Raw genomic sequence first — 288,358 nt, 5'->3', positions numbered from 1 at the left:
AAAAGGTACAGCAAAGTGCGACTAAAATGATAGGGGGGATGGGATTACTTCCCTATGAAGAAAGACTAAGGAGGCTAGGGCTTTTCAGCTTGGAGAACAGACGGCTGAGGGGAGACATGATAGAGGTATATAAAATAATGAGTGGAGTGGAACAGGTGGATGTGAAGCGTCTGTTCACGCTTTCCAAAAATACTAGGACTAGGGGGCATGCGATGAAACTACAGTGTAGTACATTTAAAACAAATCGGAGAAAATGTTTCTTCACCCAACGCGTAATTAAACTCTGGAATTCATTGCCGGAGAACGTGGTGAAGGCGGTTAGCTTGGCAGAGTTTAAAAGGGGGTTAGACGGTTTCCTAAAGGACAAGTCCATAAACCGCTACTAAATGGACTTGGGAAAAATCCACAATTCCAGGAATAACATGTATAGAATGTTTGTACGTTTGGGAAGCTTGCCAGGTGCCCTTGGCCTGGATTGGCCGCTGTCGTGGACAGGATGTTGGGCTTGATGGACCCTTGGTCTTTTCCCAGTGTGGCATTACTTATGTACTTATGAGACCTGGACAATAAGTATGTTCTCAATGAAATGAATTGACTATATGCCGTATTTGGTCTAGGGGAAGCCAACCAGATGATCAATGTGGAATAATGAATTAGATGAGTAATATCTGGGGATAATCAGGTTGAGACCATGTTTTCCTTTTTCTGTTTGCTGTTTGGTTGATCTCCTTGTCTTGTTTCACTCTCCCTGTTTTTCTTCACTTTGTGGTCTAAGAAAGAGAGAGATTGTATATAATCCATATATCTAGTTGTGATTGTTTTCTTCTTGTATTGTATTGGTGTGCAGTCATCTTTGTGTTACTGTTTGCAAGTGATCCTTGTAAAATGAAAAACTATAAATAAATGATTTAAAAAACCCATGAAATTAATGTTTTATAATTTACCAATAATAGTGTGTACTCTTTCAAGAGAATGCACACTATTTGTAAACAAGGCACCCATTGTGCACGCTCAAATTCTCAGAAAGAGTGTGCCTCTCTGCATATAGTGCACCCTCTTTCAAAAGAGTGCACATTCAGGAGTACATTTTAGAAATTGTGCCTTAAAAAAAATAGGCGCCAAAAAACACAAGCATTATTCTATAAGCTATGCCTAAAGTTAGTTGTGGTTTATAGAATTTCGCAGTCCCAGGGGTCATGTGTAAACTTAGGTGCATCCATTTGCACCAACAAAAATGTGGTGCAGATGTCCCCACCTAAATTTACATGCGGAACTCCCTTATAATTTTATTTATTTATTTAACACATTTGTACCCCACATTTTCCCACCAATTTGCAGGCTCAATGTGGCTAACATAAAACTGTAAAGGCAGTCGCCAATCCAGTAACTATACAGATAACATAGTGTAGAGGACAGGGAGATTTTAAAAAACGGGGTATAAGGACAAAAGGTGAAAGGGTAAAAGTGGTCAATACGGTCCATTAATTTGCTGTGTTGCAGAATATAGGGACTTATGTTGGATCCTTGAGGTAGGCCTTTCCGAATAACCTGGTCTTGAGTGATTTCCTGAAATTAAGATGATTGTGGATTGTTTTCACAGCTTTTGGCAATGCATTCCATAGTTGTGTACTTATAAAGGAGAAGGTGGATGCATAAATGGATTTATATTTGAGACCATTGCAGTTAGGGTAGTGGAGGTTTAAGTATGAACGGGATGATCTGGATATATTCCTGGAAGGTAAATTGATTAGGTTTGTCATGTATCCAGGGGCTTCTCCGTAAAGAATTTTGTGGACTAGGGTGCAGATTTTGAAGGTGATACGTTCCTTAATTGGAAGCCAATGCAATAATTGTGTGTGTAACCCAAAATCATGCCCACCACAATCCATCCTGAACTTCCCAATACCCTCCCATTTCCACCCCACCTTTTTTAAGATGCACGTAAAATGTAGGCGCAGATCACGTGCCCAAGTTTTACATGTGTACATCTTAACTGATTCCAATTGGCACCAATAATTGCTTGTTAAAATGCCAATTATTGGCATTAATTGGCTCATTATTCAATTAAATTGCATGCATAAATTGGATGAGCACCCACATTTGGGCGCACAATTTTTGGTGACTTTTATAGAATTAAGGAGTCAACTACTTTTCTCCCATGATAAAAAAAAGTGGCCAAACAAAAATGAAGAAAAAAAACAAACATTCCTGGAGGAGTAGCCTAATGGTTAGTGTAGTGGGCTTTGACCCTTGCAACCTGGGTTCAATTCCCACTGCAGCTCCTTGTGACCTTGAGCAAGTCACTTAACCCTCCATTGCCCCAGGTACAAAAACTTAGTGTGCCCTCTAGTGTCAGGGGAAGTACCTGCATATAATGTGTACAGCACTGTGTACATCTAGTAGCACTACAGAAATGATTAGTAGTAGTAGGGAAATATATAACACCAACATTTTCTGGTTACCCATCTCTAAATTTTATAGAGGCACAAAGGCATTGACTTGACCATCACACGTTGTCAACCTGCTATAATACTACCCTCCCCGTGCAAGCAGGCCATAAGTTTTCTGAATTGCTTTGGTGCTTTATGGAACAGTAGCCGTTGAGCCCGTTAAAACGGGCTAGTATGGGGTTTTTTCAAGGCCCTTCCCCTTGCCGCTATAGCCCCCCCCCCCCCGGAGTCGCCGCTGCCGCCACCCCTCCACCCGGCCCAGGCCCTCTCTTCGCTATTGAACTTACGTCGCCGAAACGCAGCAAGCAGATCAGCAGAGCTCCCGTCGGCCTTCCTTCTCTGCCTGTGTCCCGCCCTCGTGTGACGTAACATCAGTGAGGGAGGGACACAGGCAAGGAAGGAAGGCTGACGGGAGCTCAGCTGATCTGCCTGCTGCGTGTCGGCGATGTAAGTTCAATACCGAAGAGAGTGCTCGGGCCGGAAGGAGGGGGGGGCAGCGGCGGCGACTCCGGGTGGGGGGAGCGGTAGCGGCGACCTTGGGGGAGGAGCGGTAGTGATGTTGGCGGTTCCATCCCTCCCCTTCATGCAGTTTCCCTCTCTATCCCGCCCCCATCATCACGTATTGACGCGGGGGTGGGACAGAGAGGAATGTCTCTACTGCGCATTTGTGGGTGAGTACAGTCACTTGCCATTTATATGTTTGATATTTGGGTGAATAAATATGGAGAGGTATCATGCAACACAGTGAAGCCAAAAGGTACGAATGCTGAAAGTGAGTGCAATACTATGTGAGTAGTCTGCAAGAGGTAACTAATGAGAGCTTGTTACATATGAAGCTAGAAATGTCCTGCAGCACTTATTTATTAAGATTTATTAACCACCGTAATTAAGAGACTCACCCTAGGCTTGATGTTAACAACTTACATTATATTAACAGCATAACAATAAAATAACCTAATGTCAGTATATTATTAAACTATATATTATACAGTATATAGTAAACTATTAAAATGTTTTATTGTGTATTGTGTTGACATTATAATCTAGCGTACTATGCCATATTTTGTATTGTTGTTTGAATATTTTTACTGCTTTTGTCTATTGCTGATGTTTGATTTATTCTTGCTGTAAACCACCTTGGGTAAATTCCTTTAAAAATGTGGTAAATAAATCCTAATAAAATAATAATAATAATAATAGTATACAGTTAAAACAACGAGGTAAACTGGAAACAGCCAAATGGAATCCTACTAATAGCAATAATATGATACACATTAAAATGACACAGTGGAACAGAAATCTGCTATAAATATTCATGAAGTCTGCACATTACAATGAAACATCTTAACAGGCAGCAGAGGTGAGGTGCAGTTGGGTCATACAGACAAAATGGGTTGGACAAGACTGTGGGATAAGCACTTTGCGGGGGGGGGGGGGGGGGGGGAGATTAAAATGTATGTGCAGTTGTCCAAATTATCCAGAGAAGGGATATTTGTTGTGTTGGAATCATTTGTATTTGTAACATCTTCATATCAGGAATAAGAATAACTAAAACAAAGAACTTCAGCACATCCAGGTTTTCAACAAATGCGGGGCTGCTTTCCTTTCAGAAGTGTGTGATGGTTCTCTGTTTTCCGGTCTGGAAGCAAATGATATCCTGAAAATGCAAGGACATGTCCTTGCAACTGCTGCTGTCCAGATAGGATCTTTCCATTGCAAGATGTCCCCCCCCCCCTCCCCCCTTCCTTTCATTTTTCCTCTTATATTTACAGATGTTGGGCCAAAAGGAAGCTGACTCATGAAATGCTTCCTCCATTCATTCATCTCTACAGGCCTGGTCCACTGATAGAGCATCTGCTGGGTTTTCTTACTGGAGATACAGGACGTTACCAGTTAACCTCAGAATGAAGAGATCATCCAGATCTTGGCTTTAGAGGTTCCGGCAATGATGGATTTAGTCACAACAAGCAGCAACTGTTGGCACTGAATTCAGCATGGGGAGGAGTCCTGGGCTGATGGAGACCCAGATTTGCTCGCTATGGTATCTCATTTTACAGGTTTTTGGACACACGCATTAACATGTATGTGCTTGTTACATGTGTAAATGTTTAGAATACTAGAATTTACATGTGTTATGTGCACACTTACATAAAGTAAATGTCAACTAAGTGCTACCTTCTTAACTTACATAGTACATATTTGCAAGCAAAGCTTACACAGGAAACAGGTGGGACTCCCACTTACACATGTAACTTTATTTATTTACTTTATTGTAGCAAAATCACTCACTAGAAATCCACTCAAAGAAAAATAACTAATGCACATAAAAAAGGAAAGAAAAGCATCAGAGCTCAAAATCTAAAAAACGATTTAAAGAGCTGAAAGGATCTGGACTATCTCTTACTCTTTCATCATTGGCAAAAACCTTCCTAAAGGACTTAATTAGGTGCTTCACAATATTCTTCTAGTGATACTTCCCAATATTCTTTACATCTAATTTCTCATTTTCATAATGACGTTTTTCTATTTTATTTGATTTTTTAGCAATTTATGTCCATATCAAAATAAAGCACCAGAAAAACAGCACTTATCTTTGAAGAGCCAATTGGTATGCAGAAACAGAGCCCAGCCATCACTTTTCAGGCAATGCATGTGCTCATGGGCCAATGGTGGCCAGCATTTCGCTTAGCTGCTTCAGGGTCCCAGATGGCAAAGTGTCTTAGGCTGAAAGACATTGGTTATTTTTCTTTGAGTGGATTTCTAGTGAGTGATGTTGCTGCGGTATTTTCTTAATCCACACCCGTTTGTTTATTGTTATAGTTTATTTTATTTCAGTACATTTCTTATGCCACCCTTTGTGCACTACATCAGAACGGTTTACATATTTTAAAACTAAAAACAGATTTACAAAAACAAAGCAACAAAATAAAAACAGGAGGGACTGCATCGAACAACAATAAACATAATAAACATTGGTTAATACTGAGATACAAAAGGGTATGGATACATTATCATGAAACTATACTTTCTATTTTATACAATCAACCAATAGTTGTTTAGGTAGCCTTATTTCATAATCCACACTACTGCAGGCCACATTTTACCGCAGTTTAGTAAAAGGAGCCCTTGGTATACAGTCACATATATTTTAAAGGTGATCCTGGCATTTATGGGAAGCCAGTGCAGTTTTAACATAATAGGGGAAGCCTTTGCAAACTGAGGCGCACTGCATATAAGACGATCAACCATTGTTTTGTGCTGTTTGTAATCTTTTAAGGAGAAAAATCTTAATTTCTGTATATAGACTTACATTAGCTCTATAAGAACATAAGAGCAGCCATACTGGGTCAGATAAATGGTCCATCTAGCCCAGTATCCTATTTTCCAAACAGTGTCCAAGCCAGAAACCCAGATTGTGGCAACACTCCATACTACAAATCCCAGAGTAAACAGTTGCTTCCCATGTCTGTTGCAATAACAGACTATGGACTTTTCCTCCAGGAATTTATCCAAACCTTTCTTAAACACAGATACACTAACCACTGTTACCACATCCTCCGGCAAAGAGTTCCAGAGCTTAACTATTCATTGAGTGAAAAAAATATTCCCTTCTATTTGTTTTAAAAGTATTTCCATGTAACTTCCTCGAGTGTCCCCCTAGTCTTTGTACTTTTGGAATGAGTAAAAAATCAATTTACTTCTACTCGTTCTACACCACTCAGGATTTTGTAGACCTCAATCATATCTCCGCTCATCTGTCTCTTTTCTAAGCTGAAGAGCTCTATGGATGGTGTTAAATGATTGCCCCTAAATACTGGCACATTGATGCTAGGTCTCTATAAAGAAATGTAGGCGCCCACTTTCCTTTATAGAACAGACTCCTAAAAGGTACCCTGTTATAGAATTGTCACCAAAGAATCATCTACTTTTTCACACAAAAATAGCTAGATTCTATATAACATGCTTAAAACATCAGCGCCAAAAGAACCTGCTTAAGCGTTATTCTATAAGATGTGCCTAAAGTTAGGTGCAGTTTATGGAATAGCGCTTAAGTACTGGGGTTGTGCATAAATTTAGGTGCATCCATTTGCACCAATGAAAATGTAGTGCCAATGCCTGCACCTAAATTTACATGCAGAAGCCCCTTATTCTATAATTGCGCATGTAACTGGAATCCATGCTCACGCTCTGCCCTGAAACGCCCATGACCCTCCCATTTCTACGCCCCTTTTTCTGGGACATGAATAAAATTAAGACATGGATCACGCACCTAAATTTAGATGCGTACATCTTAATTGATTTTAATTAGCACCAATAATTGCTTGTTTAAAAGGCAGTTATTGGCACTAATTTGTTGTTTATCAATTAAATTGTGCACACAAAGTAGGCATGTGCCCAAATTTGTATGCACTATTTTTGGTGACTTTTATAGAGTCAGGGGGAAAATGTTGATTTACTTATGTTAATGAGCTCTTATAAAATGGCTAAAACTGTGCACTTTTCAAGCCAGTAGATATTTTTACAGTATGTATGCTCAGGGATGGCGTTTCGGTGCAATCACAATTTACACACATACGTTATAAAATATGTGTGATCATGCATATTGAACATACATACATTTACATTTGCTGTCAAGCAGGCATAATGTCCAGGCCTTTGATCTAGGTTCAATTTCTGAATGATCTGTGATAGTATCTTATAAAGACAAATGAAAACATTATAAAGACACGTGGAGGGGCATAATCGAATGGGGCGCCCAAGTTTTCCTGAGGGCGTCCTTGCAGGACGTCCCCGTGAAGAGGCAGGGAAACCCGTATTATTGAAACAAGATGGGCGGCCATCTTTCGTTTTGATAATACAGTCGGGGACGCCCAAATCTCCACATTTAGGTCGACCTTAGAGATGGTCGTTCTTAGAGATGGTCATCCCTGGTTTTAGGTGATAATGGAAACCGAGGACGCCCATCTCAGAAACGACCAAATCCAAGCCATTTGGTCATGGGAGGAGCCAGCATTCGTAGTGCACTGGTCCCCCTGACATGCCAGGACACCAACTGGGCACCCTAGCGGGTGCCATAGTGGACTTCAGGAAAAGCTTCCAGGTGCATAGCTCCCTTACCTTGTGTGCTGAGCCCCCAACCCACCCCCCCCAAAACCCACTCCCCACAACTGTACACCACTACCATAGCCCTTAGGGATGAAGGGGAGCACCTACATGTGGGTCCAGTGGGTTTCTGGTGGGTTTTGGAGGATTCACATTTACCACCACAAGTGTAAGAGGTAGGGGGGATGGGCCTAGGTCTGCCTGCCTGAAGTGCACTGCAGTACCCACTAAAACTGCTCCAGGGACCTGCATACTGCTGTCATGGAGCTGGGTATGACATTTGAAGCTGACATAGAGGCTGGCAAAAAATATTTTAAAAGTTTTTTTTGAGGGTGGGAGGGGGTTAGTGACTACTGGGGGAGTAAGGGGAGGTCATCTCCGATTCCCTCCAGTGGTCATCTGGTCAGTTCGGGCAACTTTTTGAGGCTTGGTTGTAAAAAAAAAAAAGGACCAAGTAAAGTCGCCCAAGTGTTCGTCAGGGACGCCCTTCTTTTTTCCATTATCGGCCGACACCCCCCCCCCCCCCCCCCGTGAACTTTGGTCATCCCTGCTACGGAAAGCAGTTGAGGACGCCCAAAACCGGCTTTCAATTATGCCGATTTGGGGTCACCCAGGGAGAAGAACACCCATCTCCCGATTTGTGTTGACATATGGGCGCCCTTCCCTTTCGAAAATAAGCCTGATAGGCTAATAATGGCCGACTTCCTGCCCAGTTAACCAAGGCACTCTGTTATAAAATTACAAGGGATGTGCATTTGTTTGAAATGACATGGAACATGTCATGACATATTCCATGAGCACAAACCCTCCTCCCATGAAAATTCATGTTTTTTTTTCCATATGTTGTCAATAGTGTGCACTATTTCCAAATATGTGCACTATTTGCAAATAGTGCACACACTTTCCAGATAGTCCACAAATGCACACTATTGAGAAACAGTGTGCACTCCTCTTGATTAGTGTGCATACTATTCAAGGAAGAGTGCGCACACATTCCAGATAGTCCACAGATGTCCACACTATTGAGAAGTAATGTGCACTCTTCTTGAATAGTGAGCACTATTTTCAAATATGTGCAGTATTCATAAATAGTGCACAGTTTTCAAGGAAGAGTGTGCACACTTTCCAGATAATCCACAGATGTCCACACTATTGAAGAATAGTGTATACTCTTCTTGATTAGTGTGCACTATTTTCAAATATGTGCGGTATTTGCAAAGAGTGCACACGCTTTCTAGATAGTCCACAAGTGTGCACTATGGAGGAATAATGTGCACTTTTCTTGATTAGTGTGCACAATTTTTAAATATGTGCACACTATCCAATAAAGAGTGTATGTACACTTTCCAGATAGTCCACAGATGTCCACACTATTGAGAAATAGTGTGCACTCTTCTTGAATAGTGAGCACTATTCGTAAATAGTGCACAGTTTTCAAGAAAGAATGTGCATACTTTCCAGATAGTCCACAGATGTCCACACTATTGAGGACTAGTGTATACTCTTCTTGATTAGTGTGCACTATTTTCAAATATGTGCACTATTCACAGAAGACTGCACACACTTTCCAGATAGCCCACACATGTGCACACTATTGAGAAATAGTGTGCACTCTTCTTGAATTGTATGCACTATTTCACAAGACTGAGCTCTCTTTCTGAAAGTGCACACAATCCTAACATTGGTCCTGTGATGACAAATAAACCTGAATAAAAATAAACCCAAACAACAATTATGGCCCCAATATACAAAAAATGCTGAGCTCCTAAATTACTGTTCCTGTTAGCCTCTTAGGGCCCTGTTTACAAAGCTGCGTTATAGGCGCCTTAGCATTTTTTTAACCATGTATGTGCGTTAACCGTGTAAGTGCCTACAATATCCCTATAGGCGCCTACACGGTTAGCACGTGCGCCTAATTGTAGGCACATTAAAAATGCTAACACACCTTAGTAAACAGGGCCCTTAAATTTGTGCCTTATTTTCTGCCACAGTTAGGTACATAACTTTTCAGCTGAAAATTCATCCTAATTTAGGAGCCTAAAAATTATACTCATAAGTTTTTGGCTTGTCATTTGTTTGCCTAGATTTCTGAGCCTAATTTATCAGCCAAGGACTGAAAATCAGTGCTAAGCCCCTAACTTCTTTTCCCTACCTTAAATCCACCCCTGTTGCCACCCAGTTTTTATGCTCCTAAATTTAATTTTATGGGTCGATATTCAAAGCGATTTAACTATCCAGAAACGACTCTTGGCTGGTTAAATTGTCTGTTCGAAGCTAACCGGTCATTTTCAGTGGCACTTAACTGGTTAGTGCAGACTGAAAATGTCCTGTTAGCACCTATGTCAAAATCAGCTATTTTGGGGGCGTTTCAGTGGCCAACTGCTGATATTCAGTGCTTAAGTGGCCAAGGTAAACGCATAAATAGGGCCGTATAAATGTCAGTCCTATTTTTATGCAGTGCCCACAGCCGTTTAAGCGCTGAATATCACTCTTGACCGGCTATGCTTTAGTCAGCTCTAGAAACCTGAAAGTTCAATGCCAAAACTCAGACATGGCCCGACTGAATTTCCAGGCATAATGCTGGCAGCAGTCAGGAAAACACTGAGGGGTCCTTTTACTAAACTGCATTAAAGGGAAATGGGACTTGATATACTGCCTTTCTGAGGTTTTTGCAACTACATTCAAAGCAGTTTACATATATTCAGCTACTTATTTTGTACCAGGGGCAATGGAGGGTTAAGTGACTTGCCCAGAGTCACAAGGAGCTGCAGTGGGAATTGAACTCAGTTCCCCAGGATCAAAGTCTGCTGCACTAACCACTAGGCTATTCCTCCACTAGCAGCATGCCATGTAGAAGCCTGCCCTTGCAGATCAGTAATGCGGCCGAGCAGGCTTCTGTGAGTCTGACGTCCTGTACGTCAGACTCACAGAAACAGAAGCCTGCGCGGCCGCATTGCTGATGTGCGAGGGCAGGCTTCTACATGGAATGTTGATAGTGGAATAGCAACATTCCACGTAGAATCTCAAATAGTAGCAACATTCCATCTAGAATCTCCAATAGGGAAAGGGGAAATGGGACTTGATATACCACCTTTCTGAGGTTTTTGCAACTACATTCAAAGCTGTTTACATATATTCAGCTACTTATTTTGTACCAGGAGCAATGGAGGGTTAAGTGACTTGCCCAGAGTCACAAGGAGCTGCAGTGGGAATTAAACTCAGTTCCCCAGGATCAAAGTTCACTGCACTGACCACTAGGCTACTCCTCCACTCCATACAGGCTGAGACCCCCTTTTACTATAGTGGGTAAAAGGCTGTCTTTCTGAAGAAAAGAAATGGCTGTGCAGTAAGTGAAACACTGACCACGCAACCATTGTGGTGGGTAGCCTTTATTGCCACCCATTGAGATGGTGGTAAGGAGTCCCGCGCTAACCCGTGGTAAGTGGGCAGTGAGCAGCACTGCCCGATTAGCACTGGTTAAGTTCTGGCACTACAAAAATAGGACGTATTTTTGTAGCACTAGAAATGGCGCACACTAGAGGTGGGAACTGCCGCCAGGCTCCTGTGGAAGCCCAGAAGTAGTTCCAGATTGGCACACGGTAAGCCTGCAGTGGGCTTACCACCACTTAGTAAAAGGGCCCCTGAATGCTGTTAGCTGAATATCAACCCCTGAGTGAAATTTTGAGTAAAAATGTATGTACCCAGCGCTAGTAGATTTTCAAAGAGTCTAATTTGTGAGCGTAACTCTCAAAGTTAGGAGTACAAATCCTTTGAATATTGGGCTCAACATTTCTGGTTGTACACTGCTACAAATTATCCCCAAAGAGGAAGACATTTACAGGAGTTTCTTCCATGAATTCACCACCCTTTCCATGAAGTAGTATTTCCTTTTTTGCTACTTCTGAGTCTATCCCCTTTCACCTTCATCCTATGCCTCCTCATTTCCGAGCCTCCTTTCAGTTGAAAGGGACTCGCCTCCTGTGCATTTCTATCATATATCCCCTCTCCCACCTTTCTTCCAACATATACCTACTGTGATCTTTAAGTGTGTCCCCATACGCTTTATGACGAAAAACACTGACCATTTTAGTAGCCACCCTCTGGTCTGACTTCATCTGTTTATATCTTTTTGAAGGTGCAGTCTCCAGAATTGTACACCAAATTCTAAATGAGGTCTCACCAGAGTCTTATTCAGGGGCATCGTCACCTCCTTTTTCCTACTGGCCATTCCTCTCCCTATGCACCCAAGCAGCTTTCTCTATCGCCTTTTCTATGAGTTTCGCTAACTTAGGATCATACATTAACAGAAGAGAGGGTCAAAAGTGCTTTTCTTTGCTCTACCTTAAGATCATCACATACGATCACACCCAAGTTCTGCTCCTCTTTCGTGCACAAAAGTTCTTCACTCCCTAAACTGTGCCGTTCCCTCAGGTTTTTGCAGCCCAAATGCATGATCCTGCATGTTTTTAGCATTAAATCTTAGCTGCCAAATTCTGGACCATTCTTCAAGCTTCACTAGGTCTTTCCGCTTGTTTTCCACACCATATGCAGTGTCTACCCTATTGCAGATTTTAGTTTTATCTGCAAAGAGGCAACCCTTGGCAGACAGCCCTTCAGCAATATTGCTTATAAAAATATTACAAAGAAATGGCCCACGGTCGCCGAGAGACTGAGACGGTGCTGCCGCTGGGCCTAGGGCAGGGCCACCATCCCCCCACCAAGGATCGTCACTGCTGCCCCCCAAGGGTCGTCGTCGCTGCTGCTGCGCCCCCCCCCCCTCTGTCTGCCACCCACCACAACTGTAAATACCTTGGCTGGTGGGGATCCCAAGGTCCCGCCAGCAGAAGACTCTTACTCCAGCGCTGCTCTTCTTCACTCTGTCGCATAGCCTGCCCCTGCGGCTGCTTTTCTCTCACGTTGCGCATGCTCGGTTTCAAAACCTGAGGGGAAAAGCAGCTGCTTGCTTGGCAAGCAATGTTGCAGGAGAGTGAAGAAGAGCAGCACTGGAGAAAGGTCTCTTTTGCTGGAGGGGCCCAGGGGACCCCCCCCCCTCCCAACCTGCTTCGTCTGCTCCTCCAGATCCGCCCCAGCCTCCAAGGAGGGCCTGGCACCAAAGTTTTCTCTCTCCTGCTCCTGTCAGGAGGCAATCATCCAGGTCTCAGGAGCAGGAAAGAGAGAGGTACCCTGGCTCAAGGTCCCCCTTGAAAGCCTGGGCCCAGGGAATTTGCCTCCCCCCCCCCTCCCCTGGGCAGGGCAGCAGTGGCGTAGCTAGGGTAGTTGACACCCGGGGCCGGTTATTTTTTAACACCCCCCCCAAATCCAGTACTAGGCATACCGAGAATACAAAACACTCAGGACCTATAGAGCAATTCTACCATACCATAAGCAGTCATTTCTACGAGTCACACAAGGAAAAACACTACAGTGAGCACTAGAACATCAATTCACCTATTGTAAAACGAAACCAGACAGAATAGTACAGATCGTCAATCCTGCAGTCAATGCCAACTGAAAGCCATGTCTTTTTCACAAACACAGATAAACCCTAATCCACTATAGAATAATAATAAACTTTCTATTTAGACAAAAATTAAACAACCCCCAAGATGCCAGACTCTGCATACAATGCAACACCACAGAAACAGAAAATGTCCCCTAGTACTGTGCAAAATATAAAGACAGCAGATGTAAATTTGAAAAACAAGTACCAATCACCACTTTACAAATTAACAAATAGAAATAAAACAAATACAGAAAATAAAATAATACCATTTTATTGGACTAATACATTTAGCTTCCAGAGGCCAAAATCTCCTTCCTCAGGTCAATACAGTATAGTGCTGTTACAGTATGCTATCCTGACCTGAGGAAGGGGGTTTTGTTCTCTGAAAGTTAAGTCAAAATGTATAAAATTAGTCCAATGAAAAGATTACCTTATTTACATGTTCTATTTATAAACATTTATTAACACAGCTACAATACTATATCCTAAAGCAAAATAATAAAAATATATATTTACAGTTTGTTGTCTCTGGTTTCTGCTTTCCTCATCTTCTTTTCACTGTCTTCCTTCCATCCAGCATCTGTCTTCGCTCTCTCTCTCAGCCATCTAGTGTCTGCCCTCTCTAATGTCCCTTCCACCCACTGTCTGCCCTCTATTTCTGCCCCTTCCATCCACCATCTGCCCCAGTCTGCCATTTTCTCTCCCCTTCCATCAACATCTGCCCTCTCTCTCCCCCTTCCATCCACTACTGCCCTCTATCTCTGCCCCTTCCATCCACTATTTGCCCCAGTCTGCCCTCTTTCTCTCTCCCCCTTCCACCCACCATCTGCCCTTTCTCTCTGCCCCTTCAATCCATTTGCCCTCCCTCTCCCATCCATCTAGGGTCTGCCCTCCCTCATGCTCCCCCCTTCCATCCAGGGTCTGTCCCCACCCTCCCCAATCCCCTTCTCCCCTCTGGGCTCCCCCATCCTCCCCAATCCCCTTCTCCCCTCTCTGGGCACCCCCACCCTCCCCAATCCTCTTCTCCCCTTTGGGCACCCATCTGGGCTCCCCCACCCTCCCCAATCCCCTTCTTCCCTCTGGGCACTCATCTGGGCTCCCTCCCCCCCACACTCCCCAATCCCCTTCTTCCATCTGAGTTCCCCCCTCCCACATGACCCGACCCGACGCGACCCGACACACCTACCAGCTCCGTTGTCCTGCTCCCACCCTGTCCTGCCTTAAAACAAAATTTTTCAAAGCGCCGAAGTGGCAGGCAGCGCCTGCCCTGCTAGTAAAAATCTCCTTGACGTTGCGTCGACCTTCCCACATTCAGTCCCGCCTGCCCTCGCGGTAATAGGAAGTTACATCAGAGGAGGGCGGGACTGAATGTGGGAAGGCCCGATGCGACGTCGAGGAGATTTTTACTAGCAGGGCAGGCGCTGCCTGCCACTTCGGCGCTTCGAAAAATTTTGTTTTAAGGCAGGACAGGGTGGGAGCAGGACAACGGAGCTGGTAGGTGTGTCGGGTCGCGTCGGGTCGGGTCATGTGGGAGGGGGGAACTCAGATGGAAGAAGGGGATTGGGGAGTGTGGGGGGGAGGGAGCCCAGATGAGTGCCCAGAGGGAAGAAGGGGATTGGGGAGGGTGGGGGAGCCCAGATGGGTGCCCAAAGGGGAGAAGAGGATTGGGGAGGGTGGGGGTGCCCAGAGAGGGGAGAAGGGGATTGGGGAGGATGGGGGAGCCCAGAGGGGAGAAGGGGATTGGGGAGGGTGGGGACAGACCCTGGATGGAAGGGGGGAGCATGAGGCAGTGGCGTAGCAAGGGCGGGGCAGTGGTGGCGGTGGGGGCGGTCCACCCTGGGTGTCAGCGGGTGGGGGGTGCTTCGCTCCCGCTGCTCCCACCCTGTCCTGCCTTAAAAAAAATTTTTTCGAAGCGCCGAAGTGGCAGGCAGCGCCTGCCCTGCTAGTAAAAATCTCCTTGACGTTGCGTCGACCTTCCCACATTCAGTCCCGCCTGCCCTCGCGGTAATAGGAAGTTACATCAGAGGAGGGCGGGACTGAATGTGGGAAGGCCCGATGCGACGTCGAGGAGATTTTTACTAGCAGGGCAGGCGCTGCCTGCCACTTCGGCGCTTCGAAAAAATTTTTTTTAAGGCAGGACAGGGTGGGAGCAGCGGGAGCGAAGCACCCCCCACCCGCTGACACCCAGGGTGGACCGCCCCCACCGCCACCACTGCCCCGCCCTTGCTACGCCACTGCTGGGCAGCCCTGAAATGGCCCAAGAACCAAACCTTGAGGCACATCACTGGTAACATCCCTTTCCTCAGAGTGAGCTCCATTTACCAAAATTAGAACAGCCTTTTGTGCAGTCCTATCTGGTTGCTTAGCTATGCAAGCAGTGGCACAGAATATGTTCAGTTCCCATATACCTCCGGGCACCTCTCTCTGCCGCCTCTGTATTGCCTGGCTTTTTGTTTATACAGTTAGAGTCATTATTCAGAGGCCCTGTCCAGTTAAATGTAGCTGAATATCTGCTGCAGGCCCTGTGAACACAATTTAAGTGGACAGGAGCCTTTCTAGACTGCTTAAATCTCTTTGAATGTTGACACCATGTACAATGATAGCAGATAATGAATTGGTTAAAAGTAACAAACTTACTTTTAAAGTCCTTTGATAAATAATATACAGGCTTAGCTGGCGAAGCCATCTGACATACACCAACGGCACACATGTCTTTGTTCCTGTGCTGTGAAAAAGATTGACAATTTGGCTTGATTAATAAGCTTGCAGTTTACAATACAATAAATGGATAGCTCAAAAATCTTTCAGAACAAAAAGAGACAATGTTAAAAATGTGGCTGATCCTTTTTTTTTTTTTTTAGAAGTGGTGGAAAACTGTACTCAAAACATATAAGTACATAAGTAATGCCACACTGGGAAAAGACCAAGGGTCCATCGAGCCCAGCATCCTGTCCACGACAGCGGCCAATCCAGGCCAAGGGCACCTGGCGAGCTTCCCAAACGTACAAACATTCTATACATGTTATTCCTGGAATTGTGGATTTTTCCCAAGTCCAATTATTTAACCTTAATACAGTTTGAAGAATTAAGGGTCCTTTTACTAAAGAGTGTTAGTTTCTGGGCTTAGCGCGTATTAAAGCGGGACTTTCCTACACGCTATGCCCAGATTCAATGCGGCACAATTTGACATATTTTCAGGTCATTCATTCCTATTTGGGAGGGGCTAAGGGGTCCTTTTACTAAACTGCAGTAAAAAGGGCCTGCCCTAGCATCAGTGCATTTTTTTGATGTGCGCTGAGGTCTCCCTTTACCGCAGCGGGTAAAAGGCAGATATTTTTCTTGACAGGAAATGGCCGTGCAGTAAGTGACAAAAAAACAGGAGTGGGAAGTGGACCAATGGCTCCAGAGACTGGGACTGGAGGGTAAAAAGAGAAAACCTTTATTACAGACTCGACACAGATCCATGTTTTGGCCACAAGCCTGCCTCAGGAGTCTCCTTGCTCACCCTGCCCGACCAGCTCCCGGACTGAATATGGCGTTTCCTCCTCCAGCCCAACAATGCCCTGCCAATGCCATTTTGAGGGGAGCATTTACCACCACCTATTGAGGTGGCGGTAAGGGCTCCCGCGATAACCTGGTGGTAACCTCTGGGTAAGCACTGGCACTACAAAAGGATCACCACTATCATCAACACTTTTCAACATAATGATGATTCCACTGGCCAAGTCATTATCAAAGCAAGGCCTCAACCCGTTCATCTATGCAGACAATGTCACAATATACATTCCCTTCAGACATAATCTAACAGAAATCACCAATGAAATCAAACTCGGTTTGAACACCATAGACTTATGGGCCAACTCTTTTCAACTGAAACTGAACACTGAAAAAACACACTGCCTCATCCTCTTATCTCAACACAATATGCACAAACCCACAACCTTAATCACCCCAGACCACACACTCCCTATCTCAGATAATCTGAAAGTACTTGGCGTTACAATCGACCGCAACCTCACATTCGAGAGCCAAGTGAACTCCACAACAAAGAAAATGTTCCACTCAATGTGGAAACTTAAACGCGTAAAGCCTTTCTTCCCGAGGGAAATATTTCACAACCTTGTACAATCAATGGTACTAAGCCATGCAGACTACTGCAACGGAATCTATGCGGGATGCAAAGAACAACTCACAAAGAAACTTCAGACCACTCAAAACACAGCAGTCAGGCTGATATTTGGTAAATTGTGATTCGATAGTGCCAAACCCCTCCGAGAAAAACTGCACTGGCTTCCAATCAAAGAACGTATCACTTTCAAAATCTGCACCCTGGTCCACAAAATTATCTATGGCCAAGTCCCCGGATACATGACAAACCTCATAGATCTACCAATCAGAAACATAACCAGATCATCTCGAACATATCTAAACCTCCACTATCCAAACTGCAAATGACTTAAATACAAAGCAACCTACGCATCCAGCTTCTCCTACATTAAACACACAACTATGGAAAGTATTGCCAAAAGCTGTGAAAACAACCTACGACCACCTAAACTTCAGGAAATTACTAAAAACCTACCTATTCGAAAAGGCATACCCCACCGACCCAACATAAATACCTACACTCTGCAACACAGCAAAACCAAAGCTCGAAATGGACACTATATAACCTTTCATCTCCTCAGCCCCCACTATACTTGAAACACATGTACCTTTATTCTACCACAATATCACCTTTGTATTTGTTTCTCTACCGGACTTGGCGAATGCCTTTACGGTACTATGTAAGCCACATTGAACCTGCAAATAGGTGGGAAAATGTGGGATACAAACGCAACAAATAAAAATAGAAAATATTTTTGTAGCACCTGAAATGGCTCCTGTGGTAATTCCGGGTTGGCACATGGCAAGCCCATTGCCATGTGCCAACCTTTAGTAAAAGGGCCACTAACCAGCTTATTTTTGAAAGTGAAAGATGCCCATATTTCGACCCAAATAGGGAGATGGGCGTCTTTCTCCCGTGGGCGCCCAAATCGGTATAATCGAAAGCCGATTTTGGGCGTCTCCAACTGCAATCTGTCGCGGAAATGGACAAAGTTAACAGGGGCGTGTCAGAGGCATGGTGAAGGCGGGACTGGGGCGTGTTTATCGGCCGAGGAGAGATGGGCGCGCTCGGCCGATAATGGAAAAAAGAAAGGTGTTTTTAGCGCGAATTTAGGTCACTTTTTTTGGACCCTTTTTTCCACGAACAAGTCCCAAAAAAGTGCCCTAAATGACCAGATGACCACCGGAGGGAATCGGGGATGACCTCCCCTGACTCCCTCAGTGGTCCCTAACCCTCTCCCACCAAAAAAAAAGAACTTTAAAAACTTTTTTTTTCCAGCCTGTATGCCAGCTTCAAATGTCATACCCAGCTCCATCACAGCAGTATGCAGGGCCCTGGAGCAGTTGTTAGTGGGTGCAGTGGACTTCAGGCAGGTGGACCCAGGCCCCCAAAACCCACATGTAGGTGTCCACCTTCAGCCATAAGTGCTATGGTAATGGTGTAGAGTTGTGGGCAGTGGGTTTTGGGGAGGATTTGGGGGGCTCAGCACCCAAGGGAAGGGAGCTATGGACTTGGGAGGTATTTTAAATTTTTTTTAATTGTTACAAGTGCCCCCTAGGGTGCCCGGCTGGTGTCCTGGCATGTGAGGGGGACCACTGCACTATGAACTCTGGCCCCTCCCACAACCAAATGCCTTGGATTTGTTCGTTTTTAAGCTGGGCGCCTTCGGTTTCCATTATCGCTGAAAAACGATACCGCCCAGCTCAAATCCACCCAAATGCGATGCATTTGCCCGGCACAAACCGTATTATCGAAAAAAGAGATGGACGCCCATCTTTTTCGAAAATACGGTCTGTCCCGCCCCCCTTCACGTTCCCATTCTCAGAGATAGACATTCATGGAGATGGGCGTTTGCGTTCGATTATGCCCCTCCATGTGCATTAACTTTGTGTCAGCCAGTTACCATACATTAATGCAAATGCGCTAGCTGGTTAATGCTTACATGCTCATCCTCCACCCATGACATGCCCCCTCCAAAAAACATTTTAACAAAAAAGCTAATGTGCGAATTACTGCACACTACCATGCAAAATTTGGCAGACAAAATTTGGGAGTAACCCTATGGGAACCTGGGCACTCCCTCCCTCTGAAAGGGAGGGAGGGAGTGGATGATACGTGGCCAGGTTTATTTTATTTATTTAAATTTATACCTAAGCAGTTTACGGTTTAAAAACATGCATAATCCTTAACAGACAGTAACACATAAACACAAGATTCCCATAGAATCATTCCCTCACTGAGACTGAGCCACCTTAGGGTAGGTAGGGTTACACCTGCTCAGTCAGAGGGGCGGGGTTCAGGTAGGGAGGTGGTTAAATGCCCTGAGGTAGAATAATAAAACAATAGCATATATAGCCCGATGTCCATCGGCATCTTAATAAACCCAAAGTGGAACAACCGGGGAAACAAAAAATCATACAAAGTGAATTTTATTCACAGCATGCATTAGCCAATAATGATGAAGAAAAACCCTCAGAAATATAACTCACCCATGCTGCATTCCAGTGGATCTAGACTGCTGTAGTCTGTGGATGAGTTTCTCATTCATCGGGTCCTCATAGCACCACAGGACCCAATGAATGAGAACTTATATTGCTGGCACTTGAGAACCAATGTTCTCCCCAAACTCTATAATATAATCTACACGCAGTGTACAACTTTTAGTAATATTCCCTGTTCACATGCACACTATAATGTATAAAAACTTCCATACAAAACACTTTCATACAAACTGCGATAGTCCTTATTTACATATAATGTATCATAATATATCTCATTCACTAAATGTCATACAGCCCACTTGCAAAGTGATCAGCAAATCAATAATGAACAATGTACAGTGAACTGTTCACTTATCTCCTGTGCTAACCTGGTGGTAACCACTGCCCGATTACCGTCAGGTAAGCACGTTCTTTCAAACCCAGCGTTCAGCAGTAGAATTAAGGACAACTTCTTGCAGCTCCCCTAAATGCTCATAGCGACCACTTCAGGGACTCAAGTGTGGCTGCTATAAACTGTAAATAACAAAATTAACAGAGGAACGCTGAGATTGCCAAAGCGGACTTCACAGACACCAGACTCTTTAAAGCTCCGAGGCAGGAAATGACATCACTGAAATTGAAAAAAAAATGTTATCCAACCAGGAAACACTGAAAGAAGGAAATGCACAAAACAACAAAACTAACGGCATTATAAACATTATTAGAAAAAAGCTGGCTAGACCATCCCAATATAGACCACTAAGTTCAAATAACTGTGTTTCATTCAATTAAGCCTTTTATTTATTTTATTTATGCATTTTTGTATCCCACTATTATCCAAAAAACAAGTTTCAGTTCAAGTTGCCATAATATTTTATAGTTACAATGCGGTAAAGAAAATGGGTGTCTTTTGTAGTTAACTAAAGAATTTTTTGAAGAGGTAGGTCTTCAGTTCTCTACTGAACTGAAGATAATTAATTAGTGATGCTTCTTGTGGCCTTGGGTATTGAGTTCCACCATTTGGATCCTAGATAGCTAAATCCAGCCATGAAAGCAACCTTCCTTGTCAGCACAGATTCCAAATCACTGCCCCAGTTAGACCTAGGGTCATAATCGATAAAAACTACTATAACTGGTCAAAGTCATGATAAAATTGTACACAACGGGAAACTAAGGGAGCTGACAAAGTCTTTGTCTTGAGATGGCTCTTATATTCAGACAAAAGCACTTTTATCATTCTACTAGTGCGCCCTACATATAAAAGTTGACACTGGCATAAAATATACACTACAAATGTGGACCTACAAATAGTCTTGTGGTGCAGATGATAAATTTCTGCTGTCTACGAATGCCGCCACTCAGTACAGGTAACAGTCTGGAAATAAAACTGACATTGTCCGCAAGTAGAATGGCCTTTAGATGTCCGAGAGAGCAATTCTCTTGCAGATTCAAACACAGAATGTAGTAATTGATCATGTAGTTTGCGACCTTTCTGATAGGCTATATATGGATGTAGTTGAAATATGGAATAAAATGACAAACAGGCTTATTTTCGAAAGAGAAAGACGCCCATATTTTGACCCAAATCGGAAGATGGGCACCTTTCTCCCATGAGCGCCCAAATCGGTATAATCGAAAGCCGATTTTGGGCGCCTCCAACTGCAGTCTGTCGTGGAAACAAACAAAGTTGATGGAGATGTGTCGGAGGCATGGTGAAGGCGGGACTGGGGTTTGTTTATCGGCCGACGAGAGATGGGCGCGCTCGGCCGATAATGGAAAAAAGAAGGGCGGCAGAAGCGAGAATTTGGGCCGCTTTTTTTGGACCCTTTTTTTCACGAACAAGTCCCCCCAAAGTGCCCCAACTGCCCAGATGACCACCGGAGAGAATTGGGGATGACCTCCCCTGACTCCCCCAGTGGTCACTAACCCCCTCCCACCAAAAAAAACAAGAACTTTAAAAACTTTTTTTTGCCAGCCTCAAATGTCATACCCAGCTCCATCACAGCAGTATGCAGGTCCCTGGAGCAGTTGTTAGTGGGTGCAGTGGACTTCAGGCAGGTGGACCCAGGCCCATCCCCCCTACCTGTTACACTTGTGCTAGTAAATGGGAGCCCTCCAAACCGCCCCCAAAACCCACTGTACCCACATCTAGGTGTCCCCCTTCACCCATAAGTGCTATTGTAATGGTTTAGAGTTGTGGGGAGTGGGTTTTGGGGGGGATTTGGGGGGCTCGGCACCCAAGGTAAGGGAGCTATGGACATGGGAGGTATTTTAATTTTTTTTTACATTTTTACAAGTGCCCCCTAGGGTGCCCAGTTGGTGTCCTGGCATGTGAGGGAGACCAGTGCACTACGAATCCTGGCCCCTCCCACGACCAAATGCCTTGGAGTTGTTTGTTTTTGAGCTGGGCAGCTCCAGTTTCCATTATCGCTGAAAACCAATACCGCCCAGCCCAAATCCGATGCATTTGCCCGGTACCTACCGTATTATCGAAACAAAAGATGGACGCCCATCTTTTTTGAAAATACGGTCTGTCCCGCCCCTTCGCGTACCCGTCCTCTGAGATAGTCGCCCATGGAGATGGGCGTTCGCGTTCAATTATGCCCCTCAAAATGTCCCAATGCTGAAAAATCAAATGTGCAATACCAGGAGCCAAATCAGAAAAAGTCAAGATACAGACAAATTTATCCATTGTCTCTTTCGGCTTATCCATCAGAACTAATGGGCACTGGGCAAACCAGGCTCGTTTGAAAACTTGCTGAATACTTCTGTCAGGGTAGCCCCTTTCTTTAAGTCTAGCAGATAGAAACTGAGTTTGTTGTTTGAAGGAATCATTGGAAGTACAAATCCAACATATATGAAGGAACGAGTCTACATGTAAAGAGTTTTTTAATCACCAGGGATGATGACTGGTGAACTTCAAAAGGATGTTGCAATCTGTTGGTTTCAATATACAGAGACCCCCACTTGGTTGCCTTCCTTGTACACCCAAGTGTCCAATAATTATATCCCCTCAAGATCATATTGCATAGAAAATTTTAGGTGATTGTCCAGAGAATTAAGCCATAGTAGAAACAACTGTAACTGTTGTTCAGATGCTGTCCAAATGAAAAAAATATTGTCAATAAATCGATGCCACACTAAGATGTGTTTGAATCAACTGGAAGGGTACAAATGTGATTCCTCAAATGTACCAACATATAAGTTGGCAATACTAGGAGTAGTCGCTGTACCCATGGCTACCCCCCATATTTGCACATAAAATTTAGAATCAAACATGAAATAGATCAACAATACAAACTCTGACAATTACATAAAAAATGACATAGAAAACCAAGTGTCAAGAGATCTCTGTTGTAATACCTTCTGGACGATACTCAAAGCAGCAACTTGAGGAATACTGGAATACAAAGATTCCAAAACTAGCAATAAAAACCCCATCTCTGCAGTAATGGAATTCAAAGTAGATAGCTGGCGTAAACACTACAAAAGGTTGAAGTTGAAGATCCAAGACTGAAGATCCAGTCCGGGGGGGGGGGGGTTGTTGCTCTAAATCCTTAGGAACTGTGTAAAAATTTGGTATCTTAGGATGTTGAACAGCCAGAAATCAAGCTTCCGCCTTGGAGACAAACTCTGCTGTAGATGTTGAAGAAATCACAGAGGCAATCTCTTGAATTATTGCAGGGGTAGGATCCGCTTCTAATGGATGATAATATTCTATATTACAGAGCTGGCATTGGACTTCATTTACATATTGAGTTGTGTACTGTAATACCACAGAACCACCTTTATCTGCTGGGCGGATTACTATTGACATATCAGACGCTAATTGTTGGACAGCTATCCGTTCGTCCCTGGAAAAATTAACAAATTTCTTTGTATGGCAAGTAGGATGTTCCAGATGCTCAGGATCACGCAACACAAAGCCTTAAGTTGCAATATAGCAGTCTATAGGACCCAGAGGAATCCAACGAGACTTAGGAGTGGACGCACCACCAACAAATCAGTGGTGTGTGCTTGTTGCTGGAAAAAATATAACCTCACTTAGGGGGTCTGTTACTAAAGCTTAGCTCGAGTTATCTGCAGCAGGACCCATTTTATGTCTATGGGCTCTGCTGCAGATAACTCGAGCTAAGCTTTAGTAAAAGACCCCCTTAGAGATTAGAAAAAAAACCCTAGACAACTCTACTCTGGTTTGAAACCTGTCATAAAAAGAAGTAGATATAAACAATAACCCACAACTTAATACTTGAAGTTGAATAGGAAAAAGAATTACTGAAGACAGTAGAACAGATCAGAGAGGCCCTGAAGCAAGATTCCTCCAAGGGAGTTGTGAAAGAGGCCCGAGTCAAAAAGCCTCTAAGGAGCAGCCCTGAGTAAGGACCTCCCAGCAAATAATAGTCCCGAGGGAAGAGAAGTAGACTAAGTCTAAGAGTTTCCCTGGAGTGGAAACTATAAGTAGTCAAGTCAACCTCCAGGAGTTGATTATATGTGGAAAGAAGACTGCCAAGGTAGGAGGAGACCTTGCAGAATGTTCATAAAGTATAGGACCTGAGATGCCACAGTGTTTGGGCCTGGCTAGGTACCAGCCCCATGAAGAGTATTGACTCAGACTATATTGTGTGAGTACTTAAAAGGACTAAGCCTGTGAAGTAACAGAGCTGACTAGAACTCCTTTTGTGCACATAAAGTACTTTAAACTTTTATCTGCAATGTGTGTGTGTGTGCACACTACATCTGTGTAAGGTCCTGCAGCCAGTCACTAGCCACACTGTCACAGCGAGCTACAATTGAAAGAATGGTCCACCAATTAATATATAGCCTTTAACAATAATTAACAAAAAACTATCAGGTCAATATTTAAACTATGCAGTTGATATTTACTTTAGCATTTAAATTGTTCATGGATATTTAGTGCCCCCATCTGGACAGCAAATGGCACTGGATATCCAAATGGAACAGCAAGAGCAGCTGCTATCCAAAGAGCTGGCTGAACAAAGTTAAAAAGGCAATTTTTCTGTCCTAACTTTATCCAGGTTATTATCATGAGAGTGGTGTGAATATTGCCTCTCTCTGAATACCAAACAGCTCCACCCTTCCCTCGCACCACTCCTGGATAGTGCCAGCTCTGGCTATGGGATTTATCCAGATAATGGCATTACAACAACATCAGCCCTTATAATCAGAAAAATAAAAACAAACAAACAAACAAAAACACAGCCTGGGTGAAACCTTAGGGAGAAAATTCACAAAACGTTATTCCATACACCCATGTAAAAAGAACTTAATAACAAACCCAATTTATTAAAAAAAATAAATAGATCCAACCCCCGAGGAAAGAGATGCCAACCTGGGCATAGCAAGGTGAAAGCATCTGGGGATAGCTCCTACTCCATCTCAAGTACTTGGAGGATCTGGTCTGGATTCAGCAGGGCAGGTGGGACTTGTGTGCTATAGAAATGATAAATAGTAGTAGTATGGTAAACTGCGCTTTAAGGGGTCCTTCTACCAACCTGAGGTAAAAGGGGCCCTGTGCTAGCGGCGGCGGCGGCCATTTTTCCCACACACTGAGGCCTACCACAGTGGGTAAAAAGGGTGAAAAAAGAGATGGCCATGTGGTAAGATTGCACTTACTGCATGGCCATGTGGGGGTGGGGGTGAGGGTGGAGCCCTTACCGCCACCCATTGAGGTGGCGGTCAGGAGTCCCATGCTATCCCGGCGGTAACCAGGCAACGCCAATTATTGCTGGGTAACTAGTGCAGTAAAAAACAGGGACCTATTTTCCCTAGCACTGGAAATGTCATGCACTGGGGGTGGAGTTACCGTCAGCTCCCATGTTGGGTGGGCAGTAGTTCCGGATTGGCATGTGGGAAGCCTGTGGTGGGCTTACCGTCACTTGGTAAAAGGGCCCCTAAGTGCTTTTGTGTTAGGGTGCATTGCATGGGTGAAGATTGGTTCTGGAAGGTGTTTTGTGATTAGCACACTGCAAATAACCCGCACTAATCGGCACTTTGGCAGTTAGCGCAGAACCACATACCACCTAAGTGTTTCTGTACTACCTCCAAGCACAGTACTGTGTGCTGTCTGCAAATCTGATGTAATCAGTGGCGTTCCTAGCTTGGATTGCACCCGGGGCGGATCGCCGATGCACCCCCCCCCCCAGGTGCAGTGCGCCCCCCCCCCCGCCTGTGAAATTACACCTCCCCCCCCCCGGTGAAATGATACCCCCCCGGGTGCACGCTGCTGGGGGGGTGCCGCGGCGCGCGCCTGTGGGCTCCGATTTTGCTAACTTCCCTCGTTCGCTGCAGCTCCCTCTGCCCCAGAAAAGGAAGTAACCTGTTCCAGGGCAGAGGGAGCTGCAGCGAATGAGGGAAGTTAGCGAAGTCGGAGCCCACAGGCGCGTGCCGCAGCACCCCCCCCAGCAGCGTGCACCCGGGGCAGACCGCCTCCACCCCCCCCCCCCTTGGTACGCCACTGGATGTAATAGTCAATTCTGTGAATGCGCCCAATGGTTGCTGCATTAAATTTGCAGCTGCCACATGGTAAAGTCCTACATTAATCTGTGGTAACTGCAAATTTTATCGCTTTAGACTATTAAGACCTCTGGGGACAAGAAAATGTCTAACTTACCTGATTGTAACTCTCTTGTGCTACAACTGAAAAAGGTGGGAGCTTAACGCCAAAAATCCCTTCTTTCCCCATCATGAGAATCGAATTACTTAGGGGCCCTTTTACTAAAGGGTTGGTGCGTGGTTGCCGTGTGCCAAGCTAGAACTACCACAGGCCTTTCTGAGAAGTTCCGAGGGAAGAGGACATTTCTCTGGTAACTGAACGCTATTTTGCTTTGTGCTTTGGGAACTTATTTATTTATTTTTTATTTGTTACATTTGTATCCCACATTTTCCCCACCTATTTTCAGGCTCAATGTGACTTACATAGTACCGTAAAGGGGTTTAAAGGAGAAATTGTAGGTTAGTGTTAGGCAAAATAAAAATATAAAAAGCAATTCTATCAACTAATTTCCATAGTCTTTTCCACTTAGTTTTAAAAACTTTGTACCACAGCATTAGCAGATAGAATCTAGCAGGCACTGCAGGATCTAGTTTAGTCTGAAATGTTACCCGTTCCACGCGCAGGGCCCAAGAGACAGGCAGAGCTCCGGAGTCTCAATGCGTGGATGAGATGATTGATGGTGCAGGGAGGAGGGTTTTAGATTTGTTAGGAACTGGGCAACATTCTGGGGAAGAGGGAGTCTATTCCGAAAGGATGGGCTCCACCTTAACCAGGGTGGGACCAGGCTGCTGGCATCGGCATTTAAAAAGGAGACAGAGCAGCTTTTAAACTAGAAACTGGGGGAAGGCCGACAGTTGCTCAAAAGCGTGTGGTTCGGGATAAGGTATCTTTCAAAGATATCACCAAAACAGGGAAGATAGGGTATCCTGATAGTGAGGTTGCAAAAGAGACCGTAGTAGATCAGGAGTCCTTAAATAAAAATAAAAATCAGACAAAAGATTGCAAATTAATACTGTCAAGTACTAAGGAAGATGTAAATAGGAACAACAAACATAGTTTGAAATGTCTATATGCAAATGCCAGGAGTCTAAGAAATAAGATGGGAGAGTTAGAATATATTGCACCTAATGAAAAATTAGATATAATAGGCATCTCTGAGACCTGGTGGAAGAAGGATAACCAGTGGGACACTGTCATACCGGGGTACAAATTATATCGTAGAGATAGGGTGGATCGAATTTGTGGAGGGGTAGCATTGTATATTAACGAGAGCCTTGAATCAAATAGATTGAAAATTCTGCAGGAAACAAAACACTTCTTGGAATCACTGTGAATTGAAATTCCATATGTAAAGGGGAAAAGGATAGTGATAGGAGTGTACTACCGTCCGCCTCGCCAGGATGAACAGACAGATGCAGAATTGTAAAAGGAAATTAGGGACGCAAACAAACTGGGCAACACAATAATAATGGGTGATTTCAATTACCCTGATATTGACTGGGTAAATGTAACATTGGGGCACACTAGGGAGGTAAAATTCCTTGATGAAATCAAGGACAGCTTTATGGAGCAGCTGGTAAAGGAGCCGACGAGAGAAGGAAAAATTCTAGACCTAGTCCTTAGTGGAGCACATGATCTGGTGCGGGAGGTAATGGTGCTGGGGCCGCTTGATAACAGTGATCATAATATGATTGGATTTGATATTAGCTTTGAAGTAAGTATACATAGGAAATCAAATACGTTAGCGTTTAACTTTAAAAAAGGAGACTATGATAAAATGAGAAGAACGGTGAAAAAAAAACTTAGAGGAGCGACTGCGAGGGTAAAAAATTTACATCAGGCATGGATGCTGTTCAAAAACACCATCCTGGAAGCCCAGGCCAAATATATTCCGCGTATTAAAACAGGAGGACGTAAGACCAAACGACAGCCGGCGTGGTTAAAAAGTGAGGTGAAGGAAGCTATTAGACCTAAAAGAAAATCCTTCAGAAAATGGAAGAAGGAAAGGGGAAGGGGAAAGGGAAAGGGAAATGGGACTTGGTATACCACCTACCTGAGGTTTTTGCAACTACATTCAAAGTGGTTTACATATATTCAGGTACTTATTTTGTACCAGAGGAAATGGAGGTTTAGGTGATTTGCCTAGAGTCACAAGGAGCTGCAGTGGGAATTAAAGTCCACTGCACTAACCACTAAGCTGCTCCTCCACTCTGACTGAACATAATAAGAAATAGCATAAGGAATGTCAAGTCAAATGCAAAGCGCTGATAAGGAAGGCTAAGAGGGACTTTGAAAAAAAGATTGCGTTGGAGGCAAAAACACATAGTAATTTTTTAAGGTATATTAAAAGCAGGAAGCTGGCTAAAGAATTGGTTGGACTGCTAGATGACAGAGGGGTAAAAGGAGCGATCAGAGAATACCAAGCCATAGCGGAAAGATTAAATGAATTCTTTGCTTCGGTCTTCACCGAGGAAGATTTGGGTGGGATACCAGTGCCGGAAATGGTATTCGAAGCTGACGAGTTGGAGAAACTGAATGAATTCTCTGTAAACCTGGAAGATGTAATGGGGCAGTTCTACAAACTGAAGAGTAGTAAATCTCCTGGACCAGATGGTATTCATCCCAGAGTACTGATAGAACTGAAAAATGAGCTTGCGGAGCTATTGTTATTAATATGTAATTTATCCTTAAAATCGAGCATGGTACCGAAAGATTGGAGGGTGGCCAATGTAACGCCGATTTTTTTTTTTTTTTACAGAGGAGATCCGGGAAATTATAGACTGGTGAGTCTGACATCGGTGCCGGGCAAAATTGTAGAGACTATTATAAAGAACAAAATTACAGAGCATATTCAAAAGCATGGAGACATAAACTCAACATGGATTTAGTGAAGGGAAATCTTGCCTCACCAATCTACTATATTTCTTGGAAGGGGTGAACAAACATGTGGATAAAGGTGAGCCAGTTGATATTGTGTATCTGGATTTTCAGAAGGCGTTTGACAAAGTACCTCATGAAAGACTCCAGAGGAAATTGGAGAGTCGTGGGATAGGAGGTAGTGTTCTATTGTGGATTAAAATCTGGTTAAAAGATAGAAAACAGAGAGTAGGGTTAAATGGTCAGTATTCTCAATGGAGAAGGGATGTTAGTGGGGTTCCCCAGGGCTCTGTGCTGGGACCGCTGCTTTTTAACATATTTATAAATGACCTAGAGATGGGAGTAACTAGTGAGGTAATTAAATTTGCTGATGACACAAAGTTATTCAAAGTCGTTAAATCACGGGAGGATTGTGAAAAATTACAAGAGGACCTTACGAGATTGGGAGACTGGGCGTCTAAATGGCAGATGACGTTTAATGTGAGCAAATTGAAAGTGATGCATGTGGGAAAGAGGAACCCGAATTATAGCTATATCATGCAAGGTTCCACGTTAGGAGTCACGGGCCAAGAAAGGGATCTAGGTGTCGTCGTTGATGATACGTTGAAACCTTCTGCTCAGTGTGCTGCTGCGACTAAGAAAGCAAATAGAATGTTAGGTATTATTAAGAAAGGAATGGAAAACAAAAATGAGGATGTTATAATGCCTTTGTATCGCTCCATGGTGCGACCGCATCTGAAAAAAAATATAGTGGAATTAGAAAAGGTACAGAGAAGGGCGACGAAAATGATAAAGGGGATGGGATAACTTCCCTATGAGGAAAGGCTAAAGCAGCTAGGGCTCTTCAGCTTGGAGAAAAAGCGGCTGAGGGGAGATATGATAGAGGTCTATAAAATAATGAGTGGAGTTGAACGGGTAGATGTGAAGCATCTGTTTATGCTTTCCAAAAATACTAGGACTAGGGGGCATGCGATGAAGCTACAATGTAGTAAATTTAAAACGAATCGGAGAAACTTTTTCTTCACTCAACGCGTAATTAAACTCTGGAATTCATTGCCAGAGAATGTGGTAAAGGTGGTTAGCTTAGCAGAGTTTTAAAAAGGTTTGGTCGGCTTCCTAAAGGAAAAGTCCATAGACCGTTATTGAATGGACTTGGGGAAAATCCACTATTTCTGGGATAAGCAGTACAAAATGTTTTGTACTTTTTTGGGATCTTGCCAGGTATTTGTGACCTGGATTGGCCACTGTTGGAAACAGGTGCTGGACTTGATGGTCCTTTCATCTTTCCCAGTATGGCAATACTTATGTAGGCCTAACGCGGGAACTGGCAGTAATTCTGTCCCCAGTTTGCACCATTTTCAGTGCTACAGAAAATCAGGTTTGATTTTCTAGTGCAGGGGTTATCCGTCGGTAATCGGGCAGTGCCATTCACTGTCATTACCACTGGGTTAGCGTGGGAGCCCTAACCGCCACCTCAATGGGTGGGAGTAAAATCTGTGCAGCAAGTGTGAACATGGCATATGGCCAGTTCTTGTTCTGGCCTTTTTACCCACTGCGGTAAAAAGACCTTGGCGCATGGCAAAAATGGCAACTGCCTGCCACTAGCACAGGGCCCCTTTTACCGCAGCTTGGTAAAAGAGCCCCTTAGTTTACTCTTTTTTAAAAGCTCAACATTTAAAAGTGGCTAAAATGCAATATATATACTACAAAGAGCAGGTCTGTTAGTGTAAATAAATGTAATAGTGCCATCTACTGTATAAAATCAGTTTCCTTTTGTCCATTTCAGAGCTCACGTCCCTTTCTGGTAGTAGTTTTTGGGGCATAAGGGTGAGAAGGCCACCAGCGTAACGTGAAGCTGGTCCAGCAGTGGGTTATATCCCAGGGCAATGTGGCACTCAAAACTGTTTATTTCTTGAGGGAATGTAAGACTAGAGGTAAGTTAAAGTGAGACACTTGAGCTGGCAGAAAGTGTGTATGAAATAAAGGGTTTGAAAGAAGTCTTCCCCTCCCTCACCTTTTTTATGTGGTAAGAATTTAGAACATGCCACTAAAACATGACTAAAATAAACTGGACTGGATGGATGGACTAACTCCTTCTTGCTTTTTTTGGGAGGGAGAAGCAGAGAGAAAATATAGGTAGGTTTTTTTTGTGTGTTTTTAAATGTGGGAAATCCAACCCAGATATTTATTTATTTATTTGGCTTTATAAAGCATTTCTGCAGGATTATTTCCAAGAAATGTATTAGATTTTTTTTTTCTCCATTGTAAGAAGTGGCTCTAGGTTTAACAATCCGGTAATCACATCACCTGAGCAGCAATATTAGGTTTCTTTTTTTTTTTTTTGCCTCCAGCTGGATTGCTGGGCATGCTCATATTGGATTAATATTGTCACACAACCCCTGATGCAGGCACTGTGTGCTGAAACATGGCCTGTGTCAGGTCATTGATGTACAAGATTGATCTATGTTGTGAATTAAAGATATGTTCTGTTTTTGAAGGCTCTTGGTGCCATGGCTACTTATGCAAATAAATGGCTCCTTATAGAATATGAACAAGTGGAAAAGTATGCATTATGATTTTATGGCATGTACTGTGTGTTGCCAGTGGGCATATGCATGGGAGGGTTTGGATAGAACATGGGTGGAGCACACAGATACACACACAAATTATAGAACACCATCATTTAGATGAGAAGGCAATGGCCAACCACTCCTATATCATGCCAAGAACACCCCGAGAGGGGAGGATACCTCATTAGGGCATCAAGAGTCATAGATTGTAAGCTCCTTTGAGCAGGGACTGTCCTCTGTGTTAAATTGTACAGCGCTGCGTAACCATGGTAGCGCTTTAGAAATGTTAAGTAGTAGTAGTAGTAGTAGTTCGACTTGAGTGCACCTCTGAATCTGGATCATTTAAATGTGCTCTAGCACACAACTAAACCCAGAATTTTCAGCTGGAGCTGTCAGGGGCAGGAGCAAGAGGGGTTTGCTCTTGCTTGGACAACACATTAGATCAACATGGATGATAAGGTAAATCGGAGGGGGCCTACTGGGAGATGGGAAGATGCCTTCTCTTGAGGAGGGAATGGGACCCACTTAAATGTCTTATGTGGGTCCGGGCTGAATATCAGCTGGGACCCAGTGCGGTTATCTACACGTGTCCAGTCAGACCTGGATATTCAATGCTGTCCCAGGACTGAATATCAGGATCTAAATTAGCTGGTGACAGTACTAAAAAAAAAAATGCTGACCACTAACTATTAACTGGATAATTTCCTAGGTGATCACAATTAAATAGTTCATTTGTTTGGCTTCACAGATATAGAAACACTAAAAACCATTGAAAACGCATTTGATTCCAGGTTACTTATTGTTCTTTTCTCTTATTTGGAGCACCTCTGTTTCTTCATTTGGTTCTATGGGATCTTCTGTCAGGGCTCTTCTTCTTTATTTCATCAACTCTTCTACAGCACCCTGCAAAAACACCTAAAAAACAACACACTCTTGCTTCTGTACCATGAAAGACTCCTACCATAACTACTTCTGTAACGGAAGTGGAGAAAAGGGTTCTGTTCGCTAGTTTAATTGAAAGAGTTTGAGAGTTATTCCTGAGGTAGACCAGACAGTTTTTGTATGTCCTTTCTGCTCTGTGCACTCTCCTCTCACCACTTCCAGATTACATATCCTCTCCCCCAGGGTAACTCCATCACTGGTCATGGGCTGCCAGCCAAAAATCTCACAGTCTGTGTATCCTTTCAGTGCAATTTCACAATGGTCATGGGCTGCCAGCCAACCCCTCTGCTTTCTTCAGTCAAAAACAGAGGGAACCCAGTAATCCCTCACTCTTCCTTTGTCCAAGGCCTTGTTCAGCGTTCAGGACCCTGCTGACTCAGGAGCCCTGTGCTCCCTCTTGTCAACATTGCACAAAGAAAACAATGATAAATTTCTTTCTAAAAATATTTCAAGTTGCAAACTGTATGATCTCACCAGTTATTCCCTTGGCCATTTCCAGTAGGAAGAGCCGCTACAAAAATCATTCCCACTTATACCTCAATGTACATGCTAGGACAAGTGATACCCCTGTACTACTAGTGCACACTGCAGGGCATCAATAATGAAATCATCACAGAGGCACCTGTATCAGCAATCACTAGCATATACTGGACCAGCAAATGTCTTCCAGAGCTGGTAGGGGGATTGGGAGAGGTGAAGAGAGAATGCTTGAATATGGTGAAAAATGGGGAAAGTGAACAAGATTCAAAAAAGTTACCTTTGCTTGGCATGAAGTACATCCTCTCTTTGACTAAACACACTTGAGTGTTTTCATTTTTTTTAAAGGTGTTGCATTAGGCAATATCACCTATTGTTCAGTCTGTCTGTCTGTCTATGGAATAATTTCAAACTAAGTACTCAGTGAATCTCACATGCACACTCGCAACCACTGCGTGTCTGCGCTTATACTTTTAATGAGAGGAAAAACCTCATACTACTGTGGCCCCCCTTGGTTGCCTGTAACCGAAAAAATACAGTTGGCTCACAGTGAAAAAGTAATCATGGGTGAAAAAAACCTCTCATTTGTCTTATCTATCGATGTGGTGCAATTATCCAAAACCACTTATCTTTGATGTTGTGTCTGTGCTTCGTTGCTCCGTAAATACTCTGTGCAAGAGTGAGGTCCCGACAGACCCGTTTCGCTGCTGCTTCCTCAAGGGTCCTCATCATCTAGCTTTGGGAGCCTGGGAGCGCAGATATAACTTAACACAAATAATTTCTCCAAATGACATACCATGATAGGAATGAATCTCACTCCTAAGCCAGGGCATGTGGACTATGATCTCAGTCTCTCCAATTTACTGCTAATGCTGATCGTAAAACTTACATCACCCCAAAGAGAGATTCCCATATGCATATCTTTGGGGCGATGCAAGTTTTACATGTGCAAACAAACCTATGCATGCGGATGTAGAATGAGGAGACCAGGAGTCGTGAGGCGAGGTACAAAAGGGTGATGGGAAGCTTAACAGAGTTGAGAGAAAAAAGCCTATGAGAACTGCTAGGTATGAAAGGTGCAGACGAAGGTTGAAACTCCTCTGCTGGCAAAGATGAAAAGCGGCCCACAGCTTTGCTACTTCTATTGCCAGTGAAGATTCTCACCCTTCCACCAGCAAAGTTGAGAGACAACCCATGGCACTGCTGCTTCCTTGTTACAAGTGCTACATGTAGTCACCGATATACACATGTGATTCCAGTCACTGATATACACACATATGTACGTGCTCTCCATTAATGACATATGCCTTTCTGTAATGCATAGAACTTGCACTTTTCATCTTGTTTTGTTTTAAAACTATACATAATTCACAAGACACAAGCAATTTGAAAGTAATAAAAGAGAAAAACACCAGAATGGTATTAATCATAGCAGTTTTAATAATAAAACAAGTCTTAGTTTTTTTTTTGAGAACTGCCAAATCAAAACAACATTTATTCAGTCAAATAAATCAAAAAGAGGTAGGAAAAAGCCTCAGAATTTGGATGGCACAAACCGAAAATCTATGTGCTCTAGCAATTCAATCACGGGCAAAAAACCTTCTACTCTATTTAAATTCTTGCAATTGTCAAAAACAAGTATAAGTGCTTTGTTCCAAAATCAAAGTTAAGTGAAAACTTATCTGTAACTCGGACCAAGAATTTCCCCACTTCCAACGATGGCCAGCGTGTCAAAAATCTGTACTTAATAAAGATGCCTATTAGAAAGAGGAAAGAAACCTTGGTGGAAAATTTCTATATGGAAAGCCACAAGGTGGCACGTGTCATCCATTGGAAACTGTACATCTCTGTATTGTAAAAGCATTGGGATTATGACTGTAAAAGAACTGTGGAGAATGAAGAGGTTATAATATTAATAACCTTGGATTTTCTCATCCCAATTGACAAAAAGCTGGATCCAAGGAAGTTGAAAATCGTAGTAAAAGAGAAAAAACACCAGAACAGCACTGATCTTAGAGATGTCAATCCCAAGTGCGTACTCTGTGAATTGTATACAGAAAGATCCTCGAGTACTAAGAAATGCAGTCCAACAGGCTAAGAAAATGTGACAGAAAGATATAGAAATAGTTTCCATCAGTGGCGTACCAGGGGCAGGGCAGTTGGGGGCGGTCTGTCACTGGTGCACGCTGCAGGAGGGTTGCAGGGAGCAGCTGCGCAGCTGTCGGCTCTGCTGGTTCCCTGATCCCTCTACTGTTACTTCCTGTTCCGGAGCAGAGGAAGCAGGGAACCAGCGGAGCTGACAGCTGCGTGGCTGCTCCCTGCAACCCTCCTGCAGCATGCACCAGTGGCAGCCCGCCCCTACTGCCCTGCCCCTGTTACGCCACGAGGCTGCTCCCTGCACCCCAGCAGGTAAGAAGAATGCACTCGGGGGGAGGGTTTGGAGGTGATGTACCGGAGGGGGGGGGGGATCGTGCTGCACCCAGGGGGACAGACGACGCTGCACCTGGGGGGGGGGGGGGTGCACATCAGCGATCTGCCCTGGGTAGCAGCCAATCAAGGAACGCCACTGGTTCCCATTGTTTTGGATGCCATAAGCAAAGAATTTCAAAACACCCTTGGATAGGTTGCCTATACATGCTACATCTTACAAACTCCAGAAGGAAGATCTCTTGGGTACAATGCAGCCTGAGAACATACTCCAAATACCCTGGCTTAGGAGTGAAGTTCGTTGCCCCCCTGAGGAGAAATACAAAGAAAAATGTCTTCACAGAGGTGGTGGAGGCATTTTAGGATTATTGTGCAATTGACAATTCTATTATTATTGGATTAATGGGGACTCTCTGTATTTGGATCTGACTTCTAAGCAATTCTCTAGAATTTAGATGATTCAAAATTCAGCTGCCCAACTGATATTTCAGAAATCTTGGTGGGATCACATAATCCCTTTGTTGGATACCCTGCACTGGTTGCCAGTGCAGTCTCAGGTTGTATTTAAAGCACGTTGCTTAGGGGTCCTTTTACTAAGGTGCACTGAGAAATGGCCTGTGGTAGTGTAGACTTGTGTTTTGAGCGCCCGTAGATCCATTTTTCAGTGCGCCAGCAAAAAATGTCTTAAAAAAATATTTGCCAAAAATGGACGTGAGGCAAAATAAAAATTGGTGTGTGTCCATTTTGGGTCTGAGACCTTACCGCCAGCCATTGACTTAGCTGTAAGGTCTCTCGCGTGAATCGGGCGGTAATGACCTACGCATGGCAAATGTCACTTGGCGCATGTAGCGGATGCGCACCAGAAAAATAAAGCTTATTTTTTGGACGCGCGTATCGGACGCGAGCCAAAAATGAAACTACCCCAAGAGCCACGCGGTAGCTCCAAATTGGGGCGCGTTGGGCACGCTTAGACGCTTACACTGCTTAATATAAGGGCCCCTAAGTGTTTAAGTTTCTGGATGGTACTTAACCTGAAGATGGTTCCAAGTTGGCAAACGTATTAAAGTTTAGGATGACTTCTAGGAGTTGCAATTGTTTGGTGTTAGCTCTTCCTTCTGTTAAGGGTTAAAACTGTTTACATCCCAATTTGGAATAATCCAAAGTTCAAAATTAACAACTCTTGTATTAATTGGACTGCTTGGAAAAGAGCTGGCATTTGGTCCCTTAATGATGTCATAAAAGATCACTCTTGGCTTCCCTTTTCCCAATTATGTATAAAATTTGGCCTCACAAATTCTCAACACTATAAATGGATCCAACTCAAACATTGTGTAACTAATACATTAGATATAAGTAAATTAACTACTGAGTTACCCACTTGCTGGAAACTCTGCAAATCATTTATGTCTTCCAAAAAAGTTGCATCTACATGGTACAAAATACTTCAATTAGCTAAATTTAGCTCACCAACTAGTACCATGCAATCATGGGAACATGATCTAAACACCCAACTAAATGAAAAAGAATGGGAAAAATTCTGGTTCAAAACTACTCATACCACCAAATCAGCATCCATTTCACAATCCATGTTCTACCTAGCACACAGGGCCCTATGGACTCCAGCTAAACTTGCCAAAATGAATACGACAAAAACCAAAAATAAATGCTGGACATGTGAAAGGGATGTTGGAAATCTCAAACATATTTATTCTTGTTCATTTGTTCAAGATTATTGGAACTCTGTATGGAACACATTATCATCTACCTTGAATATTCAAGATGTTTTAACATATAACATAGTCATATTTGGATCCCTAATGATACAATCACCACTAGACAAATATCAAGCACAATTATTAGACATAATGTTATATCAAGCCTTAAGAATCCTTTTCTTTTGTTGGAAAGACCTTACCAAAGTAACGTATTTAACTTGGTGGAATTCTGTGTGTATATTAGCTAAATATGAATATGCTGCGGCTGAAAAATATAACTCACTTGTTAAATACAATAAAATATGGACTTCTTTACTAGATCAACTACATAATAACCTCTCTTAGAGTTGAATTTATGTATGATCATGACTTATTATAGCAATAATTCTTGTATAATCTTAGTCTGAACATGTATGCTGATGCTTTGTTATTGTTAATCTGTTATGCTGGTTATTTGCTTTTATTTTAGCCATTTGTTATTGACTACAAAACACAATGAAAATATTGGAACAAAAAAAAACTGTTTACTCTTAATCTTTCTTTTTTGCCGCAGTTCAGTACTGGAATAAACTTCTTTTTGAGCTTTGCATATTATGGGGCCCTTTTACTTCACCGTGTAGGCACCTACGCTTGCCCAACATGCGTCAAATTGGAATTACTGGCTGGCTACTGCATGGCCCGGGCAGTAATTTCATTTTTTTACACACGTCCACTACGTGCGTTTATTTTCTGGCACGCGGCACTGATCAGGTGGCAAAAGGCATTTTACGCGCCTAGACCATTACTGCCCGGTTAACATATGAGACTTTACTGCTAAGTCAATGGGTGGCGGTAAGGTCTCAGACCCAAAATGAACGCGTGCCAATTTTCATTTTGCCGCATGTCCATTTTTGGCCAAAAAGTTTTTTAAAAAAAGGCATTTTTTTACAGGTGCGCTTTTAAAATGGATCTGCGCACATCCAAACCATGCGCCTACACTAGCGCAGGACGTTTTTCAGTGCACCTTAGTAAAAGGACCCCTAAATAATTACTATTTATTCCGTAAAGCCCTGGAAACCTATTTGTTCACTAGGCCCTGGGGGTTGCAGTCTTGTGAACTAAGTTTGAATTTGTTTTTATTTGTAATTCCTGATAACTATTATCTGTCTCTTACTTTCTGAGTAATTGTAACTCGCCTTAAATCTTAATTAAGAGGGTTGGTGAGTAATAAATTATTATTATTATTATTATTTGCAGCATTTGTATCTCACATTTTCCCACCTATTTGCAGGCTCAATGTGGCTTACATTTGCCGTAATGGCGGTTGCCATTTCCGGTTAACAGGATTACAATTGGTATTGCATTAAGGAGCGTACATACATGGTAACATTCATGGTATATACATGCATGGTAACATATATGGGACATTACTACTACTACTACTATTTAGCATTTCTATAGCGCTACAAGGCATATGCAACGCTGCACAAACATAGAAGAAAGACAGTCCCTGCTCAAAGAGCTTACAATCTAATAGACAAAAAATAAAGTAATCAAATCAATTAATGTGTACAGGAAGGGGGAGAGGAGGGTAGGTGGAGGCGAGTGGTTACAAGTGGTTACGAGTCAAAAGCAATGTTAAAGAGGTGGGCTTTCAGTCTAGATTTAAAGGTGGCCAAGGATGGGGCAAGACGTAGGGGCTCAGGAAGTTTATTCCAGGCGTAGGGTGCAGCTAGACAGAAGGCGCGAAGTCTGGAGTTGGCAGTAGTGGAGAAGGGAACAGATAAGAAGGATTTATCCATGGAGCGGAGTGCACGGGAAGGGGTGTAGGGAAGGACGAGTGTGGAGAGATACTGGGGAGCAGCAGAGTGAGTACATTTATAGGTTAGTAGAAGATTAGTCTATATTGAATAGTCTATATTGAATAAATCGTGATATATATACACCATGTGATACATATATGGTAAAGAATAAATTGTGGTAGTGCAAGAAGATTCCCGAGTAATACATACATGGTAAAAAATACATAACATAATATAACATAACTAAAACAGTAGCAGAATTCAAGCAAGCATGAGAAAAAAAGAGTGGAGCTGAAGATGAACCAGGAGATCATGTCAGGTTTACGATATTTCATCAGGAAGACCAGATGGCCATTATCCACCATCACAGTCTGTGTTTTCCTGTACACCAGAAAGAGAAGGTAAAAGGATTAAGCAGACTCTGGCAGGGGTGGGCAATAAAAGAGGAGCAGAAATACTTGATTGAGACTCACTCCTTTCTCCTTTAAGCCAAGAAGTTGTCATTTGTTGCTGAAAATCTCTAGGCTTCCCAGATACTGCGTCACCATTTGGCATGCTTGTGAAATGCTGAAAACATCAGCGTCTGAAAATGACGCAATCAAATGTTTGGGTTTCTTACAGAGTCATGTAATGAAGAGGAAGGTATTAAGAGATCAGACAATACTAATCCCATCAGACATTACAGCAGAAATTGGGATTAAGTTCAGATCCTGTAGGAATAGAATTTCCTTTTATCAGATGACTTCAGAATAAACCAGTACAAAAGAGGGAAGAGATTTTGAAATTGTCTGAGCGCTTTCTAAGCCCCACGCCTCCCCCACCCTCCCCGGCTATCCCATCTGTTTCATTGCTGCTTTAGGTCAAATAATTGAACAGTTGGCAGATTATGCATTTTGCATAAATTCTAATCACCCTGGGCTGTATGCAGCTGGTAGATTGCTTGTATCTGTAAGAAAAGCTTCAACTTCTTATTTCATCCCAGGAATTCAATTAATTTGTTCATATAGCTTCTGGAAAGCAGTTAGTTGGCTTAGTGCAGTGGTCAGTCCTAGAGGGCTGCAAACTATTTATGGGTTGTTGTTTTTTTTAAGAATAGGTACGATGAATATTCATCATGTTTCTGCATGTCTTTAGTCCATGAATCAGGTTCATTTACATGCTGAAAACCACTGTCCTGATATCACACAGATCATTTGTTTCCTCCCAAGCACTTGCTGCTTGAAGGGAGAAAAGCTAACTCTTTCTGGAAGCTGACAAGTCCTGTTTTGGATTCATCCCCTTGCATGCATTAACTTCTGACCCTGAATTCTATCAGAACATCAGCACTATATGCAAATGGTGTTAAAACAGCGGCATGCAATCAGGGCCTTTAAGGGGTTCAGCATCTCCAGCCCTGCTATGGCACCTTCTGGGGGGGGGGGGTTTCCCCCAAAGTTTGCAGCAGCATCTCTACTAGCCAGTGGTCATGGCGGCAATACAAAATACAGGCAGTATGGGGTCTCTGCAACTTAGGAAATCCTTAGAGTCGAAGGTTCTGCCAGTCCTACCCCCTTTGACATGCCCTTTTCATACCAGATGTTGCAGGATGGCAGGCACCTGAGTCGTAAGAACATCTAGCACAGTATCCTGTTTCCAACAGTGGTCAATCCAGGTCACAAGTACCTGGCAAAATCCCAACTAGACAAACTCACTAAATCCCAATGCTTATATGAATGGAAGAAAGTCTTCTAACATACTTAATAAATGCACTGTTCACAGCTCAATATTCAATACCGCTATCAATCTTCAGAAACCTCAGCTAGTGTCTCATGTCTACTCTTTGTATAAGCATTGGGATTTAGTGAGTTTGGTGATTGGACTTACATAAGTACATAAGTAATGCCATACTGGGAAAAGACCCAAGGTCCATTGAGCCCAGCATCCTGCCCCCGACAGCGGCCAATCCAGGTCAAGGGCACCTGGCAAGCTACCCAAACGTACAAACATTTTATACACGTTATTCCAGAAATTGTGGATTTTTCGCAAGACTTCTGCTTGTTGTTTGTGACTGACAATAAGATTGAGAATCCCAGATAGCTACCAATCCCAGGGCAAGCAGTGGCTTCCCCCTTGTCTATCTGAATAGCAGACTGGATTTTTCCAAACCTTTTTTAAACCCAGATACACTACTGTAACCACATCCTCCAGCAATGAGTTCCAGAGCTTAACTATTCATTGAGTAAAAAAATATTTCCTCCTATTTGTTTTAACTTTATTGAATGTCCCCTGGTCTTTGTACTTTTTGAAAGAGTAAAAGCTCAATCCACTTTTACTCATTCTATACCACTCAGGATATTGTAGACCCCTATCATATCTCCCCTCATTTGTCTCTTTTCGAAGCTGAAGTGCCCTAACCTCTTCAGCCTTTCCTTATATAAGAGAAGTTTCATCCTCTTTATCATTTTGGTCATTCTTCTTTCAATCTTTCCTAATTCTGCTGTATCGTTTTGAGATATGGTGACCAGAATTGCATGCAATACTCAAATTGAGGTCGTACCATGGAATGATACAGAGGTATTATAATATTTTTAGTCTTATTTTTCATCACTTTCCTAATAATTCCTAGCACCGTGTATGCTTGTTTGGCCACTGCCACACACTGGGCAGAAAATTTCAGTGTATTGTCTACAATGACACCCAGATCTTTTTCTTGAGTGCTGACTCCTAAGATGGACCCTATCATTAAATAACTATGATTCAGATTATTCTTACCAATGTGCATCACTTTGCATTTGTCCACATTAAATTTCATCTGTCATTAGGATGCCCAGTCTTCCAATTTCCTGCAATTTTTCACTTGTCATTCCCATTTCTAGATCATTATAAAATTGTTAAATAGCACCAGTCCCTGTACTGATCTCTTTGGCACTCCACTATTCACCCTCCTTCACTGAGAAAAATGTCTATGTAGATTTAGATTTATTATTTATAACCCACCATTATCCAGGGCAAAGGACAATAAAACATACATTTAACCCTACCCTCTGTTTTCTATCCATTAACTAGTTCCTAATCTACAACAGGACATTGCCTCCTATCCCATGGCTTTTTAGTTCTCAGGAGTCTCGCACAAGGGACTTTATCAAACATTTTCTGAAAATCTAGATATACTACATTAACCAGTTCACCTTTATCCACGTGTTAATTAACACCTTCAAAGAAATGAAGCAAATTTGTGAGGCATGACTTCCCTTTGCTTAATTCATGCTGTGTCCCATTAAACCATGCTTGTCTATGTATTAAGTAATTTTAGTCTTTATAATTACTTCCACTATTTTGCCCAACATTGAAATCAGGCTTACAGGCCTGTAATTTCCCGGTTCACCCCTGAAACCCTTTTTAAAAACTTGGGGGCCAATATTCAGACTGCAGGAGAGAGCCCGGCTAACTCCCATGGTTGACAGTCAGCCCAGATATTCAATGCCGGGCCATTTCCAGTGACTGACACTGAATATCTGGTTTATTTTTGGGTGGTTTAAAGTTAACCGGCTAAGTTGAGATTCAGAGATAGCCGGTTAAGTTTAAACTGGCCAAAGATATTCCAGCTATGCGCTGAATATTTGGGGATAGCCAGTTATATCATGTGTTATAATTGAATGACAGGGGGTTGGTGTTTTGGCATTGCATTAGCCACCCTCCAATTTTTAGGTACTATGGACAATTTTAACGGCAGGTTACAGATCATTAACAGCAGATCAGCAGTTTCATGTTTGAGTTCTTTCAATATCCTGGGATGCATACCATCCAATCCAGGTGATTTAGAACTCTTTAATTTGTCAGTTTGGCTCAGTACATCTTCCAGGTTCATCAAAGTTTCTTTCAGTTCCTCTGCATCATCACCATTGAAAACCATTTCTGGTACAGGTAGAGGGTTCCAGAGGTGATTTGGGAAATTATAGACTAGTAAGCCTGACATTGGTGCTGAGCAAAATGGTAGAGACTATTATAAAGAACAAAATTACTGATCATATGCATATGCATGGATTAATGAAAAATACCATCCTGGAAGCCCAGGCCAGTTATATTCCATGTATTAAAAAACGAAGAAGTAAGGCCAAACAACAGATGACATAGTTAAAAAGTGAGGTGAACAAAACTATTGGAGCTAAAAGAAAATCCGTCAGAAAATGGAAGGATCTGACTGAAAATAAGAAACAGCATAAGGAATAACATGTCAAATGCAAAATGCTTTCCACCTTCTTCTTCATGTCTTGCCCTACATCTGTAAGTAAAAGCTGGGTCCTCCGCAGACTTGACTGTCCAGTGGATCCAGCTTCTGCCTATTTTCTTCATCCATGTGCAGTTTTTCTCCTCTCTTCCTTTTCCCTCATCTCATCTCCTTCCTCACTCTTCCCTCCCCTCCCCTCCATCCATGTCCAGCAACTCTCCTCTCCCCTCTCCTCCATCCACCTATGTCCAGCAACTCTCCTCTCCCCTGCCCTCCCCTCCATCCACCCATGTCCAGCAACTCTCCTCTCCCCTCCATCCACCCATGTCCAGCAACTCTCCTCTCCCCTGCCCTCCATCCATACCCAGCAATTCTCTTCTCTCCCCTGCCCCCCCATCCATCCATACCCAGCAATTCTCTTCTCTCCCCTGCCCCCCATCCATCCATACCCAGCAATTCTCATCTCTCCCCTGCCCCCCATCCATCCATACCCAGCAATTCTCTTCTCTCCCCTGCCCCCCTCCAGCTATCCATACCCAGTGATTCTCTTCTCTCCCTGCCCCCCTCCAGCCATCCATACCCAGCGATTCTTCTCTCTCCATTGCCCTCCTCTCCTGCTCCCATCCATGTCCAGTGATTCTCCTTCACCCCCATCCTCCCCTCCCATTCCATTCCACCTGCCTGACCTCTTCTCCCCCCCAACATCCCCTTTTTTCTTCCTGCCAAAGCGCCCTGCGTGGTTTAAATCTTTTTTTATTACCTCCGTCGAAGCAGCCGCATCATTGAAAGCCCTGCCCGTCTCTAGCCTTCCCTTCCTGAGTTTGTTCCCTCAGAGTCCCACCCTCGCAGAAAGAGGAAATGATGTCAGAAGGCGGGACTCTGAGAAAACGAACTCACAAAGGGAAGGCTCAATGGGCAGGGCTTTTAATGACACAGCTGCTTCGAAGGAGGTAAAAAAGATTTAAACCCCGGATGAGAGGATGTTGGGTGGGCGGGCCTGGAGGGAAAGTGGCTGGGCCTGGGCCCGTTCAGGCCCACCCATGGCTACACCACTGTTAGGTATATTAAAAGCAAACTGGCAAAAGAATCAGTTGGACCGCCAGATGACTGAAGGGTAAAAGGGGCACTCAGGGAAGACAAAGCCATAATGGAGAGATTAAATGAATTCTTTGCTTCGGTCTTCACCAAGGAAGATTTGAGAGTGAAACCAGTGCCATTCAAAGCTGACAAGTCAGAGAAACTAAATCAAATTTCTGTAAACCTGGAAGATGTAATGGAGCAATTTGACAAACTGAAGAGTAGCAAATCACCTGGTCCAGATGGTATTCATCCCAGCGTACCAACAGAATTGAAAAATGAACTTTCAGAACGATTGTTAGTAATATGTAATTTATCTTTAAAATCATGCATGGTACCAGAAGATCAGAGGGTGGCCAATATAATGTTGATTTTTAAAAAAGGTTCCAGAGGTGATCTGGGAAATTATAGACCAGTTAGCCTGACGTAGGTGCAGGACAAAATGGTAGAGAATTATAAAGAACAAAATTACAGGCCATATTCAAAAGCATGGATTAATGAAACAAAGCCAACATGGATTGCCTCACCAATCTACTTCATTTCTTTGAATGGGTGAACAAACATGTGGATAAAGGTGAGCCAGTTGATATTGTGTATCTGGATTTTCAAAAGGCATTTGACAAAGTACCTCATGAAAGACTTCAGAGAAAATTGGAGAATCATGGGATAGGAGGTATTATGCTATTTTGAATTAAAAACTGTTTAAAAGTTAGAAAACAGAGAGTAGGGTTAAATGATCAGTATTCTCAATGGAGAAGGGTAGATAGTGGGGTTCTCCAGGGGTCTATGCTGGGACTGCTGGTTTTTAGCATATTTATAAATGATCTAGAGATGGGAGTAACTAGTGAGGTAATTAAATTTGCTGATGACAAAGTTATTCAAAGTTGTTAAATCACAAGAGGACTGTGAAAAATTACAAGAGGACCTTAAGAGACTGTGAGACTGGGCATCCAAATGGCAGATGACGTTTTATGTGAGCAAGTGCAAAGTGATGCATGTGAAAAAGAGGAACCCAAACTATAGCTATGTGATGCAAGGTTCCACATTAGGAGTCACTGACCAGGAAAGGGATCTAGGTGTCATCGTTGATAATACATTCAAACCCTTTGCTCAGTGTGTGTTGGCAACTAAGAAAGGAAATAGAATGTTAGGTATTATTAGGAAAGGAATGGAAAACAAAAATGAGGACTTTATAATGCCGTTGTATCGCTCCATGGTGCAACCGCATCTCGAATACTGTGTGCAATTCTGGTCACCGCATCTCAAGAAAGATGTAGTGGAATTAGAAAAGGTACAGAGAAAGGCGATGAAAACTATAAAGGGGATGGGACGACTTCCCTATGAAGAAAGGCTAAAGTGGCTAGGACTCTTCAGCTTGGAGAAAAGATGGCTGAGGGGAAATATGATAGAGGTCTATAAAATAATGACTGAAGTAGAATAGGTAGTCATTAATCACTTGTTTACTCTTTCCAAAAATACTGTGACTAGAGGGCATGCAATGAGGTTACAAAGTAGTACATTTAAAACAAATTGGAGAAATGTTTCTTCACTCAATGTGTAATTAAACTCTGGAATTCGTTGCCAGAGAATGTAGTAAAAGCAGTTAGCTTAGCAGGATGTAAAAAAGGTTTGGATAGCTTCCTAAAAAAGTCCATAAGCCATTAAGATGTTTTTAAAGAAAATCCACTGCTTTTTTCTAAGATAAGTAGCATAAAATGTATTGTACTGTTTTGGGATCTTGCCAGGTACTTGTGACCTGGATTGGTCACTGTTGGAAGCAGGATGCTAGGCTTGATGGACCTTTGGTCTATCCCAGTATGGCAACACTTATATTCTTATGTTCTAGTGGCCCGAGTGAAAGCAAAGGCTTTGAGGTTTGAAGTGAAAGAGATAGTGAACATTCTTTTGTGGCCTGGGTCCAGATCTAGAACCGGGCCACAAAAGAATGTAACCCGCATTACATTAAGATGGACTTGGGAAAATCCACTGCTTATTTCTAGGATATGAAGCATAGAATTTGTTTCTCTTTTTGGATCTTGCTGGAACTTGTATCCTGGATTGGCCACTGTTGGAAATAGGATACTGGGTCTGATGTACCTTCGGTCTGTCCCAGTATGGCAACACTTACAGTATGTTCTTATTTAAATGAGATTCTCCACTTTCTTAAATTGATGAATGTTGAAAAAAGGGGAAATTCACTCCTTGGTACCTCTCTGGTCTAAGACTACTGAAACAGCAGAACCTCAGAGTAGAAAGTCCATGGCAGAAGTCTCAGACAATGTAAGATAAACAGTGATAAGGAAGAGATAACTGTAACAGAGAGTGTATGCTTATCCTCTAACGATTAATTTGAATAGGGCAAAAGCAATTTTTCTTTTACCTTCTTTTTCAAGGAATAGTCCAGGTGTTGTGACTGAACTCTCCCCAGTTTTTTTAGTGACTATTTTCATTCTAAGATAATGGCAGTAAGTTGCACATTTGAAGACACTTTAGTGGAAGAAAGTCACGATTTTGATAAACATCCAGATTTGGACATTAAATACAAAAATCACAGAACTTGTCTCAAGAGCCTCTATTGAGGAGAATTCAGGGACTGATGACTATTTGTCCAAGGTTCAACCTCTAATTTCAAAGATACTCAGGCAGAAAAGATTTTGATGTCTACTGAACCGTCATTTTGTGAGCTACATCCTCTACCTTTCAGTTTAGTGAAAACTTGTAAAAAGTATTATAGTTCCATGGTTAAGTCTGCTGATCAGTTTGGAATAGGGTTATTTTGCTCCCTCCTAAAAAGAAGAATCAATTAAACTCATCTTGAAAAAGGTTGATGAACTAGACATAAATTCTCCTAAGGCCTACAGACAAATTTCAAAGGAAACCATAAGTGCCAGCATACAGCGCCTGTTCTTTTGTGCTTAAATATGAGCCTCAAAAAGTTCTTGTGCATAATATTTTAGCAAGGTTCAAATTTATTCTCAGAGCTAACGTGCCAGGAAATAAGGAAGATGTACTAGGAAATACGGCTCTCTCATCGAGACCAGCACTTCATGTTATTGCTTTGGTTGACTTTTAGATCTTCATTTCAACCAGGCTTATATGTTCCTTCTTCGACGTTTCATAGTTTTCAAATTCATTTCATTTTCAGATTAGACGTGCCTTGTTTTAAATATAAATCTCTGCTGAAATTTTATGTGACCTAAGAATTCATTGTGCATTATGTGATAGGTGCTATTTAAATGTAAATATCTTTGCTTAATTTGTCGTCCGTTTTCTACGCATATGATTAGAGTACATGCGATAAAATGTTCATCGGTGATGAACTGTCATTCGTGGAATTACATTTATGTGCCCTGATATAGAAATAGCACCTAAGTGTTTCTGTGTGGATGTGAAAAGGGGGTGTAATGATGGAAGGGATATGGGTGGGTCAGGGGCATTCTCTTAAAATGTGTGCAGGAGATCTGTGCCCAACTTGCACGCCGGAATTTACACCAGGTTTCAGTTGGTGTAAAAACTTACGCCCAAAGTTGGATGCAGATTCTGGCACTGTGCGCTGTTCTGTAAAAGATGCCCATCCTGGAGCACCCTTTAGAGAATACCGTTCGGTGCTGATTTTTTTCAGCAGCGATATTTCGGCACCATTAACTGAATTTAGCCCGTAGGGGGTTATATTCAGCCCGCAGCAGTAGGCATCTTGTAAGCCATTTCCAGCCAGAGGCTGACCAGCATTGAATATCTGGGTATGTGCGTTGATCTAGAAGCTAACTGGGCAGTGGCCAATATTTAGACCAGAGTCCAGTCAACTTGGTTCATAAAGTTAACACAGCCTTTTTGCTGTGTTAACTTTGGGGCCCTTGTCCTAAGCGGCGCTAAGCCCACTGTGGGCTTACCGTGCGCCAATCTGGAGCTACCGCCGGCCCAATGGTGCCGGTGGTAGTTCCACCCCCAGTGCGCAGCACTTCTGGTGATAGCGGAAATATTCCCTCGATGGGCGGCAGTAAGTGCTCTCCCCCCCCACACACACATGGCTACACAGTAAGAGCAATCTTACCACATGGCCATGTTTTTTCAGCCTTTCTACCTACTGTGGTAAAAAGGGCCTCAGTGCACAGCAAAAACACACTCACTTAGCTGATGAATGGCTGAATATTGCTGCTAACCGGCTAAGTGCGTGCTCTGGCCAAGCACCACCACCAGACCGCCTCTAACCTAACTGGTTAGGGAATGGCCGGTTAGCAGAGATACTCAGTGGCACTACCTAGTTAAGTGCTGCTGAATATCGGTAGCCGGCCAGTTCAGCAGGGTTTAATAGGACGGGAGCCTTTCCTTCCCAGTTAAATCCTTTTGAATATACAATACAATATAATACAATATAATACAATACAATGGACTTCTAGTCCGCTACAATACCAACAGATTTAGTGTGGATTACAAACGAGTAGAAGGGAGACAGAACAAAATCCCCAGAATTAATTGTATAAATAAAAACATCTTCAACAGTCTCCTAAAATGAAGGTAGGAGAATTCTGTTCGAATATAAAGAGGTAACGAATTCCGATGCTTCACTGCTTGAAATTGAAAGGAACCAGTATAATGGCCCCAGGGGTGGCCCAAGGCAATCTGCTGCTGAAGGCAGAGATAAGGTGCAACCCCCTACCCTTGAATGCCCAGTTTAGCATCTCCCCCCTTCCCTCAACTCTTCCCAACATTTACCTTATCTTTTCCAAAAGGCAGCAATGGCAGTGATTCCCATAGGCTGCCGTGCCATGTTTCCACCAGCACTGATCTCTTTGCTCTACTGTGTCCCACCTCTGAGGAAACAGGAAGTTATGTCAAGAGGTGAGACGCAGTAGGGAGAAGAGGTCAGTGCAGGTGGCAGGGCAACCTATAGGAATTGCTGTCACTCTCACTTTTTCGAAATTAAATGAAAATAAGGTAAACATGGGGAAGAAGGTTGAGGAGGTAAAGGGAGGGTACTGCTCCTGGAAAGTGCCACCTGAGGGCCCCCCATCAGTTGGCCCAATGGTAGGGCCACCATTGATAGGCCTGATATTCAGCACTATTTAACCTGCCAAGCCGGCTAAGCACTAATATTCAGTGTGAGAGCTAGTTTTCCATGAATATTCAACCTCTGGCTGGCTAAGGGGTCCTTTTACTATGGTGCACTGAAGAATGGCCTGCGGTAGTGTAGACGCGTGTTTTGGGCATGTGCAGAATTATTTTTTAGCGCACCTACAAAAAAATGCATTTCAAAACTTTTTGACGAAAATGGACATGCGGCAAAATGAAAATTGTCGTGCATCCATTTTGGGTCTGAGAGCTTACCGCCAGACATTGACCTAGCGGTAAAGTCTCACACGGTAACCGGGCGGTAGTGACCTATGTGCGCCAAATGCCACTTGGCATGTATAACTGACATGCGCCAGAAAAAAAAATTCGGGCGTGCATAGTGGACGCATGCCAAAAATGAAATTACCGCAAGGGCCACATTTTGGAGCCCCTAAGTTAAGTGGGCAAATCGGACTACATAAATAGCAGTCCTATCTTTGCCTGCTGTTAACTTAGCTGGCCAGCGCTGAATATTCACATAGCTGGTTAAGATAGAGCTGGCCAAAAAAGAAACCCTGGAAATGACCCGGAATTGAATATCTGGAGTCAGTGCTGCCTGACGCCGGCTGACTATTGGGGGAGGGGGGACAGTCTTTGTTATCGGCAGGGGGGGATCTTTCCAGTTCTTGCTGGAAAATTTTAAAGTAAATTTTTTAGGAAAGAGAGGCAGAAGAGGTTCGCACATGCAACTGAGACAGAGCTCTAAATATCACAGCATATCCCCCACATGTATCCAAAACTGTCTTAAAATGTTCTCTTGTTATATTACTATCATGTTTTTCATTATCATGTAACCCCAAATCCTTCTGTAATACCAAACGTCTATTCTCTTCTTATTTCCACTATTCATGATGTATTGTAAGCCACATTGAGCCTGCAAAGAGGTGGGAAACTGTGGGATACAAATGCAATAAATAAATAAATAAATAAATAAATTAATTAAAAAGCGATGTGCCCATATTGGCAGCCAGTGAAGTCTGATTACATATGGAGTTGCTCTTTCAATGTAATGAGCATTAAAAATCAATTTTGCTGCTGTATTTTGAAGGACTTAACAAGTTAAGGATGCTTCAGTGTATCCTGCATTAAAAAAAAAGATTACAATAACCCAGAACCGATAAATAGTGATTTGAGTTAATATATTGAGATGCTCTGTCAGAAAATACTTCCTAATTCATCTTAACAATTTTAGCTTATAGAAGACTTCTTGGGTACTTTTTTAATATGTTCTTTTATTGACCCCATACTCATAAATGCTTGTGTTCTGCAGTGCCTCTAGATAATTCTTGCACTGACCCACTAAGAACTTCCACAATATTTGAAGAATTTAGGTTTTTCCAGGACCTGCTAGGACTGTGGACTGTGCAGATTTTGAGACACCAAACTGGCAGAAATATTCTAGAAATAGTCTATATGTTGGCTGGTGCTTCATATGTTGAAATCACTATTTTTTTTCTCTTAATTCAATCTTGGTTTTGCTTTTCAAATACAGTGCTCTGTCTCTTAGTTGTTGGAATGAGCTCAGAGTATAATCGCCACTGTTTTTCTGTGAATTGTGTGATATTAAGTTGCTGGGGAGGTGATGGAATCTCCACAGCTGGTGGTCTCTAAGGGACCGGGTAGATTAGGGATATATTAAAGATCCTGACTGAGGGATGATGAAGGAAAAAGGTGAACTAGATGACCTCTTGAGATCCCCTTCTGTTTATGATTTTTGTCCTTAGAGGTAAAATACATCACAAGCATAAACATCACACCTTTTTAAAAGTTTTATACAATCTACATACAGTATATTTTCCACTTCTACAAGAAAAGTTCAAATTAACTATATTAAATAAATTCTGGAACAGTAAAGAGTTAAATGTATTCATTAATTGGCATATTTTGAATAACCTAATACTACACTGTACTAAAAAAAAGACCTAGTTCATAACTTCTGCTATCGGTAGGCTTTGGAATTTGAATTATTTGCCTCTTTATTGGATCTTTTAAATCCCTAACAATAACCTGCAAGTATGCTGAAAAGACTGATGAAAGAGTCCCTTTAAACTGCAGCAAAAGGCAGGCTGTATTCTTCTCTCCCCCCCCCCCCCCCCCCCCCCAGTCCTCAACCCCCAGAAGCTGACTCCAAGGTAACAGAGATACAAAGGAAGAGTTAGAAAAGTTTAACCAGCATGTGAGCAAAGGGGGCCTCCTCTGATTGGAAGCATTTGAGTCAATAGAAGGGGGGGGGGGGGGAGACAAATACAACCATTCCTACCCCCTACTAAGACACAGACAGAAACGGACAAAGAGAAATGTAGAGTGTAAACAGAAGCTACAAATATGAGACCATGATTCCTGCTGAAATGAACCAAAATTGGGAAGATCAAATTATTTGGATGTAAACTTTAAAACAGAAACCCAGAGGAAAATGTCAGAATCCGAGAGGAGTTCCTTCAGCAGCCTGGACTCGGCTAATAAGGTGCTGCAGTTGGCCACCAGAGGGGAGTGGATTGCACTAGAACAGACTCTCAAGGGCATCGAGAAGGGAGACCTGGACACCTTGCAAAATGAACAAGTGGGTAACATTCATCATCGAAACAGGATGAGACATCCCAAAGATCAGAGTAGGTCCAATAGAGGTGTGGCAAGTATCCCACTTAAGGGCATAGTTATCTATGTGGAATACTGTTATAACATGTTCTTTTATGACTAACTCATGCTATTTTAGCACAGGTCCCATTTTATGCAATGAGACCTAGTTACTAGTAACTGGGGTAAACAGTAAAATAACATGTCTTAATGGTAGCCCATGTTGATAACTTCCCCCCTTAATTAAGGAAAAAAGAAATGTCTCTAGAAATCAAAATCACCACTATATGTAATAAAAATGAGTCAAGTATGAGGTATTCAAATCATTGTGACATCACTGATGAGGTTGGCTCTTAGGCATTGGTGGAATGAGGCATTATGACATCACAATATCAGCTCTTACCAGAGACTGAAACTCTTCACAATAAGGGGTGTGTGGGGGGGGAGAATGTTTATTGACATGGGCTACCATTAAGACATGTTTTACTTCTAGCTCATGATATTTTAGCACAGGTCCCATTTTATGCAATGAGACCTAGTTACTAATATCTGGGGTTAACAATAAAATAGCACATCTTAATGGTAGCCCACATTGATAACTGCCTTTCTTACCCCTCCCCCCTTTTACAAAGCAGCAGTAGCATGGCTTTGTAAAAGGAGGGTTTAGTTTTCAATCTATACTACAAGATCTGCTGGACCTGTGCACCAGATGGATCCTCATCCTTCATAAGGACATGTCCCTCAAAATAACATAAAAGGGAATTTCATATTTTGTATATTCAACTTTGGTAGGATCTTGAATGGAAACTCATTTGAAGGACTAAAATGAAGACAGTACAGTGTGCTGCCCCAAAAGTAGGGTTACCACATGGCTCCAGAAAATGGAGGACACATTGATCCAGTCCGGGTTTTGCTTCCATTGAAAGCAATGGAAGTAAAACCCAGACTGGCTCAATCTGTCCTCCTTTTTCTGAAGCCTTATGGTAACCCTACCCAAAAGCTTATAATGGGTCAAGTGTGTGCTTTGTCAATCATTTTACTCTGTCTTCGCTTAATTTTTTTTTTTAATTGAAGAAAACAATGTAATCCAAGCCTAATCTGTATATCATCATTTAAACAAGGAGATCTACATTGGCTTGGGAAAGTGTGAAGTGTAAAATTTAATTCTATCTTAATTCCATCTAATTAGCGGTATTTCCATGGCAGTCTGTAGAAATTGTAGGTGATATCTTTTTGTTGGACTTGCCCAACATATCTGTGATCAGATGTCTAAAATTATGCTCTCTTCATGAAGACAGAAAAGAAATGACACAGTGACGCTGTGTATATCCTATTACAGCTCATGACATTCAGAAATGGTTATGACACTTTTCCCATTTTTGTGGTAGGGGTTTCTCATATATATATATATATATATATATATATATATATATATATATATATATATTTATGAGTACCCCAGGAAGAGAAGGGGCATTGGTACCAGTTAGGTGTACTGCTTATCTCATTTACTCTGGTCATCCACTGGTGTTTCTTGTTCTGCTACAAAAGGGGGGGGGGGGGTCTTTTACTAAGGCACGCTAGTGTTTTCAGCCACCTGTTTTTTTAAACAGGTACGTGTTTCTAACTGAGTGCACCAGTAGCGACAGAGAAGACTTTGTAGTGTGTGAGATGGCAGAAGAGGAGGACATGCATTCCGTTTGAATCACTGCTGTAGACAATGTACATAAAAACTGGATTGTTTGCAGAATTCGGTTTGCAAGACTGGTTGTAGGGTTTCTTTTTTTTGTCTTTCCTTTCTTGGAATCCCCTTCTGGGATGGCTTCCCCAGACAGCTCTGGGGAGTTCACTGGCATGAGAGCTGGAGAGATGCTTCCTCCAAGAGGAAGTCTACCCTCAGCATCACCCTTCAACAAGCAGGGGCAGCCCCCCTATCCCTCCATGAGCTTCCCACTGTACCGAGATGATAGACGGCTAAGTTTGGCAGGGAAACTGCAGTTTGGGATGTAGGAAATTGTTTTTAGAAGCTCCTGTTACATTATTAGCATTCACATGGAAGGTGAATTAACGTGACTGACTTGAATTTGAATGTACAAAAGAACAAGTTCAATTTATCAAGAAGCATAAGGTGCTATATTTTATTGCACTAAGGTGTTATTGCCTTGTATTAAGTTAGTTCAGTAAAAAAGTAGCACCTTCAATTTTTATTTACATGCTGTAATAGATCTTATTGGGGACAGACTGAGCCATAGTTTTGCTCCATTATCTCTTAATCATCCTTCCTTTATGGGGAAATTAGAACTATTAATGCACTGCACTGGAGGGGGGGGGGGGGGTGCTTGTGCATGTAGGTTTCAATAGATACCTTTGACAATTTTTTTTGCACTGAAACATAACCATGAATTTCACTGATTTAAAGACTAAGACATAAGAACAAGGAGAGAATCCATCAGGAGAGACACTTTTGAACTCTTATTTAAATCACTGAACCTCAAGTTTTCTTTATAAGTGCTGTGGAAGTACAATGACTTCATTCTAAAAATGTGTGACTTTATTCTAAAAAGCTACGTACTCCAAGATCTTGAAAGTGTTCTTTCAAGGTGAACATGTAAGTCATCTGGATTCATGCTCCTCCCTGCACTTTGAGTTGGCCTTCTTAATGTCCGATCCTTGAGGCACAAGGCTCTACTCATCACAGACCTTAATTTGCAACAATCCCTTGATCTTCTTTGTGTCACCCAGATCTGATGCGCCCCAGTGACACCACAGTCCTTCTCAACTCATGAACCCTTGTCTTCCTTTCCCTGCAGGTCTGTGGCCCTCCCATCATGGTGGCAGCATGGCCTGTTCTTCTCCTCCTTTGCTTCAGGCCACCCCGTGCTCTTTCAAACCTCTCTCTATTTCTGAAGTTCTATTCCAACTGTCCTCCTCTTCCTTCAATTTCTTTATCACTGTGCTTTACCATCCGCCCCAACCCACAGCACTCTCCACTAAAGAACTCTCGGCTTTACCTCTGAACTTGTATCTCTTTATCATCCCCTTCTTCTGCTAGGAGATTTCAACTTGCCTCTCTCTGACTTCCTTTCCTCCTATGTCTCTCTGATGCTCTCTCTGGCTCTTAACCAACATGACTTCACTGCTATGCACTCCGTCAGTAACAATCTTGACCTCATTTTTATCTTTCCAACTCTTGATATTTTCCCCTCTTCCCTCACCACCACTCTTGTATCATGGTCTGATCAACTCCTCCTGAAGTCCCCCCCCCCCCCCCCCCCACATTCCATCCTCCCCATTTTACTTTTGCAGCACTCTACAACTATACCACTTACTCAATGACAACTCCATTGCCAAAATTTTTGCCACTACCGAGCATCTCCCACCCCGTCTCCTTCAGCCCCCTCCACAGCAACGCTTTCTTGCTTTTTATCAAGCTCTTTCCTCTACTTTGGGTCCATATGCTTCCTTATCCTATCCACGCCCCCATTGTTCATGGCCCAACCCCTGGTTTACACCCACTCTCAAACTTCTCTGCTCCTTCCTCCATAAAGCTGAGAGTGAGTAGCACAAATGACTATCCGAACCTGATCACAGTCTATTCCGCATTTACTATACAGAATACCGCAGAGCACTGTGCCTTGTTAGGTGTGACTATTCAGTCCAAGATTACTTGCTTTCTTAGCTGTCCACAAACTCCTTTTCGAGTTCTCAACACTGTCACCCCTTCCTCTACTACTACTCCTGATTACAACCCCAGCATTCTCTCCCGTGACTCCTTGGCTGCAGCCTGGCAGTCTAAAACCAGCTCCCTTCACCAAGCTCTTCAGCCCACCAACTCTACCCCGCTAACTCTTATCTCTGTCACTCCTGTTCCCTCTGCTTCCCCCAGAATACCATCTGACACCTCATTATCTTTTTCCTAACCTCATCCTCCACCCCTCCCTCTTCCTCTTTCTCTTTACTCTGTTCCTGCTTTAATCTTCCTACCCCTATTTTCCTGTCCCGTGTCATTACCTCCCTTAACATAGTAACATACATAGTAACATAGTAGATGACGGCAGAAAAGGACCTACACAGTCCATCCAGTCTGCCCAACAAGAGAACTCATATATGCTAATTTTGTGTATACCCTACTTTGATTTGACCGTATAAGTCTGCCCAGCACTATCCCCGCCTCCCAACCACCAGCCCCGCCTCCCAACCACCGGCTCTGGCAAAGACTGTATAAGTCTGCCCAGCACTATCCCCGCCTCCCAACTACCAGCCCCGCCTCCCACCACCGGCTCTGGCACACTTCCTCCTCTCCAGCTGACCCATGGCCCACCTTGCTCGTCAAGCAACTTTCCCATCTCCTAATTCCCATCTTCTTCCTCTTCTTACTGGCAGCCTCACTTAAGGTGTTGTCCCCTCATACTGGAAACATGCCGTGGTTCATCTCTTGCTAAAAAAAAATACCCCAAAAACAAACATCTCCACTTCTCCCTACCTTCCACTGGGATACTAGTGCTATCCACACCTAGTCAGCCTTCTCTCTTGCTGGGCCCCTAGTGCCGATTATACCCCAGAAGCCTTCAACCTCACTGCTCCTCTCTTCAAGAAAAGCCTTGGGGGTTTCTCCCCACTGAGGCTCAGGATTATCAGCCCTTAACAGGGCTTTGCAACCACCAGTTCCAGAGTTCCTCACTAAAGGGCTACCTCTGCTCTTCTCAGCCCTAGGTACACGCAGACCATTTTATTCTGCCCTGTGCTGCTCCCAAGAGATTCCTTGGGAGCATCGCTCAAGGCAAGGATTTATTATATTTTCATATCTTTTTATACTTTAAACATATCACTAATGTTATTATCTTCTATTAATATATTTTGGATTATAACTGTGTGTGATTTATATCTTCATATATTTTAACATATATATATATATATATTCTTATTCACCTGTATAATTTACTATAATGTATGTTTTTATGCTTATTATTATTATTATGCTTATCTTCGTTGTTCATATTTTTAAATTTTGTGTGTTTTTAGACCCCTGAAGAAGGCTTGTTTGCCGAAACACGGACCGTGTAGGGTCCCAATAATTCTTGTTTGGAGCTCTTACTTCTGTGTTCTGGCTGGTCATTTGGACTTGTTTTCTTCCACCCCGTGGTTGGTTTGCTTGCGTTTTGTTTCTAACAAGGTTTTGTTTTCCTGGTCCATTAAAAAAAATATATCAAGTGAAAAACGTATAAAATCAAGCCATTGGGATGTAGGGTGGCCAGAATGTTTAGTAGACTGGTCTCCCAGACAACCCAGGAGATAATTGGGGCACCCTAAGGAACTTCAAAAACATGCTGTCAGGTACACATCTCACCACTGCTCCCTTATTGTGTCTGCTGAGCCCCCCAAAACCCACTGCCCACAACTGTACACATTAGCCCTTATGGGTGAAGGAGGCACCCTTATATGGGTTCAGTGGGGTTCTGGTAAGTTTTGGAGGGCTCACAGTTTTCACAAATTTGACAGGTAGAGGGAGCTAGGGACCAGAGTCCCTCACTCCATGGTGCACTGCATTGCACTGACCACTACACTATTCCAGGGACCTGCATGTTGCTCTGAAAGACCTGGCTCTAACATCTGAGGCTATCATAGAGGCTGCTAAATCATATTTGTATTTACATTTGTGGGGCGTGGGCTGGGGTCAGTAATGACTGGGGGGGGGGGGGGTAGTGGGAAGTCACCCCTGATTCCCTCTAGTGGTCATCTGGTCATTTTGTGCCTTATTCGTTATAAAAACAGGTCTAGCTCAAAACGTCTTAGTTTTAGTCCTGTTCAGTTTTGTTTTGTACCATTATGGCTGAAAAACGTCCAAGTGTTAGGAACACCCAGATCCCACCTTTAACACGCCCCTGACATGCCCCCTTGTGATTTCAACGCACTTCTGATGGACTTCCTAGAAAGACATCTAAAAATTGGTTTTGAAAATACCATTTTGGATGTTTTTGTGAGAAAAACGTCCAAATACAGATGCATGCCACTTTTTGGATGTTTTTCCTCCTTTGAAAATGAGCTCCACAGTAACATAATAGATGATGGCAGATAAATACCTGTACGTTTCATTCAGTCTGCCCAATAAGATAAACTCATTACGTAAGGTATGATGTGATATTTTATATATTTATTTATTTATTGCATTTGTATCCCACATTATCCCAACTTTTTTGCGGGCTCAATGTGGCTTACAATTCATCGTGGATATGGGAAATAGAGGGGAACATACTACTACTACTATTTAGCATTTCTATAGCGCTACAAGGCGTACGCAGCACTGCACAAACATAGAAGAAAGACAGTCCCTGCTCAAAGAGCTTACAAATTTAACATACATTTATTATTAACAGAGTTTTGGGTTAAATGATAGTATTAAAGCAAAAGATAGTAAGAAACATTTCTGGATAAGTCAAAGATTATACAGTTGCATGTACATACCTGATCTTGATTTATGCTTGCCAGATTCAGGGCATAGACTGTAGGAGTCTGCCCAGTGCCCAGAAGTTGTCATCAAAGCCCCTGAAAAGCTTCACTCCAACCCATCCAAATATACTCAGCCATGATCAGGTCACAGACCTTAGAAGTCTGCCCAGCCCTGACCTTGTTCTTCAACATCTGAAGCTGAATCATCTAGTTCTTAGTGGAATGCAGGGCATGGTTCAAGAGATAATGGTGTTGGATCTGCTAGGAAAAAGTGATCATAACATGATCAAATTTGAGCTGATATCTGAAGTGAAGTCACTAAATTGTTTACTAAGCTGGCTAGTGGCTGCCGTGCATTAATATCGACACAGCCCATTCGCTTTGAATGGGCGGTGTCAACATTGCCATGTGGCTTAGTAAACAGGGGGGTAAGGAAATCTACTGTAGTGGCATTTAATTTTCGAAAAGGTGACTATGACAAAATGAGGAAAATGGTTAAAAAGAAGCTAAAAGGGTCGGCCGCAAAGGTTAGGACTTTAAAGCGTAGACGTTGTTTAAAAATATCATTGTGGAAGCACAGGTTAGATATTCCACGTATTAACAAATGTGGAAAGAAGAGCAAATGACAGCCAGCATGGCTAAAACGTGAAGTGAAAGAGGTTATTAGAGCCAAAAGAGCATCTTTCAGAGAATGGAAAAAGGATCCGAATGAAGAAAATAAAAAGCAACATAAGCACTGTCAAGTTGGATGAAAAGACTAAAAGAGAACATGAAGAAAAACTTGCTGCTGAGACAAAAACTCATAGTAACACCTTTTTCAGGTACAGCAGAAGCAGAAATCCTGTGAGGGAATCCGTGGGACCGTTAGAAATTGAAGGAGCAAAAGGGGCACTCAGGGAGGACAAGGCCATAGTGGAGAGATTGAATGAATTCTTTGCCAGAAACGAAACACTGGTCACCGTCGGGCTAATGTGGTGGTCATTAAACGTACAAGTTAAGTATATTGTTCTGAAAGAATGTGCAGTAGAGCTTATTACATTTTTAGATGTATTAAATAATACAAAATAAATAATGGAAAAGAGTTTTTTTTTTACGCCAATGATAGACATTGAACCCCAATTGGCTATAATGACATAAATTGCTGGGGTCTGCTGAGGCTTTTTCCTCTTTGAGTTATGTGCAAATATCGTATGAAATTTATGTGGAAGCTGTGCAAGAATTGCTGAGTGTTCAGTGTATGGCATTGAGTTCTGAATATTGACTTAGCTAGCTATGGGGTACTTTTACGAAGCTGTGGGAAAAAGGGCCCTACGCTAGCAGTGGGGCCCATTTTTCCCACAGGCCAGGGCCCTTTTTACTGCAGTGGGTAGAAAAGCCCACAGCACAAATGGCCAAGCGGTGAGAGAAGTCTTACCGCATGGCCATGCAACAGGGAGTCCTTACTGATAATGGCTCCTGCGCTAACCCTGCGGTAACTGGGTAGCATGTGGTGATGCCTGATTACTGCTGGGTTATCGCCATGCAAGACATTTCTGGGGTTTTTCTTTTTTACCCTGGAAATGGCACGCGTTTGGGCCGGGACTACCGCCGGTGGCCGTGTTGGGCCGGCAGTAGTCCCAGAAGAGCGAGCGGTAAATGCATTGGGCTTACTGCTGCTCTGTAAAAGGTTCCCTATGTTAGCTGGCTCAAAAAAACACCCCCTATATTCATTGCCAAAGCCCAGACAGGGCCCAGCATTGAACATCCGGGAATAACACTGGTGGTGGGCAGCAAAACTCTCACCACCACCAGCTGAATATTGGGGGAATGGATTTTATTAAGGTAATAAAATAAAAATACAAAACGTTGGTGCTGCAGTTGCAATGTGCAAGCTTTAAAAGTCGAATTTATTGAGTGATTTGTATTCTGATTTCCTTGTCTTTGTTGTAGGTTTCAATAAACATTTCATTAATTAATATGGGAAATTACCCAGTAATGAAAGCCTATAATGACCCGGCCTTCAGATTCCCTTTCATTAGTAGCAGTGAGTAGGCTGGGGAAGGTGCTGATTGGCTTGCAAGCTCATGGTATAGGAAGAGACTGCCAGGCCTCTAAAAGACAAAATGGAAATGGCTGACAGGCCAAGACACATTTTTATTTATTTATTTGTAGCATTTGTATCCCACATTTTCCCAACAATTTGCAGGCTCAATGTGGCTTACATTTGCCGTAATGGCAGTTGCCATTTCCGGGTAATAGAATTGCAAATGGTAATGTGTTAAGTTGTATACATACATGGTAACATACATGTAACATAACATACGTGAACAGATCATGGTATAGATATATATCATGTGCATATATATGTTAAGGAAGAATAAATTATGGTAATACATGAAAGTTCCTGAGTAAGAAATTGGGTTGTATCATTCTTTAGGTCATCGACTATGGAGAGACCATATTCGACATAGAGATTGAAGTGGTTATGCTTATTCATTAGTGGTAAGGAGGTTGATCAGTCAAGTGATAAGATTTCAATTAGTCCTATATATTTCGTAGTTTCTAGGAGTCGAGTGACAGGATACTGTAGCTTTATGTCCAGGGTGACAGGTAGATCCAGGCATGGTTACCCACTGTATGCATGGAGATATATATATAGGTTATATGCCTACCATAAGCATAGGAGCCATCTTTTCAAAACTATTGGGGGTGCTAAACCTTATGGAAATTACCTTTCCCTGAACACAGACAAGGAGTCTGTTCAATATTGGTGGTGCTCAAGCACCCACACCAGCCAGCCACAGACCTGGCTCCTATGACCATAAGTTTATCTAATGCATATTCATTGTGGATATCCAGAAAATATGAATGACTGTAGATTAAACAGCACAGGTTTGGGAAGCCCAGACCAAATAACTCCTTTCAAGGGGGACAGACTGTGGCAGTCCTGGTTTTAGCATCAGTGCTTGAATGGGGCTTAGGTCTGATTTTGCTAAGAAACACAGAACTGTATTTCTCTCTTGCACATTCATTCTGGCTTTCCTGAACATTTGACTGATTATGAGGCTATCAGGACAGGTTTGGGAAGCACTGCCCTTGTTTTTGGATTATCATAAGCATTCAAATATCGGATCTTCTAATTCTCATCACTATTGTAATGTTGTCTGTTGAAACCTCACCTTTGATTCCTTTTCATTTTTAGGAGTTTGGTTTGACCCCCTTCATGATTGCTGTGAGAGAGAACAGGTTGTCTATCGTTGAGAGATTTCTTGAGCTGGGAGTCAATCTTTGCGATCAGACAAGGGTAAGAACCCAGGCGCTTCCCTTTTGATCTTCAGAGCCTGTGGGAGTGTGAGAACGCCATGAATAAGATTTAAAGCGCAAAGGTGGACGTTGGCATGTGTAGCAGAGACAAAAATATTTAGAAAACTGAGGCTGTGTCCTAAGGGCTTATAGGGCAGCTAGGGTTGATTGAAGGTTTGTCACTGCCCTAGGTGTCTTCAGAATTTGCCTTTCTTGACCATCTCAACTCTCTATTTCCACCAATGCCTCTACCTTGCTTCAATTGTCACTGCCACTGTTCTCTTAAGCTTGCATGGCTTGTGTCATAGTTCTTGCAGCTATCTGGGCGTCACTGCATCCAAATTTACTTGATTATCATTCAGCCATCTTGCTGTGGCTTTCATCTTGTCAATGTCAAACCTCACCACCTAATCAGATTCTCACTGCCATACTGATTGGCACTGAATACATGGTGAATCAGAGGCTTTGTGCATATTTGTGCATGCATACAGGAATGTCAACCATGCCATGCATGCAGAGATTGTAAACCAGTTCTTGTCATGCTGTGGCCCTGCCTCCTCATTCTGCACTTCCTTTACAAACAGGAAGTTGCATGCAGGATAGGTAGGAGTGAATTATTTTGATGGTTCACAATATGTGTGTGTTCCTATACTCACACGCAGACACTTATACAATACTGCACAACATGTCACTGAAGAATTACCTGAGGGGATTTATGTGCATATATTTATATCTGCTGTTTAGCATTCACAACTTTCTGGCATAGTCCCAGGATACATGACAGACCTCATTGATCTACCAACTAGAAACAGACTCAGATCAGCACGATCATACCTAAACCTACATTACCCAAACTGTAAAGGGCTAAAATACAAAACTACTCACGCATCTAACTTCTCCTACATAAGCGCACAACTATGGAATGGACTCCCACTTGCAGTGAAAACAATACATAGAGGGGAATAATCGAACGTCGCCGACGAAATAGGTCGCCGTCGATCTATTTTGGCAGCGGCGCAACAGCTGGCCAGAACCGTATTTTCAAAAAAGATGGCTGGCCATCTTTTTTTTCGATAATACAGTGTGGGCCGGCGAAATGCCTTGGATTTCGCTGGGTTTGAGATCGCCAGTTTTGTTTTTCCGCGATAATGGAAAAAACTGCCAGCGATCTCAAACCCGGCAAAATCTAAGGCATTTGGCCGTGGGAGGAGCCAGCATTTGTAGTGCAATGGTCCCCCTCACATGCCAGGACACCAACCGGGCACCCTAGGGGGCACTTCAAACATCTTTTATAAACAACCAAATTAGCTTCCAGGTGCATAGCACCCTTCCCTTGTGTGCTGAGTCCCCCAAATCCCCCCAAAACCCACTGCCCACAAGTGTGCACCATTACCCTAGCCATAAGGGCTGAAGGGGAGCACCTACATGTGGGTACAGTGGGTTTTGGGGGGTTTGGGAGGGCTCAACATTACCCACCACAAGTGGAACAGGTGGGGGGGGGGGGGGGGGATGGGCCTGGCTCTGCCTTTCTGCAGTCCACTGCAACCAACAACAACTGTTCCAGGGACCTGCATACTGCTGTCAGGGTGCTGGGTATGACATTTGAGGCTGGCATACAGGCTGGCAAAAAAGGTTTGTATTTTAATAATTTTAGTGTGGGAGGGGGTTGGCGACCACTGGGGGAGTAAGGGGAGGTCATCCCCCATTCCCTCCGGTGGTCATCTGGTCAGTTGGGGCACCTTTTTGAGGCTTGGTCGTGAAAATAAAAGGACCAAGTAAACCCGACGAAATACTGCTTATCGCCGGGTTTTATTTTTCCATTATCCGCGAAAGCCGGCCATCTGGTAGCCACGCCCAAGCCTGCCCATGTCCCGCCTTCGCTTCGCCACCAACACGCCCTTTGAACTTTTGCTGGCGAGGCGAAGGGAAAGCGGTGAAGCTATCACAAATGTAGCTTTCGATTATACGCTTTTCGCCGCTTTTGCGAAATCGCCGGCCATATCCCGATTTGTGTCAGGAAATAGCCGGCGATTACTTTCGATTATAAGCTGGATAACCACCTAAACTTCAGGAAATCACTGAAAACCCGCCTCTTCAAAAAAGCTTATCCCACCGATCCAACATAAATCCCCACACCGAGCAACACAAGATAAGCTATGATCGTACTGGACAACTTACTATCCTCGACCCCATGATGCTTGAAACACTTCTACCTGTGACCATAACACAATCTTGTATTTGTTATCAACCGTAATGGCAACTGCCATTGCGGTACTTTCTAAGCCACATTGAGCCTGCAAATAGGTGGGAAAATATGGGGTATAAATGTAACAAATAAATAAAATAAATAAATAAATAATTCAGTTCAATTCTTATATACCGCTAATATCCCCTGTTTAGGGTTCAGTGCGGTTTACATTTTAGGTAGTAAAACTTTGGTGCAATAATATGGGTATATTATGCGAATACAAATTTGTTTGTAGGTAGGACCTTACGTGAGTACAATCCTGTTGGTTAGCAACAATGTTGTATGACATTGGAGGGTGTGAGAGTGGTTGGTATTTTTTTCCTTTGATAGTTTCATAGTTTATCCGGGGAGTTAGCGATGTTATGCTTGTTATGTAGCAGTCTTTGGAAAGAGGAAGGTTTTTAACCTCTTCCAGCAGCTGAGGTAGTTAGTTTCTGATCTAATGGCTAACGTGACCCAAATGTACATATTTGATTCCATTAGAAAAGTTACCAAGAAATAGTACCATTGGCATGATTACACTAATGAACACTGGGGAGTTATACTCAGTCTGTGGCTGTCAGTGGTTTTTAAGCTGATGACCACCTTGGGCAGAATTAATCCTGGATAGTCAATGCCTGGCTATGTCCAGGTTTTGTAAGTGCAGTCACCTAGCAGTTAACCAGGTACTGGCCAATATTCAGACCGCTGTCCAGTTGACTCGGCACATAAAGTTAGGACATACCTATCCCATTTTCTGACCTCTTATTGACCCTCTCCTACACTCAGGTCATTCCAGCAGAACCAACTCATAATCTCACTTATCATGAAATCAGACATAACTCTACACAACAGTCCATCATTTCAGTCCAAGGGCCTGAACTCTGGAACAAGCTGCCAATCTACCTCCGTCTCTCATCATCAGCACAAAAATTCGAATCTATGGCTAGGGTGGCTGATATCTGCATGCAAGGGTCTGGCTGCCGGCCTATACCACACAATCCCTTTCCTTTCGTGTTCCACCCAACTTTTCTACCAAATATTTTATTTTGTTTCCCCCTCCCCTCACTGTCTGTAGCTTTACTCTCTGTCTTCTTTCTAATTTCCTCTGAATTATAAGCCACTCAGACATTCTTTTGGTGGGCGGGATATAAGCCCTTAATAAACTTGGAAACTTGAACCTTGGATCCATGTACTTAAGCGGTTAATGGACTGACTATTACTGCTAACCAGTTACGGTAAGTAGTGGCTTGCCCAAACTCCACCAACGGACCCCCTGTTGGTTAGCTGGTTTGCAAATGGACAATTAGAGCTGATATTTATTTATTTTTTTATTTTTTGTTACATTTGTACCCCGCGCTTTCCCACTCATGGCAGGCTCAATGCGGCTTACATGGGACAATGGAGGGTTAAGTGACTTGCCCAGAGTCACAAGGAGCTGCCTGTGCTACTGCTTAAGTGCTACTGAATATTGATGGCTGGATGGTTTAGCCTCTCTTTCCCAGTTAAACACTTTTGAATATTGACCTCTGAGTTTTTGTACCCTCAAAGAACCCTAATTAGCTGGAAAATAAACACCTAAATTTACCTTAGATTTGAAGCCCTAGATACTAGACTCGGGGGTTCTTTGAAACAAGGAGACAGGGGAGTTGTTTTATCTTCAAAACCCTCTAGTGCAGGGTTTCTAAGGGGAGATATGATAGAGGTCTATAAAATAATGAGTGGAGTGGAATGGGTAGACATGAATTGCTTGTTTACTCTTTCCAAAAATACTAGGACTGGGGGACACACAATGAAGCTACAAAGTAGTAAATTTAAAACAAATCAGAGAAAATATTTCTTCACTAATCTGGAATTTGTTGCTAGAGAATGTGGTAAAAGCAATTAGCTTAGCGGGGTTTAAAAAAGGTTTGGCTAACTTCCTAAAAGAAAAGTCCATAAGCAATTATTAAGATGGAATTGGGGAAAATCCACTGCTTATTTCTAGGATAAGCACTAGCAGCATAAAATATATTGTTGATGCATCTTGCCCTATGTCCTCTTTCTCCCTCCTCCACACCAATGTGTCCCTCTCCTCTCTGACCCCACCCCAACCAACTTCTCTTCCTCTCTCTTCCCTTCCCCATATACATCTGGCTCTTTCTCCCACTGTAGGTTCAGCATTTGACCCCCTCTTCCTTTATCCCCTTGTCCAGCATCTCTCTCCCTTCCCTCTAACCTGTCTCACATCCATAGGTCCAGCACCTTTCTCCCTTTGCTCCAGCCTTCCTTGCAGGTCTACATCTCTCTCCCTTCCCTTCAGCCACCCCCTGTATATACAGACCTCCTTGCAGGTCCAACACCTTTCTCCCTTCCCTCCAGTCTCCCCATATATGTCTAGCACCTCTCTCCCTTTCATCCAGCCCCCCCTATATGTATAGCACTTCTGCCCCTTCCCTTCAACCCCCTGCATATCCATCACCTCTCTCCTTTCCTACAGCCCCCTTACAAATCCAGCACGTCTCCCTTCCCTTCAACCCCCCTGCATATCCAGCACGTCTCCCTTCCCTTCAACCCCCTGCATATCCAGCACCTCTCCCCTCCAACTCTCCTGCTTATCCAGCACATCTCTCCCTTCCCTCCAACCCCCTTCACAAGTCCAGTACCTCTCTCCCTTCCCTCCAACCCCTGCCCCTTGCAGGTCCAGCACCTCTCCCTTCCCTTCCCTTCAGCCTCTCCCCTCCCAGGGCCAGCATCTCTATGTCTTCCTTAACCTCCTGTAAGTCCAGCACTGTTATGTCTTCCTTACCCCCTCCCCTCCCCGGCAAGTCTAGAACCTCTGGGTCTTCTTTACCATCCCCCTGCAAGTCTTGCACCTCTCCTTTCCCTTCAGCCCCGTCCTCTTATGGGTCCAGTGCCCCGCTGTCTTCCTCACTCTCTCCCATCCCCGCTGCAGCACTTGCATTTAACACTATTGGCGCAGCCAGGCAGCAACTCACAGGCACGACGTCCTGCTCCAGGGCCTTCCCTCTGCCGTGTCCCACCCTGCATAAACAGGAAGTTGCATTAGTGCGGCAGAGGGAAGGCCCTGGAGCAGGACGCCGTGTCTGTGAGTTGCTGCCAGGCAGTGCCGATAAAGTGCAAGCACTGCAGCGGGGTTGGGATAGGGTGAGGAACACATGGAGGTGCTGGAGCTGCGGGAGGGACTGGGTCTGGCTGAAGGGATGGTGTGAATCTCATGTGGCTGTGCTTCTGGGTGGGTTTGAGGCATTAAGTCTCCCGGGTTTCTTGGAAGAGTCTTACTGATCACACTACTCCTCCCCCTTTTTGACTTTGTCTTGTTCGTAGCAGATCTTTTTTCTCCACCTTGGTGGTATTTTGTATTGTAGTAAAAGGACAATCCCCATAATGCCTTGGGAATCTCTTTTTGGTATTGTTCCTCAATAAACACTCTTCATTTGCAGCAGTGCCAGTTAATTCTCTTTTACTGTTGAAGCTTCTGAGCCCCTTTTCTTATATCTCAGCTGGGTAGCTTTGTCTTTGCCCTGGACACCAGCCCAAATGGAAGCCTACTAGCATGTGACTGGTCTGGCAAATGTCAGTTGTTTTAATAATTGCCTAGATACAGCGGCTAAGCAAGTATAATTTTGTAAATCACTAATACAATATGCAGAAGTATAGCGCTATAAACAAATTGTAGATGATATCTTAAACTACACTCTCTCTTACTGTGACCAGCTTTCCAGAGCTATGATCCCCTCATGGGCTGAATTCCAAAAGAACTACAGATAACGTCGAACCATGCAACTAACTGTAGGCTGCATTACAGAATCAGTGATTGTTGACCTTTCTTTCTAAATACCTAAATGGATGAACATGGCAACCATTCAAACAGCAATGAGGCAGGCACACAGCATGTGCTATGTGCATGACTCAAAACACTTGGTTTCATTTAGTGATCTTTTTTTTTTTTTTTGGGGGGGGGGGGGGGACATTAGTTCCAGCACTTGTGCTTTCCTCCTTGGGGTAGGATGTCTCCCAACAGATGTTTGCACTAGGTTTAGATCACATAATGATGTGGGAAGCTCTAGGAAGTTGAAGAATGCATGTGAAAGCCCCTTTTACAGGTAACTGAGAAAAACAAAACACCCAGGCTGGAGCTCCAGAATGATAATACAGCCATCATAATATCAATTAGCAGGACTGTGTTTATAGATGGCACATAATTAGGAAATGCCTTTTATTGGGGAGAGTTAAATATTGGGGTAATCCGCCTGCCACCTGTGCATCCCAATTAAGATGGTTATGAGATAGTGATATGATGCTGGTACAGTGAATCTTACTGGGGGGGGGGGGGGGGGGACAAAGGAATTGTCCAGATGAACCTCAAGGTCCCTTCTACTACTGTGGTTTTATATTTCCTTGCATTCCTAAACTTTGTCAGGCAGGTGACTCATTTCTTACTTCTAGCGTATCAAACCTGTAAAATCTTTGATCTCTTGTTTGGGATGTTGGAAGAGGGATCTGGCCCTGCAGCAAGTACGTTATTGCTCTTCTCTATAATAAAGTTACTGCTCTTCTCTATAATAAGCAGTGGAGGAGTAGCCTGAGATTAGCACAGGGCTGAGAACCAAGTTCAAATCTCACTGCAGCTCTGGGGCATTGTAACAGATACAAACTGAAGAGCCCTTTTACTAAACCACATTAAGTTGTGGGCTTAAGATGGTTTAATACAGGATGTTAATGCATGACAAGCTCAGAACTAATGCTGCATCAGAAAGAGGCTTTCCCCAGTATTTTTTTTTATTGAAAGTTTTGCATCAGTGTCCTCATTAGCGTGCGGTACCTGTTGAGAATTAACACAGGACTATTTCCGCCTCCTATTTAGCAGGTGCTAAGTTGCTCCTATGTTAACTCTGCGTTAGTTAGTGACTACGCTGTAAGTGTAACACACTAGCTGGTTAACGCTTCCATACCCACTCTCTCTGCACATGCCATACCCCTGACAGAAAAATCCTGCAAAAATTCAGTAACACACAGTTCAAACTACCACAAAATAGTCATGTGGTAGTCTGTTTCCGGGTGTTAACCACACATTAGCCCTTGGATACTATAAACGGTACTCCAAATTGTGTGCATAAATCTGGACATTTGTGTGCACAATTTAATTAAGTAACGGACCAATTAGCACCTAATAATTGAGTACTAACAATCAATTATTGGTGTTTATTGGTAACCATTTGGATATGCGCATGCATCTTGCTAAATGCTATTCCACACCTAATTTACGCATGAGAATTTACACCAGGTTTCATTTTATGTAAATCCTGATAGGGCATGGATCCCAGCACTGCATGCTAGTCTAAAAATGGCACCCCAACTTGGACTGCTGTTTACAGAGTAGTGCTCAGCGCTCATTTTTTTCAGCACCCAAATTTGGGTGCCATTTGCTGAATCTAGTGCTAAGTGCTTAACATGCTTTAGTAAAAGAGCCCGTTCAATGGTCAGTCTTCCAGGCACAGCAAAATGCCTTCTGTACCAAGAGTGACTCACTTTGTGCTACTACTGAGAAAAGGTACGAGCCACATCCAAATCCTTTGTAAAAAAAAAAACAAAAAACACTGTTTAGTTCTGCCCTGTCCGAAACGTGCTCACTTGGAATCAACACGTCACAATGCATTCTTCTTCCTTGCTGCTCACACCCGGAACAATCTCTCCCCCCCCCCCCCCCCCCCCCCCCCCCCCCCCCCCCCCCCCCCCCCCCCCAGAACAATTCCTCTTTCAAGGACTTTAGAAGTGAGCTGAAAACTTGACTTTTCTGATTACTTTTTGGAGAAAAAGTCTGATTGAAACTATCAGTGTTACCCACCCATCCTTTAATGTGTGTTTGATTTTTGCTCTCTTCTTTTAGCTGTGTCTGTCTTTTAAATTTAACTACTCTGCTTTCCTATACTTTGATGGTGTTCCTTTCCTGTTTTCTGTGTTAGTCTGTACACAGCTCTGTTCTGCCCACCAGCCAGAGCAGTATAGAAAACCTTGCAAATAAATAAATAAAATCAAACAACAAGAAAAACATTATGGAAGAGGAATGCACCAAAACATTGACCAAGTACTACCTTGTGTACTGAAGGCCAGTCACCAGCAGACAGACAGACATATTCCATATTCAGCAGTCAGCTGCACAAGTGCAGCAACACCCTCTCCATCTTCACTACCCACTTTGCTATATCATCTACCCACTTTCAGTTTTCTGAACAGATTATTTGAAATACTATTGCTTCTTCTGATGTGGAACCAGATCAGAAGAAAGGAGGTGTCGATGCCCCTGTACAAGTCATTGGTTAGGCCCCACTTGGAGTATTGTGTTCAGTTTTGGAGGCCTTATCTTGATAAGGATGTAAAAAGACTTGAAGCGGTTCAGACCAAAGTGACAAAAATGGTATGGTGTTTACGTTGCAAGATGTATGAGGAGAGACTTGCTGACCTGAACACGTATAAGCTGGAGGAAAGGAGAAACAGGGGTGATATGATACAGACATTAAAATATTTGAAAAGTATTAATCCGCAAACAAACATTTTCCAGAAACAGGAAGGCAGTAGAACTAGAGGACATGAAATGAGGTTGAAAGGAGGCCCACTCAGGAATAACATCAGGAAGTATTTTTTCACCAAGAGAGTGGTAGATACCTGGAACCACCCGCAGGAGGTGGTAGAGATGCAAACAGTAACAGCATTCAAAAATACTGGGATAAATACAAAGGAGTCCTATTCAGAAGGAATGGATTCCAAAGAAGCTTAGTGGCGATTAGGTAGGAACAGTGCCGTAGCGAGGGCTAATGGCACCCGGGGCAGGTCACCGCTGCGCACCCCCCCCCCCCCCGGGTGCAGCACGGCGCGACCCCCCTCTGCGGTGCACCCCCCCCCCCCGTAACGCAACCCCCCCCAGACCGCATTCTTACCTGCGGGAGGGCCGATCCGCCCCGAGTACACGTCACTCGGAGCTGCGTCGGCCCCGCTGGTTCCCTGCTCTCTCTGCCCCAGAACAGGAAGTAACCTGTTCCGGGGCAGAGAGAGCAGGGAACCAGCGGGGCCAGCACCCCCCGAGCGCGTGCACCCGGGGCAGACCGCCCCTCCCGCCCCCCACCCCCCTTCCTACGCCACTGGGTAGGAAAACCAGTGCTAGGCAGACTTCTACGATCTGTGCTCTGATCGAGGCTGAACAGGTTTGGATGGGCTGGAGTGGAGTTTTTCAGGGGCTTTGAAACAACTTCAGAAATCTTAGAACAAGGCCAGCGCTGGGCAGACTTTACAGTCTATGCCCTAAAAATGGCAAGGATAAATCAAGGTTTGGTTTAGAGGGTGATAAGTATACTATTGTAATGTTGTAGATGAAAAGATGATTCCTCCTGAGGAAGAGTATTGAAATGCGGTCCGGCATCAGGGAATTGTGGCGAACATGAAAAGTGTCTGCCTTGATGGTGGTTTTAGTCACCCTTCACCCGCAACCTGCAAATGGTTGTAAAAATTGAAAACTGGCAATGTACCATCTGAGTTCAGCAGATGTATTCATTTTGAGCGTTAATGAACGCAACAGTTGATGTTGACGATTGTGAGTCACACCGGCTGTGGAGCACAAGCAAGGAAAGGCCTTGTGCTGCACGAACTCATGATTAGCGTTATTGAATGCGCTTATAGAAAAAAACGTACACAAGAAGATAAGCGCCAGTTTATTTCTGATGGACATTTGTTGATGAATATTTGTGCACTGTAATAGCTACATTACATGAATGACATTTATGATATTCAATTATATGTATTTTATACTGGTCGTTATTGCTGGTGAAGTGTGAATGGTGAATGAATGGTGGTGTATTGGTATGTGCTCTATAGATGTGTCATTTGGTTTGTAAAGACACATAGATGCAATAAAATTTTTATTTGTGATATAATTCTGGAGTCTCAATGTGCATAATAAGGATAAATCAAGACCAGGTATACTTATGAAATATCACATCATACCATATGTAATGAGTTTATCTTGTTGGGCAGACTGGATGGGCCGTACAGGTTTTTATCTGCCTTCATCTACTATGTTACTATGTTCTGTCCTCATACTGTGTTAACTGATTAGTATGTGAGCCTTTACTGCCTACCGAGTAGGTGGTGGTAGGGGGCTAATGCACTAATCTTTTTTAATGGCCACACACTAATGCCAAAATTAGTGCATGACCATTAATAGAAACCATAGGAAAATTGTCCATCAATAAAAATGGTCTTAGCATATGTAAAAGACTCACATAAGGGTGCGTTAAGACCACTTTGTACCACAGCTTTGTAAAAGGAACTGGCAATGTGTTATCAGCAAGTGTAAATTGTACATAGACAATTCATAGACCAGTACACTTTAAAACATAGTGAACATTCACTGAACCCTCCATCATAGGAGCCAACTCTTCAGAATTATTGGGAGTGCTAAGCCCAATGGAAATAACGCCTTTCTGGACACATACAAGGAATTTTCTCAATATTATGGGTGCTCAAGTATCCACAACACCCACAGCACTGGCTCCTATGTCCTCCATTGCTTCAGGTACAAAAACTTGATTGTGAGCTCTCCAGGGACAGGGAAATGCCCAGTGTACCTAAATTTAAAAAAAAAAAGATGAACAAAATTTAAAAACAATTAATGCCTAATCAATAAAATGATTTACTTATAATTCAGATTTATTGTCTTTGTAAAGAAATCACTGTGGGCCCCTTTTACAAAGATGTGCTAGCATTTTTAGCACACACAAATATAAGTACATATGTATTGCCATACTGGGACAGACCAAAGGTCCATCAAGCCTAGTATCCTGTTTCCAACAGTGGCCAATTCAGGTCACAAGTACCTGGCAAGATCCCAGAACAGTAAAACAGATTTTATGCTGCTTATCCTAGAAATATTCAGTGGATTTTCCAAAGTTCATTTTAATAATGGCTTATGGACTTTTCTTTTAAGAAGCTAGCCAAACCTTTTTTTAAACCCCGCTAAGCTAACTGCTTTTACCACATTCTTTGGCAACAAAGTCCAGAGTTTAATTACATGTTGAGTGAATAACTATTTTCTCAGATTTGTTTTAAATTTACAACTTTGTAGCTTCATTGCATGCCCCCTAGTCCTAGTATTTTTGGAAAGAGTAAAAAAGTGATTCACGTCTACTCATTCCACTCCACTCAGTATTTTATATACCTCTATTATATCTCCCCTCAGCTGTCTTTTCTCCAAGCTGAAGAGCCCAAGCCATTTCAGCCTTTCCTCAATAAGGAAATATATTCTTATGGATGTCTCTAGCATTTGACGAACGCTAATCATTAGCATATCCTAAAAACACTAGCGCATTGTGGTATACAGCAAGTGTAATTGTACTTAGAGAATTCATAGACCAGCACATATTAAAACAGGAGAGGCATGATACTTATGGTGTTAACATATTACACACTTTCCCCCTAATTCTATAAGTTGCCAAAAATTGTGCATGCAAATTTGGGCATGCACCCAATTTGCATGCATACTTTAATTGAATAATGAGTTAATTAGTGCCAATAATTTATTTATTTAGATTATGCTCACATCTTTTTCAGTAGTAGCTCAAGGTGAGTTACAATCAGGTACTCTGGATATTTCTCTGTCCCAGGAGGGCTCACAATCTAAGTTTGTACCTGCGGTAATGGAAGGTTAATTAAACACTGGAATTTGTTGCCAGAGAATGTAGTAAAAGTAGTTAGCTTAGCGGAGTTTAAAAAAGGTTTGGATGGCTTCCTAAAGGAAAAGTCCATAGACCATTATTAAAATGAACTTTTGGAATCTTGTCAGGTACTTGTGACCTGCATTGGCCACTGTTGGAAACAAGATGCTGGGCTTGATGGACCTTTGGTCTGTCCCAGTATGGCAATACTTATGTATTTATGTACTTATGTACATTATTCTAAATGCTCCAATTCAGTGTATCACAATGTGTTGTGCCTTTAATTTTGAACAAATTAGGAACCATTATAGTCCTCAATAAATAGAGTTTCGATTTCTTTTTAAATTCTATTAAATTCTGACACTCCCTCAACTGCCTTGGGATTATATTCCAAAAATTGGACCAGTTATATAGAAGATCTTATTTCTATACTTCTCCAACCTAACAACCTGATATGAAACAACATCAAAAATACGTTGATTTTCAGATCTCAATGAATGCCTTGGTTGATATACATGTAACTTTGATGCCAATACAGGAGACAGTCCTCTGTTTTGCACTTTAAACATCAAACATAACATTTTGAATTTAATCCATTGTTCAACTGGCATCCAGTGTAATTCTTTCAGCACTGGGGTAATATGATCATATTTTGATTTTCCCATCAGAACCCTTGCTACTGTGTTTTGAGCTACCTGTAATGCTCATAGTTGAGTCTTTTTAAAACTGAGCATTAACCCACTACAGTAGTCAAAACAAGGTGTAATAATACTCTGGATCATCTCTGATCAAGACACTGTTTGCTGACCAATCAACACTTTTAGGTCCTACAATATTCTGGTTTATTATTTTCACTGTACTAATACCATTCACATTATTGTTCAAATTAAGCAGCCTTAATAAATGCATAAACTTACAACAGCAAAGCTTCAGTGCATGACATCCATCACAAGGACGGACAAACCCAGTGAGTGGCAGGAGTGAATTCTTGGCAGACTTGGCTCAGTGGATTACTCCCATAACCTTTTCGTTTTGAAGTGCAGACCCTTCTCTAAAATTCATGACCCAAGGCTCAGAGTCAGCAAAAATCCCATCAGTTTTCAATGGGGGATGAATATGTAAACAAGTTTCATGAGCTGTAGATGTGAGGGCTGGAGGAGGGAGCTTAGATGTGAGGAGGGGAGTTGGAGGAGAGGCTTGGTGGGGGGTGGAGAAGGGAGAGGTGGGAAGATGACTCTTGTGAGAACTCTGTATGCATGGACAAACTAAGAGGGAGGGAGTTGTACCTTTGAAACTCAAGCTGTGCTGATGAATTCATTAAACAAGTCAAGGCTGTCTTGTTCTGTGGATTTTTGCAATCTGTCACCTTGGTAGAAACTACGGTCAGCAGGACAATTAAATTATATGCCATCAAGAATGCACAATGCCATTAGGTTAGCAATCAGAATATATCTCTAAGATCCATACTAGTGGAAGCCAGGGTTGGCTATTGGAATACCCCTGTAGTAGACGCCATAGCAAATAACATCTGAAGGCAATCAATGCTTTTGAATTTAATTAATGAAACTAAGTACTGCCATTGGCTTCACTAGTCACAGCTGAGAAATGAGGGAGGGTTGCCCCCTAATTTGGTTAATCCTTGAACAATTTATTCCATAGCAGACTGTCACAGATTTTGTGCTACTTTTAATTTACTATCGGAGTAGATGAATTTAAGGTCTTTATCTGTTAGTGCAACATGTTTCCATTTGATGGTTTGATTTTTTTTAATATCTCAGTGATCTTGATCCTCTGAGGTATTCCTTGACCAGTGACAGGCTGCATGCAGTGATTTTATTTTTCCTTCAATGCGTGTGTTTCTCCCATGGAAGACTTGTCTTTCTCTTTTCTTCTAGCCCTGCACCCTTTCTGGTAGAATTCTCTCAGTAACAGTGTTTGCTGCACAGTACTGGATATGGTTTATTTTTGTAATACTGGTACGTGATTTCTTTATGTGGATTATGGCCTTGTTGATTATACTTATCATACTTTTTACCTGTTGGCAGCCTTTCCCTCCCATGAGTCTCAGCACATATATTGGTCTCTGTGCAGGCTCGAAGATCCACTGCCAGCTCTTTGATCTCTTTCCTGACCCTCTTATTTTCTCTAAACCCTGACCTGTTCTGCATTATTCATCTGTTTCTGTGCAACTCTCTTTCCATTCATTGGACCATCCTGTACTTCCTCCTCACTCTACTTCTTATTCTGTTCCACATCTCTCTTTTTCCTGCTCTATTATCCTCATCTGTCTTAGATTCCTCCCCTTGTTACCCCCATCTAATTTATCTGGCTGTTGTGGCACCTTTCTTTTTGCCCTCCTTTCTGAATCCCCTTTCTCTATGTATATTACAAAACCAGGGAAGTGGATACTGGGGTGGAGGCAGTGGTGTGCTGGAGCAGGCTCTCACAGGCTCTCGAGAGCCGTTTGTTAAGTTTTTAAGAATTTTGGGAGCCGGTTCTCCATGGCTACTTTAACAAATGGATCCCAAAATGTGGGCTTGGGCCCCTCCTGAATTCTCTTTTACTTTGCTGGCGAGAGAGAGCCCCCTGTTAACAATTTACCAGCACACCCCTGGGTGGAGGAGGGAACAGCTGTTTGCTAGAAGGACAACACTCAATATTAAGGCAGAGTAATGTTTTTTAAAGCTGGAACCTAATAACAGTACAGATATAAATTCTTGATATCCAGTCTAAATTCAGTTGTTGTTTTAATAGAAATTCTTTACATATCAGATCATAACTTAAACCTTTCAATTCTTAAATCAGATCATACAGATTCCCCAAGAACCTCAGTGATGTTAATCGCCAACAATTTCAATGTTTAGCGATATATACAAACATCAACATCTTCACTGGTTCATTTATTAACAATCTTCTCTTGTTCATTCAAACCATTAATTTAAATTATATTTGAACTTATCTTATTTTCTTTAGTTCTGTCGGACCCAGGGGTTCTACTGCCCGACATGCACGTTTCACCCAGAAGTGAGCTGTCTCAAGGACATCCCCTGTAATGCATAAATCAAATTAGTAATGGTTAACCAGATCTAAGCATTAAACCTACAACTGGAAAACACCATTATTTAAATGACTTACCCTGTAGTCTTTTCAGCGTCAGCTCAGCAAAAGTTATTCATCAGCCAAGATGGTGCTAGCGTTATTTCGGGTCAATTAAATATCAGCTGTTCAATTACGTTTTTTTTGGCGGGGCATAGGACGCACGTATGTGCCTACATGGCTTAGTAAAAGGGCTCTCCAAGCAGAGGTGTAGCCAGACTTCAGTGGGAGGGGGGTCCAGAGCCCGAGGTGAGGGGGCACATTTTAGCCCCCCCCCCTCGGTGCCGCTGTCCCCACACCATTTTAAACCCCCTGCTATTTTTGACCCCGCCGCCACCACCACCACCTTTGACCCCCCCCCAGCGCCAATCCTTTCGACCCCCTCTTTCTGCCGCCACCAACCTTCCCCCGCCACCGCCGGCCATCTTTCGTTTCAATAATACGGTTGGGGATGCCCAAATCTCCACATTTAGATCAACCTTAGAGATGGTTGTTCCTAGACTTGGTCGTCCCCGATTTTCGGCAATAATGGAAACTGAGGACGCCCATCTCAGAAACGACCAAATCCAAGCCCTTTGGTCATGGGAGGAGCCAGTGCCCCTCACGTGTCAGGACACCAACCAGGCACCCTAGGGGGCACTGCAGTGGACTTCAGAAAAAGCTGGAAAACAAACCAGCAGATCAGTATAGTATCCAAAAAACTTTATTGAAGATACCGTATATGAAACAATTGCCTGACACAGGCCGTGTTTCGCCCAACAATAGGGCTGCGTCAGGGGCTAAAATGAACAACAAACATATCAAATTATAAAACAAAGAGAATAAAATATATATATGTAAAAATATATAAAACATCAATATGAATACTAATGTATGTAAAACATAGACATGAATTAAAAATATATAGAGAGTCTAATTGATGGGGACATGAGAGTCAACTTTTCGAAATGATTGAAGATGCTAAACCCAATAGAAATTTTCTCTCTCCAGACACAGTCAAAGGGGTTTGCTCAATATTGGGGGTGCTCAGTGTTGGAGCTGGTTATAGTGGACGAGGTGAAGAAGAAGACAGAAGAAGAGAAAACAAAATGACACATGGACAGGAAACCCCTGGAAAGAGAGTTAAAAGAAGACAGGAAAACAGTAACCAGAGACTGGGACCAACACAATTAGAAAAATTAAATGGTCAGACAGCCAAATATTTAAATGGCCAGACAGAAAAAAAATAATTTTATTTTTAATTTAGGATGAAGTAATACAGTAGCCGTGTTAGTCCACTTTAAAAGTTAATAAATATAAATGAAAAAAAAAGGTGACACCTTTATATTAGACAATATGCATTTTTTGACTAAGTTTTGGAGACCAAAACCTACTTCTTCAGGTCGGAACAGTATACTACTGTAATATTATGCTTGTCCTAACTTAAGGAAGGAGGTTGCAACCTCCAAAAACTAGTCAAAAAATATAGCAAGTTAGCCCAAGAAAAATGCATCACCTTAATTTCTGTTTTTGTTTTATTTGTTAATTTTTTAATGTAGCAATTGGAATATGTTAAGTTTTTGAAATTTACATCTACTCTCTTTATATTTTGCACAGTACAAAGTGATTATCACTCTGTTTCTTTGGGATTGCACTGTATGCAGATTATGGCTTCTTGGGGGTTCAGTATAATTTTTGTCTGCATATTTCTATTTTTAGTTTGTGATTACTTATTGTATACTTCATGAAGGGCTACCTCTGTTCATGTATGAAAAAGGCTGGGTATTCTATTAGCATCAAGTATCTGTGTAGGACTGATCTTTACTAAGTCAGCTTGTTTTATTTTCCAATAGGTGTATTAATGTTGTTCTACCCACTGCAATGCCCAGGGTGTTTTTTTTTTTCTAGGAAGGACCTTGTGACCCCCTGGAAGTTAACTTGTAAACATACTACATTCTGTGGTCCAACTTGTTATGAACAATTTTTACTTTGCAGTAAAAAAGTAGTTTTAAGAGCTGTACCTTATTACTTTTACTTGAGTATTTATTTTTTCGATAAGACTTACTTTACTTCACTACTTTTGAAATCAGTACTTTTACTTTTTACTTAAGTTCTTTTAAAGAGTAACAACCCCACCTCAGCATTTTACTTACACTCAAGCCCGGCATTATATTTTAACTCTTATGAGGGAGGATTTGAGGGTGGATACTGCACAGGCTTTGGGGTTGAGGGAGGATGGCAAACTTTTGTTGATGTATTTCTGTGGGTGCATGCCAGATCTGCTCCCTGGACTCGCCCTTTCCCCGGTGTCACTGGCGTGGTCAGAGGACTCGGGGGAACCCATAGAGATAGAACTGTTACAGTGGAAATTATCTAACGTCTCTATTCTATCCATTAATATGCAGCTAAGGGAAATAGGATATAAGTTTATCCTCCATACCTATTAAATCACCATTGAGTGCCATGTAATACCCCTAAAGCTACCGTGGGGCATATGTTTGTGATGTGTCTAGGGGTTCAGCACATCTGGAAGCGGATATGGAAGTTTCTTACCCACTTATTTGCCAGTGCTCTTCCTTTTACCTCAGTAACCAGTGGTGTGCTGAAGCAGGCTCTCACAGGCTCGCAAGAGCCGGTTGTTAAGTTTTTAAGAATTTTGGGAGCCGGTTGTTAAAGTAGGGCCCTCCATGGCTACTTTAACAACTGGCTCCCAAAATGTGGGCTTGGGCCCCCTGCTGAATTATCTTTTACTTTGTTGGTGGGGATGCTGAGCCCTGCCAGCCAATAGACTGCTGCTGCTCACCACTCCTTGTTTCCAGCTCTGAGCAGCAGGCTGGGACTTCTCCAGCATGTGTGAGAAGTTTCAGCATGCTGCTCAGAGCAAGACGTTGGGAGTGGTGGCAGTCCATTTATTGGCTGCCAGCAAAGGAATGCCTAGCGTGCCGGCATGAAGGGAGGGAGGAGAGAGAGGCAAATGTTGCTCCCCACCCCCCCAGCCACCCCTGGACCTTCCAACTGCAGAGCTGGCTACGTCAGGAGAAAGTGCCTTTTGTTAAAAATTTACCAGCACACCCCTGTCAGTAACCATGCTTTTTCAGGGAGGGGCTGCTTTACAAGCAGAGGCATAACTAGGTGGGATGCAAGGGGAGCAGCTGCTCCCCCAAATGGATTTTTAATGAAATGGTGCCTATGCAAATCAGCCCTTCAGCCTTGTACCAGCGCTTCTTTTACAAAAGGTCTGTTCCCCCTGACATCAAAACCTGGCTAAGTTTCTGTTTACAAGTCTTATCTGAGGGACAGATTATATTGCTGAAGATGGCCCTAATGTTGGGGAAAAAGGCTATATTGATTTGCTGGAGAGAACATTCTCCTTCACAGTTTGCATATTGGCAGTGCCTTCTTTTTGATATGGTGTTAATGGAGAGAAAGAATGTGGGTTATAGAGAGACCGCTGCTTGGAAAAGATTCCAAGAGGTTTGGGAAATTTACTGGTTATCTTTGTCTCACAGAGATTGAAGTTTACTGCTGAACAGATGATATTCAAAATTCTCTGGTTTTGATTTTGTTTCGATTTGGGTGTTGCACCACAATGTCAAGACTGGTGGGTGGGAGAGGGAGACAAATTTAGGGGGATTGGGGTAATACTAAAAATCATTGAATGGTGCAGAACTGTGACTACTTTTGGCTTTATGTTATGGAAGGGACATGCAGATAAGAGTGCACCAGGTGTCCTGTTTCCGTAGTTCAACTTTCAGCATTTGATTATGATTTCCGTACATTGGTTGTGTTATTTACTTTTTATATACTCGCTAGTTGTATTGACATTGTTATTGTATATTAACCATGCCTTGTTTTTTTTTTGTTATCGTTTATGTATATAATAAAGAGATGTTACAAAAAGAAAATGCCTCCCGCTGCCAGTTGAATACTGGCTGGATGTGTGTTAGCAGCAAATATTTGCGTTACAGATGGATGTAAAACCTGTCCATAGTTAGCAAAGGGGGAAGTGTGAGGGCCTCACTAAAAAGAGGATGCAGTTCCCTGGAGCTTATAAAGAACCAAGTAGTAAACTTGGGGACAGGGGTGTAGCTACATGGGGCCACAGGGGCATGGATCCCCGTAGATTTGGCCCTTGCCCCCCCCCTGCTGCCAACCCTCCCCCGCTGCCGCCGCCATCGGGTACCTTTGCTGGAGGGGGTCCCCAACCCCTGCCAGCCGAAGTGCTCTTCTCCGGCGCAGCCGCGTTGCTGATCTGCAAGGGCAGGCTTCTGTTTCTGTGAGTCTGACGTCCTGCACATACGTGCAGACATCAGACTCACAGAAACAGAAGCCTGTCCTTGCAGATCAGCAACGCGGCTGCACCGGACTTTGGCTGGCGGGGGTTGTGGACCCCCACCAGCAAAGGTATCCGACGGCGGTGGCGGGGGAAGGTTGGTGGTGGCAGAAAGAGGGGGTTGAAAGGATTGGCGCTGAGGGGGGGTCAAAGGTGTTGGAGGTGGCGACGGGGTCAAAAATGGTGGGGGGTTAAAAATGGTGGGGGGTACGGCGGCACTGGGGGGGCTAAAATGTGCCCCCTCACCTTGGGCTCTGGACCCCCCTCCCGCCGACATCTGGCTACGCCCCTGCTTGGGGAGCCCTTTTACTAAGCCGTGTAGGCACATACATGCGTCCTATGCATGTCAGTTTTTAACTACCTCTTGGCTACCGCGTGGCCCAGGTGGTAATTTAATTTTTTACGCAGGTCCACTAAGCATGTTGGAAATTTTAAAGTGTGTGGCGCTAACTGAGCAATAACCAGCATTGTTCGTGCATAGACCATTACCGCCTGATTATGACATGAGACCTTACCGCTAGGCCAATGGGTGGCGGTAAGGTCTCAGGCCCAAAATGGACACGTGCTAATTTTTATTTTGCCACACGTCCATTTTTGGCCCCCCCCCCCCCAAAAGGCCTTTTTTGCAGGCACGCTGAAAAAAATGGATCTGCGTGCATCCAATACACGCGTCTACACCAGTGCAGGCCATTTTTTGGTGCACCTTAGTAAAAGGACCCCTTAGCACGTTCCAGAGTAATTTCTCTGGTTGAAATTAAACCAGAAATCTCACAGAGGCCATGTGCTGGACTGCATGTATACTGGGGGTGTGCAGACCAAAATGTTTCTTTTTGTTAGTTTCCTGTGTCATTTATAGGAATTGTCATTTTGTTTACATTTTTTCATTTCAGGGCAATGCCATATATACCTACCCAGTGGCGTAGCAAGGGCGGGGCGGTGAGGGCTGTCTACCCCGGGTGCACGCCGTTGGGGGGGTGTCGGCTCCGCTGGTTCCCTGCTCCCTCTGCCCCGGAACAGGTTACTTCCTGTTCCGGGGCAGAGGGAGCAGGGAACCAGTGGAACCGACACCCCCCAGCAGCATGCACACGGCAGGCAAGAATGCACTTGGGGGGGGCTTGGGTGATGCGCCGAGGGGGGTGTCATGCTGCACCCGGGGGGGAGGGTGCGCAGCAGTGAACCGCCCCAGGTAGCAGCCGCCCTCACTACACCACTGTACCCACCCCCCCTGTTTACTAAGCAATGCTAGCAGTTGCCACGCAGCAATACCCATACAGCCCATTCAAAGTGAATGGACTATGTCGGCATTTGCGCACGGCTTAGTAAACAGGAGGGATAGTATGTACTCTTTACAAAACTGTGCACTATTTATTAAATTTCAGGTTTTTCTCTAGTGTTTGGGGCTAAAAACAAACTTCCTGGCCAGACTCTCCTTGTGTTTCAAATTATTTCGAATGCTTAATGTTTAACCTGATCATTTATTGTCCTGTAAATCTCACCATAAGCATCAGCAATAGATATAATTCACTATGAGTTTCTAATCTGACTTCAAGAACATTGCTGTGTGTTGCTCCTTCTCTCTCAGTTGGGTCTTTATTCCCTTCATTCTTAAGGGGGAAGTTACACAATTGGCATTTTACTGCAGCTTAGTTTATTGCAGTAGTCATCTACCTGCTGCATCATGGGTTGGTGACTCCAGTGCTAACAGAATAATGCAACTTGTGATCAACCTCGCAAACTGTGTTATTCTGCTACTCAAGAGCATCAAGCCACTAAAGCACCCCATACTGCCAAGGATCCTCCTTTAAATGGGCCGGCATTGTAAAATTTATAACAGACCTCACGAATCATGTGAATTATATGTTACAAATTGGACTCTTCCCGAAGGAGAAAGGAAACATTCTACTCACCCCCATACCCAAAGCCGCAAAGAAGAGTGCTAATGAACTAACCAACTACAGGCCAGTAGCATCCATTCCCTTAATAACCAAACTAACAGAAGGGATGGTAACCAAACAACTCACAAACTATTTAAACATATTCTCAATACTACACGACTCCCAGTCAGGATTCCGGGCTAACCACAGCACGGAAACGGTACTAGTTACTCTCATGAATAAATTTAAACAAATGATTGCAACTGGCAAGAACATACTAATTCTACAATTTGATATGTCTAGTGCCTTCAATATGGTTGATCATGGAATACTACTACATATCCTCAAGTACTTCGGAATTGGAGATAATGTTCTTAACTGGTTCAAGGGGTTCCTAACCACACAATCATACCAAGTGACATCTAACTCGACCACATCAGCTACATGGACACCCGAATGTGGAGTCCCACAGGGTTCCCCCCTCTCACCGACCTTATTCAACTTAATGATGATACTCTTGGCCAAACTACTATCAAACCAAAACCTCAACCCATATATATACGCAGACGGCGTAACGATCTACATTCCATTTAAACAAGATTTAAAGGAAATCTCCAACGACATCAACCAAAGCCTACAGACCATGCATACATGGGCGGATGCATTTCAGCTGAAACTCAATGCAGAAAAAACCCAATGCCTAATACTCACCTCGCAAGATAACACGAACAAATTCACCACCATTAACACACCAAAACTGAATCTTCCAATCTCGGACAACCTAAAAATTCTTGGAGTTACAATTGATCGACACCTAACACTTGATAATCACGCGAAAAATACAACCAAGAAGATGTTCCACTCAATGTGGAAATTAAAAAGGATAAGACCTTTCTTCCCAAGGACCGTCTTCCGCAACCTGGTACAATTAATGGTACTCAGTCAACTAGACTACTGCAACGCACTCTACGCTGGTTGCAAAGAGCAAATAATCAAGAAACTTCAGACAGCTCAGAACATGGCAGCCAGACTCATATTGGGTAAAACAAAATATGAAAGTGCTAAACCCCTACGTGAAAAGCTACACTGGCTCCCACTTAAAGAACACATCACGTTCAAAATATGCACCCTAGTTCACAAAATCATTCACGGAGACGCCCCAGCCTATATGTCAGACCTGATACACTTACCACCCAGGAATGCTAAAAAATCATCCCGCACATTCCTTAATCTTCATTTCCCTAACTGTAAAGGTCTAAAATACAAACTAATGCGTGTCAACCTTCTCTTACCTGAGCACACAATTCTGGAATGCGCTTCCGCGCAACTTAAAAACGATCTATGAACTAACTAACTTCCGCAAACTACTGAAGACCCATTTCTTTAACAAGGCATACCACAAAGATCAATAAATGTGAACTCCTTTACATATATCCAGAACTGTCTTACAAGATTTGCTTGTTAAAATACTATCATGTTTTTATTATCATGTTACCCAAAATCCTTCTGTAATACTAAATGTATGTTTTCTCATGTTGTCACCATTCATGATGTATTGTAAGCCACATTGAGCCTGCAAAGAGGTGGGAAAATGTGGGATACAAATGCAATAAATAAAATAGACTGTGGCCTGGGTCCCCCTTCTTCTCTCCCAGCAAAGACTCCCCCCCTAGCATACTCTCAATCCCCCCTCCCAGATGCATCTCTGTATTAAGTCATAAGTCTCTGGTGAGGCCCCATTTAGAATACTGTGTGCAATTCTGGAGACCGCAGCTTCAAAACACTATAAACAGGATGTAGTCAATCCAGAGGGTGGCTACAAAATTGGTTATAGGGTTCAATCTAAGGAAATAATTTTTTACAGAAAAGATGGTGGATGCATGGAATAGCCTACTGGTGTAGGTGGTGGAGACAAGAACGGTAACTGAATTCATGAAAGCGCAGCACAGTAGTACATTTAAAATGAATCAGAGAAAAGGTTTCTTCACTCAACGTGTAATTAAACTCTGGAATTCATTTCCAGAGAATGTGGTAAAGGTGGTTAGCTTAGTGGGGTTTAAAAAAGGTTTGGATGGCTTCCTAAAGGAAAAGTCCATAGACCATTATTAAACTCCACTGCTTATTTTTTTTTTTGTTACATTTGTACCCTGCACTTTCCCACTCATGGAAGGCTCTATGCGGCAGGCAATGGAGGGTTAAGTGACTTGCCCAGAGTCACAAGGAGCTGCCTGTGCCGGGAATTGAACTGAGTTCCTCAGGACCAAAGTCCACCACCCTAACCACTAGGCCACTCCTGGGATAAGCAGTAGAAAATGTTTTGTACTTTTTGGGATCTTGCCAGGTATTTGTGACCTGGATTGGCCACTGTTGGAAGCAGGATGCTGGGCTTGATGAACCTTTGGTCTGTCTCAGTATGGCAATACTTATATACTTATGGCATGTAGGATCTCTTAGAAAGAGGAGGAGATAGTGGATACTATGGATGGACAGACCGAATGGGCATTTGTCCTTTATCTGTTGTCATGTTTCTATGTTTCTATGTATTGTATGGTCACCTGCTACTATTTTGTACAGTTTTAAAATCAGGCAGGTTTAAATAGCTGCATTTCTGGCCCTTTTGACACTTTGCAAGTAGAATGAAAAACATTATGGGAACTCAGGAATCAAGGATTTTTCCTGGGCCTATCGAGTAAGAGGAAAATTTTGATACATCAAGCTCTGTCTCTGATCTTGTACTCACTCTCTCCCTTCCCTCCCACTTTGTCATTATGGTCAGGGAAATTGCCCTTTCAAATGACATCTCAGAATAAGGTCTTTGTTTTTTACTGTCATGTTTCTTCAAGTTTCATAGCAACCTTACCCTGTAATCTCTTTGTAACCACCAAAGAATTGATTTCATTGGTAGGAGATTCTGCTAATGTTTGAATAGAAACCTGTACATTAACTGGGGATTCAGAACCTGTAAAATGTTGAAACGTTATTCTGTCATCCTTTGAGGCTCAAGAAATGATCAGATTTCTGGCTTTTTTTTTTTTTTTAACCCTCAGAAGGAAAGTGGAAATTAGAGAGTAAAGGGAATGAACCAAAGTTTTCATAGCAGAAGTACTGGCTTATTAAGTGGGGATTAACTTTGTACTAGGTGTCCTGAGAATAGACATTTATAGAGGGTGAAGTGCTCCTATGTACAAAAGAAGAGCGGAACTTGGGGGCGATTGTGTCTGATGAAATTAAGGTGACCAAACAGGTAGAAAAGGTGACAGTCAAAGCCAGAAGGATGCTTGAGTGCGTAAGGAGAGAGATGACAAGCAGGAAAAAAGAGGTGATAGTGCCCTTGTATAAGTCTCTGGTGAGGCCTCATTTAGAGTACTGCGTGCAATTCTGGAGACCACACCTACAGAAAAATATAAATAGGATGGAGTCGGTCCAGAGGGCGGCTACCAAATTGGTAAGTGGTCTTGGCCATAAAACATATAGTGATAGGCTCATGAAACTCAACATACATACTCTGGAAGAGAGGTGAGAGAGAGGAGATATGATAGAGATGTTTAAATATCTCAGGGGCATTAATGCACAGGAAGTGAGCCTTTTTCAAATGAAGGAAAACTCTGGAATGAGAGGGCATAGGATGAAGTTAAGAGGAAATAGTCTTAGGAAGAATCTAAGAAAATACTCTTTCACAGAAAGGGTGGTGGGGATGCGTGGAATGGCCTCCCCTTGGAGACGAAGACTGTGTCAGAATTTAAGAACGCGTAGGACAGACACGTGGGATCCCTTAGGAAAAGGAGGAGTTAGTGGTTACTGTGGAAGGGCAGACTGGATGGACCATTTGGCCCTTATCTGCCGTTATGTTTCTATGTTTCTATTCAAAAGAACCCCCAAGTATCTTGTATAAGGCTCGCTTTTTTTTTTAATAGAAGATATGTATCACTGCCGAAGATAACAAGCACATGTGGTGGTGTGCATATTAGAAGCTGTGTTTAGATTTCCACTTAGTACTGCATATAAATTGTTTTATATAATTTATTTGGATTTTGCTCACACCTTTTTCAGTACTAGCTCGAGGTGAGTTACAGTCAGGTACACTGGGTATTTCTCTGTCCCTGGACAGCTTACAATCTAAGGTCCCTGTTTACTAAGCCTCACTGTAGGCATGATAAAAAAGATGTGCTAACTTTTTAGCATGTGCTAATGCTAGAGACACCTATATATTCCTATGGGTGTCTCTAGTGTTAGTGTGCCTTAGTAAACAGGGCCCTAATTTTGTACCTGAGGCAATGGAGTGTTAAATGACTTGCCCAGGATCACAAGGAGCAGCAGTGGGATTTGGACCAGCCACCTCTGGATGTCAAGACCAGTTCTCTAACCACTAGGCCACTCCTCCACTCCTTATATGCAGGCTCTTATTTTCCACTGATTTTGCCCATCGGCTGGAATGGGAGAAAAGCTCTGGTAACCAGAGCCCTCAGACTGGATGGATTTACCTCACACAGACCTATGTATGCAATGGCAGAGCTATTTATAGAACACGATTTATTATTTAAATGCAGGAGAAAGCTTTCCTTGATCGGGGCATTCATGCAGAAGCAGCAGCAGCAACTGGGATCATTGTATAGACATAACGGAATCTAGGATAAATAAAATAGACATTAAAGTTTCATGTTAAATATAGTATCAAAGTAAGGATGACATTTCCCTCACAAAGACAAAATCATTCCACTTGCTGTCAAGGTTTCAAACCAGAAATGCTTGATGGTAGTTTGGTATATAAGCTTTTTCATTCACCTGCTTACTGCTGCTCTACAGAGGTGCTTTTAGAAAATTATACTTGATTCTGCATTCATTAGCTATGTCCTTTTGTCTACTGAATTTGATGTGTATAGTCTTCTAATATCACTGGGTAGCCCTATTTGAATTTTCATCTTGTATTTACATCATTAAGCTGAGAGACATATTTGAACTTTAATTGCATTTTTTTAAATTGATATTCATTTTCACACATAAACAAGCTGTGATTCTGCAACTTTCATGTGCAAACCTACATATCCGAGGGAATCTGAATAGGGAGCTGTCCTCCAAAACTGTAATATACAGCCAGCAGTGGTCAGCAATTTTTTTTAGCTGCCACTGCTTTTATACCTGGATATTCAATGCCAATGTCTGGCCACCAGCATTTGATATCCAGGAATGTGCAGATGGCCGGCACTTAAGTGAAACTGAACAAAGAAAGGACTGTATTTTATGTTGTCTAATTTATCTGGTTAAGTGCTGAATATCACCACTTAAATACAAAGGTGCCAACTCTGCCCCCCTCCCCCCCAAATTGCAGACAACATAGCTGGTTTCAGCATAGGCAGTTAGATTAAGTGATGCACAGACAACTGAACTGGGCAAGAACCTCTCCTGCCCACTTAAATCACTTTAAATATTGATCTGTAAATATTTAGAATTTGAGGTAGTTTTCATGCTTCCTCTCTAGCCAAATTCCTATCTAGATTCAAATCTCACCTATTGGTGGTTGCTTTTACATCTTGATTGCTTTTCTATTATTCATTTTCCTAGAATCTCTTCTTTATCATGAATGTCTGGACTAGTGATTGTAATCTTCGTGGAAGAGGGTCTCTCTCTTATATGTATTTGATGTGTCTGTACATCCGGGAGTACCTTAAAACCGATAAGTGGTAGAATAAGTTTAAATGACCATGAATCAGCTAGGGCAATGCTTCTCAACCCAGTACTTGGGGCATACTTAGCCAGTCAGGTTTTCAGGATATCCACAATGAATATGCATGAGATAGATTTTCATACCATTTAGCGCATGCGTATTCCTTGTGGGCATCCTTAAAACCTGTTTGGTTGTGTGTGCCCCAAGGACTGGGTTGAGAAATACTGACCCAAGACAATCTGCACTAGAAAGGTTAAATTATTATTTTTTAAAAAATCTCATTGCCATATCAACAAGTTTTAAATATTGTTTGATACTGTGTCAGGAGTGGCCAAACCTTTTTCCCCTCAGGATACATTTGCAACGTTTGCCTGCCCCAAGGGTGTATGTGTGTATTTTTGTAGAGGTTAATCCATCCTTCCCCCTGGCAGGAGAAGAGAGGAGAAGGCAGATCCTTTGTCGAAAAGAGTCTCTGCTTAGATTCTAAAAGAATTGTAGAGCGCTTTCAATCATTAGTTAGAGAGATGTGGTAGCCGTGTTAGTCCACTTCTAAAAGCAGTCAATAGAAATAGAATAAAAGAAAATAAAACAGAGAAAAGAAAATAAGATGATACCTTTTTTATTGGACTAACAATACATTTTTTTTTATTAGTTTTCGAAGGTAGCCCTTCTTCATCAGATCAGAAATAAGCAAATTTTGATAAGTAACAGCATACATAAGTGAGATATCAAAGTATTTCAGTGACGTCTGAAAGGATGAGGGAGGGGTGGGCTAGGTGAGAAACAGAGAGGGCTGAGAGGATGGGGGAAAGGGAGATATGCATAGTGATCAGAGGGTGACAAAGCAGTGAAATTTCATGGTTTATAATGGGCTAGAAAACTTAAGGGAAACTTTAAAACAATACAGGAACGCAAGAACTTTGAAGTCAAAATGATTAAATATTTTGACACCTCTCTGTTTCTCACCTATAGTAACAGCAAATTTTTGTTTTCTTTCCAGGATGGTCGAACTGTTTTACATGTGGCGGCAGCCCATTCAAAAGAAGAGATCGTCCGAATGTTACTTGCTCGGAAGGCAGATCCAAATGTCGCAGGAGGGGTATGTATATATTCAATATTTCTATACCATGAGTACCCACAAATGGATCAATCCAGCTCACATTATGAGAAATAGGACATACTCCTAGAAAGTAGAACATTATTAAAAGACCAATTTAAACAATATGCATCCAATCAAGCCTCAGGACAATATAGCAAACCAATTAAACTTTGATCATTAGCATAAACATCATATACTACTGTCCAGATGATACCAGTTTGTGAAACAACCATGTTTTCAGAACTTTCGGGAGAGCACATAGTCATGTTGATGGCTTGTATATTTCGGTAGTTTGTTCCACCATTTGGCTATTTCATAGGTGAAAGATGCCTCTAATTCAGATTTATACTTTATTCCTTGGGGCGAAGGAAACTGTAAACACAAATACTACCGGATTCTATGCCACATTTTCATTGTTTTAAATGGACGCATGTAGTTGTAGGTGCTGGCATATCAACTAAGCGTATTCTATATAACACGCTTAGTTGATATCCCAGTGGCACCTGGGATAACACGTTTAAATCTAGGTGCCGCTTATAGAATATGCTTAGCCGGAAAGGTTTACCACATGGATTTTTTTAGGTACCTTATATAGAATCTGGCCTATAATGTCTTGAACTAGATCTATAATTTTTGCCTAATAACAGAATCAGTGATAACATATATGATGGAGCTGAACCATACAAGATAAGAAAAAACAGACAGCATAGCTTAAAGATTGAATGAGCCTCAATAGGTAGTCAGTGAAGAGTTACTAGGAGAGATCTGGCACTTTCAAACCTGCGAAAAGTGAAGAGCAAATGAGGTGCTGTATTTTGCAGTACTTGAAGTTGCCTAAGAATAGCTGCAGAGCATCCCATCTTTCGACACAAATTGGAGGATGGGCGTCCTTCTCCCAGGGTCGCCCAAATCGGCATAATCGAAAGCTGATTTTTGGGCGTCCCCAACTGCTTTCCGTCGCTGGGACTACCAAAGTTCACGGGGGCATGTCGGAGGCGTAGCGAAGGTGGGACTTGGGTGTGCCTAACACATGGATGTCCTCGACCCATAATGGAAAAAAAGGGCGTCCCTGACGAGCATTTGGCCGACTTTACTTGGTCCTGTTTTTCTTACGACCAAGCCACAAAAAGGTGCCCAAACTGACCAGATGACCACCGAAGAGAATCAGGGATGACCTCCCCTTACTCCCCCAGTAGTCATTAACCCCCCACCCTCAAAAAACATCTTTAAAAATATTTTGTGCCAGCCTCAAATGTCATACTCATGTCCATCACAGCAGTCTGCAGGTCCCTGGAGCAATTTTAGTGGGTGCAGTGCACTTCAGGCAGGCGGACTCAGGCCCATCCTCCCCACCTGTTACACTTGTGGTGGTAAATGTGAGCCCTCCAAAACCCACCAGAAACCCACTGTATTCACATCTAGGTGCCCCCCATGCACCCATAAGGGCTATGGTAGTAGTGTACAGTTGTGGGTAGTGGGTTTTGGGGTGGTTGGGGGGCTCAGCACACAAGGTAAGGGAGCTGTGTACCTGGGAGCAATTTATGAAGTCCAGTGATGTGCCCCCTAGGGTGCTTGGTTGGTGTCCTGGCATGTCAGGGGGACCAGTGTACTACGAATGCTGGCTCCTCCCACGACCAAAGGGTTTGCATGTGGTTGTTTCTGAGATGGGCGTCCTTGGTTTCCATTATCACCGAAAATCAGAAAAACCAAGTCTAGGTATGACCATCTCTAAGGATGATCTAAATGTCAAGATTTGGGCGTCTCCGACCGTATTATCGAAATGAAAGATGGACGTCCATCTTGTTTCAATAATACGGGTGTCCCCGCCCCTCCACCGGGATGTTTTACGAGGTCGTCCTCAGCGAAACTTGGGCGTCCCTTTCAATTATGCCCCTCCATGTGACCTAACATAAGTGTCTGTACTAACAGACAAAATACATCAGTTTCAAAGTATAACTACATACGTCTTAGTTTCCAAAGAAGACAAAACACCATAATTGATAACATATGAACATGAGGTTCAAAGGAAAGAGTAGTGTCTAAGGTTACCCCCAGTATTTTCAATTGTGACCCTAACTTATAGGTAGTTCCATCAGTTACAAAGCTATCAGCTAGATTCAGGTTTTTAGAATGAGTAATAAGCAAAACCTTGGTCTTTTCAGTATTTATTTTCAATTCAGCACTTCTTTGTGCATGTTTTCCCTTTTTCACCTGTGTTTTCCTTTTGGCCTGGTTCCAAAAGTAGTACCTTAACCCTTACCTTTGGTGTTAGGAACAGTAAAATATGTGTATACGTTTAAAGATAGTTGATGTAATATGGAGTCTTGCTCTGAATTTCACTTAGGTGAGGGCTTTGCTTGGAGAACAAGGGTTCTTATAATTAATTCACTTGCCTTTGAACTATTTAATGGGAGGAGTAAAACCATTAGATTGCTCCTAGATCTTCGGTGGAATATGGGGAGAACATTTCTCACCACTATGCTACAGAAATAAGGGTCAGTTTCACTTTTGTAATGAACTGAAGCATTAGCGTAGCCAGAAGAGGATTTCTATGTAAGGAATCTTGCTGCTATTATTATGAATTTCTATTGTGGAACCTGTAGGTTGGTAGTTAGCGAATTCCCCTGTTTGCTATTTTTGCATCTATTACTTTGGGAGTAATTTTCTATAGGTCATCTAAAGTTAGAGGCCAAGATGATGCACACTAGCATGAATTCTATATCAGCAATTACGCACATAATTGTCATTATAAAATACTAGCATAAGCCCACAGTTATGCTAGCTCAATGGGTGATGTAAATGTTCATACCTAACATTCAAAGCCTAATGATAAGCAGAATAAGGAAGCAGTCTGAGGACTGCTGGTAATGGAAATGTCTTCTGTAAGACAGCAGAAAGAATACAGCCAAGATATATCCTCATTATTTAGGGCAAGTTTCTGTACATGGAGTGTGAGTGGGTGTCATGCATCCTGGTGAAAAAAAAACCCAGCAAAAAGTAGTTGGAAATGAGGTGGTGATAGGGTGCGTTAAAATACTCCAGGATTCACAGGATTGCTTCTGGGGACAAAGTACAGAAAGTACTGAACAGACCTAGTCTTTGAGGTCATCAGGATCCTTACTGGTGTAGCTCATTATTCACCCAGAGGTAATTCTATAACAAGTCACCTATGTATGAAGACCAAGGAGGTGCCTATTTTCAGCCTCTTCTATAACGACACATAGGAGTCAGTGGAGGTAATTATAACTGGACATTTCTATTTGGGTGCCCTGAGGGCAGGCAGTAGATGTCTAGGTTCTGTTATAGAATTCTAGCGTAAGGAGGTTGCAGGAGGTGCGGCAAGATGGCGGACACTTTGAGGGAAACTTTGCATTTACTTCTGACTGATGGCTTCCCTGTTTTGATAGGGAAACAGAAGAGTAGGTCCAGACCCACCAAGAGCATTACTGTCATGGCTAGAAAAGTGACAGATTCTTATATCTCCCATGGAGCAGATCTTTTATCTCCCATGGAGCAGATCATGTTGGGCTTTGGTGAGCCAGCCACTGGGAGTTACACCAGAAGATGGAAGTCCAGCATCAACCTTGGTCCTTGAAATTACCTTGAGACCTGAGAAAGGAGGCTTCCATCAGACTCTGTGGTGGTGCATGGAGGATCTCAGATAGAACAACAGAGACGTCACAGCTTCAGTCAGTTTCAGCTGCTCGATAAAACTTTCATTATAATTCATACCATAATTCAAAAAATTCTTCCGTGTAAGAGTGAGATCTGGATTATCTACAGCAGTGTTGTCAAATCTGTCCTGGGAGACTACCTGCCAGCTAGGTTTTCAGGATATCTCTAATGAATACGCATGCGAGAGATTAACATATAATGGAGGTAAAGTCATAAAACTCTCTCTCATACTTATTCATTTTGAATATCCTGAAAACCCAACTGTTTGAGAACCACTGCTCTATGGGTTTGGTCAGAATCTCAATATAAATCCCAAAGCCAGGTATTACAAACTTCATTTTCCCTAACAATGGAACTCTATCCCCCTTACAACTCAACATACAAAAATATTTACATTGCGATTGTAATTACCCTTCCCCCAATGCCCATGCTGGAGTAATGGGAGAAGGACTTTTAGATGACCACAAACCCGGGAAGGCTAGGTTTGCTCAGCCTGGTGGGAGGTTTTTGGGACTGGCCAGCACATGGTGGTAGGCCAAGAGATAATGAAATATGTTGTTTGGAGAAGATTCTGGTCTTTGGTAGCCCACCCCTGCCAAGACCAATAGCACCAAGGTTGAAGTCCTGGGTACCAAGGCAGGATAAATTTGCAAGTGCAGTGGTTGGAAGACTCTGCACAAGGCAGATGGTGCCTGCAGCAGCATTCCTGAATTGGGAACAAAGTAGGAATGCCTGGAGATGACCCCTCCAGAAGAGAAGTGAGAACGAGAGTGCCTGACTTCTGGCAGGACTTGCATTACATGAGTGAATAACTCCTATTCCATGATAGGACAGAGAAGAGACAGAGAGATCACATGGACGTGAATAAAATAACTGAAAGAGGAATAGTGCAAAGATTACCACATATCTGATTCTCAGACTGATGTCCACATGATTGAAAGCTCTCAAAATAGCGTTGGAACAGCACGGAACTTTACCGCCCCTATGATCAGAGATAATAGCATGCAAATTTATGCACGCTATTATCTTTGATCATAGGGTAACATGCATGAGGATTGTGCCTGAGTGAATCCTCCCACACTTGTTTGACAGGTCCAGGTTGTCAAAAGCCCAGACTTGTCAAATACAGGGGCTGGAGGTCTGTGGGACCACCAGACCCCAAACAGTAAAGCCCTGGTGGCCTAGTGCCCCCACCAAACTCCCACCCCAAGCCAGCGACACGGGGGCTGGAGGTCCAGTGGACCTCCAATCCCTCTGACCCCCCCCCCAACACAAGTTCATGGGGGGGCTAGAGATCCACCGGATCTCCAACCCCCATACCTCCTCGCATTTCCCCCCCAAAAGCCCTGGTGGCCCAGTGGACCCCAAATCAAGCTCACCCAACCTGGTGGTCTAGTGGCCGTCTTCTCCACACCTTCACCCGTACCTTTGCTGGAGGAAGGAGGTAGTATGGAGATTGTTGCCACTTCTAACTTTTGAAAAACCAAAAAAAAAAAAAGGTAGGCTGGGGAGGGGAGTTGAGGAAGGAAGGGGGGGGGGGAAATGCCGGTCCATAAAGAGTGCTACCTGAGGCTCCTGCCTCAGTTGTCCTAATGGTAAGGCTGCTACAGGGGCATGCTTAAATATTGGCTGATAATGCCAACTTACTCATATTCTATAATGAAACCTGGGTGCCCAGATACCATTACAGAATTCATGCTCAGGGCACTGCATTTTATCACTATCTTTTAGCACCTTTACATAATTGCAACAAAAGTGCTCTTACTAAAGAGCTATTTTCACCTTTGCTGTTTGGTTACGTTTTCTGTAATATTTCCATAGATCTAGAACACCTTTTTAGTACTGGGAACAAATGGGCTATAGCCTGTTGAGCAGATCCTGCATAGTTGACCTCCTGGTGGCTGGTGCTTTCTATAGCCAAGCCAAAGAGCTATATTCAGTGCGAGTCTGGATTCCAACTTTTTGGACAGAGGGTCAGGGTCAGGGTGGAGGTGGAGAGCAAAGGAGAAGAAAGATGGTCTGTACTAAGTGTGATAGACATGAGGGAAGCCACTGCTTGCCCTGGGATTGGTAGCATGGAATCTTGCTACTAATTGGGATTCCGCCAGATAATTGTGATCCTAATTGGCAACTGTTGGAAACAGGATGCTGGGCTAGATGGACCATTGGTTCTACCCAATATGGCTATTCTTATGTTCTTATAAGCATGTCTATTTTTGTTAGTATCTAGAGGATGGACACTGAGCAACACTGAAACAAGGTAGTTATATTTTGTAATCCGCAACAGAAAGAACTGCTTTAGTCTGTGTAGTGAATCAAAATATGGAAAAAAACATGATGACTTCCTGATGAGAGGTAGGTGGAGTCAGGTGAAGATTGAATATCTGTGCTGAAAAGTATGTAAAATATGTTCCATCTTTCCCACCTTTGGTTTCAGTTTCTAAGCTGCTTTATCTATGAGACCACAGGTCTTCACCACATTGCAAATGCTTGTGATTTTTATTAAAATCTAGAAAAGAATTGGCCATTGAGTGGATGCGGGCATTTTGGCGGGAACAGAACAGAATTATTTTCCTGTCCATGGAAGTCCTGGACAATAGCGCACAGTTCATTTCTGAACTCATGCCAGAAGAGACCTTTCTATGTTTACACCACATTGCCTCCATTGAAACCCATTCAGTCACACTCTTCTCCTGCTGAAGGACTGAAAACAAAACTGGTTAATAAAAAAAAAAAAAACCCACTCACCAGGCTAAGGAAAATGATTTGCCAAGACCATTGAAGAGCATGCTATTCATTCCCTTTCACATATTTGACCTTTTCAAGCCTGGGGTGGGAGTTCATGCAGTGCAGTTTATCTTCAGTAATGAGAGAAGAGATAACGAATAACAAATGTCTGCTATGCAGGCAACAGGCAGCCTTTAATCAAGCCTGCAAATAGGTGGGGGAATGTGGGATACAAATGCAATAAATAAAATAATAATAATATGAAGTCCTTATCTCGACTTCAATACTTAAATATATATATATATATATATATATATATATATATGACAATATTAACAAATCTATGTAAGCCACATTGAGCCTGCAAATAGGTGGGGGAATGTGGGATACAAATGCAATAAATAAAATAATAATAATATGAAGTCAAGATAAGGACAGAAGGAAATCAGCAGCAGGAGGTTTACACTGCCAGTTTATTGTCCAGTTGGCTGAAACACGGCCATGTCAAATCTTTGGTGTTGGACAATAAACTTTTAGACCTTTTCAGCATCATCAATGTATCTTTTTCAGTCGCCTTCACTGTTTTCTATGTACATCCCAAATATAGACCATTGTAATAATTGAGCACAGACAAAACGAGGGACTGAAAACCAGTTGGTAGTTATAAAGTTCACTTATTACAAGTATTTGGCTATCATGTGTTCTTTGTGTTGGTTCTCATTTCAGCCTAAGGACCAGTTGCCGCTGCATTATGCTGCCCTCCGTCCCAATGGAGGCATTGGTGTCACTCAGGTCCTGCTGAAGACATCTCACAAGGATACTAGACTAAAGCAGAATAAAGTAGGTATACAATTAAAATCTGTGACGTATAAGGAAGATTATGATCAAGCACTAGGAGCCTTCTACCTCTGCCTTAAGCCTTTAGAAAATTCTAGGAAGTCTTTTATAAAAGGGAAATATGGGGGATACCATTTAAGATACTGTGGAAGCAATTTCCAAACTTTTCATCTTGGGACAAAGTCTGCAGGTACTTTTTCACCCACAGATTTCGACCAAGTTTCAGAGTCACAAAAACATACAAACCTCAATGAATGTAAATATAATTAACTGTCAGACATGTCATTTATATTAAAGAGGGAAAAGATCTCAAATACAAACTATGTTCCTTTAATGCAACAAGATAATTATCGGCACCAGTGTTATCATTGGTTAAAAATCTCCAAAGTAGTGCTCACTTTATATCACCAAAACCTCAAAAAAATAGGAAAATATATTTGTACAAAAAAAAAAAAACATATCTTGTTAAATCAGTCAAAAGTTCTTGCGGACATTCTTTTCAGAAGTGATCCCAGAAGTCGAGATGGAGGATCCAAAATAGTGGAGCCTACAGGCATATGAGTGGCTGCTCTTGATGATTGTCATTCAATTTCTTTGTTTTTCTGGTTGTTTTGCATACCTGAGCCATTCTTGATGATGGGGAAGAGAAAAGCTAACCAAACTGTGCTGAATTGTGAAACTCAGTCAGTAGTCTGGGGGTCTATGGACCACCATTTGCTCCCACACATGCTCATAGAAGGTGCCAAGAATGAAGAAGGTGACTATACGGAGCTTGGCATGTGCTGAGCTCTGATGGCCATTCAACCCCACCCAGCCTGTGTATTCCATGGATGATGGCTCTGGAAGTGTTCAGCAGTCAGGCCAGAAGGAGAGAATAGAATGCTAAACATCAACTACCAAGGGAGAGCATTTGTCTGTGTATTCTGTTACTGCCTCTGAGAGCAAAATATACGTTCCTGGGATATCTGTGTGTGTAGGGGGGGGGGGGGGGGCGGCACCTAACCCTTACCGTTCAGTGAATCCAGACTGCCCCAATTTGACTGCCCCTATCGGACCGACCGTTCACTTGTCTATTAGATTGTAAGCTCTTTGAGCAGGGACTGTCTCTCTTTGTTAAATTGTACAGCGCTGCGTAACCCTAGTAGCGCTCTAGAAATGTTAAGTAGTAGTAGTAGTAGTAGTAACTGCATTTTTGGAGTCATCATTTGATAACATCTAGTAGAGTCACATTGACTGTTGATTTATGCTCTGAGTCTGATAAATCTTTTCTGGTCGATAGTGCTTGAAGTGGGCAGGAGAGGCTCCTACCCACTTAAATCATCTGTGGGCACCTACCCTCTGATATTCAGTGGCAGTAAACAGGGAAGTGCTGCTGAATATTGCCTCTGGCCACCCATTGAGTAGGTCAGGGGTGGTACAGGGGGGCAGCATTAAGGAAGAGTCTGTGGTTATTCGGGCTTACTGGCCATCATTCTTCTCCCTCTTTTACTCCTACCATTGGTGGTATTGCCATTCAATTGGTAGATTATTTGAAATGTCTTGGAGTTCACTTTGATAGTGCTCTAACTTTCTTGTCTCACATTTCTAACAGTATCAGGAAGTGTTTTTGTTCCTTTGATACGTTCCCTTCAAAGTATCTCACTAATGAAAATGATACAACATTGCATTATGCAATGGTTGCCACAAAACTGGACTATTGTAATGTTATTTATGCCGGTCTTCCTGATATTTCTCTTCATAAGCTCCAGACTGTACAGAATACTGCTATTTGTATTCTTTCTCATGCTCATCATTACGATCATGTTACCCCATTTTTGAAAGAACGTCATTGGCTCCCCATCAGGGCTGCCGAGAGACTGGGCTGGGCCCAGGTCAAGGCCGCCGCTCCTCCCCCCTCCACCCGCCCCCCTCCATCCGCCACCGGGCCGGGCCCCCTGCATTGAAATCACAACACCTCTCACCTCCGTGTGAAAGCACTGCAGGCAGCAGGGCAGCAGATCGCCTCCCTTCAGCCCTCCTTCCCTCCCTGTGTCCCGCCCTCGCGGAAGTTACATCAGACGAGGGCAGGACACAGGGAGGGAAGGAGGCCCGAAAGGAGGCAATCTGCTGCCCTGCTGCCTGCAGTGCTTTCTCACGGAGATGAGAGGCGCTGTGATTTCAATGCAGGGGGCCCGGCCCGGTGGTAGACAGTCGAAGACGGAGGGCGGGTGGGACTGCGGCGCCAGGCCCCCCTTGGAGGCCCAGGCATGAGGAATTTTGTCCCCCCTGCCCCCCCTCTCGGCGGCCATGTTCCCCATAAAGTTTCAGATCATTCATAATATCTTGATTCTCACTTTTAAGGCCCTTTGTATAGATACGTCACCCTATCAGCAAATTTAATTACCCCTGTTGTACATACTGACTTCGCTCTGCTATTCATTCCATCTTTCTGTGCCATCTGTTCATTGTGCTTGTCTTAATTCTACATGCGTCTCTGCATTCTTTCATTTTGCTCCTTACATGCAAGCGGGAACCATAATGTGTCTTTGACTGCTAATACTGAATCTTCAAATAAGAACAGGTCTGCATTTTAATATATGTCACATCTGAAACCGGGTCCCTGGCAGGACGAACGTGTACTCATGACCACAACCACCCTGTCTGAAGATAAGTAGTGTGTTTCTCTATTCTTGTGATAAAGATTGAACATTGAACATTAAGGTTGATTCTTTAGATATATACCGCTAGAGGAAGAATATATCAATTAGAATTGCATTAGATGAGACACTAGATTTATCAACTTTAAATTGACAGTATAGAGAGAGGGAGGTTGGAGTGCCATGATGTTATATTGGGCAATCTAAGCAGTTTTATACTGTGAGCTAGTCCTGCGGGATATGCCCTGTCACTGAGCCCTATTCGCATATTAAAAAAGAAAAAAACAACACACAGTATTACCACAATCACTGAAAGTCTGTATGTTTAAATGTTTGTTTGATAGTTTGTGGTTTTCGAGAGTAGTAATTAACAAATACAAGTTAAACCGAACGTGATTATATACCCCAGAGAACTTTACTATTAAATTTTAACTGCCAGATCCTCAACCATTCTTCTAACGTTCGGAGAACCCTTCTCATCGCTTCTACTCCCTCCATGGTATCCACTCTCTTGGCTATTTTCATGTCAACCGCAAAAAGGCAAACCTTTCCTTCCAACCCTTCAGCAATATCTCCCACAAAAATATTAAACAGAATAGGCCCCAGCACCGACCCCTGAGGAACTCAACTTCTCACCTTCCTTTCCTCAGAGCGGATTCCATTTACCACCACCCTCTGCCACCTGTCAGTCAACCAGTTTCCTATCCAGTTCACCACTTTCGGTCCTAAGTTCAACCCTTTCAGTCTTCTGTGGGGGACCATATCAAAGGCTTTGTTGAAATCCAAGTAAATTACATCTAGCGTACATCCTTCATCTAGTTCTTTGGTCACCCAGTCAAAGAAGTCAATAAGATTCATTTGGCAGGATTTTCCTTTGGTAAAGCCATGTTGCCTCGGGCCCTGTAACCCATTGGCTTCTAGAAAGTTAACTATCCTTTTTTTTTTTTTTTAAACTATTTTTATTATCTCATGGAATCAGATACAAACATTTTGTGTGGGGAAATCTTGCCTGACCAATTTACTTCAATTCTTTGAAGGAGTAAACAAACATGTGGACAAAGGGGAGCCAGTTGATATTGTGTACCTGGATTTTCAAAAGGCGTTTGACAAGGTACCTCATGAAAGGCTACAGAGGAAATTGGAGGGTCATGGGATAGGAAGAAATGTCCTATTGTGGATTAAATCTGGTTGAAGGATAGGAAACAGAGAGTGGGGTTAAATGGGCAGTATTCACAATGGAGAAGGATAGTTAGTGGGGTTCCTCAGGGGTCTGTGCTAGGACCGCTGCTTTTTAATATATTTATAAATGATTTAGAGATGGGAGTAACTAGCGAGGTAATTAAATTTGCTGATGACACAAAGTTATTCAAAGTCGTTAACTCGCGACAGGATTGTAAAAAATTACAAGAGGACCTTACGAGACTGGGAGACGGGGCAGCTAAATGGCAGATGACGTTTAATGTGAGCAAGTGCAAGGTGATGCATGTGGGAAAAAAGAACCCGAATTATAGCTAGGTCATGCAAGGTTCCATGTTAGGAGTTACGGACCAAGAAAGGGATCTGGGTGTTGTCGTCGATAATACACTGAAACCTTCTGCTCAGTGTGCTGCTGCGGCTAGAAAAGCGAAAAGAATGTTGGGTATTATTAGGAAAGGTACGGAAAACAGATGTAAGGATATTATAATGCCATTGTATCGCTCCATGGTGCGACCGTACCTTGAGTATTGTGTTCATTTCTGGTCGCCGCATCTCAAGAAAGATATAGTAGAATTGGAAAAGGTGCAGCGAAGGGCGACTAAAATGATAGCAGGGATGGGACGACTTCCCTATGAAGAAAGACTAAGGAGGCTAAGGCTTTTCAGCTTGGAAAAGAGACGGCTGAGGGGAGACATGATAGAGGTATATAAAATAATGAGTGGAATGGAACAGGTGGATGTGAAGCATCTGTTCACGCTTTCCAAAAATACTAGGACTAGGGGGCATGCGATGAAACTACAGTGTAGTAAATTTAAAACAAATTGGAGAAAATTTCTTCACCCAACGCATAATTAAACTCTGGAATTCGTTGCCGGAGAACGTGGTGAAGGCGGTTAGCTTAGCAGAGTTTTAAAAGGGGTTAGACGGTTTCCTAACAGACAAGTCCATAAACCACTACTAAATGGACTTGGGAAAAATCCACAATTCCAGGAATAACATGTATAGAATGTTTGTACGTTTGGGAAGCTTGCCAGGTGCCCTTGGCCTGGATTGGCCGCTGTCGTGGACAGGATCCTGGGCTCGATGGACCCTTGGTCTTTCCTAGTGTGGCATTACTTATGTATTTATATACTTATTATGAACGATAACATAACAACACACCTCCACTCAAAAACTGATTACATATTGACATCTCCATTAATGGCATTTTTTCCGGGTTGTGAGAGCCCCTGAGTCGCTTTTCACCCTCCTCTCACGTTCCAAAGTCTGTTTGCCCTGTCTGGGAACCACTACGGGGGGGGGGGGGGGGGGGTCGCGGGCTATTTAGCTGATTTTATGCTATCAGATCGGAGCCAGTGTCTGAGGCGTCTGCTCTGCTCCGCGTCATCACGTGACCCCCAACTATCCTTTCTTTCAGCAGCGACTCCATTATTTTTCCTATTACCAATGTGAGACATACCGGTCTGTAGTTTCCCACTTCTTCCCTGTCTCCACTTTTGTGGAGAGGGACCACATCCGCTCGTCTCCAATCTCGTGGTACCTCTCCCGTCTCTAAAGATCTATTAAATAAATCTGTAAGAGGTTCCACCAAGACCTCTCTGAGCTTCTTCATTATCCTGAGATGTATCCCATTTGGCCCCATAGCTTTGTCCACCTTCAGATTCTAAAGCTGTTTATGAACTCTTTCTTCTGTAAACAGCGAAGTATCCACTCCATTCCTAGATGTTTTCTTGGCAGCCAACCGCGGTCCTTTTCCAGGATTTTCCTCCATGAACATCAAAGAGAAATAACTGTTTAGCACATTCGCTTTATCTTCATCACTCTTGTCTGATCCGAATTAGGTTACAGGCCCACAAAATCCAGTTCCTTAGTGTGTGGGTGTGATTGTGTTATGTAGATCCCTTCTGTGTCAAAGGCTTTACTGATGTCCAAATAAACAACATCTAGCTCATGTCCTGGTCACTCAGTCAAAGAAATCAATTAGATTTGTTTGACATGATTTTACTTTGGTATAACCATGTTGCCTCGGATCTTGTAAGCCATTGGATTCTAGGAATTATGCTATCTTTTGCTCTAGCTGCGTCTCCATAATGTTTCCTACTATCAAAGTGAGGCTTACTGGCCTGTAGTTCTTCCCTATCACCAGTTTTGTGGAAAAGGATCACATCTGCCCTTCTCCAATCCTATGGAACCTTCCCTGTATCCAAGGATCTATTATGTAAATATTTAACAGGGCCCACTGGAACTTCTTTGAGCTCCTTCAATATCCTTGGATATATCTCAACTGGTCCCATGGCTTTGTCCACTTTCAGATGTCCCAGATGCTCATAAATAAAGGTCAGAGATAAATGGCAGGGAATATCTGTCCTTAACAGTAATTTTAATAAGGCCTTGATAATTAAGGTAGTGTCTGAAAGACAAATCCTCCTTTTACACCTTAACCAAGCTGGGTATTTACACTAATAAAGCCCTATACTAAGTTTTCCTTGATGTAATCTGACATTGCCTTGTTCTCTGGTCCATAAACATATAACCAAAGGCAACATACTTCCAGGCAGCAGTTTAATAGCACAATTGTGTTTGGGTAGACCTTAGCCTTGTTTCTTGCTGAAAACATCAGATCTCACCGTGACCTCTCTAACCTCATTTCTATTCCTCTACTCCCCTCCTCTTCTCTGCCCTTCTCTTGCGCCCTATGGAATGCCCGCTCTATCTGTAACAAACTCCCGTATATCCAGGACCTCTTTATCTCGCGTCACCTCCATCTGCTCGCCATAACAGAAACCTGGCTCTGCCCTGATGACTCTGCTTCAGTCGCAGCCCTGTGCCATGGCGGTTATCTATTTTCACATACTCCTCGCCCTGCTGGCCGTGGGGGCGGTGTTGGACTACTTCTCTCTCCCTCCTCCAGATTTCAACCTGTTCTTCCACCTCAATCTCACTGTTTTTCCTCCTTTGAAGTTCACTCTATCCGCCTTTTCTCTCCTCTGCCTCTTCGAATAGCGGTCATTTATCGTCCCCCTGATAAGTCCCTTTCATCCTTTCTCAGTGACTTTGACGCCTGGCTTGCCTTCTTCCATGATCCTTCCTCCCCCTCTCTCATCCTTGGTGACTTTAATATTCCTGCTAATGATCCTTCCAACTCTTATATTTCCAAGTTACTCGCTTTAACGTCGTCCTTTAATCTCCAACTATGCTCCACCTCCCCCACTCATCAAAATGGTCACTGTCTTGATCTCATCTTCTCCTCCAACTGTTCACCTTCTAGTTTCCTTGCCTCTGATCATCCCTCCTCTGATCACCATCTTATAACTTTCACACTTAAATCTCCTCCCTCCCAGTCCCGTCCTATCCTATCTAATTTATCTAGGAATCTTCACGATATTGACCCTTCATCTCTATCCTCCCATGTTTCAAACCTCCTCTCTACTGTGGCACCATCCACGTCTGTCAACGAGGCTGTTTCTTCTTACAACAATACTCTATCCTCTGCCTTAGACACTCTTGCACCTTTGATGACCCGCCATGTAAGGCGTACAAAACCCCAACCTTGGCTGACTTCTAATATCCGCTACCTTCGTTCCTGTACCCGCTCCGCCGAACGCCTCTGGCGGAAATCTCGGGCCCTTGCTGATTTCTTACACTTTAAGTTCATGCTGACCTCCTTCCAATCTGCTCTTTTACGTGCCAAACAGGATTATTATATCCAACTGACCAACTCTCTTGGCTCTAATCCTCGACTTCTCTTCACCACATTGAACTCTCTCCTCAAGGTGCCCCCTCCCCCAACTCCCCCTTCATTATCTCCTCAGACCCTTGCTGAATTCTTTCACAACAAGGTTCAAAAGATAAACCTTGCTTTCTCTACCTCACCAGCTCTCCCTCCACTAGTCCGTTCCCCTCTCTCTCCTTCCCCTCATTCCCTTTCCTCCTTTCCTGAAGTTACTATTGAGGAAACTACACTTCTCCTTTCTTCCTCTAAATGTACCACCTGTTCCTCTGATCCCATTCCCACCCACCTTCTTAATGCCATCTCTCCTACTCTTATTCCTTTTATCTGTCACATTCTCAACCTCTCACTTTCCACTGCGACTGTCCCTGCTGCCTTTAAACATGCTGTGGTCACACCTCTCCTTAAGAAGCCTTCACTTGACCCTACTTGTCCCTCTAATTACCGACCCATCTCCCTCCTTCCTTTTCTCTCCAAATTACTTGAGCGTGCTGTTCACCGCCGCTGCCTTGATTTTCTCTCCTCACATGCTATTCTTGACCCACTACAATCTGGTTTTCGCCCTCTCCACTCAACCGAAACTGCGCTTACTAAAGTCTCCAATGACCTATTACTGGCTAAATCCAGAGGTCAATATTCCATCCTCATTCTTCTTGATCTTTCCGCTGCTTTTGACACTGTCGATCACAGCATACTTCTCGATACCCTGTCCTCACTTGGATTCCAGGGCTCTGTCCTTTCCTGGTTCTCTTCCTACCTCTCCCTCCGCACCTTTAGTGTTCACTCTGGTGGATCCTCTTCTACTTCTATTCCTCTGCCTGTCGGCGTACCTCAGGGTTCTGTTCTTGGTCCCCTCCTCTTTTCTATCTACACTTCTTCCCTTGGTTCATTAATCTCATCCCATGGCTTTTCCTACCATCTCTATGCTGATGACTCCCAAATCTACCTTTCTACCCCTGATATCTCACCTTGCATCCAAACCAAAGTTTCAGCATGCTTGTCTGACATTGCTGCCTGGATGTCTCAACGCCACCTGAAATTAAATATGACCAAAACCGAGCTTCTCATTTTCCCCCCCAAACCCACCTCCCCGCTCCCCCCGTTTTCTATTTCTGTTGATGGCGCTCTCATTCTCCCTGTCTCCTCAGCTCGAAATCTTGGGGTCATCTTTGACTCTTCTCTCTCCTTCTCTGCTCATATCCAGCAGACCGCCAAGACCTGTCGTTTCTTTCTTTACAACATCCGTAAAATCCGCCCCTTTCTTTCCGAGCACTCTTCCAAAACCCTCATCCACACCCTTGTCACCTCTCGTTTAGACTACTGCAATCTGCTTCTTGCTGGCCTCCCACTTAGTCACCTCTCCCCTCTCCAGTCGGTTCAAAACTCTGCTGCCCGTCTCATCTTCCGCCAGGGTCGCTTTACTCATACTACCCCTCTCCTCAAGACCCTTCACTGGCTCCCTATCCGTTTTCGCATCCTGTTCAAACTTCTTCTACTAACCTATAAATGTATTCACTCTGGTGCTCCCCAGTATCTCTCCACACTCGTCCTTCCCTACACCCCTTCCCGTGCACTCCGCTCCATGGATAAATCCTTCTTATCTGTTCCCTTCTCCACTACTGCCAACTCCAGACTTCGCGTCTTCTGTCTCGCTGCACCCTACGCCTGGAATAAACTTCCTGAGCCCATACGTCTTGCCCCATCCTTGGCCACCTTTAAATCTAGACTGAAAGCCCACCTCTTTAACATTGCTTTTGACTCGTAACCACTTGTAACTACTCGCCTCCACCTACCCTCCTCTCTTCCTTCCCGTTCACATTAATTGATTTGATTTGCTTACTTTATTTATTTTTTGTCTATTAGATTGTAAGCTCTTTGAGCAGGGACTGTCTTTCTTCTATGTTTGTGCAGCGCTGCGTATGCCTTGTAGCGCTATAGAAATGCTAAATAGTAGTAGTAGTAGTAGTAGTAGTAGTAAGGGTAAGGACAAGGGTAATGAGATTTGATATACTACCTTTCTGTGGAATAACCAAAGTGGTTTACATTTATTATATGCAGTTACTTTCTCTGTCCTTAGTGGGCTCACAATCTATGTTTTTGTACCTGGGGCAACGGAGGTTTAAGTATCTTATCCAAAGTCACAAGGAGCTGTAATGAGAACTGAACCCAGTTCCTCAGGTCTTCAGCCCACTGCACTAATCATTAGGCTACTCCACCACTCGACAAAAGGATGATACTCTTCCAGGAGACCTGGTGCAGTTTGAGAACAGGATCTGGGACACAGGAAGCAAAGCATGAAGGAGACCAGTTACCTGGGTAGCAGGTGCTGCTACCCAGAACTAGCTTTGAATATGAACCAACATTTTGTAAAGTGCAAAGATAATTACATGTGATTTTGATAAGAATGATTATGAGGATGTGAGTGGTAATCCTGGAGCGAGAACTGTTCTTTGTATTTGCAGGATGGTTGTATTCCTCTCTTCTTGGCTGTGGAATCTGGAAACATTGGCATCTGTAAGGAACTGCTTTCCGCTCAAGTGGAAGCCCAGCTCAGGGCACAAAGAAAGGTATAGTACCCCTACTATGTACTGTGAAGAATATAGTGCTTTCTTATTCTGTACTCACACATTCACAACCATACCTTGCTTAGGAGACAGAGAAAGGAACGTGAGGCAGTGCCGGACAGACTTCTACAATCTGTGACCCCCCCCCCCCCCCCCCCAAATTACAAGACGAATTTGGATAGGCTGGAGTGGGCTTCGACAGGAACTCCAGTAGTTAGAACATAAGGACAGTGCCGGGCAGACTTTTACAGTCTATGTCCCAGAAATGCCAAAGAAAGACCACGATCAAGTATTTTATATTATATTCATTGTTAGTTTAATCATGATTTGATAATGAGTGTGACTTTTGGGTAGACTGGATGGACCATTCGGGTCTTTATCTGCCATCATTTATTATGCTACTATGTTACTATTATGGTCATTATGCAAGTTATTTGGCCATTAAAGTTTAATTTACCACAGGTTATATAGTAATGAGATGCAAATGCATGCAAATGCATGCAAAACAAGTGCATTAGTATGCAAACTTAATAACACAGCTTGTGGTGAACACTGCAAGCTGTGTTATTCCTAGAAAAATACCCCCAGCAAAAAGCTGGCAGTATTTTTCCGTCCTGGGATCCCTGGGCCATAAAGTTGCAGCCCAATATTCCCAGGCACTTTTAAAGGGGCCGATGTGTGAGAGTCAAATCTGACCTCTCCCCCTTCTCAATGGGCCCCAAGGCCAGGCATCCTCTCATGGCCCCTCAAAGGCCAGACACCACCCTCCTGATGTACCCCAAATAAGACACCACTCCTCAATGGTCCCCACCAATTCCACACCCCTCCTGGTCCCCTCCAATCACCAAAGGGCCTTTTCCCCTTATACAGAAGTTTGATCCTTAGTGGTAATACTTTTAAACTACCACTAGGGGTCACAAAGGGCAGGAGTGAATGGGGTTTACTCCTGCCCCCACCCCACTAAACACCAGGGATTCTGTCAGTTAGGTCTGGATGTTTCTGCCATGGAGGTGACTTTGGGAGTTTGGGAGAAGCTTTGGGGAGGGAGATCTGAAATTGAAGAGAGCCATCAGTGGATTGTTTATTATTTGGGGTACCATTGGGGGGAGTATCTGGCCTTGGCAGTCATTGAGGGAGAAAGAGAAGGAAGCAGTTCTGACTGTCTGTCATGTGCTGGTCCATTTAAAAGCACTGGGAGCCCCTCCAAAGGGACACCACCTTGTTGTGGTGGATGGGCTTGTGTGTTTCTATGACTTGGAGGGTTGTGCTGTAAAGCTACCCTTATCAGGCAGCCCTCTGAGGAGAAACCAGGTGAAAAGTGTCCCAAAACCGCTGGAGGACCAAGATGGTGCCAGAAGAGGTTGTGTTGGACTGAGTTCTGCAATCATCAGAGTTCTTCAGTACTGAGATGGGGAAGAAAGGAGAAACCTCAGATTTACCCTTCTATGTCTTAGGACCCTCCCCACAATGTCTGACCAAATTTTAAGAATTGCAGTGCCCATCTAGTAATGGAGGGAAGAGTGGCTGAGGGTGACCTCAAGAGCTCTTAACTGGCTATGGTTTAGCCGGCTTCATATATCCAAAAATTCAATGCCACATCCTGTCCAGTTAAATAGTGTTTAGCCGGCTAACCGCTAATATTCAGTGGGAGGTAGCTGGTTATCTCCGCTGAATATTCGCAGTTAACAAATAGCTGCTAAAGAGTATATCACTCAATATAGCTAGTTAGTGACAATATTCAGTGCTGGGTTTAGCAATTAAATAGGACCACATAAATAGCAGTGCTATCTTTAACTGCTAGGAACTTAACCAGTTAGTACTGAATAATTGCTTAACCGGTTACAGCAGCCAAAAATGGTACTGGAAATTCAATGCCAATTGTTGGATAGAGCACAGCAGTAGTAGCTCAAGGAAAGTTACATTCAGGTATACTAGATATTTCTCTGTTCTAGGAGAGCTTACAATCTAAGTTTGTACCTAAGGCCATGGAGGGTTAAGTGAGTTGCCCAAGATCACAAGAAGCAGCAGTGGGATTCAAACCAGCCACCTCTGGATTGCAAGACCAGTGCTCTAACCACTAGGCCATCCTCTACTGCATTAAACAGCTCTGAAAACCCAGAAATTCAATGCCGGTGCCTGTCTCAGGTTAGTCAGCAAATTGCAGATTGCTACTGGCTGAATATCGGGCCCGCTGTTTCCTCCTACTGGTCTTAGACACCAATAACACAATTTCAGTTTCTCAAGCAGAATTGAGACAAAACCTTTCAGTCCTTCCTTTCTTTCGTACAAGATTCAGGAGCTCCGTCCCCCTTCTTGCCAACTTGGCAGAGAAGAAGCAAAAGACAGTTTTCCCTCCAAAACTTTTCCATTTATCAACTCAATGACCTCATTAACACGACCCTTGGCCACCTCCCAATGGGGAGAGCCAACTATCATGTTCCTTGTAATGAATTACCACAGTCACCTTTTTCAGTGCAAAGAGTTATATATATTCTGAAATTCTTCAAGTGAAAAGTTGTCATACTAGTAATAATTTTCTCTTTTTCACTATTGGAGTAGATTGGACATTGAAGGGCCAGAAAACCAACAAGAAAAAAAACTATTCAAAGGCTATGCTGCTTCTGTTTGTTGTACTAACACTGTAAATCCTTTTTTTTTTCATTGCAGAAATATGGTGACACAGTGCTGCATGCAAGCTGCAGGAAAAGAGACCCAGAACTGGTCAAGCTTCTTGTTGAGTACGGAGCCATAGTGGACTTCCAGAATGTGAGTATTAAGTAGAGGACATTTTGAATGTGCTGTCAGAAAAAGATTAATTCCTATACGCACTTAAAGCAGTGGAAAAAGCCTCAAAAATCCTTTTAAATCTTGAATTGATTCAAAAAAGATATGACGGGTCCAATAACCTTTTTCATCATCACTGGCATAAAAAAACCACTGCTTGTGCTAATATTCATTCATTTATGGTTAAACTGTGATTATGTTATATTCAACACCAAATTCCACACTTATCTTTAAAGTGGATGCTTGCAGCTTAACTGCGCTGTACTCATTCACTCTCAACTGGTGCAGGGCCGACGGTGGCCAGCGTTTCGCAAGGCTGCTTCAGGGCCTCTACTGCACTATCGGGTTGAGAGGACAGCTTCACTATATGCTTCCTTACACATGTAAGGCCCTGAAGCAGCCTTGCGAAACGCTGGCCACCGTCGGCCCTGCACCAGTTGAGAGTGAATGAGTACAGCGCAGTTAAGCTGCAAGCATCCACTTTAAAGATAAGTGTGGAATTTGGTGTTGAATATAACATAATCACAGTTTAACCATAAATGAATGAATATTAGCACAAGCAGTGGTTTTTTATGCCAGTGATGATGAAAAAGGTTATTGGACCCGTCATATCTTTTTTGAATCAATTCAAGATTTAAAAGGATTTTTGAGGCTTTTTCCACTGCTTTAAGTGCGTATAGGAATTAATCTTTTTCTGACAGCAGATCTGTTGTTTGTTTTGTAGTATCTAACTAGTCGATCTGCTATCGAGCATATTTACATTTTGAATGTGCCACAAAATATCTCACGCATGACTTAAAGTGCTGATGTATGACTAAAGGGAATAACTATATAATAATAATAATAACTGAGGCAATGGAGCACTTATCATTCTGGTCAGTCTTTCAAAAGACTGTGGTTAGTCAAAGGCCAGGAATGTAGGGGTTGATATTCAAAGTGGTTTATCTAGCCAGAAATGACTCTTGGATGGTTAAATTGCTTAACTGGATAGTGCAGCTGAAAATGTCTATTTAGTGCCTAGCGCAAAAACTGGCTATTTTGGGGGTATTCTGCGGGTGGAGTCAGCATTTGGCCAGTTAAATGCCAATATTCAGCACTTAACCAGCCAAGGTTACTTCATAAATAGGACTGCATAAAAGTTAGTTGGCGCTGAAAGAACACGGTTAAACACAAGGGGAAAGATATGTTCTTACCCATCTGAGTTGGGTGTTAACCTCTCTCTCGTGCAGCAGTCCATTGTGAGCTATGCAGTTTCTATCCCTAGTATTACATCCTCAGGACTGGTGCTAGAGGGGGGATCCCTCACACAGAGCATCTTTGACGCATCTCTGAGCCCTTAGGTTTGCAAGCTTCCACTCAAACCTGAAAGAGGTGATGGACTGGCCCTGCAGGGAATGCTTCCAGGTACCTAAGTGGTTCCCAGATTACACCCCTTAGGTGGGACAGTGGTGGGTCCTGTACCGGAGAAGTAGCCAGGTGCAGTTTGAGGTAGTGAAGTGGTGAGTAAGGCTCCAGTTAGGCATTTAGACCTTGGATAACCCCAACAAACTGCTCCAGGAGAACATTTTTGCATTAAGGGTACGAAGAGACTTGGTTCAGTTATATTAGAGGAACTATGGGATACTATTGGGCAAAAGGAGGACTCCTTGTCAAAACATTTGGATACATTTAATTCAGGCCAAGACGCGCTAAGGTCACAAGTGGCAAAGCAGGAGGAATTGTTGGTACAACAAAAGCTGTAGTACATAAATATGAGGAGGACTTGAGAACCTTGAAGGAAGGACAGGATTCATTAGATAAGGACAAATAGGTGACTCATCAAAAGTTAGAAGTCTTAGAAAATTATGAGTGTTGTTTAAACCTGAGATGTCTCAATTTGTCCTAAATCACCTATTTTGCCACCAACTGATTTGTTTAAAAAATATCTGATGGAAGCTCTTCAAATTCCCAAAGACTCTTTGCCACTTGTGAGAACTTATTATGTAGACTGTCATGCTTCTGACCAGTTAGGGGCAAGAAGAGAAGGAGCCAAGGATAGTTTCGATCTGTCCATTTTTTTGGAAGGTTCCGAGACTGTTATACCGAAGGCAACTCTCCTTGTCTCATTTGCACTGGAACCAGACAAGCACTGGGTCCTAAGACTGTATTTTTGTCATAGAAATGTGAATTTTCTGGGATAGAAAGTTTATGATCTTTCCTGACCTCTGTAGTGCCACTCAGCGTAGGTGGAAGGCTTTTTTTTTAGCTCTCAAGCCTCAGCTTTTGGCACTTGGAGGGCTGTTTTTCCTGCAGTTTCCATGTAAATGTTTGTTAATGCTCAAACATATGTGTATGCAGATCATGCCCAATTTAAAAATTTTATTGAAGCAAGGAAATCCCCAGTACCAATATTGGTTTCCACACTGTCCCCTAATGTAAATATATTCTTACTCTAAATATGTAGCCAGAATGCTTAGTAACAAGTTTCTTTAAATATTTTTCTTTTGGATTGTGTCTAGTCAATGAAGAGTTCCTTCTTAACTATTTTTCTCTTTAAGGAAAGGAAAGGGAAAGGGACAAGATATAGTGCCTTTCTGTGGTTACAATGGTAATAAATAGAAATAAAACAAAACATGGAAAAGAAAATAAGATGATACCTTTTTTATTGGACTAACTTAATACATGTTTTGATTAGCTTTCAAAGGTAACTCTTCTTCTTCAGATCAGAAATAAGCAAACACAAAGGCATTTCAATGACAGTCTAACACTGTGGTTACAATCAAAGTGGTTTACATACTATATACAGGTACTTATTTTGTACCTGGGGCAATGGAGGGTTAAGGGGTCCTTTTTCTAAGCCACAGCAAAAAGTGGCCTGCGGTACTGTGGGCACGTGTTTTTGGCATGCGCCGAGCCAGTTTTTATTGCATCTGGGGAAAAGGGCTTTTTTTCAATGGGCCGGGAAAAAGACCTGCGGTAAAACTGAAACCAGCGTATGCCTAGTTACGGCTTGAGCCCTTAACACCATTCACTGATCTAGTAGTAAGGGCTCATGCGATACACATGCGGTGACCAGTTGGCACGTGCGAACTACTGATTAATGCCGGAAACGCCGGAAATAAAATAATTTGTCCTGCGGTATGGGCACATGTCAAATCCAAAATTACCACCAGGGGGCATGCTATCCTGGCGGTAGTCTCATTTTGGCACACATTACACGTGCATAGAGCTTACCTCGCCTTTGTGAAAAGGCCCCGAAGTGACTTATCCAGAGTCACAAGGAACTGCAGTAGGAATTAAACCCAGTTCCCTAGGATCAAAGTTTGCTGTACTAACCACCAAGCTACTCTTCCACTCCCCCATAAGTTCTTACTTTTCCTTTATTACTTTGGAAAGTTTGTAACTATCCCTTATAAAATCGGGGTGCTTTTTTTTTTTTAACCTTTTTTTGTTGTTTGTTTCCTTTCCAGGTCATTGGAAAGGATTTCTATATTGTGTTGTTATATAAGGAATGTTTTGCTTTAGTCAAGTTTGTTCTCGATATGTTTGTAAAATTATAAATATTTATTTTAAAAAGTCAGCCCTATCTTTATGCGGTGCCTCATAACTGGTTTAAGTTCTGAATATTGCAGTTAACTGATTATGGTGTAGCCGGCTCCATAAACCTAAAAATTCAATGCCAGAGCCTAAAGATGGCCTGGCATTAAGTTTCTGGGCATGATGCTGGCTGAATAACAACCCCATAACATGTTGGCTATAGTTAAGTGGAGAAAAAGCCTTCACCTTTTAAAGCAACCTGATCTTTAACTCACAATATTTTCTTCCTGGTGTCTGACTATAAAACATGCACTGCAGATACAAAGAGGAGCAAGTCCAACTTTGAATGCTTTGCTCAAAATGTCCAAAATTCAAGTGGGGAATATATGTTCATTTCCGAAACAGCAGAATGTCTTTTTTTTTTTTTTTTTTTTTTCAAAAATGGCTATTTGCTAGATGTTTTGTGATCTGAATGCTTTTATTTTTGGTCCATTTAAAATAAAATAAAAAAAACATCCAAATGAAAAATGTACAAAATCAAGCCATTAAGATGTAGGAGGAGCCAGCATTCTTAATAGACTGACCACACAGACATCCCAGCAGAGCAGTAAGGCACCTTAGAGGGCATTGCAGTGGCCTTCACATAAAAGTACACATCTCACCCTTAACCCCTTATTATGTGTGGTGAGCCCTCCAAAACCCACCAAAAACTTACTTTACCCAACTATACACCACTACAATAGACTTTATGGGTCGGGTTATTATGTATATGTGGGTACAGTAGGTTTTTGGTGGGTTTTGGGGGGATGACACATTCCACCACAAGTGTAACAGTTAGAGTGGATTATAGTAGTAGTTCACTTCTCCCCATTGCACTGCACTGACCACTAGGCTACTCCGGGGACCTGCTTGCTGCTCTAATAGGACTGGCCATAACATCTGAGGCTGTCATAGAGGCTGGTATGTACTATTCCTTTCACATCTTTGGTGGGTGGGAGGGGGTCAGTGACCACTGGGGGAGTAAGGGGGTCACTCCTTTATTCCTTCAGTAGTCATCTGGTCATTTAGGGGGTCTTTTACTAAGCCATGGCAGCATTTTTACCTCGCAGTAGAAGTCAGTTGGCAGTAAACGCCGCGACACCTATTATATTCCTGTGGGTGTTTCGGCATTTACCCAAGCTGATGTCTATTGTGAGCTAAAAACGCTACTGTAGCTTAGAAAATACCCCCCCCCCCCCCCCCCGGGCACTTTTCTGTGGCTTAGTCATTATTAAAACTGGCCTAGACCTAGTCCTGGACGTTTTTGTTTTGTCCATTATGGCTGAAACACGTCCAAGTCTTAGGAACGGCAAATCCCACCCTTAATATGCCCCAACATGCCCCCTTGAGATTTGGATGCATTGCAGATGAACTGCATAGATAAACATCTGCAAAATGGGTTTTTAAAAATACCAATTTGGACATTTTGGTGAGAAAAATGTCTAAATGCTGCTTTATGCCACTTTTTAAACATTTTTCTCTTTCAAAAATGAGCCCCAAAGTGAATTTATTTAGAGGGGAAGTTATCAAAGGCAGCTATTGTTAAGTCAGATTACTTTATCTCAAGTCAAGATATTTTAGCACAGGGCCTAACTACATGTAAAATGAGATCTGTGCTAAAATAATCTGACTTAACAGTAACACATGTTGATAACTTTCCCCCTTAATGTTGATGTTTCTTTTTTATTTGTTTATTTATTTATTTTTTAGTTGACTAGTTGACAATACCTTACCAGAACCTTTTCAAATTCTTATTCAAACAGTCACAAGTCAGTCTGCCAGTTAATGTTCACTGTTCAATATTATGATGTGGTAGGAAACCATCTTGCTAAGTGGATCCAAGTACATTGATAAAGAATAAATGGCCTTCCTTTTTGGACATCTATGAACTGTACATTTTTCTCTTGCCATTTGAGCCAAGGATATTTATAAAGGAATAACGCGTCATAATATGGCTGCTTTTCATGTACAACAGTTTTGATATAGATTTTGCCTCACCCATTACTTAAATAAATAAATATATATTCACAGCAAATAGCTGTACAAGCAAAATTTTCTGCCAAAAACTATAAGAAAGCACCATGGGATTTGTTTGTCCAGAGGTAGGCCTTATGCTGATGTGTATTTAAAGATCAGTCAAAAGCCTCACAGAGCTTTTTGCCAAATTTTTACTTGTCTTGTTTATTTTCTGTGGAGATTATTTTCCTTTCCAGAAGTCCACAGGGCATTAAAGTCTTGGGCAAAAGAGGAGCTACATTTTAAACTTGGGAATAGAGTTAACTTTGAGATAATGGAATGGATAAAATAGAGTGCATTAATATGCTTTATTTTATTTATTTATTTATTGCATTTGTATCCCACATTATCCCACCTTTTTGCAGGCTCAATGTGGCTTACAATTCATCGAGGATATGGGAAATAGAAGAGAAAATACATTTGGTTACAAGGAGTTTTGGGTAAAATGATAGAGAAACATCGGCCTCTGTTGTGGTTGGATCCAACATTAAACCATTAAACATAGAATATGATGGCAGAGAGGAGCTGCAAGGCCTGTTTAATTGCGGAATTTGGTTTCTTGTACAATGTCATAGATCCTCAGGTTCATCTCAGACTTTTTATCACTCTGTCAAAGATAAGTATCGTCTATGCTTATCCTGAGTTTTCTTTGATTGAATTTAATTTCTAGTACTTCTACTCTGTCTTTCCAAAATAAATTACTCGTAGAGAATTACAATAAAAACAGCAAAAAAAAAAAAAAAAAAAAGCACAAATGAGCCTTCAAGAGTAGAACAATGGAGAGTCCTTTAATTCAGTAGACCCAACACGGGCAGTGTTTCGGCAGGTCAAATTAATGATCTCAGCAATGGCAAGTAAAATCCAAAAGGGGGTCATTCAAAACAGCACTGTGTTATAGTTAGCAGCAAAACAAACCAAATGAGTCCTCAAGCATCCAAGGCTTCCTAGAAATGGCCATTACAATAAAAACAAACATACAATTTGCAGTAACTCCAGTCGTTTTCAGAATCTAGTTTCAAAATCAGAAAAACTCAGCTCCTCTATTTGTGGTTTGTTGGATTCCTCTGGGTCAACTTCCTCATGGACTGGTCCTTCTCCATGGGTCCTGGGCTGAGTGCTCCAGACTTCTCTAAACAGAGTTTCTCTAGTACATGATTTAAGCATCTGTGTCTGTGATGAACCTTCTAAATGAAAGTCAAAAGAAATGACACATATGTGCCAAAGTATTGTTTCATTCCTCTTTTGGTGCTGAACTTCCATTAATTTCTGTTTGAGCACCAAAGATTAAGGGCTAGATTCTATATATTGTGCCTGAAAAAGCCATGCAGAGAAAAAATATGCCTAGGTGTATTCTCTGGAGTATACCTTAGAATAGGCTTAAAGTTTTGTGTGGTATATTAAATAATACTGAGTGCTTCTCCATGCGACCAAATTTGGTCATGTCCATTTAGGCCATGTTTTACTTGGTGTAAATCCCAACATCTAAATTAGTGTAGAGAGGGTGTATTCTATAATAATGTGCATAGATTTTCAAAATGCTCATGACCTGCCCATTCCACGTCCATAACCGCGTCCCCTTTTCAACTGTGTGACTTGGAATTTACAAGCAGCACGTTATAGTATACGCTTAGCGAGTTGTGCACGTAAATCTTAGTGAATGCCAATAGTGCTGATAATTGCTTGTTAACATCCAATTAACAGCGCTGATTAGCTAGTTAACCAATTAAGTTATGTGCATTGCTATAGAATACGCTTGGCTTTTCGCATGGAAATTAAGGCGCAATATATAGAATCTGTGGGTAAGTGCTTAATTGGCACACTTTATAGAATTAGGGGGATAAAACTGTTCTAACCACGCCCAGTTAGTAATCCAGGTATGACATTGAATATCAGCTGTACCTGGATAACTTCCAAGCAGGGGTGACCCAACCATTAGGTCATCTGAGGCGGAGGCCTCAGGTGGCACTCTTCAGGAGCAGCATCTCGGAGGGGGGCAGCTTCGTGGCATTTGACTTTCCAAACCCAGCAGCAGCAGCAGCAATGATTCCCATACTCTGCCCTGTCACCGCCAGCACCCACCTTTCCCTTTACTGCGGCCACCTGAAGTAACTTCTGTTTCGCTCAGGCAGCCACAGTAAAGAGAAGAGACGGGTGCTGGCAGCGGCAGGGCAATGTATGGGAATCACTGCCACTGCTGCTGCCGGATTTGGAACATCACCATGATGAGGTAAAATGTCTGGGGAGTGGCATATAAGCTCCGCCTCAGGTGGCATCTTGCCTTGGGCCGGCCCTGTTCCCAGGAGCAGCCAAAGACCCAAATATTCGATACCGGTCCCCGGATAGGAGCCAGCACTGAATATTCGAGTCTAATTCAGCTGGCAGCAGCCAATCTTTTAAAAACTAGGAGGTTTTATGACAGGAGATGGCATGAGCCTCTCTGGTCCATTCTGTGGGCTGAAGCCAGTGGGTGGAGCTTGCCACCATATTGTGAGACCCCAAACATTCGCAGACGCTTTTGAAAACAAGAGCAACCTTGTGAGGTTTATGACTGTTTATGTGTGTGTGTGTCTGTGTTTTGGTTTTTTTTATTTGAAAGCTTCCAATATATAACCCGAGGTTTATTTTTACCTTTGGAGGGTCCTGGGGTGTGAGCTGCGGTTCATGGGTGCAGGTGCTCTGGAGCGGCAGACTTGTTTTTGAAGCCGCAGGAGGCTTGCTTTTTGTAAGGGGCAGCTTTAAGAAAGGCCCCGGCTCTGCCTGAACCTCAGGACCTAATTGTGGGGACCCCCACAGAGGTTAAAAAAATTCCTCAGGTTACATAAGGCAAGCTTTTAAATAAATAGAGAAATGATCCAGTGTGCGTCCAATACACATGCCCACACTACCGCAGCCCGCTTTTTGGTGTGCCTTTGTAAAAGGACCCCTAAATCTTCTATGAGATTTCATTGAGTACCACAGACTTTTGAGGCCTTTTCCTCCATTTTTGTTTTTTAATGGTTTGTCACGGCGTGGTTGATATTTAACATTAGAGTATTCTTGGTTTGGATTTATTCTGAAAACTTGACTGGCTGTAGGACAGGTTTGGGAAGACATTGTCTAGGAAATTAATCTTATATACCTGTTACATTTTGCTGTCCATTGATAGCAAGGTCCATAGAAAAAGAAATATTGTCAAGCCTGTTGTTTGCAACTGAGATGTGACTAAAATCAGAATCAACTCTTTCCCTTTGTCTAGGAGGAAGGTCACACCCCAATGCATGTTGTCGCTTGGGAAGGTGATGAAGTTTTGTTGAAGTTCTTCTATCAGTGCAAGGCCAACCCTAATATAACAGACAAGGTATCAGCAGCTATATTAAAAAGTTAAAAAAAATCACATTTTCTTCAATTTTTTTACCCTATTCCCCCCTCCCCCAGCCTCTCTTCATGATCAGCTTTGCCACGTTCATACGTGGGAACTGCATTTTTTTTGAAACAACATGAAGAATGTCAACATTTTTCATGTCATTTTGTATTCTTTATGCTTGAAAAGAAGGGGGAAACATTTTTAATTTTCTGAAACAGTGCACAGTTTTGTGAAAACAGTGCTCTCTTCATAAAAAGTGCATACATTTTTAGAAAAGTGTGCATTTTTTCCAAGACTGCACACTATTAATGATATTGCTTCCATAACAAAAAACAAAAAACCCCAAAATTCTTGTTTTCCGACATGGGAAGTGAAATGAAATGAAAATTTTGAGGATGGATATGCCTAGTTCATATTAGTTTCATACAATTCTCATTCTTGCTACTGCATAGGGATTCCGGTTTATATCCGAGAAGAGGACTTCAGTTTGCGGGGGGTTGGGATCACCCGCCAGCAAAGGCATGCAGCAGGAGAGGGTTGGCGGTGGGAAGGGGGGGGGGGTCGAGAGGGTTGCAGCGGCGGGCGGGTTGGCGGTACTGGGGGGGGGGGCTAAAATGTGCCCCCTCACCTCAGGCTCCGGACCCCAGTCGAAGTCTGACTACGCCCTTGCTTTGCACTATCCAGGTAATGCTGGCGCGGTCTGGGGCAGAGTTTGCATTTACTCAATTACCTTCTGGATTCTATATAGTGTGCTTAGATTTAGGCAGTGAAATCGGTGTGGATTCTATAACAGTGCACATAACTTAATTGGCTTAACAAGCTAATGTGCGCTGATATCAGCACATAACGAGCAATAATGAGCACTAATTGGCACTGATTAGAATTTAGGCGCACAACTTGCTAAGCGTATTCTGGAATGATGTGAGCCAAACTTCTAACATGCACAGGCAAAAAGGGGCATGGTTATCAGTGGGGAAATGGGCATTTCATGGGAGTTCCAAAATGTAGGCGCCTAGTTATAGAATATGGCCCAGTGCGCCTAAATCTATGCACCAGAATTTACGCCATGTTTTACTTGGTGTAAATGGATGTGCGCAGATTTAGGCACTGAAATATCAACTAAACATATTTTTGTTGTTGTTACATTTGTACCCTGCGCTTTCCCACTCATGGCAGGCTCAATGCGGCTTACATGGGGCAATGGAGGGTTAAGTGACTTGCCCAGAGTCACAAGGAGCTGCCTGTGCCTGAAGTGGGAATCGAACTCAGTTCCTCAGGACCAAAGTCCACCACCCTACTCACTAGGCCACTCCTCCTAAATCTAGGTGCTGATTATAGAATATGCTTAGGTGACACTGATTTCAGTGCTAATTTTTTAGGCGCCATATATAGAATCTCCTCCTTAGCGACAATATATATAGTAAAAAGGCTGCCTAACTTTATCTGGTTAGTTCTCCAGATACTGATCGGAATATTGCTGGTACTCAGATCAGTAGCACTGGCAAAGTTATACCTGTGCCAGTGAATATCCAGGTATAACATACCAGCGCTGATTATCCAGGTATAAAAAAACCTGCAGCAATGTACATAAGTACATAAGTAGTGCCATACTGGGAAAGACCAAAGGTCCATCTAGCCCAGCATCCTGTCACCGACAGTGGCCAATCCAGGTCAAGGGCACCTGGCACGCTCCCCAAACGTAAAAACATTCCAGACAAGTTATACCTAAAAATGCGGAATTTTTCCAAGTCCATTTAATAGCGGTCTATGGACTTGTCCTTTAGGAATCTATCTAACCCCTTTTTAAACTCCGTCAAGCTAACCGCCCGTACCACGTTCTCCGGCAACGAATTCCAGAGTCTAATTACACGTTGGGTGAAGAAAACTTTTCTCCGATTCGTTTTAAATTTACCACACTGTAGCTTCAACTCATGCCCTCTAGTCCTAGTATTTTTGGATAGCGTGAACAGTCGCTTCACATCCACCCGATCCATTCCACTCATTATTTTATACACTTCTATCATATCTCCCCTCAGCCGTCTCTTCTCCAAGCTGAAAAGCCCCACTGACTGCAAGGGCTCAATATTACCCCTAATACTTTTCAAAGAGTTCCTTCCCAGGACAGTGTTAGATACTGTTGACTGGCTAGCATGGTGCATGGTGGTCCTGGTTGCAGGGGGACGTGACAACCTCAAGCATTGCCCGCCTTTCTTTAATTTTTCCTTCTTTCTTTTCTTTTTCTTCTATGCTGTCTTGTTTGATAATGAAGTTCTGTTTCTATTTTAATTTTTGTACATCACCTTGTTTTCTTCATAAGAAAGGTGGTATATTAAATTCAAACATAAATATATTACACTATTTATTCAGATCCAGGCTAAAAGCTCACCTGATTGAAGCAGCTTTCATCTCTTAACCCCTTGCTCACTTGTTCAATACCCGTGTTGTTTTAATCATGCCCAAAATAAGTGTAACTCTCTAATACCATATTTGTCTATCTTGAATAGATTATAAGTTCTGTTGAACAGTGACTGTCTCTAATGTGTTTGTGTACAGCACTGCATATGTCCAGTAGCACTATAGAAATGATCATTAGATGTCAATGATCTCACAGAACCTATGCATTGCTAATTAATTAAACCAGGTATCAATCTCCAGTGAAGCACCTTGTCTAAATCCCAACAGTCTTTTATTGCACAGGTAGAAAATGAACAGGCATTTATTGTAGTCTGTAGAAAGGGGTGAGGGGAAAATAGATTCAGTCACACTGAATTGCTGCCACACTAAAGGCTAAAACCATATTGGAGATTTGGAGTACACCGAATAAGCAAGCAGTGGTGTACTCAATAGTATGCTCAGGTAAAAAAGGTGGTGCTTTACTGAAGGGAGGAGAGATCCCTTTGGGTTGCTAACTAGAACCAGATGCAGCCTTCTGATTCTTTCATCTGTCTTGAAAGTACATGATGGAAGGGGGACAAGAGTTACTCAGAAGACAAATGGGCCTGAGTCTGAGCAAAAAGGAAAGGCCTATAAGTCAAAGGGAGCAGGGGAAATGTGCCCACAGGGGGTCACCAGCAGCAGAACTAAAAACAACTGCAAGAAGTAGTAGTCAAAATACAATAGAACTTAATATGTAAACAACGTAATATGCACACATGTAAATGGGGACAGAACAGTAGTAGTAGTAGCAGTAGCAGTGATGGTATCATGGCTCTGCCATGCCCCCTGCTCCAACACACCTGTTTCCCCGTCGGGTCCCACAGCACAGTCGACCTCCGCAGTTTCTGAACGCCGGAATGGTTCTCTGGTGCGGTGGACCGCTGGTGCTGCAGTTCGCACAAGCCAGAGCGCTCTGTCTGCTGGGCCGCTCAGTCTTCTGCTGCTTTTGACATTGGCGCCTCCTACTCCTTGTCCTTCCCAGTCTTGTCTTCAGTCAAACCCTAACTGCCTTGTCTCCAGTTCAAGTCATGTCTGCCTTGTTTTCTGCCAAGCCTTGTCTAGTGCTGTGCTTAGTGATTGCCTAGTGCTCTGCTTAGCCCATGTGACTCGCCTAGCTGGTTGCCTGCTATGGCCCAAGGGCTCACTCCCCCCGAGTCCATGACAGATTGCGAAGGCCATGAGCCCTAAGGAGTCCTCCATGTTGGGAAAGCGATGATGCCATGGATCTCCTATTGGGAGGGATACTTCCACACAGTAGTCATGTTCACTTTCTGTATTCAAGATTCAGGCCTTGGCTAGGAATTTTCCTAGGAATCTCTTTCAGTTCCTATGTAATGCATTGTGCCCAAAGAACCAGAGCATGGGTACATGGTTCAGGACACCTTTGATTCCTAAAGGGCCTATGGTTTCAAGGACAATTCATGGAAGTCTGTTAGTCTTGTGCTCCTGAGAAGTGCTATCATCTCTCTTCCGAGACACACAACCCTGGTCCGAGGGGAGGAGGCCCTTTGAGAAGGGAATACAGTCACAGCTCTGTCAGGCCTCCTACCCCAATGTACCTGTTTCCCCATCGGGTCCCTTGGTGCAGTCAGCCTTTGTGGCTTTTGGGCACCGGACTGGTTCTCTGGCATGGAGAACCACCTATGCTGCGGCTCCTGCACATCAGAGCGTTTTGTCAGTCTGCTGAGTCGCTCAGTCTTCTGCTGCTTCTAGCATTGGTGTCTCCTAGGCATGTGCACATGCAGGGGTCTTCTTTTAAAGATCTTGTGGCAGGAATAGGATTGAACGCCTATTGATGTCCTCATCTGCTGAGGTTCTTATAATGGGCCTTACAACTTTTCACCTCTGCCGTCGCAACAGGGCTTCAGGAGCTTTGCCTCATCTAGCCTTGCCTTGTGTGTCTCCAAGTTCCTGCCTTGCCTGCCATGTCTTCAATTTCCAATCTTGCTGTGTCTCCAAGTTCCAGCTTTGCCTTATCTTCAAGTTCCAGCCTTGCCTTGTCTCCAGTTCCTGCCTGGCCTGCTTTGTCTCCAGGTTCCTGCCTGGCCTGACGTGTCTCCAAGTTCCTGTCTTCCCTGCTGTGTTTCCAAGTTCCAGAATTGCATTGTCTCCAAGTTACATAAGTACATAAGTATTGCCATACTGGGACAGACCAAAGGTCCATCAAGCCCAGCATCCTGTTTCCAACAGTGGCCAATCCAGGTCTCAAATACCTGGCAACATCCCCAAAAAGTACTAAACATTTTATACTGCTTATCCCAGAAATAGTGGAGTTTCCCCAAGTCCATTTAATAATGGTCTATGGACTTTTTGTTTAGGAAGCCATCCAAAACTTTTTTAAACTCTGCTAAGCTAACCACCTTTACCACATTTTCCTGCAACGAATTCCAGAGTTTAATTACATGTTGAGTGAAGAAAAATGTTCTCCGATTCATTTTAAATTTACTACTTTGTAGCTTCATCGCATGCCCCCTAGTCCTAGTATTTTTGGAAAGCATAAAAAGACGCTTCACATCTACCCGTTCAACTCCACTCATTATTTTATAGACCTCTATCATATCTCCCCTCAGCCATCATTTCTCCAAGCCGAAGAGCCCTAGCTGCTTTAGCCTTTCCTCACAGGGAAGTCGTCCCATCCCCTTTATCATTTTCGTCATTCTTCTCTGCACCTTTTCTAATTACACTATATCTTTTTTGAGACGCGCCGACCAGAATTGAACACAATATTCGAGATGCAGTCGCACCATGGACAGATACAATGGCATTATAACGCCCTCATTTTTGTTTTCCATTCCTTTCCTAATAATACCTAATATTCTATTTGCTTTCTTAGCCGCAGCAGCACACTGAGCACAAGGTTTCAACGTATCATCAACGATGACACCTAGATCCCTTTCTTGGTCTGTGACTCCTAATGTGGAACCTTGCATGATGTAGCTATAATTTGGGTTCCTCTTTCCCACATGCATCACTTTGCGCTTGCTCATATTAAATGTCATCTGCCATTTAGACGCCCAGTCTCCCAGTCTCGTAAGGTCCTCTTGTAATTTTTCACAATCCTCCCGTGATTTAACGACTTTGAATAACTTTGTGTCATCAGCAAATTTAATGACCTCACTAGTTACTCCCATCTCTAGGTCATTTATAAATATGTTAAAAAGCAGTGGTCCCAGCACAGAACCCTGGGGAACCCCACGAACTACCCTTCTCCATTGAGAATACTGACCATGTAACCCTACGTTCTGTTTTCTATCTTTTAACCAGTTTTTAATTCACAATAGAACACTACTTCCTATCCCATGACTTTCCAATTTCCTCTGGAGTCTTTCATGAGGTACTTTGTCAAACGCTACTACTACTACTACTACTATTTAGCATTTCTATAGCGCTACAAGGCATACGCAGCGCTGTACAAACATAGAAGAAAGACAGTCCCTGCTCAAAGAGCTTACAATCTAATAGACAAAAAATAAATAAAGTAAGCAAATCAAATCAATTAATGTGAACGGGAAGGAAGAGAGGAGGGTAGGTGGAGGCGAGTGGTTACAAGTGGTTACAAGTCAAAAGCAATGTTAAAGAGGTGGGTTTTCAGTCTAGATTTAAAGGTGGCCAAGGATGGGGCAAGACATAGGGGCTCAGGAAGTTTATTCCAGGCGTAGGGTGCAGCGAGACAGAAGGCGCGAAGTCTGGAGTTGGCAGTAGTGGAGAAGGGAACAGATAAGAAGGATTTATCCATGGAGCGGAGTGCACGGGAAGGGGTGTAGGGAAGGACGAGTGTGGAGAGATACTGGGGAGCAGCAGAGTGAATACATTTATAGGTTAGTAGAAGAAGTTTGAACAGGATGCGAAAACGGATAGGGAGCCAGTGAAGGGTCTTGAGGAGAGGGGTAGTATGAGTAAAGCGACCCTGGCGGAAGATGAGACGGGCAGCAGAGTTTTGAACCGACTGGAGAGGGGAGAGGTGACTAAGTGGGAGGCCAGCAAGAAGCAGATTGCAGTAGTCTAAATGAGAGGTGACAAGGGTGTGGATGAGGGTTTTGGTAGAGTGCTCGGAAAGAAAGGGGCGGATTTTACGGATGTTGTAAAGGAAGAAACGACAGGTCTTGGCGGTCTGCTGGATATGAGCAGAGAAGGAGAGAGAAGAGTCAAAGATGACCCCAAGGTTTCGAGCTGAGGAGACAGGGAGAATGAGAGAGCCATCAACAGAAATAGAAAACGGGGGGAGCGGGGAGGTGGGTTTGGGGGGGAAAATGAGAAGCTCGGTTTTGGTCATATTTAATTTCAGGTGGCATTGAGACATCCAGGCAGCAATGTCAGACAAGCACGCTGAAACTTTGGTTTGGATGCAAGGTGAGATATCAGGGGTAGAAAGGTAGATTTGGGAGTCATCAGCATAGAGGTGGTAGGAAAAGCCATGGGATGAGATTAATGAACCAAGGGAAGAAGTGTAGATAGAAAAGAGGAGGGGACCAAGAACAGAACCCTGAGGTACGCCGACAGGCAGAGGGATAGAAGTAGAAGAGGATCCACCAGAGTGAACACTAAAGGTGCGGAGGGAGAGGTAGGAAGAGAACCAGGAAAGGACAGAGCCCTGGAATCCAAGTGGGGACAGGGTATCGAGAAGTATGCTGTGATCGACAGTGTCAAAAGCAGCGGAAACGCCTTCTGAAAATCCAGATACACAATATAAACCAGCTCCCCTTTATCCACATGTTTGTTCACCCCTTCAAAGAAATGTAGTAGATTGGTGGGACAAGATTTCCCTTCACTAAATCCATGTTGGCTTTGTCTCATTAATCCATGCTTTTGAATATGTTCTGTAATTTTGTTCTTTATAATAGTCTCTACCATTTTGCCCGGTACTAACGTCAGACTCAGTGGTCTATAATTTCCCGGATCTCCCCTGGAACCTTTTAAAAAAATCGGCATTACATTGGCCACCCTCCAATCTTCCGGTACTACGCCCGATTTTAAGGATAAATGACATATTACTAACAATAGCTCCACAAGTTCATTTTTCAGTTCTATCAGTACTCTAGGATGAATACCATCCAGTCCAGGAGATTTGCTACTCTTCAGTTTGTAGAACTGCCCCATTTCATCCTCCAGGTTTATAGAGAATTAATTCAGTTTATCTGACTTGTCAGCTTTGAATACCATTTCTGGCACTGGTATCTCACCCAAATCTTCCTCAGTGAAGACTGAAGCAAAGAATTCATTTAATCTCTCCGCTACAGCTTTGTCTTCCCTGATCGCCCCTTTTACTCCTTGGTCATCTAGCGGTCCAATCGATCCTTTTGCCGGCTTCCTGCTTTTAATATACCTAAATGGACATTTGACTTAGGAAACAAACAAGAAAAATGAGGCTATCACAGGAAGAATATCCTCTTGTAATATACTTCCATTCTGTTACTTCCAACCTGTGTATGGTTTAATGATAGAATCTACTGCCTGATATGAACTGTGCCACTGTTTCTAGATACTGATCTTTCAACACAGGCACAGAATGGAATAAAACCTGAATTAATAAGATCTGTAGAGATTAAACATATCTGTGACTATTATGCTATAGAGCCAATACCTTCTATGCCTAGGCAAGGACAGCTCTCATTTGATTTTGCAAACAGAAACATAAACTTTTTGTCTTGAAAAATAAAACACATTGACTGTTGCCTAAAAGGATGTGAAAGAGCAGTGGAGGTGATTTGCATTCCATCATTCCGTTGTGTGTCTTTTTGTTTTGTTTTTTAAGTTGGACAGGTCTCCCTTGCACGTCTCTGCAGAAAGAGGTCATACCAACATCGTGGAGGTTCTCACCGAGAAGTTTCACTCAAATGTTTTAGCTCGCACCAAGGCAAGTAGCTAATATATATTTTTTGTGGCTGCATCTGAGTGCTATCTGGACTGCGTAGGATCAGTGGAAAATATGGACTTCACAAATTTGCAAAACTACAATAAATATGTGGTCAATAGATTCTAAAAATGTTTTATCAGTACACAACCATATAACCTCCAAGCCTAAGAAGTGTTTGCATAGGCAACACCAAAAAGGATTTAGCTATCAGTTTTTACCAGTAGGTGCCATCTGACCACCTATTTTAGAAGATGGGCTAGATACACTAGAGGAAATTTACAAGGTAAATAGTATGAAATCATACAGATCTGGTGGTATTTGATTTCCGAAATAACTCTGATATAAATTTATAGACCTGCAACTTACTATTAAAATCTTTTACTGTATTGAGGGTCAGAGGGTAGCCAATGTGATATTAATTTTTATAAAGAGCCCTAGGGTTAATCTTGGAAATTACATACCACTGAGCTTGATGTTGATGCTGGGCAAAATGCTAGAAAGTATTGTTAAGGCTTGGGCAAATGGATAGATATGACTTAATGGGAAAGAACCAACATGAATTTCGCCAAGGGAAATCTTGCCTTACCAATCTTAGAATTTTTGAAGGTGTAAACAAACATGTCAATAAGGGTGAAATGCTCATTAAAATATGAGCAAATTGTAAAGAATTGTAATAGAATTGTGTGAGACTATGGAACTGGACATCTGAACGGCAGAAGATATTTAATATGGACAAGTGCAAAGTGATGCACATAAACAAATATAATCCTAAATATGGGCTAATTTTAGGGTAGGTGTAATTGTGTGCATCTACTCTGTGTCTCCATACATGTTATATAAAATATGCACATACATCACAACTCTGCCCCAGCTAATCCACCGCTTATTTCTAGGATAAGCGGCATTAAGATGTGTTTTATTGTTCTGGGATCTTGCCAGGTACTTGTAACCTGGATTGGCCACTATTGGAAACAGGATACTGGGCTTGATGGACCTTAAATCTCCCAGTATGGCAACACTTATGTTCTAACCTCCATCTAGTTTAATCACTTTTGATAGGTGGTTAGTAGCCCATGAACCTTTATCAGTCCACCCTTGCTTTCCTCCTATTTAGGAAACCTCTGTGTCTATCCTCTGTGTCTATAGTAGAACCACATTTTGATTATTGTATGGAGTTCTGATCACCTTATCTATAGAAAGCACAAGGAAGGGTAATAAGAATGAAAAAAGGAAGGGATTTTGCTTGTGACTTTCTGCAGTAGCTTAGGTGAGTTATGTTCAGGTACAGTAGGTCTTTTCATGTCCCCAGAGGGCTCACAATCTACCTCCCCCCCCCCCCCCCCCCCAATATTCAGCTTATGGTGATCAGAGGATTTTAAACACCAGCCACCATGGGGTTTTTTTATACCTAGATATTCAACACAGGTATCCAGGTACTGAGTGGTGCTGAAAATCTGAGTATAACTTGGCCAGCTCTACATAACCGAGCACTGGTAATATTCAGACTGGTACCAAAGTGAGTAACCAGCTAATCTTTAGTAAAAGACCCCCTGAGTGAAGAAATATTTTCTCCAATTTGTTGTAAATTTACTACTTAGTAGCTTCATTGCATGTTCCCTGGTCCTTATATTTTTGGAAAGAGTAAACAAGTGATTCATGTCTACCCGTTCCACTCCACTCAGTATTTTATAGATCTCTAAGCTCCAAGCTGAAGAGCCCTAGCCACTTTTGCCTTTCCTCATAGACAAGTTATCCCATTCTCTTTATCATTCTCACCTCCCTTTTCAGTACCTTTTCTAATTCCTCTATCTTTTCAATTCTTACCCTCCATCAATGGCGAGCAGCTCTCCGTAAAAAAAACTCTATGAAGATTCTAGGAGTCATTCAATAAAGATCTGAACTTTAACCTACAAATCTCTAATGTTGTCAATAATTATTTTTTTTAATTAAAACAAATATGCTCAATTTATTCTGTCACTGATCTTCTGGGCAGGAATGAAGCATTATGGGGATAGAGTTGGGGAGGGGCTGGCAGTTTTGTGAGTGCTGACGACATTCAATGCCTATGCCCAAATAGCTAACTGTGCAGATAGGACCACATAAAAAGCATTCCTATCTCTACCTGGTTAGCTATCCTGGTATTGGCACTGAATATCCACCAGTGCCTAGATAACTTCTTGGTAGTTTCCTGATGTTCTCTGTGCCTCTGATCCCACATGCCCCTCCCCAAAAAGAATATTCACATCCTCCCTTCCTCCACCCTCCCAAAAACACTTGGGCCCCCATGCTGATCCCCCCTCCCCAAGAGCATCACTGCGTGAACTAGGACCCCTCCAACCCCAACCCCTTTAAATCCCTGGTGGTCTAGGGGGTCTTTGGGGCAAGAGCAATTCCCACTCACTGCTGCCCACCAAGGCACCTGCAGCAAAATGGCTACTTTGACCTCTAGCATAAATCCCAGTGGCAAACTCTTGGCTGGTCAGATCTGCATATGCAATGCTGGTTCCCAGACATGACCCAGCATTGAATATTGGGGCCTAATTCTGCCTGCAACGGTCAGTTTTTAGAAAAACACTGACTGCCACTGGCTGGATATTGACTGGATTCTGATTCTTGTCTTAGTCATCTCTAGTACTGCGAGACTTCCACTAGAGGTCAAGAGATTTGAGGTAAGGGGGATTAATTTGTCTAAGGTGTAACTAGTAGATCAGATCTTCAGAAACTGTACATCAGAACCCCAAATATGGTCATACAATCCACATTTGGGGGTCACTACTTGGGGGGGGGGGGTTCGTCATAGGTGCATTGTAAATTGTGCATCATAAATTATATACCTCAGGGGGACAGGGGTGATACAACTTTAACTTGTCATCATCATAGAGTCACAGCCACAAAATGATTGATATGCACTGTTCTAGATGGATAGATATCCAGAATTCTAGGTGGATTTTCAAATCACCATTGTACAGATCAATGCCACTGAACATCTGCAAAACTGTAGATCAATAGAAATACACTAATTTATTTATTTAAGACATTTATAATCTGTAACATCTACCATTCTGGGTAGCTTACAGTACTATAATTATAATCATTTTAACATAAAACAACACATATATAATAAAACCAACATTGTCCATGTCATGAAATATTTGACCTCAATTTCTCTAATCTAGAACTTATAATCTAAGGACAGCTCATGTTTAAGGACATATTTGCAATTTCAGTGATATCCTTTTATACAGGGTAGCTTTCTAGGAAGCCTAACATTTTGTTCTCTCCTACTGCAGGATGGCAGCACCCTCATGCATATTGCTTCACAGCATGGGCACCCAGACACAGCCCTGGCATTTCTGAAGAAAGGGGTTCTTCTGCACATGCCCAACAAGGTAACCTGACATCAGAGGGAACATGGGTGCTGGTGAATTCTCCAGCCTGGAATCTGCAAGCACTGATCTGTGCAAAGCATTTTATTTTATGTATTTATTTAATAAAATTTGTAAACCACTTTTACATTATCAAAAATACAAACCCACATACAATCACAATTTCATACTGCTACAATATTGTGCTCAATCACAAAGAGCCAACGTAGGTTACAACAAGATACAATACAAGATCAAGAATAGAAAGATCCATTTATTATTACATAAGAATATAAAGTGTTGCCATACTGGGACAGACCGAAGGCCCAACAAGCCCAGCATCCTGTTTCCAACAGTGGCCAATCCAGTTTACAAGTACCTGGCAAGATCCCAAAACAGTACATTTTATGCTACTTATCCTACAAATAAGTGGTGGATTTTCTCCAAGTCCATCTTAAAAATGGCTTATGAACTTTTCTTTTAGGAAGTTATCCAAACTTTTTTTAAAACCCTGCTAAACTAATTGCTTTTACCATATTCTCTGGCAATGAATTCCAGAGTTTAATTATATGTTAAGTGAAGCAATATTTTCTCTGATTTGTTTTAAATTTACTACATAATATCTTAATTGCGTGCCCCTAGTCCTAGTATTTTTTGAAAGAGTAAACAAGCGATTCATGACTACCCATTCCACATCACTCATTATTTTGTAGACCTCTATCATATCCCCTTAGCCATCTTTTCTCCAAGCTGAAGAGCCGTAGCCACTTTAGCCTTTCCTCATAGAGAAGTCATCCCATCCCCTTTAACATTTTTGTCACCCTTCTCTGTACCTTTTCTAATTCCACTATTGGAATCATTTTCAAAGCATGTAGGCTTACAAAGTTCCATAGGTTACTATGGAACTTTGTAAGTCTAAGTGCTTTTAAAATACACCTCTATATCTTTCTTGAGATGCAGTAACCAGAATTGCACACAGTATTCGAGGTGCGGTCGCACCATGGAGCGACACAAAGGCATTATAAGATTCTCATTTAAGCATTCCATTCCTTTCCTTTCCTAATAATACCTAACATTCTATTTGCTTTTTTAGCCGCCGCTGCACACTAAGCAGAAGGTTTCAAAGTATCATTAACAATAACACCTAGATCCTTTTCCTGGTCAGTGTGACTCCTAATGTAGACTCATCATGTAGCTATAGTTTGGGTTCCTCTTTCCCACATGCATCACTTTTCACTTGCTCATATTAAATGTCATCTGACATTTGGATACCCAGTTTCCCACTGTCGTAAGGTCCTCTTGCAATTTTTCACAATCTTCTTGCAATTCAACAACTTTGAATAAAGGGGAAAGGGAATTAGGACTTGATATACTGCCTTTCTGAGGTTTTTGCAACTACATTCAAAGCGGTTTACATATATTCAGGTACTTAATTTTGTACCAGGGGCAATGGAGGGTTAAGTGACTTGCCCAGAGTCACAAGGAGCTGCAGTGGGAATCAAGCTCAGTTCCCCAGGATCAAAGTCCACTGCACTAACCACTAGGCTACTCCTCCACTCCACTAAGTGCTTTGAAAATATGCCAGTTTGTGTCATCAGCAAATTTAATTACCTCATTAGTTATTCCCATATCTAGATCATTGATAAATATGTTTAAAAGCAGGGGTCCGAGCATAGACCCATGCAGAACCCCACTATCTATCCTTCTCCATTAAGAATACTGACCATTTAACCCTACTCTCTGTTTTCTATCTTTTAACCAGTTTTAAATTCCTTAAACTCCTTTACTAAGTGAGCAGAATAACTCAAAAATAAGGTCCCAAAGTTACCTATTTAATTATAACTAGCTTATTTTCGAAAGGGAAGGACGCCCATCTTCCGACACAAATCGGGAAATGGGCGTCCTTCTCCCGAGGTGGCCCAAATCGGCATAATCGAAAGCCAATTTTTTTGCATCCTCAACTGCTTTCCATTGCGGGGACGACCAAAGTTCATGGGGGCATGGCGGCAGTGTACCGAAGGCAGGACGGGGGCATGGTTAAGAGATGTGCGTCCTCGGCCGATAATGGAATAAAGAAGGGCGTCCCTCACGAGCATTTGTCAACTTTACTTGGTCCCTTTTTTTTCCACAACCAAGCCTCGAAAAGGTGCCCGAACTGACCATATGACCACCGCAGGGAATCGGGGATGACCTCCACTTAGTCCCCCAGTGGTCACCAACCCCCTCCCTCCCTAAAACAAAACAAAACATTTTTTTCCAGCCTCAAATGTCATACCTAGCTCCATCACAGCAGTTTTTAGTGGGTGCAGTGCACTTCAGGCAGGCGGACCCAGGCCCATCCCTCCCCCCACCTGTTACACTTGTGGTGATAAATGTGAGCCCTCCAAAACTCACCCGAAACCCACTGTACCCACATGTAGGTGCCCCTTTCATCCCTAAGAGCTATGGTAGTGGTGTATAGTTGTGGGGAGTGGGGTTGGGGGGGGGGTTGGGGGCTCAGCACCCAAGGTAAGGGAGCTATGCTCCTGGGAGAAATTTGTGAAGTCCACTGCAGTGCCCCCTAGGGTGCCCAGTTGGTGCTCTGGCATGTGAGGAGGACCAGTGCACTACAAATGCTGGCTCCTCCCATGACCAAATGGCTTAGATTTGGTCATTTCTGAGATGGGCGTCCTCGGTTTCCATTATGGCCGAAAACCGGGGACGACCATCTCTAAGGTCGACCATCTCAACATTTAGGTTGACCATCTCTAAGGTCGACCTAAATGTGGAGATTTGGAGGGGAATAATCGAACGGCGCCAACGAAATAGATTGCCAGCGATCTATTTTGGCGGCGCCACAAACAGCTGGCTGAACTGTATTATCGAAAAAGATGTCTGGCCATCTTTTCTTTTGATAATACGGTTTGGCCCGGCCAAATGCCAGAGTTCAACAGGTTTGAGATGGCCGGTTTTGTTTTTCAGCGATAATGGAAACTAAAAGCGGCCATCTCAACCCTGGCTAAATCCAAGGCATTTGCTCGTGGGAGGAGCCAGCATTTGTAGTGCACTGGTCCCCCTGATATGCCAGGACACCAACCGGGCACCCTAGGGGGCACTTCTAAAAATTAAAAAAATATGTATACAAATACCTCCCAGGTGCATAGCTCCCTTACCTTGGGTACTGAGCCCCCCAAATCCCCCCAAACCCATTCCCCACAACTCTACACCACTACCATAGTCCTTATGGGTGAAGGGGGGCACCTACATGTGGGTGCAGTGGGTTTTGGGGGGGTTTGGAGGGCTCAACACTTACCACCACAAGTGTAACAGGTGGGGGGGATGGGCCTGGGTCCACCTGCCTGAAGTCCACTGCAACCAACAAAAACTGTTCCAGGGACCTTCATACTGCTGTCAGGGAGCTGGGTATGACATTTGAGGCTGGCATACAGGCTGGCGAAAAAGGTTTCTATTTTTATTTTTTTAGTGTGGGAGGGGGTTGGTGACCACTGGGGGAGTACGGGGAGGTCATCCCCCATTCCCTCTGGTGGTCGTCTGGTGAGTTGGGGCACCTTTTTGAGGCTTGTTCGTGAATATAAAAGGACCAAGTAAACCCGGCGAAATACTGATTAACACCGCTTTTTTTTCCATTATCCGCGAAAGTCGGCCATCTGGTAGCCACGCCCATGCCTGCCCATGTCCCGCCTTCACTAAGCTGCCGACATGCCCCCTTGAACTTTCGCTGGCTCGGCGATGGGAAAGCGGCGATGGTGTCAAAAAAGCAGCTTTCAATTATACCGCTTTCACCGCTTTTGAGCGATCGCCGGCCATCTCTCGATTTATGTTGTAAGATGGCCAGCGATCACTTTCAAAAATAAGCCCATTGGGCATCCCCGACCGTATTATTGAAACGAAAGATGGACGACCATCTTGTTTCGATAATATGGGTTTCCCCGCCCCTTCGCCGGAACGTCCTTAGAGATGGACGCCCTTAGAGATGGTCGTCCCCGTTCGATTATGCCCCTCCACGTCTACCTTTCCCCAAGTTTAAAAACAATTTCCCAGCAAATTCTTACCAATGAAGATCTCTCCTGAAGATGGCGGCGCACTAATTCCTCCTGGTGTAAGCTCTCGTTAGTCTGGAGAACAAATTCCTTTTCCTCAAGAAATATGCCTCATACAAAGCGTAAGGGGTTAGTTAAGACGGTTTCCTCGGCCGCCGTTAAACTACCCCTGCAACAACAAACTATAGAGCGCTTTGCCTCGAGGCAATCGGTCCAACTTACCGAGAGGGGCCCTGCTGAAGCCACGGGGGAAGACACCCTTGGAGTCTTGGGGCTAGATGTGTCACTCTCCCCTCCGGACCATCAACCGCCGCTGCCGCCCGATGGCCGCCTCTTCAGGCGAGACCTGCCCGACCCGGAAGTGGAAGGGGTATTGGCCGACGATCGAGGAACTAGAGAGGCGCTCCATTCAGGAGGCCAGGAGATGGAAGCGATCCTGGCTGAGCCAGGAGCTCAGAAAATGCGATCGACAGCGGTTACTCTGGAGAGCATATGGGACGCTCTCCAGAGAGTGGAATTGACGACAGCCAGAACAGCACAAGAGATTGCAACTTTGCTAGGTACTGTTGAAAATTTAAAACTTTCTTTAAATACTTCTAATCAAGAAACGGCTGAGCAATTTAAAGCTGTTAGAGATGATATTTCTCAGTTGCAAGGAGTATCTGCCTCGGTAATTAAGGATAACAGTATAATCCACCGTCGACTCGAGCAAATAGAAAATTACAACCGTAGGTTGAATTTACGTTTTTTGAATTTTCCTCAGGAACTTGGAATCAATCCACAGGAAGCCTTTAAAACATATCTTTCAGAAGTATTAAATTTTACCCCAGATTCCTTTCCACCATTGAATAAAATATATTATATTTATATAAAAAAATCAGTGGATGATACCCTTCAAGCTGTACCACCAGAGGTACCAAAGGAACATTTAAATATATCCGAGATTCTGGAAACATCCTTAACAGCTGATTCACCTAGAACAACTTTAATTGTGTCCTTTGTTTTCCAACAAGACCTAGAGGCAGTAAAACGCATGTATTTTAAAAAGATGCATGTTCTTTTTCGTGGGAAAAAGGTATGGATGTACCCAGATATAACAAAACAAACACAAGAAAGAAGAAAACTTTTTCTTTCTATGAGATCTGAAGTGTTGCAACTGGGAGCCTCCTTTTACTTGAACTATCCATGTAAATGTGTTATTAAATACACTGGTTTGAAATATATTTTTTTTCAACCGGAACAACTGAAAGAATTTATAACTGTTAAGAAACTTGGTTAAAGTCATTTTCCACTATGATGGTATAATATGTTTTGATGGGACCGAGAAGTGTGTTAAGCAAATTTCCTCAGGAACCGATATTTTTGATTTAAGAAGTCTTCTTTTTCCTTACACCCACCTCCTAAGTTAGTGGTCTAAAAAAGAAATTGCTATGTTTACTTTTAAATTGCTGTTATTGTAATCTTTTCTTTTCTGAATTACCTGTCAAGTGTAATAGCTTGTTATTTAATGAAAATAAATAAATATAAATAAAAAAAAAAAAGAAGATCTCTCCTTCTCTAGAACTGTTTTCACAGCACCTCTTCTGGATTAATCACTCAGACATCTTTGAAAAAGAAAAATTCTTAGCACTTTATGAAATAATAAAGTATCTTGGGATGGTAAAGAAGGCCTGAACAAAAAAAAATATTTTCAATTCTCTTTTGAACTGCTGCACAGTTGTACTCAGCCTTAATTAACCAAGGGCTCCTTTTACTAAGTGGCAGTAAGCCCAACGCGGGCTTACCGCTCGCTACACGGGAAGTACCGCCAGGCTACCACAGCAGTCCGTCTGTACTTCCCACCCCTAGTGCACCGTCATTTTTTTATTTTTGTAGCACCGGAGTGTAGCTAGCACATCCATTTCCTGTAGGAAAGTGAGACTTCCCTTTTACCAGCTGCGGTAAAAGGGGGCCTTGGTGCGTGTGTAAAACATGTGCCAACGCTGGCACTGGCCCCCTTTTGCCCCAGGTAATTTATTCCATAACACTGGTCCTTTTGAAAACACAGCAGCTCTTGTTTCTGTGTAGTGAATATGTACCAATGATGGCACAACAATCTGTTGTAACCCATCTGACCTTAATACTCAAGCTGGTATATAGAGCTGAATAGCCTGTGCCAGATATATCGGTACAGGTAACAAAATTGCTTTACATACCAGCATCAAGATTTTATAAACAATCCTATATTCCACTGGCAGTCGCCTCAACCCAGGTGTAATATGCTCAGATTTTCCACAGGAAAGGATCAGCTTCGCTGCAGAGTTCTGGATAACCTGCAAGGCCGTACATCGAGCCTTTGAGATTCCCAAATACAATGCATTGCAATAATCTAGTTTTGTCAAAAACCAACACCTGTACCATTATTTGAAAATCATAAGCTGCCAACATAGGTTTCAACCTACTACGTAATTGCATTTGAAAAAAGATGATCTTATCACCTATTCTGCATTGACAAACGTGTATCCAAAATAACACCTACGGCCCTGTTTACAAAGGTGCACTAGCATTTTTAATGCGCTCTAAAAATTAGCATGCACTAACCATGTAGACGTCCATAAGAATATTATGGTCTTTATGGGCATCTACACGGTTAGCGAGCATTAATTTTTAGCATGCCATTGTAAACAGGGCCCCTAGATATTTCACTTGCTGTTTAATGCTCAACAGTTTCCCTTCCGCCTCACAAACCAATGGAGGTAACACTTGCAGATCTCTCCCCACCAACATAACCTCCATTTTACGCATATTCAGTGCCAACCCATTTTTCCTCAATGACTTCCCAGCCTTCTCCAAGCAATCCTTCAACTGATTCGATGTCCCCTCCATATCATCCAACACTGGAAAAAAATGCACATCATCTGCATACATCCTATAGCTCACTCCTAGCTCTTGAAATTCCCTCCCTAATGAGGCCATGTACAAATTGAAAAGTAGCACAGATAGTGCTGACCCCTGTGGTACCCCCAAACGGACAGGGTTTATCTGAGAAAATGACCCTGAAATTTTGACCTGCATCGATTTATCTATCAGATGTGATTCAAACCAATCTTATACTATCCCGCCCAATCCAACCAGAGCTAATTTCTTCAACTGTATCTCTCTATTTACCGTATCAAAGGCTAACGGAATGTCCAGTGTTACAAAATAAAAAGACCGCTTCCTATCCACCCCTCTTCTTATTTCATCAGCTCGCTCTTCCGAGACTACCTCCGGCCCAACATGGCTGCTGGCGGTAGTCCTGCCCTGAGCGCATGCCATTTCCGGGTGAAAAAGAAAACCCCCGGAAATGGCTTGCATGGTGGTAACACTGGGTAAGTCACTTAACCCTCCATTGCCCCAGGTACAAATAAGTACCTGTATATAATATGTATGCCGCATTGAACCTGCTATGAGTGGGAAAGCACAGGGTACAAATGTAACTACTAAAAAATTCAAGCTTATTTTTGATAATTCTTTTTTTATCTATCAAGCCACAGGAAACTAAATGCTGTACCATCTGACTCTCCTTGTGTGTTTCTGTGTTAGACCGGAGCACTATGCTTGCACGCGGCTGCTAAGCAAGGTCACGCCGCTGTGGTGAAGGCTCTATTGCAGAAGGGAGCTCGAGTGGATGCACGGACCAAGGACAATTACACTGCCCTACATATCGCTGCACAGCACTGCAGACCCCTGGTAGTGCAGACCTTACTGGGCTTCGGTGCTCAGGTGCAGCTGAAAGGGGGCAAGGTGAGAGGAAAATGAAAAATGCCTTAATAAACTTTTTGTTTCGAAGTCGAAAATAAGCTTTAGGAATATGTTGTTTAAAAAGAGATGGGGTCTTTTTACAAAGGTGAAGTAACAAATTTAGAATGCACTAACGATTAGCACGCACTAAGGGGGTCTTTTACAAAGTGATGGTAATGTAAATATAGAAAAAAAGGAAGCCTTTACCTTGTCCCCCCCCCTTATTTTCCTGGGAGGGGGGCATCCTGCAGAGGACAGGGAGGTACAGAGGTCTCAGGGCAACACAACACTGACACCTTTTAGTCAAAATGTTTAAAGTGTTTAAAATGCTCCAGCACTTACAATGAAACTTTATTTTAAGAACTTAAAAACCTGTTTTGATGGAATTAAGGTTCAGATTTTTCCTGATGTAGCGAAAGCTACCCAACAAAGAAGGAAAGTCTTCCTTGCGTTAAAATCAAAAACATCTGATATAGGAGGGACTTTCTTCTTAGCATTTCCATGTAAATGCATTGTCAAATTGGGTCATATTAAATATACCTTTTATTCACCTGAACATCTAAAATCATTCCTTGATTCAAGACAGCAGTAACGATATAAATGTAATGTGGGAATGTTAAGCCACTATCTTTTTTTTCTTCTCTAAATTTGTTAATAAATATTTGTTTTAAATCCCACCGACCCCCCTCTCAGTTTAATGTGGTCTAAGGAAGCAAAAATTTTATGTTATAGGAATTTGATAATACGATTTGTATATTTGTATAATTGTACAATATTTCCTTAAATGTTGCTTAATTTCCTCTTATGAAATCATGGCTGTTTTTCAATAACAAGTATCTTCTTGTTGTAATGTTTAAAATGAATAAGTAAATAATAAAAAAAAATGCTCCAGCACTGCTGTAAAACAAAGGACCCAGGTGTCCATGGCTGCTAGAGGTGTGTTTCACGAGGTTGAATCTGTGGGAGAAGGGCAGGGAAATCTGGTATAAGGCTCCCGATTTGCTGGTTGAGGCCCCAAAGCAAGCTGGGAAGTAGAGGAGGGGCAGTGTGGAATACAGCCAATAGGAGCCAGGGTCGGCTAAAGGGCACTAATTTGGACCAATGAGGTGGCAGGAGGCAGTCTGACCTTTAGATTGGCGTGAATTTCAAGCCAATCCAGGGGGACAGGAGGTGTGGAACAAAGAAAAAGATTAGTAGCCCAGTGGCAGCCTGGGAAGAAGTCTGCGCTCAGACAAAGCAAGGTGGCTGAAAGCATGGTCTGAGGGGAGAAGACAGGCAGCCAGACAAAGAAAGGTGGCTGCAAGCATGGTCTGAGGGCAAAGGAAAATCGAATCCAGGCAGGAGTGTACAAGCTGGAGCACAGAAGGGCATGTTCAGACAAGGAGGAGGCATGCTGCAGGCTGGATGAGAAAGAGATCAAACCCTGGCAGGAGTGAGCAGCAGGCTGATGAAGAGTAGGGTTACCATTTTTTGTCTTTAAAAAAGAGGACATTTGCCCCGCCCATACCCCGCCCCATTTCACGCCCTCGCCCCACCCCTTTCCACACCTCACCCCGCCCCTTGTCGCGCCTCACCCCACCCCCCCTGTCGCATTTTCCCCTCCCCCTGGTCACCCCCTCACCTCATCTCCCCTCCCCCCGGCCCCGTCACCACCTCTCCCCTTACTCACGATCTTCCCTGGTGGTCTAGTGACTTCGGGGCAGGAAAGAACCCCCTCTTTCCTGCCCGGTGTGCTGCTCTGCATCCTGTATGCTGCCTGTGACGGTCTTGGCGAGATTCAAAATGGCTGCCGAGAATTGAAGCGTGGTATAGCAGAACAAAAAAAAAGGGGTCATGTTTTGGGTGGTTTAGATAGGAATTTCCTCTGCTTATCTTTTTATTTGAATTTAGTTAGTCCACAAGCTCCTTGGCCAAATAAAATACTGATTGAGGTTAGTACACACACCAAGCACATGGAGTCAGGGTTTTCCTTTTTTGAGTTTTTTTTGAGTCAGAGCAGTAGGTATCCTGGAGTTCCTGAGCCGGTGAGCTGACCTCACCAACCGAGGAGACGTGGATGTGGAGAAGACCAAGGTACCCAATGCAAGAAAGCGGCGATGCTAGCGAAGATTTGATATACCGGTAACATTATTGTGTGCACACAAACTGCAAATATATATATATATCAAATCTGAGTGCAATAATTAGAGCTATATACATGTTTGGGATGTTTTGTGTTATTGCAGAAGTGGGGTTGGGGTCTTGGTAACTGTGATTGTAATTTTGAACATGTTATTATCTTTATTTCCTTTGTAACTTACCACAAAGTATTTAACACCGTGCACTAGCTTTATTTAATATCATCAAAGCTTAACAATTGGTACCAACATTTAGGAACATAACCAACAAGTGTTTCTATTTATTTATTTTATCATTTAATAAACCTTTAATATTTTTTTCTTGTCAAATCCCTTGGCTGCGTGGAGTTTATTTGGGAACCCTATTTGAAACTGTGACATTCCTATATATTTATTTCTTTAATTATGGTACTTTACCTGCTCCACGACTAGGGGGTTTACAGTAAGCCCAACACAGGCTTACCACACACTAAAATGGAACTACCACCAGCTCAACGCAGCCGCTGGCATTAGTTTCCAGTGCTCCAGGAAATTTTCTTTTTCCCTAGCGCAGTGCTAACCCAGCAGTAATTGTGCATTGCTGCATGCTGCCCAGTTACCATCGGGTTACTGCAGGAGCCCTTACTGCCACCTCAGTATGGGAATTGCTCCCTTATATGGTCTGCAGCCCCACCCAGCGCATCCCAGGATGCACTGGGAGGGGCCAGGTGCAGCCATTTTGCGGCGGCGTCAACCCAAGGAAGAGGAGGGAGACAGGCTACCTCCCTCCTCCAACTAAGATAGGGGGGGCTGGTAGGGGGTTCTTTTTGCCACTGGACCACCAGGGATTCAGCAGACAATGCTGAAGGGGGTAGTTGGGGTGGGCTGGAGGTCCGCCGGACCTCCAGCCCCACCCCTGTCGCTCGCTGGGAGGGAGGAGTTTGGCCGGCGGCCACTGGACCACCAGGGACCATTTTCTGGGAGCTTGGGGGGGGGGGCTGGAGACCCACCGGATCTCCAGCCCTCCATGACCCTGGGGGGGGGATCATCAGGAGGGACCGGAGGTCCGCCGGACCTCCAGCCCCCTGTTGGCAGGTTTGCTTTGGAGGGGGGGAATGGGGGCCTGTCAGCATGCAACTGCATGCTGGACAGGGCTCACCATTCCTCCCCAATGATCTGCAAACCCTAACGCCAGCTCGGAGCTGGTGTAGGGTTTGCCGCGGCCAGCGACCCAAATTTTGGCACGCTGACCGCTGATCATTGACGATGAATGCGCTAAGCCCTGTTTAGAATGCATTAGCATGCTACTTGCACAAAGAGCCCTCGAGCACATTGTTTCACACGCTCGAGGGCTCTGATCATAGGGCGGTAGCAAACGCCGGCGCTAGTATGGCGTTAACAGCCTCTAGCGCTGGCGTTTGCTTTTGATCATCTGCCTGCTAGATTGTGAGCCTTCCAGGGACTGAGAAATACCCAGTGTACCTGAATGTAGCTCACATTGAGTTACTGATGAAAAAGGTTTGAGCAAAATCTAAATAAATAACAGTGGTTCCCAAAGTTTCTTGGTTCATGGCACCCACAGTGTTTAAGTATTTTTTTTCACACTGCTCCCAGACCATTCTCTCAGTTCTTCTCCCCCCCCCCCCCCCCCCCAGTTGCAACAGTGGTGGCATGGAGTCCTATCTTTGCTGGCGGGAATGCTCAAACCCCACCAGACTGAAGCAGTCAGCTAACCGATCTGCTGCCCGAGCCATGAACTCCATGCTGCCTGAGCAGCGAGTAAATTAGTGGCATACTTCAGCCGACAATACCGGCACTCCTATGCAGCCTCAGTTCAACATGGGCACTGCAATTTTGAAGAGGGTCTTAAAATATGCTGTGGCTCCCCTGTGAGTTAACTTCGGTGCTGCTTTAGCAAGGTAGACTTCTGCTCTGCTTAGTCAGGATCCCTTGTCTGTAAACCATCCTGACACCTTTTCAATTTTACATATTTTATTTCCTCTAGCTGTTTAATGAGAAAGTGCATAAAGATACCATAGGCAGCAGCAAGCAGCTAATGAGAGAAATGCGCACATGTTAATGAGTGAATGATGAAAGAATCAGGTTCAGCTTGGGAGATAGCTGACTTGGTACACATCTGTACACGGCATATTAAAATAAATGGTATCTAGACTATTAGCTATTCTGCCCTGATGCAGAGCACACAGCAGGTTTTAAGGCACCTACAATGTGAGATATTTACTGCTAGCTCTAATAAGGCATGAGTGGCCTAGTGGTTAGAGCACTGGTCTTGAAATCCAGAGGGGGCTGGTTCAAATCCCACTGCTGCTCGTTGTGATCTTGTGCAAGTCACTTAACCCTCCATTGCCTCAGGTACAAAACTTAGATTGTGAGCCCTCCAAGGATAGGGAAATATCCAGTGTACCTGAATGCACCCCACCTTGAGCTACTACTGAAAAAGGAGCTACTACTGAAAAAGGTGTGAGCAAAATCCAAATAAATAAAAGAATTACCTATGCATTGGGGCAGGCACCACCTTGTGGAAGTTACGTCAGATGAAGGGCAGGACACAGGGAAGCAACACTGCTGTGCTTTCACACAGAGCAAGGTGTTGAGGCACTGTGATTTGAATGGAGGGGGCCCAGTGGTGGATGGTGGAGCTGAGGGCAGGTGGGTGGGACTGCGGCACCAGGCCCTAGGGAATTTTGTCCCCCCTGCCCCCCGCCCCCCTCAGCAGCCCTGTTCTGCATTGTCCCAAAGAGCATTGCCAAGTTATTTACAATTATCTTCACAGCTCCTTTTACTGCACTGTAGTCACAGTACTTCCCTTGTTTGTGTTATGCTGCCACTTAGTGGTTATATTCAGAATTGCATTTGAAGTTTTATTCTGTGTGTTTTAATTGGTTAAAGGGGTCCTTTTACTAAGGTGTGCTTTAAAATGACCTGCAGTAGTGTAGCTGCATGTTTTGGGGGCGCGCAGAATCATTTTTCAGCGTACCTACCTAAAATGCCTTTTTACATTTTTGTCAAAAATGGATGTGTGGCAAAATGAAAATTGCTGCGCGTCCATTTTGGGTCTGAGTCCTTACCGCCAGCCATACAGTAACAAGGCAGTAATGACCAGGGGCGTAGCTAGGTGGTTCCATGGGAGCATGGGCCCCCACAGATTAAGCCCTGGCCCCCTCTACTTTTGACCCCCCTCTCGCCGCCAACCCCCCCACCGCTGCTCCCGCCGACCCTCCCCTGTCACCGCTGCCACCGCCAAGTACCTTAGCTGGTGGGAGTCCCCAACCCCCGTCAGCCGAAGTCTTCTTCAACGCCGTTCGACTCCGGCGCCTTCGCTGATGATCTTCTAACTCCTGATGTCCTGTGTGCACGTCCTATATGTAATCCCGTGCATTAGGTGCACGTAGACACTTACACAGCTTAGTAAAAGGGCCCTTAAGTGTGGTAAAGTGTGTGCTAAGAATAATCTGGCTTCGCTATGTGGAACCCTCTGCTTTAACAATCAATAGCCAGGCCAGGCTGTAGCACTATAATTTTATTTATTTATTTATTTGTTACATTTGTATCCCACATTTTCTCACCTATTTGTAGGCTCCGTGTGGCTTACATAGTGCCGGAGGCATTTGCAGACTCCGGTGTAAACAAATACAAAGTGATGATGTGGTAAGATAAAGTCCAAACAATTACAAAGTGATGCTGTCGCAACATAAAGTTCACGTGAAACAGCCACATAAGGGATTGTACAGTGGAACAGTTGTGTTATGTCCAATGCTTAATTTTAGTTTTGTCATGTTGCAGAGATTAGGCATTTATGTTGGATTGGTAGGGTATGCCTTTTTAAACAGGTAAGTTTTTAGTGTTCTCCGGAAGTGTAAGTGGTCGTACGTAGCTTTCAGGGCTTTTGGTGCCCTTTTTCCAAACAGTGGTAAAAAGTGGCCTTTGTGCGCCCACACCTGGGTCTTTCCCACGGGCTAAGACCATTTTTACCACTAGGGTGAAATGGCTGAATTTCCAAAATTTTGTATTAATGGCCACACACTATTGTTCCATTATCGCATGGCCAATTAGTGCATGAGCTCCTACCACCACCTATTTTGTAGGTGATAGGGAGTCACATGCTAAACCTGTGCTAATCAATTAGCGCGCAGCAGTGCCCACATGCTAACTGATTAACATAGGTCTCAGCAAGATTGAGCGGAGAATACTTGGCCTGTGATCCTGAGGCAGAAGCAGTAATTCGAAACGCGGGCCGCCGTTGATCACAGTCAACATTTGGAGAAAGGCATTGAGACCAAGATTATTAAGCTAAGTTTGAAAGCTTTGTTATAACGTATCTTTATAAAATACTTTTGCAAGTCCCACTCTGGTGGGTTTTTTAGCCGATGATGAGGAAGTCCAACTCCGACTAAACTATATGTTGCAGTAAAACAGGAGTTTGCTCAAGGCTTTTCCCTCCTAATACACACACATATGTGCTTCATTTATTTAGAACCCTGTGTTTACTTGATTTATTGATTAACTGATTAACATAGAACATGCCCACTCTCCACCCCCCCGGACCCACCCCCAGCATTAAAAAAATAAATGTTCTTTTCTAGCGCTTGCACATCCCCAAATGGCTATCAGATGCCATATCACCTGACAGTAAACCATTTTTTGCTGCAGTAAGCCCGTGCTAATGCTTACCGCAGCCCGTGGCATTGTAAAAGACCCCAAAGTGTTGCTCATGATCAGGAGACAAGCTAACACAGCGGAGGGGACACCAAAAAAATAAATTGAAGGAAATTTTATTTTAGGGGGGTTTTTTCCTCCATTTTGGTTGTTTTGGAAATTTTATTCAAACATCCAAAGACTCAACATGAATCAAGTTTCAGCCACAGCGGCCTGCTTCAGGAGTCTTCAAAATGGATGAGCTATAGGGGGCACTATAGATGACTGTTCCCAAAACATAAACTCCCTCTCCTGCCCAAAAAGCCCCCAAATAAAATGAAGAATCTCATGAATGACATGGGATACTAAACAAAATGAAAATATTTGGTCCTAATAATCAAGCCGTGGAATCTGTTGGTAGTGGTCATGGTCAGAGTGACTGACATTCACAAACAAAAAGGGAAAAAAAAAAACCCTACGTGCACAGAAGACCAAGGCTCAACCAAACACACTTGCAGCCAACCAGGGATAAATAAAAATGTATTTATTAAGCACCATTTGGATTGTAGACCTGACACAGGGCCATATTTTAGTGGAAAGACCACCTGCTTTCAGGGGTCACAATAAAGACATTTTTATTCATCCCTGGTTGGCTGGAAGTGTGTTTGGTTCATCCCTATTCCTTTGTTCAGTCAGAATGACTGACATATCATGATTCAAAAGAGGTTTGGGCAAGTTCTTGGTGGAAAAATCCATAATCTCACACACCAAATAAGTCTAAATATAGGAGTGCACAAACTTTTTTTTTATAGGTGGAGGAAAAAACTTCAGCCAGACTATGCTTAGTTCTTTTATAAGCATCTGTCCATTACCATCATGAGTCAAACACCTTCCCCATCCTCTATTCTCGTATTTGTCACTTCTATTAATTTTAATGAATTTTTTTATATAACTTTTTTAACAATGGTAAAACATTTATAGATACATGGTGGCTTAGCTTTCAGAGACAATATAACCCTCTGCTTGTGCTCAATGTGTTTCACTAGATTTCTTCTTCAGCAGCAGCTGACACTGAAACATTCACTAAGTGCACACCAATCATGCTGTCACTCAAACAGCAACTCCCCTTCCCAATCCCCTGAAAGTCCAGCATCTCCATCTCCCCTACCCCAAATTTTCAGGATCTCCCTTTTTCCTCCATTCCTCTCCCTAACAGTCCATTGTCTGCCTTCTTAATCCCCCAACAATGCAGCATTTCCCATCCCCCTTCCTACCACCCATCAGGATCTCATCTCCTCACCCCTCCCCCTTTATCCAGCACCTAGCATCTCCTCATCCCTCCCTCTGTATCCAGTGTCTAGCATCACCCCTTTCTCCAGTATCTAGCATCTAGCCGTATCTTGCCAAGGACTTAAAAGGCATGAAGATGTTCAGAGAAAAGCAACGAAAATGGTATGGGGTCTGTGCCACAAGGCATAGGAGGAGAGACAGGAGGACCCCAGAGGAAAGGAGAGATGGGGTGATATGATACAGACATTCAAATATTTGAAAGGTATTAAAATACAAACAAACATTTTCTAGAGTCGGGAAGGCAGTAAAACTAGAGGACATGACTTAAGGTTGAAGGGTGGGGGCAATTCAGGAATAACGTCAGGAAGTATTTTTTTTCACAGAGAGGGTAGTAGATACCTTGAATACTCTCCGGTGGCAGGTGGTAGAGAAGAAAACAGTAACAGAATTAAAAAGTGCATGGGATAAACACAAAAGAATCCTGTATGGAAAGAGAATGGAACCAAGTAAACTTAGTAGTAATTAGATGGCAACAGCAGTAATTGGAAAGCATAGCCAGTGCTGGGCAGACTTCTACGGTCTGTGCCCTAATCATAGCCAGATAGATACAGTTTCAGTAGCTGGAGAACAAGTCCAGTACCGGGAAGACTTCTATGGTCTGTGCCCTGAAAATGGCAAGGCCAAATCAGGATCAAGTATACATATGAATTATCACATCATACCTTATTTTATGAGTTTATCATGTTGGATAGACTGGATGGACTGTACAGATCTTTATCTGCCGTCATCTGATATGTTACTGTGTTACTCTCTCCCTGTATCTAGTGTCGCAGCATCTCCTTTTCCTTTTCTCTTATTGCTCTCTCTCTTCTGTAGCATAACACAGCACAACAAAAAAAAAACATTTTTTGTGTGCTACTGGGCAAAAACCATTTGTCCTATACTAAATTCAGTGTGCGTATTCCAAATCCGAAGTCAGAATTGTTGTAACATGTCAGGAAATTTTGTTATGCATAAGTTTGCCCAAATGAATTAAGCACTTGGAAAGCAATGAATAATTTTTTACAGAACGAGTTTTACTCCATCAATTACCTGATCTACATCAAAGTTTTCGTAGTAAACAGTATATGAAAATGTAATGGAATAACAAAATTTTTAAAAAGTCTCGTATTCCAGTTTAAAAGTCTTACTTCAGCAAGGCCCAGTACTGTTAAAAGTGCTTCAGGCATCTACTTTTGCGTTTGTGACCGGTCATATTTTCCTGTTGCAAAAACCAGCAGTAGTCCCTCATCATGTTGGGATTCCAGCGGCCTTGGTATCTGTTCTCCATTGTAGAAATGTCTTTATGGAACCTCTCTCCATGTTCGTCACGTACGTGTCCCAAATTGGGTGGGAAAAAGTCAAGATGGGAATGTAACAAATGCATTTTCAATGACATTCGGCAGCCAAGTTGTTCATATGCTTTAAGCATGTTGTCTACTAGTTCAGCACAGTTTTCAGCTCGTCTGCTCCCAAGGAAGTTCTGCACTACTAGCACAAATGCATCCCAAGCATTAATATTATAAGTGAATAGGCTTTGCATGTATAACTTAAAATCTAGACATGTCAGGCAAATTCGGAGATCCTCAGAAGCTTAGCCGAGATTGGGTGGCAGAGCCGGTGGGGGGAGGTGGGCCTGGTTCTGGACAGACTTCTACGGTCTATGCCCTGAAAATGGCAGAAACAAATCAAGGTCAGGTAAACACATAAAGTAGCACATATGAGTTTAAATTGTTGGGCAGACTAGATGGACCGTGCAGGTCTTTTTCTGCCATCATCTACTATGTTACTATATTACTATGTATTTGGAATCGGCGGGTTCAATTTAGTATAAATCACATGTTTTTCTCTCAGTAGCAAAATCATTGTTGCGTTGTGATAATAGACAAAGAATTCAGCATCAGCCTGGAGTCTTGAAGCCCAGGCTTGCACTGAACTTCTGTCCTGTACTGCCCCCTCTTGATGCAGGACTTCCCCTGTGCTAGCGCTAAATTATTTTTCTCGTATGCTCCCTTAGAGGGAGCACAGTGGCAGTAAGAGTAAGAGAAAAGGGGGGGGGGGGGGAGAGATATAACACTCCTGTTCTGCTAATGCCATCCCTAATTGTTGCCACCCTAAGCTGACACCTAATCTGCCTAGTGGCAGTGTCAGACCTAGTTGAAGATAGGATGCTGGGCTTAATAGATCATGGTCTCACACAATGTGGCTTAACTTATGTTTTAAAGCTTTTAATTCTTTTTATTAGATAATCATTATCAGTCTTGAATTTCTGATTTGTGGTTCAGAGTTGGATAACCCCACATTTTGACTCCATTATGGATTGTTAGTAGGGTTGTCGAAATATGCTTTAAGGGCATTACAAGTGGCACAAAGTTTAGTGGCTAGAGTGATTGTAGGTTGTTCACATTATGAGCATATTTCATCTATTTTACAGCAGTTACACTGGTTGCCGCTGTGCATAGAATTATGCACAAGGTATTTTAATTGTGTTTAAGGCTATTTCTAACTTATGGGTCTTTTTACTAAGCTGCAGTAGCATGGAGGGGCATAATCAAACGTCGCCGGCGATCTATTTTGGCGGCGGCGCAACAGCTGGCCGGAACCGTATTTTCAAAAAAGATGGCCGGCCATCTTTTTTTTCGATAATACGTTTTAGCCCGGCCAAATGCCAGAGTTCGCTGGGTTTGAGAACGCTGGTTTTGTTTTTCAGCGATAATGGAAAAAATGCCGGCCATCTCAAACCCGGCGAAATCCAAGGCATTTGGTCATGGGAGGAGCCAACATTTGTAGTGCACTGGTCCCCCTGACATGCCAGGACTCTAGGAGGCACTTCTAAAAATGTTTAAAAAATACACAAATACCTCCCAGGTGCATAGCTCCCTTACCTTGGGTGCTGAGTCCCCCCCAAACCCACTCCCCACAACTCTACAACATTACCATGGCCCTTATGGGCGAAGGGGGGCACCTACATGTGGCTACAGTGGGTTTGAGGGGGGGGGGTTGGAGGACTCAACATTTAGCACCACAAGTGTAACAGGTAGAGAGGGATGGACCTGGGTCTGCCTGCCTGGAGTGCACTGCACCCATTAAAAACCGCTCCAGGGACCTGCATACTGCTGTCAGGGAGTTGGGTATGACATTTAAGGTTGGCATAGAGGCTGGCAAAAAAGTGTTTTATTTTTATTTTTTTAGTGTGGGAGGGGGTTGGTGACCACTCGGGGAGTATGGGGAGGTCATCCCCCATTCCCTCCGGTGGTCATCTGGTCAATTGGGGCACCTGTTTGAGGCTTGGTCATGAAAATTAAAGGACCAAGTAAACCCGGCGAAATACTGATTAACGCCGCTTTTTTTCCCATTATCCGCAAAAGCTGGCCATCTGGTAACCATGCCCATGCCCACCCATGTCCCGCCTTCGCTTCGCCGCCAACACACCCCCTTGAACTTTCGCCGGCGCGGCGACGGGAAAGTGGCGATGGTCTCAAAAAAGCCACTTTTGATTATACGGATTTCACCGCTTTTGAGAGATCGTCGGCCATCTCCCCATTTATGTCGGAAGATGGCCGGCGATCACTTTCGAAAATAAGCCTGATTGTAAGCTCATGGTAGAAATTGTCTGGCAGTAAATGCCAAGATGCCCATTATGGGACAGATTCTATATATTGCACCTGAAAAATCCATGCGGAAAAACATTTGCCTAGGTGTATTCTCTAAAGTACACCTAAATTTTATAAAATAGATTTAAATGTCCACGCAATATATAGAATATGCCAAGCGGCTCGCCACGTGACCAAATTTGGTCATATCCATTTAGGCCACATTTTACTTGGCATAAATCCTGATGCCTAAATTAGGCACAGATTGGGTGTATTCTATAATAATGTGCAGAGATTTTAGAAACACTTATGCCCCACCCATGGCAACACCCTCTTTTCAACTATTCAACTTAGAATTTAGGTGCACCACATTATAGAATACACTTAGAGAGTTATGCACATAAATCTCAATGCCAATTAGTGCTGATAATTGCATGTTAACATACAATTAAGAGTGCTGAATAGCTAGTTTACCAATTAAAGATATGTGCTTTGTTATAGAATATGCTTAGGTTTCCAAGTGGATTTTCAGACACCATATATATATATATATATATATATAATCCAGAGGTGTATTCCTATGGGTGTCTCAGCATTTACCCCCAGCTAATTTCTACCACAAGCTAAAAACGTTATCGCAGTTTAGTAAAAGGACTCCTTAATCTCACCCTAGATATCTGCTTTGCTCAAAATCCAAAATCCAGTGAGGAGTTTAAGAAAGTCTTCAAATTTTTGTTGGACACTCCTACTGTACGTGAAATGAGGTTAGAGGAATATCATATAAAAAATTTTAGAGTTCTGGGTGCAACTTTGTGAACTTGGTTGAACTATTTGCCTGAATCTTTAAGCTCGGTTTAGGGTGTTGTCATGTCCCCTACCTCAACGCAAGCGGCGTCCTTGGGCTATGCAGGGTCCCTTGACATGCACACTTGATTGGCACAGCCCTGAGTCATGTGTGTGTGGTTCTTCTCTTGCTGCAGGCTCCTTGATTGTTTTGCTTCCATGCACCTGGCTCTGCTCTCTCTCTCTCTCTCTCTCTCTCTCTCTCTCTGCCTGGCTTCCAGGCTCCTTGATTGCTTTGCTTCCACCCACCTGGGTCTGCTCTTCCTCTGCCTGGCTTCCCTTGCTTCTCTCCTATTGGTCTTCCGGTTCCTCCTTCCCCTGCTCTTGTCTTATGGCTGTGCCCCTTCTCCCTGCTGATGTCAGATGCCAGCACTTCATCAGCTGAGCTCTCCCTAGACTCCTTGCTTTGGCTTCTACTTTGGTAGGTGTTACTTGCTCAGTAGTGTGCTTCTCCTCTACTTTGTTCTTCGTTACTGACTCTGCCTGTACCTGGATTTCTCTTGTGTCTGCTGCCTGCCAACTGACTCTGCCTGTACCTGGATTACTCTTGTGTCTGCTGCCTGCCTACTGACTCTGCCTGTACCTGGATTACTCTTGTGTCTGCTGCCTGCCTACTGACTCTGCCTGTACCTGGATTACTCTTGTGTTTGCTGCCTGCCTACTGACCTTGCCTGTACCTGGATTATTCTTGTGTCTGCTGCCTGCCTCCTGACCTTGCCTGTATCTGGATTACTTTCCTGTCTGCTGCCTGCCTACTGACTCTGCCTGTACCTGGATCACTCTCTTGCCTGCTGCCTGTCTGGCCGTCACGTTCATCACCCCGCTTCCTGCTCCATCTTGTAAGCCCTGCAGGCCGCCCGCACCTAGGAGCTCAACCTCTGGGGAACAGTGGTCAGCACAGGTGAAACCCAGGGTTGTCTGGCCGCCAAGCAGAACCTGGTTCGAGTACCGGGCTCGGCAGCACTCTACTTGGTAAAAGAACTCACAGGTTAGACAGGTGTTGCCCTTATTAAGAACAGACTTAAGACATTTTATTTCAATGAGATTTTAATCAGTAATGTTTAATAACTATTTATTTTGAAGGGTTGTTGCTTTATATTTAACTAAAGTTCATTTTGTTTATTTTTATGTAATAAGCATATATTTTATTGCATTGTTGTTTTTAACTATGTATGTTACTTTTGTAAACCGCCAAGAATTTTCTGGATTGTGCGAGATAGTAAATAATGTAAATAAATAATAATAGAACACAGAATTCAGTAGTGTCATCCATTCAAAGGCTGCATTGTTTTTTTTATTGTTGTTTCTCTGCACTATAACAGAGCTCAGTACAAGCCTAAAGCTAAGAACATAAGAACTACCATTCTGAGTCAGACCAAACTAGTTTAGTATCCTGTATCCAATGGTGGCCAATCCAGGTCATAAGTACCTGGCAGGATCCCCCAAATTAACTAAATTCCGTGCTATTTACCCCCAGGGATAAGCAGTGGCTTTCCCCAGTTCTACTTTAATAACAATATTGGTCTTTTCTCCAGGAACTTGTGCAAACTTTTTTTTTAATCCAGTTACATTAGCTGCTTTATCCACATTATCCAGCAACAAGTTCCAGAGCTTAACCATGTCCTGAGTGAAAAGATATTTTCTTCTATTTGTTTTAAATGTTCTACTTTGTAACTTCATGGCATGTCATGTCTTTTTTTTATGTTTTGAAAGCATAAACAATTGACTTACATTTATTTGTTCCACTCCATGATCATTTTTAGGGTCTCTTTTTTCAAGCCGCGCTAGTGGTCCCTGCATGGTAATGCCAATGGAGCCCATTCAAACTGAATGGACTTTGTCAGCATTACCGCATTGGGAGTCGCTAGTGTGGCTTGATAAATGAGGCCCTTATTTTGGCCTTTTAGTGCATAGAGTTGCAAATTAGAGCTCTCAAACACCAGATGGCGCTAACACCCCACGTGTCAGTGTTCTCAGCACCTCATGACAGTTAATCCTCCAGGGAAACAAAGCCTGAGCACTGAGCAGTTCTGCTAAAGACATTCTGATTTTGTAATACAGTTTGATCATGAATTGTGTGACAAAATGATCTTGGTGCTTAGGTAGAGTAAGCTAACTTACACCCAAATTATTGAACATTATATCTTGTCCTGTTATTATTATGTTATGTTTTATCTATTTACCCACTTCTCATTATACATAATTTTCTGTGCACCTTAACTGCAATAAGGCTGAAATTGTTATTCTGCTAATATGATTACCATGATATTCTCATGCACCTTGTTATCTATATTCTGATTTCCTTATCCCATTAATGTGATTGTTGTTGTATTATATTGTAAGCCACATTGAGCCTGCAAATAGGTGGAAAAATGTGGGATATAAATGCGGCAAAGAAAGAAAGAACACAGAGCTTCATTTCAATACCTGGAACATGCATTCATGGGTCCTTTTTCTAAGGCGCACCGAAAAATGACCTGCGCTGGTGTAGGCAAGTGTATTGGACACGCGCAGGTCCATTTTCAGCGTGCCTGGAAAAAAGGCCTTTTTTTGTGGCCGAAAATGGATGTGCAGCAAAATTAAAACCAGCTCGTGTCCATTTTCGGCCTGAGACCTTACTGCCAACCATTGACTTAGCAGCAAGGTCTCATGCGTTAACTGGGCGGTAATCATCAGCACGCATACACTTCCAATTACTGCCCGGTTAGCTTCATGCGGTAGAAAATAGAAATTATTTTCTGCTGCGCATTATGGACGCGCGTCAAAAATAGAATTACCACCCGAGGCATCCAGTAGCCGAGCGGTAGAGCATTGGACACGCATAGGTGCCTAAGCATCTTAGTAAAAAGGCCCCTCAATTTGTAAGCTCACCAGTCATTTTCACACTTCTTTCCAGAGTCGTCACCGAATTTTAGCTTCATTGGACTGAATAATGGTAGAACTTACCTACATTTTAAAATTACAGCCAAAACCTTACCCCCTTCCCCCCCCCCCCCCCCCCCATATTCAGCCAGCAGCAGGCAGCGCTGACCCCAAATATTTAATTACGGGTTGTTTCTGTTGACTGACATGGAATATCTGAGGTTTTTTTTGGCAGGCTATACGTAACTTAAACAGCTATGTGAATCAGGGGTGTAGCCACACCTCAATGGGAGGGGGGCCAGAACCCAAAATTGGGGGGGGGCACATTTTGACCCACCTTCCCACCACTACCCCCTGATGCTGCTTCCGCCTCCCCACCACCACTACCCCCCCCCCCCCCCCCCCCCCCGCCACCGCTGCAAAGGTACCTTGGCTTTCTGAGGTCCTCAATCCCCACCAGCTGAAGCGTCTGTCCCGTGCTAGTCTCACATTGCCTGTCCTGTTTTCAGTCATGCCGTGCACGCTCATTTTAATTGCTGGAGTAACGACCATTAGCGCATAAGCACTTATCAACACGTATTTTGTAGGTGGTAAGGGATCACGTGTTAATCCTGCATTAATCACTTAGGATGTGGCAATGCCCACATGCTATCCAGTTAGCATAGCCATGCTCACTCTCTGCCCCCAGTGCTAATAAATCAATTTTACTTTTTACTGTGTGGATAGCACTCAAACATACGTTAGTACTTACCGCATCTTAGTAAAAGGGCCCCTAAGGATAACTGTAGTACTACTTGTGTAGAATGGTCTTTCATATGAGCAATTTTACTGTCATCATGTCATCAACCCTTCTCTACTAGGGGCCCATACTTTCTTTTTTATATTTCTATTTTGCTCACACCCTTTTCAGTAGTAGCTCAAGGTGAGTTGCATTCAGGTACTCTGGATATTTCTCTGTCCCAGGAGGGCTCACAATCTAAGTTTGTATCTGAGGCAGTGGAGGGTTAAGTGACTTGCCCAAGATCACAAGGAGCAGCAGGGGGATTTGAACCAGCCACCTCTGGGTTGCAAGACAGGTGCTCTAACCACTAGGCCACTCCACTCTTTCATGTCTTCCTTCAGTGTACAGTACGGCTGAAGGGAGATATAATAAAGGTCTATAAAATAATGAGTGGAGTGGAACAGGTAGTAAATTTTTCTTCACTCAACATGTAATTAAACTCTGGAATTCATTGCCATAGAACAGTGGTTCCCAAACCTGATCCTGGAGGCACCCCAGCCAGTGAGGCAGTGGAGGGTTAAGTGACTTGCCCAAGATCACAAGGAGCAACAGTGGGATTTGAACCAGTCACCTCTGGATTGCAAGACTGGTGCTTTAGCCACTAGGCCACTCCTTCCATTTCCAACACCCTTGCTTGGCAATCACTGATAAGCGAAGACAGTGGAAGCATGGAAACTTGGGGCCCAATATTCAGAAAATACTGAGCTCCTAAATTAATGCTCCTAAATTAGCCTCCTATATTTGAGTCCTATTTTCAGCCAAAATTAGAAGCCTAACTTGTCGGATGAAAATTCACCTTAATTTAGGAGCCTAAAAGTTATGGTCATAAATTTAGGGTTATCATTTATTTGCTTAGATTTATGAGCAAAGTGCTGAAAATCAGTGCTAAGTGCCTAACTTATTTTCTCTGTCCTAAATTTGCCCCTGTTGCCATCCACTTTTTATGTTCTTAAATTTAATAGTGACATTTTCAGTAAAAATGTATGCTCTCAGTCCTAGCAAATTTTCAAAGAGGCCAATTTATGAGCAAAACTCTCAGAAGCATAAATCCTTTGAATATCAGGCCTTCTTATGTCTTTCAGGCACAAGAGACACCTCTGCATATTGCCGCTCGCATACAAGAGGGCGAAAAGGTTGCGGAGATGCTGCTGAAGAGTGGGGCTGATGTCAATGTGGAACAGGAGGTAAAGAGACACAGGAGACTACAGACATTGCTAGTTAAGAAACCTCACTCCTCACTAGCCAAGAGCCCCTTCCCCACTAAAAAGTAGTTGTGCTGTTAAAACAGCGGGCTTGAGTAAAGAAGGTTGTTGTGGCTTCAGCTGACTCACTCTTTGTTTCAGAATGGGGAGACAGCCATGCACATCGCAGCCCGCCATGGCAACCTGAAAATGATCACTGCTCTGATCGAGGAAGGAGGGGAGCTTATCTGGCAGTCAAAGGTAACCTCCTTGGGGGGGGGGGGGCACCTCACTGCAGAACCTTATACAGTATAGGCTCTTGAAAGAGAGAATGGAAAAAGAATAAAGGGAAGAGTAATGCATTTGATATACCGCCTCTGTCTCGGTAGTTTGGGCACGTCTTTTACATGTGTGCTGGGCCATTTTTTTACCAAGGCTGAGAAAAAGACAATTTTTTTTAATGGGCCTGGAAATGGGCTTGCGCTAATATTAAAACTAGTGCATGCCTATTTACAGCCTGAGCACATACCGCCACCCATTGACCTACCAGTAAGGGCTTATGCGCTACCTACGTGGTAACCATGCAGCGCACGCCATTGTGGATGCAACTACTACTACTTACCATTTCTAAAGCGCTACTAGACGTAAGCAGTGCTGTACACTTGAACATGAAGAGACAGTCCCTGCTCGACAGACCTTACAATCTGATTAGGACAGACAAACAGGACAAACAAGAGATAAGGGAATATTAAAGTGAGGATGATAAAATAAGGGTTATGAACAAGTAAATAAGGGTTAGGAGTTAAAAGCAGCATCAAAAAGGTGGGCTTTTAGCCTAGATTTGAAGACTGCCAGAAATGGAGCTTGATGTACCGGCTCAAGAAGTCTATTCCAGGCATATGGTGCAGCAAGATAAAAGGAACTGGAGTTAGCGGTGGAGGAGAAGGGTGCAAATAAGAGAGATTTACCCAGTGAACAGAGTTCCCGGGAGGAATGTAGGGAGAGATGAGAGTGGAGAGGTACTGAGGAGCTGCAGAGTGAATGCACTTATAAGTCAATAAGAGTAGTTTGAACAGTATGCGGAAATGGATAGGAAGCCAGTGAAGTGATTTGAGGAGAGGGCTAATATGAGCATAGCGACACTGGCGGAATATAAGTCGTGCAGCAGAATTTTGAACAGATTGAAGAGGAGAGAGATGGCTAAGTGGGAGACCTGTGAGAAGCAAGTTGCAATAGTCTAAGCGAGAGGTGATAAGAGTGTGGATAAGAGTTCTGGTAGTGTGCTCAGAAAGGAAAGGGCAAATTTTTGGTAATATTAAGAAACGACACTGCCGGTTACTGCTGGAGCCAACTTTTCAAAATGATTGGGGGTGCTGAAATCTTTTTTTTTTTTTTTTACAGGTGGTGCATTTCCCCCCTTCCATTCACCCTCCCCCACCATATCCAGCAATTCTCCTCTCTCCCCTGCCCTCTCCTCCATTCATATCCAGCAATTCTCCTCTCTCCCCTACCCTCCCTCCCCTCTCATCCATGTCCAGCAAATTCTCCTCTCTCCCCTGCCCTCCCCTCCCTCCATCCATATCCAACAAGTCTCATCTCTCCCCTGCCCTCCCTTCCATGTCTAGCGATTTCTCCTCTCTCCCCTCCCCTCCATGTCCAGTAATTTGCCCCAAACACCACCTACCCCTTTTCAGCCCCCCCCTCTCCTCCGAGTTCCAGGCCCCCTCTCCTCTCCTCTGAGTTCCAGGCCCCCCCCCCTCGCCTCCGAGTTCCAGGCCCAACCCCAGCCCAACCTTTTCTCCCACAAGAGTCCTCCATCCTCGCCTTCCTGCCTTCCAGAATTTAAAACTCATTTTACCTCGCCTCGCTCAGTCCCGGCAGCAGCAGTGAAAGGCAAGCAGACTTGGCGCTTCAGCCTTCCTTTCTCTCTCAGCTCTGGTCCCGCCCTTGCGGAAACATGAAATGAAGGCAGGACCAGAGCTGAAAGAGAAGGGAAAGCTGAAGCGCCGAGCCTGCTTGCCTTTCACTGCAGCTGCCGGGACTGAGCGAGGCGAGATAAGATGAGTTTTAAATTCTGGAAGGCAGGAAGGCGAGGACGGAGGACTCTTGAGGGAGAAGAGGGCGGGCAGGTCAGGCTGGAACCGGAAGTTCCGACGGCGGGGAAAATATTGGGGGTACTCGAGCACCCACATCAGTCACGGAGTCAGCGCCTATGGCCCCTGCAATAGAAAATCAAAAATTATTTTCTACCACAGGATTTGGCATGTACCAAAATTGGAATTACTGCCAGGCACACATGCTACCCTGGCAGTAGTGCTGATTGGGCACATACTACCCATGCGTTAGCCCTCCTGCACCTTTGTAAAAGGGCTCCAAAGTGATTTACATATTATACACAGGTATTGTCCCTAATGGGCTCACAGTCTAAGTTTTGTACCTTAGGGGCCCTTTTACCAAGCCATGCTAAAAAGTGGCCAGCGCTGTTGTCAGCGCATTGGTTTTCCGTGCACTGTGGCCACTTTTAGCACAGTGGCAAAATGGCTGCATTGCTATATATTTCTTTAATGGCCACGCACCAGCTTCCCAATTTGCATGTGGCCATTACTGCGGGAGCCCTTACTGTCACCAATTTTGTTGGTTCTAAGGGCTCCTGAGCTAATTCTGCAGTAATCGGGCAGCATGCAGCAATGTGCCCAAGCTGCCCGATTAGCACAGGGCATGCCTTCTCTCTCTGCCCATTGTCACACCTCATCAGTATGGGATTGGCGCATTCTGATGAGCTCACTACTACAGGACACAGTGGCAGTGCGTTTTGCCATGAAGTAGGCACATGCTGGTATCTACCGCACCTTAGAAAAAGGGTCCCTAGAGAAGAAAGAAGGAAGAGAAAATGTGGTTAATTATGAAGTTCTAAATCGTATGCCAGGCTTTTTTTCAGCTCTTGTAAGGATTCCAATTTTTGTTCTTTTACAACTGTTTAGTTCAGTCTTCTATTTTTCTTTGCTCTTATACCCTGCCTTTTTAGTCCGGTGACATTGTGCAAAGTAGTTTACAACAAATTAATAAACAATTCATAAATATAAATCAAAAACAATTCAAATACAGTTCATAAACATTTAACAGAATGTGCTATAAATAAACATAATGCCAGACAATACAGTTTTAACCCAGTTACTCAACAGTGCCTCATTCCCTTCTTTCCCTAGGAAATCAGTCAGACTGGGTTTTTTTGGAGGGTTCTTCAGGTAGATAACTCTCATCTGTCTCCTCAGTAAATAGGTCTGAAGGAATAGCAACTACAGACAATCTAAACCTTTACATAGGCTTGTTTTCTGGCTCAGTGAGAGCTTCTGCCAAGCAGAGGGCCTGAGTTAGATGTCCACAAGTACATAAGTATAGCCATACTAGGACAGACCAAAATGTCCATCAAGCCCAGCATCCTGTTTCCAATCCAAGTCACAATACCTGGCAAGATCCCAAAAAAGTACAAACTGCTTATCCCAGAAATAGTGGATTTTCCCCAAGTCCAATTTAATAATGGCCTATGGACTTTTCCTTTAGGAAGCCGTCCAAACCTTTTTAAAACTCTGCTAAGCTAACCACCTTTACCACATTCTCTGGCAATGAATTCCAGCATTTAATTACACGTTGAGTGAAGAAACATTTTCTCTGATTCATTTTAAATTTACTACTTACTACTCCCTGGCCATCCTGGGACACTGCAAAAGTAGCATCCAATGCCTGAAGGAATGAGGTGAAAGGCAAATCACTGCCATCTAGTGACTGGACTTACAGTTACCATTCTGGAAGGAACCTTGGTACCTGGAACCAAGCCAATGACTATAAATTAGGGTTACTAGGCATCCTTGATTTTCAGACCCTTTTCCCCGATTCTCCCTTGTTTGGCAACCATCTGTCCACAATTTTAGTAGGGGGACAGAGGAGCTGTATGTTAATTTTGCCTACCTACCCTCATGTGATCCAGCATTTCCAGGTCTCACTCCGATTGAACACCAGCATCAGAACAGACCTGTATGCATCTCTCTGCAAGATGAAGCATTTACTTACTGCATTGCCTATTGGTACCAGTACATTATGGTGCATATGTTAGAAGAACTATGTGGCTATTAGATGTGGATAAACCACATTTAGATGTTTATATTGCATAAACATTTAAAAAGGGAGGATATCAAGTTGTGTTAGGGCTTTAAGCACATTATTTGCAATTTAAAGAGTCCTACATCTATTTAAGTCACTGTTTTGCACCTCATTACTTTGTAAATAGCATAACATGACTTGCAGTGATATAAGTCATGTTGTGGGCAGCAAATGACTGTGAAATAACTGTAGCCAAAAGCTGGGGTCATTTTCTCCATCAAAACAATCTCCCTAGGAAAACATTTGCTGACAAGTAATACATGACACTAAAAAGGAGGAAAAGGATCTCAGAAATGTAGGGGTATTTACCTGAGATCTCACCTTTGCTGGTCTTGGCCTATACAAGCCTGAACCATTCTTATAACAATATGGATTCTACAGCCTGTGGCCTGAATACATCTGTAACTATCAGAATCCAGCTTTCTTGCAAAGGAAAATTACTGCTGAGCATTGCAAGATTATTTCATCCAAGGACATATTCTATGTTGTTGTCACGGTTGTGCCCATGTTTCGGGCTCTCCTTCTTCTCGCCACCTAGGGGCCAGACTTGGGGGCTGCAATGGACTGTCTGGTTATTATCACCCGTTCCAGATTTCAGCCCAGTCTGGTCCAGATCTTCCGGGCTGCCAGACTTGCTTGTTTTGTTTGAACCTACACAGCACCCGTAGTTGCCTGGTGATTGCTGCAGTGAGCCTCAGCTGCTACTGGGCTTATTAGCCATTTTGACACTCTCTGCTTTGCCTTTGCATCGCCTAAGGCCCTAGTATGTTGGAATGCTGGTGCACTTCTGCCTAGTCCAGTTTATTGTCTGTGTTCTTGCCTGATTCTAGTTTAGGTTCTGTATTGCTTGTGTACTGTATTGCTTGTTTCCTTGCCTTGTTTCTTGTCTGTATTTCTGTGTTTAGTTTCTGTTTGTGCTTCTTGTTCAGTGGCTGCCTCGCAGCCTTCAGTTCTGTCTTTTGTCTGTCTGTGTTTGTTCCCTGATTCAGTGGCTGCTTGCAGCTTCCAGTTCCTGCCCTGTCCTGTAAGTCCTGTCGGCCGCCTGCAGCCAGGGGCTCAACTCCTGGGGAAGGGTGGCTAGTGCAGGTGAAGTCTTGCTGTTCCTATCTGAGTTCTGTCTTGTTCCTGGTGTGGGGTGGTTTTGCCTGCCACTGCCGCTCCTCGGCAGTGGCCCAAGGGCTCACAAACCTAGTTCTTGCTTTGGAAAGCCTAACAGTTGCAAACTGGCTGCTATCTCTTGGGAAGCTTGGAGGAGAAAAACACCTATGGCTCCAAAAGAATGGAATCAGACAAGGAGTTTGCATGCCATTAATAACCGCTTCATGGCTTTAACAAAGGCTTCTTCATGACAATGAATCTGGCTGGACATTATGTCATCATATGTGATTGGTCCACAGGTATCATCTGACGATTGGATACCAAAGGTTTGGACTGAAGAAAGTTCAGTTGGAGAGAGAACACCAGAGATGGAGGGAGAACAGGAAGAAGAGAACACCAGAGAAAGAAACACCGGAGAATTTGCAGGTGGATAGAAAGCTCTAAAGAGAGCAAGAGACTGATTTTCCTAACACCAGTGAATTGCGTGCCTTGTAACCAACTGAAAAAGCTTGCTCAGCTATCACATCAGGCCTTATCAAAGACTGTACCATTTGTATCCAGAATTCAGCTTGGACCTGATTCCTGGACTGAGACTTCAGCTTCTCTACCATTGGGAGTCTGTGTCAGACGGCAAGGTGAGATAGCAGGATTTATTACCCATAGTCACGAGGATAGTTAGTCCTTATTTTGTCTGAGACAGATAGGTTTACGTCAGGACTTCTGGTCTGTGTATTCAACTGATCACTGTATTTTGCATAAGACGTGTAATAAGTTCTTATAAGGATTATTAGGATAATCGGATGGTAATCTATTTTGGTGATAATCTAATTTTATAGCAAGTTATTTTTGTATTTTGCTTGGCACTTTGCTTCAGAACTATTTATATATATTTTTCTTTACCTAATAAATAATATATATTCCATCTGTGGCATTGTTCATTTCTCCAGCACAGCTAGCACGTCATTTGGGCTATAGAGGTACATCCCTAGACACTAGTTCAGAGGATTGCTATCTGGTAATGTTCTCTGATATATAAGTACCTCTAGCTTGCACTACAGAAACCACATGAACAGCCAACTTAACTGTTTTCTTTGTCCAATTCTAGGTTCCAAATCATTGATCCTGAAAAAAAGGTTCAACTTTTTCAAAAATTTCTTTGCTTATTATGAGAGAGATTTTTTTGATGTGAACTTGTTGTTTGAGCAGTCTCCATTTATCCCTTGATTGGAGTAGGTATTATTTTCTCCAGGCTGGGAGCATCGGGATACAGGTTGCACCCTGATGCTCCCTGCTGGAGGTTAAAGGAGCCATGGTGCAGATTCTGCAAGCCCCCAGACCCCCCAATCTAGTCTCCCCCCATCTTCCATAATTCCCCCACCCCATCCCCATACAGTGGTGGAAATAAGTATTTGATCCCTTGCTGATTTTGTAAGTTTGCCCACTGACAAAGACATGAGCAGCCCATAATTGAAGGGTAGGTTATTGGTAACAGTGAGAGATAGCACATCACAAATTAAATCCAGAAAATCACATTGTGGAAAGTATATGAATTTATTTGCATTCTGCAGAGGGAAATAAGTATTTAATCCCTCTGGCAAACAAGACCTAATACTTGGTGGCAAAACCCTTGTTGGCAAGCACAGCGGTCAGACGTCTTCTGTAGTTGATGATGAGGTTTGCACACATGTCAGGAGGAATTTTGGTCCACTCCTCTTTGCAGATCATCTCTAAATCATTAAGAGTTCTGGGCTGTCGCTTGGCAACTCGCAGCTTCAGCTCCCTCCATAAGTTTTCAATGGGATTAAGGTCTGGTGACTGGCTAGGCCACTCCATGACCCTAATGTGCTTCTTCCTGAGCCACTCCTTTGTTGCCTTGGCTGTATGTTTTGGGTCATTGTCGTGCTGGAAGACCCAGCCACGACCCATTTTTAAGGCCCTGGCGGAGGGAAGGAGGTTGTCACTCAGAATTGTACGGTACATGGCCCCATCCATTCTCCCATTGATGCGGTGAAGTAGTCCTGTGCCCTTAGCAGAGAAACACCCCCAAAACATAACATTTCCACCTCCATGCTTGACAGTGGGGACGGTGTTCTTTGGGTCATAGGCAGCATTTCTCTTCCTCCAAACACGGCGAGTTGAGTTCATGCCAAAGAGCTCAATTTTTGTCTCATCTGACCACAGCACCTTCTCCCAATCACTCTCGGCATCATCCAGGTGTTCACTGGCAAACTTCAGACGGGCCGTCACATGTGCCTTCCGGAGCAGGGGGACCTTGCGGGCACTGCAGGATTGCAATCCGTTATGTCGTAATGTGTTACCAATGGTTTTCGTGGTGACAGTGGTCCCAGCTGCCTTGAGATCATTGACAAGTTCCCCCCTTGTAGTTGTAGGCTGATTTCTAACCTTCCTCATGATCAAGGATACCCCACGAGGTGAGATTTTGCGTGGAGCCCCAGATCTTTGTCGATTGACAGTCATTTTGTACTTCTTCCATTTTCTTACTATGGCACCAACAGTTGTCTCCTTCTCGCCCAGCGTCTTACTGATGGTTTTGTAGCCCATTCCAGCCTTGTGCAGGTGTATGATCTTGTCCCTGACATCCTTAGACAGCTCCTTGCTCTTGGCCATTTTGTAGAGGTTAGAGTCTGACTGATTCACTGAGTCTGTGGACAGGTGTCTTTCATACAGGTGACCATTGCCGACAGCTGTCTGTTATGCAGGTAACGAGTTGATTTGGAGCATCTACCTGGTCTGTAGGGGCCAGATCTCTTACTGGTTGGTGGGGGATCAAATACTTATTTCCCTCTGCAGAATGCAAATAAATTCATATACTTTCCACAATGTGATTTTCCAGATTTAATTTGTGATGTGCTATCTCTCACTGTTACCAATAACCTACCCTTCAATTATGGGCTGCTCATGTCTTTGTCAGTGGGCAAACTTACAAAATCAGCAAGGGATCAAATACTTATTTCCACCACTGTACCTGTACCTATCTGTTCTGGTGGTCTAGCAGTCCTGGCATCCCGGCACCAGCTGTCAAAATGGTGCCCCTAGCAGTAAGCCTCATATCACTAAGGGGTCATGTTTCTTTATATGGCCAGACAGGTACAGACATATGGGGTGGGAAAATTACGGAAGTTGGGTGCTACATCGGGGGTGGGGGATTGCATCAGAGATGGGGGGGCTTTATCAGAGGGTGGGTATGTGTTTTGGGAGGGGAGGGAAGGAGAAGATTGAATAGCAGTCTCCAGCCTGGGTGCATCAGGCCACAGCTTTGCGACCTGATGTTCCTGGGCCACTGGACTGCTTGCAATGTGGCACACGAGTGGCATTATTTTTTTTATCACTGGATTCAGCAACGTGCGGAACTAAGGTCCTGCAGGTTGCTCAATCCCATGGTAAATTATGGTGCAGTAAAAGCTCAACTTTCACCACATCTTGGTAACTTCTCTCCTAAATCCCATTTTTAGAACGCTCATACACCATACTATGTAATCAGGATAAAAAGTCTACATATAATTATTATACAGGAAATAGATACACATTTTTAGTTTTAAAAAAACCCCAATGTAAATCTTCATATAAAACCTATAAATCGTACAGGGGCCATTTACTAAACTGTGGTAAAAAAAAGTGGCCTTAGCATACTTTTACTTGGGTCTTTCCTGCACGCCAAGACCATTTTTATTGCAGCAGTAAAAAGGCCAATTTTCTATTAATTGAATTAATAGACATGCCTAATGGTTAGTGCTGCAGTCTGAGAACCAGGGGAACTGAGTTTGATTCCCACTACAGCTCCTTGTGACTCTGGGCAAGTCACTTAACCCCTCCATTGCCCCAGGTACAAAATAAATACCTGTATATAATATGTAAACTGCTTTGATTGTAACCACAGAAAGGTGATGTAATCAAGTCCCATCACCCTTCCCTTTCCTCTTTATATTCAATGGAATTGCATCTACCTCAGGAAGAGGAGGATAGAGATAATGCTGTAGAAAGAATACAAAATCAAAGTCTATTTTATATTCATAACTTTCAGTAGCTCTCAGATGGATTATGCTACCTGATATTGTCCAGCTATATAGGAATTGATAGACAAACAACATATTTTTCTACCAAGGTCATTTAAGTAAAAATGATCTCCTCTGTGATATTAGGTAGCAGCAAACATTTCTGGCTATCAGAGTGACCATGCTGTTAACCAAATATCTGAAAATGTATACAATGAATATTCATGTTGGCCAACATGGAAAGTAGATCTTTATTTTTGCCCCTAGGGACTAGGATACAGAACCTCTGTCTCAGCACATTATGCCTGAAATTCAGATTGACTCCTGCAGTTGGCTCTGAGCCTGGATATTCAATGCCAGGCCTTCTCTGGCGACCGGCATTGAATATCCAGTTTCTGTTTGGCCTGTGTAAGCCTAACCGGCCACGCCAATATTCAGCGCTGGCCAGTTATGTTTAAATTGACGAAAGATATACCTGCTATTTTGGTGGCCAAATATGGCTGCCAAACTTAACTGGTGAAGTGCGGAATATTAGGGAATAGCCAGTTATATCGCGTGATATAACCGGATATCCACTAAACGCTAACTGGCAGTATTCAGCGGGAGATAGCCAGCTTTCTCCCGCTGAATATTGTTGGATAGCCAGCTATGTCCCATTTAACCGGCCAGGAGCTGTTCCTGGACAGTTAAATAGTTTTAAATATTAGGTGGATTGTTTTTTAAGTCGATTTGCCATGCCTTTTGTTGTTATATTAGAAAAAGGGTGGTATACATGAATTAATGTGTAATGGCTGAAGGGAGACATTTATTTAGAGAAGACCCCAGCGTTATGTACCCTCTATATTTGGTTAACAGCATGGTTACTCTGATAGCCAGAAATGTTTGCTGCTACCTAATATCACAGAGGAGATCATTTGTACTAAAATGACCTTGGTAGAAAAATATAGCGTCTATTGTTTGTCTATCACTTTAATATTCCCTTATCCCTAATCTCTTGTTTGTCCTGTTTGTCTGTCCTAATTAGATTGTGTCACCCAGAGGCAGGAGCCTTATTTTGAATAGGTTGGATGTTCAGTCAGTTGGAATGGGGGGGGGGGGGGGGGGGGGGGGGAATAATCAGTTTCCTTAACAGGGTAAAGAAGGGATTCTTTATAGGGGGGTAAGGGGGGAGGGAGGGAGGGAGGGAAAAAACAATCTAATGTGAAAACAGGTTCTGTTGTTATTTGGTACCTACATATATTTAGTAAGCCTGTGTTTAATGAGTGATTTTGCTGAATTTTTAATAAAACAAAAAAAAAAATGATGGAAATAAAGTTACAAAGGTTGGAGGGGAAGGGGGGGGGGAGAAAATGATAAAACAACTTTGACGATAGAAGTTAAGGATCTACTCATATAAGTAAGTGATGTTAGGTAAACTATCATAGGTTGAATCTTGTGTTTATGTATAACATGTTAAATCATCAATAAAAATTGTTGAAATTAAAAAAAAAAAGATTTAGATTATAAGCTCTGTCGAGCAGGGGCTGTCTCTTCATTTTCAGGTGTACAGCGCTGCGTACATCTAGTAGCACTATAGAAATGATGAGTAGTAGTAGTACTATTCCTTCAAAAAAACATAGTGGGCTTTAGCATTTCATTTTCTTTTCTATATTAGCCTCTGCTCTAATATTTTCTAGGGATGGGCATTCGTTTGCAACAATATTGGAGATGCCAGTGACATATGCCATGTCCTTGTACGTTGTTATCAAACAAAAATGACAAGGGAAAGCTAACATTTTCTGGCTGCCCATCCGTAATGTAATATTTTTCAGGCTGGGGAGAGCCCCCTTCACATCGCAGTCCAACACTGCCACTTGCCCGTAGTAGAAGAGATACTCAGCTTTCTGGTCAATGAGAAGAGTCACCTGGAAACTACTGCATGTGTCAATCAACAGAACAAAGTAAGTAGCTGATCAGGAAAGAGGGACACTGTGTTCTGCGTTCTATAATGAAGAGTGTGACAGCGAGACTTGAGCATTTATGTAACAATGTGCATTCCTGGAAATATGCTTGAGTATGAGCATCAAGTCATGTGACTCTGTCATCAGGTTCTAGGGTGGGCCTTAGCAAGTCTTCAGGCATGCTCACTATTGCCCTCAAATCAGAAATATTTGAACATTTTGGGACCGATATTCAGCCGGTGACTGTTGCCTTTGTTATCTTCAGTTTAGGAAAGCCTTAAGACATTTATTTTATTAATTCGTGGTAACTGAGGGGGGTTTGTTTTGGAAATTATTGTATAATTTGGTTTCAACATTGTAATTCCTGATGTTTGTTCAGTTTTTGTCTGTTGTTACCTGCAGCAAACTTTGTGTATTTTGAGAGCTATAATAAGACTGTAGTAATAATAATAACCTGGAAATTCAATGCCTGGCCATGTCCAGGATCCGGGATTGAATTTCCGGGTTTGCGGAGCTGGCTAATGCATAGCTGGTTAACTGCACTTAACCGGCAATGGGTTATCACATAAAGGACTGAATAACCGTTCAAGTGCTGACTCCGCCCCCAGAATGCTCCCAAAAGAGCTGATTTTTAGTTCAGCACTAACTGGCTATTTTCAGCAGTACTAACCAATTAAATACCGCTAAAAATTAGTGGTTAGCCCTGAACAGCAATTTAATCAATGAAAAGCCATTTTGGGCCGGTTAGATCATGTTGAGTATTGACCTGATTTAGTTTGGTTAAAGCCCCTTCTATCCAGACAAAATTACAATATACTTTTCAATTGACTATTTGAGCCATTTATGAAGACTGCAAGTGGGCCTTTTACAAAGGCACGCTAGGGTTTTCAGCGCACACTAAAAATGAATGTGTGCTAATTGCTAGAGGTGTCTATATATTTTTATGACTATCTAAGTAGTGCTATGACATAACTTAATAATAAATCAAAAAACGTGAACTTATCTCTGAACGTTTTTTTTCAATGTGCACATTACATTCTCGCTTCTCATTCCACTCTCCACAGTCGCTCTCTCCGACTGACTGACAGGCTTCCCCTGAAAACGCACAAAGAAATGTACTTGCCTAAAATAAGTGGTTTTTGCTGAGGGCACTCTTTAATAAAAAAGAAGAAAATAGTAAAAACAGCCAGTTTATGTGTAGCAGCAATTAGTCTTGGTTCTAGTTCAATATATATTTCTATGGGCATCTCTAGCGTTTAGCACACGCTAATCATTAGCAAGCACTAAAAATGCTAGGGTGCCTTTGTAAAAGACCTCCCAAGTTTGGATGAGCTGGTGGCATATTTCCAGTTGTTAGAATGCAAAAGTCATTGCTAGACAAATATGCAAGTTTAACGGGCTAATAACTGCTTGTTTTACTTGTTTAACTTATAAATTACTTGTTTACATATGCTGTCTGTTATATTCAATGTTAACCCACTGTCATTTGTTTTTTTCTTTTGTTTTCTTATGTTCGCATTTTCTAATTCAAAATTATAAATAAAGATATAAAAAAAAAAGAATGCAAAAGTCAGTTATAACTGGCAAAAACCATGGGCAGAGAAATGAAATGACTCAGATAAAGCCAGGGAGAGATCCCAGTAGCAGATGGAAGACTTGAATTCAGATGTCTCAGTCACTTCATTTCTCTTTGCTCCTGTTTTTATGAGTTTATAACTAGTTCATGCATTTTATCTGTAGAGCTGCTGGAATCCAGCAGTATGAATGCCTGTGTTGATTTTCATAGTCTTTACTAAAATCGATGTAACTTTTACCTCATGTCTGGCATCAGTGGTTAGTCTCTTCAAGAAAGAGAGTGTAGCTAGAAATAACTTATTACAAACAGAAGGAGGGAGCAGCTTGGTAGAAAATTCCCCATGAGTATAAAAACCTTATCATGCATTTGAATAACTATCTGTGGCTTTCACTAGGGCAGTGCTTCTCAACCCAGTCCTTGAGGCACATCAGGTTTTCAGAATATCCGTAATGAATGTGCATGAGATAGATTTACATACCAAGGAGGCAGTGCATGCATAATCTATCTCATGCATATTCATTGTGGATATACTAAAAACCTGATGGGACTAAGTGTGCCTCAAGGACTGGGTTGAGAAGAACTGCACTGCCCTTCAGGCCTCAAGCCTTATCCATATAGACCCAGAAGTCTACAGAGTAGAGAAGTAGCCTAATGGCTAGTGCAATGGACTCAGATCCTAGGGAAGTGGGTTCAATTCCCATTACAGCTCCTTGTGACCCTGAACAAGTCACTCAAGCCTTCATTGCTCCAGGTACAAAAAACTTAGATTGTGAGCCCACTAGGGACAGTATAAGTACCTGCATATAATGTATACAGTGCTGTGTACATCTGGTAGCACTATATAAATGACTAGAAATAGTAATAGACTTTATACTTTGCTACCTTAGCTGGTATAATAAGGTGAAAGACTGATCCTAGCAGTACTGACAGAAGCTGCTTAAGGATCTGTTCTGTTGGGCTTATGAGGGAACAAGGAACCCTTCTGAGGTGAAAGGAAAGACTTTGCTACACATGCATTCTCCAGCAAAACAACCTGGATTATTTCCATCTACTGGAGGTCATGGAATATCTACTAGTTTGAAGGAAGTTTAACCATCAAATTCAACATGGCTTTAGAGGATCTGAGACAGTTCAGCTGATCCTAATTGTAAATTGCCTGCATCTGAGTCTCAGAGCAGCTAATATCAGAACTGTAAGTGACTATTTAAAGAACTTTGTTGATTAGGGTTGCCACCTAGCTCCAGATTTGCCCGACAAGGTTGATCCAGTCCTGGGCTTACCCCGATGCATTCAGGGACTTGTAGCCTGGCTTTTCTTAGGGAATCCAATGGGGAAATCAGAACCACAAGTCCCTACATGCAATGGGGTAAGGCCAGAGCTGGATCGACCCTGTCAGGTGAATCTGGATCTGGTTGTCAACCCTAGTGTTGATGTCCTGCTACCCATAGTAGTTGGCTTAAAGAAAGGGGAATTGAACTTTCTCTGGGCTTTGAAGTTAAGTGTATCAAGCATCAGAGACAATGTGAATAACTGTTATTGCTGCTTGTTGCCTTTTCTGTGGTGTCTGCTACTGCCACATTGCATTTGTTTGCCTGAAGAGATTTGACTTAAGTAAACAGTTGGTTCAGAGCAACAGCCTTGTGGGTAGACTGACTTACTGACAGTGCTGAGTGTGGTGAAAGAGTAAAACTGCTTTCATCCTCCTGGAGGATTACAGTCCCAGCCTGGTCCCAACCAAATAAATACTGTTTATGTACAAGGGATTACTCATTCCAGGTACAATATGGGCAACTGACTACTACTACAACTCCTTCTTATATAACCATCAGAAATATGCTACCAGGTAATCCAACTCTGTGGTGTCTGCTGGCATGGCTCTGAAGCATTGAAATTTAAAGCATGCTGAAATGTATCTGGATGAAAGGTGCTTTGTTGGTGACATGCCTACATTTGTATTCTGTTTCTTTGCTTCTGGTAGGAAGGAGAGACTCCTTTGCACCTAGCAGCTGCTGTCATGAAAACAATGATCCACTTGGAAGAGGAAGACTCCAAAATCATCAGGATCCTCATGGAGTATGATGCTGACATCTCAATTCCAAGTAAACAGGTACCCAGACACTTTAAACATCAGTTTGTGAGCATATCAGAGCTATCTGCATATAATTATAACATTCAACAAAAGATTTTATAGAGAGAACAAGAAAAGAAAAACAAATACTTTTACAGCAACATCTGCTCTTATGTGACTTGTGTTCTGCTGTGTTAATCAGATGTGGAATTCTGTAGTACACATGTTCTGCCTCTATATTCATGGAGGCAGGGGTGTACTGTTATGTATATTTAATATGAGTATTATTTGTATTCAATTGCACTGTTGTCTATAGTTAGCACTGTGTTTTAGTGCTGCTTTTCCTGTAGTTTGCAGTACCCTGTGATTGACTCCTTGCGACCTTTCCCTATTGGCTGTCTGAGCTTGGGCCAGCCCTCCCTCCCTACCCCTGGGCTGTGTGAGAGAGTCCCAGTCTACCTAGCATGCCTTTGTGATCAGCAGCACTTCTAGGTGCTAATTTCTTCTTAATCTACTGTAATTCCATTTCTTACCACCTCCCCAGTTCATTCCCCCATTTATTTTCCATGAGTTTCTCCCCCTTATTCTCCTTTGAGTGTTACAGCTTTTCCTCTCAGCTGGGCAGAGATTCTGGCCATCTCCTTGCATCTGGGATGGCTAGATACAGACTCTAAGCGCAGAAGGCAGCATTTCTCTTTCTAAGCAACTAAACTCTAAGTTGGATTTTCTTTGCTTATTATGAGTACTACAATAAAGAAAATCTGCTTAAGAATTGAGAGTCTACTGGTAAAGCTTCTACATGGGGATAGTTTAGCTGGCTATTTAACTACACTATACTTTGCCTAGAACAGCACAGTGAAAAATCTTGGACACCTCAGTAAAAATCTCAGGGGGAGTGAAGAATTTGGAATAACTCAGTGGATTCTACTGACAAAGATTTTAGTGGACATCTCAAAGTATCTCATTTGAGGATAACAAAGCACGTTCCAGGTCAAGTGCATATGTTCATGCAGAGTAATTGTAAGCATTGTTCAATGTGAAAGAAAGAGCAGACTTACAAGTACATTGCTTAAAAAGCTTCTAGTATATAACCTCAAGTGAAAATTAAATAATTCTACAGAAGAACTATGCAGTGTGAAAGCCCTAAGCCTCAGCTAATAAAGGTTTGCTAAAGCAAATTGCATTGCTTGAAAGTACTTGTCTCAGTTTGAGGGGTAATCTGGACTGTTAAAGTAAGCCTGATAACACTTGCTGCTGGAGAGTTATATAGAAGGCAGTTTTGGTGTACTCAAGGGAATACTCTCTCTGAAGAAGTTTATGAAAGCTAAAAAAAAATTGCATGGCTTGGAACATTACTTTTTATTAGTGCAAGGCTATGGCAGATTCTGAAATAATTGAACAGGCTGGCACAATGGATACCGAACAAGTCAGTATGGGCAGTGAGAAGGGGTCTGATGGATTCAGAAGGGCATATATGCTTACATATAAAGCCAGACAGATGTATGAAACTGAAGTAAAAATGAAAGGCACAGAAATACAGCCCCTGCAGGAGATAATGAGTCTCAACCTCTGGCACCTCCACATGCAATTCTAGAAAGTCTAGAAATTCCAGATCTCTAAAATTAACATAGAATAAATCATCCCAATCAGTCTGCAACAAGTGCAGCAGCTCTCCAGATCCGAGCCAAGGCCAAGGCTGCCAAATCAAAAGTTATTTATAGTAAACAAGAAGCAGCCATAGAATTTGAGAAATGTAAGGTAGAAGAACAGCATGTCTGCCACTGCATGCAGGAAGGCAACATTAGAAGTAGAAGAGTTAAAAGTCACTATGTAAAACAAGAAGCTGAGGGGAAGAGGGGGTGGTGGTTGGGAGGAGAGGATAGGGGTGGGCAGACTTATACGGTCTGTACCAGAGCCGGTGATGGGAGGCGGGACTGGTGGCTGGGAGGCGGGAAATACTGCTGGGCAGACTTATATGGTCTGTGCCCTGAAAAGGACAGGTACAAATTCAAGGTAAGGTATACACATATGAGTTTGTCATGGGCAGACTGGATGGACCATGCAGGTCTTTATCTGCCGTCATCTACTATGTTACTATGTATATGTTACTAAGAAGGCAGAGTTAGACATTGTCTTGAAGCTGCTTTAGCAAAAAAAAAAAAAGAAACAGCCACCATAAAGGCCAAAGCCACAGCCCTGGAACATGGTATAAGGCAGGATGATGGGGAGAGCCAGCTAAGCCACATTATTGAAGAAGATTCTGCCCAGTGAACAGCAGCATATGTGAAAGTTCATACCTAGCTCAAAAAAGCATACAGTCACAGTCTCACTCAGATGAGTTATTAGATTCTAAGCAAGCATGTTCCTCTTCACCAAAGTCTAATTCACCTGAAAGAACCAAGGCTAAGGCTAAGCATGTTACAGAGGCAAGCTATCACCACAGTGATCCACATGATCATATGTAAATGGGTGCACTACTATTGGCTCTCACTCCAGGAAAGTGCACCAAGGGAAATGCTTCATTTCAGCCACAGACTGTGGCACTACCCAGGAACTGGGCAGAGGTAAAAGTTGAGCAGTTACAGCCAGAAAAACATCCTATGATTAAGCAAGAGCCACCTGAGCAGCCACACTTCATGCCTGACTTCAGACAAACCACAGCACACAGCCAGCCACAGGTATCTGCTCCATTGTGCTAGAGACGTCAGAGAGAGAGAGAGAGAGAGAGAAGATCTAGCAACATACATGGCTCGCAAAAAGATGGTGATGATTTAGGGTGGGCTTCATAATTGTCATTGTATCCAGTTAGATTTCCATCTTCTATACTTTTCAGGGTGGTCACTCAACTGAGTAAGCCTAATAAAGAAATGACCCTGATAATAAAATGGCTGGGAACAGAGTCAGCCGAGTGCATGCAGGGTTTACCAGATGCATGTTTGCATGACCCCTCCAGAGGATTGAAAGAAATGTGGGAGAGACTTGACCAGTGCTATGGCAGCCCAGAAACTAGCCAACAGGCATTGATGAAGAGAATAAGAGGTTTCTCAAAGGTCACAAATAAAGATAATAACAAGTTACAGTGATTGAGAGACTTTCTCCAGGAATTGGAAGCACTCAGAGCTGATCTGAAACATCCTGGCTTGTACTACTTGGAATCAGCATGGGGCATAAATGATATTATATCAAAGCTGCCATATGACATAAGAGAAAAATGGTCATCAGTAGGCACCAAATATAAAGAGGACTACCAAGAGAGGTTTCCTCCCTTCACAGGCTTTGTGAAGTACATCCAAGATTTGGGAAAGAGGAGAAATGATCCCAGCTTTATGTTTGATATCTGAAGCAGTCAAGACAAGCTACTTCCAGAGTGAAAGGCCAATCAAAAAAGTATGGCAATACCAAAAAGCCTATAGCTACATATGACAGATGTGTCATCCACAGCAATCACACCATTCAATCTCAACAGACAGTGTCCTAGACATAAGAAACCTCATCCTCTAAAGAAATGTAGAGGGTTTAGGAAGAAACCCTTAAGAGAATGTAAAAAATCTGCTACAAATGTTATTCTTCATCCAAGTACATGGCTAAAGTGTATGGAGTGCAATAGTGACCAGCATGTCAGCACCTTACACCCTGACAAAAGTAAGCCTACTTCTATTAGAACCCCAGCCTCAGAGTCCAGCCACAGGGGAGAGAAGGAGGTAGAGTAAGTGTCACCACTGAACATTATTCCAAACTGTACACAGGTGTGTGAAGGAGGCTGCAGAGGATGGTCATGCACCAAGATATATGTATCTAATGTACATCCAAAAAAGAAACCAGAAAGGACAGTAAAGATGTGTGTCATCATAGATGAGCAGAATAGCCAGTCCCTGGCAAGGACAGAGTTCTTTGACCTATATGACATCCAAGGAGCTCGTTATCCTTACCTCCTCAAGACCTATTCAGGGATGAGAAGGAGGATGAGGAGAAGAGCAAGTAGATATGTGATAGAAGTGATGGATGATAGCAACATGACCCATCTACTGCCTCTTATTGAATGTAATCAGATAACTGAGAACTGAGAAGAAATTCCCACACCAGAGGTTGTGCAACATCATCGCCATCTCCAACCTATAGTGAAGTATCTGCAGCCTTTGGACCCAAATGCCAAGGTCTTATTCTTGTTGGGAAGAGATTCACCAACATTAATCAGAGTTCATGGATCATGTGCAGGTCCCCTGCGTGCCCCATATGCTACTGACCTGCCTTAGGATGGGAGATAGTAAGTGACATCTGCCGTAACAAACTGAGGAGACCAAGTATAGATGTCTACAAAGCATGTGTCTTAGAAAATGGGCGCATCACCTTGTTCATGTCTTGTCATAACCATCTGCATGTGAAGGTGGTTTACAGCCGGGAAGAACCAGACCCTGGCTCCACTATCTGTCAGGATACCTCTCCACCACATTTAGGAGATCATCTAAGGAACTCAGTGTTCCAAGTCACCAAGAATGATGATAAACCAACTCTTTCAGTAGAAGACAGAGAGTTCTTGAGAATTATAGATACGTAATTCTATAAGGATGAGTCCAATAGCTGGGTGGCTCCACTACCATTCTGGACACTCAGAACATGACTACTAAATAACAGAGAGAACATGCTCTCTCGTCTCACTTCATTACAACAGACTCTGAGAAAGGGGATGGGATGACTTCCCTATGAGGAAAGGCTAAAGCAGCTACAGCTCTTCAGCTTGGAGAAAAGGCAGCTGAGGGGAGATATGATAGAGGTCTATAAAATAATGAGTGGAGTTGAACGGGTAGATGTGAAGCGTCTTTTTACGCTTTCCAAAAATACTAGGACTAGGGGGAATGCGATGAAGCTACAATGTAGTAAATTTAAAACAAATTGGAGAAACTGTTTCCTTCACTCAACATGTAATTAAACTCTGGAATTTGTTGCCAGAGAATGTGGTAAAGGCGGTTAGCTTAGCGGAGTTTAAAAAAGGTTTGGACGGCTTCCTAAAGGAAAAGTCGATAGACCATTATTAAATGGACTTGGGGAAAATCCACTATTTCTGGGATAAGCAGTATAAAATGTTTTATACTTTTTTGGGATCTTGCCAGGTGTTTGTGACCTGGATTGGATACTGTTGGAAACAGGATGCTGGGCTTGATGGACCTTTGGTTTTTCCCAGTATGGCAATACCTATGTACTTATAAGGAAACTAGAGAGAAAACAGCACTTTACAACATTCATACAGAACTTGCTGGATAACGGCTATGAAACGCCAGCTCCACCATTAAAAGACACAAAGACCAGGCCAGATCAGGATTGTGTTTGATTCCAGTGCTCAGTTTCATGGAATTTCACTCAACAATGTGCTGCTTTCTCGGCCTGACATGATTAACAGCCTATTAGGAGTCTTGATTCACTTCAGAAAGGACCCTATTGCCATAACAGTAGATATCCAGCAAATGTTCTATTGCTTTGTCGTACACCCAGACAGGGCCGGTCCTAGGGTCTCTGGCGCCCCCCTGCAGACTATGATTTGGCACCCGCGCGCCCCCACCCCCCCCAGCATCTCCTTTCTCTCTTCTCCCACCCTGCCCCTGTCCAGCGATTCTCCTTTGCCCCCACCCCCCGCCGCCCTTGGTGCTTTAAATCTTTAATTTACCTCCGTTCCAGCAGCCACGTCATTTGAAAGCCTTGCCCCGTCTCTAGCCTTCCCTCCCTTTGTGAGTTCGTTCTGCAGTCCCGCCCTCGAGGAAATGACGCCAGAAGGCGGGACTGTGGAACAAACTCACGAAGGGAGGGAAAGCTAGAGACGGGGCAGGGCTTTCAAATGATGCAGCTGCTGGAACGGAGGTAAATTAAAGATTTAAAGCACCAAGGGCGGCGCAGCACCGCAGCAGCGCCCTTGAAGGCAGGCGCCCCCCTGCGGCGCTTAGCCCCCCTTACCTGGTTTGACCGGCCCCGCACCCAGACTATAGAAATGACTTAAGATTCATGTTGTACCATGACAATAACATCAACCAGGAAATTGTACAATACAGAATGAGAGTTCATATCTTTGATAACAGTCCATCACCTGCAGTAGCAACCTATAGGCTTAGGACATCCCAAGAAGGTGAAAGAGAATATGGCACAGATGCCAGATGCTTCACTGAAAGAGACTTTTATGTTGATGGTTTGAAGTCCTCACCTACTGAAGGAGAAGCCATTGACTTGTTAAAGAGAACACAAGCAGTGCCAGTCTGAGACTTTATAAAATTGCCTCCAACAGTCCAGAGGTAATGAAAGCATTTCCTGCAGAGGATTATGACAAGGAAGATCCTTACTGAGAGAGCTTTTCCAAAGTACTGATGAGTGGGATTCCCATTGTTATAAGAAATGCGACAAGAATATAAGAGATAGAAAGGTTCTCTAAAGACTCTTGAACAACTGTACATCCCATGCACTTACATTCCTGCCTGTCACAAAGAGATTGCATCCTTACTTCATCAACCAGCTGATGAAAGACACCAACCACTGACACAAACCACCAAGGATACAGAACTGCAGATCATCATGACAATTTGGCACCACCTGGGAACTTCAATACAAGACCTGGAAGACAAGGAACTTAATCAGCAGGGCCATCACTGAGCCAGTGATCTACACCACAAAGAGTTAAGGACACCATGGACCATTTTCCAAGCAAGAGACTCAAAGACTTTTCTCTCTCTTTTGTGTTGTTTGTGTTGTCTGTCTCTTGTTTCAGCTCCTTTGAGACTGCAAGAGAAAAGTCACCAGAGCAACAGTGAACCGGAGACAAGCAAGAAGTTGCAAAGTCTAAGATCCAGATTTAAATGAGCTTTTGCGTGCTTATGTTTATACTGTGGAAGTTAAATAGTAGTATCTACTGATACCAGGCAGGGAGTGTTTTGACCCATATTCATGAGGCAAGAGTGTATTGTTATGTACATTTAATATGAGTATTATCTGTATTAAATTGAATGCTGTCTATAGTCAACACTGTGTTTTAGGGCTGTTTTTCCTATAGTTTGCAGTATCCTGTGATTAACTCCTTGTGACCTTTCCCTATTGGCTCTCTGATCTTGGGTCAGCCGTCTCTCTCTGTACCTCTGGGTTGTGTGAGAACCTTTGCGATCAGCAGCTGTTCTAGGGGTTTATCCCTCCTTAATCTACTGTAATTCCATCAAGTTTTTCACCACCTCCTCAAGTCACTTCCTGTTTATTTTCCCTGAGTTTCTCCCCCTTGTTCTCCTTTGAGTGTTACACATTTTTCTCTCATTCTGGCCATCTCTTTGCTTCTGTGGTGGCTAGATACATTATGTGCAGAAGGCAGCAATTCTCTTCTAAGCAACTGAACTGTAGTTTGGATTTTTTTTTTTTTTTTTTGCTAATTAGTAAATTCCCCTGAAGCTCTGGAAACTCTGGAACTCATTGCCAGAGGATATAGTAACACAGTTAGTGTATCTAGGTTTAAAAAAAAATGTTTGGACGAGTTCCTGAAGACAAATCATAATCTACTATTAAGATAGACATGGGGAAACCACTACTTATCCCTGGAATTGGTAGCACGGAATCCCTCTACTCTTTGGGATTCTGTGACCTGGATTGGTCACTGTTGGAAGCGGGATATCAGGCTAGATGGACTATTGGTCTGACCCAGTATGGCTGTTCTTAATTCATATGACTTTAGACTGATAACCCCAGTGACTGAGGAATTCCTGCACCTCTCCCTGTAGCCAAAATTGTAATGAATTCCCCTGAAGCACTGAGTCAATCCTCAGTAAACAATCTCACCATTAAACTTTACAGCAATGAGTTTGAAAATGAGACTGAATCTCTCTTCTATTGGAGTGGCAGCCTCTCTACAAGAATAAGTGACTTGGTTGAGGATGTTGCAACTACCTGTTTATCCTGTACTTGATCTGGGGATAAAAAGACAGTTTCAGCCTCTTGGTTACTCCTCTCACCCCATTTTGCAGGGATTGAGCTCACCACTTAACTCCATATATCTCTCTTCTTTGTGTTTATTTTAAAAATTGTGCTCTGTAAACGCAGAGCAGGCAATGACTCCAAAAAGTGTTACAATGCATAAAAACCCTTCACCAGATGTTGAGTGTGCAGGAGTAAAGCATTGTTTCAAAAGTGATTTAAAACACTGGGAGTGCAGAGGGTAAGAATTTGACCTCAGAAGTCTGCGAGCGAAAGACAATTCTTACAACACAAACAGCAGATCAAAGTCATGCACCCAGCACAAGAGCACATCTACAGTGCAAACCATCTCTTCATATGTCCTGCTCAAGATATCATCAAGAAGAAAAACAAGTTATAATATACTTGTAAGAAGATAATAAGATCCTTCTACCAGCAGAGGCTTAACAAGCTCTGCCTGCATTGAGTAATAGTGGTTGGATTATATTATCATGACACTATACCGGGGGGTGGGCAGCCTTTATACACAGAGGTCTGCATGAATGTCAGTACTATTCCTAGTGGGCTACAAACAGAAAATTAACAAATGTGCCATATAATTCACTGCCAACAAAACTCAATGTGTTGACTGAATGAGCATAAATTACAGAATGGTCTGTTACTGTATACTCTGTTTTTCCAAACAGTTGCTAACACTGTCAAACAAGTCTTATCCTATTGTTATATCCTTCAATGGTTCCACTTACAGCAAAGCTCTGGTTAATAATATTTGTGTAGGCCCCCCTTTCAGACCCCCCCCCTCCACCCACCCGCCCGTACCTTAAAATCATCTCCCTCCGTCTTTGCCTGGGCAGTGACAGCGGCAGTCATAGGCTCTCTGTGGCCTGCACTGGGACTTTCTCTGTGAACCTTCCTACCCCTTCTGATGCAATTCAATAATTGGCTGAGTCAACATTCAATTATTGACTATAATTGACCTTAATAGGTGCTAATTGATGCCAATTAGCTGTTACACAGACATCTCTATTCTATAAGTTGCACACTCAAATTCCAAAGCTTGCATCTTCAAGGGTGCGTGGACATGGGCAGGGCTGCTGAGAGACGGATCCAGGCCACCGCAGCCACCACCAGCGCCCACACACTCGAGCCGCCACCACCCCCCCCCCCCCCCCCCCCCCCCCCCCCACTTGGGCAGCCACCACCCCCAGTCCCCTTACCTTCCTGCATCTTCCTCCCTTGGTCTGTCAATCTTCTGCTTCTGTGTGCTTGGACCTGGGTAATCATGTTAACGCAATCACCCGGGTCCTGACACACAGAAGCAGGAGAGAGACAGACCCTAGCACCAGGTCCCCCTTGGAGGCTGGGCCCGGGGAACCTTGCCACCCCTCTCAGCAGCCATGGACATGGGAGGAACATTAGGAGGTCAGGAGTGTGTTAGGTGCACAGGTTATAGAATACCACAGTTATGCACAAGCACATAGGCCAACCTTTGAGCTGGCAGAAGGGCTCATGTCTAACATTAGGTACATAGGTGTGAACTTACATTTCATTTCTATAACAGATGTTCCACGCAGAACTACTGTAATAATGGAGTGGAGTAATAACAGAGTGGAGGAGTAGCCTAGTGGTTAGTGCAGTGGACTTTGATCCTGGGGAACTAAGTTCAATTCCTAGTGCAGTTCCTTGTGACTCTGGGTGGCATACTTTCCAGGCATCTAGAAAACAGATGAGAATTACAGCATTTAATTTATTTTGTTATACCAACCTTTTCTTTTACATAGAAACATAAAACCAAAGAAAAACATAGGCAGAAAAAGACCATATGGCCTATCCAGTCTGCCCATCTTTTCCATTTACTCTCCTTATCACTTCCCTAGATATCCTATGTACTTGTCCCAAGCTCTCTTTTCAGTAATAGAGTGGGAACCTGCTTTACTACCGCTAATCTGTTCTCTGTACTACAAACAGTAAGCTTGTACTCAGGATTAATTTTTTAAATTTCACACTAGATATTTGTATTACAGATGTGTGAGACCCCTCTTCATTATTGTGCAAGGGTGGGCAATGCAGATGTTCTTCTAGAGATCCTGAAGCACATCAGCTCCAACAGAATGCAGCAGACCATCAACAATCAAGCCAAGGTATTCCTATCCTGCGCTAATGGTTGGAATTCTCTTGTCTTTAAATTCAAGTCTTAAGTGAATCTTTAAAAAGATCACTGTTGGTGGCCCCACACGATGTCATAACATGGTCTTGTGTTCATTTTTGGTTCCTCTAAAATTCCTATTGAAACATTCTGATGCATGGCATCCCATAAGGGTAACATAAAGGTTACATCATCATAGTCTGTATGAGATCGAGGTCTTGTGTTTTTATATTCTATAAGAACTCACCGTAAAAATGTTTTCTGGAGATATGTGCTCATTATGATAATGGATGAATTCCACCATGAACAACACAGTCCCTAGGGATATGCCATGAGAGTAGCTACTGGTCTCAGAGTCCTTGCCCTTGGCCGTGATCCTGCTAAGCTTTTGTGTGGTTTTGTAATGAACAAGTTGAAAGCTGAGTTCCAAACTTACCTCAAAGTGTCTCCAACCCCTATTTGGGGTACAAGGGACTCCTCCTTTTCCTGAGAGAGAAAGATGTAGGGGCTTTAAGCTTGCAAAAGGAGCAGGCAGGAGGGCACACAAAGCATCTTTGAGCCCTGAGCTCCACATTTCCTCTTTGCTGCTCCCTGATGTGCTTTGTTCTGCCCTGGATTCTCTGGAGTTTTCCCCAGGTGGACTGATGCAGACCTAGCAAGATAGGGAAATGAGGCCTGGAATGTAAGAATTAGCCTCTTTTGAGTCAGTGCTCCCTGTTGGAGGATACCACTGCAAGAGTGGGCTGAGCACACAAAGAGAGGCAATGCTGGAAATCTATTTGAATGCTGGAGAAAATGTGGAGAGATCAATCTGTGGGTCATTGAAGGCAATGACTATTGTTCCAATGCCGAGACCCATTGCATGATGTGAAGAAAGACTCCAGTGTAGAACTGTGGCACTAAATAAACCAAGTGGAAGTAACTCTTACGAACTGTTTGTCCCATCTATGTCCATTTTTCTAAACATTTGATAAGATGAGTTCTATGTGAAAGAGGGACTATTTAAGTGTGTCGCTCTACTGCCTGTAGTACTAAGGCATACATTTGTAGCAAACAGATACTACTTTCATTAGTGATTATTTAGTGTTCCAGAGTCAGCTAGTCTAAAAGATGCAAATAAGTACTGGAATTGGAAGTTTTTTTCATTTTAATCACAGCACATTTGGTATTTCTAGGAAAATGTTGAATGTCCTGAATAGTCAGCTGTTCTTTGCTGCTGTCCTAAAAGATGCTGCCCTAGGTGACCATGAAGTCGTGACTTCTAGTTGGGCTGCTCTATGCTTCTCATTTAGTTTCAATAAACTTTGATTCATTTTACGATGGCATATATGTATGTCTATGGTATTTTTAATTCTTTGGTGGAGCTTCATTTGTCCACAGTGTACATGGACTGCCAAGGGAAATGTTCATCGGTCAGGAGTATAACCCTTTGCCAGGCCTTAAGTTTGGGAGTTAACAAGCTGCTTACTGTAATGGATGTTCTGCCTGGATGTCAGGATAAATCAGTCCCACAAACCTGCCCATCTTCCCCAGTTTAAGCTTCTATCAGCACCGGAATGGAGTGAGAGAATCTATCACAGAAGCATGACGGCTCTGTGAGAGCAAGGCTTTGGGTTTTGGCACCTTTGCATGACATCACCAGCATGTGGCTGATTTATCCTGCTATTTATGGAGAACACCCATTACAGGTAAGCAACATTGTTTTCTTCTTGACCATCAGTTTAACATCACTTGTCTGTGCAATACTGAAAGATGAGACCAGTAAAGGTTCAGCTAATTATGAGCCTTATTCATATGACATTTTGCCCAGAGGCAAAAAAAAATGCTACATCAAATCTATACATTTGGTGTTGTTTTCATATATCAAATATACTCAGACATGGCTACAAATGAGGGAATTAACAGGCCCATCTCTCTCTTTCCTCGTAGAATGGTTGGTCTCCGCTCTTGGTAGCAGCAGAAAGAGGGCACACTGAAACCGTAAAGATCCTATTGCAGAACCATGCTCGTGTTGATGTGTTTGATGAGGTAGATACGTGACTTCCTCACACCGCTTGTACAGACTTGCTGAAATTTGGCCATATATTATCTGTGAGATTTTTATAAATAGTATCATAGTAAGAGTAAGAAAATCAAATCACACAATGCATGGCCTTTTCATAAAAGAGTGAGAAATATAAATCTAGATTATTTATTTAAGTCCTTATTAGAACATTTCTATTCTGCAAATCTAAGATTCTGGGTAGATTACAAATAGAAAATACGCATTCATCCAGTAAAATAAAACAATCAATTAAAACAAACAAAAAAAACCAATAATAAATGACAATATGAGAGCTTTCAGAACATTCAATTTCTTTCCATACATGGAGCTAAATTTCAGGCAGTCAGACACACTCCCTGTATAGAACAGTGCTTAGCGCTCAAGTTTTTCAACGTTGCATTTTCGGTGCCATTTATTGAATTCCCTTCTATGTCACTTGTGCACACCCTTGCAGAATAGTGCTTAGGTGCTTTGCTTGCCACACATATACATAAGTGAACCCTTACCCATAAACCCCCAGATTCTATATAGTGCACCTAGAGATCCGTGCTGAAATCCAAACAGATTCTATAACAGCACATGTAACTTAATTGGCTTAATAAGCCAATCAGCATTGATAACAGCACTTAACAAGCAACAATGAGCACTAATTGGCAATAATTATAATTTATGCACACAACTCGTTAAGCGTATTCTGTAACACATTGTGCCTAACTTCTAACTTGCGCAGATAAAAGGGGGCATGGTTAAGGGCATTTCATACGCATTCTCTAATTTGCACGTGTAATTATATAATATGGCTCAGTGTAAACAATTAAAAACATATTTGTTTCAAAAATATCTAAGGGGTCCTTTTACTAAGTTGCGCTGACAGATTTAGCACTCCCTAATGATTAGCGCATGCTAAATGATAAAATGCCCACAGGAATATGAGGGGCATTTTCAAAAGAAACGTCCAAGTTGCGATTTGGATGTCTTTGCAAAACGGCCAAATCCAGGGGTGGAAAAAAGATGGACATCCATATTTTGTTTCAAAAATATGGTCAGAGACATCCAAATCTTTAAATTTGGACGTCCCTAAATTTGGACTTCCTTGCATTTGGACGTTTCTGACTTTCAGCGATTTTCGAAACCAAAGATGTCCATATCAAGAACGTCCAAATGCAAGCCATTTGGACGTGGGAGGAGCCAGCATTTCTAGTGCACTGGTCCCCCTGACATGCCAGGACACCAACCGGGCACCCTAGGGGGCACTGCAGTGGACTTCATAAATTGCTCCCAGGAACATAGCTCCCTTGTGTGCTGAGGTCCTGAACCCCCCCAAAACCCACTACCCACAACTGTACACCACTACCATAGCCCTTACAGGTGAAGGGGGGCACCTATATATGGGTACAGTGGGTTTGTGGTGTGTTTTGGAGAGCTTGCTGTTTCCTCCACAAATGTAACAGGTAGGGAGGGGGTATGGACCTGTGTCCGCCTGTCTGAAGTGCACTGCAGTACCCACTAAAACTGCTCCAGGGAGCTGCATGCGCTGTTGTGGACCTGAGTATGACATCTGAGGCTGACATAGAGGCTGGCATGAAATATGTTTTTATGTCGAAAGATGGACGCCCTTCTCTTTCGAAAATGAGCCCGAAAGGGTTTCTTATGGACACTCTTTATATTCCTATGGGCATCTTAATAAAAGAACCCCTTAGCCTTTTAATAGTTGCATTTCTTTATTCTAATTCATTCTGGGGCTCTTTTACTAAGCCACGTAAGCGTCTACACACACCCAACATGTGCCAAAATGGAGTTACCGCATGGCTACTGTGTAGCTCTTGCAGTAATTTCATTTTTTGCATGTGTCCGATACACACGGCTGAAAAATAATTTTTATTTTCTGCCACGCATATCAGACGGGCACCAAGCGGCATTTGGCGCGCATAGGTCATTACCACCCAGTTACTGCATGAGACTTTACCACTGGGTCAATGGCTGGCGGTGAGGTCTCAGACCCAAAATGGACGCGCAGCAATTTTCATTTTTCCACACGTCCATTTTCGGCAAAAAAATTTTAAAGGCATTTTTTCGTAGGTGCGCTGAGATTCATGCTATCATTTTATTCCACTTCCTCCACTAATCGAATCCTCAAAAGATATGTAACGAAGGGGAAAAAAAGAAGGGCAATTTAAATTCCATCCGGTCACGCATCAGTTACTCAAAATAGTTTCTGTCTCCCTTTGCTCATGGCACCTACAAGCTGTTTTGTTATTCTTTTACATCGTACAGCAGGGGAAAGCAGCTCTGCACCTGGCCGCTGAGAATGGTCACGACCAGATTGTGGATGTCCTCCTGTGGCACAAGGCATTTGTTAATGCTAAAACCAAGCTTGGCCTGACGCCTCTGCACCTTAGTGCTCAGAATGGGTTCAATCGCTTGGTCAAACTGCTTGTGGAGACTCACCTGGCAAGTATCGACGCTATGTCCTTGGTAAGTATTAGCATGTAATTAGATTGTAAGCTCTATCGAGTAGGGACTGTCTCTCCATGTTCAAGTGTGAAGCGCTGTGTATGTCCAGTAGCGCTATAGAAATGATAAGTAGTAGTAGTAGATGTTGCATATTGGGAACGGAGGTGTATGTAAGCCACTTAGCATTAAAGGGACTGATATTCAGTTATCACTTTTTAAGCCACTGACAGCCATGGGCATGTCCAGGCTCTAGCATTGTATATCTGGGTCAGTGTGGTGACCTGGAAGGTAATCAGGAGTCAGCTGACATTCCGACTGGTGCTTGCTTAGCTTGGTGGATAAACTTAGGACAAATGTTTTGCTGCCCTAACTTAGGGACTCTTTTACTAAGGCGTGCCTAAAAGTGGCCTGAGCTGGTGTAGGCGCATGTTTTGGACACGTGCAGGTCAAGTGGAGGAGTGGCCTAGTAGTTAGGGTGGTGGACTTTGGTCCTGGGGAACTGAGGAACTGAGTTCAATTCCCAGCACAGGCAGCTCCTTGTGACTCTGGGCAAGTCACTTAACCCTCCATTGCCTGCCACATTGAGCCTGCCATGAGTGGGAAAGCGTGGGGTACAAATGTAACAAAAATAAAAAATTCATCATTTGTTTCTTTTACCAATGGCCTTTTTAAAGACCAGTTCTTGTTTATTTTACAAGATGCATTGCCAAGGACAAATGTGATTGTTAAGTATACGTATCAAGACTCCTGAGACAGGAACATATGTGCTGAAACATGGTACCATGTTGAGTCAGCTTAAATAAACACCTATAATTTCACTTCGGCATCCTGAGTCTGTTTCTGAAGAGCCTGGTCCAGTTCCCATTCCTTGTTTTTTGATTTTATCCACCTCATGGGATCTCTGTGTTCTTTCCACTTTTTGTGTTTTTTTTTTTTTTACATCCTACTCAATCAGGATTCCGGTCAAACTTTAGTCCGAGACCATTATTGGTTCACTTCTTGATAATATTCATAAACTATCTGAAGGCAAGAAGGCTCTGGTGCTGCAGTTTGACCTCTCCAATGTGTTTGATCTGGTTGATCATGACATTCTTCTTCAGATCTTGGATAGTATAGGAGTAACAGGAAATGTTTACAAATGGTTTTCAGGGTTTCTGAATTTATCAGATAAGTGGAGAATCAACCTGCACACTATTTTATAACTGGGTGCTCAAATCCCATAGTACTCAACCCCAAAGGGGATGTAGCTATGGGAGGGGCATGGGTGGGTCAGGGGCAGTGATGTAGAATATTTGGGATGTGCACCCAACTTTCGTGCCAGGATTTATGCCTGTTTTCACTGGAGTTGGCGCTATTCACTATTCTATAAAAGGTGCTCAGCCGGGCGCATACTTTATAGAATCGCGCTGAGCAAATTGGTGCCAATTTTTGGGCATCATTTCCTGAATCTGTTCCTATAGGCCTTACAACAATGTAATAAATAGTTCCTTTCATACAGACAGTTGTGTCAAGGGCAGGAAAGACATGCACCACTGAAGGTTGTAAAGTGTTGCTTTCCCCCCTTTGCATTTAGATCAAGCAGACCCCACTTCACTTGGCAGCACTGAATGGCCAACTGGATGTGTGCAACAGCCTGCTGAACATGAAGGCAGATGTGGATGCAACAGACATTGTGAGTGCCAGACAAAGAGCTCTACTCTCCAAAGATACCCGCTCCCTCAGGCCCGAGAAAATCTGAACCTGAAAAAAATGCTGATAGTAAGACTGACTTATAATTCTTAGGCTGTGGCAGTGGCGTACCTAGGGTAGTTGACACCCGGGGCCGGTCATTTTTTAACACCCCCCCCCCCCCCAAATCCAGTACTAGGCATGCTGAGAATACAAAACACTCAGGACCTATAGAGCAATTCTACCATACCATAAGCAGTCATTTCTACGAGTCACACAAGGAAAAGGAAAGCATCTTAAACACTACAGTGAGCACTAGAACATCAATTCACCTATTGTAAAATGAAACCAGACAGAATAGTACAGATCGTAGATCCTGCACAGTCAATGCCAACTGAAAGCCATGTCTTTTTCACAAACACAGATACACCCTAATCCACTATAGAATAAGTAATCATAAACTTTCTATTTAGACAAAAATTAAACTGAACCCCCAATGCCAGACTCTGCATACAATGCAACACCACAGAAACAGAAACTGTCCCCTAGTACTGTGCAAAATATAAAGACAGCAGATGTAAATTTGAAAAAAACTAACAAGTACCAATCACCACTTTACAAATTAACAAATAGAAATAAAACAAATATAGAAAGTAAAATAATACCATTTTATTGGACTAATACATTTAGCTTTCAGAGGCCAAAACTTCCGTCCTCGGGTCAGTACAGTATAGTGCTGTTACAGTATCCTATCCTGACCTGAGGAAGGGGGTTTTGTTCGCCGAATGTTAGTCCAATAAAAAGATTACCTTATTTACATGTTCTATTATAAACATTTAACACATCTACAATACTTTATCCTAAAGCAAAAAAATATATATATATATATTTTATTTACAGTTTGTTGTCTCTGGTTTCTGCTTTCCTCATCTTCTTTTCACCGCCTTCCTTCCATCCAGCATCTGTCTTCACTCTCTCTCTCTGCCATCCAGTGTCTGCCCTCTCTGCCGTCCCTTCCATCCACTGCCTGCCCTTTCTCTCTGCCCCTTCAATCCACCATTTGCCTTCCCTCTCCCATCCATCCAGGGTCTGCCCTCCCTCTCGCTCCCCCTTCCATCTAGGATCTGTCCCTTCTCTCTCTCTGCCCCTTTTTCAGCCCCCAGTTCCAGCCCCCTTCTCCCCTCTGAACACCCCCACCCCAGTCCCCTTCTCCTGTCTGAGACCCCCACCACAGTCCCCTTCTCCCCTCCCCTGTCTGAGACCCCACCCCAGTCCCCTTCTCTCCTCTGAACACCCCCACCCCAGTCCCCTTCTCCCCTCCCCTTCCCTTCTCCCCTCCCCTTCCCTTCTCCCCTCTGAGATCCCCACCCCAGTCCCCTTCTCCCCTCTGAACACCCCCACCCTTCTCCCCTCCCCTTCCCCCCTCTGAGACCCCCACCCCAGTCCCCTTCTCCCCTCCCCTTTTCCCCTCTGAACACCCCCACCCCAGTCCCCTTCTCCCCTCCCCTTCTCTCCTCTGAGATCCCCACCCCAGTCCCCTTCTCCCCTCTGAGATTCCCACCCCAGTCCCCTTCTCCCCTCTGAACACCCCCACCCGAGTCCCTTTCGCCCCTCTCCTTCCCCACCTCAGTCCCGTTAAAACCGGCAAAGCAGCGTCGCAGGCAGCGCCTCGTGCCCTGCTTGTAAAAAAAAATAAATAAAATCTCCTTCCTTCTCCTCGTCTTGACGTCGACTCGGGCCTTCCAATCAAATTGATTGGAAGGCCCGAGTCGACATCAAGACGAGGAGGAGAAGGAAGGAGATTTGATTTTTTTTTTTTTACAAGCAGGGCACAAGGCGCTGCCTGCGACGCTGCTTCGCCGGTTTTTTTTAATGTGCGGCGCCGTGGGAACGGCCACGGGAGGCGGCGGGAGCGGAGCACCCCCCACCCACTGGCACCCGGGGCGGACCGCCCCCACCACCCCCCCCTTGGTACGCCACTGGGCTGTGGCAATTATATACAGCTTGAATCAAGTCACAGAGCTGGTTCATCCTACTGAACCAGTTTCTGTTGGTGCACAACTGAACCTGTGTCCTCAAGTGGAGTGGAGGAGTGGCCTAGTGGTTAGAGCAGTGACATTCCTAGGGGGGGCGGTGGGTGCGGTCCGCCCCGGGTGCACGCCGCTGGGGGGTGCTGCGCATGCCTGTCCTCCGTTCGTTCCATGCTTCTTCCCTGCCCCGGAACAGGTTACTTCCTGTTCCGGGGCAGAGAAGAAGCATGGAACGAACTGAGGACAGGTGCGTGCGGCACCCCCCCAGCGGCGTGCACCTGGGGGGGGGTTCCTTCGCAGGGGGTATCCTTTCGCCGGGGGGGGGGGGGTCCGTGCTGCATCCAGGGGGGCGCTGCACCCAGGGGGCGGGGCGCATCGGCGATCCGCCCCGGGTGTCAGCCCCCCTAGGAACGCCACTGGGTTACAGCTCCGGTCTTGTAATCCAGAGGTGGCAGGTTCAAATCCCACTGCTGCTCCTTGTGATCTTGGGCAAGTCACTTAACCCTCCATTGCCTCAGGTACAAACTTAGATTGTGAGCCCTCCTGGGACAGTGAAATAGCCAGTGTCCCTGAATGTAACTCACCTTGAGCTACTACTGAAAAAGGTGTGAGCAAAATCTAAATAAATAAATAAATAAGTCAGGGCATCACAAACCTATCCAAGAGACCTCACATCTCAAATGACTATGTATGAGATCCATTTACATACACCAGAGCTGTGGTAATTTTGTGCACTTCATTATACAGCGCAGTCTTCTTTGTCTCCACTTCTGCTTTTGCAAGAAATGATGAGCTTTCGTCTCTTGGGGATAACCTCTGTCCATGGCAAACAATGTTCTTACTGTCTAATTGAGATCTCGTTTGTCTGTCATACTGAGTATTTCTTCCTGTATTGGTAAGGATTTGCAACATTTGACTGCAGTATGATTGTTTTCCATTGTGCTCCCTTTCCGTTTCCTGGTTATGCAGTCAGCAATGTGGACGGCATCACACTCATTGTCCTCACTGACAGGAACACATTGTTGTGCAAGATAATGATTTCCTTGATGGCTCCATCTAGGCATGAAAATGTTGGCAAGAGAAATTAAGAATATCATTCAACGCTGCAAGTTGTTAAAATAAGTGCCTGAACTCAGATATTTTCCAGCCCTAGGTTTAAGGATCCCCAGACTTCCTCATAACTGTTAGCAGTACATTTGAGAGACTGAGATCATACTCAACGTACCCTGGCTTAGGAGTGAAGTCCATTACTGTCATGGTATACACAAAAATAATTCATTTGGAGACAATTGTCCCCCAAAAGCAAGGAACCTCTGCAGGCCACTCAAGTTTTGAAGACACAGAATAACAAAACAGAACTGGGCAGGGGCAAAATGCCCAGAACTGCCCAATAGTAGAGACCACCTGAGGTTGTACCTCCTTCTCCTCCCCCACCCCATATGCCCGGGTCCGACATTGTACCAGCTTTCCCCACTCCCGAGTCCGGCATTGCTCCAGCTCCCCCTCCCCCACCGCTGGTCCTTTATACATGGCAGAGAGAGTGCTGAAACCTGCCACTCTGTGCCAGCAGGGTCTTTCCTGTATGCATCCTGCCTACAAGAAGTTACATCACAGAAACGAGATGCACACAGCAAAGACCCCACTGACCAGAAAGGTAGTTTTCAGTGCTCTCTCTGCCACATGTGGAGGACCATCAGTGGGGGAGCAGGAGTGATTCTGGACCCACATGGCTGCCGGAGGAAGGGAAGAGGATGGGAGAGGAGGGAAGGGAAAGGAGGAGGGGAGATGAAGAGATGCCGAACTGGCCAACAGAGGTGGGGCAGAGACCGGGAGCAAAGGGTAGGGGGAAGAGAGGGGAGAGATGGTGGACCAGGTCTGGGGGAGCAGAGGGGAGAAAGACTTGGAGCAAAGGGGAAGGGGCAGATGCTGGACTACAGTGGACAGTGGGGAGGAGAGGGAACAGAGAAAAAGACTGGACTGGGGAGAGAGAGGACAGATGGTGGACCAATACAGGGATCGGGAGAGGGAAGTCAGACCATAGAGGGTTGAGAGTGCAGGATGAAGGGAAGTTAGACATGGGGAGGAGCAGTGACGCAGAAGAGGTGCTGGCCCTAGAGGGAACATAGGGACAAGGACAGAGAGGGACAATACTGGGCACAAGAGGAAGGATAGGGACACCAAGAAGATATACTGAACATGGGGGGAGGATAGGGACAGGGACACAGAGTGGAGCCAATGGACAGAATAAATAAGAACACACACAGAAAAGACAAGTGTTGGTAAACAGAGAAGAAATGTCAAAAGAACAGAAGATCCTGAAGAAAAGCAGAATAGAAACACTAGGACCAAAGCAATGCCCAGACAACAAAAGTAGAAGTATTTTGTTCTGAATTTATTAATTGTAATATGTCAGCTTTGGAAAATGTGCATCCTCCCTCCCTTGGTCCCCATTACCTTGAGAGCAATGGTGTTATAGGAGGCCCATTTCAAATTTTCTGCCCAGGGCCCATTCAGTCCTAGTAGCACCACTAGAACTGGGTGATGTGGTGTGGCTGCTGTGGTAGTCCAATTGAATACCAATTTATTCTCTGTTTCTCCATCTGTAAACTGCTGAAAAACATTTTGGAGTGAAGCCCTGCTACAGTGACTTTCCTTACAGAAACTTTTGCCAGGGAGTTGGGGTAATATTCAAATCTCGAATTTAAATAGGTTAGCTCTATAAGTTAATCAGATAACCCTTTTAATTATTCACATTACAGGTGACAGTTTCCAAAATATATACTGTATGTACATTTTTTTCCTAGCAAGGACAGACTCCTCTGCACCTCGCTGCAGAGAATGACCATTCCGACGTGGTTAAACTCTTCCTGAAGCACAAACCTGAGCTGGTGACCTCAGCCAATGTGGAAGGATCTACCTGCGCACACATAGCTGCTGCCAAGGGCAGTGTAGCTGTGATCAAGGAATTTCTGAAGTTCAACAAAGTCGGTGTGACAAGTACACGCAACAAGGTAACAACACCATATTCTCTCCATTTGTAATGCAATAAGGCGAAACACCATCATAATATCATGGTATTTGTCCAAATAGGGGACCTTTTACTAAACAGCATTAAGCTCTAATATGCACTTAGGGGTGAATTCTATATATGGTGCAAAAAAAAACCCCAACCTGTTATTCTATAAGCCATGCTTAAAGTTAAGCATGGTTTATAGAATACTGCATAGGCACTGGGGTTGTGCGTAAATTGTGGGCAGTGCCATTTGCACTAACGAAAATGTGGTGCAAATATCTGCACCTAAATTTGTGCATGATGCGTAATTGCAAAATGCTCATGACCCTCCCTTTTCCGCATTTCCATTTTCGGACCACTCATAAAATTTTGGCGCAGATCCCTTGCGTAACGTTAGGCATGTAACTCATAGTTAAATCTAATTAGTGCCAATAATTGCTAGTTAAAAAGCCCATTTTTAGCACTAATGGGCTTGCAATTCAGTTAAATTGCATGCAAAGTACTTAAACTCGGCAAGAAAAGTACTTAAACTCGGCTTTAATAAAACAATAGCTATTTCTTGTCATGATAGTTTCCCTGCTGTCAATCTGTTTTGTAGGCCACCCTTTTAGTTCATACTATTCTCTGTTCAGAAACTTCCAGATCATGTACAGATTGTTTAAAGTAACTGATCTGTTTCACCTCTAAGGTTGTTACAGTTTTTATTTTCTATATTTTCTTTACTTTTTGTTGAAGGTTTTGGTTCATCAATAAATAAGAACATAAGAATAGCTATACTGGGTGTGACCAATGGTCCATCTAGCCCAGTATCCTGTTTCCAACAGTGGCTAATCCAGGTCACAAGTACCTGGCAGAAACCCAATTAGTAGCAACATTCCAACAGCTACCAATCCCAGCGCAGACAATGGCTTCCCCCATGTTCATCTCAATGAACATGGACTATGAACTTTTCCTCCAGGAACTTGTCCAAACCTTTTTTAGATCCAGATACGCTAACCGTCATTACCACATCCTCTGGGAACGAGTTCCAGAGCTTAACTATTCTTTGAGTGAAAAAATATTTACTCCTATTTGCTTTAAAAGTATTTCCATGTAGTTTCATTGTGTGTCCCCTGATCTTTGTACTTTTTGAATGAGTGAAAAATCAATTCACCTTCACCGACTCCACACCATTCAGAATTTTGTAAGGAAATACAAAACTCTTGTAGGTCCCTTTACACGCTTCTTCCATTAGCCAAATGTGCACAGTAGACAACAAGTATGTGTTTCCTAAGAACTGAGGGGCTGATAATTTTGCCTGAATGTTCAGCAGCATTTCCATTTCTGCCACAAACTTAATTCCTGGTTTAGTTTATTCCACCAGCACTTCTTATAGCTAAGGACTTCCACAATTAATCTGTACGTTTGTCTCATTTAGCTAAGGACTTCTACAATGAATTTTTCTTGTTTCTTTTTCCACAATGAGTTTTTCTTGTTTTCTTTTCTTTGAGTCCTAGATAGACTGGAGCTACCCTAAGGCTAGGAGTTGTTTTTTGTTTCGTTTCCAGCAAAGTTAAGCCCCAGTTCTCCCGTCTGATTTTCTTCACTCTTCTTTCTGGATGAGTTTATTCTTCCACTTCCATGGACATAGCTCAAGATTTAGAAAATTGCCTCTCATGTGACAGGCCCTGTCCTTCCCTTTTTCTAAGAGAGTGTTGCAAGCTGCATTCTTCTTCCACTGGAGCAGTTAAAGAGACCTCCTTCTTGATGGGGAGAGCACCAAAATAGCTTCCATTGACTCTGCACTACCAACACACCAATTATACCCCAAAAGAGGAATGGTGAAAACCTGAACATTTTTCCCCATAATCTATAAATGGCCCCCAGATTTACACAACCAAATTTGGACATGCTCCTAAGATGTTCTAGCAAATTAAGGTTTTTTGTTTTTTTTTTACTAAACATTAGCTCGAGTTATCTGCAGCAAGGTCCATAAGAATAAAATGAGACTTGCTGCAGATAACTCGAGCTAACCTTTAGTAAAATACCCCTTAATTGAATAATGAGCCCTGAGCCATCAATAATTGGGTTTTAACATGCACATCTGGCTGCACGCTATTCTAAAAGGCAGGGCGCCTAATTCCCATCGTGTGTACTTCAAAGGGGGGTGTGGCTGAGGGAGGAGCCTGGGTGAGTCAGAGGCTTTCCAAAAATTTAAATGCATGATTATAGAATACTGGGTCAATGCACCAAACTTGGGCACCAGCATTTACACAAGGTTTCAGCAGGCATAAGTGTGACACCTAAAGTTTGGCTACAGGAATTGGCATAAAGTGAGATTCTATACAGGGCATGCACCCTTTACAGAATTACATTTAGCACCGATCTTTTCCAGCCCCCCTTTTTGAGCGTGATTTAGGGAATTTGCCCCTCTGTGTATCTGAGAATATATTTACCCCATATCACTGCAAATTACTGTATCGTAGAGGTTCCTGTATTATATTGCAATACATTCCCAGTGTCTCTCTACAGTTCTTTTATGACTTGTTCCTTTTGGGCCTGTGGTCTTGGCACCTTGAATCTACATGGCATTAATTTGTAAGATCATATTTTGTATTTCAGACAAATGACTCCACCCCCTTGCACTTGGCTGCTTCTGGAGGCCATGCAGAGGTTGTGAAGGTTTTACTGGAGGCTGGTGCGTCTGCATCGGATGAAAACGGTGTATGTATTTTCACTTGATTACTATTCAATGGGTATAATAATAGAACCTCTGAAAGCCAATACCACTGGGGCAATTCTATGAAGTGGTGCCTAAATTAGTGCAAACAAAATACGAAGGGTGGGAATGACCAAAAAAAAAACAAAACAATGGACCAGGATAATAAACCCAGAGCCTTTATTCAAAATGGTGGTCAACTGGTGCAGGCAATTATACTGGACCCACCATAAGCTGTTTGTTTGATGATGCACTTTACCTCGGTACACTTGACTTGACTTCCAGACCCGTTTGCTATTAGGTATTATTTATTTTGTTATTTGTCATCAGAGAACCCTTGAGGAAGACCTAGTCATCGAAACACAGCCCATGTTGGGTCCATTATATTTGCCTGCACCTGTTGACCATCGTTTTGAATAAAGGCTCTGGTTTATCATCCTAGCCCATTTTTTTTGTGATCATTCCCACCCATTGGGTTTTGTTGGTTTACTCATGAGAGTGGATTGCTTCTTATTTGGACTGGCCTAAATTAATGTGCCAACTCTATAACAGCATCAAGGCATTGAATAATAGTGCAAAGCTGCTTTGATGTGCCAAACCTTAGGGCAACCACTTATGCCAAGTCAATGGATGACGTAAGTTGCTGTGCTATACAATGCACTCAACTGATACTCTTCTATAAGTTGCACTTGTTGTATGGCAAAATGCCCATGACACAACCTCACTCTGCCCACAGGTACAGTTCAGTTATGCGGCATGCAAATTGCATGCCAACTTGATAGAATAGTGCCAAGCACATATGTAACAGCCAATTAATGGTGCCAATCATGCGCATAAGGGCAGTTTTTTCATATTTTTGGTACACAATTGGCACCTTATTTTAGGTGAGGCTTACAGAGTGGCATCTATTGTATTTTATTCTCCTTATAAAATGTCTTTGGTGGTAAAATTCACAAGAAAGGGTTTATCCTAATAGTCTAGTAAGAGACTGCACTACAAAGCCATCTTGAAAGACAAACTACTGGCCTCAGAGTATTTGGAACTGGGATCCATGTAGATGAAGTGTTCATAGTCTGGGTGTCACGTCTGTGCTCACCTCGCCCTCTGGTGGCCAGAACCGGTGGCTGCTGTGGACCGTCACCCGTTCCAGATTTCTGCCAAGTCCGGTCCGGATCTTCTGGGCTGCCAGACTTGCTTGCTTGGATTGAACCTACACAGTACCCGTAGTTTCCTAGTGATGGTTGCAGCTGAGCTCCAGGTGCTGCTGGGCTTATTAGCCATTCTGAAACCTTGCTGCTTTGCCTTTGCATTGTGTCTAAGGCCCTGGTATGTTGGTGCTTGTTGCACTTCTGCTAGTCCAGTGTTTGCCTGAGATTCTTGCCTGTTTCTAGTTAGTCTGTGTTTAGTTTAGGTTTTGCTTGCTTTCCTTGCCTGGTTTCTTGTTTGTAATTCTGTGTTTAGTTTCTGTTTGTCTGTGTTCTGGCTTTGGGGCTGCTTGCAGCTCTTAGTTCTGCATCTTGTTAGTCAGTGTTTGTTCCCGGTTTAGTGGCTGTTCTGCAGCTTTCTGTTCTGCCCTTTAGCTTTCCCTTCCTTGCCCAGTCTCCTGCCTTGCTGCCCATGTTCCTCTCTCTCCCCTCTGACCCTCAGTCCCTGTGCTGCCTTGCTGTTATCCAGTCCTGCCCTGTCCAGCAAGTCCTGCCAGGCACCTGAAGCCCAGAGCTCAACTCTGGGTGAAAAGTGGCCAAGTGCAGGTGAAGCCTAACTGCTTGCCTGAGATTTGCCCTCTTTCTAGCGTGGGGCTCACAACCTAGTTTCCAGTTTTGAGAACGTGACACTGGGGGAAAGTAGCAAACCTTACTGTCTGCTTCTGTGTACCTTAAGCCAAATATACCTAAGTATGCCTACAGATGCAGTGCTTGTGAATAAGGGACTTTCTCTATATGGAGTTCCTACTGAACCCTGGCTTGTGACTTAAAACTTAGAAAGGCAACAATAAGAAGACACATAGAAAACCATGGTTTAATGGGACAGAGTCAGCATGGATTCAGCCAAGGGAAGTCTTCCCTTGGCTGACGTCTTCTCTCACCAGTTTGCTTCATTTCTTTGAAGGCATAAATAAACATGTCAATAAAGGTGAGCTGGTTGATGTACTGTATCTATTCAGAAAGATTTTGACAAAGTTCCTCAAAAGACTCCTGAGAAAATTAGAGTCATAGTATAGGAGACGATGTTCTGGTATGGATTAGGAATTGGTTATTGGACAGAAAACAGAGATTAGGGTTAAATGGCCATTTTGCTCAATGGAAGAGGGTGAATAGTGGAGTGACACAGAGATCTGTACAGGGACTGGTACTATTTAACATATTTATAAATGATCTGGAAATTAGAATGACAAGTGAGATGATTAAATTTACAGATGAAAAAAAAACTATTCAAAGTTGTTAAACACATGCGGACTGTGAAAAATTGCAGGGAGACCTTAGGAAACTGGAAGACTGGGAATCCAAATGACAGATGAAATTTAATGTGGACAAATGCAAAGTGATGCACATCAGGAAGAACAATCCAAATCACCATTACCTGATGCTAGGGTCCATCTTGGTGGTCAGCACCCAAGAAAAAGATCTAGGTGTCATCGTAGAGAAAAAGCTGAAATCTTCTGTCCAGTATGCGGTAGCAGACAAAAAAAAAAGCAAACAGGATACTAGGAATTATTAGGAAAGGGATTGTAAATAAGACCAAGAATACTATAATACCTCTGTATTGCTCCATGCTGTGACTTCACCTTGAATATTATGTTCAATTCTGGTTGCCGTACTTCAAAAAAAGATTTAGCAGAATTAGAAATGGTTCAAAGAGCAACCAAAATGATAAAGAGGATGGAACTTCTCTCATATGAGGAAAGGCTAAAGAGGTTAGGGCTCTTTGGCTTAGAAAAGAGATGACTGAGGGGAGATATGATTGAGGTCTACAAAGTCCTCACCAGTGTAGAATGAGTAGAAGTGGATCGATTTTTTTACTCTTTCAAAAAGTACAAAGACTAGGAGACACTCAATTAAGTTACATGGAAATACTTTTAAAACAAACAGGAGGAAATATTTTTTCACTCAAAGAATAGTTAAGCTCTGGAACTCGTTGCTGGAGAATTTTGTAATAGCGGTTAGCATATATGGATTTTAAAAGGCTTGAACAAGTTCCTGGAGGAAAAGTCCACAGTCTGCTATTGAGATACACATGGGGAAGCCACTGCTTGACCTTGGATTGGTAGAATGGAATGTTGCTACTATTTGGGTTTCTGCCAGGTATTTGTGACCTGGATTGGCCACTGATGGAAACAGGATACTGGGCTAGATAGACCATTGGTCTGACTCAGTATGGCTATTCTTATTTAAAACTCCTGTAGCTATAAAAATAGGTTCCATGATGCCTTAATACTAGCCCAATTCTTTCCTTTCTGCTTGCATCTTTAGCAGGAGAACAGGAATTATGCAGATTGCATTTAGACTTAGGTGAACCATCCAATTAAACTCTTAACAGTAAAAATGGTAAAGAATAATAAGTGCAGAAATAAAAGTCACTATTTGTTAAGTAAGAACATTAAGCTGTACACGTGTCCAACGGTGTCCGTCCTTCCTATGAACTTACATGCTGGACAAATCAATACTTCTCCTTACGTTACCTGTTTGGTCATTAAACCTCCACATGTCAGGAAACTGGTCATGGTTTAGCTTTTCATGTAATATTTACCCCAGATTTGATAAGATTGATGGTATGTCACAATTTAAATCTACCATATGAGGAACATATGTTTTAAGCTTCATCTTCCTATAGATGATTATTATTATTATTATTTATTGCATTTGTATCCCACCTTATCCCACCTCTTTGCAGGCTCAAAGTGGCTTACAATACATCATGAGTAGTGGAAGAGTGTTAGTAAATAAACATTTAGTATTACAAAGTATTAAGTAAGAAATTCATTTTCTTTCAAGTTGCATTATGTTCAGATTTATTGCTTTCTGATCCAAGAGAAACATTTTGACTTGGTCATTTTAAGATATTTCTAAATGTTGGTTTTACAAATTATCAGCATTTAATTTATTAGCTAGGAAAGCCGTGTTAAGGCAAATGTCTTTTGCAGCTTGGCCCTAGAGGACAGAGAAAAATGATATTCCCAAGGTCAAACAGACAATGGTCTTGAACTCAAGCTTCGAGAGTTATGTTGAACCCACAGTCGAAGGCTCATTCTGAGCTAATCTGCTTTTCAGTCTATTCACAATTGAATATGGATGAGATAGATACAATGCATATTCACTGTGGATAACCTGAAAGTCATACTGGCTAGGGAACATGACAGGATCTGCCTAAGAAACATTACTCTAAGCCAGTTTCTCAAGGTGTTCCTAGTCCTCTAGCCAGTCAGGTTTCAGGATATGCATAGTGAATATGCATGAGATAGAGTTACATGTAATAGAAACAAAGTGCATTCAAATGTATCTTGCATATATGTTACCTTTATAAAATAAAGCAATCATCAAAAATATCAGATCTGGAGTCTCTCTATTTCATAAGCTACATTGATAAGATCCTACTTGTGTTATATGCCAAAATGCATGTAAATGACTGGACTACCGGCATATATATGTGTATGTATGTACATAAATATTTAGGGCTAGATTCTATATATCATGTCTTAAAAATCAGGACCAAAAAAAATACTCTTAGGTGAATTCTATAAACCGCACCTAAATTTAGGCACGGTTTATAGAAAATGTCTAAATTTAGGCGTAGTTTATAGAATACACCCAACACCTATTTTTTGCAACTACATTTAGTTGCAGCCATTTACGCCAATGAAATCCTGGTGTAAATGCCGACGCCTAAGTTACGCGTGGAACAGGTATATTCTATAACAGTGCACGTAAATTGTTGGAACGCTCACAACCTACCCATGCCTCTCTCGTGGCCATGCCCCCTTTTCAGATCTGTGTTTTAGAATTTACGCGCATCACTTTACAGAATATGCTTAGACATTTGTGTGTGTAAATTCTAATTAAAGCCAATTAGTTTCAATAATTGCTTGCTAAGTTCAATTATCGGCACTGATTGGCTTGTTAAGCTAATTAAGTTGCACGTGCAAATATAGAAAGCAAATAGAATCTTGGTTGTTATTAGGAAAGGAATTAAAAATAAAAATGAGGATTTTATAAGGCCTTTGTATCGCTCCATGGTGCGACCGCACCTCAAATATTGTGTTCATTTCTGTTCACCACATCTCATAAAAGATATAGTGGAATTAGAAAAGGTACAGAGAAGGGCAAAGAAAATGATAAAGGGGATGGAATGACTTCCCTATGAGGAAAGGCTAAAGCAGCAAGGGATGTTCAGCTTGGAGAAAAGACAGCTGAGGGGAGATATGATAGAGGTCTAATAATGAGTGGAGTGGAACGGGTAGACGTGGATTGCTTGTTTACTCTTTCCAAAAATACTAGGACTAGGGGGCACACAATGAAGCTACAAAGTAGTAAATTTAAAATGAATCGGAGAAAATATTTCTTCGCTCAACACATAATTAAACTCTGTAATTCATTGCCAGAGAATGTAGTAAAAGCGGTTAGCATAGCGGGTTTTAAAAAAGATTTGGATGGCTTCCTAAAGGAAAAGTCCATAGACCATTATTAAAATGGACTTGGGGAAAATCCACTGCTTATTTCTAGGATAAGCAATATAAAATGTATTGTACTTGTTTGGGAACTTGCAAGGTACTTGTGACCCGGATTGGCCACTGTTGGAAACAGGATGCTGGGCTTGATGGACATACAGTCTGTCCCAGTATGGCAATACTTATGTACTTATGTACTAGCATTTACACCAGATGTAAATGCAATGCCCAAAGTTAGGTGCAAGATCCATGCTAAACTAGCATTCTGAAAAGGATGCTCCATGCAGAGCATTCTTTTTAGAATACTATTTTAGAGCAGATCTTTCCATGGCCTAACTCTGGGCATCATTTATAGAATCCCCCCCCCCCCCCCTCCTTCATGGGGGAAATTCCAAAAAGTGGCACCTAGAGAATGCCACTTACACATTTGAAAGGCACCATTAAATTGTCAATTAGGTTCTATTCTATAAGGTAATGTCTAATTGCGAGGGGGGCATGCATGTGGGCGGAGCAAGGACTACACACATTACTTGGGGCACCTAGGTGCGTCAACTTACACTTGTCATTGTCATGGTAAAAGATGATGTGTAAAAAGTGGGAGTACGACCAAGGATACCAGAAACTGGAGGATGTTCTTAAACAAAAAACTTTATTGAAGGTTTGAAGACTTGACACAATGTCGTGTTTCGGCCGTCAGGCCTGCATCAGGAGTCTGCTGTGCAGAGTGCTGCAGAGCAATGATGATGGAAATCCTCTGAAGATTTTACAGCAGTCTCTTGCACGGAGAATTGCTAAATAGTAATGAGGTTGGTTCTTCAAAAATGACGTGGTAGTCTTTAGAAAGACTATTTTAAAAAAGTCCGTCAGAAGCGCTGCACGCACTATTGGTAATGCAGATGAAAAAGTTTTCCGCTTGCTGGCGGATCTTCTCTCACATTAGTTTTCCGCTTGCTGGCGGATCTTCTCTCACATTATTGTTTTTACCGTGGGGTGCTTGAATTTTCCGCTTGCTGGCGGATCTTCTCTCACATTAGTTTTCCGCTTGCTGGCGGATCTTCTCTCACATTATTGTTTTTACCGTGGGGTGCTTGAGTTTTCCGCTTGCTGGCGGATCTTCTCTCACATGGTAAAAGATGGAACATCTACACATGGGTTGGCTAATTCTGATCTTATACTAGTATTATATAATGGCATTTTGGCGCCAAGACGCCATTATAGAATTGATGCTGAGTGCATGGCATTAGGGTACCCAGTGTGAAGCACCAATTTTTAGAATTGCTCTTCACATAAGTAAAGGAGATATGTGCAGAATAGTGCTTAGGGGCTATGCTAGCATTTAAGTTCACATATGTGCAAAACTCCTAGTATTCTAATCATTTACACAGGTAAATGTGAGCTCCTACATTAGAGAATTGATCTTTAGGTGCCTAATTCTAGGTGCTCTTTTATAGAATTGCCCCCCATGGGGTGAATTCTATATATGGCACTGAAAAAAGCGCTATTCTATAAGCCGTGCTTAACGTTAAGTGAGGTTTATAGAATAGTGCTTACGCCCGGGAATCACGTCTAACTTTAGATGTGGTCATTTGCACCAATTGAAACCCATTTCCACACCCCTCTTTTTTACTCAAACATAAAATTTAGGCTCAGATTTACACATATAAACTCCAATTAATCTAATTAGTGCCAATAATTGTTTGTTAAAAAGCCAATTATTGGTGCCAGTTAGCTCTTTATTCAGTTAAATTGCATGCACAAATTAGGTGTGTGCCCAAATTTGTGCATGCAATTTTTGGCATCTTTTATAGAATTAGGGAGTATATATCTTAATATTTAAGAAGTATCAAGCACCTTTTTACAAAGCCATGCTAGCAGCTGCTACACGGAAGTGCCGACAGAGCCCATTCGAAGTGAATGGGCTATGTTGGCATTACCGCAATGGCAGCCACTAGTGCAGTTTTGTAAAAGGGGGCCTTAATGATTACAATTGGACCATATCTCATCCAGTCTGGACTCAGGGGCGTATCTGAGGTTCGGCGGTAGGGGGGCAGGGGCTAGAGTGAGGGGGCACATTATAACCCCCCCTACCGCCGCCCCCCCCCCGCCGCCGTCATCATCAACCCTCCCCCCTACCGCCATTAACCCTCCCCCGCCTACCGCCAACCCTTTCCCCACCTACCGCCGTCACCTACTCCCGAGGTCCGCTCCTGCCAGTTTTTTAAACTATTACTTCAGCTGGCGGGGGACCCCAACCCCCGCCAGCCCAGCCGAGGTCTTCTTTAACTTTTTCATCCTCGTGCTGTTAAAGCTGCATGATGCATCCTTCCAGTTGGACGGAGTTTGACGTCGCAGCACGTTGACATCCGTACAACGTGCTGCGACGTCAAACTCCGTCCAACTGGAAGGATGCATTATGCAGCTTTAACAGCACGAGGATGAAAAAGTTAAAGAAGACCTCGGCTGGGCTGGCGGGGGTTGGGGTCCCCCGCCAGCTGAAGTAATAGTTAAAAAGCCGGCAAGAGCGGACCTCGGGGTAGGTGACGGCGGTAGGGGGGGAAAGGGTTGGCGGTAGGCGGGGGAGAGTTAACGGCGGTAGGGGGGTCCAGGGCGAAATCTGCGGGGGCCCAGGCCCCTGTGGCCCCACGCAGATACGCCCCTGGTCTGGAGGCATTAAAACTATTAATTGCTCTTCTTTTTTATTTTCTCCGTTTGTACTAGGAAGGTATGACTGCGATTCATCTGGCAGCTAAGAATGGCCACATCAATGTCCTGGAAAGCTTGAAGAACAGTATCTCCTTCAGAATTCCCAGTAGTAAGGTGAATCCTCAACTTCAGTATAGCTATGTTTCTCATCTCAGATCATATTTCCTCTGCAGACCAGCACATGCCTTTAGGATCAACCATTTGCTTTTCTGATAGTAATTTTTTCCTTGACTTCAAATTCCATCCAAGTTCCTTCATCTTCCATGTTGAGAAAGGACAATCTTAAACTAACCTGCCCCAAGAACACCCCTGAATCGTCCTCATTTTTGACTTGCTAAACTTGGCTGCTTTGTTAATTTAGGAGGTTAAATTTAGCCAATCAGTGGGGAAAATATTTTAAAAGCAAAGATTCAAAGACCTTCATGCCCAAGGGCAGAGCAAAACGGCAGACATGTGCTGCTGGTGCTCTGACCACTGCGTTCTTCTTGATCCTTTTTTCCCTACATTCTCTTACCTTGACATAGTGAAAAGGAAGAGTCATTCCCAAGAATCTGCAGTCATAGGCGCAATTGATCGTGATGTTACTGGAAGCTCTGCCTCAACTCAGATTGCTCCGAGAGCTGTGCCGCTTGGAGACTCCACAAGGAAAAACGGGGAGAAACTTCTACAAAGAAACAATATACACAGAGTACAGACTGACTCATGACTCTCAAGACGGGAGTAGCAAATGAAAAGTCTTTATTAAAGCACCAAGGGAAACTTTTACAAAGGAGGTAATTTCGAAATTGGTGCAAGTTATTTCCCGAGGTAGAAAATATTTTTCTATTTTCTACTGCGGGGGATGTTCCTGGTGGTAATTGGCAGCGTGGCCACATTGGTGTGCACTGTATGATTACCGCATGGTTAGAACGTGAGCCTTACCACTAGATCAATGGGTGCCAGCAAGGGCTCAGGCAGTAAGTAGCTGCGCACTACTTTTGATTTTAGCGCACAGCCATTTACTGCCCAATAAAAAAGCCTTTTTCCCCAGCCGCGGTAAAATTGGACCCAGCGCGTGCCAATTTCGTCTGTCCAAGCTACGCAGGTCACTTCTTACCATAGCTCAGTAAAAAGACCTCTGAGTTCCAAAATTTATGCTCAAAAGTTCACTAAACTCTTAAATTTAGGAGCCTAAATAGTGGGTAGCAATGAGAGCAGATTTAGGTGCCCTTTCACAAAGCGGTGGTAAGTCTAATGGGGGCTTACCACTTGTTAAAAGAGAAGTACCGCAGCAGCCCGGTGCTAGTTCCCTCCCCCGGCATGCGCCATTTCTGGCGCTGCAAAAATATTTCAATTTTTGAAGTGCCGGTGTGTACCCAGCGGTAATCGTGCAGTAGTTACCAGCAGGTTAGCACAGGTGCCCTTATTGCCACATCAATGGGTGGCAAAGTGCTGCCCCCCAAAATGGTTGTGTGGGTAGCCATGTCTTGAAAAAAAAAACCCAAAGACCTACCTTTTACTCACTGCGGTAAAAGGGGGCTTCGGCGCACATAAAAAAAACATGTGTAAATGCCAGCACAGGTCCCCTTTAACAGGACCCCTTAGAGTGGAGAAAGTAACTTAGGGGCTGTTTTACTAAACTGTGGTAAATTTTGTACATACCACACAGTAAAGCCAAAATTAACTTGCAGTAAGTTCAAAGGCTTAGGGTAAATGGAGGGGGCATGCCCTGCATCTGCCCCCCATTTACTGCACAGGTAGACAGCGCAGAACAGCATGGGCTTAAGCATGTAATGCAGTCCTGGTGCTAACTGTGACACCTTCTGGTTCACAGCTCACACTCCTGAAGCTTCCAATGCTGCCATACCCTCGAGAATGTCCACCCCACAATGTCTAACCCATCCTCCACCCTTCAATCCCCCCCGGGGCTCACCCGAGGTTCTAAATTGGTGGTGCAGTGGGACCAGACAGCAGCGATCCTCCTCAGCTTTTTCCCGGGTAGGTGCCTGTCTCCAAAATAGCGCTGACGACCCCTAGCAGTAATGTTATGATACTACCTCTAGGGGACCTCCTTTCATGTAGGAAGATATACTCCATATAGCACCTATAATTAATGCATGTTCTTGTGTGCTTTGCTCATGCTCCACCTAAACGCCATCATTTATGTCCTTTCTTTTTGCCTTGAAGTAGGTGGATCCTTATCCACTAAATGTGCTTATTGGATGCGTGAATACCACTCAAATAATACTTAGGCCCATATGAGATGGGTACCACAGTAATCGAAGCTCTTTTTTCAGGTAGAACAAAAATGAGGGTTTTTTTTTTTTAGATTATTATTGCCAGTCCTGCATTCTAGTAAAAGTAAATGTGTTGTTTTGCAGTGAGCACAGTGTCTGTGATGTATTCCCAAGAGGGGGAAGTGCATGCAGTTTGGGTTAAAAAAATGTAGCACAGAAAAAGTAGCCACCACTTTGCCTTAACTAATTATACAATTATTGCGGCAAATGCTGTTTTGATTACTGACACATGTACAATGCGCAGATGAGAATCATTTTTGTATCTTATAAAGTTGTTCATGGATCCATGATTCCACATTCTTAACTCCAGTTCACATTTTTCCTGCCAACGGGAAGAAAATGGAAGACCCTTGATCCATGAGCAGTAACTTTCTCAGACACAAAGATGATTTTAATCCATATACAGAATAAGCAATGGAGCTGTCTCATTTAAAAATTTGGATACCAGCTTTCTGGAACCCCTGTTTATTTCTTCTCTTCCTACCTTGCGACACTGTATTACAAATGGCCCAGTCCATCAGAAGTAGTTTAGCTCAGTTATGGAACATAGTGTCATAGTGCAAGATCATAAAAATGTTAATTGATGCTTAACTGTTTTCATGAAACACACAAACATTAAATACAAGACGTAATGTGTGATGAAAAGCAGAAAACCCTTGATGTTACAAATACCTCACTGAATGTTGGTTATAAAATGTGCCCTTTTTAAACTTGTGCTGTATTTTTTTTTTTAATGAAAGTTTCAAATTTCCTGGAAAAATATTTAGTTAATCAACGCTGTCTATTTTATATGGGATTTTTTTACTTCCTAAGAGGCCCTTTACCAAACAGCAGTAAAAAGTGCCCTTATGCGAGTCTTTCCCATGCACAAAGGCCATGTTTACTGCTGTGGTAAAATGGCTAGATTTTCTCATTTTAATTAATGGCCATACACAGTTTATTTTTGGCCGGTTTAAACTTAACTGGCCAAGCCAATATTCAGCACTGGCCAGTTAAGTTTTAAACCAGCCAAAGGTAGGACTGCTATGGCAGTAGCCCGATTTGACCGCCAAACTTATCCGGTGATACGCTGAATATTAGCAGACAGTAGGTTATATCACGCAATACTACCGGTTAGCTGCTAAGCGCTGACCAGGAATATTCAGTGAGTTGTAACCAGCTATCTCCCTCTAAATATTCACAGATAGCTGGTTAAGCACTGTTTAACTGGCCAGGAACCATTCATGGCTGGTTAAATAGTGCTGAATATCGGGAGGAATATCTTCCTCAGATTGTATCCTCATTTCAACAAAAAATTGCAAAAACTGTATAGGACTCATTATCCACTTGTTCAAAAATTACAAATACTTTCAATATTTATATTTAAAAAGAGGGGGAAAAATTTGACTCAAAATAACAGCATTTAAACAACCAATAAATTTTAAGGCATCCTATTTTCATCCTCTGTAAATATTATCCCTTCTCAATTTAAAACAAAAAAGATGTTGCTGCTGGGGACAAAAGTGCAGGGGGAGTTTGCTCCTACCACCATCACCCCCACTGGAGCACTCTTATATGGTGTGAAGTCCCACCCAGTGAATCCCAGGATGCACTGGGCAGGGCTGAGCACTGCAATTTTTGAGGTGGCGCCGATGGAAGAGAAGGAAGGCCACCAATGAAGGTAGGGGGTGGGGAAGAGGGCCGCTAGACCACCAGGTCGGGGGGAGGGGTTGACTTGCGACCCACTGGGCCACCGGGGCTCTATTTGAGGGGATGCTAGGGGATTAGGGAGCTGGAGACCCACTGGATCTCCAGCCCCCCCAAACTTGTATCGGGGGGGTCAGGGGGTCGGGGGACTGGATGTCCGCCCCCATGTCACTTGGCTCGAGGTGGGAGTACTAGGCCAGCAAGGCCATGCTGTTTGGGGTCTGATGGTCCCATGGACCTCCAGCCCCTGTGTTTGACAAGTCTGGGCTTTTGACAGCCCAGAACTGTCAAACAAGTGTGGGAGGATTGTGCCTGAGTGCATGCTCTTTTGAGAAGTTAAGCAAGTAACAATACCATAAAGTGTTCCTGAAGAATTCAATGAGGATGCCACAACGGATCTAAGCATTGTAGTGCACTTACATAAATGTTAAAAAGAACCGGGCCAAGAACCAAACCTTGTGGAACACCACTGCTAACATCCTTTTCCTCAGAATGAGCTCTGTTTACCACTACCCTCTGTCGCCTTCCAGTAATCAGTTCCTAACTCAGTCAGACACTTTAGGACCCATACCGAGGGCATTCAGTTTATTTATTAGTCATCTATGCAGAACCATATCAAAGGTTTTGCTAAATCTAAATACACCATATTTAGAGCTCTCCCTTGATCTAACTCTCTGGTCACCCAGTCAAAGGAATGTCCCCCTAAAAAAAATTCCCCAAAAAATATTTACCACATGGTTAGCGTGCACCCATCCCAAAACTAATATGTGATGCTTTAGCCCATCCCACATTAGGTCATTTATGCTGCATTAGGCATGCATTAGCATCTAATGCAGCTTAGTAAAAGGATCTCTATATTGTCTATTCAGGCTGCTTAACAAGGCAGCCAAAGTTCTTCCTGCCACTCCATGCAGATTAAACTCTTCTATACCCTTAAGTTTTGCTTTGATTCCCTCCTATTTCTATATGGGGATCCTCTATGTTTATCTCACTTGTTTTTGAATTACATAAGAGCATAAGTGTTGCCATACTGGGACAGACCGAATGCTCATTAAACCAGTATCCTGTTTCCAACAGTGGCCAATCAAGGTCACAAGTACCTGGCAAGATCCCAGAACAGTAAAATTGATTTTATGCTGCTTATCCTAGAAATAAGCAGTAGACTTTCTCAAGCCCATCTTAATAATGGCTTATGGACTTTTTTTTAGGAAATTAGCCAAACTTTTTTAAACCCCGCTAAGTTAACTGCTTTTACCACATTGTCTGGCAATGAATTCCAGAGTTCAATTACACATTGAGTGAAGAAATATTTTCTCTGGCTTGTTTTAAATTTACTACTTAGTAGCTTCATTGCATGTCCCGTAGTCCTAGTATTTTTGGAAAGAGCAAACAAGCAATTCATGTCTACCCCTTCCACTCCACTCACTATTTTATATACCTCTATCATATCTCCAAGCTGAAGAGCCCTAGCCACTTTAGCCTTTCCTCATAGTGAAATCGTCCCATCCACCATATCCTTTTTGTTGCCCTTCTCTGTACCTTTTCTAATTCCGTTATATCTTTTTTGAAATGCGGTGACCAGAATTGCACACAGTATTTGAGGTGTGGTCACATCATGCAGCGATACAAAGGCATTATAGCATCCTCATTTTTGTTTTCCATTACTTACCTAGTAATTCCTAACATTCTACTTGCTTTCTTAGATGCTGCTGCACACTGAGCAGATGGTTTCAATGTACACCTAGATCCTTTTCCTGTCACTGTTTTTGTACCCACCACCTCCTCCAGAAAGGTATTTCAGGCATCTCCCAGCCTCTCTTGGAAAAGTATTTCCTGATGTTACTCTTAAGTCTACCACCCTGCAACTTCAATTCATATCCTCTAGTTCTACATATTTTCTGTCCCTGAAAAAGATTTGTTTGTATATTAATACTTTCTAAAGCATTAATGTTATAAATACAAATTGATATACCGGTGAGAAGAAATAGCTACCACTTGTTTCCTGTTCACTGAATGTGTTTTTCCTCCTTTCCACAACAGACAGGATTTACAGCCTTACATGTGGCAGCCCAATTTGGTCAAGTGGACTTCATCCGAGAGATTCTGACTGGCGTGTCTGCCACAATGTGCAGTGAACCCCCAAAGCCTTCCTCTGAAGCTCAACACAGCAAAGAACATACCAGTGAGGTAAGAAGTGACTCTTGCATCATACTTGTAAAGAAATTGTAAACCACTTAGGTATACACAGAAATTCAATACCAGTGCTCAGACATGGCCCGGCATCAAATTTTCAAGTTTAATACCTGTGGCAGTCAGCAAAATGCTGATCGCCACCAGCTGAATATCAGGTCCAATTTGTTTTTATTTAGCTCACACCTCTTCCATAGTAGTTCATGTTCAATTACATTGAGGTACCATAGAGATTTTCCTATCCCTAAAGGGCCTTACAATCTAATTTTGTAGCTAAGGCAATGGAGAGTTAAGTGACTCGAACTTATACATGTAAGTGTTCTTGTAGAATACTAGTGTAAATCAGCTTCGATGCACCTACATTTAGATGCACCCACTTACGCCATGTCCATAGAAGGTGTAAATGCACACACCTAAACGCGACACTTTAGTACATAACTTACAGTATCCTGCAATTACACAAGTAAATAAGAATTGCTATACTGGGTCAAACCAATGGTCCATCTAGCCCAGTATCCTGCTTCCAATAGTGACCAATCCAGGTCACAAGCACCTGGCAGAATCCCAAAGTGTAGCAAGATTCTAGAATCCCAAAGAGTAGCAAGATTCCGGAATCCCAAAGAGTAACAAGATTCCAGAATCCCAAAGAGTAGCAAGATTCCATGTAGAATCCCAAAGAGTAACAACATCCCATGCTCCTCCCCCCTGTGAATACCCCCTTGCATTTATGCATTAAGGCAGTAATCCTATATAATAATTCTCACCTCCAACGTTCTGTGCTTGGGACCGTGGCTCCCTGGCTGGAGGTGGTCTGCGAGGCAGACACGCATGGACGTCACTGACGTCAAGACAGCTGATTCCAAGGCAAGGGGAGGAGTGTTTCCCTACTCCTCCCCCTGCCTGGGAATCATCTGTCAGTGCCCGCTCCCAGCCACTTCGAAGCAAGTGGCAGGGAGCGGGGCAACACAGACCCCCCCCTCTCGCCGCATCACAAAACCACCACCCCCCACCCAACGAACAAGCCTAACCCAAAAAGTTTTGCTTACCACCCGATCATATGGAGCAGAAAGCGCTTCCTTTCCCCACAACCTCCCTCCCCCCTCCTTTTCAGCAATGCTTCACAAATCGTTCCTGAAGACCCCACAGTCAAGCAAGATTTCAGTTACCCACCACAATTAAACCCATCTCTGAGAAGGTTTGGGAACACCGTCACCGCCCCATCCTTACAGACTTCGGGAGACCACCAGTGACTGTGCGGAGGCGTGAGTGCTCTCTCCTCACTAATGGAAACCCTTTTTCCCCTCCCTCTCGATATTGTGCCTGCTTCCCCGTGCTCCTCCCCTCCGGGCCCGCATCTCGAAGCATGACTGTTTGGCATTCAGAATTTCAACGCGCCGGTTCGGGAACGCAATTAACGGTTCCATCGATCGTTAAGAGGCAACATTTGTCGCTACCAGACCGAGATCGGAAGCAGAACACGGACAGATGGATCACAGCCGGACGGGAAATTAGCTAGGGAGAGAAAGAAAACCCGGAGCCACAGGTCTGGGGAACATATATAAAAAAAAAAAAAAAACAGAAGGAAAATACTGATTCAAGAAGGGAGGTACAAACATAATAAAATTCCGGAAAGAAACAGGAAGAGGAGGCGAAAAAAGAAATCCATCAGACACACATACAGGGAGGGAGAAATCCAACAAAGAGAGAGAGACAGAGAGAGAGAGAGGGGGAAGGAAAGGAGTGAGAGAGCAATCCAGGAAATACAAACATCGATTCAGGGAGGGAGAAATCCAGGAAACACATCAAAGGGGAGAGCAAAATCCAGGAAGGGAATTGGCCAAAGATAAATCCGGGGGAAGCTGTAGATCCAGATAACAGAAAGGGCACAAAAAGCTCTGCAGGAGGGAGAGAGCGGAGGAAGTGGGGAGTATTGTGAAAGGAGAGCAGGAACTTGGAAGAGACACTCACTCTTGACAACAGATACTGCACATAAACGTTTATGCTATCATAGCAGTAAAGATCCAGTTGGAGGGAGGGTTCAAATGGGTGAGAAGTGCCACTAACAAAGTAACCTATTATCAGACGGACCCTCACACACACACTTGCATCTGGGAGGGAGGGAAGGGGGGCACCCTGGGGGAGGGGGCCCAAAAAACTCCTTACAAAAAAAAAACACACACACACTGATCCACAACATGGAGAGATGGACACTCACTCTATCCCCCACCACACCCTCACAGTTGAACACCCCTGCCAGCCCAACCCCCTCCCCCCCAAAAAACAAACATTTACAACAACAACCACACTACAACACCACACTAATACAAGCCAACAACAATACAACCAACCCCCCACCACTTAAGAAATCATATTGCACATAATACACAAATGTCAATTCTTCATTACCAACACAAAAAAAATAATCCAAAAAATCCCTTTATAAACATTCATTGCACAAAACAAATACCTTGCTAGTGCCCGTTTCATTGCTCTCAGAAACGGGCCTTTTTTTACTAGTTGTTTATAATACCGACAAGCGGAGGAAGACAGTTTACAATATAAACCCAAAAATTAGAACATAGATAAGAGCTACAATTTAATTTATAGGAAAAAGAAAACAGTCATTCAAGAAGCTTAGAAACGGAAGAACAAACAGCAGGAGAGGGGACAGAAAAATGAGCAAGACAGAGATAGATCAGAGCAAGAATATAGATACCAGATTCAGACCACATCAAAGGAAACACTAAAAGCTTGGGAAAAAAAGCCATGTTTTTATGAGTGATTTAAACTTAGGTATAGATAGCTCTCTACAAATAGACAATGGGGCACTATTCCAGATAGCGGGAACTAGAAAGAAGAAAGCACGGCGTTATGTGCGTATGTTATGGAATACTGCTGAGTGTTCTGAGTCTCATGCATAACTGCTAATTTTATATAACATACACATGCAACTAGTGCCTAACTTTAGAATGAGAGTAAGTGCTTTAGGAAGTGGATATACTCAGGAGAATACTAGATGGATAGACAGATGACAGATGCTGGATGGTAGTAAACGTTTGATTGAAACTAGGCCATCATGAACAAGGACATGCAGATCTGGCAGACGTAGGGTTGATGGAAGGAGATAGAGCAATCAAGATGCTACTGGGTCAATATTCAGCTGGCGGGGATGAGCATTTTGCTAACTACCACCAGTGTTATTCCCAGACATTCAATGCCTGGCCATCTCTGGGCTTCGGCATTGAATATCCGGTTAATGCGGAGCCATACATAGCTGGTTAAATCTAAAACTTAAGCAGCTATAGGTTACTGCATAAAGACAGGACAGTGTTTTTTTTTGCGGTTCCATTTATGCGGTTACTTTGGCCAATTATGAACTGAATATCGACACTTAACTGGCCAACTGCTGACTTCCCGGAACGCCCTCAAAATAGCCAGTTTTCACTTAGGTGCTGAATGCTAATTTTCAGTCACGATAACCCAGGGGCGTAGCCAGACAGCAGATTTTGGGTGGGCCTAGGCAAGAAGTGAGTGGGCACCAAATGTTCTCTCCCCCACCCCCACACCAAAAAAATCTCAGATGGTGGGAAAATGCTTCTCTCCAGTCTCCACCTTGGTAGTCTGTATCAGGCATGCGCTGAAAACTGAGCATGCGAAGGTGCCAGTATTGTGGACAGCAGCGTTTTCATTACCATGTGCTACTGTTGGATGGGCCTGAGCCCTAAGTGGGTGGGCCCCGGCCTACCCAAGCCCACCTGTGGCTACGCCACTGCGATAACCACTTAAATACCACTGAATATTAGTGGATAGCCCAAAATAAGCAATTTAATCGGTCAGTGGCTGCTTCTGGATGGTTAAATCATTTTGAATGTCGACCAGTATATAGTCAAGGAGCAGACGCTGATAAAACAGGAGACCATAAAAAGAAGGGGACAGAAACGAAGAAAAAGAAAGAGAAAGAAAACAGAGGGTAGTGGTAAATGGAGCTTGCTCTGAAGTTAAGGATGCTATTAGTAGAGTACCACACGGAGCAGTCCTAGGGTCGGTTCTTTTTAACATCTTTGTGAGTGATATTGCAGAAGGGCTGTCTGGTAAGGTTTGTCTCTTTGCAGATGATACCAAACTCTGCAACAAGGTGGATACCCCAGTGGGTGTGGATGATATGAGGAAGGACATATCAAAACTTTAGGAATGGTCCAATATTTGGCAGCTAAGATTTAATGCTAAAAAATGCAGGGCCATGTACTTGGGTCACAAGAATCCAAGGAAAAGGTACAATATAGGGGATGAAGTGCTTCTATGTACAAAGGAAGAAAGGGACTTGGGGGTGATTGTGCCTGATGACCTTAAAGTGGCCAAACAGGTAGAAAAAGCAACAGTCAAAGCCAGAAGTATGCTTGGGTGCAAAAGGAGAGGGATGACCAGCAGGAAGAAAGTGGTGATGGTGCCCTTGTATAAGTCTCTGGTGAGGCCCCATTGAGATTAATGTGTGCAATTCTGGAGACCGCACCTATGGAAAGATATAAACAGGATGGAGTCGGTCCAGAGGACAGCTACAAAACTGGTAAGCGGTCTTGGACATAAAACATATAAGGACAGGCTTATGAACCTCAACACATACATGCTGGAAGAGAGGAGGGAAAGAGGAGATATGATAGAAACATTTAAATATCTTAGGGACATTAATGTACAGGAAGAGAGTCTTTTCAAATGAAGGAAAACTCTGGAATGAGGGGACATATGATGAAGTTAAGAGTAAATAGACTTAGGAGGAATCTAAGAAAGAATTCATTTTTTGGAAAAGGTGGTGGAAGAGTTTAAGAAAGCATGGGACAAGCATGTGGGATCCCTTAGGAAAGAAGGTGTTAAGGATTATGGAGGATGGGCAGACTGAATGGGCCATTTGGCCTTTATCTGCCATCATATATCTATGTTTCTATACCAAAAATGCCCCTCTACACCAACTGGTTCCCTTTTATCCATATGTTTATCCAAAACATGTAGCAGATTGGAAGAGGGAATGATGTCACCACACTGAGTGACTGCCTAGCTCCTTTGCTCTTGCCCTAAGCACATTAATATTGGCAATATCCCGCTCCATCGGTGGATGTCTTTCATTTTTTTCGGTAATAACTGTACTGATTTGACTGCCAGGTTATCAGTAACTCCCTCCTCAACGAAGAAGGACTGTGAATGTTCGTCTGGGCATGTCGCTGGTAGGGCCTCTGCATGCCATGTGTCGCCAGCCTGGCTCTCCTTCTCAGACTCGGATTCAGCTCTTTCCCTGGCAGACACTAGACCGCACCCAACCAAACAAGGTATCTCAAAAGAGCTGAGACAATTCTTGTTGGGGATTCAGGTGGACATTAAATCTTCCAAAGACAAGATTCTCAAGTGCATTGTGACCCTTGGCTCCAATCTCCGTGAGTTGGGCAGGCGCAAGGAAGACATAGAACTGAAAATGGATGAACACACACAGCTGATTGCTCCTAACACATCTCACACCCAGGACTTGATGAAGCAGCATGAGGCCCTTCTGTATAAACTGGTTGACCTGGAGAACTGGACATGTCAGAAGAATCTTTGATTTTGAGGAGTCCCAGATGGAGGGTGATAGAGGATGTGCCGGTGATAGTCCACGCCATCTGCACTTCTCTAATGGGATCTGATGCCATGTCTGTCCTGGTTGCAGCTTTGATATGTTGATATGTGTTGGGGTCAGTGGCATAGCAAAGGCAGAGCGGTGGGGGCGGTCCACCCCAGGTGCACGCCGCTGGGGAGGTGTTGGCTCTGCTGGTTCCCTGCTCCCTCTGCCCCGGAACAGGTTGTTTCCTGTTCCGGGGCAGAGGGAGCCGGGAACCAGTGGAACCGACACCCCCCCCCCCCCAAGCGGCGTGCACACGGCAGGCAAGAATGCACTCAGGGGGGGGCTTGGGTGATGCTCCGAGGGGAGGGTTGATGCGCCGAGGGGGGGGGTGTCATGCTGCACCCGGGGGGGAAGGTGCGCAGCGGCGAACTGCCCCGGGTGGCAGCCACCCTCGCTACGCCACTGTTTGGGGTAATGATGTTGTAAAGGAACTATTTGCTAATATTAGTGTTAATATGCTAGTGTAATCCCCCATTATATTGGGGATTACTAGACTTCTGTAGAACTCTCCAGAGTCACTGGGGGGAGGAAGAGCAGTGTCAGTGGGCTGGAGAGGCAGAATGTGAGGCTTAGCCCAAGAGAATGGTTTGTAGGGAAGTTGCAGACGGAAATGTTTCTGGTTATTGAATGACAGTAGAGTTGGAGTTTAGAGTTAATAAAAGTTATTGTTTGCCTGGGTCTTTAGTTGCCTCTACCCCCACCAGGACATGTCTTGCATCTCAACTTCCTGTTGCAGTGGTATCAGGCCAGTAGGTCTCTCCACCTCGCAATCAAATACCCTTGATGTTCCTTTTTTGAAGGTGTTACACAAAGCTATTCCATGTCTTAATGCTTTCTTTGTGGCTGCATTGCTTAGAATGTGAAACCGTTTGATATCAGGAACTTATTCGCATTTGAATGTTTCATAAACAATTCATGCTTTGTGCTCTGATCTTGTTTGTTTGAATGTTATATGGACATATTTTAACTACTGCTGATGTTTGATTGTACACTGCTCAAGAATAAACTGGATGGGTGAGTCATAAGTATTTTGAATAAATAAGAATGGTGAGATGTACTATAAAATGTTAACAGAGGTCAGACAGGTTTCTAAATCTGTAAATACAATAATAATAGGAGATTTACATTACTTAAGTGGCCTATTTACCAGCTGTGTTAGTTGTCAATGTAACAGTTAACATGGACTCTGCATTAAGTGTTAATATGAGACCACAGCAGTTAATGTGTGGTAATTTCCACATTAACCAACTAATGCAGAATGGGTCAGAAGTACCATGAGACTGTAATAAATTTACTAGTGTACCATGTTATATAGTAAAATTACAGTGGCTTCCTGTCAATGAATGAATTATATTTAAAGCAGCATGTTTGTTCTTTCAGATTCTCTATGGCACTACCTCTGAATTACTGATATATACAGTTTCTATCCCATTGTTTCGATATTCTTCACACTTGCATAACCAATTGGTTCTTTGCCCCATGAAATGCCTATCCACCCGCCTGGGGTTACCCCGTGGCCACTTAGAGGGTCTATCCCCAGCACAGCTCAGGTCCACCTACATCTGCCGCTCGTGCTCAACACTAGCACCCTTCTCCCACCACTGGGCCACAACCACCTGTGGTCGAGTCTTCTGCTCTCAAATTATCCCCAGTGATTTCTAGGTTACTGGAGCCACATTTCCAGTGGTCCAGTAGTTCTCAGAAAGTACTCACAGACTTAACACACAAACCATCAGGATTCTTTATCTGTCCAGACAAAGAAGCAATAAACTGAAAATTGTTTACTGTCTTAAAAATTGAACAATGAACAAAAAGCGTGCAATCAGCAAACAATAACAGGTACCTGGGAAGATCAGGACATATAGCTGCTCACAAGTTATCAAATGTAACTGTTTACAGGGCCTTATCAAAGAGACCTGTCTCCAGTGGTGTGCTGGAGCCGGCTCGCTCCGGCTCGCAAGATCCGGTTGTTAAATTTTGGCCGGACTTGCGAGCCAGTTGTTGGAAAGGGCGAGCCGGCTCTCCCTCCCTCCGCCCTCCGGATCCGGTCCCTCACCGATCCTACCTTGACTATCGAATTCTTCGGGGCAGGCAGTGTTGCCTGCCCGCTGCTATCGCTGACTTTCCTCCGCCGCCTGTTTGCACTTTAAAAATGGCCGCCGAGACTTCTGTAAGTCTCGGCGGCCATTTTGAAGCGCGATCGGGCGGCGGAGGAAAGTCAGCGATGGCAGCGGGCAGGCAACACTGCCTGCCCCGAAGAATTTGATGGCCAAGGTAGGGTCGGTGAGGGACCTGATCGGGAGGGAGGGAGGAAGCAGGAGAATTTGCGGAACATGGGAGCTGCTGGCCATGGATGGATGGAGGGCAGGGGAGAGAAGGGAGCTGCTGGCCATGGTGGATGGAGGGCAGGGGAGAGAAGGGAGCTGCTGGCCATGGGTGGATGGAGGGCAGGGGAGAGAAGGGAGCTGCTGGCCATGGTGGATGGAGGGCAGGGGAGAGAAGGGAGCTGCTGGCCATGGTGGATGGAGGGCAGGGGAGAGAAGGGAGCTGCTGGCCATGGTGGATGGAGGGCAGGGGAGAGAAGGGTCATTGGCCATGGGTGGATGGAGGGCAGGGGAGAGAAGGGAGCTGCTGGCCATGGGTGGATGGAGGGCAGGGGAGAGAAGGGTCGTTGGCCATGGGAGTATGGAGGGCAGGGGAGAGAAGGGTCGCTGGCCATGGGTGCATGCAGGGCAGGGGAGAGGAGGGTCACTGCTGGCCATGGGTGGATGGAGGGTAGGGGAGAGAAGGGTCGCTGGCCATGGGTGAATGGAGGGCAGGGGAAGAGGAGGGGAGAGAGAATAAATGCTGGACATAGATGGAGGGGAGGGAAGAGTGAAGATGGAGATAAGATAAGGGAAAATGAAGAAAGGAGAAAAACTGCACATGGATGAAGAAAATAGGCAGAAGCTGAGGACCAGAAATAAAGAAGAAAGGAGGAAAGTAAAAGAAATAAATGGAAAGGAAGCCCTGGAAACGGAGTTAGGAGGACAGATAGCAGCAGAATCAGAAAAACAGTCACCAGACAACAAAGGTAGAAAAAATCATTTTATTTTCATTATAGTGTTTGGAATATGTTCACTTTGAGAATCAGGTGCTCAACATTAAAAGTTTATATTTATTTACTTATTTATGGCATTTTATCCCACATTAAACATGAATTAGATTGGAACCTGGGATCATTTAATTTTTTTTTTCCTGGAGAGAGTAATGCATTGCCCCCACCCCCCCACCCACCCACCCACTGGCTATAGCCAGCTCTGCAATTTTGTGGGGCGCCGAGGTGGACCGGGGAGAGAGCCTGTTGTTAAAAATTTACCAGCACACCACTGCCTGCACACCTCTTCTTCCTGGCTAAGACTGGAGAAAAAGCCAGTACTCGCCAAACGAAAATGAGTTCTTGGGCCAATCAGAGCCCAGAACAAGAAAATTTCAAAAATATACTGCTTCTTGCTTCCTGTTTGTGGGCTAACTAAAGAGAAGAACATTAATTTCTCTGTAACAGCTTTACAGCAAAGAAACACCACCTGCTGTCCAAATGGGAGAACTACATTTTAGGACATAATTAATGCAGGAAAATATCCAATACATTTTACAGGCTTAAAACACACTGTTCCTTCACAGTGTCTTTTTGGAATTCTCTCCCCTTCTGCGTCAGGATGGAACAAAACTATCTGAAATTTTGGAAGAAGTTAAATACATTTTTGTTTGATAGATTATAATGATAAATGGAGGTGGAAAGCTCTGCTGTTTCTTTCTACTGATATTATAGAATGTTTCTTTTTCTTGATTTGTTTTTAGATTAAGGGGTCCTTTTACAATGCCACTGTAGATCTACTGCTGCATTGTCGTGTGCCAATCAGGCACTATCACTGGCCTTCCGCAGGAACCAGTGGTAGTGCTTGCCTTGGCACTCACCATTTCCGGTGCGGCAGGAATTTTTTGTTACTGCTGGGTTAGCGCAGGAACCCTTACCGCCTCCTAAATAGGTGGCAGTAAGGGCTCCCCCAGAAATGGCTCCCCCAGAAAGTGTGCACTTACCACACAGCCATTTCCTTTTTTTGCCTTTTACCTACTGTGGTAAAAGGGGCCACAGCACATGGCAAATCCATATGCCAATGCTACCGCAGGGTCCCTTTTACCGCAGCTTGGTAAAAGGGGCCCTTAGTGAGGCTGTTTTTATAAATTTGATAATATTGTTTATGTGATTGTAATATTTTGGATTGATTTTTCCATTTTCTGTACACCGCATTGAACTTTTTCTTTAGGGGAAATCAGGAGATGGCGGGACTGGGGCGTGCCTAACACATGGGCGTTCTCGACCGATAATGGAAAAAAGAAGGGCGTCCCTGACGAGCACTTGGGCGACTATACTTGGTCCATTTTTTTTTACAACCAAGCCTCAAAAAGGTGCCCGAACTGACCAGATGACCACTGGAGGGAATCAGGGATGACCTCCCCTTACTCCCCAGTGGTCACCAACCTCCTCTCACCCTAAAAAAAAAACTTTTTATATTTTTTGCCAGCCTCAAATGTCATACCCATGACAGCAGTATGCAGGTCCCTGGAGCAGTTTTAGTGGGTGCAGTGCTCTTCAGGCAGGCGGACCCAGGTCCATCCCTCCCTCTACCTGTTACACTTGTGGTGGCAAATGTGAGCTCTTCAAAACCCACCAGAAACCCACTGTGCCCACATGTAGGTGCCCCCCCTTCACTCCTTAGGGCTATGGTAGTGGTGTACAGTTGTGGGGAGTGGGGTTTGGGGGGCTTAGCACACAAGGTAAGGAAGCTATGCACCTGGGAGCAATTTGTGAAGTCCACTGCAGTGCCCCCTAGAGTGCCCGGTTGGTGTCCTGGCATGTCAGGGGGATCAGAGCACTATGAATGCTGGCTCCTCCCATGACCAAAGGGCTTGGATTTGGTCGATTCTGAGATGGGTGTCCTTGGTTTCCATTATGGCCGAAAATCGGAGACAACCATCTCTAAGAACGACCATCTCTAAGGTCAACCTAGATTTCACGATTTGGGCGTCCCTAACCGTATTATCGAAACGGAAGATGGACACCCATCTTGTTTCGATAATACGGGTTTCCCCGCCCGTTCGCCGGGACGTCCTGCGAGGATGTCCTCAGGAAAACTTGGGCGCCCCTTTCGATTATGCTCCTTTTTGTTGCCTATATTCTATTTATTGATTATTGGCTCATGTAGCTCGTTATCATTTTTTGGCACTTTTATCATATCCTGTTAATTAACTATAGGGATTTTTTTACACAACCAGAGTCAGTTTTAACATATGACTACTTAAGACTCCAGAACATATGAAAAATCTTTTCTTTATTGACAATAAATGTCAATCATCCATACAAACCTACCTATACTATAATTTTAACTCACTCAAACATTCACACGCTCCAGCCATCCATATATATCTTTCACAACAGTGATACAACACATTATCAATCAGTGCAATACAACTCTACCAGTTTAAAGCTAATCAATTTGATCAAAAAGGATCAACATCAACGCTGGTTCCATAAACCGGAACCTGCGTATAGTCTATATCAATTGTCCTTTATATAACTGGAACAAACTTAATGCATTGTTGCACCATATGTATAAATTGTAAGGGTATTCTTCAGGCCACAATAGTGTTCCCAACTGATGTCAAGTCTCATCAAGAGTGTCCAAAGCCCCCAAATTGGGTTGGCTGGAAACGTGCATCCACGCTTGAAGCCTTCAACTCGCCGGTTCCCCGATGCTGATCGGCATTTCGTCTCCTTCCTCAGGAGGAACCAAAGCTGTAACAACATTATTACTCATCACCCACTGCATACTCATATTTGTTTTAAACAAATTCTACAAATTAACATTTTAAATCATACTTACTACTATATCAGGCTGCTCGCCTACGTGGTACTTGGCCGGACTTCCGCCCAAGAATCGCACCACCGGAAACTGTTGTACGTCAACCCCGGAATTATGGGAGTTAAATACCTTGGGGGCTTTACACCAATGCAAACGTCAATGATTACATCACACCCACTCGACCTCCAAATTGAGGCCGTGCGGTGCTACTGTACCCCATGTGTAAATATATCGCTGCTCCAATAAAAGTAAACGTGCACTAATGTCCCCACTTCTGTTGGTAGGTACAATCTGGGACAATACAACACATTGGAGCTGATCAATAGTGTGATTGTATCGCTGCCAGTGAGACACCAGCGGATTCTCCCTTTTACCTAATCGTAAATTACTAACATGCTCTGCCAGCCGATTCTTTAATTGTATCTTAGTATGGCCTATGTAGTATAGTGCACAAGGGCACCAAATGCAATAAACAACACTCTCACTATTACATGAAGTATTTTGTCTTAAAAAGAATTGTCTATCACTATGTGGGATATCCATCACGCTGGTATCCACAGAGTAGCAGCAATACACACATTTACCACATGGGGAATGTCTACCCATGATGTTTTGACGTTTAGAGCGTTTAAGCAACTCCCCTATATTAGCCTGACGAGCATACGCCACCTTCGGTTGTTCCCTGAACTCTGAATGCACAGACAAAACATGCCAGTATCTGTGGATAATTGAAGAGATGCCTACTGCTCTATGTGAAAAAGGAATAACACAAGCCACTGTGTTATTGGAGGAGACCTGACTTGAATAAAACAACCAAGGACGATAGGCATATAGCGCCCTCTTGTATGCGCTCCGTATAACCTGCCTGGGATATCCACGCTCTACAAATCTGTCCCTCATCTCCCGAGCCTGAGCTTTAAATTCAGTGACTGAGGAACATAACCGACGTAACCTTAAAAACTGGCCCGCAGGGACACCTCTCCTCAGAGCCTTATGGTGAAAGCTCTGATAATGGAGAAGGGTGTTCCTGTCGGTCGGCTTACGATAAATAGTCGTATCAAATCCACCATCTGAAGTTCTGATGATCTTAATATCCAAAAAGTCTAACTCATGAGTATCAATTCTGGAAGTGAACTTAATATTAACGTCAGCATCATTAAGACATTCTATGAAGGCATTAAGAGCGCTGAGAGGGCCTCGCCAAAACAAAATAACGTCGTCAATGTATCTCTTCCACATGACCACGTGACGAAACCAACTCGAAGTATATACATGAATTTTTTCATATTGAGTCATGTATAAACAGGCCAGGGAAGGTGCGACAGTAGCCCCCATCGCAACTCCCCGGGTCTGTACATAGAACTGATCACTGAATTGAAAATAATTATGCCCAATCATCAAAGTTAATAGTGTTTTCAATACTTCAATTTTAGACATGGGCATTTGTAGATCAATCAAATGATCACATGCTAACTGTATGGCCTGTGCCTGCGGAATATTAGTGTATAAGGCCACAACATCCAACCCCACCATATAGAACTCCTCGCCACAACAAGGTTCCAGTTGTTCTAGTATTTGGATAAAATGCATGGAGTCTCGAACATAGGATTTAGCTCTTTTAACTACAGGATTGAGCAATTTGTCAATATATTTAGATATAGGTTCTAATATCGAGTCTCGTGTAGAGACTATGGGGCGGCCTGGCGGATCCACTAGAGACTTATGGACCTTAGGGACAAAATATATATATGGTACCTTTGGACTCGGATGACATAAATATTTCTGATCGGTCCTAGTCAGAACTCCATCCAACACAGCCTCACCAACACATTTTTCTATTTGGTCCTGCAACCATTTAGTAGGATCATGGTCAATGGGAGTGTAATATTGTATCTGATTCAGTTGATCCATCCCTTCACGTATATATTTGTCTCTGTCCATAATCACCGTGGATCCGCCTTTATCTGCCCGCTGGATAATAATTCTATCATTATTAGCCAAATCCATTATGCTTTGACGCTGTATACGAGACAAATTACTTCCTTGTCTATGCCACCGAGACTCCAAGTCATCTACCGCCGCCAACACTAATCTCTGATATGCCGCAATGGAAGGATCCACCGGTCCGGGGGGCATCCATCGGGATCTGACTCCCGGTTTAACTAGGGGTCTATTGTCATTATCCTGCTGGGCGGGGTTACCAAAGTGGAGCCGTAGCCTTAAATCACGAAAAAATCTATGTAAACCTCTTCTAGTTTCAAAAGGGTCATACCTATTCGATGGAACAAATGATAACCCCTTGGTCAGAGTCTCCTCCTGAACCGCAGTCAACCTACTTTTGGATATATTAATTACAGTGCTTATTTCTTGAGGTTCCGTTTGGACTTGGTGGATTTGTTGTTTTCCTTGGGGTCGTGAGGTATGCCTGGAGGCTGTTGTGGTATGCGTAAAAAAGACTCAGATAACATTACCGTGGGGTCCTGTGAAACACCCGCCATTTTAGCTGATGTTATAGTTCTTTTATTTAATTTTACTTCATCGCCAGATGACTCACTAGACGATAATTTAAACGCTACCTTCCTACCTCCAGCCCTACCTCTACGGCCCCTTCTTTTCTTATCCATCCAACTATAGATATATCCTTTAGTGTAATCGTACTCGTCCCGACGGAACTTAGCAACCTTTATAGCACGTTGCTCTTTACTATAATTGTCTATCTTTAAATTGTGCTCTTCCAAATTTTTCTCAAAAATATTTTTATCCTGTGCTATACGCATAGCATTCTGTTTGAACGCTAAATCTTCTCTGATGCCCTGCATCTCCTCCTGAAGGGCATCAATAGTAAGTAACATCAGGTCCAGCGAGCACTGTGTGATTACCGAATTCCATCTAGCCACATTCTGATCATTACCAAGATATCTGGGTTCCTTAGGGATCCGTAGACCCCTAGGGACCCGTTGTACATGACAATACTCGATGAGTGCCGCTGAATGAAGCTCAGCGCGCACCAGTGCCTTATGGACCCGAAGTACCTCATCCCATGAACTGTCAGGCTCTACCTGTGCACCAGAGAACAATCGAACGCCACCCAGTAGTTCCGTAATGCGATCCTCCGACAAGCCGGCCTTAGAATCCCACCCGGCGGCAGCCATCCCCTATGTGTATATTTGACAACCTGTTAATTAACTATAGGGATTTTTTTACACAACCAGAGTCAGTTTTAACATATGACTACTTAAGACTCCAGAACATATGAAAAATCTTTTCTTTATTGACAATAAATGTCAATCATCCATACAAACCTACCTATACTATAATTTTGACTCACTCAAACATTCACACGCTCCAGCCATCCATATATATCATATGCCAGGCCTGCTACTTAGGGCAGCTTTGATATGTTGATATGTGTTGGGGTAATGATGTTGTAAAGGAACTATTTGCTAATATTAGTGTTAATATGCTAGTGTAATCCCCCATTATATTGGGGATTACTAGACTTCTGTAGAACTCTCCAGAGTCACTTGGGGGAGGAAGAGCAGTGTCTGTGGGCTGGAGAGGGAGATTATGAGGCCTAGCCCAAGAGAGTGGCTTGTAGGGAAGTTGCAGAAGGAAATGCTTCTGGTTATTGACTGACAGTAGATGTGGAGTTTAGAGTTAATAAAAGTTATTGTTTGCCTGGGTCTTTGGTTTCCTCTACCCCCGCCAGGACCTATGAGGAGTGAGGGTGTCCTCAAAAGACCAAATAACCTAAGACTGAGTCAAAGGGGGAGGTATTGTCAGTCAAGGGCAGTAACTGAATGAGAGGAGTGCTCTGGGTGTAAAGGGAAACCCAGTCCAGGAGTAGGTGCAACAAAGAGCTTGTTAAAGGCCAGAGGGTGCAGCTCATGGAAGTGCATCTCTGGAAGAAAGGACAGATAAAGAGGTCTGGTCCAGTGTGCAGATTGCTTGTGACAACCAGCGCTGCAAGCACAGTCTTGGATTATTCTGCCCAATGGATGGGTAATGGACAGGAGGATCTGTAAATATGTACATACTGTACGAATTATAAAATTGGACTGAAGAGTTACATCATATGTCTGAGTTTTGGCTCTGACTTACTTGTACAAGATATCTAGTTGGATCTAATTGATTTGTTTCACACTGAAAGAACTGTTTGCCTCCAGAATATGCAAAAGTCTGGATGAACTGCTTGTTGCAGAAGTTCAGTAAAATTCAGTTTGCATAAAATACAAATCCTTGGTGTGGAGAGTGTTCTTGGAACTGAGAGTGAAGTGCTTGTTTCTGGACTCATCAACAGTACTCAGACAAAGCGCAGCATAACGTCCTATGGCCTACAGGAGTAAGTCCAGCCTATGCCCAAGAAAGATCTGAGCATATGAGAGAAAGAAAAGAATTTTGTTTTATGGCCTGGGTTGGTTGAGGGGGTGCCCAACCCTGAAACAGCTAGTCGGAGCCCCAGCACGCTGAGGTTTGTGGGGCGGCGAGACCTGGGCTACACTAATGTTAGTGTTAATATGTTTCAGGGAACTTTGACCAATAGGAGTAATTGAATCACTATGCATGCCAGCACAATATATTTTTGTGGTTTTCTTTTTCTTTTTAGTCAGGTTACACTCCTCTACATTTGGCTGCACAGTCAGGACATGAGAGCCTGGTCCGAATTCTACTCAACTACCCAGGGGTCCAGGTAGATTCACCAACCAATTTGCAGGTAAGAGAGAGACAAAATAATTCATAATAATCTATGGCTAAACTCTATACAAATGTAAAATACCATGTGACCCTATTACACAGTCAACAATGCACTTCCCTATGGTCACTTTATCTAGAACAGATACAACACTCAACTGAACTGCCTATCTGGCACACAGATCTATTATGTGGGGAGATGGGGGTGCTGATGGACCTGTGAATTCCCCCAAAATGGCAGCCATAGCAGTGGATTGTCTGGTTCCATTGGTATCACTTTTATTTTCTTTTTGAACCATGTAAGGGAGAGGACAGATATTTGGAAAGATCAAAGCAGGTTAAGTCTGCCTTAAAAAAATAAATGTAGGGGCCCTTTTGCTAAGCCGCATAGGTGCCTATGTGCACCCAATGTGCGTCAATTTTGAGTTGCCACTCAGCTACCACGTGGCCCTTGTGGTAATTCATTTTTGACACGCGTCCAATACGGCAGTAATCAGCATTTTACCTGCATAGATCATTATTGCCCGGTTACCGCATGAGACCTTACCATTAGGTCATTGGCTGGCAGTAAGGTCTCAGACCCGCAATGGACGCACGGTAATTTTCATTTTGCCGCATGTTCATTTTCGTCAAAAATTTTAAAAGGGCATTTTTTTACAGGTGCGCTGAAAAATGATTCTGTCCACACTACCGCAGGCCATTTTTCAGCGTACCTTAGTAAAAGGGCCCCTTATTGAAATTCACAATACATGAAGACTCAGCTCAAATACATATAGGCTTGGCACGGACCGTGTCTCAGCAGAATCTGCCTGCATCAGGAGTCAATTTATCTAAAAATATGTAGAACATAAATAATATATAAATACCATTAAATAGTGAAATAAAAAAACAATAGCATAAAAAAATGAGAGGTATAAAGGGAATGAATGGGGACAACAGTAATAACAATGGCATCTAAAAAATGAAATATCAATTAAATACCAACTTTCAAATGTATGTATAAAAAGGTATATGGGAACAGCAATAATAACAAACAGCATCTACATAAATAATAAAATATCAACTAAATTCAAACTTTCACAAATGTATACATTAAAAAAGTGTATCAAAAGGATAACACAGTAAAAAAAAAAAAACACAAAAGGGCCTTCAGGAGTGGAACATTCAAGAGTCCTTTAATCAAAAGACCCAACATGGGCCTGCATCAGTGGTCTAACAAACAAAAATCAAATCACAATATGAATAAAACATAGATAATGCACTTAAAACAAAATCACAAATGTCAAAATTAAAAAATGATGAATAATGTACAAGCAAAATATTTAATAAGGGACATGCTGGTATCTGTGAAAACAATGCTTATATACAGCATATATGTTATACCAATTTTTTATTAGTGATTACATGCAAATACAAAATTTGTATTTATATTTGAACAATGAAAATACAAAAACATTGGAAATAGTGCCAATCATGATACATATGCATAATCAAAGAAAAAAATATAACTAGGCTCCAATATGTGTATTCTTAAAAAACAATACATAAGTGTTGCAATGTGAATAGATGTAAAAGTATCCTCTACAATGTACTTAGTGCAAAATTGCAAAGCGTGATGTCACGGAAAAAAAACTTAAGTAAGTGATAGACAACATCGAAAGGATGACAACAGCATCTAAATGACAAAATATCAAATAAATTTTGTCATTTAGATGCTGTTGTCATCCTTTCGATGTTGTCTATCACTTACTTAAGTTTTTTTTCCGTGACATCACGCTTTGCAATTTTGCACTAAGTACATTGTAGAGGATACTTTTACATCTATTCACATTGCAACACTTATGTATTGAGAAGGCTGTAAAAAAGGAATCATGAAGCAACTAAAAAAATCGCTAAATATATGAGAAACATTCACATGTAAATATGAAAAAACATATATTAATAGAGAGACCGAGCTAGAGGCAGCACCACAGTGCATAGACTAAACTGGTATTCCAATTCTTATATATTACAGGTGTTATAAATTCAAAACAAATCCACTGTAAAACAATAAAAAATACAATGCTTGAACAGCCAGAGAAAATAAATGTGTTGGAAAAAAACAAAGATAGACAGAAACTAAAGAGACAAAAACTAAAAAAGGGAGACAGAGCACAAAACAAGTGCAACAAATGACAACTGCCAGACGAAAGAGTAAAGCACCGTGGACACAGAAAATGACAGGTGCTGGTGTACCTAAAACACCAAAGAGCCATGAGAACATAATAAACACCAGAAAAGGAATATGAAGTGTACAAAGGCAATAATTAGAAGCCACCCAATAGGTGAAAAAACACCGTCAATTCAAAAACCAGAAGTCTAAAGAATGTGGAAAAATAGCATCCCAAGAAGTGACCTACCCTTGCCTGAAGTCAGAAAAGTGACACAAGCCTAGCATACACAAAAGTGCGAGAAGAATACAGAGCATGCGCAGTAACAATTTAAAGGGGCATGCACGAGAACCCAACAGCCAAGATGAGGCTGAAGATGGAATGAAGTGTTTTAAGGAATGGAGGCTAGAGGTGAAACACAGCTCATTCAAAAGAAACTTTATCCGATAGAAAACGAATAGCAGATGCAACAAATTAGAAACAACCATATATCAACAGAAGAACAAAATCAAAAAGAAGATATAAAAATAAATGACTTGGAAAAATAATTGTGGATTGTATAACAAAAGAATAAGGGGCCCTTTACCAAGCTGCGAGGAAAATGGACCTGCACTAGTGGTGTTTTCCTTCATGCCTGGGCCCTTTTTACCGCAGCGAGTATAAAACCCCAGACAAACATGACAATGCAGTAGTAGGGAACTCTTACCATGAAGCCATGCAGTGAGGAGCCCTTACTGCCACCCACTGAGGTGGCAATAAGAGCTCCTGTGGTAACCCAGTGGTAACTGGGCAGTGAGCGGCGATTCCCGATTACTTCCGGGTTACCACCATGCAAGCCATTTCTGGGGGTTTTCTTTTTTTCCCTGGAAATGGTACCCGCATAAGTGGGAACCCCGCCCATTTCCAACCATGATCTGTTCATTTAAATGCCCCCTCAAATTTACTCCCTGTGCCACTAACATAGGCTCGTATAGAATAACACTTAGGCACCCTGCTGTTACTTTCGCAGGTACATGTACACTCATTGCGCATGACAGTGTTCTATAAACTTACACATGCAAGGGGCATGTAAATACAGGTGCTCAGTTATAGAATTGCCCTGATAGGCCACTTGTTGATTTTAAGTTTCTAAGCTCAACATTAATGATATGCTTGCATCTTAGGGCTCCATTCCTCTCCACCTTGCAGCACAAAATGGTCACACAGTAGTCATTGGGCTCCTATTGAGTAAATCAACCTCCCAGCTGCACCTGAAAGACAAGCGAGGTCAGACCTGCCTCCATCTGGCTGCAGCCAATGGTCATATTGAAACAATGAGAGCACTTCTGGGGCAAGGAGCTGAGATTAATGTCACAGACAAGGTATAGTACTTTATAGTGTCAAGTGCAGTCTAGAGCAGGAGTTATCAACTGTGGTCTTCAATAGCCTAAACCAAGTTGAGCTGTGTCAATCAACCTTGTTGTTAGCCTTTAAATTGCATATTTGTTGTTTAAAACTAACCTGTTCACAACCCTGACTTATAACCCCTCATCTAGTGGTTCCATTAACATGTATAGAAAATGATTCACTTTGATATTGTATGACATGGTCAAATGTTTCTTATATAGACATAGGGTGAGCTGGCTGATCCTTGGGGAGCAGCCTGTGGGGTGCCACAGGGTTCCCCACTGTCCCCAAATAGGGACCAACCACGGAATGTGGAGGAACACTCAGTCTCTACGAATGTCAACCAAACAAATCCAAGAACAGGGTAGGCTGGCTCTTCCAAAAACATCAAGGGAGACGCTTGTACAAATGTATAAACCTTTATTAAAAGTCATCAAATGACTCGACACAGCTGCTGTGTTTTGGCACCAAAGCGCCAGCTTCAGGAGTCTTATGGTGTGTTTTATAATAAGGTAGATGACATTTTCAAAACCAAATGCAAATGAAATCAAATGTTTGGATAACGACATTTGCCTTTATTTGCATTTGGTTTTGAAAACATCATCTACCTTATTATAACACATACCATAAGACTCCTGAAGCAGGTGCTTTGGAGCCAAAACACAGCAGCTGTGTCAAGTAATTTGCTGATATTTCATAAAGGTTTATATGTTTGTACAAGTGTCTCCCTTGCGGTTTTTGGAAGAACCAGCCTACCCTACTCTTGGATTTGTTCTCCCCACTCTTCCTGACATTGTTTAATATTGTGATGCAGCCATTAGCACAATATCTAGAAAACTGTAATATTCTACTTATATCTATGCAGATGAAATCACTATTTTACTACCTTTTAGTGTGGGTAATGTTCAGCATGAACATAATCTTCCTAAATGTTTGAAATTGGTGGATTCTTTGATACTTTCATATAGATTGCAGTTGAATAAAGAAAAAGAACAATAATGGGCCCTTTACACAAAGTGGTGGTACCTGTACCACTACATTGTCATGTGCAAAATCTGGCCTATTGCTGAGCTCATTTAGAAGCCCAACAGTAGTTCCGGCTTCCAGTGTGTAGCAACTAGGGTTCTAGAAAATACTTTTGTATTTTCTAGCACCGGGGGCATGCCCAGCAGTAATTGGACAGTGCCGAGTACTGCTCAGTTACTTCCAGGCTACCACCAGAGCCCCTAGTACCTCCTAAATAGAAGGTGGTAAGGGCTCTACCAGGAAATGGCCACGTGGCAAGTGTTTTACTTGCCACATGGCCATTTCTGTCCCCCATCCAGAACTTCCTATTTCCAGGTGGCAGTAAAAAAGGGCCTTGGCACATGGCCAGGGGTGTGCTGGTAAATTTTTAACAACAGGCTCTTTCTCCGGATATAGCTAGCTCTGCATTTGGAAGGGCCAGGGGTGGCCGGGGGAGCAACACTTGCCTCTCTCTCCTCCCTCCCTTCGTGTGGGCACGCTAGGCATATCTTTGCTGGCAGCCAATAAATGGACTGCCACCAACGTCTTGCTCTGAGCAGCATGCTGGAACTTCTCTCACATGCTCGAGAAGTCCCAGCCTGCTGCCCAGAGCTGGAAACAAGGAGCAGGGAGCAGCAGTAGTCTAATTACTTGGCTGGCAGGGCTCAGCATCCCCACCAGCAACGTAATTCAACAGGGGGCCCAAGCCCACATTTTGGGAGCCAGTTGTTAAAGTAGCCATGGAGGGCCCTACTTTAACAACTGGCTCCCAAAATTCTTAAAAACTTAACAACCGGCTCTTGCGAGCCTGTGAGAGCCTGCTCCAGCACACCACCCATGCACCAACACCACTGCAGTTCCCCTTTCACTGCCACTTGGTAAAAGGGGCCCGATGTAATTCAAGTTACTAACTGGACAGTAAAATTAGAGGGTTCTTCTAGAATTTTGGGAATCAAGGCAGATAGTCAGCTATTTTTAGTTGATCAGGTTCACAAAATAGAATTTCTTCCATGCTGCTTGAGAAGTTTTGAACTATTTGTAAATTTTTTGATATATTGGTATTTAGGTTGCTAGTTCAGACCCTGGTGCTCTCGCAATTGGACTATTGCAATTCTATTTATAGTAATTGTTCTAAGACATTGAAGTTCAAATTGCAATGGGTACAGAATGCTGTGGTGCAAGTAATATTTGCTACAGATTAGTATCAACATATTACTCCTTTTTTGTCTTGCCTACATTGGCTGTCTTTAGAGGCAAGATCTCAATTTAAGGTAGCTGAGTTAACGTTTTTGGCATTGCACGGACAAATTCCTGTCTATATAATGGTAGATGTCCCGTGTCCCTAACCTATCCAGTGGGCAGGCTTAAGTAACAAGTTGAATAAGGAAAGGAGAAAAGCTATTGTATATATTTGGCCATCTGGTTGAAGCTGTACCCTCATCAGCTGAAGAACAGTAGAAGTTCTGGTTTCAGCATTAAAAAAATGGTGTGGTCTCCATTCTTGAATGAAGTATGACGTCTGATGATGCATTTCCCAGCCTCCTAGAGAAGCGTAGTCCTGGCTCTGGTCCCAACCAATGCATAATAATGTGCAACCCTCTTGTCCAGTTATCTCGGGCATAGTCTAGGCAGGTGCCTAGACCACCTTAGAACACGTTACAGTAGAAATACAAGGCAGAGAGACAGAGAGGGTGTTACAGCAAATCCAGTCTGGAAATAGTAAGCATGTGAGTAATCCATGTAGTAAAGGATTCACTAAGATAAAGATGTTTAAACCAGGGGCGTAGCCAGACTTCTGCGGGAGGGGGGTCCAGAGCCTGAGGTGAGGGGGCACATTTTAGCCCCTCCTGGCACCGCTGACCCCCTGTCATTTTTTACCCCCGCCGCCGCCCCCCCGCCACCACCTTTGGCCCCCCCCAATAAACCCTTTTGACTCCCCCCCCCCCCCGCTGCCACCAACCCTCCCCCGCTGCCGCTGTCGCCGTCGGGTTCCTTTGCTGGCGTGCAGGACGTAAGACTCACGGAAACAGAAGCCTTGCTTGCAGATCAGCAACACGGCCACACTGGAGAAGAGGACTTCGGCTGGTTGGGGACCCCCGCCAGCAAAGGTACCCGACGGTGGCGGCGGGGGAGGGTTGGCGGTGGGAGGGGGCCAGGACCAAATCTATGGAGGCCCATGCTCCCGTGGCCCCACGTAGCTACGCCCCTGGCTTAAACCAAATATAAAGATTATATAAACAGGACATAAATATGCCTGTAATTCAAGACAGGAAAGTAAATTCTGAGTCAATGCATACTCTAAAATTCTTGCAATCTAAGTCCCATGGGTGGGTAGTGGGGGGATGCTATTTGTCCCAAGGCCTTAACATTCTCACCACCATAGAAATATGTTTGATCACAAAACACAGTCCAGTGAGTATATGTTATATAATAAAATTCACCTGATTTTACACACAAGACAAATGCAAACAATACTGGATCAAAAGGGGAAAAGAATAGTTTTGCAATTCATTCTCCTTGTAGGCACCTTTGAGACTATAAAAATCTATGATTGAGATCTATAAAATTCTGAGTGGTATAGAATGGGTAGAAGTGAATCGATTTTTCACTCTTTCAAGAAGTACAATGACCAAGGGACACTCAATGAAATGATATGGAAATACTTTTAAAACAAATAGGAGCAAATATTTTTCCACTCAAAGAATAGTTAAACTCTGGGACTCACTGCTGGAGAATGTGGTAAAGGTGGCTAGTGTATCTGGGTTTAAAAACGGTTTGGACAAGTTTCTGGAGGAAAAGTCCATAGTCTGTTATTAAGTAGCCTGTTGCTACTAATTGGGTTTCTGCTAGGTACTAGTGGCCTGGATTGGTCACTGTTGGAAGCAGGATATTGGGCTAGATAGACCATTGGTCTGACCCAGTATGGCTATTCTTACCCCAGTACTGACTGGATTAATGTTACATCAGGGAGCACTAGGGAGGTAAAATTCCTAGACAAAAATAAATGACTGTTTCTTGGAGCAAATGGTCCAGGAATCGACAAGAGAGGAAGCTATTTTAGATCTAGTCCTTAGTTGAATGCAGGGCTTAGTATGAAAGGTAATGGTGTTGGGTCTGCTTAGAAACAGTGATCATAACATGATCAAATTTGACTTAATAACTGGAGTGCAGTCACTAATGACATCTATTGTAGCAGCATTTAATTTTCAAAAGGGCAACTGTGATAGAATGAGGAAAATGGTTAAAAAGAAACTAAAAGGATCAACTGCGAAGGTTAGGACTTAAAACAGGCACAGACGTTATTTAAAAATGCCATCTTGGAAGCCCAGATCCGATGCATTCCACGTATTTAAGAAGGTGGGGAAAAGAGCAAATGACAGCCACCATGGTTAAAAGGGGAAGTAAAAGAGGCTATTAGAGCCAAAATAACTTCTTTCAAAGAATGGAATAAGGGCTCGAATGAAGAGAATAATAATCACTGGATCTAGTCCCACTGTAGTAGTTTAACTATTGCTGATCCTTCTAGCTGGCTTCCTACAAATCAAGACCAAGTCTAGTATCAAACTCATAGTATAAGGTATATCTTGTTGGGCAGACTGGATGGACCGTACAGGTCTTTGTCTGCCATCATCTACTATGTTACTATGTTACAGGGAAGCATCTTCTTTCTGCAAAGTTGACCTGAGGGGTGCAGAGCCTCCCCTAGTCAGTGGGGTCCCAGATGCTGGCTTAGGCCCAGGACAAGAATAAAGACAGATTAAACCAACAAAACTGTTTCCTAACCCCCCACGATCCAGGCTGTGGTATAAGGAATAGAAACCTGAGAGCTTAGTGGGTGTATTCTCAAGTCAACCTGGCTAAGCGGCAAAATAAAAGGAAAAGTGCTGTGTCTGAAGGAGAACATTGCCTTAAGGGTAAAGGAGGATCTGTCACATCATCCTTCCTAGTTCTTGCAAGACGAAACTCTGAGTCTGTGTGTCCAAGATACTACAAAGGAGCCTAGAATCAGCTACTGGGGAAGACATACAGAAATAATACTTCCAACTTTCTGTGTTAATGAAATCTTGACTCACTTGTGGGTAAAATGCCAATTTAGTGTCCCCTGGGTCTGGGGAATCTACAGGCAAGTGAGTGGAGATTCCATCTGAGACTCATCCAAGAATGGAGAGATGCTACTGAGGATCCTGTCTGAGAAAACCCAAGTGTGAAAGAAGCTAAAGAGAATTAAATAAAGGAGGAAATGTGGTGAGTCAATAACCCCACTACTGTTTGTATTTTTCAAATATTTTTTGCCTTTTTGCGTGCTTTTATCTGTCTATGAAGTAAAAGATGAACTTACCCGTTTAACTTCATCCATTAAATTATCTCTTTACTATACTATTGGAGTGAGTGGCATTTTTTGAACTGGATTGATGGAGTGGATTTAGAAGACATGTTTGAAGTTAGAAGACATCTGTAGCCATAACTTTGAAGGATTTCTTTTTCCACCCTTCAAGACTGAAAAACGTTACAGTTACAGATCTTTTATTCCACTTTTACCAAGTATAGTTCTAAGTGGATAAGATGAAGCGTACCATATCAAAATATCTAGGAGCTAAAATAGTAGCTCTTAAACACAGCTTTATCCCAAAACATGCTTCTGAAACATCTGAGTTTTCACGGCCTTTTTATAAAGATCGAGCTAGATAAAGACCTGATATTTTCTGTTAAAGCTGTCCAGAATTTGGCTGCTTGATGGAGAAATGATGTTTGAAATAGTTTCCAAAAACATGTACTCTTAGGACTTGGGAACAATAACAACTTAAAATAGCATACAAGATGATTTCTTGTAGATATAGGCCTACAGATTCAAAATAACATATATGAGGGAATTAAATCATATAAGATCTGTTTTGGCCACTGCTGTGGGATTCTTTCCTGTCCGGCTGACCCCAAAGAAGCCACTAGACCACCAGGGCCCTTCAAGGTAGGACCGCTGCTGGTGGCAGGCAACGCCTCTGGGTCCTCTAGAGCTTCTGGACCCTTGTGCACTGCCTGTTGCCAAATGGTCAGTCTACCCCTGATCTGGCATTATACTTTTGCCTTAAAAAAAAGTACCTACAAAAATGTAGGTGCAACTTTGTGTGAGAATTTTTTTTTTTTATCCCAGGAGACCCTACTATGAAAAATAGTCAAGACGTTTTTTCAGGATATTCATAGTGAATACAGGATGAAGGAGTAGCCTAATGGTTAGTGCAGTCGGCTTTGATCCTGGCAACTTAGGTTCAATTCCCACTGCAACTCCTTGAACAAGTCACTTAACCCTCCATTACTCCAGGTACAAAAACCTAGATTGTGAGCCCTTTAGGGACAAAGAAAGTACCTGCATATAATGTGTACAGCACTAACTATGTCTAGTAGTACTATAGAAATGATTAGTAGTAATATAAGATCTGCCTTATGCATATTCATTGTGCATTTTCTGAAAACTGGAGTGGCCAAAAGTTCCTCTAGGGCTGGACTGGAAACCACAGAGCAAGGGTTCGGAATCCTCTCTTTAGAGATGAATATCCAGCTGCAACTCCAACAATCACATGCCCTGTGTCCAAAGGTTGTTCACCACCTCAACTCAGTGATCCCGAATAAGCAACCTGCTCCACAAGCAGCTGCTATCCGTTGCCCACAGCACCAGAGGAAGCTCCAGCATCAACCAATGTGTTGACAAATGCCTACAAGGAGATGGAGGCACCGTTCCCTCTAAGCTGAGTGGAAGTCCTCCAATTGCATTGCTGCCAGTGTGGGGGGGGGGGGGGGGGGGGGGGGAGGCGTGCTTCAATACTGTGTTTTCAATTGCGATAGTGAAACAGCACCCTCTACTGGAAGGATTTTAGATGGAGGACTCTTGCTCAAATTAAAAGGAACAGTGTATGGGGGGAGGAAGGAGAAATTCACACAAAATAAACAGAAGCGTATTCATGAGCACTTCTAGCTGCTCTGACAAGGTGCCAGCCTTTTAGAAAACGACTTTCCACTTAGACTTTAACACAACCTTCATCGCATGCAAATACTTTGGCTCCTTGTCAGGCTACATGGTATCTGTATTTTATCACTGTCTTGTTCGTATATCATCATTTTTTCTTCGTATACCAACTTTCCATTCTTGATTAGTCGACAGGCAGTTGTGGTTTGCTTATGAGCTGTTCCAAGCCTGTGAATTTCAAGTATACTTTTTGGTTGTTCTTGTTTCTGTCTGCTTTCTGGTTTGTGAATGCTCTTGTTGTTTAGGCAGGTTTGGCAATGTGATCAGGCATTCCATTAACCAGCCATTCAGAGTTTTTACAGAAGTTAAGGAAGAAAATTTCTGCACTGAATGTGCTGGGAGACATGTAATAAGTAATAAAGCTGTGCATGAACATTTCTAACTGCCTGACATTAAACCAATCTTCTCTTTATTTGATGCCCTTTAACCAAGCAGAATGGGTGGAGCCCTTTGCACTTCGCTGCCCAATCTGGCTTTTTGGACACAGTGCAATTCCTCATAGAGAGTGGCGCCTCTCCGACACTGGAGTGTAAAGAAGGGAGGATGCCCATCCAATATGCAGCTGGAGAAAACTACCAGGAAGTGGTGAGCTTTTTGCTGAGGAAGAACAACAACACCCTCAGACTCATCGAGGATAGAAAGGCAAGCAAGCTTTCAGCAGATGGGGGAAGTGACAGTGTCACACTATACTCAAAACTTAAGGTCCCTTTTGCAAAGGCACGTAAGGGCCTACGAGCATGCAGCGCAGTGGCGTAGCTACATGGGACCACGGGGGCCTGGGCCCCCCCAAAGTTCCTCTGGGCCCCTGGTTTTGCTGATGAGGATCCCCAACCCCCGCCAGCTGAAGAGTTGTCCAGCACGCCGCGTTGCCTGCCCTGCTCTGTCTTCCCCTCATGTCTGGCACGCTCCTTTTAGTGAAACAGAGCATGCTCAGTTTCACTAAAAGGAGTGTTCAGGACATGTGGGGAAGAGAGAGCAGGGCAGGTAAGAGACTGGCGCTGGACAAGGCTTCAGCTGGCAGGGGTTGGGGACCCCCACCAGCCAAGGTATTTGTTGCGGCAGTAGGTGGGGAGCAGCAGGGCGGTGGGGGGTGGCAGACCAAAATGTGCCCCCCCACCTTGCGCTCTGGCCCCCTTCCATCGCGAAGTCTGGCAACACCCCTGATGCAGCGTGCATGAAATCAGCATTACCACCACCTAGTGCGTGCGCCCAGCGACAATTCTGAGTTTGCTACTTACTGAAAACCTGCAGGAGAAAATAATTTTCTATTTTATACCATGAGGATGTTCCCAGTGATAATCAGCAGTTGGTGAATGCTGCGGGTAACTGAGCCCTTAATACCACCCATTGACTTAGCAGTAAGGGCTCAGGCCATAAATAGACACACAGTTTTCATTTTGCTGCACGTCCTTTTCCCGGCCCCCCAAAAAGTCCCTTTTTCCCCAGATGTGGTGGAGAAATGGTCCAGCACGCATCCAGTACACAAGCCCACACTACTGCAGGCCACTTTTTCGCACGCCTTTATAAAAGGGCCCCTCTTCTAGTTACTTGAGTTATATATGAGGAAGGGTCAGCAAGCAGGTTGCAGCCTGAAAATTCACTGGTGACTAGCTTTCAAAAGTTAAACTCCCTTCATCGGGTCAGTACAGAAAGTAGAACAAGTGTAACCTTGATTCAACTGTGTTATTACTTCCTGCTCTTTTCTATTTTCCACTCAATCAGGATCAGATTTTAATGAGGTTATAAATACCATTCCCTGCATTCTATATAGGTCACTTAAGTAGAGGAGTGTGGTAGCCGTGTTAGTCCACTCTTAAGGTTATCAATAGAAATCAAACAAAATAAAACATAGAAAAGAAAATAAGATGATACCTTTTTTATTGGACATAACTTAATACATTTCTTGATTAGCTTTCGAAGGTTGCCCTTCTTCGTCAGATCGTCCGATCTGACGAAGAAGGGCAACCTTCGAAAGCTAATCAAGAAATGTATTAAGTTATGTCCAATAAAAAATATATAGGTCACTCAAATTTGGACACGTAGGGCAGATATGCATGCAAATTAGAACATAAGAATAGCCATACTGGGATGGACCGATGATCCACCTAACCCTCTATCCTGCTTCCAACAGTGGCCAATTCAGGTCACAAATACCTGGCAAAATCCCAAATAATCAAGAAAAAATGGGGGGGGGGGGGAATTACAAATGCCACTCTAGAGAAAACTATATATAAATATAGATAGATAGATAGATAGATAGATAGATAGATAGATAGATAGATAGATAGATAGATAGATATAGAAGTAGAAGTAGTGCTACCATGACAACAAAAGCAACTAATATTTCATTTTTATGTTGTATTAAAAGACAGAGAGGCATCAGATAGTCACCAAGATGAGTTATCAGATTTCTTACAGCACACAGCTACTTCGGGTCCAAGCTCCTTAGAACATCATCAATCATTTGCTTCAATATTTCCAGTATTTTATTTACCTCTTTGGCTGTTTTTTTTTTAAATAAAATCAAATGTGTCAAGAAAACTTACAGCAAAAAATTTGTTGCAACATAAATTTCCAAAGTTTCCAAAAGGGCAATTATTCAAATAGAAAACAAAGCAAAAAAAGTGACTACTTAGCTTGTTTAAATACGTGAAGACAGCGCTGTGAAACGTATTCAAGGCTCACTCAAGCTTAATTTTTAAATATATTTTTACATTTTTTAAATATAAAATCCCAAATAGTAGCAAGATTCCATGCTACTGATCCTAGGGCAAGCAGTGGCTTTCCCCATTTCTATCTCAGTAGTGGACTATAGACTTTTCCTCCAGGAGCTTGTCCAAACCTTATATAAACCCAGATAAGCTAACTGCTGTTACCACATCCTCCAGAGTTTAACTGTTCTTTGAGTGAAAAAATATTTCCACCTATTCATTCTAAAAGCATTACCATTTAACTTCATTGAGTGCCTCTTAGTCTTTGTACTGGGATAGCATTAACAATCAATTATTGGCATTAATTAGCACTAATTTGGATGCTTATCTGCCTATAATGCTGTGCTTCCAAACTGTCTAGTGATCAACTCAAAAGGGTGCATGGGTGGGTTGGGGTGTTCCAAAAATTTAGGGAAGCAATGTGAATAAATTTTATTTTCAAATTTGCATGCATAGTTGTTCAGTTAATTTTTGGAGACACAAACCACAAAATTCTATAAGTAGCGCTTAAAATTGCATATGTAAATTTGGGCATGTGAGCATTCCAGAATACTGGGGTTATATGCCCAACTTTGCTTGCCAGGATGTACACCAGGTTTCAGCAGGTGAAAGTCCTTGCACCCAAAGTTGGACATTGGAATCCACGCTAAGCATTACCCCTTGGATTCTATATATTGTATCTAGTGTTCCACACCAAAGTCCAAATGTATTCTATAACAACGTGCATAACTTAATTGGCTTAACAAGCTAATCAGCATTGATAGCAAGTCTTAATGAGCAATAATGAACACTAATTGGCAATAGTTAGAATTCAGGTGCGCAACTCGATAAGAATATTCTATAACGCACTGCGCCTAAATTCGAATGCATGAAGCCAAAAAGGGGCATGGTTATGGACGGGCAACTGGGCATTTCATGGGCGTTCCAAAATTTACGCATACCATTATAGAATATGGCCCTGTGCGTCTAAATCTGCACACCGGCATTTATGCCATGTTTCCCTTGGTGTAAATGGATGTGCATAATTTTAAGCACTCTGATATCAGCTAAGCACATTCTATATACCGCACCTACATATAAGCGCCGCTTACAGAATACGCTTAGGCAGAAATTTATTCCACGTGGAGTTCTTAGGCGCCATATATAGAATTTGGCCCTATGCTATAAAGGGTGCTCAGCCCAGAGCGTGCTTTATAGAGCAGCACTTAGCACGGATTTTTCACGGTACCTAATTGTGAGCACCATGTACTGAATCTGGCCCTAAAAGGACAATTCTTTAAACTGGACACTAATATTTACTTACAGAAATTATTTGAATGCTAACATTCGTGCATCTATGTGTACACATACCTGCATATATCCCATCTAAGTGCTTTTTTTGTAGAAACATGCCTACCTTGTAGTGTGTAATTGCAAAGAGGCATTCACCCGGACAGGACATAGCAAAGTTCCTGCTTATGCATGTAATGTACAGAATTCTCTAAGGGACCCTTTTACTAAGCTATGGTAACAAGATCCCTGCGCTAGCGGCGGGGGCCATTTTTGCTGCTTGTTGAGGCCCTTTTTACCACAGTGGGTGAAAAGGCCGAAAAAAGACATGGCCATGCGGTGATTGGTGTTACTGCATAGCCATTTATTTATGTATTTATTTATTTGCTGCATTTGTAGCCCACATTTTCCCACCTATTTGCAGGCTCAATGTGGCTTACAATATGTTACAACAACATTCACATTAATGGAATAAGAATTTCAGAATACAGATTCAGATAAGGTACATAAGAATATCATGTGCCGGGAGCAAGACAACCTGCAGATGCACTGGGCAGGAAAGTTGGGGCTCTTTCCTGCCCCAAAGAGGTCACTAGATCATCAGGGCACCACATTAAGATAAAGGAGGGGGAGGGAAGGGTTAGTGAATGGAGTCACGTGGGTAGAGGGAGGCTGGAAAATTGGGGAGGGGATATACATGGGGGAGATTATTTTTTTTGGGGGGGGGGTCAAAGTGACAGGGGGCAGGATGGGTTGTGACAGGGGGTGGAGTGAAGTATTACATAGGTGGGGCAGGTTGTGGCAGGGGCGGGGCAGGGATGCGATAGGGGGTGGGGCATTTGTCCTCTTTTTCCTTAGGGCAAATATGGTAACCCTAGGAATATCGGCCTCCTCCTCTCTATACTGTTGGTAAGGTCCAGAATCCAGGAGCATGCTGGGATAGTGAGAGTCCAGAAAGGATCTTGACATAAGAATATTCTCCTTGAGGCTTGAAACAGTTTTAGGGATGAGGCTTTTGCTTTTTCTTTCTGAATTTCTATTATGAGGCTAGTATACTAAGCTGCACAGTTCTTTTTCATAAGGGGAACTTAAAGGGCTAGCTTCTCTATATAGCGCCTAAGAAATTGGTACAAAAAAAAAAATAGCACTCAGCTAGGTTTCTAAAATAGTACTTATGCCTGGGAATCACGCCTAACTTTAGACATGGCCATTTGTACCAACTGAAACATGGTATAAATCCATGTGCCTAAATAAGGCGCTTATCCCATTTATTCTATAACTACATGCATAAATTCTAGAAACACTCCCAATCCAGCCATGGCCCTCCCATTTCCTCACCCCTTTTCGGACTCACGCATAAAATATAGGCATGGATCCGGTGCCTAAATTTATGCACGTAACTGCTAATTAAATCCAATTAGAATTAATAATTGCTTTCTAAGATGCCAATTGCCAGCACTAATTGGTTCATTACTCAATTAAGTTGCACATGCCCAAATTTGCGCAAGCAAGTCAAAGCGCTATATATAGGATCCAGGAGAAATTGCACAAAAACACACCAGCAAACATGAAAATACAGGCATTTTTATGTTTTAATGCATAAAGCCCTTTTTGTGAAAATACATTATAAATGTTCCAATAGGGGTCAACCAGTACCGTTTTCCAAGATAGCATTAGGAGAGTAGAAGTGAATGGAGATCACTTCTGCCCCCTTCAGGTAGGGCTCCAAGTTTACATTAACTTTTTGAAGAGTGAATGTGGGCCAAGGGTCATTGAAGGGGGGTTGGTCCCAGTTTGTTTGTTTGTTTTTTTAAGCATGGGGCGTAGAAAGGAGTAGGGCTTTGCCATGTGATGGGGCTTTTGTATCTTTAGAGCCACTATGGGATTGGGAGGCTTAGAAGGGAGAAGGCCAATTGGCTCTGGAGCCATACAACCCCTTTACAAACCTTGCCACCATCTTGCAAAGGAGACACATTTTATGAAAACATGTGTGTTCCCATGACTGGGAATGCACATATATTTGTGTGTGAAATATAGATACAGAAGCTCACGAGCAAAGAAATTTGCATCTGTAGCTAAACCTGCAGTTCTTACAGGTACTTTGAGTGTTAATTTGTGGATATTATACTGTTGTCTGCTAAGAATTAGTAGGTAGGTGGAGTAAAAAAGGGTAATTCTCTATAGGCTGCCTAATATTAGGCTCTGGGGTGATACACGCCAAGTGTGAATTCTAGATCGGGAATTATGCATATGCCTTTATACAATTCTAACATAAGTCCTTAGTTACCTGTTTATGGCTGGTATAAATGCTTGTGCCTATCTGCTAGTATTCTTTAACCCATATGCATAAGGGGAAGGGAATGGGACTTGATATACTGCCTTTCTGTGGTTTTTGCAACTACATTCAAAGCAGTTTACATATATTCAGGTACTTATTTGTACCTGAGGCAATGGTAGGTTAAGTCACAAGGAGCTGCAGTGGGAATTGAACCCATTTCCGCAAGATCAAAGTCTGCTGCAGTAACCACTGGGCTACGCCTCCACTAAGATGCCTGTCATCTGCCCATACCCCTCCCAGGTCCATGCCTCTTTTTCAGTTGCACACTATCCGGCCGATATTCAGACCGCAGGAGGCAGGCTGGCTATGTGCTGCGATCGGCGCTGAGCCTGGATATTCAATTCCATTTCTAGTGACCAGCATTGAGTATTTGGGGTTTTTTGGCTGGCTTAACCGGCCAAGTAAATATTCAGCGCTGGCCAATTAAGTTTATAGCAGGCAAAAGTAGGCCTGCTATCTAGGAGCCTTGATTTGGCTGTCAAACTTAGCCGGCCAAATGCTTGAATATTTGTGGAGAGCCTAACCAGGTATCTCACATTGAATATTAGCATTTAGCCGGCTTAGCACTATTTAACCAGCCAGGAGCTATTCCTGGTCGCTTATACAGCACTGAATATCGACTGGTATGGATTTTGGTCACTCAGTTAGCTGAATACCAACTAAGGGCAGTAACATGCCTAGTGGTTAGGGTGGTGGACTTTGGTCCTGTGGAACTGAGGAACTGAGTTCAATTCCCACTTCAGGCACAGGCAGCTCCTTGTGACTCTGGGCAAGTCACTTAACCCTCCATTGCCCCATGTAAGCCGCATTGAGCCTGCCATGAGTGGGAAAGCGCGGGGTACAAAAGTAACACAAAAAAATTCCACAAGGAACAACACAATAAAAGAGAAGAAAGACCTTATGACAGCAGTTATCAAACTGTGCGCCGCAGCATCCTGGTATATTGCAGCAAACTCTCAGTGGTGCCGCAGCAGACCCCATCCTCCCTCCCACTGCCACTCAAACTGCTACTGCTCCCCCCAATCCAGCATCTGCCTCTTCCATATCCACGCTCCCCCCCACACACACATCCATCCCTACTGCTGCCTCTGCTGCTTCTTTAGCACACCTTTGTTAAAGGACCCCTCAATGTGTAATTAAATTCTAGAATTCATTGCCAGAGAATGTGGTAAACGCAGTTAGCTTAGCATGGTTTAAAAAAGGTTTGGATAATTTCCACAAAGAAAAATCCAATATTTATTTCTAGGATAGCCAGTATACTGATCCAAGCACTTGTGACCCTGATTGGCCACTGTTTGAAACAGTATACTTGATGGACCTTCATTCTGTCCCAGTATGAGAATACTTACATTCTTATGTTCTATAACTTATGTATGTAAGTTTAAAGAATTAGGAGGAAAGTGTAATAAATGAAATGAAAGGCTGATGCTTTCACCTTTGTATCTGTTTCCCTAATTCCCTGGTCATAAACTACTTATCACAACAGCAATCAATTCCAAACTTCAAATTCTATAACCACATACATTGTATCCATAGCTTCTATGGTGCCACTGTTTAATCCAACTGTATTGATTATTTGGGTGGGGAGGGGTCAGGCTACTTTGAAATGTAATTTTCCACATACATTTTTTCTCAGTACTTGATTTGTGAAGACATTTTTTTTGAAACTTTTTTATTTTGTCCTTTTAACTGTTGTGTTTGTTCTTATAGTTTATTCTTGACCTTATGATCTGTGGGAAGCTGAAAAACAACAAAGCAATTGAGGAGTTTGTCCTCCATTCCACCGCTCCCCTGGATACAGCCATCAAGCTTTCTCAAGCATTCAGCGTTGCGGCTCTAAGAGAGAAAGAGCGAGCCATGGACCTCATCAATGCTGCCAAATACAGTGAATGCATGGCCACAGAGCTTCTCTCCATGGCCTTGGGAAGCAAAAGTGCTGGCTGTCTTCTCCGTGCTGTGGATCACAGGGGCACAACTATGCTGGACTGTTTAATTGAATGTGAACAAAAGGATGTCGTGGCACACCCGGCTGTGCAGAAGTACCTGTCAGATATCTGGTACGGCAGCCTGCAATGGGCACCATGGAAAATAGTCCTCTTGTTTTTCTCCTTCTTGATGTGTCCTCTCGTCTGGTTGGTGTTCTCTTTACCACTCAAGCACGGGTTCAACAAAATCCCAATTATGAAATTTATGACCCATTTGGCATCCCATATATTCCTGCTTGTATTGTTTATTCTAACTGTTGTTTACCCTCCGCTGAGTCCTGTGTACGAAGGGCATATGACACCAGGTTGGAACGAATGGCTACTTTTAGCTTGGCTGTCTGGAACACTGGTCTCAGAATTCACCCACCCTGGAGAAAGGGTGGGCCTTGCATGGATTCGACTGTTTGTCCTGGGATTTTCTGCTGTCGCCTTCTTCTGCCATTTGCTAGCTTTTCTGTTTATGGACACAGATCGTTTGCACTGCCTTTTTGCCAGAAACATTTTCCTTGGAGTTGCCATGACTCTATCCTTCGTGCAGTTCTTGGAGTTCCTTACCTTTCATCATCTCTTTGGTCCATGGGCTATCATTATCAGGGACCTCATAAAGGACCTGACCCGGTTTGCCGTCATCCTGGGCTTGTTCCATGTGGCCTTCACCATGCAGCTATCTGCAGTGTACCAGCCCGTCTACCCTGAACCAAAAATGAACCAGTCAATAGTTAATGAAAACGGAACTGCAAAAAATGATTACCCTATTCAGGACCCAGTTGATATTACTGTTGTTTTATTTTTCTCTCTTTTTGGCCTTATTGATCCTGAGTGCCTGCCTCCACTCAACAGGACCCCCCATTTCACCTTTGTTATTGTCCGCTTTGTCTTCGGAGTGTACTTGGTAGTGACCTTGATTGTGCTGATCAACCTTTTGATAGCGATGATGAGTGATACGTACCAGAGGATCCAAGCACATTCTGACACTGAGTGGAAATTCGGGAGAGCCATACTGATCAGGGACATGACACGGAAGTCTGGAACGCCATCTCCATTCAACCTCTGCACCAATCTTTTCTATTACATCAAAATATTCTGCAAATACAAAGGTACAGCCTACAATTTGCATGCACTACGTTTACAACTGAAGGATTTTACATTTCAGTTGGGAGGACATTTTTAAAGTGTCACAAAGGGCTCAGCTCAACTACTCAACATAGTAGAAGCTAAAGCTCTGGAGTGCCCACACATGTATAACCCTCAAATGAGATCCTTTGATTTCCATATAAATGCATCTGTGTTTTTGTTTTCTTTAGTTCCTTCTCAAATCTGTTTAGTTTAGTGATTAAAATCAATCTCCCCTGATATTCAAAAGCATTTATCTGGTCAGGATCAGTATCTCGCTGGTTAAATGCCCCATAACTGGCTATCCGTGAATTTTCAGTGGGACATAACCAGCCATGGTCCACTGAAAATTTGCGGTTGATGGCTAGTAGATAGCCAGTCATTTCGCACGATATAACCGTCTATCCACTGATTTTCAGCGCAAGTTTGGTGGCCATATTTGGCTACATGAATACTAGGCCTATCTTCAACCAATTCAAACTTAACCGGCCAGTGTTGAATATTGGTTTGGCCGGTTAAGTTTCAACTGGCCAAAAATGCTCATCTAACTCCTCTCTTCTGAATATCGGGCCCACTGTTTTTATACTAATTGTCTGTACAGTCAAAACTGCATGTGAAAGTTCTAGATGCATTACTTTCTACATAGGCCTAATTTTTAAACTGGCCTAATGGGATAGAAATCTTAGGGCCCTGTTTACTAAGCCATGCTAGAGGCACACCAGCATTTTTAGCTCATACTAAACATTAGTGCACGCTAACCGTGTAGATGCCCATAATATTCCTATGGGTGTCTACACAGCCTGCGCTAATTTTTATTATGTGCTAAAAATGCTAGCGTACCTTAGTAAACAGGACCCTTAATGAAATAGTCTGTATGTGAATTGGCCTGGAGTAAAAAATACACTGACTAATATTCAAACCGATTTAACTGGCCACAGTACAGTTAAATTGCTTGTTCAGAGCTATCCACTCATCACTGAAAATTAGCAGTGAGTGTCTAAGTGAAAATTGGCTATTTGGGGCGCATTCCGGGGGTGGAGTCAGCAGTTGGCTGGTTAAGTGCTGATATTCAGTGCTTAACTGGCCAAGTAACTGCATAAATGAGACTGTATAAAATACAGTCCTATCTTTATGCAGCAACCCATGGCTGGTTAAGTTCTGATTATTGACTTAGCCAGTGCTGCATAAACTGGATATTTAATGCCAAAGTTTGGAAATGCCCAGCATTGAATATCCAGGAATAACGCTGGTGGAAGTCAGCAAAATGCTCACCGCCACCGGCTGAATATTTACGCCACAGTTTCTATTTTTCTGACAAGAGGAGTAACCTAATGGTTAGTGCAAAAGTCTGCAGACTAGGAGAACCAGGCTTGATTCCCACTGCAGCTCCTTGTGACCCTGGGAAAAGTCATTTAACCCTTCATTGCCCTAGGTCCAAAATAAGTACCTGTATATAATATGTAAACTGCTTTGAGTGTAACCACAGAAAGGTAGTATATCAAATCCCATCCCATATCCCTTTTAAAATAGTCATTTTATTTAAACCACAAATGTTATTGTTTCAACCCCAGTATAAATAATTCAAAACAAAGAAAAACACATAAACCGTCCTCATAAGAATCAATCAAGAAAATGTAATATCTCCAAATTCATTTAAAATTGTTACATAGCAGTCTCTCAGTGCACTATGGGACAAAATGAACAAGAAGCATGCCTCTAGTAATATTCCCCCAAACTAAAAAAAGTCATATCTAGTAAATAAAAGCCCTCAATTTTGACACCAGAAAGCCAAACGTTCAACAGTTCCATAAGTTTGCCGCTCCAAATAACAAGATGAACGAGAGGGTAGATTTACAGTGAGATACTCAGAGGCTCCAGAGAAATCCTAGGAATTAAAATATTGTTTTCTTATTGCAAATGTTAGAAGGTTAGCTCATCTCATTTTAATCAACAAAGGGGGTATTTTAACAAACAGCGGTAAAAGGTGGCCCACGGTAGCATCGGCAAGTGGGATTGTCACAGTCTGAGGCCATTTTTTACCACCGCCGGTAAGAAGGCCTTTTTTAAAGGGCCAGTAAATGGCCATGCAGTAATTAAAAATTGCTACATGGCCATTTACTGCTGGATAACTACAAAAAGAGGAAGGCTACTGTGATTCTAACTCAAAAGATGAACATCAACAAGTGAAGAGTCCAGTGTACACGTTTAAATAATCAACACGATGTATTAAAATTCCAAATATTCCTTTATTCTCAAATATTATCTTCTTTTATATATAAAAAGTAGTTGAGCATTTAGCTATGGCTCGACGGTGGCCAAACCCGTTTCACTTTACATGCTTCATCAGGAGCTGTGCATCAACTTTCTTATAATATCAAACAAGATGGTAGCACATATTTTTGTGATCACATTGCATCTTATCAAACCCTAATTCTTTCATGTAGCATTCTTAGCATGTAAAATGAAAGGGGTTTGTGTAGGATAGGCGTTTTCAACTTTGGTCTTCAAGGACTAATTTTTAGCATAACCAAAACATGCAAATTCACCCAGGTTTTATACCAGGTGCATCCAAATATATCTGGTGAATATTCATGGTGGGCATTATGAAAACCAGGCAAATATTTGTCCCTCAAGGACTAGAGCTGAGAACCCCTGCCTTCTTCCCCTTTCCAATCTCTAGCTTTGAGTGTCTATCTATGTCGTATCCAGACCCAGAACAACTTTAAGGTAATTTAAAACATTTATTAACTGCTTCTCCGATAAACTAAGGGGGTCTTTTACAAAGGTGTGCTAGCATTTTTAGTATGCGCTAAGTTTTAGCACACACTAAATGCTAGAGACACCCATATATTCCTGTGGGTGTCTTTAGCGTTGAGCACATGCTTAATTTTAGCTCACGCTAAAAACGCTAGCATGCCTTTGTGGAGGAGTGGCCTAGTGGTTAGGGTGGTGGACTTTGGTCCTGGGGAACTGAGGAGCTGAGTTCAATTCCCACGTCAGACACAAGCAGCTCCTTGTGACTCTGGGCAAGTCACTTAATCCTCCATTGCCCCATGTAAGCTGCATTGAGCCTGCCATGAGTGGGAAAGCGTGGGGTACAAATGTAACAAAAATAAATAAAAGGACCCCTTAGCTGGTAATTTTACAAGTACTATTTGTACTTTAAATGTCCCAATCTCAGCATATTACTAAGTATTAGTAGCCAAAAGATATAAACTGGTATTTTACAAAAGGGCAGGATAAAATGTGTAAGCCATTAAAATATATGGGGCAGGTGGAGGCGTGTCGAGAGCAATATTGGGCAACTATCAAAAGCGGCACTGTATCAGCGACATCTAACCTCAATTACGTATAGCACATCCAATGCCAGATGAATGTTGGGACTTAGACCACCTTTAAATCATGATTAAGTGCCACTGCAGCATGTCCCTGTCACCACTGCATTGGGGCTGATTGTGAGAGAGCTGAGATTCTGTGAGCCTGATTGCCATTTCTTGTCCACCCATATATGTTATCTGAAACCCCTCCTTCTCCACACCTGTTACCTACCCTGCCTTCCAATATCATGCCAAATACCTCTTGCCCCTCACCTTCCCCTCTCTCTCTCTCTCTCTCTCTCTCTGGGGTGCAGTGGGTCCCTTCTGTGATCTTGTCTGGTTCTCAACATGTACATCATTCTAGCCCTTGTACTGTCTGAGGTAAGGTTTCCCTTGTGGGACAAGAACTGCTGCTTTGGAGCCAGTACAAACCTTCCGATGCTACCCTCTGCCAGAGATTGTAAAATGGCAAGCATGACATTTACATAAGCCTTTAAAAACCATCTAGATGGGAAGGCTGTAAATGTTGCTATTTGTTACGTCCAAGTTTCTGAAATTGCTGGCAGTTCTAAATGTTTAGGGCTGCAAAACATCTGTGCTTGCCATTTTACAAATCCGATAGCTTCTGTGGCTCAGTTTTGAAACATGAACCAGACTTGTTTATAGAAGATTTGAGTAGTGCAATAATTTGTTTATTTCAATTGGTTTTTATGATTTGATGCCCTTTATATTGTATTTCCTAATGATGGATGTACCTTATTCCATTTCTGTGCAGTGCCTCAGAGCAGGGCAAAAAATGTTGCCATGCAATGGGGAAGTACCTTAGTGGTTAGCACACTAGGCTGGACATCCAGGGGTGCCTGGTTCAAATCCCACTGTTGCTCCTTGTGATCTTGGGCATGTCACTTAACCCTCCATTGTCTCAGGTACAAAATTAGATTGTAAGCCTGACAGGGTTTAAACTATTGATGAAATGTAGCTGGAAAGCAATGACTACAAACGCTTGCAGTCTAAACAACAAAATTAATGATCTGCATATCCCAATGATAGAGACATATTTACATATTGTTACTATCACAGAGACATGGTTCAATGACTCCCATGAATGGGACACAAACATACTGGGCTATAATCTATTTAAGAAGGAGATGGTCAAAAAAGTGGAGGGGCAGCTGTATATGTGGGAAACAATATCAAAGCAACTGAAATGCAGGGTCTTGGGGAGATAAAGAAGCGATACAGATTGCTTTAAAAAGAGAAGATGGAACCTCTGTCCACATGGATGTTGACATAATCATAGCAACTTAATAGAGATATCCAAAAGATGGGAAGATAGGGGAGGTACTGTTGCTGAGAGAATTCAACCTGCAAGATATGGATTGGAAAGTTCTAACTGAAGAATAGGAAAGAAGTAGAGAGATCATGGATGCCTTTCAAAGTCTTCTGCACAGATAAATAGTGAAAGAAGGAGCAATGCTGGATCTGGTATTCACAAATGGGGAAAGTGTGTCTAATTTCCGAGTGGATGGCCACCTTAGCAGTAGTGATCATCAAACAGTTTGGTTTGATATGACAGCTAAAGCGGAGGGCAGCCACATGAACTCAAAATCTTTGGATTTCAAGCACACTGACTTTGGTAAAATGGGGGAGTACCTGAAGAAAGAGCTGATGGGATGGGACCAAGCTGAAATGAGCTATAAAAATGGTTACTGACCGTTATGTGAGGAGAGTAAATAAAAGCATGAGAAAAAGGAAACCAATATGGTTCTCCAAACATGACGAGGGGTTCCAACTTCTCACTTCCATCCATATTGCAGCAAAGGAGGATCGTCAGTCGGTCCTTCAACGTTTTACCTCCAGTAGTTTCGGCATGTTTAAATGCAAGTGTTCCATCAGGAATCGCTCGCCAGTAGAGACTGTTTTCATCAGCGGAACGGTAAGACTTTAACACTGGCTGAACGAATAGAAGTTCTTAAAAAATTAGAAAACAAACAAAGTCAAGCATCTATTGCTAAAGAACTTAAAGGTGCACAAAGCAATGGGACTGGATGTGATCTATCCCAGGATATTGAGGGAGCTCAGAGAGTGTGCTGTTCTAGGCAAAGTATAGAGTACCTTCAACATCCAGTTTAAACCATCCCCAAGTGGAAGCTTTACCAGTAGACTCTCAGTTCTTAAGCAAATCTTCTTTATTGTAGTACTCAGAGTAAACAAAGAAAATCCAATTTACAGTTCAGTTGCTTAGACATAATTGTTGCCTTCTGAATATAGCCACTCCAGAGGCAAGGAGTTAGCCAGAACCCAGCCCAGCTGAGAGGAAAAGCTGTAAATCTCAAAGGACATAAGGGAGAGAAATTCAGGGCAAATAAAAGGGGAATAACATGGGGAAATACTGAAAAATCTGATGGAATTGCAGTAGATTAAGGAGGGATTAGCTCCCTAGAACAGCTGCTGATCACCAAGGCATACAAGGAAGACTGGGCACTCTCACACAGCCCACAGGGGCAGAGAGGGAAGTCCGGTCCTAGCTCAGAGCTAACAGCCAATAGGGAAAGCTCACAAGAAGTCAATCACAGGATACTGCAAACTATAGGAAAATCAGTCCTAATACACACCTATGGAACTTTGGAAGGCTAAGTGCTTTGAAAATATGCCTGTTGTCTATTATACACATAATGCGATTGAATACAGATAATACTCATATTAAATATACACAACAATGCACCCTGCCTCAAGAGGAGCTGTGGAGCAAAGCAGTGACCTGCAGTGAAACAAGCGATCAATTTTCACACCATTTTTATGGGATATGAAGCCATTGTGTATGCATCGGGTTGACCTGGATTAAAGTGGAAGGGTCCCTTATATTATCACTTGTTGATTTCATTTCATCAGGAAAGAGCGGACTTTTTTCCAGGATATCAACAATCATGAGGACATTCAAGATTGTTTCGCAGGATAAATACGTTTCATTTTGTAGTGTGCAAGATTTTTCAGCAGTAACATCAACATCTCATTTTTGTTGCATTTTTTGTATTATTTGTTTGATATTCAGTTTGATGATTAAAATTTGTTATCAGTGGAACTTTGAAAGTGTAGTAGTGGTTGAATCAGTTTAACTCCTGGCCACTATGGGTGCATTTGCATGAACTGAGCACATTGCATCATATCATTTTATGTATTTTCAGGCTATTCAGTTTTACACTGTGCTAGTTGATATTGTATGTAGTTGAAATTTAGTGCCAAGAAGTGCAGAGTGATGCACTTAGGGTGCAGAAATCCAAAGGAGATGTACCAGATAGGAGGAGAGAAATTGATAAGCACAGCTCATGAAAAGGACCTTGGGATGATGGAGTCTGAGAATCTCAAGGTGACAAAACAATGTGACAAGGCGATGGCCATGGCCAGAAGGATGCTAGGCTGCATCGAGAGAGGCGTAACCAGCAGAAGGAAGGAGGTGTTGATGCCCCTGTACAAGTCATTTGTGAGGACCCACCCGGAGTATTGCGTTCAGTTCTGGAGGCCTTATCTTGCTAAGGACATAAAAAGACTTGAAGCAGTTCAGAGAGCGCTATAGAAGTGGTAAGTAGTAGTAGTAGTAGTAGTAGAAAAGCAGCCAAAATGATATGGGGTTTGCATTGCAAGACGTATGAGGAGAGATTTGAGGACCTGAACATGTATACCCTGGAGGAAAGGAGAGACAGGGGTGGTATGTTACAGATGTTCAAATATTTGAAAGGTATTAATTTACATATAAACCTTTTTCCAGAGACGGGAAGGTGATAGAATTAGAGGACATGAATTGAGGTTGTGGGGGACCAACTCAGGAATAATGTCAGGATGTACTTTTTCACAGAGAGGGTGGTAAATAGCTGGAATGCCCTTCTGCAGGAGGTGGTGGTGGCCCATGGTAGAGTCAGCACATAGGATTGCATGGCGCCAAGGCCACCTTTTACTGCAGCAGGTAAAAGGGCATTTTCCCAATAAAGGCAGTGCACTACTTAAAAATTTGGCTCGCGGCCATTTACTGCCGCCTATTTAGGAGGTGGTGAGGGCTCCAGTGGTAACCTGGCTGTAATCGGGCAGTGCACGGCACTGCCCGATTAACATTGAGCATGCCTACTCCCCAACCGTCAGTGCTAGAAAATAAAAGCTATTGTCTATTGCTGGAAATGGAGCACAGCAGAACCGGAATTATCGCCGGGCTCCTGGGAGAGCCTGGTAGTAGCGCCAATTTGCTGCATGCTACCCCAGTGGTAACCCTACCACTGGTTGGTAAAAGGGCCCCTTTATCTGCTTACTTAACCAGTTAGTGAATATTGCCATTAATCGGTTAAGTGCCAGCTTCGCCCAAGCTCTGTCCCCTGATGACCCTGGCACTAATCCGAAAAAGCTTGCCAGTCACAGGCAACATTCAGTGGCACTATCAGGCTTATTTTCAAAAGAGAAGGGCGCCCATCTTTCTACACAAATCGCAAGATGGGTGTCCTTCTCTCAGGGTCACCCAAATCGGTATAACCGAAAGCCGATTTTGGGCACCCCCAACTGCTTTCCGTCGCGGGGATGACCAAAGTTCCCAGGGGCATGTCGGAGGCGTAGCGAAGGCGGGACTGCGGCGTGCTTAACACATGGGCGTCCTCGACCCATAATCGAAAAAAGAAGGGCGTCCCTGACGAGCACTTGAATGACTTTACTTGGTCCTTTTTTTTGTTACGACCAAGCCACGAAAAGGTGCCCGAACTGACCAGATGACCACCGGAGGGAATCGAGGATGACCTCCCCTTACTTCCCAAGTGGTCACTAACTCCCTCCCACCCTCAAAAACATGTTTAAAAATATTTTTTGCCAGCCTCAAATGTCATACTCAGGTCCCTGACAGCAGTATGACTAAAACTGGAGCAGTTTTAGTGGGTGCAGTGCACTTCAGACAGGTGGACCCAGGCCCATCCCCCCCTACCTGTTACACTTGGGGTGGTAAATGTGAGCCTTTCAAAACCCACCACAAGGGGGGAGGAGTCAAGATGGCAGCGCACAAAGATCGTTGCTGAGACCTCTTGTGTTGTTAGCTTAGCAGAGTTTAAAAAGGGGTTAGATGGTTTCCTAAAGGACAAGTCCATAAACCACTACTAAATGGACTTGGGAAAAATCCACAATTCTAGGAATAACATTTATAGAATGTTTGTACGTTTGGGAAGCTCGCCAGGTGCCCTTGGCCTGGATTGGCCGCTGTCGTGGGCAGGATGCTGGGCTCGATGGACCTTTGGTCCTTTCCCAGTGTGGCATTACTTATGTACTTATGTACTTATAATATTCCTAGATTTAAAATGCCTCATACCAAAAGGAAAGGTCTAGTAAAGGCTGGAGCCTCTGCCACCAGAACCTCCTCACCTTCGCAACTCACCATTGAGAGGTTCGCTTCGAGGACACCCGATTTGAAAACCGGAGGGAGTCCTGCTGTTCCAGGAGGAGGAGACCCCTGCAACTTGGGGCTAGATACCACCCTATCACCTGCAGAGCGCAATCCACCGCCTCCGCCCGAAGGTTGTTTTTCCCAACCAGGATCGCTAAAACCAGAAGTCAGTGAACCACGACCCTGGACTAGCGGCTCTGGTGAAAATTCAACTAACGGAGGTCTGTGGCCTCAAGGCCTGCAGACAATGAGATCTTTGACAACTAGACCGGGGACGGTAACGTTGGAGAGCATTTGTGACGCTCTCCAAAAGCTAGATGTTAAGCTGACCAACTCCACCGCAGAAATTTCAACATTAGTAAGTACAGTTGAACTTTCTAATTCCTTTGAAACGTTGAAAGAAGACTCTACGAATCAAACAACAGTCGTAAATGAGGAAGTGAAAAACCTTCAAGACTTTTGCTACAACGAATATCAAAGATAAGACTTTGATTCATAGAAAGAACAAATAGAAAACTATAATCGTCTAATGAATCTTCGTTTTTTGAATTTTCCGTATTCGATTGGGATTTCTCCATTGGATGCTTTTAAAAAGTACTTAATAGAAATTCTGGGATATTCCTCTGACTTTATTCCTACATTAAATTGCATATTTTATGCACCAAATAAAAAGACCCCAGAACTTCAATTAGAGATGGAATCTCAACCTCCACTTCAAGAAAATGAAAAATAATTGAACTTAAATTTAACTGAGATTCTCTAATCATCCATATCAGAAAACTCTGAACTTTGTTGGTATCTTTTGTGTTCAACAGGATTTGGAAGCAGTTAAACGTTTATTTTTCAGAAAATCACAATCTTTATTTCATGGGAAAAAGATATGGATGTTCCCGGATGTTACAAGACAAACTCAGGAAAGAAAAAGAGAGTTCCTAGCCCTAAGGAAAGAAGCCCTAGAGATAGGAGCTTCTATTTAAACTATCCTTGCAAATGTGTGGTTAAATATTTAGGGCTTAAATACATTTTCTTTCAACCAGAATAAGTAAATGCCTTTGTCAATCAAAAAAAGTTGGGATCAGCATGATAGTACATCTTACGCTGGATTGATTTAAGTGTATAATGAATCGGGTGTAATGTGTGTTAAACTATATACAAATTAATAATATTCCTTAAATTCTCTCCTGAAAATGTATCTCCTTCCCTCACAATTGTGGTCTAAAGAAGGCTCATATTTTTCTTTTACTATTTTCTTGCATTTCTATTGACTTATTTATTAGTCAATTGATATGCCTGTATTACTTATCAAGTATTGTACTTGTTAAACATTCGTAATATATTAATAAATAAATAATAATTATTTAAAAACCCACCACAAACCCACTGTACCCACATCTAGGTGCCCCCTCTTCACCCATAAGGGCTATGGTACTGGTGTACAGTTGTGGGTAGTGGGGTTTGGAGGGCTCAGCACACACGGTAAGGAAGCTATGTACCTGGGAGCATTTTATGAATTCCACTGCAGTGCCCCCCTAGGGTGCCCGGTTGGTGTCCTGGCATGTGAGGGGGACCAGTGCACTACGAATGCTGGGTCCTCCCATGACCAAAGGACTTGGATTTGGTCGTTTCTGAGATGGGCGTCCTCAGTTTCCATTATCGCCGAAAATCAGAAACGACCATCTCTAAGGACGACCATCTCTAAGGTCGACCTAAATTTCCAGATTTGGGCGTCCCCGACTATTATCGAAACGAAAGATGGGCGTCCATCTTGTTTCGATAATACGGGTTTCCCCACCCCTTCACAGGGACGTTCTGTGAGGACGTCCTCAGAAAAACTTGGGCGCCCCTTTCGATTATGCCCCTCTATGTGCTTAAAGGCTACTGATTATTGCCAGATGGTCAGCTCAGTGGCATTTATCTGGGCAGGAGCCTCTCCTGCCTGTTGAAACCCTTGTAAATATTTTCCAGTTAATTAGGAGCTATATGAAGCTACAAAAAAATCAGTGTTTATTGGTGTTTTGCATCAGGGACACTATTTCAGGAGAGATAAAAAATGGGGTTTTTTGCGTCACTTAGGAGTCATCAATGCAGGAAAGGCACAAACAGTGAGAGGAGGACACAAGACAAGCCAGGGGAGGAGTGTATAAGGGAAAGTGAAAGTTGTGTTTTCCAATAAATTCCCAATTTTTCTTTTTTATGCTTGAGGGGTGTTTTATCAGTCTTTATCGGTTAAAACCTAAAATTAGAAGCTGTAATTATAACATTACACATTTAGCAGCTGAATTTTCTTGCTGAACATACAAGTTTTGTGCTTACCCTCACTCCTCTCAAAACCATGCCCCTTTTCTAAACATCTAACTGGCTCTTTTGCAACTAAAACGCTAATGTTATACCTGGAAGTGCCCCAGATTTATTTTTTTAAAGCACTTGTGCAGTGAGCACAGCTGTTGACCACTATGACTGCTATTGAAAATCAGCCTGCTCATGTCTACATAAATATTGAAAATATCCAATACAAATAAAATTATGTGCGTCTACCTCCTATAGTAATAAAAACAAATCACCAATATCTAAAGGAGAAATACCAGCAGGGTCTGCAGGGCAATGAATGAAATCTTTCAAAAAGGCAATAAATAAATCCTAGTAAATAAATAAATAAGGATAAAGCCACACTAGTCATTAGGGGGTGTGGAGGCCAAAAATTCATTTTGTTTAGTTTTTCATGTGTAACCCAGGTCTCGCCGCGTCTGGCCCGGGTCACAGGGATAAATCACACACTTTTCTCTATAGACCGTGTCACAGGGGATCACATACACACACCGCACTAATGCTCCAATTCATCTGCAGTCGTGCTTGGGAGTGGGTTAATGATCCTGAATAGAGATCTGGGGTGTTGGGAGCTTCAGAGAACCTCAATAGTGGTCCTTTTCTCAGAGCAACCGTTCTCACTCTCACAAAAAACACTCTGAGCATAAGAACAGCCATACTGGGTCAGGCCAATGGTCTATCCAGCCCAGTATCCTGCTTCCAGCAGTGGCCAATCCAGGTCACAAGTACCTGGCAGAAATACAATTAGTAGCACCATTCCATGCTACCAATCCCAGGGCAAGTAGTGACTTCCCCAATGTCCATCTCAATAACAGGCTAAGGACTTTTCCTCCAGGAAAATATCCAAACCTTTTTTAAACCAAGATAAACTAGCCATCATTACCACATCCTCTGGCAACGAGTTTCAGAGCTTAACTATTCTTCTGAGTGAAAAAATATTTCCTCCTACTTATTTTAAAAGGATTCCCTTGCAATTTCATTGAGTGTCCCCTGGTCTTTGTACTTTTTGAATGAGAGAAAAACGGATTCACCTCCACACGTCCCACTCAGGATTTTGTAGCCCTCAATCATATCCTTCCTCAGCCGTCACTTTTAGAAGCTGAAAAGCCCTAACCTCTTTACCCTTTCCTCATACGGGAGCAGTTCCATCCCCCTATCATCTTGGTCGCTCTTCTGTGAACCTTTTCTAATTCCGCTATATCTTTTTTGAGATATGGTGACCAGAACGGAACACAATACTCAAGGTGAGGTCGCACTACGGAGTGTTACAGAGGCATTATAATATTTTTGGTCTTATTTTGCATCCCTCTCCTAATATTTCCTAGCATCCTGTTTGCTTTTTTGGCCGCTGCTGCACACTGGGCAGAAGATTTCAGCGTATTGTCTCACCTAGGTCTTTTACTTGAGTGCTGACTCCTAAAGTGGATCCTAGCATTAGATAACTATGATTCAGATTATTCTTCCTAATGTGCATCACTTTGCATTTGTCTACATTAAATTTTAACTGCCATTTGGATGCCCAGTCTTTCAGTTTCTTAAGGTTTTCCTGCAATTCTTCACAATCCACATGCATTTTGATAACTTTGAATAGTTTATTGTCATCCGCAAATTTAATCATCTCACTCGTCATTACGATTTCCAGATCATTTATAAATATGATAAATAGCACCAGTCCCAGTCCAGATCCCTGTGGCACTTCACTATTCACCCTCCTCCATTGAGAAAAATGGTCATTTAACCCTACCCTCTGTTTTCTGTCCAATAATCAATTCCTAATCCACAATAGAGCATTGCCTTCTATCCCATGACTCTTTAATTTTCTCAGGAGTCTCTCATGAGAAACTTTTTCAAAAGCTTTCTGAAAAGCTATATACACTACATCAACCGGCTCAAATTTATCCACATGTTTATTCACGCCTTCAAAGAAATGAAGCAAATTGGCGAGGCAAGACCTCCCATGGCTGAATCCATGCTGACTCTGTACCATTGAACCATGTTATTCTTTATGTTTCCACTATTTAGCATGATTTTCCTTTGGTGAAACCATGTTGTTCCCTCAGATCTTGTAACCAGTTGGATTCCAGGAAACTCACAATCCCTTCCTTGAGCAGCGCCTCAATTACCTTTCCAACTACTGAAGTAAGGCTTACCGGCCTATAGTTTCCCACTTCTTCTCTGTTTCCACTTTTGTGAAGAGGGACCAAATCTGCTCTTCTCCATTTCTGTGGAACCTCTCCCCCATCTCCAAGGATTTATTAAGCAAATCTTTCAGGTCCTGCCAGAACCTCTCTGAGGTCTCTCAAGATTTTTTACTTGTTCCAAAAGTACAAAGACTAGAGGACACTCAAGGAAGTTAAATGGAAATAAGTAGGAAGAAATATTTTTTCACTCAAAGAATAATTAAGCTCTGGAACTCTTTGCTGGAGGATGTAGTAATAGTGGTTAGCATACCTGGGTTTTAAAAAGGTTTGGATAAATTCCTGGAGGAAAAGTCCATAGTCTGCTAGTGAGATATGTGGAAGCAACTGTTTTCCCCAGGATTGGTAGCATGGAATGTTGCTACTAATTGGATTTCTGCCAGATACTTGTGACCTAGCTTGGCCACTGTTTGGAAAACAGGATACTGGGCTAGATGGACCATTGGTCTGACCCAGTATGGCTACCCTTATGTTCTTATGTGATGGATCTTATCTGGTCCCATGGTTTTGTCCACTTTCAGTTTTCTCAAGTAAAAATCAAAAGTATACCCCCCCCCCCCCCCCCCACACACACACACACACACACCTTATCTCTCACCTTTGGCTGATATTCAAAAGAAAATCTTTGTAGATGCATCAGCTTAAGAAAGATCACATCAGATTCATGGATCCAAGATTCAATTATACAAAGTACATCCAGTTTCCACTTGGTAAATAAATCAACAAAGTTTGGTAGTTTGGTACCTTATTCTTCACTCTGTGAATATTAACAAGACCACTACAAAACCCCAAGGATTATTAGCTGCATTAACAACAGATTTCCAAAATAGTCTAATTTAAACCTTGTGAGTGGAAAATTGCAGACCTAGCAAATAGAGATGATCCAACTCCCTAATGATTGTGGCTCCATAAAACATTGATAGATTGCCCATCGTGTTGTTGCATTTGGCTCTGATACAAATTATAAATGTTTTTTTATAGCTCAATGCAAGAAATATCAAATAACAGCACTATAAAATATCCACTCTCTTTCACTGCTGTTCGTACTTTCCCAGAGCCAACCAAGGACATTTGAAGCCACCTAAAAGCAGCAGCATCTGGTGATGACGGTTGGCTCAATAATGTCAGGGGAAGAGCTAAGGGTCTCCAGCCCAGGGCTGGCAATGAGGTATGAGGTATAAGGAGACCCTCCGTAGCTCCTGGAACAGCTGAAATCTCAGAAAGTAGTAGTTGCTAACGATATGTGTGCTTCTTTCCACTGTAAGATAGAGAATCTCAATCCTGACACCCTCTATAGCTCTTTCTTGTACTAAAGCAAGAGACCTCTCCTTCCCCTCAGCAATTTCTGTAGCTCTAAACAACAATTAAAAAACATTATTTTTCTGGGCTGCTTTGTTTCAAATTAGTTGCAATACAGATTCTTTGAGTTCTCATAGCTGCCTAGCCAGTGCTGCTAATATCAGATGATCCACTTTGATCTCAATTAGTCTCTGGTATCTTGCTCAGGTTACAATTTCTTACAAAGCATTTCTTAAAGAGAAAGATAGGGCACTTTTGTGACCAGTTAAAGAAACTGAGATTATGTAGGACACCACTACTAACTGCACAGCCACTAGCCGGCTTATCTACCAAGCCAGGGATTGTCAGTCTAGGCAAGACCACCAGAGGGGCTATGGAGGTATAGAAATACTCTTGGCATGATCTAAACAATCTGTATCTTTGATAGAAATGTATTCCTAATATATTAGAAAATGTATTTACAATATAAATACATTGTATAATGGTAATAAACTGCATTTCTTTGTAGGTAAACTGTGCACCACCAGAGGGCAGGATTTGATGAATGAGGAGGAGAATATGGACGGTGTTTCTGATACCCGTTCTGTTGACCTGCTGGCTCCCACTTCAATGGGTTGGATTAGAACCACCACTAAGAGGTCAACACAAGTGTCACCAAAAGGTAAAGAGACTCAGGAAGCAGCTCGCATAATTTATAGGCTATCCTATCAGTACATAACAAAATGTAAAAATTCAACCCCAGAAAAAAGGCAAGAGAAAGGACTGGCACTACCAGAGATGGAGACTTAGTGCATTATAACTTTGAGACCAATGGAAAGGCACAAAAGATTAAGAATAAATGAAATACTTTTTTTACAGAAGTGGTGGTGTGAATATTTAGAACTGCTGTTTCCACTGAAGAGATGAATCAACAAGGGATTAAGGATATGCCTACATCTGTACCTCTAACCATCTGCCTAGCTGTCTTGCTTTTTCTTGTATGTGCAAATAGATGTCTATGTCACTTGTAGCAGATGTTCTCTGAGGAAAGCAGGATGCATATTCTGACTGATGGATGATATCATCCAAGAAAGCCTGATGCGGATCACTCCCCAGCAATCAATCTAGAAGCCTAGAAAGTAGCTCACCTTGCATTCACGTACCTTTCTACCCACAATCACCACACAGGATCAGATCACTCTAATAACGTATTTGATAGAATGCAACTGCAAGGACAGGAAGGTGGAGCAGTCACTTTCTCTGAGACAAGCAAGGTGCAATATTCAGACTCATAGGAAACCCTTGCTTCGAGGCTGTCCAAAACAAAAAAAGGAAAAAAAGAGGCCTGTAACAGGCAGAGCCTGGAATTGTACTCAGCAGAGACAATGAATGAACCAAACTCTATGGTTTTTAATGTTTTTTTATTTTTTGTGGGCTACTGAAGCAGCCATGTCTCTGACATTATGAGCTGTGATATGACTCTCTAGAATCTGACCAGCCTAGGCACGAGCAATGAAATTCAGTCTACAAGCCAATTTAAAAGGGTGTGTTTGTCAATAACAGTCCCCACCCAATATGGATATCATATACCACTCAAAGGTGTGGACTAAATATTCAAACCTCTAGCAAACCAAAATAAAGGTAGATCTACTACTCCTGGGCCCACAAGTCAAAACAAGGAGGATCCCCAAAAATGTCCCTTCCTAAGTAGCTCTCCAAAGCATGCCCCCCCCCCCCACCCCACCCTCATTTTTGATTGAATATATAACCCATTATAATGAGTCAAAAGAAACAAAAAGTAAGGTGGTCTTTTTATAGGTTTTAATTTTTGCATGAGGTTTTGGCAAAAATGGTGATAGAACAATTGATTGGTTAAGTTAAAATTCTAATACTATCTTAGGAAAAAATTAAGATGGATGTACAAAACCACTTTTTTATTATAAAATTTAACATGAGGTCAATAGGCTACTGGGGCCTGGAGCTTACTGATTCTGTGAGCTAAAGTGATCATTTCCAAAAGCAAAAATTTTTAAGGGGCCCTTTTACTAAGCCACAGTAAAAAGTGGCCTGTGCTAGTGTAAACACTTGAAATTGGCGTGCACTGGGGCATTTTTTACTGTGGCTAGGGAAAAGGCCTTTTTTTTAATGGGGCAGTAAATGGCTGTGCTCTAAAATGAAAAGTAGCATGCGGCTATTTACTGCCTCAGCCCTTAATGCACCTATTTACGTGGCGGTAAGGGCTCATGCACTACTCCTGTGGTAATCAGGCAGTGTGCTGCAATGTGCCCCCACAGCATTACCGCCAGGAACACCCACTGTGGTAGAAAAGAGCCACGGGAAACAGTATGTACCAACTTTGACACTACCGCAGGGTGCCCGCTGTGGTAAGGTTGATGTGGGACACACTACCCTTCTGTGGCTTAGTAAAAGGGGACCTCAAGTTAGGTACTTCAGGTGACAGGTATCCAGTGGCTCAAAGGAAGGTTTGTCTGCTGGATAAGGACAATGTTGAGATCCCATGAAACATGTTTTAAATCAGCAAACCCCTCATGAATCAAACACCTAAAGGCTGAGCAGAGATAGATTTTTCCTCTATATGATGATTGTAAGCTCCAATTACACTAAAATGAACCCTTACAGAGCTGATCTTAAGACCCGACTCTGAGAGGTGTAGAAGGTATTCAAGCAATTTTTGTGTAGGACAGGAAAAGGGATCTAGGGCCTCCCCTCACACCAGACAGCAAACCTTTTCCACTTGAAACCATATGGCCTCTTGGTGGAATCTCTCTTAGAAGCAAGAAAGAGACTACTACTATTTGAGACCACCTCTAACCTCTCAACATCCAAGCCATGAGGATGTAAGAGGGACCCTTCATTCGGAGGGATGAGGTCGTAATCATTCCAGCCTCCAAGAGTATTAGGAAGCTAGCTCCAAAGGAAACATAGTAGCATAGTAGATGACATCAGATAAAGACCTGTATGGTCCATCCAGCCTGCCCAACAAGATAAACTGATAGGATAAGGTATGATATCTAATATAATAAAACGCACCCTCAACGTTCTGAGGACAACGTTCTGTGAAGCCCTGAAGCCCTGAAGCCCTGAAGCCCTGAAGCCTTGAAGCCTTGAAGCCATCTGACGTCACTCCCAGGCTGAAGGGTTCGTGGATTCGTGGTGTGAAGCCTTCAAGCCAGCCAGCCGTCTCTGCCCCGCCCTCGCCTCAAACCAAACAAATCCGGAAGCGAAGCGTCAGGGAAGGAGGCGGCGCTCCCGACGTCTAGCCTTCCCTTCGCTGTGTTCCGCCTTCTTTTGAAGGCGGAACACAGCGAAGGGAAGGCTAGACGTCGGGAGCGCCGCCTCCTTCCCTGACGCTTCGCTGCACGAACCGCCACGGAGGTAAAGTTAAAACGAAGAAGAAAAAAAAAAAGGGATGCATGGATGCGAAGGGGGGGGCATGGATGCGAAGGGGGGATGCATGGATGCGAAGGGGGGGGCATGGATGCGAAGGGGGGGGGGAGAAGAGGGCGGGCCAGGCTGGGACATGGGAGAGAGAGGAGCATGGATGCGAGGGGGGGGGTCATGGAAGGGAGAGAGGGGACTTGCTGGAAAAGGATGAATGGAGGCAGCAGGGGACAGAGGAGCATGGATGGGCATGGATTGGGAGGGCAGGGCTCAGGGAGAGAGGGGAAATACTGGAAATGGATGAATGGAGGGGGCAGGGGACAGAGGAGCATGGATGGGCATGGATTGGGAGGGCAGGACTAAGGGAGAGAGGGAATTTGCTGGATAGGGATGAATAGAGGGGACAGATGGGCATGGATGGATATGGATTGCAGGGCAGGCCTCAGGTAGAGAGGGCAATTGCTGGATAGGGAAAAATGGAGGGGCCAGGTGACAGATGACATGGATTGGAAGGGCAGGACTCAGGGAGAGGGAAATTGCTGGATAGGGATGAATGGAGGGGACAGATGGGCATGGATGGATATGGATTGCAGGGCAGGCCTCAGGCAGAGAGGGGAAATGCTGGATAGGGAAAAATGGAGGGGCCAGGTGACAGGAGCATGGATGGGCATGTATTGGAAGGGCAGGACTCAGGGAGAGGGGAATTGCTGGATAGGGATGAATGGAAGGGACAGATGGGCATGGATGGATATGGATTGCAGGGCAGGCCTCAGGCAGAGAGGGGAAATGCTGGATAGGGAAAAATGGAGGGGCCAGGTGACAGAGGAGCATGGATGGGCATGGATTGGAAGGGCAGGACTCAGGGAGAGGGGAATTGCTGGATAGGGATGAATGGAGGGGACAGATGGGCATGGATGGATATGGATTGCAGGGCAGGCCTCAGGCAGAGAGGGGAAATGCTGGATAGGGAAAAATGGAGGGGCCAGGTGACAGAGGAGCATGGATGGGCATGGATTGGAAGAGCAGGACTCAGGGAGAGGGGAATTGCTGGATAGGGATGAATGGAGGGGACAGATGGGCATGGATGGATATGGATTGCAGGGCAGGCCTCAGGCAGAGAGGGGAAATGCTGGATAGGAATGAATGGAGGGGGCAGGTGACAGAGAAACATGGATGGCCATGGATTGGGAGGGCAGGGCTCAGGGAGAGAGGGGAATTGCTGGAAAAGGATGAATGGAGGGGGCAGGGGACAGATGGCCATGGATTGGGAGGGCACGGCTCACACTCTCTCTCTCATATACAATGTCTTTCTGACTCTCACTCTCACACACTCTGTCTCACACTGTATCACATTCACTCTCTATGTGCCACACAGTCACTCACACACTCGCTTGGTCTCATACACACACTCTCTCTCACACTGTGTCTCACATACACACTTGCACACACTCTCATTCTCACACACACACTCTCTCACAAACACACTCACACCCAGACTCACTCTCTCTCTCACACACTCACACTTTCACTCTGACTCTCAAACAGTCACTCTCACATACACTCTCCCAAACATACACACTCCAAGGAAAACCTTGCTAGCGCCCGTTTCATTTGTGTCAGAAACGGGCCTTTTTTACTAGTGATATGATACTTCATATGTATGCTTGATCTTCATTTGTCCTTGCCATTTTCAGAGCACAGTAGAAGTCTGCCTGGCTTTGTTCTCCAACTTCTGAAGTCATTGAAGCTCCACTCCAGCCCATCCAAATCTGTCCAGCCACAATCAGGGCACAGACCGTAGAAGTTTGCCCAGCACTGGCTTTGCTTCCCAATTACTGGGGTTGCCACCTAATAACCACCAAGCTTGTTCAGTTCCATGCCTTCTATACACGATTCCTATGTGCTTATCCCATGCATTTTTGAATTACTACTACTAATATTTAGCATTTCTATAGCGCTACAAGGTGTACGAAGCGCTGAATTCCGTTATCGTTTTCATTTCACCACCTCCCATGGGAGGGCATGCCGAGTATCTACCACCCGCTCCATGAAAAGTATTTCCTGACATTATTCCTGAGTCAGCCCCCCCTGCAACCTCAATTCATGTCTCTAGCTCTATGACTTTCCTGTCTCTGAAAAAGGTTTGCTTGTAGATTAATACCTTTTCAAATATTTTAATGTCTGTATCATATTACCCCTATCTCTCCTTTCCTCCAGAGTATACATGTTCAGGTCCTCAAGTCTCTCCTCATACGTCTTGTGATGCAAACCCCATACCATTTTTGTCACTTTTCTCTAAACCACTTTAATTCTTTTTAAGTCTTTAGCAAGATACGACCTCCAAAACTGAACACAATATTCCAAGTGGGGCCTCACCAACAACTTGTACTGGAGCATCATCACCTCCTTTTTTCTGCTGGTTATACTCCTCTGTATGCAACCTAGCATACTTATGGCTGTGGCCATTGCCTTGTCACATTGTTTTGTCACCTTGAGATCCTCAGACACCATCACCCCAAGATCCCTCTGCTCAGCTGTGCTTATCAATCTCTCTCCTCCTATCTGGTACATCTCCTTTGGAATTCTGTACCCCAAGTGCATCACTCTACACTTCTTTGCATTAAATTTTAACTGCCAGACCTTTGAGTCTGCTAAGTTTTGGAGATCTCTTCTCATGGTTTCTACTCCCTCCAGGGTATTCACTCTATTTGCTATCTTTGTGTCATCTGCAAAAGGGTAAATTTTTCCTTCTTCAGCAATTTCTCTCACAAATATATTAGACAGAATTGGCCCTAGTATCAACCCCTGAGGCACTCCACTACTCACCTTCCTTTCCTGTGATTGAATTCCATTTATCGCCATTCTATGTTGCCTGTCGATCAATTAGTTTCCAATCTAGTTCACCACTTTGGGTCCTAATTTCAGCCCTCTCAGCTTATTATTGAGTCTTCTGTGAGGAACCATATCAAAGGTTTTGCTGAAATCCAAGTAGATTAGATCTAGCACATATCCTTTACCCAGTTCTTTGGTCACCCCTGCCCGTTTGTTTCCTGTGTGGATTTGTATTGTTTTGCCAGTCTTCCAGAAACTGATCTTTCTGCTTCAAGATACGTGAAATTTGACTGGGATTGACACCATATTCTTTAGCAATAGATGCTTAACTTTGTTTGTTTTCTAATTTTTTAAGAACTTCTATTCGTTCAGCCAGTGTTAAAGTCTTCCAGTTGCGCGATGACGACTCCAGTGACCATCCTTTCTCAAGGCAGTGTACAAAAATAATGATTAAATAGCAAATTCCTACACACTGTGAACTCCACAATTAACATTCATACAACAGTATAGAAACAATTTTCAGAATTTCTCAAATGCAGTAGCAATCTTGTTTTACCTCTCCACAGACTTGAGCACACAATTCTGGAACGCGCTGCCGCGCAACTTGAAGACGATCCATGAACTAACCAACTTCTGCAAACTACTGAAGACCTATCTCTTTGACAAGGCATACCACAAAGATCAACAAATGTGAACCATTACACAAATATCCAGAACTGCTTAAAGAAATTTGACTCACTAAATTAGTTTGTTACTCTACTATCCTGCTTTGCTATTATTCATGTTACCCAAGATCCTTAAGCAATACTAAATATATATTGCTTGTTATTCTACTACCTTGCCTTACTATTGTCATGTTACCCAAGATCCTTAAGCAACACTATATGTATATTTTCTTTAGATTATCTATTACTTTTATCATGTTACCCAAGATCCTTAAGCAATACTAAATGTATATTTTCTTATAGATTTCCACTACTCATAATGTAAGCCACATTGAGCCTGCAAAGAGGTGGGAAAATGTGGGGTACAAATGCAATAAATAAATAAGTACATTAACTAGTATAAATACTATGCATATACACTTATATATCAAACATTTGCACTTTATAGGCATCCAAATATCAAAATGTAAATATAAGAAGTGCAACACTCTATCTTCTTAATGCCAGGTAAATAAGTTTCATATCCGGCAGCACTGTAGCTCAAGCACCTTAATCATAGAGAATCAGCAAACATTTCCTGCTAGAAATCACTTCTCTTCGCAGTCTCCCTAAGAAATGTGTGATACCACGGGTTTAGAATCTCTTGCTTTAGGGACTCGGGTATGGCTGCCATAAACTGAAAAACAGCAAAGGCGCTACGGGAAATGAGAAACAAACACTGCAAAAAGTTCAACTCTTAAAATGCTCCATGGCAGGAAATGATGTCATGAACATACAGACACCACAGATGCAATCAGATCATTAAGTAAAGCTAATATAACATAGCAGATTCAAAGGATATGACAAATGCAAAACAGTCAAACTTCTGGCAGTGTTTCTTTCTCATTTCCTGTAGGATCTTTGCTGTTTTTCAATTTATTGCAACTAGAGTTCGTGATCAACTACCAAAAGTCCCACCTCCACCCATACCAACAATTGGAGTTCATTGAAGCTCTGCTAGACATGACTCATGCCAGCACCTTCCTTCCAGCTCAGCAGATAGAGGCCGTCACCACAATGGTTCAGGAGGTGCACCAGAGTCAGCAGATACCGTTCAAATATTTGAAAGGTATTAATCCGTAAACGAACCTTTTCCGGAGAGGGGAAGGCGGTAGAACTAGAGGACATGAAATTAAATTGAAGGGGGGCAGACTCGAGAAAAATGTCAGGAAGTATTTCTTCACGGAGAGAGTGGTGGATGCTTGGAATGCCCTCCTACGGGAGGTGGTGGAAATGAAAACGGTAACGGAATTCAAACATGCATGGGATAAACATAAAGGAATCCTGTTCAGAAGAAATGGATCCTCAGGAGCTTAGCTGAGATTGTGTGGCAGAGCCGGTGGTGAGAGGCGGGGCTGGTGGTTGGGAGGCGGGGATAGTGCTGGGCAGACTTATACGGTCTGTGCCAGAGCTGGTGGTGGGAGGTGGGGCTGGGGGCTAGGAGGCGGGGATAGTGCTGGGCAGACTTATACGATTTGTGCCCTGAAGAGGACAGGTACAAATCAAGGTAGGGTATACACAAAAAGTAGCACATATGAGTTTATCTTGTTGGGCAGACTGGATGGACCGTGCAGGTCTTTTTCTGCCATCATCTACTTTGTTACTATGATATCTTCTCGGCAGTTGCTGAGATTGATAGGTCATACGGCTTCCACTGTCAAAGAAGAGCAAGCCAAATGATTAAAGAGATGGAGCTCCTCTCATATGTGGATAGCCTTAAGAAATTAGGGGCTCTTCAGCTTGGAAAAGAGACGGCTGAGGGGAGATATGATAGAGGTCTATAAAATACTGAGTGTAGTGGATTAGGAAGTCAAGAATCACCTGCTTACTCTTTCCAAAACATACAAGCACTAAGGGGCATGAAGCTACTAAGTATTAAATTTAAAACAAATTGAAGAAAATATTTCCTCACTTAGAACTAAATTCTATAAATGGCAGCTACAAAAATTGGCACTGAAAAAAAAATAGCGCTTCATGCTATTCTATAAATGGCACTTAAAATTAGGTGTCACTTATAGAATAGCACTTAGCACTGGGAACCATGATTCCATTTAGACATGACCATTTAAACCAATGAAACCTTGGTGTAAATCCCCACACCTAAATTAGGCGTAGATCCCACTTTATTCTATAGCAACACCCATAAATTAAAGGAATGCCGCCCATGACCCTCCCATGGCCGTGCCCCATTTTGGAGCCGTACGTAATATTTACGTACAGATCTCGGCATGTAATTTTTAATGCAAATTAGCACTGATAATTGATAGGGCCCAGTTATCAGTGTTAATTGGATTGTTCAATTAAACTACACGCGCAAATTTGAACATGCATCCAAATTTGTGCACACAATTTAAAGTGGAGGAGTAGCCTAGTGGTTAGTGCAGTGGACTTTGATTCTGGGGAACTGAGTTCAGTTCCCACTGCAGCTCCTTCTGACTCTGGGCAAGTCACTTAACCCTCCATTGCCCCTGGTACAAAATAAGTACCTGAATATATGTAAACCACTTTGAATGTAGTTGCAAAAACCTCAGAAAGGCAGTATATGAAGTCCCGTTTCCCATTCCCATGTATAGAATTTGGGGGTTAGTACGTAATTCAACTCTGGAATTTGTTGCAGGAGGGTGTGATAAAAGATGTTTGTAATTATTTAATTGGTTAAATAACTTTATTTTCAATTTTACTGATTTAAGTTTGACGCAGAAAAAGAAATCTCTTTAGAAAATACTTTTACTAAAAATATAAAGGGGAAAATGGTGTAGCCACTTCTTATGTACTGTAGCTACTGAACTGAGAAAATCTGCGCAGATATATTAAGAAAAGAAAAATGTGCTAAAAGAAATACAGAAGAGCAATTATCAGCTGCAGCAAAGTTATGGCTGTTTTGAGTTTACTTATGTAGCATACACATAGCATAGATCTTACACAAGTAACTATGAGCATGAAAGAATAGTTTATGAGGACCTCCCTTATGCCCAAAGAAATTAGAGATCAGGAAAACCTTCAATTGTTTGAGTTCATAAAAAAAGCATACATCATCTGTGTTTAATTAATCATTTCTAAAGATAGCGTAGCATAATTTCTTGGGAGGTCTTTTACTAAGCCGAGGTAGCGTTTTTAGCTTGCGATAGAAATCAGCTGGCAGTAAATGCCGAGATGCCCAATATATTCCTTTGGGCGTCTCGGCGTTTACCGCCAGCTTTCTACTGGAAGCTAAAAATGCTACCACAGCTTAGTAAAAAACCTCTTTGGTGCAGTAGCCTACACTTTTTTTCCTTCTATTGGGAGTCATTAGAGGGTGGAATAGTAGGGGAGGAGGGTGTAAGGGGGGTTAGGATAGTATGGGTGGTTGTTAAACCTCAGGGAGTCTTTTCCTTAGTTGAAATGAGTGTGAAGCAGTGGTCTAAATGCTAAACGCTAAAGATGCCCATAGGAATACATTGGCGTCTTTAGCATTTAGCACGCGCCTATTTTTAGCATGCGCTAAAAATGCCAGTGTGCCTAAGTATAAGACCCCCCTCTATATTCTAACATGCTAAACTCAAACATTGACAGATGTCACAGATTTGCTGATATGAGTAGAATACCTAGTTGTCTGTATTCTATTACAGTAATGTTATGACATTTATTTGATTACTCTTTGTAGTGTACGGCACTACTTGCTTGCATTTTTCACTGTATTGTTGTTTGACAATGTTCTTCATTAATAAAAAAACAATTACAGGTTAGGATCAATTCATATTTTATGCCCAAGTAAATGAATTTTCTCCTTCTCACTCTGTCTCTATGTGGGTCTCTTCATAGGTGGGTTCTTCCAAGGACCTCGCCCACCTGGTCCAGTGCACATTGACGAGATCATTGACTGGCACACGGTAGTTCTACGTTACCTGTCTTTAAAAGGGCAAACAGATGGAACACTGTATGAGAAGGAACCAGCACAGCATGTGGAGACCACTGCTTCACACTCATTTCAACTGGTTACAACAACATTGCCAAATGGCAGCAGCTGATGCTCACCCACAGTCGCAGTCTAGCTCTGTATGGGGAATGGTGAACATGATTAAATCCAAGGCTTGTAGCACAATATTAGGAAACAGAGATAAGTCAACGATGCCACGGAAGAGATTGAACAAGGATTGCTGAGGAAGTGTTCTCTAGAAGATGGACCAAGAGCTTCCATTGCTCTACAACCAGCCCAGAATGCATTCTGTTGTATACACCAAGTACTCCATGGCATGGAAGTTTTAAGATAATATTCAACATCACTGTTTCATGCATCAGTGCTTCACGTGGGTAGGAAAGAACTATGAATGCATGCTGACAATTCACTATGGGGCCCTTTTACTGCGGTAGTGTAGATGCTTGTTTTGGGCGTGTGCAGAATCATTTTTCAGCGCACCTGTAAAAAATACCTTTTTTAACATTTTTTCTGAAAATGGATGTGCAGCAAAATGAAAATTGCTATGCGTCCATTTTGGGTCTGAGACCTTACTGCCAGCCATTGACTTAGCAGTAAGGTTTCACACGCTAACTGGATGGTAATGCTAAATTGTAATGGTCTGTGTGCATAAAATGCCGATTACTGCCTGCACGCCAGAAGATAAAAATATTTTCCGGCGCGTGTTGCGGATGCATGTCAAAAATTAAATTACCGCAAGGGCCACGCAACAGCCGGGCAGTAACTCAAAATTGATGTGCGTTGGGTGTGTGTAGGCGCCTATGCGGTTTAGTAAAAGTTCCCCTGTATAATGGACAGATACTTACAGAAAGTATTAGTAGGACAATTTGAGCCTCATTCATGTTGTTAATTGGAGTAACATTTTCACAGTATTTCCTTTATTTTGATAAAAGCAATGTACTTTAATTCTAGAAAGTGAATGCATGTATGTAGTTTGGACATTTTGAATGCTATGAAAAGATTTTTCTCATGTTGAGTTTCTTATGAATGTGCAGATCATTATTAGTTTGATACAATAGGCAGTAAAGTCCAACTTGCATTATTTTGCTAGTGTGTATGATCTGTTTGCAATTTATTGGACTAGAACATGATAATTACCTCTGCCCTATGTTTGTTGCAGTATGTATAAGGTGCAGCATTTTAGTGGAATGGTTTTTCTTCCCAAATGGTAGAGCCAGTGACAGCTGTGCTGAGCTGCAAGACTCCATTATGGGATTTGCTAATAGGTTCGAGAACCTCTAGAGTTGTGCAGGCCAAAACATTTTCATTTTGTTTAATTTACTATGCAGGGCCATCCTTACCAATTGTGGGACCCTGTGTGTGGACTGGTATGGTGTCCCACTCCTTCACCCAGGATTTAAGAGTGAGAGGGAGGAGGTATAAGGGCTGACCAGTGGTGCAATGGGAGGAGTTTAGAGCATCAGTGATGAGGAGCGTGATTACCAAGGGGAAGGGACAAGGAGGGAGAGAGAAGAAGATATAGAGGGAGATGGAAATGGAAAAGGAAAAGAAGCTTTAAATTTTGATCGGCCGCAAGTTGCAAAGCTGACTCAGTTAAGCACTGTTCCTGTGTTATTTATAAGATTTTCCATTTGATTTGGGTTTAATTTTCTTTTTTTTTTTCATTTTGGGGGTATGTTGTCAATAGTATGCTCTACTGCTCCATAATACACATTACTGCTCAATAGTGTGCACTACTGTACAATAATACACATTATTGCTGAATAGTATGCAGTACTGCATATTAGTATACATTATTGCTCAAGTGTACACTTTTGCACAATAATACATATTACTGCTCAATAGTGAGTACTTTTGCACAATAATACACATTACTGCTCAATAGTGTGCACTACTGCTCAATAATACACATTACTGCTCAGTAGTATGCACTACTGCACAATAGTACACATTATTGCTCAATAGTGTGCACTTGCATAATAATACACATTAGTGCTCAATAGTGAGCATAATTGCACAATAATGCACATTACTGCTTAATAGTATCACTACTGCACAGTAATACATATTACTGTTCAATGCTGAGTACCAATGCACAACAATACATATTACTGCACAATAGTGTACACTACTGTACAATAATATGTATTACTGCTCAATAGTGAGCACTACTGCACAGTAATGCACATTGCTGCTCAATAGTGAGCACTATTGCACAATAATACACATTACTGCTCAAGAGTGCACTACTACACAATAATACACATTACTGCTCAATAGTGAGCACTACTACACAATGATACACATTATTTCTCAATAGTGAGCACTACTGCTCAATAATACACATTACTGCTCAATAGTGTGCACTACTGCACAATAGTACACATTATTCCTCAATAGAGAGCACTACTGTACAATAATACACATTACTGCTCAATAATGTTCATTGTTCTTCAATACTTGTGTAATTTATTGTTTCAGTTGTCCCATTCTTGCAGCAGCAGAGGCCAGCAATCATGACGCTTGCTGCAGAAGCCTAAGAGAACACTTGTGCAATTGTCCATAGTAGTGATGACATGTGACAAAAATTTGAGAGCTTGATATTCAGCTGGCGTTGGTAAGTGTTTTGCTGACTGCCACTGGATTTATTCCCAGATATTCAATACATGGCCAGAAAAAGCATAGCCGATTCAGCGCAATATTTAGCACTTAGGGACCCTTTTACAGAGCGGCAGTAAGCTCAAAGCGGGCTTACCTCTTGCTCTTCCGGGACTACTGCAGACCCAATGTGGCTGCCAGTGGTAGTCCTGCCCTGAGTGCGTGCCATTTCCAGGGAAAAAAAGAAAACCCATGGAAATAGCTTGCGCAGCAATAACCCTGCGGTAATCGGGCATCGCCGGGTTCTGCCCTGTTACCACCGAGTTAGCACAGGAGCCCTTATCACCACCTCAATGGGCAGCGGTAAGGGCTCCCTGCCTCATGGCCATGTGTGCTGAAGGCTTTTAACCAGCTGCAGTAAAAAGAGCTCTGGCATGTGGGAAAAATGGTCCCCACTGCTAGCGCAGGGCTCCTTTTCCCGCAGCTTGGTAAAAGGACCCCTTAACCAGCTATAATTTGGTAAGACAAAATACGAAAGTGCCAAACCCCTAAGAGAAAAACTACACTGGCTCCCACTAAAAGAATGTATTGCGTTCAAGGTCTGCACCTTGGCTCATAAAATCATTTACAGTGATGCCCTGGTCTACATGTCAGACCTCATAGACCTGCCACCCAGGAATTCTAAAAGATCAGCACAAACTTTCCTAAATCTTCATTTCCCCAGCTGCAAAGGACTTAAATACAAATTAACACATGCATCCAGCTTTTCCTACATTGGCACGCAGCTGTGGAATGCATTACCACTTGACGTGAAAAAACAACGCAACCTAACCAACTTTTGGAAATCATTGAAAACCTGCCTACCGCAATGATCCTTCACATGAACTTTAATGCATTCCACTTCATCTATTATTCTGAATGTGTTATCTTTACTCCTGTCTGCTTAACTTTATTTTGTCATTCATGTTCTTTATGAAATATTACTTTGTATTTCTCACTCTGGAAAGGCGATTGCCATGATGGAATAATGTAAGCCACATTGAGCCTGCAAATAGGTGGAAAAATGTGAGATACAATTGCAACAAATAAATAAATAAATAATAAACCACATAAAGATAGGACTGTGTTTTATGCAGTCTTTTTTTATGTGGTAATCTTAGCCGTTTTAGTTCTAGATTTCGGCACTTAATCAGCTAAGTACTGACTCTGCCCCTGGGATCCCCACAAAGTAGCCGGTTTTGACTTAGGTGCTAACCAGGCACTTTCATCGGTACTACCTGATTAAGAGCCACTGAATATGCCCCCTTAGCCCACACAAGCAATGTAAATGGCAAGGAGTCTTTTCTGGCTGTTTAAATTGCTTTGAATATCAACCCCTGACTTTTTTCTTGCAGTTTCAGGTTAAAAGTACATACTTCTATATACCCTGCCTAATTGATCCATAAGGATTCTCCTAAGCAACTTAAAAGACTTCAACATATGTCATACGTTTCATAGAATACATTTGATAATAATAGAAAGCTATTCCAGGAAAAGAAGCAGGCTTCCGACAGAAGAAAGTATTTCAGGGCTGTTTATCCAAAGTAATAACAGAAATTCAATAAGCACAGAGGCGCCAACATTCAGGGTCACACAGACGGCCACAGAGCAGTTGAGTGATGACACCTCCCATCCCACTTCCCCCATCCCCACCCAAAGATATTTTTCTTTTGTTTAAAATATGCTGACTCCACAACTGTAATAAATGATGACTGGAGCAGGTAGCGCAAAGGGAGTGCAGGCTTGCCAAAAATAATATTAGGTGAAGAGAAGCCAGCAAAGTACTTAGAAGGGTTACCTTTGGAAGACTGGCAGATGTTTATAGATACAAGTTCTCAAGAATATTGTGGTCCAGTCCTCAGGCAGACTATCCTATCCAAGCATGGGATAACTATCAATGTTTGCCCTCCCTGCCTTCCAGCAGACTCCTGCTACTGTTAGACAGAGGGCAATGGTCTTATGCCCACAGGTTTACAAGCAGATTAGAAGATATGGAGGCATATTTTCAAAGCACTTTGGGAGGCTAAGTTCCATAGGTTTCTATGGAACTTTGGGAGGCTAAGTGCTTTGAAAATGAGCCTCATGCTGTCCAATCAGAGCTCAGCACAATGCTATGATAAGCATCGCCATACTAGTACAGACCAAAGGTGCATCAAGTCCAGTATTCTATTTCCAACAATGGCAAATCCAGATCACAAGTACCTGGCAAGATGCCAAAAGTAACATAGTAACATAGTAAATGACGGCAGAAAAAGACCTGCATGGTCCATCCAGTCTGCCCAACAAGACAAACTCATATGTGCTACTTTTTGTGTATACCCTACTTTGATTTGTACCTGTCCTCTTCAGGGCACAGACTGTATAAGTCTGTCCAGCACTATCCTCGCCTCCCACCACCGACTGGCTCTGCCACCCAATCTCGGCTAAGCTCCTTAGGATCCATTCCTTCTGAATAGGATTCCTTTATGTTTATCCCACGCGTGTTTGAATTCTGTTACCGTTTTCATTTCCACCACCTCCCACGGGAAAAATAAATTTTATTGTGCTTATCTCAGAAATAAGCACTGGATTTTCCCAAGTTCATCTTAATAATAGCTTATGGATTTTTCTTTGAGGAACTTGTCCAAACCTTTCTTAAACCCTGCTATTCTAACCACTTTTATACATTCTCTGACAATGAATTCCAGAGTTTAATTACACATTGAGTGAATACATATTTATGCTTTGATGTATGTTTGGTTCTGTTACATTTTTTTTAAATTACAGAGCAAATGATGAACTACAATTACATTTATTGCCATTATATAAGATTCATCCAGAGACATTGTTGCACATGACCTTTCAGGACAACCTAGAGCCTTTCTTCAGATGTTCAACAATGCAATTAGCCTATTGGAACTCACCAAGCAAAGCGAAAAAACACAGACATAGATAAACATTGTAGTTTGATTTTGACATGGATGGTAACTACACATGCAGTCATTAAGATGATCATTTATGGTAGTTTAGGTGGTATGATGGACAGCAAGAAAGATCTTGGATTTCTAACCAAGTTCCTTATAACTTAATATAACATTACATAACTTATCAAACCAAGTAGCTCAGCAGAATGGTTCACAAAGGTTAAAAAAAAAGCACACAAAAAAACATAAAACTAGTTTTACAATTAAAAATAAAAATCTAAAAATCTCAAGCTAACAAAATATCTGTCATTTTAGATATTTATAGAACAGCCATGTTTTTAATAGTTTGCATAGGAAGTACATTCCAGTGTCTTACAGCAGCAAAACTAAGGACCTATTTTATCAAGCCATGCTAGCGGTTCCCCCGTGGCAATGCTGATGGAGCCCATTCAAAGTTGAATGGGCTTTGTCGGCATTACCACATCAAGATCCACTAGAGATCCACTAGCACAGCTTGATAAAATAGGCCCTAAATGTCTTCTTACAAGAAGAGTAAGTGACATAGAAAGAATACTTATTCTTATGCAATAAGATACTGGTATGATGAGCAGTAGGCAAGGAGATTAAATGAGATAGATAAACAATCCATATAGAATTTTGAAAACAAAATATAGAATCTTGAATTCAATCCATGCACCCACCAGAAGCCAATGTAAAGATTTCAACAACGGCGTGACACTTTCAAAGCGAGATTTGCTCAAAAGAATCCTTGCAATAGTATTTTGAAGCAGCTGAATCCTTTGTAAAAAAAATTGTTGGAAATACCTGTGTAAAGAGAATTACAATAGTCAAGTCTTGAAAAAATCAGAACATGAGTAACCTTTTGCAGGTCATCAAGTGATAGATAGGATCTGATTATACTGATGTAACCAAGCATTTAATTTGAACATCACAATTTAGTTTGGAATCAAGTCAGACTCCTAAGCTTCAATCACAGCTGAGTATAGCCCAAGAAGTGTTCCTGCAGTGCCCTCTGTGGCACCTATAGTGGCAGCCATCACAGAGAGCCAACATGGAACGCCACCCACCACCAACGAGCAAATGCTGCCTAGCACAGACCAATGACCCGCACGCATAAAGGTCAAAGGCAGACCTAACAACCACCACCAAAGCAACCAAGGAAAAATGAGAAAGCCCACCAAAAGATATCACCCAAAAGCTATGTGACCCACCACCTTGCAGCTTCACCATAACCCTACAGGACCCTTGTCTCTGCGGATGGGAGAACTCCCTTTCCCCCATCTTCCTGCTTCTTCTCTTCATCCATCCTGCACTGGGATGATCCACCTAGGTATATAAATACCACAGATCTATCTACCATATCTACAAATACACACTTTAAAAAGATGGCCTACTTAAAACTCACACACATACACACACACAAAACCACAAAAAAAAAACTCCAACTAAAAAACTCATATACATACACACACAAATAACAGGGATCTGGAGCCAATCACTTGACATCCAAACACAACAAAGAACCAGAAAAGATACCAAGACACACAAAAACCCAAATAAATATCAACTAACAAAAACTGCGCTACGGGAGAATGACTATCTACCAATACCAGTGGGCTACATTAATGCCAGTTCAGTAGTAAACAACACTGAAAAAATAAAGGATTGGGTAACCAATGATGACATCAGCCTGGTTTTCCTCAACAAAACATGGATCCATAAAAAAGAGGACCCTATTATTCTGGACCTATGCCCACCAGGCAATAAAATGCTACACTGGACCAGAAATGGGAAAAGAAGCAGAGGAATTGCATTGATCTACAGATCCTTTCTAAAGGCCAACGCCATAGAGGAATCTATAACACAGCAACTGGAAATCGCCTCATTCAAAATCAAGGATCAAACTCTACTTAATCAATTATGCTGCATCCTACTCTACAGATCCACAGGAAGTTGGAAAGTGACTCAAACACCCTTCATGGATTTCATCTCAAACACATACATACCCTACTAATAGGAGATATTAACCTACACCTAGATGACCAGACAATAGACAGCTCCAAAGAATGCAACAAATTCCTCCAACTATGGGAATTCCAGTGACCACCAGTGAGTTCAACCCATATAAAAGGCCGTGCCATAGACCTACAAGCCAACAGATTCTCACAGGACAATGATTTCAAAATACAGAACCCAAGATGGACAGAAATTCCCTGGTCTGATCACTTCAAGCTGGACATGTCTCTTTACTGGAAAGAGCACAGAGTCCAACCAACACAAGCACGAATGTTATGCAAATCATGAGGAAAGATTGAAGCAACCAAATTCTAGACAGCCATATGCAAAACCAATGGTCACCAATGACTAACACGGAGATATTCCTATCAGAATGAGCCAAAAGAAGCACAAACATACTGGACACAATAGCCTCTATGAAAACAAAAAACGGACAGAGGCACAAAGCAGTACCATGGTATGATGAAGAAATAAAGATGGCCAAAACCCACTGCAGAAGACTAGAATGAACATGGACCAAATGCAAAAATGAAACAAGCAAAACTGTGTGGAGGGAAGCAAGAAACAGATATAAAACAGGACAGGCTAAAATGAAATTTTATAAAGAACACATAGGCTCAGACTACAAAGATACAAAGCAATTATACAAACTCATAAATAATCTAATAAACACCAAATCTTTGACGACGGCAAAAGACGATTCCCCCATCAGCAAACAAACTCACCAGATTCTTTGAAGAGAAGATCCTCAACTGAAAAATGTTAGTAATATGTCATTTATCCTTAAAATCAAGCTTGGTACCGGAAGATTGGAGGGTGGCCAATGTAACACCGATTTTTAAAAAAGGTTCCAGAGGAGATAGACTGGTGAGTCTGACGTCGGTGCCGGGCAAAATGGTAGAAACTATTATAAAGAACAAAATTACAGAGCATATTCAAAAGCATGGATTAATGAGACAAAGCCAACATGGATTTAGTGAAGGGAAATCTTGCCTAACCAATCTATTACATTTCTTTGAAGGGGTGAACAAACATGTGGATGAAGGTGAGCCAGTTGATATTCTGTATCATGAAAGATTCCAGAGGAAATTAGAGAGTCATGGGATAGGAGGTAGTGTCCCGTTGTGGACTAAAACTGGTTAAAAGGTAGAAAACATAGAGTAGGGTTAAATGGTCAGTATTCTCAATGGAGAAGGGTAGTTAGTGGGGTTCCCCAGGGGTCTGTGCTGCAACTGCTGCTTTTTAATATATTTATAAATGACCTAGAGATGGGAGTAACTAGTGAGGTAATTAAATTTGCTGACAACACAAAGTTATTCAAAGTTGTTAAATCACCGGAGGATTGTGAAAAATTACAAGAGTACCTTACGAGACTGGGAGACTGAACATCTAAATGGCAGATGACGTTTAATGTGAGCAAATGCAAAAGGGATGCCTGTGGGAAAGAGGAACCCGAATTATAGCCACGTCATGCAAGGTTCCACGTTAGGAGTCACAGACCAAGAAAGGGATCTAGGTGTCGTTGTTAATGATACGTTGAGACCTACTGCTCAGTGTACTGCTGCGGCTAATAAAGCAAATAGAATGTTAGGTATTATTAGGAAAGGAATGGAAAACAAAAATGAGGATGTTATAATACCTTTGTATCGCTCCATGGTGCGACCGCACCTCAAATATTATGTTCAATTCTGGCCGCCGCATCTCAAAAAAGATATAGTGGAATTAGAAAAGGTGCAGAGAAGGGCGGCAAAAATGATAAAGGGAATGGGACGACTTCCCTATGAGGAAAGGCTAAAATGGCTAGGGCTCTTCAGCTTGGAGAAAATGCGACTGAGGGGAGATATGATAGAGGTCTATAAAATGATGAATGGAGTTGAATGGGTAGACGTGAAGCATCTGTTTACGCTTTCCAAAAATAATAGGACTAGGGGGCATGCAATGATGCTACAAAGTAGTAAATTTAAAACAAATCGGAGAAAATTTACTTCACTCAATGTGGTAAAGGTGATTAGCTTAGCAGAGTTTAAAAAAGGTTTGGACAGCTTCCTAATGGAAAAGTCCATAGACCATTATTAAATTGGACTTGGGGAAAATCCACTATTTCTGGAATAAGCAGTATAAAATGTTTTGTACTTTTTTGGGATCTTGCCAGGTATTTGTGACCTGGATTGGCCACTATTGGAAACAGGATGCTGGGCTTGATGGACCTTTGGTCTGTCCCAGTATGGCAATACTTATGTACTTATGGAAGAACCTAATACACAGTGACACAAACTTAGAAACCCCCACAGACGAAATTGATCACCCTCCCCCCCCCCCCCCCCCCCCCCCCCAGAACAAGCCCCAGTGGACAGAATGTGGACCACCTTCACACAACTTACAAATGAGACAGTAGCACAAGAAAAATTCTCCTCATCCCTACTGCATGTTAGTCACATGTCCCAATCACATACTAAAAGTATCCCCGGACCGATTCATAGACCAACTCATCTTACATCTGGAGCAAAAAAATGTTTTAAATGTTATAGGGTGTGTCCTGATTTATATATATCCCCAATTTTTAGTAATAGGACATTTAGTAGGTGGAATTATAAAAAAAATTAACAAACACCAGATAGCTACAAATCAAGGAATATAATGCTATAGCCCAGCAAGCTGCCCAGAGGTTGCAGCAGCTATTTTGGTTATGGAGCCATGATGGGCCACTATAGCCTATGAGGTAGGCCTGGGGGATGGGGGCTACAGGGCGAGGGCATGGTTGGGGGGGCTTTGGGCAGGGGCTTTTTTGTCTTGTAGTGGGAAGAAGGGAGATTGGGAGAGATTGGGAACAGAGGGGGGGTCGCGACTGGGAGAAGGGATTGGAGGGACAGGATTTTCTACAGGTCCCAGCTGATATTCAAGAATCTTAACATCTTCTTATAAATTCACCACCTTAGTGACCCAGGGGCACATACTAATCCTGTATAATAAAACTCACCCTCAATGTTCTGAGGACACTGACGTCAGTGTCACTTCCTTCGGCACTTCCTTCGGGTTCGAAGGTCGTGGTGGTAAAGCCACCGAAATCACTGTCTCTGGGCCCCGCCCTCGCGTCAAACGTGATGACGTCGAGGGCGGAGCATTGGCACCACAGAGCGAGGGCGGAGCAATGGCATCAGTGGCTTCACGACTCAGGAAATGAAGGTGGCGTGCGTTGACGAGGTGCGGAGCAATGGCGGTCAGTGGCTTCACAACGCTGAAGGGGTGGGTAGGGAGGGGGGGGTTCGGGAGGAAAACCTTGCTAGCGCCCGTTTCATTTGCTCCAGAACCAGGCATGTTTTACTAGTCTTTCAATAAAACAAGAATAAAATCTCTTTTGGGAAATATGAACTCCCCCTCAAATCACAAGTCAGGAACCTTAAATTACAGCTTGATTCAACACTTACTCTGATCCTCCAAATCCAAGGAACCTTCCAGAGCAGCTTCTATCACTTGCGACCAGGGGTGTAGCCAGACTTCGGCAGGAGGGAGGTCCAGAGCCCGAGGTGAGGGGGCACATTTTAGCCCCCCCCCCCCCCGGCGTCACCGACCCACCCGCCATTTTTTGACCCCCCCCCTCCCCCGGTGCCAACCCTTTTGACCCCCCTTTCCCACCACCACCAACCCTCCCCTGCCACCACCGTCGCTATTGGGTACCTTTGCTGGCATGGGTCCCCAACCCCTGCCAGCCAAAGTCCTCTTCTCCGGCACGGCTGCGTTGCTGATCTGCAAGGCTTCTGTTTCTGTGAGTCTGATGTCAGACTCACAGAAACAGAGCCTTGGAGATCAGCAACGCAGCCATGTCGGAGGAAGAGGACTTCGGCTGGCGGGGGTTTGGGGACCCCCACCAGCAAAGGTACCCGACGGTGACGGCGGTGGTGGGGGAGGGTTGGCGGCAGCGGGAGGGGGGTTCAAAGGGGTTGGTGGCGGGGGGCCAGGGCCAAAACTACAGGGGCCCGTGGTCCCACATAGTTACCCCCTGCTTGCGACAACTACACTACCTGCCTCCTTACATTGAGAAGGCAAGCCTTGTCTCAGTTGTGCATGCCTTGATAACATCAAGACTGGATTATTGTAATGCACTCTACACTGGTCTGACTATAAAGGGTTTGCACCAGCTCGAATTGATTTAGAATGTTGCAGCAAGACTAACAGAAGACTGAAAGTGACATGACCACATCACACCATTTTTGCATAAACTTCACTGGCTACCAGTGCAATACAGAGCCAAATTTAAAACTCTTTATTTGACCTTCAAGGCACTTAAAGGAAATGGCCCAGAATACTTGAAAAACAGGATCTCCGTCTACACATCTTCAAGGTCACTAAGGTTTCTCCCAAGGAGTTTCCTAACCACACACTCTCCAAAGGACATCACACGACGTGAGACCCACAAAGCGAGCATTCTCCAGTGTAGCCCTCATGCTCTGGGATGCACTCCCTGAAAGGTTTCACTTAACACAAGACTATCTCTATTTCAGGAAGCAGGTGAAAGATTGGGTCTTCAACCAGGCCTTTAATGGAAGAAGTAAATGTCACCGGCTGCACATATTATGGCAGGACATGTTTACCCACTCCTACCCTAACTAAGATAATGTTCAAGCACCTTTCTGACCTCATTTGCAACTCTTTTTAAACTAGTCCCTTATTTTCTTACTCCTGTTACTCATCTATCTATATGTTTCCATCTTTGCTACACCCTATGCTGTCCATAAAGTGTTTTATTGTGTATTGTGTTGACATTGTAATGTAGCATACTATGCCATACTTTGTATTGTTTGAATATTTTTACTACTGTAATTAAACTATTGCTTATGTTTGACTTATTCTTGCTGTACACCTCCTTGAATGAATTCCTTTAAAAAGGCAGTAAATAAATCCTAATAAATAAATAAATAAATAGAATAACACAATTGTAAACCTATTAGAAAACATTTAAACTTACCCTTTAAATACACCACATTTTCAGGGTTGAATAGTGCAACATAACCTCTGTGCTCAAAACAGGGGCATAGCCAGACTTTGACGGGAGGGGGGCCATAACCCAAGTTGGGGGGCCACATTTGGCTCACCTCCCTGCTGCCGCCCACCGCCTCCACCTCTCCCCCACCCCCCGCAACCACTTCTGCCTCCCTGCCACCCGCTGGAAGGTACCACTTATGCTGCTGCCGCTCCCGCTCCCCCCGCCGCAACTCCTGCTCTCCCCCCCCCCCCCCCCCCCGCCACTGCTGGAAGGTACCTTGGCTAAAGAATTTGTCCAGCGCTGCTCTTACATTGCCTGGTGCCCTGTCCTGCTTTCAGCACCGTTCAGACTGATTTTAATGAAACTGAGCATGCGCGGAGCATGCTCAGTTTTCATAAAATCAGTTGTGCACGGTGCTGAAAAACAGGACAGGGCGCCAACAATGTAATAGCAGTGCGGGACAAATGCCCTAGCTGGTGGGGGTAGGGGACCCCCATGCCCAAACTGGGGGCCCCGGAGCCAGTTTGAGGGGGCCCAGGCCCCTCGTGACCCCCCCCCCCCCCCCCAATAGCTACGTCACTGGCTCGAAAGCACTCATGTGATACGAATAAATAAACACTGAAAATCAGAGAGGACCATGGGAAATAAAACCTCGTGAGAAGATGTGCCCATTTATCCCTTACTTTGATTTCAAAAACAAACTGGGGCAATAGTGTCTAATTGTTCAACTTTGTTTTTACAAGTAAGAGAGCAGATAGAGCCTAGACTTCTTTAGGGACACAATGTCATTACTGTCTATCTAAGGACCTCCTGGTTCCCCATTAGTAATGATAATACTCTCCTTTCTAGAGGGATTGTAATGGGCTATTCCATGTCTATGGGCCCCTGTGGAATGTGAATGGAATGGAGCAGTTTACGAGGAACAGAAAACCCTATAGATTTTATCTTATTCTTTTCAGTTTCTCTATAGGGTTTGTATCTCTTTATTTACACCCATCTCCTTTCCTAAGATCTTCTTTAAGAATGAGGAATAGCTGAAGACTGATAGATAGCCAAACTTTAACCTATAAAAATTCTGTTATTCAGTGCCTCAAATATGGGACAGTGAGATATTTGTTTCAGAAATTTATAGATCAAATGAAAGCAGGGCCTGGAAAGGTTGAGGAAAGCCTGTGCCAGGACAAAATGATTTCAGCAAGAGTTCAGCAAAACTAGAAATGTTCGTCTTTGAGCTGTAAACAGAAACCTCCTGTGCTGGACAGAGCCAAAGACACAGACACAGCTGGCAGTATCAGGTCTAGGGAAATCCGTAGATCCAGGTCAAGTGAGATCATTGGTGAGACACCGTGGCTTGCGTCAATGTGGATCTCATGGATTGTTCAGATAAACTATCTTTGGTTTGCAGGGTCACGCGCATTCTTAAATTTTACAGGGCTTAGAAAAAGAGATGAATCTCAGTCTGAAATGCAAAGTCCAAGCCACACAGTTGTTCAAAGCACAGTGCAGCCACACATGCAGTGGTTCTAAGATCTCATCCTAATCTGTTTTTCTGCAAGGGTAAGTTTTACAGCATCATGCATCAAATTGTAAGTCTCACTTTCTTCCACAGTTCATACAGAAAACCCTTGTTTTCTGGGGATCTTGTCCTGGTAGGTGCCTTTCTGCATGCACATGTTTTGCATTATCCTGCTTATTTCGAAGGAAATGGTCGCCATCTTCGGGCACAAATCGGGAGATGGCTGGCCATCTCCTAAACCCGGCCAAATCGGTATAATCGAAATCGGTATAATCCAACTGCTTTCCGTTGCAGGGCCGGCCAAAGTTAAAGGGGGCATTTTGGAAGGGTACGGAAGGCGGGACGGGGGCGTGGTTAAGAGATGGCCGGCTTCGGCCGATAATGGAAAAAAGAAGGCCGGCTCTAACTAGCACTTCGCCGGCTTCACTTGGTCCATTTATTTTTAGGACCAAGCCTCAAAAAAGTGCCCCAATTGACCAGATGACCACCGGAGGGAATCGGGGATCACCTCCCCTTACTCCCCCAGTGGTCACCAACCCCATCCCACCCAAAAAAAATTTTTTTTAAACATTTTTTTTGCCAGCCTCTATACCAGCCTCAAATGTCATACCCAGCTCCCTGACAGCAGTATGCAGGTCCCTGGAGCAGTTTTTTGTGGGTGCAGTGCACTTCAGGCAGGTGGACCCAGGCCCATCCCCCCTACCTGTTACACTTGTGGTGGTAAATGGGAGCCCTCCAAACCCCCCCCCCCCAAAAAAAACCCTGTACCCACATATAGGTGCCCCCCTTCATCCCTTAGGTTATGGTAGTGGTGTAGAGTTGTGGAGAGTGGGTTTTGGGGGGATTGGGGGGGGGGGCTCAGCACACAAGGTAAGGGAGGTATGCACCTGGAAGCAATTTTTGAAGTCCACTGCAGTGCCCCCTAGGGTGCCCGGTTGGTGTCCTGGCATGTCAGGGGGACCAGTGCACTACAAATGCTGGCTCCTCCCATGACCAAATACCTTGGATTTGGCCAGGTTTGAGATCACCGGCATTAGTTTCCATTATCGCCGGAAACCAATGCCGGCCATCTCTGAAGCCGGCCCAAATGCTGAGATTTGACCGGCTCCGATCCTATTATCGAAACGAAAGATAGCCGGCTATCTTATTTTGATAATACGGTTGCGACGCCACTTTACGGGGCCGACCATTATGCCCCTCCATGTTCGATTATGCCCCTCCAAGTCTCCTAGATGCTTTTTGACTTTTGGTTGTTCCTAAGTTTGACCAGATGGAGTGAAGGAGTGGCCTAATAATTAGTGTAGTGGGCTTCATACCTGGGGAACTGGGTTCAATTCCCACTGGTGCCTAACAGTTGGGCATTGGGTTGACATCCTGGGGAGTTGGGTTTGATTCCCACTGCTGCTTCTTGTGACCCTGGGCAAGTCACTTAACCCTCCATTGCCCCAGGTACAAATCACATTAGATTGTAGATGAAGCTACAAAGTAGTAAATTTAATATGTATTGGAGAATACCTGCAAAATATTATATGTAAACTGCTTTGACTGTATCTCCAGTGTGGAATAAACATAAACATTACCTAGGCTTCCAATTCACTCAGTTCGTCCATACATCAAAACTTTTGAGTTCATCTGTCTGTAAAATGACCATGAGATGAGTTTCATTTGCAAATTCCTCTGCCTTTCTGCTGGTGCACTGTTTTGGTTTGTTTGTTTTTATATATATAAGCTGTAATATGTCAGACAATAACTCAGAGACAGCTTACAGTACATTCTTCCTTTTCATATTACAGGACTCATCTTTCTTCATATGTCTCTTGTTTCTGCACTGGGCGCCTGTGATGAAAACCATCTGTTTACGATTACAGTATGTTTGTGAGCCAGGGTTATGTTCCCTCTCCTGCACCTCCTCTTCCCTCCATTGTCCTTTCCTGTCCTCCCCAAACTCTTTTATTCACTACTCTCTTCCATCGTTCACATTTGTGCCCTCTTTATGTTCTTTCCTTTGCTCCTTTTCTCTCCCCTTTCCTTTTATTCTATCCTTCTTTGCCCTTTATCTCTCTTCTGCTCTTTCTTTTCCCTCCTTTGTTCTCTTTTATTCACTAACCTCTTCTACCTCCCTCATCTATTCTGTTGTTCTCTCTTTCCCTCTTTATGTTCTTCCGTTAGCTCCTTTTCTTTCTCCTTTCTTAATTATGCTTTCCTTATACTGTCCTTCCTTCTTTATCCTTTCTTCCCCCCTTCTCTCCAACTTTTCTATCTCCCCTCCTTCTCTCCCCCTTTCTTTTCTGTACTTCCTCCTCTCCCCTTTCAGCAATCACTGTAGGTGCAATATTTTAAAAGACTTTTGTGGTCTGCACCAATATCAACCACATAAATCTTTAAAAAAAAAGTTTTTGCTCTGTTTATAGACACACTCCCTGATATTTAGCTGGTAGTGGCTTATTTGTGTCTGTGTTCCGTGCCGGATCCTATCTGTGTACCAGGCACTAGCCAGCCCCCAGCAGTTATTCAGACATTAGTAATATTCAGTGCTGGCCTAGATAGCTTCCAAGCAAGTTAGGATGTTATTTATGTGGTCCTAGTTGCTCAGTTATCTAGACCCCGCCACTGAATATTAAGAACATAAGAATAGCCATACTGGGTCAATATCCTGTTTCCAATAGTGGACAATCCAGGTCAAAAGAACCTGGCAGAATCCCAAAGAGTAACAAGATTCCTGAAACCTAATGAGTAACAAGATTCCGGAATCTGAAAGATTAGCAAGATTCCAGAAACCCAAATAGTAGCAACATTCCATGCTACCAATCCCAGGGCATGCAGTGGTTTCCCCCATGACAGTGGTAAGATAACTTCAAGGACTCCTCCAACTCTACCTCACCCCGGCACTACTTGGATAGTGCCGCATGGTCTACCCAGATATTCAACAAACGTTAGGGTGGAGAAGAACAAAGTCCAAAAGATCAGTCCAAACACTAGGATAAGATGCTTCAAATACAACTTTATTAGGACCCTACACGGTCCGTGTTTCAGCTACAAGAGCCTTCCTCAGGGGTCAGTCGATGAGTGCTCAGCTTTTGATGGCGCGCACGAGTATCTATCGCTTGGTAAAAATGCATATAATGTCCAACTGATTAACTGCAACTGGATATCTGGTTAGGTCTAGGCAGAATGATTTAGCCAAGCAGAAGCCTCTCCATTCTAGCCATTAGGCTATTCATCTGCTCTGACTTACATACAGTGAAACCTCGGTTTTCGTCGATAATCCGTCCGAAAATAATCGGCGAAAACCAAAACCAACGAAAACCGAGGCAATAAGAAATTTTTCTTTTACATGAATAAAAAAGACTAATTTGTATCATCAAGCCACAGTCATTTATGAAGAGGCACTGAACCAAAAGCAGTAGTGTGGGCAAAATGACGAAATTTGTATCATCAAGCCACAGTCATTTATGAAGAGGCACTGAACCAAAAGCAGCAGATATATAGATGGGGACAGATAACATAGAGTTGATTGGGATAAATAAACGGTTTGCCAAACTCAAGGCAAGTTCTTTGTACAGTTAATAAGATATAAGGAGTCGAGCTAAGGTACAAAGTGTTCAGCAAGCTAGTCAAGGTGCGGAATGAGTGTATAGTCAGTCACCATCCCCCAAATTCTATAAAGTGTGACTTAAGTTGTGTGTGCAAATCTGGATATATGCCAATTAGCGCATGCAACTTAATTGGCTTAACAAGCTAATCATAAGTACATAAGTAGTGCCATACTGGGAAAGACCAAAGGTCCATCTAGCCCAGCATCCTGTCACCGACAGTGGCCAATCCAGGTCAAGGGCACCTGGCACGCTCCCCA

The 288,358-nt window shown here is 43.0% G+C and overlaps 1 protein-coding gene across 1 annotated transcript; it reads left to right on the top strand.

Annotated features, from left to right (window-relative positions):
* The first annotated feature begins 87,541 nt into the window (after window positions 1–87,541).
* Window positions 87,542–270,522, top strand: LOC115460153 (serine/threonine-protein phosphatase 6 regulatory ankyrin repeat subunit B-like). The gene is made up of 28 exons (XM_030189994.1): window positions 87,542–87,619; window positions 89,522–89,620; window positions 96,749–96,862; window positions 106,885–106,989; window positions 109,654–109,752; window positions 118,577–118,678; window positions 126,873–126,974; window positions 130,265–130,363; window positions 137,944–138,144; window positions 155,384–155,485; window positions 155,645–155,743; window positions 166,563–166,691; window positions 170,246–170,374; window positions 180,289–180,405; window positions 182,340–182,438; window positions 184,729–184,929; window positions 186,482–186,580; window positions 191,411–191,617; window positions 194,221–194,322; window positions 202,698–202,796; window positions 208,685–208,831; window positions 224,991–225,098; window positions 228,390–228,587; window positions 236,072–236,278; window positions 243,665–245,036; window positions 260,107–260,259; window positions 267,372–267,584; window positions 270,317–270,522. Exons 1-28 carry the CDS (start codon window positions 87,542–87,544, stop codon window positions 270,520–270,522), a joined length of 4,986 nt encoding a protein of 1,661 aa, XP_030045854.1.
* Window positions 270,523–288,358: the final 17,836 nt, after the last annotated feature.

This window comes from Microcaecilia unicolor, chromosome 1 (assembly GCF_901765095.1).
Source record: "Microcaecilia unicolor chromosome 1, aMicUni1.1, whole genome shotgun sequence".
NCBI classification, from domain to species: Eukaryota; Metazoa; Chordata; class Amphibia; order Gymnophiona; family Siphonopidae; genus Microcaecilia; species Microcaecilia unicolor.
This window is presented reverse-complemented; position numbering and strand designations above follow the sequence as displayed.

What these genes read in the sequence shown, in the direction of transcription:
- LOC115460153 (XM_030189994.1), top strand. Translation starts at nt 87,542, where the DNA reads ATGACATTTCCCTCACAAAGACAAAATCATTCCACTTGCTGTCAAGGT. An exon ending in ATCCAAATGTCGCAGGAGGG is followed by an intron (nt 89,621 to 96,748) that starts GTATGTATATAT and finishes TTCTCATTTCAG; the next exon opens with CCTAAGGACCAGTTGCCGCT. An exon ending in CTGCATCGGATGAAAACGGT is followed by an intron (nt 194,323 to 202,697) that starts GTATGTATTTTC and finishes CGTTTGTACTAG; the next exon opens with GAAGGTATGACTGCGATTCA.